General features: G+C 39.2%; 5 protein-coding genes across 9 annotated transcripts; 2 read left to right on the top strand and 3 right to left on the bottom strand.

The window, feature by feature from the left end:
* Window positions 1–106558: 106558 nt before the first annotated feature.
* TMEM126B (transmembrane protein 126B) lies at window positions 106559–114039 on the top strand (the record flags this gene model as incomplete). The annotated part of the gene is made up of 5 exons (XM_082844748.1): window positions 106559–106639; window positions 109108–109229; window positions 110302–110495; window positions 111563–111674; window positions 112270–114039. 5 exons carry the CDS (start codon window positions 106559–106561, stop codon window positions 112451–112453), a joined length of 693 nt encoding a protein of 230 aa, XP_082700874.1. The 3' UTR covers window positions 112454–114039.
* A 20274-nt stretch (window positions 114040–134313) lies between these two features.
* Window positions 134314–142366, top strand: TMEM126A (transmembrane protein 126A). 4 transcript variants are annotated; one of them, XM_082845749.1, is made up of 5 exons: window positions 134314–134440; window positions 136413–136508; window positions 139834–140027; window positions 141188–141302; window positions 141930–142366. In XM_082845749.1, the coding sequence occupies exons 2-5, from the start codon at window positions 136420–136422 to the stop codon at window positions 142120–142122; spliced, it is 591 nt and encodes a 196-aa protein (XP_082701875.1). In that variant the 5' UTR covers window positions 134314–134440; window positions 136413–136419; the 3' UTR covers window positions 142123–142366. The 4 variants fall into 4 exon arrangements, with proteins under 4 accessions (XP_082701875.1, XP_082701876.1, XP_082701874.1 ...); XM_082845750.1 differs by having other exon boundaries at window positions 134322–134405; XM_082845748.1 differs by having other exon boundaries at window positions 134322–134440; window positions 136413–139400.
* A 4003-nt stretch (window positions 142367–146369) lies between these two features.
* Window positions 146370–151585, bottom strand: CREBZF (CREB/ATF bZIP transcription factor). Of its 2 annotated transcripts, XM_082844895.1 has the most exons (4): window positions 150364–151585; window positions 150075–150152; window positions 148929–148997; window positions 146370–147174 (listed from the first exon to the last, which is right to left on the bottom strand). In XM_082844895.1, the coding sequence occupies exons 1-2, from the start codon at window positions 151419–151421 to the stop codon at window positions 150137–150139; spliced, it is 1074 nt and encodes a 357-aa protein (XP_082701021.1). In that variant the 5' UTR covers window positions 151422–151585; the 3' UTR covers window positions 146370–147174; window positions 148929–148997; window positions 150075–150136. The 2 variants fall into 2 exon arrangements, with proteins under 2 accessions (XP_082701021.1, XP_082701022.1); XM_082844896.1 differs by lacking the exon at window positions 146370–147174 and having other exon boundaries at window positions 147209–148997; window positions 150075–151585.
* Window positions 151586–166676: 15091 nt separating this feature from the next.
* On the bottom strand, window positions 166677–167792 carry CCDC89 (coiled-coil domain containing 89; the record flags this gene model as incomplete). Its single annotated transcript, XM_082845767.1, has 1 exon — window positions 166677–167792. One exon carries the CDS (start codon window positions 167790–167792, stop codon window positions 166677–166679), a length of 1116 nt encoding a protein of 371 aa, XP_082701893.1.
* A 6904-nt stretch (window positions 167793–174696) lies between these two features.
* On the bottom strand, window positions 174697–274929 carry SYTL2 (synaptotagmin like 2). Its single transcript, XM_082845623.1, is given in 25 exon segments — window positions 174697–175373; window positions 176210–176415; window positions 178111–178210; window positions 179948–180026; window positions 182023–182193; window positions 184200–184302; window positions 185412–185581; window positions 186897–187016; window positions 189897–189991; window positions 193395–193442; window positions 194691–194744; window positions 196708–196809; window positions 199585–199740; window positions 199743–199824; window positions 199828–199978; window positions 199980–200801; window positions 200803–200842; window positions 200845–203472; window positions 206688–207491; window positions 208601–208715; window positions 209951–210032; window positions 217153–217288; window positions 219812–219963; window positions 230306–230803; window positions 274895–274929. Coding segments are annotated over 24 exon segments (6663 nt in total). The 5' UTR covers window positions 230407–230803; window positions 274895–274929; the 3' UTR covers window positions 174697–175227.
* Window positions 274930–288358: the final 13429 nt, after the last annotated feature.

Raw genomic sequence — 288358 nt, 5'->3', positions numbered from 1 at the left:
CCCCTTATTTCTTATACTTCTAGGCTGCAATTTGCATGTGACACTGGAATAGTAGCTATCTCGCTTCATGAGATGACAGGCATGAAGACAAAAGCCACATGCTGTGAACAGTGGACTGGAAAGATGGTAGGAAGCTGGGAAATTGAGGTAATAATGGAATCATTGTATCAGTTCTGGCTTGTTTTCCTCTGGACTTCTTGTTTTGAATGGGAAATTTTTTTATTTCTTCAAGCACAATATTGAGGTCTCTACTTGCAGATGATGCAATTGCTAACTGACAGTAGGAGCTCAATAAACGTTTGCTGAACTGAACTGAAAGGATATGGACAGTATTGCCAAAGTTGATGGGGAAAATATCCCAGTTAGATCATTCACCACATGTAGAATTTGGGACTGGAGTGGGTCATACTTTGGAGCTAAGAATAAAAAACAATCTAGATGATCTATAGAACACCAAAGATTGGATACATTCTTTGTTTCAGGGGCCTCATACTATTGATAATTTAATCAGTCAATAAAAACTGCAAACTGGGGGACTTCACTGATGGTCCAGCAGTTAAGACTCCACGCTCCCAATGCAGGAGTCACAGGTTCGACCCCTGGTCAGGGAACTAGATCCCTCATGCTGCAACTAAAGACCCGGTGCAGATAAATTAATTAATTAATTATTTTTTTAAAAAAACTGCAAACTGGTAAAAAATGAAAATTCAGTCAGGAGAAAATTAGGCAATACTGTGTTTTTCTTGAACATCCCTCAGAATTCTGAAGTGTCATTAATAGATAATGTCTATAGAAATAGAAAACAGCAGAAGATTCACAGTAGATTAATATACCATGAAAGGTTAAGGAGAGAGAAAAGGAAGATACAGAAATGAGGTATGTGTGGAGCAGATAAAAAAGAAAACAAAAATCACCCCCAGATATTGGTACTGATGGTACTAGAGACAGAGAGTGACAATGGAGAGGGCTTGAGCATATAATAATAATGTCAGGTACTATTATCTTGGTATGTACTGTAAGGCAAGTACTATACTATGTATTTAATACACTATCTTATTCAATTCGCAGAGAAACCCTTGAGAAAGTAGATTTGTACCCATTTTTCAGATGAATAAATTGAGTCTTAGAAAGTGAATAAAATAACTTGCTAAAGAAATTTTAGGCCAGGATTCACACCTCTGTCCTCTGCTATATCACCTGCCTGGGTTGGTCATAGCTCTCTTGTGCCCAACACAAAGTACTTAGTTTCAGATACCGATGCTACCACCGCCACAGCTGGTTAAGAGGCAGAATTGTTTAGCTGAATAAACTCAATTTAAATCATGGCATCATAGCTTACTAGTTCTGTGACCTAGAGCAAGATACTTCTGATTTCAGATCTCTATTAACTAAAATAACTATTAATAATGCCCATCCTGCATGTCTCATACAATTGTGAATGTACTCTTAAATGCTAAGCAATTTTTTTAAGGGTAAAGGATTATTATTATCAGGAGAAGACAAAAACAGAGTGATAATTTGTAGTTTTCTGCAGTACTTGCACAATAAAGTTCCTCTGGACAGAAAATATTTGCTGTACTGAATATTGAAAAATTAATCTCATTGAGTTATAATGTGCTAAGACCATACGCACAAGTACAAGGACAAAACATAAGCTTCTCCCAAACCAAAAAAGGACTTATGTTGGTATCAAGACAATACAATCAGTATTCACTGTGACATTTCTGCAGCACCTAAAGAGCAAAGCATGTCAGTCACATCCATCCATCTCTTCATTCCTACATTCATCCATTTATTCAAAATACATATACATATATACACAGAGACAGAGATACAGACAGAAAGACAGATACAGACAGACTGCATTATATACAAGGTACTATATCCATTGCTAGATATGCAGTGGTGAACGAAATAGACCCTGCCTTCTTTTTAAGCTTTTAGTTTAGTTACCAACAACATATTGATGGTACAGGATCTTATGTTTATACACATTTTTCAATCTTCTATTCATTTCCCTTTATTACTTCATTCAATATACATTTATTGAGTGTGCATACTCTTCCCACCTCAATAAATGGAAACTTGCTTCCTCCAACTGGGCAAAACAAGAACCATGAAATTATTATAACTCTTCTTTTTCTCTCACTTTCATTCCATCAGCAAATCCTAACAGCTCTTCCTTCTAAATATAGCTCAAATGCAACTGCTTCTTACCACCCTCTACCCCACCATCTTGGTAAAAGAAGCCATTATCTCTCACCTGAGTAATTTCAATAGCTACCTTATTGCTCTCCCTGCTCCTACCCATACTCCACCCCTATCCCACCCTTTGAGTCTTTGTCATGAAAACAAGAGCAAACAATCAAACACCAGGCCTTCTGGAACAGCTTTTACTTCAGGAAATTTATAGCAAAAGAAACAAGCATGTGCGTTAGCATGAGTTCCTCTTTGCCCATTGAATTCTGAGATAACAAACACGGATCAAACAGGACTGGACATCAAACTCTAGCCATTGGGTTGTAGAACTTTTAAGGTACCTAATTAGGAAGGCACCAATCTCTACCCTGGTATGATCACAGAGGGATCCAAATATAGTAATCATGTCATGGCAGAAACTTGGCCTTCAACCCTCTTCCATCAACATTTGCATTCTTCAGTTAGGAGACAGCAGCCTCTCCTGTAGGAGTTAGGGTATAAGGCTTGTAGCTGCTATTATATGATGTGGCAGGCTAGTGACCTATTTTTGCCACTAAAGCATTCTACCAGGATTGATTGCCTTAAGTATTTGGTTTCCACGGAGCTCTAAAAGAAGTCAATTTCTCTCTTACAGGCTGAAGGGAATCAGTATTGAACATGATAATCCTACCAGTTATCCATCTATATAACCCATTTTAACACAACGGTGAAAGAGACCCATTTAAATCAAAAGTCAGATTATGCCCCTTCTCTGCTCCAAGCCATCCAGTGGCTTCCCATATCAGTTGGCATAAAATCCAAAGCCCTACAAGCTCCTGCTACCTTCCCACTACCTCTCTAACTTCCTTCTTGCCATTTTGCCCGTCACTCACCCACCCTCCAGCCACACGGTCCTTCTAACACTTGCAAGTTTTGCCTTTACTATTCCTTCTGCTTGGAACATTTTCTCCCCAGATATCCACAAGGTAGGTAAAGTGTCTCAGATGGGAAATTACAAAGGTATGGAAACCGAATTAAACTGCCTGTTTATTAACAGAAATCCCCAATCCAATAACTTTATATATATATATATATATATATATATATATATATCCTGGCCCAGTGATATCCCTGGGGTACTTGGAAAAAGCAAAAGCAAAACAATTTTGGATAAAAATTCTTATAAGCTAGGCCACGTGGGATTCCCATAGGAGTGAAAAAAAAAGAGTTCCACTGAAGATGTTATTGCCAGGAAATGAGTATTTTCATGTTTCTACATGGTTAGGCCTTTCTGAGCAAATTTTACTGGATGCTGAGTTAGATAACACTTCTTAGAAGTTAAATGATGACTAAGAAAACTTCTGAGAGATTTACCTTCCTGGGAGTACGTGTTTAGCTTTCATAGGGGGATGAGACATAGAGATATTCTAGGCATTGTAAGCCCAGAGACAGTAAGTAGTCTTATCTTCTCTCTGGAGACATGTATTCACATTCCAAAGGGTAAGAACCCAGAAACCTTCCCTTTCTCTTTCTTTTCTTCTTATTTACATTAGAGAGATTGGGTTTCTCACCCTCTCTCTGGAAGGGAGTGTGACAGCTATTTAAACCATCCTATATAAACTGGAAGAATTGTAACTAAAGAGTTTCTCTCCTGCAGTACAGACTTCAGTACATGTAGAGTGACTTTGGCTCTCATCACCTCACCCTAGAAGGAGGAAAGAAGTGGGGCAAGGAGAACTAATGCAGTTACTGATAAAAGAGATAATAGCACTGAAATAAAGAAATAAGAAAAAAAAGAAATAATAGCTTTGATCTCTGCTCCAGAAACCTCATGTTTACATTCAGGATAGTATAAATGAACATAGATTTAAAAACTTATCATTTAACATCTAAATTCACAAAACACACGGGAAAATAATCCACCATGAAAGATAGGGGACACAACAAACAGAAGGATGAGCACTCCAGGAACCTGAGAAAAGAGAACAATCTGAAATAGACTTTAAAATAACAGAATTTAAATTAATTAAAAAGATAACGGAAGTTATAAAACGATAAGGAAGAAACAGGACAGCATGAAGAAAAACATAGGACTTCTTTCAAATACTTATCATTAAAGGACATAGTTTCCTAGTAGAATCATTTTATTATTTCAGCATGAATTTTAGTAATGATTTTTTTAAAAGATGGTTTTAGGATTCCTAAGAGTTCAATGAAAATAGCTTTGTAATATTGTCCAATTCTACTTATAAACTTTGAATTCAAAATCAATATAGACTTTTGCTAGGTATGACTACTTGATAATATTTATCAGGAATATTTGCATGGTCAGGCACCATGTGTATCCTTGCTGTGAGAAATGATGTTAAGTATATTATCATACTGTGAAAAAAATATACATATATGGGAAAAAAAGAAAAACATAGGAAAATTTGGAAAAGAATCAAAGAGAAATTTAATTATGAAGAATATGCATTATCAAAATTAACTGAATGAACTCAATGGCTTTGGTCAGAAAACTGATTAGACAACATTCACAGAAGCACTAATGAAGGGGGGGGAACAGATATAAGATTCTTATCTAGAATGGAATATAGAGAGATAAAGAGATAAAACGGAACAAAGAAAAGAGATATGAAGATTAGAATGATCAAGGCCAACACATGTCTAAGAGAAGTACAAGAAAGCATATAGCAACAATGTGGGAGGGGCAGTACTCAATGAGCTGAAGATAAAAAATTTTCAATAGCTGATAGAAAAACATGATTTTTTTTCATGTTGATTAAGCAGACAAAAATAAAAATGAATAAATAGATAAACTGTAGTCACCAATAACAAAAAGTTTTTAAAAAGCAACCTTATATAGAGAGAGGGGGAAGATGGCAGAAGAGTAGGACACGGAGATCACCTTCCTTCCCACAGATACATCAGAAATACAACTACACGTGGAACAACTCCTACAGAACACCTACTGAACGCTGGCAGAAGACCTCAGACCTCCCAAAAGGCAAGTAACTCCCCACATACCTGGGTAGGGCAAAAGAAAAAAGAATAAACAGAGACAAAAGAATAGGGACGGGACCTGCACCAGTGGGAGGGAGCCGTAAAGGAGGAAAGGTTCCCCCACACTAGAAGCCCCTTCGCAGGCGGAGACTGCAGGTGGCGGAGGGGGGGCGCTTCGGGGCCGCGGAGGAGAGCGCAGCAACAGGGGTGCAGAAGGCAAAGCGGAGAGATTTCCCACAGAGGATCAGTGCCAACCAGCACTCACAAGCCCGCAAGGCTTGTCTGCTCACCCACCAGGGCGGGCGGGGCTGGGAGCTGAGGCTCGGGCTTAGGTCGGAGCGCAGGGAGAGGACTGGCATTGGCAGCCTGAACACAGCCTGCAGTGGGTTAGTGCACCACGGCTAGCCGGGAGGGAGTCCGGGAAGAAGTCTGGACCTGCCGAAGAGGCAAGAGACTTTTTCTTCCCTCTTTGTTTCCTGGTGCGCGAGGAGAGGGGATTAAGACCGCTGCTTAAAAGAGCTCCAGAGACCGGCGCGAGCCGCAGCTAAAAGAGCGGACCCCAGAGATGGGCATGAGACGCTAAGGCTGCTGCTGCCGCCACCAAGAAGCCTGTGTGCGAGCACAGGTCACTATCCACACCCCCCTTCCGGGGAGCCTGTGCAGCCCGCCACTGCCAGGGTCCCGGGATCCAGCGACAACTACCCCGGGAGAACGCACGGCACGCCGCAGGCTGCTGCAACGTCCTGCTGGCCTCTGCCACTGCAGGCTCGCCCCGCACTCCGTGCCCCTCCCTCCCCCGCGGCCTGAGTGAGCCAGAGCTCCCGAATCAGCAGCTCCTTCAACCCCGTCCTGTCTGAGCGAAGAACAGACGCGCCCTCCACCGACCTACACGCAGAGGCGGAGCCAAATCCAAAGCTGAGCCCCTGGGAGCTGTGAGAACAAAGAAGAGAAAGGGAAATCTCTCCCAGCAGCCTCAGAAGCAGCAGATTAAAGCTCCACAATCAACTTGATGTACCCTGCATCTATGGAATAAATGAATAGACAACGAATCATCCCAAATTAAGGAGGTGGACTTTGAGAACAAGATTTATTATTTTTTCCCCTTTTCCTCTTTTTTGTGAGTATGTATGTGTATGCTTCTGTGTGAGATTTTGTCTGTATAGCTTTGCTTCCACCATTTGTCCTAGGGTTCTATCCGTCCGTTTTTTTGTTTTTTTTCTCTTAATAATTATTTTTTATTTTAATAACTTTATTATATTTTATCTTACTATATTTTATTTCACTTTATCTTTTCTTTCTTTTTTTCTTCCCTCCTTCCTTCCTTCCTTCCTCCCTCCCTCCCTCCTTACTTTCTTTCTTTCTACTTCTACTAATTCTTTCTTTCTACTTTTTCTCCCTTTTATTCTGAGCCGTGTGGATGAAAGGCTCTTGGTGCTGCAGCCAGGAGTCAGTGCAGTGCTCTGAGGTGGGAGAGCCAACTTCAGGATATTGGTCCACAAGAGACCTCCCAGCTCCACATAATATCAAACAGCAAAAATCTCCCAAAGATCTCCATCTCAACACCAGCACATAGCTTCACTCAACGACCAGCAAGCTACAGTGCTGGACATCCTATGCCAAACAACTAGCAAGACAGGAACACAAACCCACCCGTTAGCAGAGAGGCTGCCTAAAATCATAATAAGGCCACAGACACCCCAAAACACACCACCAGACGTGGACCTGCCCACCAGAAAGACAAGATCCAGCCTCATCCACCAGAACACAGGCACTAGTCCCCTCCACCAGTAAGCCTACACAACCGACTGAACCAACCTTAGCCACTGGGTACAGACACCAAAAACAATGGGAACTATGAACCTGCAGCCTTCAAAAAGGAGACCCCAAACACAGTAAGATAAGCAAAATGAGAAGACTGAAAAACACACAGCAGATGAAGGAGCAAGATAAAAACCCAACAGACCTAACAAATTAAGAGGAAATAGGCAGTCTACCTGAAAAAGAATTCAGAATAATGATAGTAAAGATGATCCAGAATAGAATAGACAAAATGCAAGAAACATTTAACAAGGACCTAGAAGAACTAAAGTTGAAACAAACAATGATGAACAACACAATAAATGACATTAAAAATACTCTAGATGGGATCAATAGCAGAATAACTGAGGCAGAAGAACAGATAAGTGACCTAGAAGATAAAATAGTGGAAATAACTAGTGCAGAGCAGAATAAAGAAAAAAGAATGAAAAGAACTGAGGACAGTCTCAGCGAACTCTGGGACAACATTAAAGGCACCAACATTCGAATTATAGGGGTTCCAGAAGAAGAAGAGAAAAAGAAAGAGACTGAGAAAATATCTGAAGAGATTATAGTAAAAAACTTCCCTAACATGGGAAAGGAAATAGTTAATCAAGTCCAGGAAGCACACAGAGTCCCATACAGGATAAATTCAAGGAGAAACATGCCAAGACACATATTAATCAAACTGTCAAAAATTAAATACAAAGAAAACATATTAAAAGCAGCAAGGGAAAAACAACAAATAACACACAAGGGAATCCCTATAAGGTTAACAGCTGATCTTTCAGCAGAAACTCTGCAAGCCAGAAGGGACTGGCAGGACATATTTAAAGTGATGAAGGAGAAAAACCTGCAACCAAGATTACTCTACCCAGCAAGGATCTCATTCAGATTTGATGGAGAAATTAAAACCTTTACAGACAAGCAAAAGGTGAGAGTGTTCAGCACCACCAAACCAGCTTTACAACAAATGCTAAAGGAACTTCTCTAGGCAAGAAACACAAGAGAAGGAAAAGACCTACAATAACGAACCCAAAACAATTAACAAAATGGGAATAGGAACATACATATAGATAATTACCTTAAATGTAAATGGACTAAATGCTCCCACCAAAAGACACAGATTGGCTGAATGGATACAAAAACAAGACCCATATATTTGCTGTCTACAAGAGACCCACTTCAGACCTAGAGACACATACAGACTGAAAGTAAGGGGATGGAAAAAGATATTTCATGCAAATGGAAACCAAAAGAAAGCTGGAGTAGCAATTCTCATATCATACAAAATAGACTTTAAAATAAAGGCTACTAGAAAAGACAAAGAAGGACACTACATAATGATCAAAGGATTGATCCAAGAAGAAGATATAACAATTGTAAATATTTATGCACCCAACATAGGAGCACCTCAATACATAAGGCAAATACTAACAGCCATAAAAGGGGAAATCCAAAGGAACACATTCATAGTAGGGGACGTTAACACCCCACTTTCACCAATGGACAGATCATCCAAAATGAAAATAAATAAGGAAACACAAGCTTTAAATGATACATTAAACAAGATGGACTTAATTGATATTTATAGGACATTCCATTCAAAAACAACAGAATACACATTCTTCTAAAGTGCTCATGGAACATTCTCCAGGATAGATCATATCTTGGGTCACAAATCAAGCCTTGGTAAATTTAAGAAAATTGAAATTGTATCAAGTATCTTTTCCAACCACAACGCTATGAGACTAGATATCAATTAAAGGAAAAGATCTGTAAAAAATACAAACACATGGAGGCTAAACAATACACTATTTAATAACGGAGTGATCACTGAAGAAATCAAAGAAGAAATTAAAAAACACCTAGGAACAAATGACAATGGAGACACGATGACCCAAAATCTATGGGATGCAGCAAAAGCAGTTCTAAGAGGGAAGTTTATAGCAATACAATCCTACCTTAAGAAACAGGAAACTTCTCGAATAAACAACCTAACCGTGCACCTAAAGCAATTAGAGAAAGAACAAAAAAACCCCAAAGTTAGCAGAAGGAAAGAAATCATAAAAATCAGATCAGAAATAAATGAAAAAGAAATGAAGGAAACAATAGCAAAGATCATTAAAACGAAAAACTGGTTCTTTGAGAAGATACACAAAATTGATAAACCATTAGCCAGACTCATCAAGCAAAAAAGGGAGAAGACTCAAATCAATAGAATTAGAAATGAGAAAGGGGAAGTAACAACTGACACTGCAGAAATACAAAAGATCATGAGAAATTACTGCAAGCAACTCTATGCCAATAAAATGGACAACCTGGAAGAAATGGACAAATTCTTAGAAATGCACAAATTCTTAGAAATGCACAACCTGCCAAGACTGAATTCGGAAGAAATAGAAAATATGAACAGACCAATCACAAGACTGAAATTGAAACTGTGATTAAAAATCTTCCAACAAACAAAAGCCCAGGCCCAGATGGCTTCACAGGCGAATTCTATCAAACATTTAGAGAAGAGCTAACACCTATCCTTCTCAAACTCTTCCAGAATATAGCAGAGGGAGGAACACTCCCAAACTCATTCTACGAGGCAACCATCACCCTGATACCAAATCCAGACAAGGATGTCACAAAGAAAGAAAACTACAGGCCAATATCACTGATGAACATAGATGCAAAAATCCTCAACAAAATACTAGCAAACAGAATCCAACAGCACATTGAACGGATCATACATCATGATCAAGTGGGGTTTATTCCAGGAATGCAAGGATACTTCAATATATGCAAATCACTCAATATGATACACCATATTAACAAACTGAAGGATAAAAATCATATGATCATCTCAATAGATGCAGAGAAAGCTTTGGACAAAATACAACACCCATTTATGATAAAAACCCTGCAGAAAGTAGGCATAGAGGGAACTTTCCTCAACATAATAAAGGCCATATATGACAAACCCACAGCCAACATCGTCCTCAATGGTGAAAAACTGAAAGCATTTCCACTAAGATCAGGAACGAGACAAGGTTGCCCACTCTCACCACTCTTATTCAAAATAGTTTTGTAAGTTTTAGCCATAGCAATCAGAGAAGAAAAGGAAATAAAAGGAAGCCAAACTGGAAAAGAAGAAGTAAAGCTGTCACTGTTTGCAGATGACGTGATACTATACATAGAGAATCCTAAAGATGCTACCAGAAAACTTCTAGAGCTAATCAATGAACTTGGTAAAGTTGCAGGATACAAAATTAATGCACAGAAATCTCTGGCATTCCTATACACTAATGATGAAAAATCTGAAAGTGAAATCAAGAAAACACTCCCATTTACCATTGCAACAAAAAGAATAAAATATCTAGGAATAAAACTACGTAAGGAGACAAAAGACCTGTATGCAGAAAATTATGACACTGATGAAAGAAATTAAAGATGATACAAATAGATGGAGAGATATACCATGTTCTTGGATTGGAAGAATCAACATTGTGAAAATGACTCTACTACCCAAAGCAATCTACAGATTCAATGCAATCCCTATCAAACTACCACTGGCATTTTTTACAGAACTAGAACAAAAAATTTCCAAATTTGTATGGAAACACAAAAGACCCCGAATAGCCAAAGAAGTCTTGAGAACGAAAAATGGAGCTGGAGGAATCAGGCTCCCTGACTTCAGACTATACTACAAAGCTACAGTAATCAAGACAGTATGGTACTGGCACAAAAACAGAAAGATAGATCAATGGAACAGGATAGAAAGCCCAGAGATTAACCCAGACACATATGGTCACCTTATGTTTGATAAAGGAGGCAGGAATGTACAGTGCAGAAAGCACAGCCTGTTCAATAAGTGGTGCTGGGAAAACTGGACAGGTACATGTAAAAGTATGACATTAGATCACTACCTAACACCATACACAAAAATAAACTCAAAATGGATTAAAGACCTAAATGTAAGGCCAGAAACTATCAAACTCTTAGAGGAAAACATAGGCAGAACACACTATTACATAAATCACAGCAAGATCCTTTTTGACCCACCTCCTAGGGAAATGGAAATAAAAACAAAAATAAACAAATGAGACCTAATGAAACTTCAAAGCTTTTACACAGCAAAGGAAACCATAAACAAGACCAAAAGACAACTCTCAGAATGGGAGAAAATATTTTCAAATGAAGCAACTGACAAAGGATTAATCTCCAAAATTTATAAGCAGCTCATGCAACTCAATAACAAAAAAACAAACAACCCAATCCAAAAATGGGCAGAAGACCTAAATAGACATTTCTCCAAAGAAGATATACAGTCTGCCAACAAACACATGAAAGAATGGTCAACATCATTAATCATTAGAGAAATGCAAATCAAAACTACAATGAGATATCATCTCACACCAGTCAGAATGGCCATCATCAGAAAATCTAGAAACAATAAATGCTGGAGACGGTGTGGAGAAAAGGGAACACTCCTGCACTGCTGGTGGGAATGTGAATTGGTACAGCCACTGTGGAGAACAGTAGGGAGGTTCCTTAAAAAACTACAAATAGAACTACCATATGACCCAGCAATCCCACCACTGGGCATATACCCTGAGAAAACCATAATTCAAAAAGAGTCATGTACCAAAATGTTCATTGCAGCTCTATTTACAATAGCCAGGACATGGAAACAACCTAAGTGCCCATCATCGGATGAATAGATAAAGAAGATGTGGCACATATATACAATGGAATATTTCCAGCCATAAAAAGAAACGAAATTGAGCTATTTGTAATGAGGTGGATAGACCTAGAGTCTGTCATACAGAGTGAAGTAAGTCAGAAAGAGAAAGACAAATACCATATGCTAACACATATTTATGGTATTTAAGAAAAAAAAATGTCATGAAGAACCTAGGGGTAAGACAGGAATAAAGACACAGACTTACTAGAGAATGGACTTGAGGATATCAGGAGGGGGAAGGGTAAGCTGTGACAAAGCGAGAGAGAGGCATGGGACGTATATACACTACCAAACGTAAGGTAGATAGCTAGTGGGAAGCAGCCGCATAGCACAGGGAGATCAGCTCGGTGCTTTGTGACCACCTGGAGGGGTGGGATAGGGAGGATGGGAAGGAGTGAGACACAAGAGGGAAGAGATATGGGAACATATGTACATGTATAACTGATCCACTTTGTTATAAAGCAGAAACTAACACACCATTGTAAGGCAATTATACTCCAGTAAAGATGTAAAAAAAAAAAAGACCTGAGTGAATGATCATGAATGTTTAGCTGTTCCACAAGAGGTGCCTCACGATGAGCCTCAAAATAGGATGAAATCTAGGCAAACCTCCCAGATGTGCACTAATTGGAGCAAAACCTTTTCTGTAACAAATGGCAAAGCTAAGGTTTTTGTGCTGTATATTTTTTTAATGGTGCTATATTCCAACTAATAAAAAAAATGATGCAAAAAAAAAGAAAATATGGTAAATACATACAGACAATGGAATATTATTCAGCCATAAAAAAGAAGGAAATTGTGCCATTTGTGACAACATGGGTGAACCATGAGGGCAGTATCCTAAGTGAAATATGTCTAACAGAGAAGGCCAAATACTGTATGATCACTTATATGTGAAACCTAAAAAAGCTGAACTCATATTAAAAGAAAGTAGATTAGTAGTTCCCAGGCGCTGGGGGTGGGGGAAATGAGATGTTGGTCAAAGGGTACAAGAGGAATAATTCTGAGGATTTAATGTACAGCATGGCGACTATAGCTAACAATACCATATTATGTGCTTAAAAGCTGCTAAGACAGTAAATCTTAAATGTTCTCACCATAACAAGAACAAAAAAATGGTAATTATGTGAGTGAAGGATGTGGTAAGTAACCATTTTGAGGCAATCATTTCACAATATAAAACAGACACTATAATACAGTAATTCCACATCTATGCATTTAGTCCAGAGAAACAGTGGAAAATATGTCTCAAAATATGTACATGAATGTTTTAATCAAATTATTTATAATGAAGTAAAAGTGGAAACATCCTAATGTTCATCAATAAGAGAATGGACAGGTAAATTTTAGAATACTCTTATTAATGTAATACTATGAAGCAGAGGAAAAAAACAGTGAACAAGCTAGAAGTATCCATAAGGATAAATCTCATAGGTGTAATATTAAATGAAAAAAACAAGTTGAAAAGGAATAAATGCAATAGGATAACATTTAAATATAGCTTAAAATGTGCAAAATAAAACATATCTTATTTAGAGGTGTTCGTGTGGTATGAGAGCATAACACACACTTAAGTACTTTTACACCAATAAACAAAAAATTCCCAAATATTAACTGTTTTGCCACTAGAACATACAACAACACAAATTCTTAATAAGGCCCAGAGGAGTAAGTGGTCTTACCAAAAGCACACACAAGTTGATTAGAAAACAAGTGGACTGTAAATGGTAGTGATAACTAAATAGAAAGCTATTCTGAAGTCTTTAAAGTTTTCTTTTTTCTTTTTGTTTAGCTGTGCATAGTAATAAAAACTAAATGTCATACTTAAGTATGTTTAAACTACACTGCACATATGCTTAAAAAATGCCACATGCATATTTAAGTAAAACTTCTTTGAAACAGGCAAAACAGGATGGTATAGTAGAAAGAGACTTTAAATTTACTCAGATCTGCATTGAAATCCTGGCTCTGCCCCATTTAACCTAAACTGACCTCATTTTATTCATTTGTAAAATCCTATCAACATCCATTCCTTCATTTGTAAAATTCCCTCAATCAAATTCTGAAAAGGTTCGTGGTTATGTTTGATGTCTAGCACATAGTAGATGCTCAACAAATGGTGCCTGTATCAGTAGAGTGGAGTCTGATAAATAGAGCCAGAATTAAGCCAAAAAGTTCTATTAATTAAGCTAACTACATTTTTTATTTGTAACACTGAAAATGAACCATCCAAATGGATTAAGATGTCTGGACATACTGAGGTGTTGAAAACATACTCTAGTACAGTTCAAATCAGGTGGTCATTACTAAAGTATCCCATACTCATTTGTATTCCCATTTGCCTTTAATACTGACATCCTATTGATATTTGCATTTTTACAATTTGTGTTGCTTTTCATTGTTTCAAATTCCTTCTTTTTAAGTACAGAAAGTAAACATATAAAAATAAAATTAAGTTTCTCTTTGCTTTTTTCCATGTCATATGAAAGCAGTTAGGCATTTTCATCAAATTTGGAGGACATGTTTGGGATGGTGTGGCTTTAAATATAGCCTACATGGCATACTAAAATTCACTGAGTGGCCCTGAGATGGTACCTCACAAGGATAAACAGTCATCTTCTTTTGGCTGCTGGGTACAAAAAAATAAGTGGCTCAAACAACTGCTGTTAGAGAGAAATAGACCACATTGTTAAGGTATAGAAAGAAAAAAAAAAAAAGACGTGGTTACAAATATGTGCCCCAAAGTAAAAGTCTCAATGTCAGACATTCCAAACTGAAGATGCTGATTTCTGATGGAGAGGTTTCTCAAGGAGACAACTCTACGTATCATACCCCAGGGTCAAAAAAAACAGGGGTTAAATTTAATTGACCATGGTTAATGACTTTCCTTAATCATATTGACAGGACAATAATAAATCAATAAATAATAGAAACAACTAGTAAACAGGAGGTTTATGAACAGGCTACTGGTGAGTTGGTAAAAGTACTTGAGAAAGATTATATGATGGCAGTATATAAGGTGCATCATATTAGATTAAAACTAGCAGGTTTAGAATTGATTTTGAAAACATTTTCAAGTATAACTAGAAACTGAATAAATTTACAACTGCACTCCACTCCAGCCTCACTATTTTGCTCATTTCCACCTTACAGCAAGTTGCTACTCCCTCTACTGGGAATTCCCTTCTCCAAGATCTTCTCAGGTCTTAACTCCTCATTTTACTTAGTTTCTGCTTAAATGTCACCTCCTCAGAGAAGCCTTCTGTGACCTTATCTAAAACAACCCTATAATTCTTTATCTTGACCTATTTTATTTTCCTCTATGACATTTATTGATTTTTTTGGTAAATTATTGCTGCTCCAAATGAGGGGAAAATAAACACTTAGAAAAAAAATTTTTTTTGAAATAATAATTTTCTGAGCAAAATAGCTCTCTCTGTTGTATCATAAATTTACAGCCTAAAATCTAGGCTGGTGTGGGTACTGGGAAAAACTGAACCACAATTTTTAGTTCAGTCACTCCACTATTTTAAGTAAAAAAAGCATATGCAAACAAGAAGAAAAAATGAAAGTAAGCAGAGTTTGAATTTAGAAGTTTTTTTTTTTTAATCCTCAAAATGAGACAGTGTCCTGGATTAGGCTGCTGACATACTTTTTCTACATTACATAAGCTTATAAAATACTCCTGGAAAATGTCTTCAGCGTGTTTTATCTTTAGAGAGGCCAAAGATTAATGAACCTCATAAAAGTGATAAATTATTTCAGAAGAAGCACATTTGCAAAATAAACCATTGAAGAGTTTGGCCTTAAGAAAAAGATAAGCCTAAATGTGCAAGATAAAATTATGAAGCTCTTTAAAGAAATATAGGAGACTATACTTATGACCTCAGGTAGTGGAAGAAAATTTTAAACAAAACACAGTAAGTACCAACCATAAAGTAAAAGAGATATAAAAATAGTGAAAAACATGCCATGGAATAGGATACCTTTATTATGTATAACAAAAATGAGCTTAACTCATTGATTTAATAACCACCTTCCACAAATCAGTAACAAAAAGACAGCCCAGTAGAAAAATGATCAAGAGGCTTGAACAGGCATTTTACAAAAAAATAATATATAAATAGCCAATAAACATACAATGAATTCTTAACCTCATTAGTAATCAAAGCCATGAAAATTAAACCACAAGGAGCCAATACCCATCCACTAGATTGACAAAAATATTAATAATATAAGTTTGGGCAAAGATATAGAATAACATGAAATAACTGCTGTTGGAAGTCTAAATTGGTACAACCATTTTGAAAACAGTTTAGCCATACTACTTAAGTAGAAGGATCACTTATTCTTAAATCCGAAAATTCACGTCTTAGAAAAATTCCCTAGAAAAACCCTTGTGCACCAGGATACAAATACAAAAAAGTTCATAGCTGTCCACAGCTGAAGAATGGATACATTATGGCGTAGTCATACAATGGAATACTATACAACAATAAAAATGAACAGACTAACTAATAAATCTCACAGACATAATCCCGTATGAAAGAAGAAAAACCCAAAAGAACACATAAAGCATTATTCAATTTATATAATGTTCATAAACAAGCTAATTAGATATATATTTTAGGGAAACAATAAATGTTTAAAGAACAGCAAGAAAGTGATAAACATAAAACTCAGAATAATGGATGCTTCTAAGAGTAAGAAAAGAGTTAGGAACTGGGAAAAGACAAAAGTGAGGCTTTGGGGTATTGTTAACATTCTATTTATAAATCTGTATGATAATTACATAGATGTTTGCTTTATAAATATTAATTATACTATACAGTTATGTTTTATACTTTTTTCTGCTTTCAAACTTCTTTTTAATTAAATTTTAAAGACTGAGAATAAAAGTTAGTTATATTTGACACTTTTCTTTCTCTCACTCCCCCACTTACGATCCATCAGCAAATCCCAATGCCTCTACCATCACAATATATCCAGCATCTAGCCACTTCTCACTTTTTTGGTCTAAGTCACTATATTCTCTTTCCTGTACCATTACAGCAGCCTCCTGATTGGTATCCCTACTTCTACTTCCTTCCCTAGAGCTTACACTTCATAAAGTATCCAGTGTGGGTCTTTTAAAACAGGGATTCCCCAACCCCCCCGGTCCGCAGCCTGTTAGGAACAGGGCTGCACAGCAGGAGGTGAGCAGCGGGCAAGCAAGAGAAGCTTCATCTGCTGCTCCCATCGCTCCCCATTGCTTGCATTACCGCCCAAACCATAGCTTGCATTACTGCCTGAACCATCACCGCTCCCCCATCTGTGGAAAAACTGTCTTCCACAAAACCGGTCCCTGGTACCAAAAATGTTGGGGACCACTGTTTTAAAATATAAGTCAGATCTTGTCCCTTTTCTGCTCACTCTGCTGCAGCCATATTGACATGCTTGCTGTTTCTCCAATAGGCCATGCATACTCCTGCTTCAGAGCCTTTGCACTTCCTATTCTCTCTGCCTGACTCATTCTAGAACCATATATTTGCTGAGAGATTCCTTCAGTTCTCTGCTCAATGTCACTTTTTCAGAAATGTCTTCTCTTTTTACCTTATATAACATTCTTTAGTTCCCTACTCTGATTTATTTTTTATGATGCATCATCTGACATATTTAATATTTTATCTGCTTAATTTATATCTCCCTCACTAGGTTATAAATTCCATGAGAACAGGAATTTCATCTATTTTGTGAATTTATGGATCTCTAGCTTTTAGAATAATAAGTAGCAAATACTATGCACTCAATATTTATTGGCTTAACATAAAAATGAAAATAAATGCACCAGAGATTTAACAGTAGTTGTATCTGGGCAGAGAGCAAATATCTTTGTGTTCTCTTTATTTTCCAAATGGTCTACTTTGAATTTGTATAAACTTTATAACCGGAAAAATAAATTATTATTCTAAGACAGAAAAATAGTATCTTGCTTAATATGACAAGTAGCAGACAATCAATAAATCCTTCTTAATTTGTTAATTAATCTAAATAAGAAAGACTAACAATGCCTCACTCATATATGTGTACTTATTATCTTTATTTTATGTTGCAAGATATAAAAAGCAACATAGTTTATGTAAGGTCTTTAATTTTCACATTCCCACTATTTGCTTTGTTTCCTCCTAAATCACAAGAAAGAGTGAAAGTGGATTTTTATTGTGAAATATTGTCCAGGAAATATTTATTCTTTATTAATGATTCGGAAGCACATCGTTTAACTTACACAAAACACTTCATAGTGATTTTCAAGATTTGCAGAAATGGATTTCTCTTCTTCAAAAGACAACCTATATGGAAATTAACTTAATGCATGTAAAATGAACCAAAAGCTTAAAATATCACACTCTAGAGATTAATTCAGCTCAAAAAAGCTATTTCTTTTTCTAACATGAATTTCTAGAACCTAAAGGCATCTCACAATTTGGGAACATTATTTTCAGAACCAACTGCCTCACTGTACAAAGCACATTGACCAATATGAATGCATGCAGAGGAGAGCAAGCAGCCAGGATGGTGAAAGGCTCTGGTTTGTCACAGGAAAGACAACTTAAGGACAGGATACGTGCAACATTTTCTTCTGAAAGAAAAACATTCTACGTTCTCAAAATTTTTGAAGCATTATCATGCAGAAGAAATGAAATTTTCCTATGTAAGGCATAGGCAGACTTATGATGATTTCATTCATTTCATTCAACAAATATTTATTTCACACCTGCCATGTGGCAGGCTCAGTGCTAAGTGCTAACATACAGTGAACAAAAACACAGGGGTAATAGGTTAAAAAGATATTCATCTATTAATCACTAATTAATTAAAATCACAATTATGGTACAAGCTACAAAGAAGAGGTACAGAGCACCATGAGTGCATATAACAGGGGGAGGGGGTGTGATCTAATCAAGAAGGTCATGGAAGAATTAACTGAAGAAATAATTGTGCTGAAATTTAAAAAGTAAAGGTTAATTTAGTGGAAGGTCAAAGGAGATTGGCAAGAGAGCTTTCTAGGCTGAAGGAACATCATATGCAAAGACCTTAAGGAATAATAAAACGAAGAAAGAAAAACTAAAAGGCCAGTGTGGCTGGAACAGACTGGATAAGAAAAAATCATACAATATGAAGCTGAAGATGCAGGCAGGGGCCGGACCATGAAGAACTGGTAGGGCATGATAAGGAATCTGTCTTTATCATAAGAACAATAAGAAGCCAATAGGTTGGAGTTATTAACTTCAAGAATTCAATGACATCTACCTAAGAAAAATTACAAGAATTTAACCACTGAATTCATCCAACAGTAAGATGGGCTGCCTCGGAGACTAAGCATCCCATTACAGCTACTAATCAAGTAGAACCTGAATGATCACCTTTCCAAAAGGTCTATAAGAGATTGTGCACATCTTAGCAAGAAATCACTAAGGTTTTATCCCTTAGGTTCAATGAGTTAATTATTTAAACACCCAAAATGGCTTTTACAAAACACTTTAAAACTTGAAGTTTCAAAATGAAGTATCCATTGCTTATACCAATGTGCAGAATATTCAACTGCTGTTCCCTGGTGTTTCTCGGGGAGGATCATAACGTTACAAAATAGGAGACCCATTTTGAGTTTGGACTGTAATCAAGGAGTGTCCATCCTCAAGGTACAAGCAGAGTGTAAGCATAGGGGAAAGAGTGCTCAAGTGAGAGACAGCTGCTGGAACAAGACAGAAGGGATCAGAGAAATGAGATAACAAAGAATTCCATCCTGGAGCAGAATAAAGATTATTTTATTGGCCATACTGGTATTCTTGTCTCTCCCTCAGCAAAGTAAATAGAAGACATTAGAACACATTGGATAAGTATTTTAGTTGAGTGAATATGTATGCTAAAGTTAACTGTACAGTAAAATGCATAGAGTTCTTATTCTAGATAAAAACCATTATTTTATTATCTTCATCAAGAACCATCAAGTGGATACTGTATCTATAAATAATATAATATGACCTATTATCTATAGGTAACATAACCACACCTATAGATTACATACCTTAAGTTAAACAGTGCCCACTTTGCTATCACCATCAAAAGTGGACAAAATCATCCCTTAATAAAGCACTATCTTTGGCTTATTTCTGTTGAATGTGATACATGTTATACTAGCACAATTTCTTCATATCATACTCTTAGAGTAGACACATGGTAATTGGTGTACGAGGAAGTCTATGTGACATCCACTTGCCAGTGGGTTCTCCAATTGGCATATTGCCATCCACCAACCCCTCAGTCCTTGGCTTCTTCTCACTTCAATGTCAAATTCTTCTCTATCACATATCATGCAGTATCATAAATAGCCCATCAAAACTTAAACTTGTTCCATTTTGAATTCTCCTTTCCATTTGGCCAGAATCATTTTGCATTCTAACCCAGTGCTTACAATGACAACCTGATACCATCCACAAGTTTGTTGTTCATGGTCTCTAGTCCATCACCCAAGTCACTGAGGAAAATTACAAAGAATCAGGCCTAGGACCAGCTTCTTGCTGTCAGAATGGTATTTATAAAAGACTGAATCACTTAAGAAAATGTATCAAATGCAGTATCAGTGTCATTAATATAGTATATCTGGGTCAGAGACATTTGCTCTGCACATGCAGAGAAGTCACAGAAATGTGTCAGGAAATACATGCTCACCAGCTCAATTATAGGTCTTGCTTAGAAATAAGCTCATTTTTCTTATTGTCTATTCATCTGGATAATGTTGGAATTACTTTTATTCTAAGACACCCACACACTACAACCACAATGAAACTCTTGGTTTATAGATTTAACATGTCTATAGAAAGAAGATATTCAAATTCAAACCTCTTCTTCCTCTTAAGTGCATCTAACATTTTATATGATCATTACTAAACACAGTAACATTGAAATAGTTCAATGGTCCTTGAAGTTTACAGAAAATAACGTTAAAATTATAAAGTCTAAAAATTGCTGTGAGTAAAATGGAAATTACTGTTTTGTTTTATTACTAACTATAGTATAATATGACCTGAAAACTCACATTCAGTAAGAAACAATGACTCCCTTACATATCTCTTTCTTCTTTCCCCATCTCATCTTCATTTTTTCCTCCTTTGTTCATCCCAGATGGAAAAATCCCGTAAGGAGAAATAGTGGCCTAAGATGGAGAGCTGAACTTGACACAACTATACTAGGCTGAGCTGGAACTAATATTAGGTAAGAATCCATCCAGCCACCCAGCTCTACCCTTTTTCAAAGTTCTAAAATACACATTTTTCCATCTCCCTCAATTCTTCATATGTCTTCACATCAAACACATCCCATTGATAGAACGATTTTAGTAAGGAATTCTCAGTCTGTCCACTTCTCTGCAGAGTTACCCCCTTTAGGAAAACTCACCATTACTTGTGCTACTCAATAGCCTCTAACTGGTCTGGCCTTTTGTCACTTCCTAGAATATTCACTTGAAGCTTTCCAACTGAAGGACCTATGTATGGACTGTTGCCTAACCTGAAGCATAGTTACCCCACTTCATCTGGCTGCTGCCTGATTTTACTTTGTTTTGCTTCTAATGGACCAAAATTGGATTCAATATAATTTGTGATCCACGTCACATTCTCATTATTGGTCCATGCAAAATCTTCTTTACTCATTTGATTTTTGTTTATTTGTTTAAATATAATAAATACCCATTAAAGCACCATTCAACATGAAAACTAGGATGCTGACAATAATTTGCATCTACCTATATGGACTTGCCTAATTCCATTCCCTGCCTGCTCCCATGCAAAATAAACACTATTCTAAATCTCTTTTTATCATTCCTCAGTTTTGACTGTGTATATTTGAATATGGGTGTGAACTCTTACAAAGTATCTTTTAACTTTAAAAGCAATGTAAAAACCTGTATACATTTTTTTATTTTTTCAGTCAGTTATATTGCTGTTATAAGATTCATCCATATTAACACATATAAACATATGATACATATTGACAGATACAATTATGTAGCTACAGATAATCCATTTTGAGTAATGAATAATACTCCACTGTGTGACTTGAACAAATTATTTTTTCTTACCAATATGTAAGAATTATTTATACATTCTTGACATTTATTGTTGGTAATATGTATCATTAAGTATCTTCTCCAAATGTATAACTTACATTTTCACTTTATTTAAGATTTCATTTGATGGAAGATCATAATCTAAAACTTTAATAATGAACATTCTTTGTGATTTTCTTAAGATAGCCCTCCATATCATAAATTTCAAGTAATATCCCCAGCATTTTTTCACTAAACATCTTAAAGTTTGAATTTGACATTTAAGTCCTTGATGAATCTGTAGTTTACTTTTATATCTGGTATATTCAATTACTTTATTTCCATAAAGTAAATCAGTTTTTTTCTAGTTGCATTTATTGAATAGTCCTTTCTTTCCCAATTAATCTGCTATACCACTTTTGTTCTACAGATGTATGAGTCTTGTTTTGGGTTTGCTATTCTATCCCATTGGTTGATGTATTTATCTCTGCATCAGTAACATACTATCTTACTTATTTACATTAGCTTAATAATAACTTGGTTATATATAATAGAGCAAGTCATCTTTACTTACTGTTCTTCAGCAGTGTTTGGCTATTCTTGGCCCTATAATATTCCACATATATTTTAAAATCAAATCATCAAATTACAGTAAAAAACCCTTTTGGTCTTTTCATTGGAAACACATTGAATTCACAGACAAATTTGGGGAGAACTGATATTTTTATATTGGATTCTTATACAATAAAATGATACATATCTCCAACTGTTTAGGTTTTCTTTAATGACCTTTAATTTAGTTTTGTAATTTCCCTATAGAACTGTTCAACATTTTTTCTTATATTCACATCCAGATACTTAATATTTTTCTTATATTTAAATCCAGATAATTAACATTTTATTTACTTAACAGAACATAAGACCTATCCCAAAAGAAATTAGTGAAACAGATGATAAATATAATGGTACTACCAAAAATTCAAATCCAAGATATAAAGGGATTTAAAATGTGAAAGCAAAGTTATGAGTTATGGAAATAAAAGAAGAAAATCTAACAGGTCTCACTAGAGTTCAAAAAGAAATAATGGTAAAGACGCAATATTTGAAGAGACAAATGTAGTAATTTTCGAGAATTGATAAAAGACACAAATCCTGAACTAATACATTACATTAAAACTGCAGAAAACCAAAGACAAAAAGAAAATACTAATAACAAAGAGAAAAAAGAATCACCTAAAAAAGAAATAACTTCTCAACAGCAACAAGAAAAATCAGAAAACAAAATTAAATAATGTCTTTAAAGTGCTAAGAGGAAATAGCTGCCAAGCTAGACTTATACACTAAGCTCAATTACCAATCAGGAGAGAGGAAAACAAACTTTCAGAGAGCAAAATTTGAGACAGTTTATGACAGGTAGCCCCTCATGAAAAGAATAATTAGAATTCTTAATAATAATAAAAAAAAAAGGATTGCACACAAAAGGAAGACCTAAGATACAAGAAAGAATGAGGAGGAGGAAAGATTGCACTCTGTAGATAAATCTAAATAAACACTAGTATAAAAAACAAAAATAATAAAGATCACTCTGGTCAAGCATGGCTACAGAGGAGGCTACTGAACTCAACTGTCCCATGGACACACCAAATCTACAGCTACACAGAACAATTCCCTGTGAAAGAAATCCAGAAACTAGAGGGGAGTGACCAAGATGGTGAAGTAGGAAGACCGTGAGCTAAACTCCTCCCACAGGTACACCAAAATTACAACTATTTACAGAGCAACTATCTATGAGAATGACCTGAAGACTAGAAGAAAACAATTCTTACAACTTAAGATATAAAGTAGAAATCACAACAAGAAGGGCAGGAGGGGTGGAGATACAGTATAATCAAGACCCACACTTCCAAGATAGGCAACACACAAATGAGAGGACAATCACAATTGCAGAGGTTCTCCCGAAGGAGCAAGGGGTTTGAGCCCCACATCAGGCTCCCCAGACTGGGGTTCCTGCACTGAGAAAACAAGCCCCCAGAATGTCTGGCTTTGAAGACAGGGGTGGGCGCCTTATGTACAGGAGAACCGGAGGGCCGTAAGAAATAGACTCTGCTCTTAAAGAGCACACACAAAATCTCCACATGCTCTGGAATCAGCACAGAGTAGTAATTTGAAAGGACCCTGGGCCATACCCACTTGCTGATCTTGGAGAGCCTCCCAGAAAGGTAGGAGACAACTGGGATGCTTCCTGGAGACAAACACACTGAAAGCAGACATTTGGGGAATCTCATTCTACCACAAGGACACTTGTGCTGACAAGCATCATTTTGGAATCCTCCTTCTAGCCTAACAGTGCCAGGGGGCTTACCCACCCAACAGCCCATTGGCATCAGCCCTGGGATCCCTTATGCCAAGCAGCCAGGTGCATGGGGACCCATTCCTGCCCACCAGTGAGCCAGCACCAAGCCCTGGAACACCAAGGCCTCACAGCCAACCACCCCAAGAAGTGGTTCCACCAACCAGTGGGCTGGCACCAGCCCCAGGAACCCACAGGGTGTGCTGCCAATTGCAAAGGGACTCAGTCCCACCCACCAGCAGCAGGAGGTATCACGGTCCCTGATTTCAAGCTACACTATAAAGTTACACTTATCAAAACAGTATGGTACTGACACAAAACAGACAGATCAATGGACCAGAATACAGAGCCCAGAAATAGACCCACACTTATAAAGGGCAATTAATCTATGAAAAAGGGAGCAAGAATACACAATGAGGAAAGACAGCCTCTTCAATAAATGATGTTGGAAAAACTGGATAGCTACAGGCAAAAGAATCAAACAGACTACTCTCTTACACCATACACAAAAATAAATTCAAAATGGATTAAAATTTTTAATGTAAGACCTCAAACTATAACATTTGTAGAAGAAAACATAAGCAGTAGGCTCTTGACACAAGTCTTATCAATATTTTGTTGGATATATCTCCTCAGGCAAGAGAAACTAAAGCAAAAAATAAACAAATAGGACTACATCAAACTAAAAAGTATTTGCATAGCAAAGGAAACTATCAACAAAACAAAAAAGCAGCCTACTGAACGGGAGAAGATATTTGTAAAGGATATATCCAACAAGGGGTTAATATCCAAAATAAACAAAGAACTCATACCATTCAACATCAAAATAACAAACAATCAGATTGAAAAATGGGCATAGGACCTGAATAGAAACTTTTTCCAAAAAAAAAAAATGATATACAGGGCTTCCCTGGTGGCGCAGTGGTTGGGAGTCCACCTGCCGATGCAGGGGACGCGGATCCCACGTGCCGTGGAGCGGCTGGGCCCATAAGCCATGGTCGCTGGGCCTGCACATCTGGAGCCTGTGCTCCGCAGCGGGAGAGGCCACAGTGGTGAGAGGCCCACGTAACAACAAAAAAAAAGATATACAGATGGCCAGTAGGTACATGAAGAGATGCTCAAAATCACTAATCATTAGGGAAATGCAAATCAAAACCACAATGAGATACCACCTCACACATGTCAGAATGGCTATTATCAAAAAGAAAACAAGAGAAAGGGGAACCCTCCAGCACTTGTCAGTGAGAACGTAAATTGGTGCAGCCACTATGGAAAACAGTATGGAGGTCCTCAAGAAGTTTAAAAATAGAACTACTTTTGGACCCAGCAATTCCACTTCTGGGTATTTTTCTAAAGAAAGCAAAAATAATAATTCAAAAAGATATATGTACCCCTAAGTTTACTGCAGCATTATTTACAATAGCCAAGATATAGAAGCAGCCTAAGTGTCCATTGATAGATTAATCAATCAAGAAGATGTGGTATATATTTAATGGAATATTATTCAGCCACAAGAAAGCAACAACATGGGTGGACCTACAGGGTATTTTGCTAAGTGAAACAAGTCAGAGAAAGACAAATATCATATTATTTCACTTATACGTGTTATCTAAAAAGCAAAACAAATGAAAAAACGTAAAACAGAAACAGACTCATAGATATAGAGAACAAACATGGTTGCCAGAGGAGAGGGTGGGGAAGGGGTAAATGAAATAGGTGAGGGAGATGAAGAGGTACAAACTTCCAGTTACAAATTAAATAAGTCACAGAGATGAAATGTACAGCATGGGAAATACAGTCAGTAACATTGTAATATCTTTGTATGGTGACAGATGGTAACTAGACCTATGATGGTGATATTTTATAATGGATAGAAATATGGAATTAATATGCTGTACACCTACCATAGTTTTGTAGGTCAGTTATACTTCAATTACTTAATTAATTAAATAAAATATTTTAAAAAAATGAAATCCAGAAACTAGCTGAATGACTCCTGTACATCAGATAGACAAGAAAAAAAAATTGAAAAAGGGCTCAGTGCAGAGTCAGCAGACAGAAATGCCCATCTCCCAGGAGAATTAGCATACCTTAAAAACTGAAAGCTTGAGATTTAGGCTCCTAATTCACACACAACTAAGGGCCAATTGTGATCTTCCTCAGAAAGCAGGCAAAAATGCTGGAGTTATCTCCACAATTGCCTGCCCCACTCCAGGTCACTGCTATCTCCCTAAAAGGAGAACCTGTATGGAGCACCTGTGAACCTGTGAACCTGTATGGAGCACCAGCTTTTGCAACTGCTGCAGAGAAGACACACCCCAATCACCTGGCTTTGGTGACCAGCAGGTCTTGCATTCACAGGTTCAGTGGGACTGTAGCAAACAAAGGAATAGTTCTTAACTGGCTATTCCCCCAGTCTCAGCACAGAGGCAACAGTCAGAAATGCCTATCTCTGAGTCTTTTTGTAAAAGAGGCCAATTTGCATATCTTAAAAGCTACAGCCTGAAGGTCAGGCTTCTAATTCAACACACATGTAGGGGGCCAACTGCAACTCTCTCCAGACCAAGGAAGACTGTGATGCCTTCTCCATGGTCACTCACTGGCCAGCTAAAGCTTGCCAGTGTCTTCCTGGAACAAGTTATAGACACGTCCATCAGAAGCTCCTGGTTTTGCAGCTGCCACCCAGGAGATGCATTCCTTGATCACCTAGCCAACAGGACTTGCATTCACAGGTACAAAGAAACACTTCTTAACCAGATATCACTCCAGTTCTCAGCAAAGAGGGAGTAGACAGAAATGGACATTTTCTAGTCTTTCCCTGAAAGAGATATACTTGCATATTTTAACAGCTGTTGCCTCAGGGTATGGCCTCTAGTCAGCCTGACTCTAGATGCTGACGGCACAGTCCCCTTTGGAACATGACAGGTTGTGACCTACCTTCAACTACTAGAAGCCACTAAGAACAAAGAAGGCAGTTTGGACAATCACAAAGGTTTCAGATACAACTAAGAGCTAGGGCCAGGCTGAATGATAAGGTTCATCTCCTACGCAAAACCAGTCCATCAAGATTGAGAGAGATGGCTGTTTATCTAATGCACAGAAACTAAAACAGAAAGAGTCAAGAAAAATGAAGAAACAGAGGAATATGTTCCAAACAAAAGAACAAGATAAAACTCCAGAAACAGACCTTAATTAAACAGATAGGAGATTTCCCTGATAAAGAGTTCAAAATAATGTTCAAAAAAATGCTCACCAAGGTCAGGAGAACACTGCATGAACAAAACTGAGAATTTCAACAAAAGGAAAGATAATATAATAAAGCACCAAACAGAAATCACAGAACAGAATAACACAGTAATGGAAATGAAAAATTCAATAGAGGAGTTCAACATTAAGCTAGATGAAATGGAAGAAAGGATCAGTGAACTCAAAGACATGGCAGTGGAATCCATTCAGTCAGAGAATAAAAAAGAAAACAGAATGGAAAAGAGTGAAGATAGCTTAAGGGACTTAAGCAGACAAATATACACATTATAGAGGTACCAGAAAGGGAAGAGAAAGAGAAAGGGGCAAAAAGCTTATTCAAAGAAAGAATGGCTGAAACGTCCCTTGATTGGGGAAAGAAATAGACATCTAGATCCAGGAAGCCCAAAAAGAACTCCAAAAAGATGAATCCAAAGAGATCCACACCAAAACAAACTATAATTAAATTGTAAAAAGTTAAATAAAAGGAGAGATTCTTAAAACCAGCAAGAGAAAACAACTTGTTACGTGCAAGAGAACCCCCATATAACTATCAGAAGATATTCAGCACAAACTCTGCAGGCCATAAGGGGCTGACAATAATATATTCAGAGCGCTGAAAGAAAAAACCTGCCACTCAAGAATACGCTACAAGGCAAACTGTCCTTCAGAATTGAAGGAGAGATCAAAAGTTATCCAGAAAACCAAAAGCTGAAGAAATTCATAACCACTAGACAGCCTTACAAGAAATGTTGAAATTAATTAATTAATTTAAAAAGGAGTTGAAAGACCTGTAGCTGAAAACTATCAGACATCGATGAAAGAAACTGAAGAAGACACTAATAAACAAAAAGTCCATGCGCATGGATTGGAAGAATTAATACTGTTAAAATGTCCATACTACCCAAAGCAATCTACACATTCAATGCAATTCCTATCAAAACCAGTAGCATTTTTCACAGAAATAGAACAAACACTCCCCAAATCTGTATGGAACCACAAAAGACTCTGAATAGCAAAAGCAACCTTGAAGAAGAAGAACAAATCTGGAGATATCATGCTTCCTGATTTGAAACTATACTACAAAGCTATAGTAATCAAAACAGTATGGTGTTGACATTAAAAACATACACATGATCAGTGGAAAAAAATATAGAGCCAAGAAATAAATCTATATGGTCAGTAAATTTATGACAAAGGAGCTAAGAATACACAGTGGGAGAAAGGACAGTCTCTTCAATAAATGGTGCTGCAGAAACTGGATAGCCAAATGCAAAAGAATGAAACTGGACCACTATCTTACACCAAACACAAAAATCAACTCAAGATGGATTAAAGATTGGAACACAGACTTGCAACCATAAAACTCCTAGAACAAAGCATAAGCAGTAAGTTCCTTGACATCAGTCTTGAAAATGATTTTCTGGACATGATACCAAAAGCAAAGGCAACAAAAACAAAAATAAATAAAGGACTACATTAAACTAAAGCCTCTGCACAGCAAAGGACACCATCAACAAAATGAAAAGGCAGCCTACTGAAGGGGACAAAATATTTGCAGATCATATATCTGATAAGGGGTCAATATCCAACATGTGTAAAAAAAAAAAAACCCATAAAACTAAATATCAAGAAAACAAACAATCCAATTAAAAAATGAGCAGAGGAACTGAATAGACACTTTTTCAAAGAAGAAGTAGGGACGGCCAATAGACACATGAAAAGGTGCTCAATATCACTAATCATCAAAGAAATGCAAATCAAAACGATAATGAGGTATCACCTCACACACATTAGAATGGCTGTCATCAAAATGACAAATGAGGGCTTCCCTGGTGATGCAGTGGTTGAGAGTCCGCCTGCCAATGCAGGGGACACAGGGCCATGCGCCGGTTTGGGAAGATCCCGCATGCCGCGGAGCGGCTAGACCCGTGAGCCATGGCCACTGAGCCTGCGCGTCCGGAGCCTATGCTCCACAACGGGAGAGGCCACAACAGTGAGAGGCCCATGTACCACAAAAAAAAAAAAAAAAAAAAAATGACAAATGATAACAAGTGTTTGTGAGGATGTAGTGAAAAGGGAACCCTTGTGCACTGATGGTTGGCATGTAACTTTGTACAGCCACTATGGAAAACAATGTGGAGGTTCCTCAAAAAATTAAAAATAGAATTACCATATGATCCAGCAATCCCACTTCTGGGTATGTATCTGAATGAAATGAAAACAGGATATTGATGAGATATCCATACCCCCATGATCACTGCAGTATTATTCATAATAGCCAAGACAGGGAAATAACCTAAATCTCCATCAACAGCAGAATGGATAAACAAGATACACACACACACACACACACACACACACACACACACACACACACACTGGAATGTTATTCATTCAGGAGAAAGAAGGAAATCTTGCCATTTGCCACAATATGGAGGGACCTTGAGGGCATTATGCTAAGTGAACTAAGTAAGACAAAGAAAGACAAATACTACATGTTTTCACTTATATGTGCAATCTAATTTTTCAAAAAGTCCAACTCAAACTCATAGCAGCAGATAGTAGAAAAGTGATTGTCAGAGGCTGGGGGCTGGAGGAAACAGGGAGAGGTTGGTAAAAGGGTACAAACTTTCAGCTGTAAGATGAATAAGTTCTGAGGGTGTAATGTATTACATGGTGACTGGAGTTGATAACATTGCATTGTAGAATTGAAATTTACTAAGAGAGTAGAACTTAAATGTTCTCACTAAAAAATTATAAATTAAAATATATATGTATATATGTACATATATATATACATATCCATATATATACGTGTTAGCTAGATGGGAGGAATCCTTTCACAGTGTATACATATATCCAATCATTGCAACGTACACTTTAAATATCTTACAATTTTGTCAATTATACCTCAATAAAGCTGAAAAAAATTAAAAACATTTAAGAAGTTGCCTCATTCATGTGGGCCTGGGATAAAGAGATGTAGTACAAGATGAAACCAAAGTTCAGCAGTCCAGACTATATAGAGCCCAATACTGTCTAACTATATTGGTGTTTTTCCAAAGCATATTTGATATACATTGACCGTTGTTTATATTTAGCTATGATTTTTTTTAAGGACACATAAATGAAAATACACATACAATGGGAAAAGAGCAAGAATCAGATATGCATTGAAAAGATACCTCTGACTGCAATGTAGAAAATGGATTGGAAGAGTACATGCCAAAAACTATTTCTATAATTTGAGCAAAAGATGTGAAAATAGCCAGTACCTAGTTTTACATATGTTTTTTCCCTCAGTTACAAACATGATTATCAATTCATCTGAAACAAAAGTATTGGGATATTACATTGAAATATATTTCTGTTTCTTACATAAAATGAAATTTCACAGAAAGAATAATAGCCAATATCTGTCATCCATAGATAAGATAAAACAAAACAGACATTAAGCCATGGATGTCAATTCCATTTAGGTGTCTACATCCATCTAACTGTTTTGCCATTGCTCAGTGATAACATTTTTTTTTTGCGGTACGCGGGCCTCTCACTGTTGTGGCCTCTCCCGTTGCAGAGCACAGGCTCCGGACATGCAGGCTCAGCGGCCATGGCTCACGGGCCCAGCCGCTCCGCGGCATGTGGGATCTTCCCGGACCGGGGCACGAACCCGTGTCCCCTGCATTGGCAGGCGGACTCTCAACCACTGCGCCACCAGGGAAGCTCTCAGTGATAACATTTTAAAGAACCATCATGGTTAGATTTAACTAATGTCCTATTGAACAGGACTTTTAAGAACAACAGTAATGATAATTACTAAAAGTACTAATTTACTTCTTAAATCCTCTAATTAAGAGCACATTTTCCTTCATTCGTCTCCTCTCCACTCTCCACACATATACACACATTTGCCAAAAACTTCACTCAACCATCAGTAAACATGTATTCACCAGTCACTATACTAATATAAATATGAATAAGCTAACACTCTGGGTCTTTAGGTGCTTACACTCTAGTGCTAACTTTTGTCCAATTAAGCTCTATTTTAAATTCAAAATAATACAGAAAGATATACAGTATAAAATGGAAATATAACATTCAAGAGACATAAAAGGAGAATACAGTACATTTGGATAGGGACAGGAAATCGGTGAGTAAATTAACATTCTTCCCCACGCTAGATCAGAAAGTAAGAGTAACATATTTAAGCTTTCTTCCTTGATTAAGCCCTCCATTGACTTTTTTTCCTAATGTTCTCAATAGGCCAAATTATATTAAGATTTAGTAGTGAGAGTCAATGTGTTTGATTAGAATACCATAAATGGAAAATAGAATTCAATCAGTAAAATTAATGGGTTTCACCCTACGAATTACAGAAATTTTAAATCCTATTTTAAAACAAATTTAAAACATAACCTCACTCTGCAATCAAGCAGAGTTGATTCTGTTTCTTTCTTGTCATCTACTGTAAGACTTGGACTATATCTAGACTGATAATGATTTACTATAGTGCTTTAACTCATCACAAACCAGATCTCCCAAACCTAAATTCTTATTACCATTTGCAGACAGAAGATCCACAAAACCTCATAAACTTTTATTATATGAGTGATAGCCTAACAAAAAAGATAAGTGTGTCACCATCACAGAAAAAACAAAAGTAACACCATTATAAAGCAGGAGCAGCAAACTAAAATGTTCCATGTTCCTTTTTTTTCCTTCAGATACTCCTCTTACATTAATTCACTAACAAAATAGTTGACCAGTCCCATACACCAAGTCCCAGCGGGTTCTTTCTATCTCATTGAGGAGTTAACACATGAACAACTGACCCACAGTTCATTAATAATAATAATAATAATAACTCCTATCATTTTCAGTACTTCCTATGTGCAGGGAACTATAAATTAAGCATTAAGATAAATAATGTTATCATCCCCATTTTACAGATGAGAAAACCAAGGCTTAGAGGTTAAGAAGTTTACAAAATTGAGGTGATGGTTTAGGAATGTTAAAATTTACACAGCTGGTAAGTGGTAGAACAAGTGTTCAATCAGGCCTGAAGCAAAAGCCCAAGTACTTGACCACAGATTAATTACACCATAAAACGTCTAAGTCCTCTGCCCTACAGGATCTGCTTTAGTTAGAGAATTCATATTCTAATTTATTCCTTTTTTTAAACAAGTTAACTGTTTTAAAATTAGAATAATCTAGGCTTGTTCAGAACAGTCCTCTTACTGGATGGACCAGACCAAGATCAGTAAGTGAATTGCAAATGTGACTTCACATTTTGTCTTCTAAATTTCAACAATCAAATTATACTTTCTACCAACTGCAGTAATCTGAATACAGCCAGGCCCACCAAATTATTTTCAGTTTGTCTTAAGAGTCCACCTTGTCACAAATATAGATAACTCTAAGGATTGTTCCTAACTCAATGTTTGCCACAGCGTCAGAAACCTTCCAACCAAAGGACTCAAAAGGATGATGGATGTACAACAAAAGTACATTTTACATGTGTACCCTTGGTATAGAAACTATGGCCAACAGGTTTCTTCTCCTCAAAGGTTCTCCAACTCCTCTGGTAGTAGTAAGTCCAGGAAACTAGCCCCATATGGGACCTCTTGGGTCAGAAAGTGACTCTGACCCAAAACTCAGCTACACTGAAACGAAGGGGATATGAAAATAAAGCTGAACAACAGAAAGAGACACTACCAATACTTTAAACATGTATTTAGCAACTCTGTTTAAAATAACTAATGCATAGTTTAAAAAATTATAAGGAATAACTACCCATTGTGAAAGTACTATAGGAAGAATATTTAAACATCTATACCCACAGGTACAAGCACTTTCCACCAGGAAATTTAGAGAAGGCTTCCAAATATGAAATTTGAATTGTCCTGAAAAAACAATAAAAGTGCTCTAGGTATTCAGAGGGGGAAAAGAGCATCCAGATGGATAAAACAATATATGCCAAGGAAAAGTCAAAAGTAATAGAGCTCTCAAGGAACCACAAGGCAAGACAGTGAAGAGCACTGGTTAAATCAAGCTGGAGGGGCAGATGAGGACCAGATCACAGAGGCCCAAAATACCATACCAAGAATTTTGCACTTGATTTCAGGAAAAAAAAAAAAAGTATTGAAAGCTTTTTAGTGGGGGAGTTGGCACATATGTGCTTTAAAAAGAGCATTCTGGCAAGATCCTGTAAGCAACAGGATTCTTCAAAATAAACATTTCCTTTCAATGATGGAAGAGGATGATAAAGTTAATTTTTTAATGAATTAATATTTGGGCTGGAATGAGTGTGAGGTGGCTATAATTGTATTCAACACATGTGAAATGTTAAAAACTAAATGAGACTAATGTGTTTGCAAATCCAGTATGATGCTCATTTTCCATAGTAATTTAGCATTAGATACTAATTGAGACTCTACACTGAATATTTCAAAAATATGTTATTGAGATAATGCTTCACTGGACCAGGTTACATTAATTTTAAAAGAAATTTTTAAATTACTTTATATTCAATTTGACATTGAAATTACAAAATAGTTCTTCAAACATTTACTGAGCGTTATGAATGTTATTTACTCAATTGCCTGTCCTATTTGTATCATGGGTGAATTATGTATTTTGTAACATTTGTATCAATGCTTTAATATAAAAACTTTAATACAAAAACATCCCCCATATAATTTCCTTCGTGGAATATTACCAATGTACATATTCCAAGACCGTTTACTCGTTTCCTAGTGCTCATGGAAATATTTAATAAAATAATAATAGCTCACAGTTACTGCATACCAGTTATGTACCAGACACTGCGCTAAGCACTTTACATGTACTAAGTCATGTAGTCCTCACAGCAACACCACGAAATAAGTACTATAATTATCCTCCATTTTACAGCAAGACATAGGAGGTTAAATAACTTGCAGAGGGACACATACATGGCAAGTGGTAAGGCCAGAAACAGAATCCAAAAGACTTAATTCCAGAGCCCATGCTTTCAACCTGTTCCACAGAGTTAAATAATTTCAATGTACAAAATATACTCTAAGGTGTATCTCTATCAAATAGACAATATATAGATTCTAAGTGATCTTTAAAACACCCATTCACATCACTTGAAATCATCCATTCAACAATCATTTATTTAATAATTTTTTGTGTATCTATTATATGTCAGGCAGTGTTCTAGGTATGAGGTGCACAACAATGAACAAAACAGGCAAAATATAGTCACCATTCTAGTGGGAAATACAAATAATAAACAAAAAATACATAATATGAAACCAAAGAAGTCATAAATGGTTTGAGGGAAAAAACTAGTGTTTTGAAGAAAAATAAAGTATGCTAGAACTGCCATGCAAGTATTTTTCTCAACAGAATACACACACCACCAGAACAGCAGGGGTCAGCCAGACACGCTACCAGAGCTTCCACACTGCTGATGCCCATTCTGAGCTGCAGAGTCTGGCTACCTATGCCAGCCTTCTTCTCCCAGCCTAATGACACCCTATCCTCCCTCATAACAATGTTATTTCCATTTTCCTCACCCTTCCCCACCTTAACCTTTGAGGAGAGTCTTGAAAACTGTGACTCATTATTCTTCATGACTCAGATCAAATCTCATTCTTTCGTGAAGTCTCCCCGACTCACCCTCACTTCCTCCTCTGCACTTAAAATTGTATGCACTATACTATGTTGTATTTACTGGTTCATATCTCTTTCCTCTACTAGACTGTAAGCTTACTGATCTTGTTATATATAGTACCCTAAATAATCCCTGGCCCTATCTCTAAGTAGGTACTCAAAAAGTTGTAAGAATGGCAAGCTTAACATTGCAGTATATGGCACAATAAAGAAATTAGCATAATTAGCAGAAGAGGCTGACAAGGTAGATAGGAGTTCAATCATGAAAGTCCTCATATGCTAGGCCAAGGAGTAAATATTTGTATCCTATAAGTAACAAACTGCATAGACAGAAAAAAGATTTAGAACCATATATTCCTGGGATCTATTTCGTATCCACCAATCAGATGTACAAACTTGGAAGATTATTTAGCTACCATGAGCCTTAAATTTCTTCATCTGTTAACAGAGATAACAGTACCTACCTCACAGATTTTGTATGAGAATTAAAGACAATGTTTATAATGCATCTAGCACAGTGCCTCACTCACTCTCTCTCTCTCACACACACACACACACACATATACCCTCCATAAATGGTACCTATCATTATTATAAATGATATAAGCACAGGAAGGACATTAACAAAATCTGTGTTTTAAACAGATCACTCTGTGAGGGTATGAAAGATACACTGTTAGGAAGAAGAAACTAGTAGTTGGAAAAAAACCCATAGGCTATTTTTAAATTATTCCAAAGAAAACAGATGAATACTTCAACTAATGAGGGAACAATGAGGATGGGGACCAGAGGACAAACATGAAAGATATATAACTGATAGGGCTTGATAACTAATCAGATATGGGAGATTGTTATATAATGATGAAAAAGACTAGTTAGAAATATCAATATGAATAAATTGATCAATATGATCAATAAAGATCAGATATGTCAAATAGATGGCAGTTTTTTCAATTTAAAAAAAAAAAAGATACTTCTAAGTATACTTCATACTTACTTATGACAGTAAGACCAGTAGTGTGGGCAAGGTGAATGGTATGAGCCTGGAATGGGGTATGACAGTCCTAGTTAGGGATCAAGACACAGAAAGAGATCTTAGAAAGCAGGGGTTTGTACCTTGTGGGAGATTAGATAAGGAGGCAAAAAGACATACTAGTGAAATATGTGTTCATTGAAGACATTTCCATTAATAAAAAAACTTGGTAGAATTAGTCAGCTGTTAAATTCCAACTGATAAGTTCATGTCAAATACTATTGGTTTGATCAAGTCTTGATGTCTCAAAACTTGACTCCTCAAGCAAAAAATCTGGCCTGATTTTTTCAAATCCATAATGTTTGCTTCTTTTTCTTTTGGTTCATATTCAAGACTATTTTTTAAGCAAAGTCACTTGGGTTTCACATGGCTTGGAAAATATATAATAAATAACATAAAGAAAGGAAAAAACCTAAATCATGACTGCATTTCTCCTTGTTTAAATTTTATTATAATAGTTCAAGTGATTGCCCACATTAGAGGTTAAAAAACTTATGCTAAGGAATCAAAGTTTTTTGAAGAAAAAAAGATCAAATTAAATTTTAAAAGAAATATGTAAAGGAATACAAATGTATTTCATGATCACTGGTCAAAAATTGAGGATCTATTCAAGGACTTAAACTGAAAACTACCTATGCCCTTATAAAAGTGAAAAAACTTTTGGAATAAAGGATTGAAACTTATATAATTTATATCTAATAATAATTTAATGTCATTAAATTATTGCTTCAGGATTAACAGTTACTGATGTTTCACTTGAAAATTTCAAAGAACAAGAATGATGTTAATAAATCATTAAACAAACTTATAGTTTATTAATAAACAATAGAAAAATATTTAATATTGTATGACCTTGGACAACTTATTTGACATCTCTGTGCCTCAGTTTCCTCATATGAAATTAAGAAAATTATCACGGTTGACCTTTAAGATTCCTTACAACTGTAACATTCTATGAACCTGTAAAATAATAAATTATATCATACAGACTATTAAATGTTACAGGAGTTCAGAGGAGAAGCATTAATCTGGACTGAAAACCATGCTGTAACAGAAAAAGAGAGGTCACAGAGTAATAAAAACCATAGCCAAAGAGTTAATATATGTCAAGACTATGCTAAGTACTCTACAGTCATTATCTGACTTTTTAAATTAATAGACTTTATTTTTAAAACAGTTTTAGGTTTACAGAAAAATGAGAAGAAAGTACAGAGAATTTCCATACACTCACTCACTCCCTCACTTAATTTTCACATACAGACACATACTATGAAGTTCCTATGATTATATCTATTCAGTTGATAAAGATACCAGAGCAGATAGATAGTGGTTGAAGCTGAATTTGTTTTCAAGTACATTCTCTTGACCACTAGGCGGCCCAGCCTTCCACAAATACCTGGTTTTAAATTATTGCTCTGCAACTGACTGCAAAGCATGTGATATGACCTCTGTGACCATCATCATCATAAAATGTGAAGAAATTTTATGAAATGTGAAGAAATTTTAACATGTATAAAGTATACTCATTAGTTAGTTCCCTTCTTTCTCTGAGGTAAATTGAGTCTCATGAAGGAGGTAATATTTAAGCTGGGGCTTCAATTGGCAAAAAAAAGATAGACCATTTCAAAACAGAAAAGTTGCTCACAAAGACTCAAAAATATTCATTTTTATCTTACATACCAGGAATAGTGAAGGGTTTTGAAAGAATGATTGAGAAAAAAAGAAATAACAAAACTAAGTGGGGAAAGGTCCACATTTATTGATCTGAATTTAAGTGAACTAAAGAGAAGTAAAACCTCTTTGGAGAAGATAAGACACTGTTCAATACACCAGAGCTCTTTAAAGAGTACAGAAAAAGGGACCTCCCAGGTGGTGCAGTGGTTAAGAATCCACGTGCCAATGCAGGGGACATGGGTTTGAGGCCTGGTCCAGGAGGATCCCACATGCCGTGGAGCAGCTAAGCCCGTGTGCCACAACTACTGAGCCTGCGCTCTAGAGCCCGCGAGCCACAACTACTGAGCCTGCATGCCGCAACTACTGAAGCCCACAAGCCTAGAGCCCGTGCTCTGCAACAAGAGAAGCCACCACAATGAGAAGCCTGCGCATTGCAAGGAAAAGTAGCCCCCACTTGGCGCAACTAGAGAAAGCCCGCGCACAGCAACAAAGACCCAATGCAGCCAAAATAAATAAATAAATAAATTTTTTTAAAAAAGAGTACAGGAAAAGACATTGGTTCTGGGACTTCCTTACAAAAAACAAAACCAAAAAACCTCTATTCCCAGGCAAAAGCATATTAAAAGTTATATAACAATTCAGCAAACACGTATTAAGTAATTACAAAATACAAAGCTCTCTGCTAGTGGCTGAGGTAAACTGTATAATGGTCTCCCAAATATGTTCATGCCCAAATACCCAGAACCTATGAATGTTGCCTTATACGACAAAAAGAACTTTTCAAATGTGATTAAAGATCTTGAGACAGGAGATTATTCTGGATTATCCAGTGGGTCCAGCGTAATCACAATAGTCCTCAAAAGAGGACCACAGGAGGAGTCAGAGTCAGAGAAGGCACTATGATGATGGAAGCAGAGACTGGAGTGAGGCAGTTTACAGATGAAGGAAGGGGCCACCAAGGAACAGAGGTAGTCATTAGAAGCTGAAAGGGCAAGGAAATGGATACTCACTTCAGAGCCTCTACAAAGATCACCATCTGCTAACACCTTGACTGTAGCCCAGCGAACCTAATTTCAGACTTCTGACACCCAGAATTATAAGAAAATTAATTTTGTTGTGTTAAGCCCCTAAGTTTGTAGTAATTTATTACAGCAGGAATAGAAAACTATTATAGTTGCAAAGCAAGAAACCATTATACATTAAGACTCTATTATGTACTAGGCACTATAATAGGTACTTTCTCAAGGCCTGGTTCTTGCTTACTAAGAAATTACCATCTAACTGAAGCAATAGAAAGGTGCTCAGATTATTATGGGATAAAAACTGTAATTGAAGAAAAGTATTATGGAAACATAGAAGTTTAGCCCTAAAGGACAGGAACAAGGCTTTAATGAGTTTATGGATCTCCTCATCACTTGGGAAAATATTTCTACCTAAGACATAAAACATCTTCCACTCTTTCTGTTGACTTGAGAATTTTATAAACCTCAAGCAATTTCAAAATTCAGAGTGAAAATCGGGAATTCATTTGGTTGAGCCCTTTTGGTAGGTAATGCTTTTTAACTTTCAGATTGTTTCAAAAATCTTTCTAGGTCAAAATGCCTGGGGAAAAAAATGTCTGCATATAATTGGTCTTAGATCAAAACTCGTAAAATAAGTATAGTCAGAGGAATTATTTTAAATTTAGGATATAAACAATTTACTATAGGTGAATAGCGATGTTCCTGATACAATATAAAAGAAATTTATTTGCTGAGCACCATCTGGATAAATAGAAAACTTGCAGGCACTGTACGAAAAAGCAAATTGAAATTACAAGCTAACAATAATGAAGATGTGTGGAGATTCCCAGACAGTTTACTGTTTCTGAAACCTCTTCAGTGGGATAAACAACAGTGATGACTCTAAACTCTAAGTTCTAAATTGTCAAGCAGTCTAGAGAGAAGGATCTTTCAGGCACAAGAAATAAGTGGCCATAAATGCTCTATTTCCCCCAAACTAGCTGTGCCCTGAAGAGTTATACTGAAGTCCCTTCAAATGAGCCAAGCCTAAAACTGAGAACTTCTTGGCTGTAATTCAGTCTCATACATCTGATACTGTACTAAAACTTTCTGCTTTAATCGTGGTGCCCCTCTTAGATATCCTATCAGGGAGAAGATGTGCTTCCTAAGGATTAAGTCCATTCTGCAAATATATTTTTAACACAAAAAGAATAGTCAGATAAATATATTAGCTTAATAGCAGATTTTCACACAACGCACTTGTAATCATTTCTTCAATGTTTACCACCCAGAACATACGTTCCATGAGGGCAGGGACCTTGTCCATCTTATTCACCACTGAAGTTTCATAACCACACACAATGTCTGGCACACTGTATACTTCTAGTGGGAGTGTAAAATAGCACAACCACCTTGTAAAACTGTTTGGAAACCTCTTATAAAGTTAAAGATACACCTATCCTATAACTAGAAAGCCTTAAGGGCTTCCAGGGATGTGGGCCTTTCCATGCTAAAATGAGGATTATGGTCTCAAGCATACCAGGATGTCTGGACACCTTGCCTATAACTGGGCAATTTTCTTCTTTGAGGTATACTCAAGATAATTAAAGCATATGTCCACAAAATAATAATAATTAACAATAAAGTTCATAGTGGATTTGTAACAGCAAAGAAACTGGAAATGATCCAAATTTCCATCAACAGGAGAATGGATAAGCAATTTGTGGTGTATTCACACAATGAAATCCTATTTTAAAACAAAAAGAAATAAAAACTGATACATGCACCAACATATATTAATCTTAAAAAAACTTTACTGAGTTAAAGAAGCTATGTACAAATGAGTATAACTCATTCAAGTCTGATCATCTGACTTCTCTTCAAAATCTTCCAGAAGTTTCCAGCTTTTGTCCAGGTAAAAAACAGTGCTCTGGGCTTCCCTGGTGGCGCAGTGGTTGAGAGTCCGCCTGCTGATGCAGGGGACACAGGCTCGTGCCCCGGTCTAGGAAGATCCCACATGTCGCGGAGCGGCTGGGCCCGTGAGCCATGGCCGCTGAGCCTGCGCATCCAGAGCCTGTGCTCCGCAACGGGAGAGGCCACAGCAGTGAGAGGCCCGCATACCGCAAAAAAAAAAACACAAAAAAAACCAGTGCTCTTTCAATGGTCTATAAGACCCTATACTATCTGACTCAACTACCATTCTGATCTTATTTCCTCTCACACTCTCCTCCATTCTCCAACCACAGTGGCCTTCTTGATGCGCCAATCAAGATAATCACACTCCTGCCATGAGGACTTTATATTTGTTTTTTCCTATACTTGGGAACAAGAAAGAGGCCCAAAATAAAAACTAAAAGTAGAGGGGAGGACCTTCAAGATGACTGAGGAGTAAGACGAGGAGATCACCTTCCTCCCCACAAACACATCAAATACATCTACATGTGGAACAACTCCTACAAACGCTGGCAGAAGACCTCAGACTTCCCAAAAGGCAAGAAACTCCCCATGTACCTGGGTAGGCAAAAGAAAAAAGGAAAAACAGAGACAAAAGAATAGGGATGGGACCTGCACCTCTGGGAAGGAGCTATGAAGGAGGGAAAGTTTCCACACACACTAGGAAGCCCCTTCACTGGTGGAAACAGGGGGTGGGTGGGGGGGAAGCTTCAGAGCCACAGAGGAGAGCACAGCAACAGGGATGCAGAGGGCAAAGTGGAGAGATTCCCACACAGTGGGTCAGTGCTAACCAGCACTCACCAGCTGAGAGGCTTGTCTGCTCACCCACCTGGGCGGGTGGGTGCTGGGAGCTGAGGCTCAGGCTTCGGTGTTCAGATCCAGGGACAGGACTGAGGTTGGCTGTGTACAGCGTGAAGGGGGCTAATGCGCCACAACTGGGAGGGAGTCCGGGAAAAAGTCTTGAACTGCCTGAGTCAAGAGACCATTGTTTCAGGGTGCGCGAGAACAGGAGATTCAGAACACCACCTAAACAAGCTTCAGAGATGGGCGCAAGCCGCAGCTATCAGCGTGGACACCAGAGATGGGCATGAAATGCTAAGGCTGCTATTGCACCCACCAAGAAGCCTGTGTGTATCACAGGTCACTATCCACACCTCCATTCCTGGGGGCCTCTGCAACCCGCCACTGCCAGGGTTCCGTGATCCAGGGACAACTTCCTGGGAGAACACACGGCACACCGCAGGCTGTTGCAATGTCATGCTGGCCACTGGTGCCGCAGGCTTGCCCCGCATTCTGTACCCCTCCCTCTCCAAGGCCTGAGTGAGCCAGAGCCCCTTAATCAGCCGCTGCTTAAACCCCGTCCTGTCTGGGCGAAGAACAGACGCCAGACGGTGAACTACATGCAGAGGCAGGGCCAAATCCAAAGCTGAACCCCAGGAGCTGTGCAAACAAAGAAGAGAAAGAGAAATTTCTCCATGCAGCCTCAGGAGCAGCGAATTAAATCCCCACAATCAACTTGATGTACCCTGCATCTGTGGAATACCTGAATAGACAATGAATCATCCCAAAATTGAGGCGGTGGACTTTGGGAGCAACTGTAGACTTGGGGTTTGCTGTATGCGACTGACTAGTTTCTGATTTTTATGTTTACCTTAGTATAGTTCTTAGTGCTTCTTATCATTGGTGCCTGTGATCATTGGTTTGGTTGCTCTTTTTTAATTAATTGTTTCTTTATTTTAATATTTTTTTATTTTAATAACTTTACTTTTTTTCTTTCATTCTTTTTTTTATCCCTTTTCTTCTGAGATCTGTGGCTGACAGGCTCTTGGCACTCCAGCCAGGTGTCAGGCCTGAGCATCTGAGGTGGGAGAGCCGAGTTCGGGACATTGGACCACCAGAGACCTCCCGGCCCCAAGTAATATCAATCAGCGAGAGCTCTCCCAGAGATCTCCATCTCAATGCTAAGACCCAGCTCCACCCAACGGCAAGTAAGCTCCAGTGACTGACGCCCCATCCCAAACAACTAGCAAGACAGGAACACAACTCCACCCATTAGCAGAGAGGCTGCCTAAAATCACAATAACTTCAGAGACACCCCAAAAGACACCACAGGACACGGTCATGCCCACCAGAAAGACAAGATCCAGCCTCATCCACCAGAACACAGGCACCAATCCCCTCCACCAGGAAGCTACACAACCCACTGAACCAACCTTACTCACTGAGGGCAGACACCAAAAACAATGGGAACTATGAACTTGCAGCCTGAGAAATGGAGACCCCAAACACAGTACATGAAGCAAAATGAGAAGACAGAGAAATATGCAGCAAATGAAGGAGTAAAGTAAAAATCCACCAACGAAACAAATGAAGAGGAAATAGGCAGTCTACCTGACAAAGAATTCAGAGTAATGATAGTAAAGATGATCCAAAATCTTGGAAATAGAAAGGAGAACATAAAAGAAATATTTAACAAAGACCCAGAAGAACTAAAGAGCAAATAAACAATGACTAACAACACAATAAATGAAATTAAAAATTCTCTACAAGGAATCAACAGCAGAATAACTGAAGCAGAAGAATGGATAAGTGACCTGGAAGATATAATAGTGGAAATAACTACTGCAAAGCACAATAAAGAAAAAAGAATGAAAAGAATGCAGAACAGTCTCAGAGACCTCTGGGACAACATTAAATGCACCAACATTCGAATTATAGGGGTCCCAGAAGAAGAAGAGAAAAAAAAGGATCTGAGAAAATATTTGAGGAGATTATAGTTGAAAACGTCCCTAATATGGGAAAGCAAATAGTCAATCAAGTCCACGCAGGGCAGAGACTCCCATACAGGATAAATCCAAGGAAAAACATGCCAAGACACATATTAATCAAACTATCAAAAATTAAATACAAAGAAAAAATATTAAAAGCAGCAAGGGAAAAGCAACAAATAACACAGAAGGGAATCCCCATAAGCTTACCAGCTGATCTTTCAGCAGAAACTCTGCAAGCCAGAAGGGACTGGCAGGACATATTTAAAGTGATGAAATGGAAAAACATACAACCAAGATTACTCTACCAAGCAAGGATCTCATTCAGATTTGATGGAGAAATTAAACCCTTTACGAAGAAGCAAAAGCTAAAAGAATTCAGCACCATCAAACCAGCCTTACAACAAACGCTAAGGAAACTTCTCTAGGCAGGAAACACAAGAGAAGGAAAAGAACTACAAAAACAAACCCAAAATAATTAAGAAAATGGTAAGAGGAACATACATATTGATAATTACCTTAAATGTAAATGGATTAAATGCTCCAACAGAAAACACAGACTGTCTGAAAGGATACAAAAACAAGAAACGTATATATGCTGTCTACAAGAGACCCACTTCAGACCTGGGGAAACATACAGACGGAAAGTGAGGGGATGGAAAAAGATATTCCATGCAAATGGAAATCAAAAGAAAGCTGGAGTAGCCATTCTCATAGCAGGTAAAAGAGATTTTAAAATAAAGACTATTACAAGAGACAAAGAAGGCCACTACATAATGATCAAGGGATTAATCCAAGAAGAAGATATGACAATTGTAAATATTTATGCACACAACATAGGAGCACCTCAATACATAAGGCAAATCCTAACAGCCATAAAAGGGGAAATCAACAGTAACACAATAATACTAGGGAACTTTAACACCCCACTTTCCCCAATGAACAGATCATCAACCAAAATGAAAATAAATAAGGAAACACAAGTTTTAATTGACACATTAAACAAGATGGACTTGATTGATATTTATAGGACATTCCATCCAAAGACAACAGCATACACTTTCTTCTCAAGTGTTCATAAAATATTCTCCAGGATAGATCATATCCTGGGTCACAAATCAAACCCTGGTAAATTTAAGAAAACTGAAATCCTATCAAGTATCTTTTCCGACCACAACGCTATAAGACTAGACATCAATTACAGGAAAAAAAAAATTGTAAAAAATACAAACACATGGAGGCTGAACAACACACTACTAAATAACCAAGATATCACTGAAGAAATCAAACAGGAAATCAAAAAATACCTAGAAACAAATGACAATGAAAACAGGATGACCCAAAACCGATGGGACGCAGCAAAAGCACTTCTAAGAGGAAAGTTTACAGCAATACAGTACTACCTCAAGAAATGAGAAACATCCCAAATAAACAACCTAAACTTACACCTAAAGATATTAGAGAAAGAAGAACAACAAAAAAAACAAAGTTAGCAGAAGGAAAGAGATCATAAACATCATACCAGAAATAAATAAAAAAGAAATGAAGAAAACAACAGCAAAGATCAATAAAATTAAAAGCTGGCCCTGTGAGAAGATAAACGAAATTGATAAACCATTAGCCAGACTCATCAAGAAAAAAAAGGGCAAAAACTCAAATCAAAAGAATTAGAAATGAAAAAGGAGAAGTAACAACTGACACTGCAGAAATACAAAGGATCATGAGAAATTACTACAAGCAACTATATGCCAATAAAATGGACAACCTGGAAGAAATGGACAAATAATTAGAAAAGCACAACCTTCTGAGACTGAACCAGGAAGAAATAGAAAATATAAATAGATGAATTACAAGCACTGAAATTGAAACTGTTTAAAAATATTCCAACAAACAAAAGCCCACGACTAGATGGCTTCACAGGCGAATTCTATCAAACATTTAGAGAAGAGCTAACACCTATCCTCTCAAACTCTTCCAAAATATAGCAGAGGGAGGAACACACCCAAACTCATTCTACGAGGCCACCATCACCCTGATACCAAAACCAGACAAAGATGTCACAAAGAAAGAAAACTATAGACCAATATCACTGATAAACATAGATGCAAAAATCCTCAACAAAATGCTAGCAAAGAGAATCCAACAGCACATTAAAAGGATCATAAACCATGATCAAGTGGGGTTTATCCCAGGAATGCAAAGACTTCAGTATACGCAAATCAATGTGATACATCATATTAACAAACTGAAGGATGGAAACCATATGAAAATCTCTATAGATACCAAAACAGCTTTTGACAAAATTCAACACCCATTTAATGAAAAAACCCTCCAGAAAGTAGGCACAGAAGGAACTTACCTCAACATAATAATGGCAATATAGGACAAACCCACGGCCAACATCGTTCTCAGTGGTGAAATACTGAAACCATTTCCTCTAAGATCAGGAACAAGACAAGGTTGCCCACTCTCACTACTATTATTCACCATAGCTTTGGAAGTTTTAGCCACAGCAATCAGAGAAGGAAAAGAAATAAAAGGAAACCAAATCGGAAGAGAAGAAGTAAAGCTGTCACTGTTTGCAGATGACATGATACTATACATAGAGAATCCTAAAGATGCTACCAGAAAACTACTAGAGCTAATCAATGAATTTGGTAAAGTAGCAGGATACAAAATTAATGCACAGAAATCTCTGGCATTCCTATACACTAAGGATGAAAAATCTGAAAGTGAAATCAAGAAAACACTCCCATTTACCATTGCAACAAAAAGAATAAAATACCTAGGAATAAACCTACTTAAGGAGACAAAAGACCTGTATGCAGAAAATTATAAGACACTGATGAAAGAAATTAAAGATGATACAAATAGATGGAGAGATATACCATGTTCTTGGATTGGAAGAATCAACATTGTAAAAATGACTCTACTACCCAAAGCAATCTACAGATTCAATGCAATCCCTATCAAACTACCACTGGCATTTTTCACAGAACTAGAACAAAAAATTTCACAATTTGTATGGAAACACAAAAGACCCTGAATAGCCAAAGCAATCTTGAGAATGAAAAATGGAGCTGGAGGAATCAGGCTTCCTGACTTCAGACTATACTACAAAGCTACAGTAATCAAGACAGTATGATACTGGCACAGAAACAGAAATATAGATCAATGGAACAGGATAGAAAGCCCAGAGATAAACCCACGCACATATGGTCACCTTATCTTTGACAAAGGAGGCAGAAATGTACAGTGGAGAAAGGACAGCCTATTCAATAAGTGGTGCTGGGAAAACTGGACAGCTACATGTAAAAGTATGAGATTAGATCACTCCCTAACACCATACACAAAAATAAGCTCAAAATGGATTAAAGACCTAAATGTAAGGCCAGAAACTATCAAACTCTTAGAGGAAAACATAGGCAGAACATTCTATGACATAAATCACAGCAAGGTCCTTTTTGACCCACCTCCTAGAGAAATGGAAATAAAAACAAAAGTAAACAAATGGGACCTAATGAAACTTAAAAGCTTTTGCGCAGCAAAGGAAACCATAAAGAAGACCAAAAGACAACCCTCAGAATGGGAGAAAATATTTGCAAATGAAGCAACTGACAAAGGATTAATCTCCAAAATTTATAAGCAGCTCATGCAGCTTAATAACAAAAAAACAAACAACCCAATCCAAAAATGGGCAGAAGACCTAAATAGACATTTCTCCAAAGAAGATATACAGAGTGCCAACAAACACATGAAAGAATGCTCAACATCACTAATCATTAGAGAAATGCAAATCAAAACTACAATGAGATATCATCTCACACCAGTCAGAACGGCTATCATCAAAAAATGTAGAAACAATAAATGCTGGAGAGGGTGTGGAGAAAAGGGAACCCTCTTACACTGTTGGTGGGAATGTAAATTGATACAGCCACTGTGGAGAACAGTAGGGAGGTTCCTTAAAAAGCTACAAATAGAACTACCATATGACCCAGCAATCCCACTACTGGGCATATACCCTGAGAAAACCATAATTCAAAAAGAGTCATGTACCAAAATGTTCATTGCAGCTCTATTTACAATAGCCCAGAGATGGAAACAACCTAAGTGTCCATCATCGGATGAATGGATAAAGAAGATGTGGCACATATATACAATGGAATATTACTCAGCCATAAAAAGAGACGAAATTGAGCTATTTGTAATGAGGTGGATAGACCTAGAGTCTGTCATACAGAGTGAAGTAAGTCAGAAAGAGAGAGACAAATACCGTATGCTAACACATATATATGGAATTTAAGAAAAAAAAATGTCATGAAAAACCTAAGGGTGAAACAGGAATAAAGACACAGACTTACTAGAGAATGGACTTGAGGCTATGGGGAGGGGGAAGGGTAAACGGTGACAAAGCGATAAAGAGGCATGGACATATATACACTACCAAACGTAAGGTAGATAGCTAGTGGGAAGCAGCCGCATAGCACAGGGAGATCAGCTCGGTGCTTTGTGACCGCCTGGAGGGGTGGGATAGGGAGGGTGGGAGGGAGGGAGATGCAAGCGGGAAGAGATATGGGAATATATGTATATATATAACTGATTCATTCAGTGAAGCTGAAACTAACATACCATTGTAAAGCAATTATACTCCAATAAAGATGTTAAAAATAAATAAAAATAAAAATGCTGGATAAACATAAAAAAAAGACAATAAAGAAATAATGCTAGACTCAAAGGCAAAAAAAAAAGTAGACCATGATTATTGTTACAGGAGAGGGGTTTTTAGAGAGCAATGAAAACACTTGAGAAGCCTAGAGGCATAAGATCTAGTGGGAGGAGAAAACATGGTATGAGACTGTATGCAACAAGAAGAAAAGAGGAAGTGTGAACCTGTGAAAGTATGGAAGCACAATAAAGTGACCCTGTGACTGAATCAGGTTTCATGGGGTCAGAGGAGTAGGGTGAGACACATAGTAAGATAAAATTAGAAAGAAAGACTTATTCCTCACCCTGGAGTTGATAACAATAACATATTAAACAATCTTTGAATGAATTATGCTAAATCTCCCAATAACCCTATTAGGAAGATGCTAATATGGTACCCATTTTATAGATAAATAAACTAAGGAACAGAAATATTTATCAACTTTCCCAAGGTCACAAAGGTAGAATTTTGAAAGACCTGGGATAATCAACCCAGAGAATCTGGTATTTATACCCACTACTATTCAAGTAGAGACACAATACAAAGGGAAAAAAAGTTATTTTAATTTATTGAGGTATAATTTATATACAACAAGGGAAGATTTCTGAATGTCATAATCCCCAGCTTTTCTAAGTTCTCACTTACATGGTCCTCCACATTATATAGAATATGAAAGAAAAAGTGCTCCTAAGTATGAAATAAAAGCACAAGTTCAAAAGCAAACTAATGTTTAGTGTATCTTTTCAGTATGATAATTCATTCAGAGACTGAAACACCCAGAAATAAAGAAGCAGAAAATTAGAGGGAGCTAGCTCTACCAGTTTCTCAGAAGATTTTCCAAGACAGTTTCCCTGATCTTTGTTCCTCATGTGAAGCAGGCAGGCTTCAGGCTTAGTGATTCTGTCACAGATCACCTACTGGTATTCTCTATGCCTCCTTGTAGAAATTCTCATTCAGAAATATTATGTTTTCATTTACTTTTGTATCTCTTTCCTCCACCTATGAACAGAAGCAGTTATAGGCTTAAGGTACATGAGTGCCATATATAAACTAGCCACTGATACCCATAAGGAATGGCCTACAGATAGAACAGATCATTATTTCCAGTACAATAATATTCAGTGCTGTCATACCTCATTCCCTTTCTTTTTAACCTGGTCTGTTAATACCACTTTCAGAAGAGAAGACTCTCCCAATTTAGAGAGCAAAAAGGTAAGCATTCTTTTATATACGAATGACCCTATTAAAGTGGATCATTTAGATAACTGGCCCCAGTTATTAATTTCTGTCAGAAAGGATTACAAATAAATTATCCTAAAACCAAAGTCATCATTTTAATGTCCCACACCTTTCCCCAACTTTATCTTATGGTAAAAGTTCCACGAAACAAAAACCAATTCATTTTGTTATTTAGAATATACGTTTTATAACCAGGTTATCTTGGGATATATGAAAAGAAATTATGTGGCTCAAAGTTAGAGATGCCGAAGTTGCTTTACTGTAATTTTATTTTTAATTGGCTAAGGTGTGCCTTTGGTTCCACTTGCTTTTGAGTAGAGGATAGAAAGAGCTTGTGACTCATGGAAAGAAATGGTTGAGAAAGGGGAGGTCATTGAGAGCTTTGCAGGCTATGTTAAGGAATTTGGACTTTTTTGTCTGCTTTGCAGTGTGGTTCCATGGAGTAGTTTAGCTAACTTTTGTGAGGGTAGAGGATCGTTCTATATGCCAATGAAAAATTAATCAGTCCATCTAAGAAAGTAAGGGAAAACTTTATTCTAGCCAAATTTGAGGATTATAACCTGGGAAGAACAACTCAGAAAGCTCCAAGAACCTATTAGAAGTCAAGGCACAGTTATATAAGGTTTTTGAGACAGAAGGCTGTACACTAAATGTCATATTATTGATAGTTTACACAATCCAGATCTAAGTGTCATCTTTAGATGCCCCTTAAAAGATCAAGAAGGAATGTTATCTTTTAAGGAGTTGTCTTATTGGTGCTAGGAGAATGTTGCTCTTCATGGCTGAGCAGATATTTCTGCCAACGGGGGAGGTTTGGTTGATGCATAATATAGGTAAACAATGCACAGTAGGTGGGAGAGAGGAGGCCAAAGGAAAGAGAAAATTTTTTTTATGTTTAAATTTTTCTTGTCTTGCCATAAAATATGAACTTCATTTCACACAGTCATTGTAGATACCATAAACATTATAGTACCGCTGGCATTATTTCATGTGTACCTCTGTGCATAGTGGTTTGCTCTTAATAATTTGTGTTGTGTAAACACATGAATAAAAAGATTTTTTTAAATCCATATTTTAAAAGTCTGAATGAGGAGAAACTGGAACTCTCATTCATTGCTGGTGGGATTATAAAATGGTGAAAACATTTTGGAAAATAGTTTGACAGTTTCTCAAAAAGTTAAACATAGACTTATCTTAGGAACCAGCGATTCTCCTCCTAGGTATACACCCAAGAAAATAAAAACATATGTTCCCACAAAAATCTGTACAAGAATGTTCACAGCAGCATTATTCATAATAGCCTAAATGTGGGAACAACCCAAATGTCTATCAGCTGATAAGTGGATAAATAGTATGTGATAAATTATTATTATTATTAAATACGATTTGGCCATAAAAAGGAATGAAAAACTGATACATGTTACAACATGGGTGAACCTTGAAAACATCATCTTAAGTGAAAGAAGCCAGTCATAAAAGGCCACATATTATATGACTCCATCTATATGAATTGTTCGGTTTACGTAAATCTATAGAGACAGAAAGTATATTAATAGTTTCCAGGGACTAGGCAGAAGGAGAAAAGGGAATGACTGCTAATGGGTACAGAGTTTCTCTGAGGGATTATGAAAATCTTCTGAAATTAGTGATGATGGCTCTACTCCTCTGTGAATATACTAAAAATCACCAAATTATACACTCTAAAAGGGTGGATCTTATGGTATGTGAATTATGTCTTGATAAGCTATCACTCAAAAAATAATCATTAAAAAAGAGTTTGAGGGACTTCCCTGGTGGCGCAGTGGTTTAGAATCCGCCTGCCAATGAAAGGAACGCAGGTTCGATCCCTGTCCCAGGAAGATCACACATGCCGCGGAGCAACTAAGCCCTGCAATAAACCTTTCTCTGCTCCAAACTCTGAGGTCTGTTTGGCCTAACTGTGCGTCAGGCACATGAACTTGTGTTCAACAACATTTCCTCATTTAACAGGTAAGGAAACTGGGCCTAAAAAAGTCACTTATTTGTCCGATGTCATATAGCTAATGGGTATAATTGTTTATAAACTACATTGTTCATAAACTACAATTACTGAGCCTGCACTCTAGAGCCCACGAGCCACAACTATTGAGCCTGCACACCACAACTACTGAAGCGCACATGCCCTAGAGCACACACACCGCAATTACTGAGCCCACGCGCCTCAACTACTGAAGCCTGCATGCCCTACGGCCTGTGTGTTGCAACTACTGAGCCCACATGCTGCAACTACTGAAGCCTGTATGCCTAGAGCTCGTGTCTCCCCAACAAGAGAAGCCACCGCAATGAGAAGCCCGTGCACCACAACGAAGAGTAGACCCTGCTCGCCGCAACTAGAGAAAGCCCACGTGCAGCAACGAAGACCCAATGCAGCCAAAATATAAATAAAATTAATTAAATAAAATTTTAAAAAAGAGTTTGATATACAGGTAGTACAGGGGTTTTAAGAGAGAAAGCAAGAAAGACAGGTTGGGGCTATATTATAATTATAATTGCTCAAATGTGCCATCTTGAGGAGTTCGACTTTATCTTATGAAAGGTAGAAAGCAAAGAAATAATCATATCAGATTCAGAAAGATAAATTATTATTGATACCACTACTAATCTGAATAGAAGTGATATAATTAGTATCTATAAACTTGAAACTTTAAATTACAATGGATTACTTTCATTCACATATTGAATTATTTCTCTCATTTTTAATGACCTCATAAAACTTAGAATTTAAAAGAATATTAGAAATAATTTAGGCTAATTTCTGAAACTGAGTAGGACCCTGTGGGGCCCTCCTGGGTACAAAAGCCTTTCCATGTCCCCCTGTTTCTTGTTTGTAGGAAAAAGGCTTCTGCCTCCTAAACCTCCCTGTGTTCCAAAAAGCAGATTCAAACAGTTTCTATCCAGAGAAGTAAGGAAATGCAGAAACAAAGGAGAAGCAATCAAGAAACAATATAAAGCAGGGTCCTGGTTCCTCCTCAAGGGATATACGTAACAATATCTTTCAGTTCTTCAGCAGGAACGAAGGCCCCTACCCAGGTGGAGGATGGTAACTTCAGGCTGAGCACAAGATTCCTGGAGCACTGCCCTGTTACCTCACCACCAACCAATCAGAAGAAAGTCACACACCCTGCTGCCCTCACCCCAAATTTTGCCTATAAAAATGCTTTCCTGAAAACCATCTGGAAGTTCAGGTTTTTTGAGCATGAGCCACCTGTTCTTGCTTGGCCCTGCAATAAACCTTTCTCTGCTCCAAACTGGGGTTGTTTGGCCTCACTGTGTGTCAGGCACATGAACATGCATTCGACAACATTTCCTCGTTTAACAGGTAAGGACACTGGCCCTAAAAAAGTCACTTATTTGTCTGATGTCGTACAGCTAATGGGTATCATTGTTTATAATTTTTTTTTTTTTTTGCAGTACGTGGGCCTCTCACTGTTGTGGCCTCTTCCGCTGCGGAGCACAGGCTCCGGACGCGCAGGCTCAGCAGCCACAGGCTCTGGACGCGCAGGCTCAGCGGCCATGGCTCACGGGCCCAGCCGCTCCGCGGCATGTGGGATCTTCCCGGACCAGGGCACGAACCTGTGTCCCCTGCATCGGCAGGCGAACTCTCAACCACTGCGCCACCAGGGAAGCCCATAAATATGTTTTATCTTCAATAAATATCTATTATTATAATATATACTAATGGGCTTTATGAAAATTGGGTCGGTAAATGACTTTAAAAATGTCCCTCAAATCCATTGAGACGTCTTACAAAACTACTACTGATTTGACATTTGCAATGGAACAATTAGTAGAGTAAGTGTAAAAAATACACAGATTGGAATCCAAAGAAAATTACTTTGAAGGATTAAAATTTTATCCACCACCCTCTAATCACAAAAATGTGATAACTTCAGCGAAATTCTGCATTATGAATTCAGTGCCCTTTTACTTCTATCCTTCCCATTCTTTTGTAATTACTGTATATCTCCTAATACTAGACTTCTTACTGAATTGCTAATAAAATCCAAGAAATGCCCAAAGAATTTAATTCAGATGTAAATGGAATTATTTGGGTTGTTTCTGCCTCCACTTTCAAAAAATCATAATATGAAACTGTATGCTGTTACTAAAAGCCCCACAGACTTCTCAGCTTGATACCTGAAGTAATTTAGAAAACTAAGAAAAAACAATCTGTGACTGCTTTACAGCTAATTTATTTACAACAACTTCAGAATGTGAAAACCCACCAACACATGTAAACCTACAGCAAAAGAGAAATAAATTCTTTTTAAAACAGCAGCTACTTTTTGGTCCTGCTGGTGCTTGCTTCTCATTTCTTTTTCCTTACTTTCCTCCTCATTTTAGGCAACTTCAACAAGATGTTAGTTACAATTCTAAATTTACTTCTGAGTTCAACCTAAGAATTACACCAAAAGAAAGGGGGTCTTGCCTCCACTGTTAAGCCATCTTCTGGAGATATATTATGTTGAAGAACTCCCCCACAGACCTGCACAAAATAGTGTGTACAAATTAAGTTGCAAAAAAATGGGATAATACCTACGTATATGACTTGTCAATAAACTATGCAAGGTCCTTTGAAGTTATAATGGAACAAAATGAGAAATTTTAGTTTACGTGGAAAGGAAATTTATGAGTGAGGCTTCATCTTTTATACTCCTATCTTCAATAACAGCTTTTTTTGTCCTTTGTAAGTTTGCATAATATATGACAACATGGACAGGGGAAAAACGGCTGACCTGTCTGTCAGCTCTGGGTTTTAAAGTAGGACTTAAAGTTCTCAAAGGTCTCTTAGACATTAAATTTTATAATTCTATGATTCTTTATTCTTCCTTTTTGTGGCATAGCACAATCATTTGATATGACATTTCATAGCCAAAAATGTCAAAGTAAATAATTTCATCACTGAATTAATGTTTTAAAGAGTAAAAGTCAGTCCCAGCCCAAAGGCATCTAAAAAGAAATGAAACTAGTCAAATGTATCAGTCAGATACATATAAGATACATATGTACATATGTATTTGTGTATATGTGGATTTAAATGTTTGAAAGAATATCCATCAATATGTTAATATGTCTAAGTGATATTATTGTTAGGCATAGCTACAGATGATCAACTGTTCTTTATGCTTTCCTGTGTCTGGATATTTCACAATAAAAATGTAAATTTTATAAATATGAAAAAAGAGCATTTCCATTCTAAACCACCAAAAAAAAGAAAACAAAAACAAAAGATGGTACAGAGGAAAAACTGCCATCTTTGGTGAGCATGTCCACCCCACCACCAACATGTATCTTGTCCATGAGATAAAGATTATCAATGATGAAGTTAACCTTGACAGTGTCTCTTGGGTACTGGTTAGGTTGGAGGTAGAGGGCAGAAGCAACTGACTATGCCTTCTGACCTTCTAAGGGTCTGTCAAGTTGCCTGGCATGCTACCAAATGCAGTAACACCGGAAGTCCCTGAGAGTCATGGATAGGGATGTAAGTGGATCAGCTAGATGGCCCATAGAGGTGGAACTGGATCAAAGCTGAAACACTGGTACAGATTCTTCCCTACTAAGAATGGCAACTGGCTGGTTGGGTTAGGTAAATCCCATCCCTGCTATTCTGCATCATAAGAGGCCCACTCTGGGTAACTCCCACGTTCAAAGTTGGCTCCTCTTTACTGTAAACACTAAAAATGCTTTCCCTAGATCCTACTCCCTGTCATATTCAAGGCCATATCCTCTGACATGATGGGCATTAGATTATTGAATGCCAAATGTCTAAACAAGAGGAGAGACAAGTTAAATCACTTGTATCCTGAGAAAAATTTTTCAGAAACTATTGTGTCTTACAGTCAAGAAAGAAAATGTAAAAATAGAATTGGTTCAATAATATTGCTTAAAATCTTCAGTAGCTCCTTGTTAGTTTCAAGATAAAATCCTGAGAGCATTTTCAGTATGTCTGGAGGGGGTGAAGTATAACTGACATTGTGTTTTGAAAGCTTTCCCAAATAATTCTGAAAAATCAGTGCTCATTTCTGTGGGACATTACTGAGTTAGTAAAATAAATGTAAATACTAGATATACTAGATATACTAAATAGTGTATACCTTAAAGACAAATTTGCTTTAGGTATATAAATATGAGAAGAGTAACGACTAAGCCACTGTTACCCAAAAAGGTGAGCCAATATGAATATATAATTAGCAGTAAGAGTTAAGACAAAAACCCAAGTTTAATGTAGTACCATCACTCTAAATGTAATTTTTTTCCAGTCATAATTAGTTCAGTGTTTCTCAAACTTGAGGTCTTTTTTATGAAAAATAATTATGATGGACTTCCAATGTTGATTTAAATATTCAAATTATAATGTAATCTAAGTACAAAGTTAGACAAAATATTATGCATATAATTCCTTTATAATTAAAAATACTCAAATCTACAAGTTAAAAATATAGAAAGCTACTTATCATTCAAATTAATAACATTAATTTTATGAGACAGATGATATTGTTTTGCTGAAACTAATGTGTTGATGTTGCATGTAATGGTAGGGAAATATAGCATCAAATTCAGATTTATATTTAATTTTTGAATTTTTGTTTCAGTACTAGAGTATTCCTATTCAAGACTTCCAGTGTAACAATGTGCCACATTGAGCAACTGAAGATCTTATCCCACTACAAACATATACAGAATGCTGCATAAAATATAGCTCCCAAATAGTAAGTATATATCAAAGCTAAAAAAAAAAAAGAAGAAGAAGAAGAGGAAATCCCCAACATAAGAGAAACAGAGGGAACTCAAGTCATAATAATAATCATAGATGGTGTGACTTCAGTGGTCAAAGCAAATATCATACCCAGATATATATAATCCTAAAGCTTGGGGTCACAATTTTAATACTTAGGCAGGGACCGAGGCAAGATCTGGAAATGAAATTCCCTTTACTAGAAACTGAAAGTTTCCTATTTATAAATAGGTTTTTTTTAAAGCCTGAACCTTCCAGGCCAAGGCAATGTCAAGAATGTTTACCACTGCTGAATGCTGTGAGTGGAAAAGGGGAGACTTCCATGAGAAATCAAAACTCCAATCCTGCACCATCCATCAGTGGCAAAAATCCCAAACCAAGAAACTTTTAAAAACCAGCCTCAGACAGTAGACTCCTGGAGCACCCAACAAAAATAAACATAAAACTTATCTCTAGGGATATTTCTACAACACATTTAACTCTCACGGAAAAACAAACTCCTGATAAAGATTACAAGTCATATGTGGATTTGATTCACCATAATGGAGAATCACTAGACATAACAAATGAGTAAAACAGAGTTTTTACCTAAAAAAAAAAAAAACCTTTAGAAACTAAAACAATCTGAGATTTTAAAATAAATATTCTTGGATTTATTTTAAAAGGTTAAAAAAGAAATAAAAACATACTTTAAAAGGAAACATACTGAAAGAACCTCATGATAAATAAGCAATTTTTTAAAAAAAAAACAGAACTTCTATAAATAAAAAATATAATCACCAACATATTAAAATCTCAACGTATGGATTATCAGCAGATTAGATACAGCTGAAGAGAAAATTATTATATGGGAAGATGGACTTGAGAAAATTACCCAGAATGCAACACAATAAAGAAATAGAAAATACAAACGAGAGGATGAGAGTCAGGGAGGATTGAATGAAAAAGGCAATCATATGTCTGTTTAAATAGGAGCTTCAAGAGAGAATAAGAAAGAGTAAATACTGAATAGGTAACAGCTAAGAATTTGCTGTAATTAATGAAAAACATGATCAGATTGAGGAAGCAAATGAATCCTATGCAAAAAATTTTAAATAAATCTTTTTTTTCTGATACATCACTGAGAAACTGCAGATAACTAAAGACAAAAAGAAAATACTAAAAGCAAACTCACAGTAAAGACACACTGAATGCAACAGAAACACAGTTAGATGGAGAGTAACCTAATTATTATTTCATTAATTCACTAATATTTGTTGAATTCCAGACACTGTTCTAGGCCCTAGAACAAAACAAACAGCAATGAACAGAACAAACAAAAAATTCCTGCCTTCATGGCGCCTATATCCTGGTGATAGGAACAGAATAATATCTACAAGTAAAAATTTAAAATAAATATAAACCCAGAACCTAAGCTTACTTTTTCTTTCATTCAATAAATATTTATTAAGTACTCTTTACCCATATACTTTTTATGTGCCAGACACTCTTCTAGATGTTGGAATACATCAAGTAACAGTTTAAAATCCCTGGCTTCATGGAGCTTATATCCTAAGAGGATAAATAATAAACTTAAAAATATACAAAATACATAATATGTTAAACTATAATAAATGTTATTTTTTAATTAAGACAAGATAGGTGGGAAGTGGGAGACAGAGCCAAGGTTAGAGTAGGCTGCAAGTTCAAATAAGTTAAAGTTAAGACTTACTAAGGTGACTTTTGAGTAAGGACTTGGATTTCCAGCTAAAACTGCATTCAATAATAAAATAAAGATATTTTCAGATTAAAAAATTGACACTAATAGACTGAAAGACCCTAAATGATACGTGAAAGAAACTACATACAAAAAAGAAGTGGAATATAAAAGGCAATGTTAAGGAAAAATATTCCTTTCATGTACACATTAAACATTCACAAAAATTATCCACATAACAGGTTACAATCATCCCTCTCAACAAATACTAAATATCAAGAGTTAGTGTGCAGAACATAAAGCAATAAAATTGGAGACCAAAGAGAAAAAGAAAAACATAGAAATTACCTTAATATTTTACATAAAATTATATTACATAAAAATTACACAGTTAAATAGTTCATTGTTTAAATTTCTGTTTTGTAATAGATATATCAAATATCTAGCAATTAACATCACATATGAATATATGGGTTGCAGATAAAGTGGTACTTAACAGGAAAAGTTATAGTTGAAATACACATATTAGAGAAGAAAAAACAGAAAACTATTAGCCAAGATTTTAACTCAAGTTTTTTTTAAAAGAACAATAGATTAAACAAAAGAAAGCAGAAAAAAAGATGTAATAAATATGGGAATCAAATTTGATAAAATATAAAGCAAAGAATAATATAGAGCAGCTTAATGGGTCTTTGAAAAGAATAGTAAAGTTGTCAAACTTCTGACCATATTGATCATAAAAAGCAATGAGAGAAAAAAATAAACACTATTAGAAATAAGAAATAGACTTAATTACAAGTAGAGATTTAAGATCATAAGAGAACAGTATGAACTACTTTAAGCCAATAAATTTGAAAACACAGACAAAAGGGATAATTTCCTGGAAAAATATAATTTACTTAAACTAACTAAAGAGAAATACACAACTTGAATAGACCTATAACCATTTTAATATACTGAAGCAGAAGTCACAAAATCAACCTATAAAGACACCATGGACAGATGATTTCACAAACAAGTTTTATCACACCTTCAGGGAACTAACGACCCCTTTTTTTGCACAAAATGTTCTAGAGAACAGAAAATGAGATAGAGCTTCCCTAACTCTTTATGAAGCCAATGGAAACTTGGTACAAAAACTGGACAAGAACAGTATGAGAAAAGAAAATTATAGTCTAACCTCACATATAAACATTAGCAAAATTATTTAGCAAAATTTTAATTATGACATTAGCAAGCCAATTCGAGGATTGCATTTTTAAATTACATCAGAGAATTCTTATACTCTTAAGTATACAGATCTATAATATTAGTAACTTCAAATTGTTCTAAATTTGTTATTTACATAACCTAACAAAAACATCCAGCAAGCAATTCTTGAAACTAATGATAATGAATTGTCACATAATAATTTTGTAACACTTTGTTGTTCACTTAAAGGTAAGGTTTACACTGAGATATTGCTGAAATGGGTATTATATGGATATCTAATATAATGTTTTGGGAATCAAATACAAAAAGTCTCTTCACTGTGTATTTACTATTAAATTTACATGAAATTCCATCATGTAAAACCCAAGATGATCTATTCCAGTTGAAATTTAGATGCAGAACCTAGCATCTCACTGCTTTAGCATTTTTCCTACCTCTGTCCACACTCACCCACTGACTCCAGGACTCTAAAAAATTCATTTTGAAAACCACTGTAATTGACCAAACTTACTTTTAAACAAGATTATATTATAGTTTCTTCATAATTTATAACTTCCCAGACCTACCATAAGAGCATATTACATCAGTCTGAAATTATTGTTCTTTACAAAGTCAAGTTAGTTTTTGTTTTGCATGAAATCTTCTTAGCATTTGCAAATTAATTTAATTTTATAAATACATCATTAGGCCTTTTGATCTTAAAGCATTTCTTCAGACTAACAGTTTTATGTTACCTTTTGTATAACTAATGTTATTACTAAGAATTGTTTCTCTAAAATTCAAAAGCCTAAGTTTTTTATCAGCCTCAACACCTAATATCAAAAGTAAAATTAATCTAGAGCACAGATGTGGTAGCAGATGTGATGACCTGGACGGCTGATCAGATTTAACAACTCAAGAAATATTATAAGCCCACCCATGTGCACCAGGTAATCAGAATGACAGCAAAATAACAGAAAGAGCCTCACAATATCAGAGTAGAGACTTCAGAATTTCCTTTAAATGAGTAGCTTCAGTCAAAGCTTCACTATAAAGTTCATTCTCTCTTGTAGTTATGTTAATATAGAGATTTTAAAAATACATTTTATTAGATGATTAAATTCACTGAAAAGCAAAAACTCTGAAAAGCAAATTTTACATAATGGAAACTAAAAACTTGGGAAAACTATTTTAAATAAGTAAATATCATATAAAATGTTTTTAAGCATTGAAATTGCTATTTGTATAGAAAACCAACTCCAGCAAAAAAGCAAGGTATCTCAAATCTCAAAATCTCAAATCTTTAAAAAAAAAGTCTCTGGTGTGGTTGTGGGAAGAAGTTTTTTATCAGCCTCAACACCTAATATCAAAAGTAAAATGAAACAGAACACATTTAAGAAAAAAAGGATAAAATTACAGATAGGATACTATGAGTTAGTAGTAACACAAGCTATGAGAGAACCAGAATACAAGAAATAAATGGGTCTGTTCTCACAAATGTAGCACATGATATCACAAGTTTACATGTTAGAAACTAAATCTAAAAAGTACACATAGGAGTTATTACCTACCTGAAAGACAAACAACCATGTCAAGTGAATGTATACATATTCGTATAATTGTATTGCTCCAAACTTCAAATAAATATTCCTTTGATTAAATATGAATAGGTTTGCTTTGCTCTTAGTAGAATATTATCTTAACACTGGAATTTTAGAGTCTAAATTCTTGTTACTAGATCAAAAATAACAACTAGTTTTTCCAACTAGTTGACATAGTTAATTGTTATTTAAATAATCATGTTGCTGTGATTTTCTGTATACTTCTTAGAGACACCACAATTTGGAAATGAAAAAGCCTTTGAAATCTAAATTGCAAAATTAGTTGTAAGGTCTAGAAAAGACCTTGTGTACTTCCTAGAGACATCATAATTTGGAAATGAAAAAGCCTTTGAAATCTAAATTGCAAATTAGTTGCAAGGTCTAGAAAAGACCACAAAATATTGTCTCATTCTTCCAGGAACTAAAATTGTTGTCTATTCCACAAGTTGCCAAGGCAACTCAATGGGGAAAGGATAGTCTTTTCAACAAATGGAGTTGAGACTATTGGAAATCCATAAGGAAAAAGAAAAAAATAGTCTTAGAGCCTTACTTCACACAACACGCAAAACTTAACTCAAAATGGATCACAGACCTGGGAATTCCCTGGCGGCCCAGTGGTTAAGACTCAGCGCTGTCACTGCTGGGGCCCCAGGTTCAATCCCTGCTCAGGGAACTAAGATGCCACAAGCCACACAGCACAGCCAAAACCAAAACGAAACAAAATGGATCACAGACCTAAATGTAAAAGCTAAAAACAGTAAGTACAAAATGTCTAGAAGAAAGGAAGGAAGGGAGGGAGGGAGGAAGGAAGGGAAAAAGAAAATATTTACCATTTGGGGTTAGGAAAGAATGTTTAGATATGATACCAAATGTATGAGTCTTTAAAGAAAAATTCAATAAATTACACAATAAAAACTATAAACCATTTTAAACTACCATGTTAAAAGTGAAAGACAAGCTAAAGATTGGAGAAAATATTTGCTATTAGTATATTTCATAAAACAAACAAAAAAAAGTGTATCCAAAATATAAAATAACGCTTAAAACTTAATAATAAGATGACAGAAATCCTAATTTTAAAATGGGTAAAAGGGTTTTAATCAAGGATGATAACATAGGAGGCTCCTGAGTTCACCTCCTCCCATGGATACATTGAATCTACAGCTATAAACAAAACAATTCCCTCTGAAACAAATCCAGAAACTAGCTGAGCAACTACCACACATGGGGAGAATGAGAAAAAAGTCTCACTGATATTCTTGAAAGGAATGTGCACATATGTATGGCACCTGGCTTTTGCAGCTGCTGCCAGAGGACTCACCCTTCAGTCACCTGACTCTGTGGTCAGTGAGGCTTGAATTCCAGGCTCCAAAGGACTGTGGCAAAGAAACACTTCTTAACCAGCTATTCCCCAACAGTTCAGTGCCGAAAAAGCAAACAGAAATGCCCACTTACCAGTCTTTTCTTTTCTTTTTTTTTTTTAATGTTTATTCATTTATTTATTTTTTGGCTGAGTCGGGTCTTAGTTGTGGCATGCGGGATCTTTCATGGCACACAGGCTCTTCCTTGCAGTAAGTGAGCTTCTCCCTAGTTGTGGCATGTGGGCTCTGGAGCGCGTGGGCTCTATAGTCATGGCAAGTGGGCTCTCTAGTTCCGGTACGCAGGCTTAGTTGCCCCACGGCATGTGGAATCTTAGTTCTCCGACCAGGGATCAAACCAGCATCCCCTGGATTGCAAGACGGATTCTTAACCACTGGACCACCAGGGAAGTCCCTACCAGTCTTTTCTGAAAGAGGACTTTTAGCATACTTAAAAAACTGTTACCTAAGGGTCAGACTTATAATTTAGTATGCATCTGGGGACAGACTATACTCCTTGCCAGAGGCCTGGAAAGCGAGCAGACACCATGTAGTCAGCTTCAAATCCCATTATCTCCCTACAAGGAGCTTGTATACATGTCTGGCACCCTGGCTTTTACACTGCTTCAAGAGATACACCCTTTGATCTCCTGGCTCTGGTGGAAAGCAGGGATTCTGTTTGTGGGTCCCACAGGACTGCAGAAGACAAAGAAACAATTCTTAATCTACTATCCCCCCAGGGCTCTGGACAAAGGGAGCAAACAGAAAAGCCCATTTCCCAGTCTTTCCCTGAAAGAGATCTACTTGCACACTTTGAAAGTTCCTGCCAGAGGGTAGAGATTCTAATCAGCCTGCATCTAGATGCTGAGATCCTCACTTTGGGGACACTGACAGTTCTTGGCATACTCTCAACAACTGGGAATCACTAAGAATAAAGAAGGCAGCTTGGACAATCACAAAGGTTTGAAACTCAGTCTTGAGCTAGGGGCCAGGATGAATGATAAGGTTCATCTCCTACATGAGACCACTCCATTAAGACTGAGAGAGGTGGCTGTTTATCTAATGCACAGAAACGAATACAGAAAGTCAAGAAAAACAAAGAAACAGAGAGATATGTTCCAAACAAAAGAACAAGATAAAACTCCAGAAACAGACCTTAAAAAAACAAAGATAAGTGATATACCTGATAAAGAATCAAAATAATGACATAGAGATGCTTACCAAAGTCAGGAGAACAATTCATGAACAAAGTAAGAATTCCAACAAAGAGATGGAAAATATAAAGAAAGTACCAAACAGAAATCACAGAGCTGAGGAATATAATAACTGTGCTGAAAAATTCCATACAGGGGATCAATAGCACACTTGAAGATAGGGCAATGGAATTCATTCCATCAGAGGAGCAAAAAGAAAAAGAACAAAAAGAATAAATATAGTTTAAGAGATTTATGGGACACTATCACATAGACAAATGCATGCATTACAGAGGTCCCAAAAGGAAAAAAGTGAAAGGGGCAGAAAGTTTATTCAAAGAAAGAATGGCTGAAAACTTCCCTTAATTGGGGAAAGAAATAGACATCCAGAACCAGGAAGCCCAGAGAGAATTTCAAACAATATGAATCCAAAGAGACCCACACCATGACACATTATAATTAAATTGTGAAAAGTTAAATAAAAGGAGAGATTCTTAAAACCCGCAAGAGAAAACAACTTGTTATGTGCAAGAGAACCCCCATATAACTATAAGAAGATATTCAGCACAAACTTTGCAGGCCATAAGGGACTGGCATGATCTATTCAAAATTCTGAAAGAAAAAAACTGCCCCCCAAGAATATATTACCCAGCAAAGTTGTCCTTCAGAATTAAAGGATAGAGAAAGAGTTTTCCAGACAAGCAAAAGTTAAAGGAGTTCATCACCACTAAACTGGCCTTACAAAAAGTGTTAAAGGGACTTTTTCAAGTTGAAATAAAAGGATGTTAATTAATAACATGAAAATACATGAAATCCTGACACCATACACAAAAATAAACTCAAAATGGATTAAAGACCTAAATATAAGGTCGGATACTATAAAACTCTTAGAGGGAAACATAGGCAGAACACTCTTTGACATAAATTGCAGCAAGATCTTTTTCGATCCACCCCCAGAGTAATGAAAGTAAAGACAAAAATAAACAAGTGGGACCAAATTAAACTTAAAAGTTTTTGCACAGCAAAGGAAACCATAAACAAAACAAAAGACAACCCACAGAACTGGAGAAAATATTTGCAAATGAAGCAACCAACATGGGATTAATCTCCAAAATATATAAACAGCTCATGCAGCTCAATACTAAAAAAACAAACAACCCAACCCAAAAATGGGCAGAAGACCTAAACAGACATTTCTCCAAAGAAGATATACAGATTGTCAACAAACACACGAAAGGCTCAACATCACTAATCATTAGAGAAATGCAAACCAAAACTACAATGAGATATCACCTCACACCAGTCAGAATGGCATCAAAAAATCTACAAACAATAAATGCTGGAGAGGGTGTGGAGAAAAGGGAACCCTTTTACACTGTTGGTGGGAATGTAAACTGGCACACCCACTATGGAGAACAATATGGAGGTTCCTTAAAAAACTAAAAATAGAGCTACCATATGATCCAGCAATCCAACTCCCAGGCATATATCCGGAGAAAACCATAATACAAAAAGATACATGCACCCCAATGTTCATTGCAGCACTATTTACAATAGCCAGGGCATAGAAGCAACCTAAATGTTCAACAACAGAGGAATGGATAAAGAGGATGTGGTACATATATACAATGGAATATTACTCAGCCATAAAAAGGAACGAAATAATGCCATTTGCAGCAACATGGATGGACCTAGAGATTGTCATACTGAGTGAAGTAAGTCAGACAGAGAAAGACAAATATCATTTGATAATTCTTATATGTGGAATCTTTAAAAAGGGTACAAATGAACTTATCTATAAAACAGGAATATAGTTACAGATGTAGAAAACAAACTTATGGTTACCAGGAAGTACGGAGGGGAAGGATAACTTGGGAGATTGGGATTGACATATACACACTACTGAATATAAAATAGATAACTAAAAGGACCTACTGTATAGCACAGGGAACTCTACTGAGTACTCTGTAATGGACTATATGGGAAAAGAATCTAAAAAAGAGTGGATATATGTATAGGTATAACTGATTCACTTTGCTATACACCTGAAACTAATACAACATTGTAAATCAACTATACTCCAATAAAAATCTTAACAAACACACTAAAACAAAAAAATTGGAACACATGTAAAAACAGTACTAAATATAGTTTTCCTGTTTTTTAAAAAAAATACAGGAAAGTATTTATCTCACTAGCAAACATAAATATATAGTCAAATTCAGAATACTCTCTTGTAATGGTAGCACGTAAATCACTTATAACCCTAGTATGCAGGTTAAGAAACAAAAGTGGTAAAAATAACTATAACTACAATAATTTTTTAATAGATACACAGCGTAAAAACATGTAAACTGCGATATCAAAAACAAAATGTGGGGTGTAGAGTAAAAAATAGAGCTTTAGCATGTGTTTTAACTTGTTATCAGCTTAAAATAGACTATTATAAATATGCTTTATATAAGCCTTATGGTAACCACAAACCAAAAACCTGTAATAGAGAAACAAAAGACAAAGAGAAATAAATCTAAGTATAGCACTACAGAAAATCATCAAATCACAAAGGCAGAGATGAAGAAAAAAACAAAAGAATTTCAAAACAGCTGGAAAACTAACAAAATGGCAATAGTAAAAAACAAAGGAGCCAAAAATATACAATGGGGAAAGGATAGCCTCTTCAGTAAATGGTAAAACTGGACAGCCACATGCAAAAGAATAAAATTAGACCCCTATCTTACACCATACACAAAAATTAATTCAAAATGGATTAAACACTAAAGTTTAAAACCTGAAACTATAAAATTCCCAGGGGAAAACAGGGGGTAAGCTCCTTGACATTGATCTTGGCAATGATTTTTGGATTTGACACAAAAAGCAAAGGCAACAAAAGCAAAAATAAACAGGTGGTACTACATCAAACTAAAAAGCCACAGCAAAGGAAATCATCAACAACATGAAAATCTAACCTACTGAATGAAAGAAAATATTTGTAAATCATATATCATACACAGGGTAAATATCCAAAATATATAAGACACTCAAACAACTCAACAGAAAAAAGCAATCTGGTTAAAAAATAGACAAAGAACTAAATACACATTTTTCCAAAGAAAACATACAGATGACCAACAGGTACACGAAAAGGTACTCAGCATCACTAATCAGGGAAATGCAAATTGAAACCTCAATGAGATATCACCTCATGCCTGTTAGAATGGCTATTATCAAAAAGACAAGAAATAAGTTTTAGCAAGGATGTGAAGAAAAGGGAACCCTTGTGCACTGCTGGTGGGCATGTGAATTGGTGCAGCCACTATGGAAAACAATATGGAGGTTCCTCAAAAAATTAAAAGTAGAACTACCATATGATCTAGCAATCCCATTTCTGGGTATATATTCAAAGGATATGAAAACAGTATATCTACGAGATACCTGCACTCCTGTGTCTTGTAGAATTATTCACGGTACTCCAGATATGGAAACAACTAAGTGTCCATTAATGGATTAATGGAGAAAGAAGATGTACTGTGTGTGTAATTATTCAGCCATGAGAAAGAAGGAAATCCTGCTATTTGTGACAACATGGATGAAAATTGAGGGTATTATGCTAAGTGAAATAGCTAGACAAAGAAAAATACTGCATGGTATCACTTATATATGGAATCCATTTTTTTTAAGTCAAATTCATAGAAATGGGGAATAGAAAAGTGGTTGCCAGGTTTCTGAGGGGAAGAGAGGAAATGCAGAGAGATTGGTGAAAGTGTACAAATTTTCAACTATGATTAAGGTCTGAGGATCTAACGTATAACATAGTGACTATAGTTGATAACACTGTATTGTATAATTGAAATTTGCTAAGAGAGCAGAACTTAAATGTCCCACCCAAAAATCATTAAAAAGAGGGAGAAATAAATATGTGAGGTGATAGATGTGTTAATTATCTAGATGGTAGGAATCTTTCACAAAGTACACATCTATGAAATCACCAAGATGTACACTTAATATCTTACAATTTTAGTTAATTTTACCTCAACAAAGCTGGAAAAAAACGCTGAACTCATTAACAGAGAGTTGATTGGTGGTTGACATAGGCTAGGGCATGGGGGAAATGGGGATATATTGGTCAAAGGTTATAAACTTCCAGTTTTGAAAGAAATAAATTCTGGGGATCTAACGTACATGGTAACTATAGTTAACAATACTGTATTGTATACTTGAAAGTTGCTGAGAGTAAATCTTAAATGTTTTCACCATAGTGGCAGCAACAACAGAAAAAAAGTGGTAATTATCTGAGGTGAAAGATGTGTTAACTAACTTTATTGTGGTAATCATTTTGCAACATATGTGCATATCAAATCATCACCTTGTACAACTTAAGCTTACACAATATTATATGTCAATTATATCTCAGTAGAGCTTGGGGGGAAATGGGCAAAATATTTAAAGACATATTTCACCAAAGAAAATAAATGAATGGCTAGTAAGAATAAAAGAAGATGCTCAGCATCTTTGGTCACTGAAGAAATACAAAACAAAATCACAAAGTTACTACTACATACCCACTAAATTATCTAGAATCAAAAAGATACAAAATACTAAATGTTGGCAAAGATGTGGAGAAACTGAAACTATCATACATTGGTGGTGCGAACATGAAATGTCACTGCCAGTTTGAGAGATAATTTATCAGGTTTTTTTAAAGTTCAACATAAATTCACCATATAACCTAGCAAATTCACATCTAGGAATCTACTCAAGAGAAATGAATACATATGTCAACACCAAAACATTTATACAAATGCTCACAGCAAGATGATTTATAATATCCAATACTGGAAACTATCCAAATGTCCATCTAATGGTGAATGAAATATTTTTAACAAGATATACCCATACTATGGAATACTACTCGGCAATAAAAAGGAATAAACTAGTGATACAGGCTACAACATGGGTAAACTTCTAAAACAGTATGACAAGTGAGACCCTACATGTGAAAGATTACATATTGTAAGATCAATTTATACAAAATGTCCAGAAAAGGCGAATTTACAGAGACAGAAAGCAGATCAGTTGTGGACTGGGGCTAGCACTGAGGAACTTTTTATGATAATGCGAATGTTCTAAAACTGGATCGTGTGATGGTTCCACAACTCTATAAATTTACTACAAATTGTTGAACTGTTGTATTATAATGGGTAAATTTTATGGTATATAAAAAGCTGCTTTTTTGGAAAACTGCGAACTTCCATCTTTTCTTCGCTTTTACTGACATGAGTGACAAAAGTACTTTCAAAAACCCTGAAATTCCTGTCAATATTACAATACAGAAACTATATACATGATTCTCAATTTAAGATTTGAGCAACTGTTCACCAGTTTTCAAAATTTCCCTTGCATTTGGCAGTTAGAAATCTAAAGTAACAGCATAATGAAGGCAAGAGGCATATTTGGCAGTTATGATTTGAACAGATAGACATAAAAGAAAACTCTTGTCAAATCAACTCCAGAAGAAATGTTAGCATATATGGTTCTACACTGACAGACGGCATTGTATACTAACTTCACTATATTATAAATCTTGCAAATTTTCCAATAAAATTTTTGCTATAAGCATCATTATTAAATGTTCCAATCGGACCCTGGTACAGTTCTCATTGAGATTTCTCTCCTGAATAATTTAATAATGATGTTTATAGCAATAAGTTTATTAAGCATTTACAATATTTCAGTTACCATGTTAAGTATTGCACATTTAAAATCTCATTTAATCCTTGCAACGATCTTATATATTTTTACCTCCCTTTTACAGATATGGAAATTGAAGCTGAGAGAGATTGAGCCTCAAGATTACATAGCTAATAAGTGACTTATCTCCAAGTTGATTTAGCAGTCCATTTTCTTAACCACAGAACTATGCTTTCTACTCTTAATAAAAGCAAAACCACACCTTGGCTTCAAAGAAAAACTGTATTACCAGAGAATGTCGTTGTAGGCTCCTGCTTACAAGCAAGAATACCCACTACTGCTGGCATAATTCTACTGTGAATGTTGGAGTCAATATAGAAGAAAGTCACCAGCAGTGCGTGAAAATGAAGTTGATCCAGGCAATTTTTAAATGACTTTGAACTATTTCCAGCCTAGAGTCCTTGTAAATATGAAAACACCAGGTTTAAGACTGATGTCCAATTTAGAGCTAAGCATTCCTGAATACCAGTGAGAAGAGAAAGTAAGAGAAGGGAAATATTTACCATTTGTATTGACCATCAGGTTTTAGCCAAAGAATATGCTACACCCTTCATGTATCTTATTTCATATAACTTCAAAACGAACTCCATAAGTATTATTATTATCTTCAATTTGCAGATAAAAACTATAGGACTCTAAGACGTCAATTAACAAATTGACCCAAATCACACAGTTAATAAGTGGCAAAGCCAGGATCTAATCTAAAAGTCCATGTTCTTTTCAGTATACCATGCTCAAACCCCGGTCTTCTATTGCTTATTTTAGAATTGCTTTCCTCCAATCCAAAAATGGCCTCCTCTTATGCCTTTCATCAATTAGTATTCTCTAAAGCTCTATCAGGTAATTCTGACTCATTCATTCATTCATTCCATTTGTTGAGCCCATTTATGTACCGGTCAGAGCTACAGATAAAAGATGAGTTAGATGATAGTCTAGTGGTAAAGAGATTTGTGTAAAATAATTATAATAAAATGTGATAAATAAGCCCAAGGTACAATGCAAACATGGAGAAGGGAGCACCTAAGTAATTTCTCCTCTTTTTTCCTACCTATAAGAACTTCAGGATGAAATATATATTTCTTGCCTCACCTTCAAGGCCTTTAATCCCTCTGCTCACGTTTATTTTCAATGTAGTATTGATTATCTGTTGTGTGTATAAAAAGGCTGCATAACATAATGAAAAGAGGATGAACTTGGAGTCAAATAGATGAAAGTGTCAATCTATTCTCTGTCACTTACTAGCTATGTAAACTTGAGTAAGTAGCTTTACTTCCTTCAACCTCAGTGGGCTTTTTAAATCAATTTTATTAGGGTATAATTTACATAAAATAAGATTCATTTTTAAGTATGCAGTTTCATGAGTTTTGGTAAATGTCTATACTCATATAACGAACACACAATCAAAATATAGAACATTTCTATCACCACAAAATTGTTATATGAAAATGTTTACAGCAGCTTTTTCATAGTAGCCCCAAACTGGAATCCAAATATCCATCAGTGGGTAAATGGATTTTTTAAAAGTCACCTTGCACCACTTCCTAGTCAATCTGTCCTCCCACCTCAGACTCCAAACCTCAGACAACCACTATCTACTTTCTGTTAAAATAAATCAGGTTTGTAATAGAATTTCATATAAATTAGAATCATATAGTATGTACTCTTTTGTATCTGGTTTATTTTTGTTTCAGCATAATGTTTTTGAGATTCATTTATGATCTTGCATGTAGTTTGTTCCTTTTTATTACTGGGTTGTATTCCATTATATAAATATATCACAATTTGTTTATCTATTCATCTACCGATGAACATTTGGGACCCAGTTTAGGGCTACTATGAATAAAGCTGCTACAAACATTCTTATATAACAGTTTGTGTGAACAAAGATTCTCATTTCTCTTGGGCAAATATATTCAAGTAGAATGGCAGGTTCAGATAAATATGAGCTTAACTTTTTTTTTTTTTTGCGGTACGCGGGCCTCTCACTGTTGCGGCCTCTCCCGCTGCGGAGCACAGGCTCCGGACGCTCAGGCTCAGCGGCCATGGCTCATGGGCCCAGCCGCTCCGCGGCATGTGGGATCTTCCTGGACTGGGGCACGAACCCGTGTCCCCTGCATCGGCAGGCGGACTCCCAACCACTGCGCCACCAGGGAAGCCCGAGCTTAACTTTTTGAGAAACTACCAAACTATCTTCCAAAGTGGTTATACGATTTTACATTCCCACTAGAATTGTATGAGTTCCTGCCAACATTACATTACATTACAAGGTTGTTATAAGCTGTATACTAAGAAAGGGGGGAACAGACCAAATATTTATGTCTTATCATGTCACAGCTATATTCACATATTTCTTAACCAAGTGAGGGCTTTTAATCTTCATATAGTGACTTAGCAGTACTGAGATGGTCAAAAAAAGTTCATGATGGCTATGGTAGAATGAAGAGTATAAGGCACAGTGACGAATGTTAAAGAGCCAGAGTCCAGCAGTATAGTGGCTAATAGTCACAATAGTGAAGGCAAAGAGCCACTATCCTTAGAACACTTCTTTCTGTAGGGAGATCCTGACTGTGCTTCATATTTCTTGGTTCCTACCTATTTTCTTAGTCTGATCTCCAGCCTTACTACAGTTCTTGTAAGGTATCTTATAGTCTTCCAATAAATCCCTTTTCTACGTAAGTTACATAGTAGTAGTCTGTTATTTTCAGTCAAGAATTCTAATTTCAGGAGTGATCTATTTCTAGTCTTAAACTCTGTCACATTAGAAATTATCTTGATAAATCAATTCCAGAAGGCTTAAAAGTTAAATTCATGTGTGCTAATAAATCAGGTAGATTCTTTTTTTTTTTAGAATCTACATCCTATATATTTTATTTATTTGTTTATTTATTTATGGCTGCATTGGGTCTTCATTGCTGTGCACGGGCTTTCTTTAGTTGCGATGAATGGGGGTTACTCTTCGTTTCAGTGCACGGGTTTCTCATTGCAGTGGCTTCTCTTGTTGCGGAGCATGGGCTCTAGGCTCATGGGCTTCAGTAGTTGTGGTGCTGGCTTCAGTAGTTGTGGCTTGAGGACTCTAGAGCACAGTTTCATTAATTGTGGCACATGGGCTTAGTAGCTCTGTGGCATGTGGGATCTTCCCAGACCAGGGCTCGAACCTGTGTCCCCTGCATTGGCAGGCAGATTCTTAACCACTGCACCACCAAGGAAGCCCCCTTATATTTAACATACCTACATAGGTGTCTACTAAGCATCTCAAATTTCACACCTCCAAAACCTGACTTCTGGTCTTCCACCCCACCTACCAAATATGCTGCTTTCCTAGACTTACTCATCTCTGAAAATGGGAATGCAATATCACCAGATGCTCAGGCCAAAAAAAAAAGTCCTCCTTAACATTCCTATTTTTCTCATACCTGACACCCAATCTGTTTGCAAATCTCATTGGGTCTACCTTCAAAATCTAGAATTTGACCACTTCTTACCACTCTCTGTGCTGCCACACCCTAATCTAAACCACAGTCATATCCACCTGGAATATTACAATGAACTCCTAACTCATCTTCTCCATTTAATTCCTTGCATCCTTTTGTCCATTCTCAACATGCAGAGTTGATCATTTTAAATATGTCAGATCGGGCTTCCCTGGTGGCGCAGTGGTTGAGAGTCCACCTGCCGATGCAGGGGACACGGGTTCGTGCCCCGGTCCGGGAAGATCCCACATGCCGCGGAGCGGCTGGGCCCGTGAGCCATGGCTGCTGAGCCTGCGCGTCCGCAGCCTGTGCTCCGCAGCGGGAGAGGCCACAACAGAGAGAGACCCGCATACCGCAAAAGAAACACAAAAAACCAAAAAATAAATATGTCAGATCATATCATCTCAAAAGTCTCCAACAGATTCCTAGCTCATTTACAATAAAAGTCAAAGTCTTTATAATGGCCAGCAAATCCCTTCATAATCTCTCCTCCTACCATAACCAAGCTCATTTCCTACCACTGTCTCTCAGTCAAGAATGATTAAGTCCATCACAGTGGACTCCTATTCTTCCTGGAATAATCTATGCCTGTTCCTACCTCAAAGTCCTTTGCATTTGCTCTTTCCTCTGCAGATAGCCATATGACTCAATCCCTCAACCCCTTCAAGTCTTTACTCAAATGTCTTCCTAAACAGGACTTTATTAACTACTCTATTTAAAATAGTAACCCTTCTCCTCTTCCATGGTACTCTTCTATTCCCCTTCCTGCCCTATTTTTCTCTACGCTATGTTTGTATATTGCTGATATTCTGCCACTTAACTGTAAGTTCTGTGAGACCAGGAATACCTGTCTGTCTTGTTCACTGATACATACCTAGCATCTATGTCAGTGTTTGACACATCATAGGTGCTCCATAAATATTTGTTCAATTAACAAATAAATTAATGAAAGGCTTAGGAAAATATATCATAAAGAATAATTGTATCAGTAAGAATACATTTTAAGTGGTACTTTTTTTTTTTTTTTTTTTTTTTTTTTGCGGTATGCGGGCCTCTCACTGCCGCAGCCTCTCCCCCTGCGGAGCACAGGCTCCGGAAGCGCAGCCCAGCGGCCATGGCTCACGGGCCCAGCCGCTCCGCGGCACGTGGGATCCTCCCGGACCGGGGTACGAACCCGCGTCCCCCGAATCGGCAGGCGTACTCCCAACCACCGCGCCACCAGGGAAGCCCTAAGTGGTACTTTTAAATTTCTCAAAGCTGCTGAGATACAATCGAGATTCTAAGAGAAAGATTCAAGTACGTAAAAGGAAAAAGACACCTGAGAAGTCTTCTACATTAAATACTAGAAACTAAGTCATATTATTAACAGAGATCCATATTTTTATTCCGTTAAATTTTCATAGTATTGAAGACATCGTAAGTTTCTTTCATATTACCAGCAGTAACCTCAAAAAAGAGCAGGACATGTAAACAAGTAAAATTTGCATGCTTTAATAGGTCCAGCAATTTTAAATGATGCTGTTTTGATCACTGCATACCAGCAAACTCCAAGAGATTGTCGGCAATGCAGTAGCATAATTAACCTAATGTGCTTTTCTGACCTCATAAATCACATTCTTCGATGCCCTGAGCTCTTGGCACAAAGACCCTGAAAACAAATGCAAATTCCCACTGTATTAACTATAAAATATTGCAAACACAAGCACCTCTTTTAAATGAATATCTTAAGTGAAAAGTACTATGTTGAAAAAAGAATCTAATGATTTTGACTTTAAACAAAAAGCAAAAACAAAGAAAATGTTAATGCAGTTATCTTGCCGAAATTTAAAAGTTGACCATCAATATTAAATTAGCTTTTCCTTCATTCACCAAATTATATTAGCCAATGGACAATTTTTTAAATAGCGAGATAAATTACCTTTTGTTTCAAAAGGTCACTCTGGATGCTGTGTAGAGAATAGATTGGGGCAAGAGTGAAAACAAAGGGATATCAGTCAGGAAACTACTGCAGTAGACCAAAGAGACTAAGGTGGTTTAGACCACGATGGCATAAGGGAGATGGTAAGAATCGGTAGGATTCCAGACTTAAACTGAAAATTTGGCAACAGGACTTGCAACGGGGTTGTATGAGAATGTGAAAGAAAGAGAAAAATCCATGATGACTCCTGGGTTTCTGGGTAAATGATGATGACATTTACTGAGATGGTGAAGACTAGAAGAGGAGCAAGTTGGTTGTGGGGAGGGGTAGAATCAAAGTCCAGTTTGGGACATGTTAAGTTTTGAAATGCTTGATAGATACCCAAGTGAAAGATATTAAATAGGCAATAGGATATATAGAAGTCAGACATAAGTTTGGGAGTCATCAGCCTACAGGTAACATTTAAAACCATGGGACTGGGCTTCCCTGGTGACACAGTGGTTAAGAATCTGCCTGCCAATGCAGGGGACACGGGTTCGAACTCTGGTCCGGGAAGATCCCACATGCCATGGAACAACAAAGCCCATGTGCGACAACTACTAAGCCTGCACTCTAGAGCCTGCGAGCCACAACTACTGAAGCCCACGTGCCTAGAGCCCGTGCTCTGCAACGAGAGAAGCCACTGCAAAGAGAAGCCTGAGGACCGCAACGAAGAGCTGCAACTAGAGAAAGCCCATACGCAGCAACGAAGACCCAATAAGGCCAAAAATAAATAAATAAAATATATATATTTTAAATAAAATAAAATAAAACCATGGGATTGAATGAGACTATATAAGTACTGTAGTGAGTATAGATAGGAAAAAAAAATGAAGAAGAAGAAGAAGCCTGAAGTACCTTAGCCAAGTTACTTCAACACTTAAGTCAAGAGAGAAAGTAAAGAAAGTGGTATAAGAAGGTGGACATGACTGGGTATGTCAAATGCTGCTGAAAAAAATGATAAATCCTGAAAATTAATCAATGAATTAGCAACACAGAGGTCTCTATAACCTTGACAAGTACAATCCCATTAGGGTAGAGAGGACAAGCCTAATTTGGAGTAGCTTCAAGAGAAAATTAGTGACGAAGAAGCACAGACTGAGTATAAACAGCTCATGATAAATTTTGCTCTAAAGGGGATTAGAAAAATGGGAGAGAGGCTACATGACAGGACCTGTAGACTTAACAAGCAGAATGCAGTCACTGCTAAATCATGGCCCAGAAGGAAGTGGACCACAAGAATAAACATCCCCATCTCTCTTTCCCTCCTCCACCACTTCTGATCTCCTCTTAGTACCTCCCATTGGCCAAACTCAGATAGAAGTTGGAAGACAAGGTGAGGGAGATGACAGATGAAGCGAATGGATTTTAAAGACGACAACATTAGCAAACACTATGTGCTAGGCACTGTTCAAAATGCAATACATATATTAACTTATTTATCCTCACAACAACCCTATGAGTTGGGTACTTTTCCTATGGTCCTCATTTTACAGACAGGGAAAGTGAGGCACAGAGTGGTTATGAAATCTGCCCAGAGTCACACAAGTAGTAAGTGGCAAAGGACTCAGGATATGAACTCAGGCCGTCTGGCTCAAGGGTCCATACTCTTAACCCTAAAATGTTCCTCTTAAGAGGAGACATTTGTGTGCTAATAACTGAAGAGGAAGGTAAAAATTAATTGCAAAGAGAGAAGAAATAAATACAGTAGCATATTCTTTGAGTAAATAAGGAAAAATGCAGACATAACCTGTCATGAATCTTCTTTGTTTGCCCTTCCAGGTCATCTTTCTTCCCCTATCCACCCTGCTCTGTGCCCTGGGAAGCTGACCTTAACAGACTGTGTTAACCAGCTCACTTGTCCTCTGGCTTCCTATTGGGGTCCACTAATAGGAATAACCAGCAGAAGATCAGGGAAGGGAGGAAAGAGGGATTGGGATGTTTATTCACCCAGCCCTGTTCTTGCTGGGCCATGGTTTGGCGGTGGCTGTCTTCTTCCTAAAGCCATCACTCCTCTCAGGCAGCCTTCTAATAATTGCAGTTCTATTTGTGTTACAGTAACAGCTCACATGCTTTCCCTGTTCCTTCAAGATTCCCACTGTTCCTAGTCCCCGAGTGCTTCCATTCCTGGTTGATTCACTTAACTCTGCCCCATCTCTTTGTAAACAAATTCTTCATTAAACTCTCTTCAAGAAGGCTTTCTGTTACCTTCCAGGACTCTGATACTCTATCCAAGAGGAGGATTTCATCTTAGATAAAAGGAGGGACAGTTTATCCACATTAATAAAAGAAAAAGCAAAACACATAGATACAGATATAGGTAGGTTGGTAGATCAAGTACTGAAAAGATGAGGAAGTTCTTTTTTGATTGTTTTTATTGTCTCAATAAAATAAGAAGAAAGGTCAGCAGCTAAAGTTGAAGAAGGTGCAGTGTATTGCATTTGAGGAGAAAAAGAAGGTATGAAATGCTCCCCCTGGGAACAGGAAAGTGAACTGTCCAAGGAAACATAATAGGCTTTTTGGTCATAATTTAAAGTGAAACCAGTTAACAAGGTTGTATGTATTTCTCCAGCTACATTTAGCTGCAATGGTGCAGACATGGAATAGACAGAGATGGGTTTAACCAGAGGTTGGTTTTGCCAGCAGATGGAGAGACAACAAAGAAACTGAAGATGCATATAAAATGATTAAATATAGCAATGAATCATGTCTTTTAAGCTGGACCTGAAGATTTATGGTAGCTAACAGATCACAAAAATAAAATTTGTGGTGCCAATGACTTAGCAGTGCTTATGGGATCAATGATTGATATGGGAAATACAGAAATGAACTGGATCAATAGAAGGTAACGAGTGATGGTCACAGAGTAATATGTTTAAAACTGAGATTTTTAGAGGGGTGTGGTTATTAATATTGTTAAGATATAGAGTAAAATCTAAGAGTGGGTGGCTGAGATACAGTGAAGGAAGAGATTATTACCAGAACAGAGATCAAGAAACTGATAAAAGGAACCAGACTGTCCAAAAACAAAGGCAAAATAATGACAATAGTTCAAATTTGAAAGTATGAAGTTATGTAGAATACTGCTATCCATTTTCCTATATCTTTCATTCAAGATGCAGTCATATTCCTCTCCATAATCATCCATGTTTATAAAGAAATTTATTGCACTAGCCCAACTCTTCCATGTTACAATTATAAATACTCAAATTCAGGAAAAGGAAGTGTCTTGCATCAAAATCTCTTTAGTACTTACAGGGAACCCTACTAAATATGTTAAATTTTCCATATCTCCAGGGGCTCCATTTCTAGAAAAACATATAGTTTAAAAAATTAGATTTGTATGAGGAAAATAGCGAGGAGAAAGTGAACATATGTCCTGAAAAATTATTAAATGGAGCCCTGCACCTAAAATAAATAGGTTTGGTTGGATGGTATTAATAATCTCAATTAATGAAATCTAAAAGTCACCTTTATAATCACTGTCCTATTTTGATCAGTTGAAAAGCTCTTAAACCCTTCTTCAAAAAACTCTTGCAGCTGGGTTCCCTGGTGGCGCAGTGGCTGAGAGTCCGCCTGCAGATGCAGGGGACTCGAGTTCGTGCCCCGGTCCAGGAAGATCCCACTATGCCGCGGAGCGGCTGGGCCTGTGAGCCATGGCCGCTCAGCCTGCGCGTCCGGAGCCTGTGCTCAGCAATGGCAGAAGCCGCAACAGTGAGAGGTCCGAGTATCGCAAAAAAAAAAACAAAACAAAAAAAACTCTTGCAGCAACTATTTATAAAGACCAAGGCTTCTTTCTGAATGGTTTATTCTCAAATGGCTTATTTTTAAAACTGAAGGTTTTTCTGAATGCATTATTTAATATTCAGTATAATTTGTTTCTGTGAGTTTAACAATGCTTTAAACTTTTAGGGATTCATGATTAACTCATTTTGTAAGACCTGGCATGCCCACTGGAGTTTGGTAGCTCTAGGTACATTTGATGACCCAATTTGCATATATATTGTCCTGTAAAGAAAATTCTAATCTTATGGTTTTATGAAAGTTTATGATTTTGACAGCAAACTGGAAACTGAATATAAGGTAGAACCCAGAGACTCAAACTAGAAACCAGGAAAATTTATGCTGTATGGTATCTGTAGGTTATTATTGGAAGGTTTGGAATTCCTAACATAGTCTTAGAAGTTCTGGGCTTCTGAGCAACAAATGAGGTAAAGGAGAAATAGTTTCTTAAGCAACTCTTAGGAATGACTCATGTAAACAAACTAAGGTAGACCAATGTTCCGCATTCTCCACCACTTCTATCTTTTGCCAGGAACCAGAGCTAATAGGAGAAAGGGGAAGCCTTTCCTGTGAGACACTTGTGGGCTATTTCTTCTCCCATTGCTCCTTCTTGTGGTTAATGCTTTTTGACATTCAATACCAAATTGAATGTTGAAAATGAAGAGGTAAGAAACAACATTGAGATCTATGCTTCAGTATAGCAGGGTCACACATACAGCTTATACCACACCATGGTATAAGTGGCATGGTGGCAAACAAAATGTATAGGTCTTTACTGTGTATGTGTCTTATCCAGCAGCTTCAGAAGCCCTCAATCCCTGGTTAATTGGGAAAAGTGACCACTCAATCCAGTTTAAAGTGTAGTCTGGCTCAATAATTTAAAGTCTCTCTTAGATAAAACTTTTCATTCATATAGCCTACGCCTCCTCCTTCTCTCTAAAATAATGCCCCGTTATATGGGAGTAGACAATTCTGGGGTCAGACTTGTGGTTTATCTGCCATCATAGTCTTGGGGATAGAAATAGGCTGTGTTCATTGGATCTACATGCTGTCCTTGGGCTTCTCTGGTCCTTGAGCAATGACCCTGTTCATCTGCTCACTAGGCATACTGCTAGCCTCTGATGCAGAAGTCTGTTTGGTGGGACCTGGGATCCACTCTTTTGGCTCAGGCAAAGCTCCAGGTGCTCCGCCTGGTGACAACACTTTTGCCTTGGGCTGTACTGGCACTACACTCCTACAATCCTTCCTGAGGTCACGTTATAATTCCCAGTCAGTACAGACGCTGGCTGGAACCTTCCTGAGATGCTGACTTAATGCCAACAACTGCCTACCTAAGGACAACATAGTGAAAATAAAACCCTACTTACTTACGCTTTCCTCTCCTTTCAAATTAGTCCATTTCTAACTTAAACAAGAATCTAACACAGTCCCAGGCATGCGGCAACACTCACTTATTCATTCATTCATTTAACAAATATTTACTTAGTGGCTATTATGTTCTAAGCACTAAGCTAAAATAAAAGATACAGCAATGAATAAGACAGGCAAGAATGCTCTTATGGAATTTACATTCTAGTGGAGAAAGCCATACAAAATGCATAAACAAACAAAATTTCTCATAGTGATACCTACAGTGACAAAAATAAAGCAGGTAATGTGATAGATGTGACTTGGGGGTGGGATGGAGGTGAGGAGTGAGGTTAAGACAAAGATTTAGATAGAAAGGTACTCCAAACAAAAAAGAAGCATGTAAAGTTTCCTGGGGCAGCATTTAGGAACAGAGAGAAGGCCAGTGTGGCTGAAGTACAGTGAGTAGGGAAGAGTGGTAAGAGATGAGATGTGAAGTAGGCAGAGGTGATAGGGAGCCTTACAGGTGAGAAGTTTGAATTTCATTCCAAGGATAATAGAAGACTAGAATGTTTCATTTAATAAGTAGTATCTAAACATTTTTAAACAAACACAATACAGTAGTACGAATTATACCAGTATACAAGTAATTCCTTATGATTTTACTGTTTGATCCAAATAACTATTTCAAAGTACTTATCACAGTTGTACTTATTTAATGTCTGTCTCCCTTATTAGACCATGAGCTCCATGAAAATAGGGTCCACATTTCTCTTGTGACTAAATCCACAGAGCCTAACAGAGTGTCTCTTAGATAGCAGGTGTTCAAAATAGATTCTGTCAAATGAAAGAAATTTAATGATTGACTATCCATGGCAGACACTGAATTAGAACCAGGCCCTGCATTCAAGGAGCTCACAGTCTATTGAGGGAGACCAACATGTAAGCAATTAACAATAATACAACATACTAAGTGCTACACCAGAAATATGAACAAATACTAAAGGAATGTAAAAGAGAAAGTAACTAATTCTGCTTACTGGCAGGGAAAGTATTAAGGAAGTTTTTAACTAAGAATAAATATTCATTTCCTTGGGATAAATGTTTATACTAAGAAAGAAGTCTATACCATGTTTTATTAATTTTATTAGTTCTACAGTTCAATAGAACATACACTCTATTGACAAAATTGTTTAACATGTTATTACCATGATATTTTAAGACATCTTGAAAAGGCTTTTTGCTAAAATAATCTTTTAGAAATTTCTCTATATTTTTGTTATTATGTATATCAATTCCCTACATATTAAAGTTAAATTCAAGACTAAAATATTCATAATGTTATTCTTCTAGCTATGGGAAAAAATAGATGGAGAAGCCTATTGTGCTCTGCTTTTTTGCCAGCTACCATATATCAACGATACTGATCATCACCAGATTTTCATTTATTATGTACCTTAGCAGAAATTACCAGATGCTTTCATGCTCCCAACAAACTTTTGGGGCTTCATTACCTTACTGTGTATCGAAGTCTAATATGCTATCAAAATAAATTAATTTTTTGCTAATTCAGTTATAGCACAAATAAAAACTTCCTTCATTTTTAAAACAACCACTCTTATAAGCATCCATAGTACATAAACTTAGTTAAATGGTGCCATCTGGTGACATAAATCCTGCAGCAAATATACAAAGTCCAGAGCCAAGAATGACATACAATCCTCTTGATGGTACCCAACCTAAAGTGTCAAATTTAACTTAAGAAATATTTGATCCTACTTGACATGAAACACACAACTAATCACACTCAGTATATGGCAGTTTAACAATGGGAATTATAAGGACTGTCTGGGCCACATTTTATGCTTACTACTCTTGTTTCTCAAGTGCACCCTCAAACTTAAACAAGCCTTTAGAAGAGATTTAAGTCTAATGTGATGCTTTAGCCAACCCCTAGAGAACATTTTTAAAGCATAAATATCGAGAACATCTTGAACCCATTTAAGTCACATCTACTTCCTCACTCTCCTTCTGATCTCTATGAATCTGTTTAATTGTCATCACCTAAAATGTCACTTCCCTGAGAAAGCTTTCCCCAATTCCACTGCTAAGGTTAAGCTTCTCACGCATAGCATCCTCTACTTCTCCACTGTAGCATTTTCACAACTGTAAATATAAACTATTCGTGCAATTTTGTTTACTGCTTGCCTCCCCAGTTTTATATCTGGCACAGTGTTCAATAAATAATTTTGAATGAATAAAGGGATGGATGGATGATTAGATGGATGGGTGGGGAAAAATGTCCTTCTCTATCCTCTTTTCTTACTCAAATCCTATCATTGACAAGACCCAGCTCAAGTTTACATTTTGTATAAAATCTTCCCCAGCAACACCAACCTACAATAAACCCACACTTCTCTGAACTCCTACAGTTTGGTCTAGGCTCCAGAGTTTAGTCCTTGATTACATCCTGTCTTATATTTGTTTGTATATATGTGAATATTACCTTCCCAATTGACTTTAACACCCTTAAGGGTAGGAATTTGGTTTTTAATAATATCCACCTGCATATGCCCATGTAAATAGTAAACACTTCATAAATACCTTGTTAATTATTATAATTAAATTGCAATAACTGAAATACCTGCATTCATTTTAGTGAAATGAGTATTCTAAACAAATAAGTAGGAACAGAGTAGACCTTGGTATTTAAGAATCTAACATTCACCACTTTGACCAGTCAATACTTATTTAAATGTCCATAACATACAGTAATTAAATGTGTTTCACAGGAGCACATGCTTTGAGGCTGTGAGTGGCAGCAAGCACTTCCCTAGTGAGTGAGCCTCCCACTTGCCAACAGCAGCATCTCAATGCCGCTTATCTGCTGTTCTCTATCCATAGCCCCATAGGTAGAAACCACCATTAAGCATCCAAAGGGAAAAAATCAATCACTTAAAATGTTTCAGATATACTACTGTCCTTTAAAAAGAAAATTAGATGCCATAATGATATTCCTAAATTTATGGATCCTCAAAGTAGTCAAGATATATCCCAGAATGATAATGGCTCACTGGATTTCTTAAAGATCAAATCAAGTCTTTATAAAACCCAAGAATGAAGAAATGCCACTGTCATATTTTCCCAAATTTATTAATACTATTCACATACTATATTACTTTCCTTGAGTGGCCAAATATCTAACCATTTAGAACATATGTTCTCAAACTTTAGCATGCCTCAGAATCACCTAGAAGGCTTATTACAACACTATTTGCTGCACCCTGCTTCCAGGGTTTCTAATTCAGTAGGTCTGGGGTGAGGCCCAAGAATCTGCAATGCTGACCAAATTCCCAATGAGGCTGATGCTGCTGATCCACGAAGCACACTTGGAGAACCTCAGCTTTGGAGGACTGAAGCCAAGTTGTTCCAAATTTATATAACCATTTCACTATAATCTATAAAAAATTCTTAGACTTTCTTACAATCAGGTGGCAAAAATTATACATTACAAAGACAAATCAAGACCAAAATAGCCATGATGTTTTCAAATAGATGTTATTTTGAAATAAAATATTATATTAGAATTACTATACTGAGAAAATATGTAGTTTTTTTTTTACTCAAACTAAAATCTGATAAAACTCCAATACAGATCAATTTTGTAATACTTATTACTATTATATTTAAATGATTAACTGATTGCATACCTAACATCTCTTTTCTCTCTACTTGATTTCTCTCACTTACCCAGAAGGGCAAGGACAATCCTCTCCTCTAGAGTTTACTGTTGTATCCCTATTGCCTAGCACAATGTGTAATACATAACAAGTATTTTTTAAATAATTGTTGAATAAATGAATAAAAAATTTATTGCTGACCTATTATTATTAAAGGTTCACATACTGGGGGTACAACTGTTAGTTAGATATAACCTCAACTCTCAAGCTACTCACATTCTACTGAGGGAGCAGCAATATATTCAGTTCATCATAAGTCAGTGTAATAAGTGCCTTATAGTAATATGAACTAAATGTTAAGAGACATAATGAAAGGGCTGGTTAAAGCTGCTAACAGGTAGGGACATGGTAGAAGGCTTCAATAAGGAGGTGATAAATCCTAATATGTAGTATATCTACTGTATCACCCCTATTGCTAATAATTTCAAGTATCCATAGGGTTCTACACTAAGCTTTATGAAGATAAAAAATATTCTACTCTAATACAAAGTCTAACATGCAAGCCTCCATAAAGCAGGATAAGTTCTTTCCTAAGATGTTGCTACTGGTAGACTTTTAAGGAAACTATCACTCTACTACCTATTCTCTTCTAAATCTTTCCCCAAAATTCCCCCTCAAACACTGCAGTGAAGTAAGAGGAAATAAAATTAGATAAACAAGGTTAACAAGATTTTAGAAGGGGTTGAAACCTTTTAAATATACATACATAGTTCTGTCCATACTTGTACATAAAAGTAATGAATAAAGAATAAGACAATATTTTACCATTGCAACAAAGAGAAGAAAATACCTAGGAATAAACCTACCTAGGGAGAAAAAAGACCTGTATGCAGAAAACTATAAGACACTGATGAAAGAAATTAAAGATGATACCAACAGATGGAGAGATACACCATGTTCTTGGATTGGAAGAATCAATATAGTGAAAATGACTATACTACCCAAAGCAATCTACAGATTCAATGCAATCCCTATCAAATTACCAATAGCATTTTTTACAGAACTAGAACAAAATATCTTAAAATTTGTATGGAGACACAAAAGACCCTGAATAGCCAAAGCAGTCTTGAGGTAAAAAAATGGAGCTGGAGGAATCAGACTCCCTGACTTCATACTATACCACAAAGCTACAGTAATCAAGACAATATGGTACTGGCACAAAAACAGAAACACAGATCAATGGAACAAGATAGAAAGCCCAGAGATAAACCCACGCACCTATGGTCAACTAATCTATGACAAAGGAGGCAAGGATATACAATGGAGAAAAGACAGTCTCTTCAATAGTGGTGCTGGGAAAACTGGACACCTACATGAGAAAGAATGAAATTAGAACACTCCGTAACACCATACACAAAAATAAACTCAAAATGGATTAGAGATGTAAATGTAAGACTGGACACTATAAAACTCTTAGAGGAAAACATAGGAAGAACACTCTTTGACATAAATCACAGCAAGATATTTTTTGATCCACCTCCTAGAGTAATGAAAATAAAAACAAAAATAAACAAGCGGGACCTAATGAAACTTCAAAGCTTTTGCACAGCAAAGGAAACCATAAACAAGACAAAAAGACAACCCTCAGACTGGGAGAAAATATTTGCAAATGAATCAATGGACAAAGGATTAATCTGCAAAATATATAAACAGCTCATGCAGCTCAATACTAAAAAAACAAACAACCCAATCCAAAAATGGGCAGAAGACCTAAATAGACATCTCTCCGAAGAAGACATACAGATGACCAAGAAGCTCATGAAAAGCTGCTCAACATCACTAATTATTAGAGAAATGCAAATCAAAACTACAATGAGGTATCACCTCACACCAGTTAGAATGGCCATCATCAGAAAATCTACAAACAACAAATGCTGGAGAGGGTGTGGAGAAAAGGGAACCCTCTTGCACTGTTGGTGGGAATGTAAATTGATACAGCCACTATGGAGAACAGTATGGAGGTTCCTTAAAAAACTAAAAAGAGAATTACCATATGATACAGCAATCCCACTACTGGGCATATACCCTGAGAAAACCATAATTCAAAAAGACACATGCACCCCAATGTTCATTGCAGCACTATTTACAATAGCCAGGTCATGGAAGCAACCTAAATGCCCATCGACAGATGAATGGATAAAGAAGATGTGGTACATATATACAATGGAATATTACTCAGCCATAAAAAGGAATGAAATTGGGTCATTTGTTGAGACGTGATGGACCTAGAGACTGTCATACGGAGTGAAGTAAGTCAGAAAGAGAAAAACAAATATCGTATATTAACGCATATATGTGGAATCTAGAAAAATGGTACAGATGAACTGGTTTGCAGGGCAGAAATTGAGACACAGATGTAGAGAACATCTGTAGGGGGTGGGGGTGTGATGAATTGGGTGATTGGGATTGACACGTATACACTGATGTGTATAAAATTGATAACTAATAAGAACCTGCTATATAAAAAATAAATAAAATAAAATTCAAAATTTTTTTAAAAAATAAGACAATTTTCAATAACGTATAAAAGCAAAGAACTTTTGTAGTACATATCTAAAAATGAACTAACTCATTATATTATTTAAATGGTTTTTACGAATAATTATGGTGGCAATACATATCTTTAAATTTCAAAGTAGATCTGGAAGGGAAGTATAAAAAGAAAAACATTCCATCTTGCTCCTTCATCACCTAAATGAAGGGTAAATAACCTAACAGAGTGCCTTGAAAGTCTGAATGTTTTAGCTATGGTAAATGAACGAGATCTAACTTAATTTATAAAATATCATGGAATTCCAACTCACTTATATTCAAATTCTGAAGTGTTAATAATGCAATCATCATAAAACTATAATTATCTATTGGACAAAATACTTTCCTCAGTATTACCACAAGATGTCACCCTAAGCCTAACATCAAAATGTGCAGCTTTGCTGTTTCAGGCATTTTTCTTCTTTTGTATATTAATGAACACTAATTACTAACTTTTTAAAAGTTAAGTTGTTTTCTTTGTTTTAATTTATTTATTTTATTTATTTATTTTTGGCTGCATTGGGTCTTTGTTGCTGTGTGCAGGCTTTCTCTAGTTGCAGAGAGCGGGGGCTACTCTTCATTGCGGTGCATAGGCTTGTCACTGCGGTGGCTTCTCTCGTTGCAGAGCATGGGCTCTAGAGCACAGGCTCAGTAGTTGTGGCACATGGGCTCAGTAGTTGTGGCACATGGACTCAGTAGTTGTGGCACACGGGCTTAGTTGCTCCGCGGCATGTGGGATCTTCCCGGACCAGGGCTCAAACCCGTGTCCCCTGCACTGGCAGGCGGATTCTTAACCACTGTGCCACCAGCGAAGCTCTAAAAGTTAAGGTGTTTTTTTACACTTTCTGTTATTGGTAAATGGAAACCAAAACAAAGAATACAGGGACTAGAGAAGCAAGAAAGAAGAAAGTTAAACAGTTTATCACCCTATTTACTATAAGAGAAGTGCATTTTACCCTTGGATTTTATTTTCTTCTTTGACTTTATTTTTAAAAATTTCCATAATGAGCATATATGTTTATAATCAAATAAAGTCATTTTAAAAATGAAAAAACAATACCTCTGCTATCACCCTCCACCCTATTATCACAGACCCCATTTATAAAATGCTTTTTTGCGCTATAATAATGGTCAAAGTTATGGAGACAGAATTCTGTCCTCAAGGATTATACCATCTTACTATCTAAGACGTGTTTGCATATTCTTTTTTAGGCATGTGATGAAGTATCACAAAAGGAAGATAGTATTCATTTTCAAAGTGATGCTTTTCATCTACAGAGAGAAGGCCTGGTTTCCTGGTCACTTGTAAATATTACAGCACATTCTGAAATAATAGTATTTTACTCTACTATCCATTTATGATGGGTTTTCTACACTATGATTCCCTTCTATTTCTTCAGGTGAGATTCATGCAAGGCATTATTTCAACATACTGGCTACCTGAATACCAGAACAATGGGTGAAAGTCACTATCTTCCATCACTTGTAACAACAACAAAAAAAATGGGGTAGGGAAGTTAGTCAAAACAGAAAGCAAAATACAGAGCATAACTAATGCCCTAGTGCTTTGTGACCACCTAGAGGGGTGGGATAGGGAGGGTGGGAGGGAGATGCAAGAGGGAGGAGATATGGGGATATATGTATATCTATAGCTGATTCACTTTGTTATAAAGCAGAAACTAACACACCATTGTAAAGCAATTATACTCCAATAAAGATGTTAAAAAATAATAATAATGCCCTATTTATTAATGGTTCCCTACTTATCCATTTATAAAGATATAATCCCCTTCAGGATACACAGGGCTACATAGTTTTTCTTCTTTTGTGTACTTAAAATTGCACAGTGAGACCAACTCAAACATTCAATAATAATAAATTAGTAAGCAGTATTTAGCAACCTAACAGGATTCAATAGAAAATTATGTTTTGTGGTATAGCATTGCTCCATTCTTTGCACTCTGGTTTATCCCAAAATGACTTAAAAGACTAGCCAAAGTAAATCTATCCATTCAAAGTTGGACATCAGGATTACTTACGTAACAGCTTTTTACAGATTACTGTTGCCTCTCATTTTATTACAGAAATTCCAATTACACTACAGGCTTTTTGCCAAGATATTTATCACTCACTCAAAACAATGGCAAAATACAACTCTTTGTCATTCCTCTTTTTATTCCCCGTGTAATGATGTTGCATTACCAAATGGTTACACTACCTTAGTAGAATTTTCTAAAGCATCCAACAATATTCTTCCTAAATAAAGTTCTCAAAAACTCAAACTCTCAAAAGTCATAGCCAATCTTATCTAAGCACATAATACAAATCTATTTAGAGGCATTGCCATTCTGTTAATGGCCTTTACTATTTATCAACTAGATAAAACTATTAATTTTTAATCGAGAAATTCATTGCTTAACAGTGTTCTCTAAAATACTATTCTCTAATGACAGGGTTTATTTAAATTCTGTAAGACTCCATTTAGAGCTGTTTTTATTTAATACCAACTAAGATGATTATAGTTATTTGTGTCATTAATTCTTACCAGCCATATAAGAATATTTTAAAGAAATTAATCCACAGGCAATAATCCTATAAAGCTTTTTACTTCTATTTTTATTCAATAGACTGATTCTCAATTTTTCAAAATTTAATGGTTTTTTAAATTATATTCAAACCATAAAGTTATAGTTTTGTCAATAAGTGTAGACATTCATTATAATAAAAACACAAATAAAATATTTTCAAGATTTACCCCGATAAATTCACATTTTTTGTTTCTATATCAATAACCATCAGACCTGAAAAATAATAACGTCTGGTAGATTCAATTATTTCTTTAAAATATGCTGTTTAAGTCCAGTAAAATCTATAGTGTAATTGAGTGAGTCTTTTTTTAAATTCTTTAGTTAGTTGGTTGCTTTTGTTGAGGGGAGGTATTTGTTTCTATTTTTTATTTAACTCTAAAAAAAGAATTAAAAATTATCTGCATAAATGCAAAAATGTATGTATAAAGACATACATAAATAAACCATAAATTCAAGAATAAGCAAAAGGTTAAACATTATATAGTTAGATTCATGAAGCATTGACAAAGCACTGAGATTTTCATCAATAAACTTCTCAATTTGAATCATGAAATTTCTTAAGAGTAGCAAAAAAGATGAAAAAAGTTGTTTTTGTCTTAAGAAGAGAGTAAAACTAGAACTATGTTTCTGAGTAGAATGTGGCCCATCGCTTTCTGTGTTAGGGAAGTCTTCGTCTAGAAGGAGGAAACTTCCTTCTTTAGCATATTTGTCCTCAATTTTTTGCAATAAGCCACTCCAGTTTTTTCCTGTGTAAACTTGTCTTCCTATATAAAACATTCTTTCAATATTTTTATTTTTATTAACATACACTTTATTTCTATTTTATATAAGTTCTTTTTTTTTTGTTTTTGTTTTGTTTTGTTTTGTTTTGTTTTGCGGTACGCGGGCCTCTCACTGTTGTGGCCTCTCCCATTGCGGAGCACAGGCTCCGGACGCGCAGGCTCAGGGGCCACGGCTCACAGGCCCAGCCGCTCCACAGCATGTGGGATCTTCCCGGACCGGGGCATGAACCCGTGTCCCCTGCATCAGCAGGCGGACTCTCAACCACTGTGCCACCAGGGAAGCCCAGAAGTTCTTTTTTAAGATAACCTTAAACAAGAAAATGGGGGAAAAAAATCTTTTCTTCTACTTGATATCAAGAAAAATATTTCAGTTTTAAATTTGGTTATCGGGTTTTCTGACCACATTACTCAAACTCTTAAGCCCAATTCTGATCATTAAGATGATAAATAATTTTTTAATACATACCTAGCAAAGCTTGGAATAAGTTGCTCTTAAAGATACCCATCACCTTTTTAACAGCGTTTTTCAACTGCTGCTCCTCTGGTTTCCTTAATTTTTTGCAGTATTCTTCCAGTAATGATAAAGCTCGGTCAGTATCTGAAAAACATGATTTTAAAATTCTATCTTATGGTCTTAGAAAAATAATAAGCTAACATTAAACTATTCTATAGTTATATTCCTAATTTCATGACAAAATAATTTAATAAACTAATCATGAATTCCATAAACTATCTTTAAAATTGATAATTACAATGAACTCAATTTTAAGAACCCACTTTTATTTCTGTTGTCTTCCAAAAGAACCTGCAACTATGAAACAAAAGAAAGGTCCGAATGAAATGCTGACCAATTGATATTCACATAGTAGATGAGACTCTCTCCTGTCAGAAAAAATTATCTTAAAATTGGTGACTTCCTACCAGAGAGCGTCCAGATTCCTTAACACAACCTTTGAGGCCTCCGTCCCATGATCTGTTTACAAGTTATATATTCAGCCTATTTCCCACTATATTATTCTACCCCCTCCACACATACACACACAGTGCCCAAGTCACATTGGATTACTCACTTCTCCTCTCCACTTCCCAAAACACACACACACACACACACACACACACACTTTCTCTTTTTCTCACCTCTGCACTTTTCTTTGCTCTTCCTGCCCCCTGTATTGGAATATCCTCCCCCATACCCCGATTCCCTACCTTGAATCAGTATGCTATACTGGAAAGCGTTTATTGTCAGCTAGATCTGGGTCTGAAACCTACTTACTAGCTATGTGTGACCCTCAAATTACTTAACTTCTCTGAGCTTCAGTTTCCTCACAGGTAGCAGGATTAAATTACACAATACTTAATACAATGTCTAATGCATAGAAAGTAATCAACTGAAAACCGATCTTCCCTTAATTTAGACCTAACTCAAATGCTCTCTATTCATAAAGCCATCGCTGACAGTTAAAATTAATCACTGTCCCCCTTCTTCCAAACCATTTTGCCTACACAAACACTGCAGGCATTCTTAATACATACTGTTATATTATGGCTCTTGATTACATGTCTTCACTGCCCGCAAGACAAAATATCCTTGAAAAAGTCACCAAAGTGACAGTGTCTTTGTGTGTAGTAGGTGAAAATTGGCTTTTTTTTTTTTTTTTGGAAGTCAGAAGATTCAATTTTGTTGTTCCAATATGAAGATCTATTTGGAGAATGTCAAGTCACATATTTTTAACTAATAATAATTATGTACACCAAGAATACAAAAGACAGTAACTGATTTACTCAGACCTGAAATGCATTATGAGAAAAGGCAAGACTCATCTTAACCAGTAAACAACTGCTTTCATCATCAACTTGTGTTTTATAAAATTATGTTTGGAAAGCTTCTGAAGAAAATGGCAACAAAGTTCAGACCAGAGTCTTAAATATTACATTGATAATTTTCCTTTTTATGATTATATATATATCTTATTTGTTCTCTCTGTTTGAGGATTTCTTATCCGAGGAACTAACAATATACAAACTTTTCATTTATAAGGCACATTATGAACAGGGTTTCTTATGGGTATCATTTGGGATGAAAGACGACTGGAATTATCATTGGTTTTCCACAATTTCATCCTTTGCCCAGATTCTGTCATGAGTAAGAGTTTTACTTAGAGTCAATGTCACTTCCTTCAAAAGTCTCTTTTGATATTCCTGGCACTTCTCCAGCTGACCAGAGCTCTTCTGTTACCTTATATTTTCAAATCATATGATGGATATTCATCAAAATTTCCATGCTTTGAGATTCATTCTTTTTTCTTCCAGCTTTACTGAGGTATGACTAACAAATAAAAATTGTATATGTTTAAGGTGTACAACAGGAAGTTTTGATAATACGTATATATTGTGAAGTGATTATCCACAATCATTACTACAAAGAATTGTCTTTGAATTTTAAAAGCCTTTCCCCCTTCAAATCTACCACTTTCACAAATTAAATACCAATTATGATAACAATAATTCATATTTATTGAGTACTTTATTTCATATCTTTCTCCCAAACCTCCCAACTCTTCTCCCCCACAGCCATTCTCAGCTGATTATCATGCTATTTTACGGAAAATCATAAGAGAACTTCCACAAGCTCCTAACATAACATATACTGAGTTATTTGTAACTGCACCCCTATACTCTGCCTTCCCTCCTGTTACTATGGATAAAATATTTGTGTTTCTCTCTAAGGCCAACTCCTCTACTTGAGCACCTGAGCCTAGCCTCTTTTGCCTACTCGAGGACATTGCTTCATCATCAACTGTTTTCCTCTCCATTCAATCACTCCCTTCAGCATACAAATCAACTGTATTATCAGTGATTTTTAAAAACTTTCCTTTATGCCTCATTCCTCTCCAACTAACTATAGTCCCCATTTCTCTGTTCCCCTCTAGAGCAAAACTCCTTTAAATTTCCCTTCATTCTTTCTTGAGACTACCCTAATCAAACTTTTCTTTCCAGTAATTCCACTAAAACTGCTCTTGTCAAGGTTACCTATTATCTCCATCCTACTAAATCCAGTGGTCAATTCTCAGTCATCTCACTTGACCCATCAGCAACATTTGATACTGTTGCACTCCTGAAACATTTTCTTCACTAGGCTTCCAAGCAGTGAATGCTGGTAAACGTTTAACAAACCAGTTCTCCAGGTAAAAAAGAAAATGTCAAACTTTAACTTGTCAAAACTGAACTCCAGATCTTATCCACCACCCCAATCTGCTTCCCCTGCAATGTTCTCCATCTCTCATCCTTCCAGCTATTCAGGCCAGAAATCGCTGGAGTCGTCATTCATTCTTCTTCTCTAGCTCTCTCTCTACATCGAATCCGTCAATAAATCCTGTTGGCTCTAACATCAAATTACATACAGAATCCCATCACTTCTCACCACCTCCAGTGCTACTACCCTGGTCCAGACCATCATCTATCCCCTGCATTAATGAAATAACCTCTTACAAGTCTACATGATGTCACTTTTTCCCTCCTACAGTCTTTTCTAAACACAGCAGCCAGGAAGATGTTTTTAAGTCAGAAGTCAGATAGGATCACTCCTCAACTCAAACACTCCAGTGACTCCCCATCTCATTCGACAAAAGCCTAGCTCTTTAATTTCAGCTTTTACACCTCTCCTTTTGCTCAGTCTACTCCAACCACAGTGGTCTCTGCTCTTTCTCAAATACATCAAGAACCCTCCTACCACAGGGACTCTATACTTGCCTTTCTGCCTAGACATTCTTCCTTCAAATATCCATGAAGCTTACTACTTCACTTCTTTCACATCTCTGCTCATATGTCACCTTATCAACGAGGCCTTCTCTCATGCTCCTATATAATATAGCTTACTCCCTTAAAAGAAGGGAGAATTTCAATAAGCAGTAATGAATGGAGAAGGACATTGTGTAATTAGTTCTTTTTTTACCTAAGAAGGATAGAAATATAAAAATCAATATGGATGCACAGGAACTGTCTCCAATTTTAAAATAAGACATATATTAACAAAAGATGGTGTTATAAACATATGCTAGTACATGTGTATAAACCTTTAATTTTTAAAAATGCTTTCAAACTTTACCTGATATATTTTTAACAACTCTTTGAATCAGGGACAAATATTTGAATCCCCATTTTGTCAACAATTAAACAATCAGCTGTTTCCCTGAAAAGAGAGTGGCTTACTATACCTGAGCCTCTAATGCATTCCTAACCACTAATGTAAATAATCAACAATGTCATAATTATAGTACACCTCTCTCAGTTCTCATATGTATCTTTGGGCGCTAGTTATCTGATTATCTATAGTGCTTCAAGCTTTAGCCTTTCTCATTCTTTCATTTGTTAAACAGATAATTTTTAAAAGTCTAAGTACCAGGCATCTTTTCTTTTTTCTTTACAATTATAATTCTTTTTCCTCTGTGAAAAAGATATAATTTTATAGGTACTCCACTTATTCTGAGATTTTTTTCCTGTGAATGGCAATTCCCAAAAATGTATCAATAGCATTCCCATAATCACATCAACAAATATAATTTGCTATGTAAGGGGACTTTCACTAATTCATTCAACATATATTTATTGAGTGACTACCCAGGGAAGACACTGTATTGATTCAAAGCAGCTAGATGTTCTCTAAACCAGCAGAGCTTATTATGCCTCTCATTTCTGTATGAGAAAAATCTGACACATAAAACAAGATGGTAGAATATAAGAAAAAACAAATGGTTAAATACGGTCAAGTCTATCTTAGACAATTTAGGCTTTTGCATGCCAGCATCTAATGCTGGAATTCTGGCTGCCCTTTTACACTTCTTTTGATTATTAATAATGATCACTACATAGTGTCAACTCCATTTCTGATTAAATTCTTATTTCTGATTAATGAAAGCTTGAATTCAAAGGTAATCTAAAACTAGATACCTATACAAAGATGATAAATTAAGCAAAAAAAAAAAATGACAAGTATCTTGTTATACAAGTCAAAGATCCCTAGCCAGATGTTGACTACTTGAATAAAGTGGAAAGTTGAGATAATCATCCAAGTAAGTCAGGATGAATACTTTAATTGATGTTCAAATTAAACCAGGTATAAGTGGAGATTTTTTTCACCTGAATTGCCAGTACAATGGCCTCAATTTTCCTATTTTCTTTGTTAAAGGAAATCTGTATTCATATGACTCCTGAGTCTATTGAAGGGATGAAACTAAATTTGTAATACCTGAAGGCACGTACAGGAGGAAATAGGAGGGAAATTTTTTTTTTTTTAATTTCCCCTTAGTTTTTAATTTTTAATTAATTTGTTTTTTTGGCTGTGCCATGCGGCACATGGGATCTTAGTTTCCTGACCAGGAATCAAATCCCCACCCCCTGCATTGTAAGTGTGGAGTCTTAACCACTGGACTGCCAGGGAAGTCCGGAAATCATTTTTTTAAATAAAAAATTTTTGCATGAAATATGCAATCCAAAGGATATAGTGAATGTTACATAACTGGAATTATAAGTAATCATGTATCTGTTAATTAAGCTTCAACTCTTTTGTATTTGGTTTAAGAATAGCATTACCAAAAAATTACAAATAATTTGGGACAGGTGATTTAAATTTGAAACAGTAAACGGCAATACTGCTAACAAATGAAATTTTAGAAAGAGGGAAAGGATAACATAAAATTATTTGCCACAACTAAAAATAAAAGGAAGAATTATAGAACATGTGATGGTATTGTTCAGAAAACCAAGATCAAAGTGTAATAGAGGAAAGGGTAAACTAAATACACGAATCATTTAGAATACTAAAATTCCTTTAAATAAATTTATGTAACATTTTTAGTTTAGAAGGAACTTTCACGTGCATTATCTGATCTGATTCCCACCACTGAGAAGTCATATTGTCTATTTCACATGAAACTGAAATTCATAGTGACTTGTCCAATCACAGAACTACTGAATAACAGATTTGGAGCTTAATCCTAAAGCTTTTGATTTCAAGTATAGTGTTTTCTCCACAGTACCACCCTTAATGCTCCAGAAACAGAGTTGAGCATATTTCTATGGAAAAAAAATAAAACTTGACCAATCAGACATAATTTTAGAATCTAGGGTTATATGTTGAAACTCTTATTTTTACATGTGTTTATTACTATAAAAATTATATTTATAACATATAAATTAAAATGGTCCTACCTTTAAAACCTGATAGAGATAAAAAGTTCTTTGATTCATTAATCAAATATTTATCTTACTATGCTCTAGACACTGGGAACTCAACACTGAACAAGATAAATATTCTACCATCTTAGGGATTTCTTTTGTCTAAAAGTAAAGATAATTAAATAGAAAATTTAAACAAAGTAAAAGATTAAAATAGAGTGGTGTCATGCTATGATGAGGTACCAGGGGTCGTGAGAACAGAGAAGTAAACTGATGCCATACAGACCATGCTATGTTTGGCCTTATACTGAAGGAGGACTAACAAGCCATGGAAGATTTTTTAATAAAGATGAGCATGACCATTTTTTAAAGTTTTAGAAAGATCATCCTAACTACGGTGTGATATATATCAATTGAAAGAAACAAAAATGATTAGAGTTTTTCCCTCTCTCATGCCATTTCAAATGAATATATGCAACATTGAACAGTTTTTGATTATTTACAATATAAGACATTATGACTAGCAAATAAAAATATTTTATTAGGAAGTACTTATATGTGCTTAATTCTTATCATTGACATTATTGTTCTTGTTATTTTGTAAATTAAGATATTCATATGAAAATAATAAAATGATGAATGCCAACAGAAAAGTTATCCTCGTACCAGGTCTTTAAAAAGAAGCTTTTTTAATATTAAAATATACAGTTCAAGGTGATACAACAAAGGTGTCATTTTATTACTAATAAAATTAGCTGGCCTCTTTTGAGCAATGCTAAGCATTCTGCAGAGATCACCTTATATAATTTTCACAAGAACCCCAAGAAATACTACTATACACATTTTGCAAATGAGGAAACAAACTGAGAGAAATGAAATAACTTGCCCAAGGCTACACAACCAGTGTTGGAACCAGGGTATAAACCATGGTCTATCTGGCACCAAAGCCCATACTTTTAAGTATTATGCCATATTGAAATGTAACTTATTGGGAAAGGATCAGTGTTTCTTTTTTCTTTAATTGTCCTTAGCAATTATACTATACTTCCAGCCCGCCGCCTCCCCCCAAAATTTTTTAAATATACTTCAACAAACACCTGTTGATAAGCCTATTTCCCCTACTGGCACAAAAAGATATTAATATGAAATGGTGAATTTATATTACTACCTTTCAGATAAGTCATGCTTTCAGAATTTCTACAGAATTCTTGAAGAGAACAATGGGAAAAGTAGAAGGTTAAATAGTAATAAATAGAAAGAAAGAAGATAGTAAATTGCATCTTCAGCTGAATACTGAAATATGCCTATTCCAGTTGTAACAAACTAGAAAAAGAAAATGAAAAAATAGGTAAAACTTGGGATTTAAATTGTGGGGAAAATGTATGGCCAGACTTAAAGCAGATCTAAAGACTGCAATCATTTTGTAAATATTGGATGGTTTACAGATTAGCAACACTGAAAGAGAAGAAATACTCATAAGAAACATTATTCTATTCTAAAAAAAAAAAGCAGTGTGGCATTTCCTTTCTGTAACCAGATGTGTACTTGCCACATCTGGGTAGGCTAACTCCAGAAGCTGACCAGGAAGCTGGACCCAGACAACTGATGGAAGGAGACAACTTTCCTCTGAACACAACTTTCCTCTTCCTCGGACCAAAAAACAAGAAAGAAAGAAAGAAAGTATTCTGATAAGCATTTGTATAGCACTTTCCTATTCCCAAAATAATTTCCACATGGGCTAGATATTTTTCTTTGTCTCAATAATCCTAAGAGTTGAGTATTATTAGTGCAGTCATGTCTTAAGATGAGGAATTTGAAGCTCAGTCTGTTGATCTTCTTTAGATAACTTATTCAGCTAATGGTAAAGACAGGATTCCGTCCCGGGACTCTCCTCCACTGCACCATGATGCCATTCATTTGTTCAAAGAATACCTTACTCATACAGTAGAAAGAACATTGGATGAGCTTCCTATCCTAATTCTATCACTAACTTTATAAAAGTGAAGTTAATATATATTATCTTATTTGATGGGGAAAAGAAATAACATATATGGGGGGAAGTATTAAACCCCTTTTAGAAAAGGAAACTGAAGTTCAGAAAGATGATATGATTTTCACAAGGTCACCTGGTGGCATTATCATAAGAAGGCATGTGAAGTACCTGTGCGAGGCTGGCACTTTGAGATGTTAATTTCTTCTCTCCCTAAATGTTCCCATTTCCTTTCTTCTCATTCAAGCTGGTAACTGGTTTTGTACTTTATTGCCTCAGGGGAGGTATGTACCAGGACAGAAAACCTACTGGATTTTAAAGTTATCCCAGTGTTGCTTTCCAAAAGCCTAAACCCTCCAAATAAAAGAAATGTTTGTTTCAGAGATGAAAGAGAGATTCTCAGGTACATGCAGAGAGGGGGACATCTCCTAGCCCCTCCCCAGTCTAGAAAGAGATTTTCTCAGTTGAAAAATAAGAGAAGTTTTTGGGTCCCAAGGCAGCAGGTATCTAGGCTCTGTTTCCTGGCAGCATTGCCTGAAAGGCCGAAAGACCCCAGAGAGGAACAGCATCATTATGCAGCTACGCAAACAGAAATGCAGAAATTCTGGGGAAAAAACATTTAAATACATGTCTTAGAAGCAGCAGTTGTTGCCAGACCAGAAAGAACCATCTAGATACAACAACTCATGCCTCAGGGGTAAACTGTTGTATATAGATGATCAATGACCAGAGTATACGCCCATTCCAGATGGAACCCTACCATAACCCCACGGAAGTAGGAAAAAACTCAAAAAGGATTGGAGTGATTCTTCCCACAACTTAGTAATTAAGAGTCAAAAATAAAGTTGAACTATAGAAAATAAATGGTTATTTCTTACACTCCTAAATTTATAGACTGAGCGCGTCCAGCTCAGTGATTATCAGATCTTGTCCCTTCTCCTAGAAGCCAGGTCTTCTGACTACTGGTCTAGGTTTTTCCCACAATATCACTGCTATTGAGGATTATAGGGACATGATGCAAAGAAATGAACATGACACGATGTTAATCCCAACATACACAGTGAAATTGCCTGTGTCCGTATCTGTCTCCCTAATAAATTTTAAGCATCATAAAAGCAGACACCGAATATCATTTGCCACTGTAAAACATGCACCTAGCACAGTGTCTGGTACATAGCAGGCACTCAATAAATCTTTGTTGAATGGATAAATGATGGAATAAATAAATAGAAGGAAAGCTATTTCCTTAAATACATACCCAAATTTACCTTTTAAAATAATTTATAGTTTATTACCTATAAGGTATTTTAAATAGTACAGAACCTAACAGGCTTATTTCAAGTCTCACCACACTTTCAATGATAAAGATGTCACAACTCTCCAAAATGATAGGCCCCCTACAGAAGCCTCAGAGTCTTACTCTAACAGAATTAGGGCCCCAATGGCTGGCAAGATGCGTCATCAGCAGCAATGGGATACATAATCTTACTCATAATCTTTGAAAGATTTAACTTAATTCATTTTCACAGGATTTTCTACTTTATATCATTTCCTCTTGATTTTAAATCCTAAAACAAATGAGGTCAGGAGAATTGTTTCATAATAGAGGCCATTTGGCCATAATTCTTGAAATAGCTTTGAAAAACTCACTAAAAACTGAATCTATGCAGAAAGCTTACTACTTGGAATTTGGAATGACTGACTGGACAGAAGAGACTGGGTAAAACTCATGATCCTTTGCTGACAAAGCAACCTACATTGAGGATACAGAGCCCTCGTGCCTTGACTGCTACAAACTCCTGAGCAGGAATTATCGCTGGGGTACAAGTGCTCCTGCTCCAGTTAAAAATAAAAAATAAAAAGATTTTATACATCTCAGCATTATACTCAAAAGTATTCTATCATCACTGACATGGTTACACAATAAATATTAAGAAATAAAAGCATATAATGAGAGTATATAATTAAGAAAGAGCATTCTTATAGTTTACTGAATGTATTGTTATAAGAGTGACGGATTAATTGATTGATTGGCAAAGGCATAAATGAATTGAATGTCTTAATTTGATGTTTTAAAAATCCAATATTTTGTGTACATCTTCTCACTGACTAGACTCTTCCACCCAAAGATGTAACCAATCATAGGCCTAAAGGAAAGATCAAATATTCTATCATGAATGGAGCACTTGGGCAGTTTCCCAAAAACCTAACAGTTCAAATATTTTATGGTGTCAATTCATTAGCATATCATTTGCAACATTCCCAATACATAAAAACTGTAAAATAAATTCAATTTACAGATAATTTTAACACTATGCCTATTGTTTGCTTCATAACATACTCCTAATCAGTAGTTGAATACAGAGTATTCTTCTATTTCTCTCTTCAGAATGTTCTCTCTTTATGCCTCCTGATTGATGAGTATTTTCCAACAGCAAGGATCTGTGGCTTGATGTAGCGAACAAACATATGGACACCAAGGGGGGAAAGTGGCGGGGGGGGGGGCGGTGGTGGTGTGATGAATTGGGAGATTGGGATTGACGTGTATACACTAATATGTATAAAATAGATAATAAATAAGAAACTGCTGTATCTAAAAATAAATTAAATTAAATTAAAAACAAAAGAATCTGTGGTGTCATGATTTTTAACAATTCTCTCAACCAAGGTCAAGATGTCCCTTTTGAGGGATTTTAAATCTAAAAAAATCTTTAGTAAGTTATCTTACTTTGACTTACAGAAATTACAAAAGTTTGAAACCTGCCTTTTCCCATCTGTCTCTGGGGCTTAACTCTTTTGAGTTCTACTGGCTCGGAAAAAGAAAAAGCATATAAAGTTTTTTGAAATTGAAAAAGCATCTGAATGTAATCCTGGTACGGCAAACACAAAAGTTCAAACAAAAACTTGGTGAAGTACATACAGAAGGGATAAAATAGCTACTCAGGTGTAATCAATAAATTTAGGTACCTATTTTTCCCCTTTAGAGAACCTGAAAAAAAATTTAGTAATTGAAGAAACGCTAGAGATAGAGAGTATGCTCTGATGCTTAGATAATGAAAGGCAAATATAAACTAGTGAGATCCTACAAAAAAGAAGTTAAGCCACAAAGTGCAGGAAATAGATAATGAAAGAAATTTTTAAATGAGGAAAAATTAAACATAAGAGTTATAAGTTCCCTTCCAGAGAGTGGGGAAAAAAGAAAACAGAAATGACACTTTTATGAAGTATACAGTCAACCAAAAGGAAAGAGTGTAAACCCAGGAAACAACAATCTCAATTTCACAAATGTCCATAAGATACATGGCAACATCATGTCTTGGGATTCTAATCACACAACATTCTTCAACTTCCTTTAAAAAGAACAATGTCAAAACATGTGAATTATGAAAATAATACTGTTTAAGTTTCAGTACATGGTATACATACTCTATTATATGGCTAAAAACAGTTGCAACAGAAGAATTCAAAGGAAATAAAGTGTCATGTAAATTAATAACATCAGATAGACTTCTATACCAATTTAAAAGAAGAGCAGAACAGGACAATTTTTTAAAAACACAAATGAAATAAGCATCAACCTCAAAGTATTAAAAGCATTGATTTTTTCACATATTTAATGACAATAAAGAGAAAAAACTGCTCAATAAAGAAACTGCAATGTACTAAAAAATTCTGTTGAAGTATATTTTATCACTAAAACAGCAACTTTCTGCAAAAACCACAGGGGAGAACACAACTATCATTAACTTTAATTTCTTGCATTAATCCAAGATGAAATCAGATCAATTCACAAGTCTGTTGAAATAGCCCCTTACTATACATCATGACCTTGCATCATAACAGAGAATGCTGATACAACTTATCTTGGACTGGCCCTGAATTTTCAGAATTTAAAACAGGTCAAAGATATCATAAATGCTCAGTTAGGAGCAAATCAAGTTACAACTGAAGAAAAGAGAATCCTGAATGAAAAGCGACTGTTGGGAGAAAAATATCTCTGAAGAAGAAATGATGAGTGTTCTGTTGATAAAACTGAGATCTATAAAAATGTGAAGAGAGTGAGGTAGAAGAGGTAGGAAGTAATGTCATAAAGCAAAATAGCACTGAATATAGCAGTTTTGGCTTACCTAAGAACAATCAAGAATAGCACCTAAAAATGTACTTAGGGACTTTCCCGGTGGTCAAGTGGTTACAACTCTGTGCTTCCACTGCAGCGGGCCCGGGTTCCATCTCTATTCAGGAAACTAAGATTCTGCACGCCGTGAAGTGCAGCCAAAAAAAAAAAAAAAATGTACTTAGATGTCACACCCATTCCCACTTCCTACCATGCTTGCGTGTTACCAATCAGAGAAACTACTCTCTACTTTTACAATAACATACAAAATATATAACAAGTGAGAAATATGTCTTATGAAAATTTCTTATTATAATAAGAATATATTCAACAATGAATAAACACTTGGCTCTATGAGGATAGTTATTGTTTAAAATTACATAAAGCCTAGCTTCCATCCTATCTACCACATGCAACAATGAAGAAAGAAAAAAGAGGGACTTCCCTGTTAGCACAGTGGTTAAGAATCCGCCTGCCAATGTAGGGGACACAGGTTCAAGCCCTGGTCCGGGAAGATACCACATGCCATGGAGCAACTAAGCCCGTACACCACAACTACTGAGCCTGCGCTCTAGAGCCCGTGAGCAACAACTACTGAGCTCGAGCCACAACTACGGAAGCCTGCGAGCCTAGAGGCCACGCTCCGCCACAAGAGAAGCCACCACAATGAGAAGCCCATGCACCGCAACGAAGAGTAGCCCCCGCTCGCCGCAACTAGAGAAAGCCCACGCGCAGTAACGAAGACCCAACGCAGCCAAAAATAACTAAATAAAATTTTTAAAAATACAAAAGAGGGCTTCCCTGGTAGCACAGTGGTTTAGAGTCCGCCTGCCAATGAAGGGGACGCGGGTTCATGCCCCGGTCCGGGAAGACCCCATATGCCGCGGAGCGGCTGGGCCCATGAGCCATGGCCGCTGAGCCTGCGCGTCCGGAGCCTGTGCTCCGCAACGGGAGAGGCCACAACAGTGAGAGGCCCACGTACCGGAAAAAAAAAAAAAAAAAAAAAAAAAAAAAAAGAAGCAGCACAAATATTAAAAAGAAAGAAAGAGAAAAGATTCAGGATGATAGAGGACTGTGCTCTCTGCAGAATAAATCTAGGTTATACTTCAAAGTATTTGTTTTACTTATAGAAACAGTACAGACAGTAAGCTTAGCTAATTAAAAATATAATGTACATGTCATAACTTGTTTGCTTAGTTGTCTATAATATTTTAAAATATATATCTTAATACTAACAGTTTTAAGAGATTTTTTAAAAGATAAGCTGTTTCTCTAGATTAGTTCATGAAGTAAATTACATAATGCATATACTTTAGTAATATCCAAATATGTACTTGTTAATTAGAACTTTGTACTTTGCTAATTAGAACTTGTTGATTCCTTAAAAAATTTGACCCACTACAATCAATCCACTGGTAAAGAATAAGAGAAGAGGAAGGAGGGAGGGAGGAAAGAAGAGGAAGGAAGGAAGCAGGGAAGAAAATAAATTATTTCTCATAAAGTATGGTTTTCAATAATGTATCGGCAATTTTTGTAACTTTCTTTAAAGGTAATAACTTTTGTAAAAATCTCAGTCTGTTGGGTTTAGAAATCTTAAGTTCACCCTGCTTAGTTAAGTTATATCTGGAACATCAATGCCTTTCCTCCTCCTCCTTCCCAGATACCTTTTTAACCCTCTCTTTCTCTCTCCCTTTCCTCTCTCCCTTCCCTCTCTTCCTCTTCTCTCTCTGTCTCCGTCTCATACATACACACACACACACAATGTGTTTAATTCAATTACTAGTTTAAAATAAGTCCAAAAGGGACACTAACTAGAGCACAATAAATGGTAGAAAGAATAAAAATACACCTCAAGCTAAATAAGTCAAAGAGACGTATCCTTTATTGGCTACATTCCCCCAAATCATTCTTGTTCCAAATAAACCAATTGTGTCAGGTCTGGACAGGTGTAGCTCCAAAATCTCAAGGAGAGTTTACTTCTCTCAGTGATATTATGGAGGAGAGCAGGAGAAGGAAACAAGCCCAGTCTTAAATTCCAGCATACAAAGGGACATTTCTAGGTGTTTCAGAGGTTTTGTATATCATTGTCCTTCTCTACAGACAGCAGCTGGATAAAGAATCTCACTGATTATAAGTTTCCTCAATACACCTTCCAAATCCACAGGTAGGATTAAACATCATGCAGAGCTAGGTTGCACCTTAACCTTCACACTAAGCTTTAGTTTCAGACTGTAGCAACTCACATAAATGGTCAACATTTGGATCTATACTAGTCCACTACAGTAGAGTTCAAGGGTATTGGTACACATTTTAGTTTAAAACTCTTTTAAAAACTCCTTTATAGTTGATCTGGTCTTCTATAAAATGTCAAAAAACAAAAAACACCAGCTTCTCTAGGATCCTTAGGTGAACAGGGCTCACCTGGGGTAGATCTAGGCTAAAGTGAATCCCAAGGTGTGACCTATAATAAACTATACTTCAGGAACCTTCCAGAGCTTGATCAGTGGGGGTGGGGAGTGGGGTATTTACCTCACTTGCAGAATTTGCCAATCATGTTACTGGATAATGTATACATCTGGAAAAGCACAACAGTTACCAAAGCGGTGCTTTATCACAAAAGTGAAGTTTCCACTAGAGTAAACCCAAACATGAAAGCTATTTTTAATAAAAGATAAATAATAAATCTATAATTGCATTCACTACAAACAACTTTATCTTTTACAACTATGTAATTTGCTTGATAAATATTAAATCCATGAGGAAGAGCTGCACTGTACAGGTTTCTTTTTTAAAGACTGTGTAAAAGTAACCTTTAACAAGCTAAGAAAGCAAGCTAAAGAAAATCCCAAATCTGTGGTATCAAATTTACGCTGATTACAAATGGTGATTTATACCACCTGATTTAGGAAACCATAAATGTCTATAATTAAATACAACAGTCCTACTTGGTTTTCATTTAGTAAAATAATATTACTGAATGATGTACCACAGAAAAGACATCATTACAACAACTACATCCCAAGCAAAATTCTACTCTCAAATGGACTACAATTTAAACTGCAAATAGCAGAACCAAGAAAAAGGAGAAACATATATAGAAAGCCTCATAGCCCACCTTTCTTCTTGACTGGCATTCTTGGGTCTTTCCACTGACACAGGATTCAAGATCTCTTTTCAGGTCTCAACTTGATCCACCTGGATGGAGGCCAAGGGCCAGGTAACTGTTGCAAACCACTTCACTGTTTGAAATCCAGGCTGTCTTCTCTTTCAAATAAAGAAAAAATGATGTATTTTTTCCACCAACTTTGACAGTGCCCACGGAGTTTAAAGAAAAATAGCTTTTGAGTTTTTCAATGTTTATAAAACATTTATTCTGTTTAAAAAGAAAATTATTGTAAGCATAGAAAACATTATTAAAACTCCTCTTCAGGCAGCAGCATTTTTGGAGTTCGATGACTAACTCAATTAAGGCACAAACCAAATTTACACAGCTGTCTCATTACTCAATACATGATCAAATTCAAAGATGAACTGGTTGATGATAAAAACTCTCAATTCTTTAGAGAAAAATTTAAAACCCTCACCCCCCAAAAATACTTTTAAAAACCTCTTTGACTCTAGTCTCTAAAAAGGTGGGTGAGTTTGGACAGTTTTCTGGGGCAGAACAGACTGAAAGGCCCCTTTCTATTCACTGGACCAGAAGTTCCGGATCTCACCCCCTCAGTAAGACAGGATCCAGCTTGCTGTCACTTTCATTTTTTTTCTTCTGTGCTCTCCAAGCCCCTCAGGCTTGATCCTTAATGCCCCCTCTGATTCTGATCCTCCCACGTATTAACCGAGAGGATTGAAAAGAAGGAAAGCAATCCCCTGGCATGGAGACATTAAAGTGACAGTGCTACTCAATGGGCACTTGATGCAGGATGAGTTGGCGAAGATTTCTTCACACTGGAGTCATTCACATCATGCCGTCTCTTCGCATCCAAGCAGCTCCCTATCCGTCGAGGAAAAACACTGAGACTCTTCGAGACAAGTCAAACCTTCCCCCAAAGGTGTTTTCTGAGAAGCTGTAGTAGTATTAGGCATGTGAGCATAAGCTGTGCAAACAGTTCGCGGTTTCCTAAATGAGAGAGTTCGGCCGCTTGGCTTCCACATCCACCCTTTTTCCCTCAGTCTCTCTCCAAACTACCCACCTTCCTTTTGCAGAAAAAACAAATCTCTCTGCTACCGCCGGCCACCCCTGCCCACACCCCGTTCTTATATAGAAGAGCACAGAAATGTCCTGCACCCTCCACGCGATGAAGTGTTTCCTCAGGCAGGAGAAACAGCAGCACTAGAAATTATATAACTCTCGATTTTGGCTTCTCTAAGACATGGAGACTGGAGGGTCGGGGGGTGCTGGTCTGGGAGATACTGCTGGGCACTGAACGCGCACAAAAGGGCGCCAGGCGTCCTCGCTGGGCCCCCCAACCCGAAACACCGGCTGGTAAGGGGGTCTTCTCGGGGAGGTGGGGGGCAAAATTCTCTCCAGTCTCTTTCCAAGCGAGGATAAAGGATAGAATATGAGGGGACTAAAGACTGAGAAGGGGAGTCTGACGGCTGTGAGGGGAGGAGGCTAGTCGGGGCTGCTCTGGCAGCCGGTTGGGGGCTCTAGGGAGGAGGTGCCCGAGAAGCCGGAGCCTTAACACACGGGCCATGCCAGAGGGGCAAGCACCCTGAAGGAATGAAAGGGGCTGGGCAGCTCGGCCCCAGCTAACGGAGGTGCCCTGAGGAGAGGAAAACGCGCAGCTACATCCCTGCGCTCGGACCGCCCCACGTTCCCCTCAGGAGGCGAGAAGAGGGAGCTACGATAACAAATTAAAGAGAAGGGAATACGGGCCTGGCAGGGGGGCGGGCCCATGGGAGTCTGGACCTCCTGGAAGCCAATGAGCGGCTCCCGTTTCTGGACGCCGGGCCCAATCACAGCCAGGATGGAGGGCGCGGCTTTTGACTGGGTCGGGGCGGGCCAGGGATGAGGGCTAGAGGCCTGAGCCCGCACCACTTCCCGCCCCGGGAGTTCTGGGTCCCCGCCCACCACTAGTCACGTGAGTCGCCAAAATGGCGGCGCTCGGGCGTGAGGCTGGAGCCGACAGGAGGGCTGCAGGTGTGGTGCCGGTGGGAGTTGGGGAAGCGTCCAAGGTAGGCGGAAACCCAGGGTGGTAGGGGCGGTGATTTCTGCAGCCTCAGGTGCTGCCGCACTCTTCTGAAATGATGCGCGTAAAAGGGATTTGAAGTCTAAAGAGAACAGCTCCCAAGTCCATGCAGGGCGCAATTAAATCCCTGGTTGCTATGAAAAGAGGTGGGGAGAAAGTAGGAGACCTAAAGGTTAGTCCTGATTGATGTAGCCTGTTTTCTCTTCACTCGGGACGTTTGCATTTTAAATTTCCTGCCATTTTGTCCTGACCTCTGCCTGGGTTATGGGTTCTGAGGAGATGACTACATCTTGCTTATCCGGGGGGGCTTTCAAATACCAGGTGAATGTCTGAGCAAATGATGAGTGAATGTTAAATAAAATTCTGAAGGTCAAGTGAAATAATACACATAAAAGCACTACAAAACCATAAAATATTATTGGTATAATCGTGGTGCCCAGTTGAGTGGCCTTGAACTAGTTACTCTTTAGATAAAATGTTAGTTATAGAGAAATTTTTACATTTCAGTACTTGTAAAAATTCTGTCAGGAAGTTATCAGTATATTTCTCTGCTTTAATAACTGCCTTACAAAAACTATGCACTCAATAAATATTTGCTGTCCTGTTTCAGTATTTTAGGATCATAATCCTGGATATCTGTGTTTCCTATATATTGAGGTGTAGACGAGGTAGGAGGTTGATACAAGGGATTGCCTGAAAGTTTTCTTTGTGAGGAATAAGGCACTTCAGTGAATTGGATGACAGCAAAACGAAAAGTTTTCCCAAGTTTCTGGTTAATTGTCATGTTACTGACATCTGCCTTGATGTACACTAGAGGGATTAGATATAGAATCTCCCTTATATATTGCTACCTTGTCTTTTCCATTTGCCATTTAGATGTCAGAGAGAGGCAAAAGATTCAATCTAGTCTTTGAAAAATTGTAATTTATAAAATATTTTACTTTTTTTTTCTGTCCTCAGATATTTTAAAGAAAAAGATAGAACTGGCTTGAGTACAGTTCTTCAATGATGCAGGGAAAGAAACTCGTCCATTATTACTCATTGTTTGATACCATATGAAGATTCAAAAGAGTCTGTACCTTCAGGATGTTGATACCATGGATGAATTGGCCTTTCATTAGTTAGGGTTAGGGTTGGAACATATCACTTATTCAGGAAATGAATATTACAGTGATGTTCAACATGTGTCCATTGACTACCAGCATCAGAATCACTTGGTGTTATTAAAATGCAGATTTCTAGACTTTACTCCTGTTGAATCCAGATATCTCAATAGGGAGCTCAAGAGACTGCATTTCAGATAAACTCGTGATTCCTGTGCACATGAAAAGTTGAGAATCTTACTAAGTCTCTTTTATGTCTTTTATGCTTAACCCTTTCCGATTCTCTTGCCCAGGACTCCTAAAATTTGAGACTTATTAGTCTATGCCCTTGACCATAAATGTTGTTAAAATGGAGAATCATATAAATTGTGAAAGGCATAGATTTAATCTATTCATTGGCTAATCTGGAATCCCATAATGCCAGTATGGCAAAAGATGTAACAAATATTAAGACGTTTCACAGAAATCTGAGAGTCTTACCCAGAGCAAAATATTCAGAAGGGATCCTTTCTGAGGGTCCAGTTTTGTTTTGTTTTTTTCAACTACTGGTTTCTGTTAAGATGCTACTGGCCAAACCTCATGGTCCCTTGACATTAGCAACTGTCTATTCATACATCACACTTGGGACACAGGAACTTTCCAACCCTGGAGCCCAGTGCCATAGGTCCAGGCTCCCTGATATACTGCATAGCAATTTCCAGCAAAGGCCCTACTTCTGCCTCAGTAGGGATCTGGATATATATACCTTATATAATCCAAGGTAACCATGATCCACTGCCTCTTCCTAGGCTGGAATGTGTCCCTCTTTCTGATGTTCTCTCTCGATATTCTCCAAGGCAATCCCTGTTCTCTCCTACCTCTCCAGGAAAGTCAACATAATCTCCAAAAGCTCAGGCTTTCATGAGACAGAGGATAAAGATAGTGGTCAACAAGTAGCTACTGTTTACTTTCAGCTCTGAAAAAGCTAGAGCATGGAGAACTACAAAGGGCCTGGCTACCTTCAGGGAAAACTGTAAAGAAAACAAAAAATATCTCAGTAAATTATCCTTCTACAACAAGTCCTCAGGCAAGTCAGCCTCTCTGAACCTTGTTGTCTCATCCATAAAGGTAGAGATGACCATTATCCAACCAATTTCTCAAAGTTGTTATGTGAATCAAAAAGCCATCATCTAACAGATAATAAGAGCTCACTAAATAGTGACTGAATCATTAACAAAGTGTGTGAAAGCAGATGACAGTACTTGACACTTTTACTAGAGTCTAAATGTTTTTTAATCTGAATCTGTAGAATTTATAAGATTTAATATTAACATCATTAGCTATTATGGTTCTGGATTTTTGTGTTTTTCAGGACATCACGATGCCAACATACATATATGGTCAGTCCAGTCCTTCTCTAGGAGATGCAAAACTCAGAAAACCAATGGTCATCGAAATCATAGAAAAAAAATTTGAATATCTTAGAAAAGAAAAGTAAGAAACTCACCTAGACTGAAAGTCAATAACTTTATTTGCAGATCTTCTGTATTGCCATTGTTTCTAGGTATCTAAGATCCTGTTAACTTTATTGAGTTGGTTATAAAGAAAGCTTATTTTAAAAAAAGAACTGGAGGGAAACATGAGCAGATGAAAATAGTGGTTTGTTGGAATACTGAGACTGGATAATTTCTTTTCTCTCTTGAAATTGTTTTGTTTCTAAAATTGTTGAAATGTTATTTGTGCAATAAACATATTTTAATTAAAAGTAATTAGGAGAACACCATTTTGAGGGTTACTTATATTAATTATCAATTGTAATTAATTTCAGTTTAGAATTTATTACCTCAATAACAGTGCTGAGCTCAGCAAAAGGGAATACAGATTCCATGATGTACATATAGTCTCACATTACCGTTCTGACTTTTAGGTTAATAGAGCTCAAGAATAAAATCAAAGGACGTTGATCTTAGACTTTAAACATTTCTGGATTTAGGTATGAGTCAGAAAAACTAGATCTTTCAAATTTCTTTGGATGAAGTTTTGGAAATCCTAGACAAATTATTTTAAATATCTGGACTACTTAAGAAATAGTTATTTTCCAGAAGGCCTAACCAAATGTAAAAAACTTTTTTCAAATGACCTTAAGCAAATTAATTCTTTTAGTAGAAAGAACAATATTCTTGGATTTAGATAGTTCATAAAATTTGGCTACATTGGAACATATTCATATTTATTTGTGGCCAAAATGTATTCTCTCTTTAAAAGAGCTCCATCTTAGAACCACTCTATTCTCAGGAATATAATTATATTGTTCTCTCATTAGAATGCAAGTTCTATGAGGGGTGGAATTTCTTTTCTTTTTTTTCTTTTTTTTTTTTTCCCACTTTATTCACTGCCCCACCCTCAGCACAAAGAAAATACCTTTCTTTGTATAGTATTGAGCATAGTAAATGCTCAAGAAAAATTTGATGTTGAGTAAATAATGTAATAACAAACCCAGGCAAGGATATATCTATTAGAAGAATATTATGTTGAACTTAATTCTTCACTTTGTTGTTCCAATTAGGACTTTAAATATATATGGAACAGTGACCTTTGGAACAACAGCTGGTTTCTCTGGAATATTGGCAAACTTAATTTTCAGACATTGCTTCAAGGTTAAACATGATGCTTTGAAGACATATGCATCATTGACTACACTTCCATTTTTGTCTACCATAGTTTCTTGTGAGCTTCTTGTAAGACATGCCTTGTATTCAGGTAAATTTAAATTCATTAACATATAATGTGTTTATATCTAAGTAAAATTACTCATTAACATATACTGTTGCTACTGCTGATAATAGTCCCTTACATTTGTGTATTTCTTTAGCACTAACAAAGTACCTTCACATATATTGTACTGTTTCATCCCCACAACAATCCTCCTAATCAGCCAGGGCAAGCAGTATTGTGTCTTTTCTTTACAGGTAAGAAACTAAGCTGAGACATGTTCAAGTACACTAAGAAGCAGCATGATATACTGGGAAAAAAGGAGGCTTTGGTATACTACATATTTCACTTAAGTTTTGTGACACTGGGCAAGTCATTTAATCTCTGAGACTCAGTTGTCTTATCTATGAATTAGGACTAATAGTACTTACCTCACAGGATTGTTTTAAGAATTAAGATACTGTGTGTTGAATGTCTAACATAGTATCTGGCATATTACGGGCTTCTAATGTTATTTCCTACCTCCTCCCCTTACCTTAAGTTTCACAACTAGTAATTGATGGAACCTCTGACCCCTGTTCATCAGGTCCCTGCTTAAATACCTTTTCCCCAGGGAAACCTCTGATTCCCTCAGGTTAAGTTTCTAGATACATTCTCTATTCATTTTACCTTCAAAGCATATGCACACTTAAGATTATTTGTTTAAATATTTGTCTAATGTATTTCCTTCTTAGTAAACGGACCTGAAGGTCAGAGATTGGATCTCTTCTGTGTAATATTGTATCCCTAGCACATGCCTGACACATAGACAATATAAATGTACTACCCTAGAATCCAGATATCTGGTCTGCTAGTTTAATATACTTCACTATGAAATTACTTCTTCAACAGCCATATAAGTAAGAGGTAACTTATCTTTATGTGAAGTATAATAAAAGCATTTTTTAAATGTGATACATTTAGTCTATTGTACCATAGACTAAATTTCTAATATTCTTTCTACTATTTTGCTATGCTTGAGGACAATGCAAATAACTACTGTATGAGGACCCAAGACTCTTAATAGTTCTTATCCTGAGTTTTAAAAGGAGATCAAATTTATTTTTGTTTTCCAGGTAATATAAGCCGGGAAAATTGTGTTCTGAGAAGTTCACTGATTGGCATAGTGTGTGGTGTTTTATATCCCATTGCTTTAGCTTTTTCTAAAAATGGACGTCTGGCAGTCAAGTAAGTCCATCTTTTTGTTCCGTTTCTTCCTTTCTTCCCTTTTTTTTTTTTTAAATTTATTTATTTTTGGCTGCTTGGAGGTTTTCTCTAGTTGAGGCAAGCAGGGGCTACTCTTGGTTGCGGTGTGCGTATGGGCTTCTCATTGCGGTGGCTTCTCTTGTTGCAGAGCACTGGCTCTAGGCACACAGGCTTCAGTAGTTGTGGCATGCAGGCTCAGCAGTTGTGGCTCGTGGGCTCCAGAGCGCAGGCTCAGTAGTTGTGGTGCACGAGCTTGGTTGCTCCACAACATGTGGGACCTTCCAGGACCAGGGCTTGAACCTGTGTCCCCTGCATTGGCAGGTGGATTCTTAACCACTGCGCCACTAGGGAATCCCCCCTTTTTTTTTTTAATGTTAATAAATTCTCCTTATTCTTTAGCTGCCAATGACACATTTTCATCAAAATATTATAGTTTCATATTTCAAATAGCTAATTTTAACCTTTTTTGCTATCTACATGAAAGATCTAGAATAGAAATGATCAGTTTAGGAGACATCAACAAATTTTTTATAGAATTTACTTCCAGAGGAAGTAATTAATCCTTTTTCGTTTTTAGGTATCATACTGTTCCACTGCCACCAAAAGGAAGGGTTTTACGTCATTGGCTGCTGCTTTGTCAAACAGAGGTAAAAGCAATGTTGATTCCTCTTATACTTCAGACAGCCCTTGGAATATATCATGGTCAACAGCATTATGCAGTATTTGAAAGTACACTTGAGAAAACTGTACATGAAGATTAACCAAAGAATGAATGGATACTAAATCAGTATAATGGACTTTTTTATGATGAGGACTTAGGCACTGCTGAAAGAGTTAAAAGTAATTCTGGATAGACAATTTGTTTCTTTTCCTTTTGCCTTGTGTATAGCAGGTGCTCAATAAATATTCAGTAATTAAATAAATATAGGTTTTGTCTCTGTTTTGTCATTGTATGTGGAAATGGATTTGAGGCCTCAAGGTCTGATCATTTATGTATTATGTCTGATTCATTTATGTATGTATTCATTCACAAACATTTATTGAGCACCTGCTAGGTCTCAGACATTGTGTTACATATAGTAAGAAATCATCCTTATCCAGAAAGAACTCACAATTAGAAATGTGAACACATAGCATGAGAGGGTTTGAGAGATATACACATAATTCTTTGGGCACACTGAGGGTGTGGCTGTTAACTACTTGTGCAGAAGGGAAAGCTATGGGGAGAAAGTGACATTTGTCCTAGATTTTGAAAGGGAAGTTGAAAGTTCACAAGAAAGCAATATAGAAATAACATAACAGCCCATTCCTCTACTCTAAACTCGAATTCAGTACACTTCAGTACACTTACTAGCTCTTATCATTGACAAATTACCTTCACTGTGCTATTTAAAGAACATTTATTGAGTGCATTAATATAGGCACCAGGGGTACGAAAATTCAGTCACTGCCCTCAAGAAGCATAAAATCTAAAGAAAGAGATCACAGCATGCTTCTTTAAGACAGCTGGAGCATTCTTGAGCTACATGTTTAGTTAGGGAAATAGGAGAGGAAATGAATGCTGTCTGATGAAAAGAATAAGACACAGAATGGAACCCCATAACTCATTCTCCTTGTCTTAATCACATTCATCTTGAGATTTAAAGATTTGGTCATCTGAGGCCCCAAGCAACACAAAACAGAAATGGAAGTCTTAACGAGGTGCTTTACAGCATCATATATAACAAAATGAAATACACACACTCTTTTACTAATAAAAAAAAAAATGGTTAGTAAGCCGTCCAGCTTTGTATTCTCAGAATAATTCATGATACTTGAAACTCTGAGGAAAGGGCAGGCAATTGGGGGAAGAGAGGAAACCAAGTCAAATAGATAACAAGATCAATGGTATTAATATTAACTCTTAGACAATTATTATTATACAATTATACAAGTACATGAATACCTTCTTATTGTGAGATATACAAATGATCCAGAAGTATATAGAGCGTGACTTGAAAGTCCCCCTTCACTCCCACTCCATCCTGTTTCTACTCCATTCTCCAGAGGCAACCATCATCAAGTTAGCACATCTTTTTCCTTGTAGTATTCTTTTGTAACTTACATATTTTTTTAATAAATGGTATTATCCATACATATACTGGAAATTAATTTTCCCTTCAATATATGTCTTGGAGATCTTTCCGACTCATTACGTGTAGGTCTAACATGTTCTTTTTGGTGACTGAAAAACATTCTTGGTGATTCTAGTATTCACATAGGTGATCCTTCCAATACCCTGGTCTCTCTATCCTACCACTTATTCCCATGGTCATACTTTAGACCTGTGCTGTTCAATATAGTAGTCATTAGCCATGTGTGGCTCCTGAGCATTTGAAATGTGAGTAGTCTAAATTGAGATATGTAGTAAGTATAAAATACACATTAAGTTTTAAAGATTTACTATGTAAAAAAGAATATAAAACATCTCAATAACCTTTTGATTACATGTTGAAATGTTACTCTTGGATATATTGGATTAAATAAAATACATTAAAATTAATTTTACCTGCTTTTTTTAAATCTGGCTACTATGAAATTTTAAGTTATATACACAGCACATATTTTTATTGGACTGTGTTGCCCTAGACCTTGTCATTATCAATAAATTGAAATTCTTCACATTCTCAATTGTAAAATCCCATATTCTGATCACTACCTCCTGTCCTTCCTGTTTATTCCTTCTCATACTGCAATCCGGCATTACTTCAGCTCTATCAGAATCTATAATCCATCAATCCCACTACCTTTTCACTGTCTCTCACCCCCCTCACATCCTTACCATCTCCAGCTTCAGTCACATCAATCTTTTTAAAGTTTGCCAATATCAAGAAAAATAAAATATAAAAATGAATCTAGCTAAGGTTGATTTTGAAATAAAGATATTTGCCTCATTTTGTGAATTTTCTGTTCATGTCTTTGGCGCATTTGATTTGTAGATCAAATAAATTCTCTATAAATTCTGGGTATTTTGTTTCTTCATATGCTGAGATAGTAATCTGAGAAATACAGCAAGGTTGATTTAGGTTCACCTCCCTTGCCACCTGAAAGCAGAAGAGATTTGTATCTTACTCCATGACTTCAATTTGCCTTTTTTACAATAGAAAAAGCAGGGAAGTCTACCAGTGTTTTCCACTGGCTTTGGAAGCAGTACTTGCCAAAGTGGCTGTAAGAGGCCTGAAAGGAGAAATTAGGGAAAACTTGATCTGGGCCTGAGCCCAGAGGTGAAGCTACGTGAACCAGAGTGAAGAAAGGCAGCAAGTCATTAGAGGCAAGATAGTTCAGAGGTGTGAAGTACAGCCTGGAGCTCCACTATCAAAGTTCAAATCCTGGCCTTACTACTTACCAACGGGATAACTTTGAACAAGCTATTTCACCACTCTGCACCTCACTTTCCTCATCTGTAAACTGAGAAATAAAGATTGTACTTACCTCAAAGTGTTGTCAGCACTAAATGAGTTAATACATGTAAATCAAAACAGTGGCCAACTCACAGGGAGTCTGTATATGTTACTGCCATTACAAACAACCCAATCAAAAAATGGGCAGAAGACCTGAATAGACACTTCTCCAAAGAAGATACACAGATTGCCAACAAACACATGAAAGGATGCTCAACATCACTAATCATTAGAGAAATACAAATCAAAACTACAATGAGGTATCACCTCACACCGGTCAGAATGGCCAGAAAGTCTACAAACAATAAATGCTGGAGAGGGTGTGGAGAAAAGGGAATCCTCCTTCACTGTTGGTGGGAATGTAAATTGATAGAGCCACTGTGGAGAAGAGTATGGAGGTTCCTTAAAAAACTAAAAATAGAGCTACCATATGACCCAGCAATCCCACTACTGGTCAAATACTCTGAGAAAACCATAATTCAAAAACAGTCATGTACCAAAATGTTCATTGCAGCACTATTTACAAAAGCCAGGACATGGTAGCAACCTAAGTGTCCATTGACAGATGAATGGATAAAGAAGATGTGGCACATATATACAATGGAATATTACTCAGCCATAAAAAGAAACAAAATTGAGTTATTTACAGTGAGGTGGATGGACCTAGAGTCTGTCATACAGAGTGAAGTAAGTTGGAAGGAGAAAAACAAATACTGTACACTAACACATATATATGGAATCTAAAAAAAATAAAATAAAGTAAAATGGTTCTGAAGAACCTAGGAGCAGGACAGGAATAAAGGTGCAGATGTGGAGAGTGGACTTGAGGACACGGGGAGGGGGAGGGGTGGGCTGGGACCAGGTGAAAGAGTGGCATGGACATATATACACTACCAAATGTAGAATGGATGGCTGGTGGAAAGCAGCTGCATAGCACAGGGAGATCAGCTCAGTGCCTTGTGACCACCTAGAGGGGTGGGAAAGGGAGGGTGAGAGGGAGACACAAGAGAGAGGGGATATGGGGATATGTGTATACGTATGACTGATTCACTTTGTTATACAGCAGAAGCTAATGCACCATGGTAGAGCAATAATACTCCAATAAAGATATTAGAAAAAAGAAAGAAAATCCCAGTTTCTCCCTGACGAGCGAAGGGAAGCATTTGGACCCAACAACTAATGCCGTAACATTTGACTTCCATCTGAGGAGTCGCCCCTCAAAACACCTCGCTCTGAAAGCCAGTAGGCTTGCAGCAACTCCATGCGACCCATTCGTAGGAGCACTGGCTGTAGCTATCCTCAGGGATCAGTGCAGAGGGAGCAGGCAAAAAATGCCAGTCAGTCTTCCAGTCTTCCCTGAATGGGATCTCTTTTTGCACACTTTAAGAAATGCTGCCTGAAGGTCAGAATTCTAATTTAACTTCATTTAGGGGCTAACTGCAATCCTCCCCAGAGACCAGGGAAGCCAGAACACACCTTTCCACCTCTCTTCAGGCTGCTCCAAGTCACCAGTATCTGCCTGGAAGGAGCTAATATACTCATCTGTACCTCAGCTTTTGCAGCTGCTTCCCAAGGGGTGGGTCCCCAGATCTCCTGGCTCTGATAACCAATAGGCTCCCATTCACTAGTCCCACAGACAGTAGCAAACAAAAAAGCAATTCTTAAACTGGCTATACCCCCAGGGCTCAGCACAGAGTAAGCATGCACAAATCCCCATCTCTCAGTATTTCCCTAAAAGGGGTCTCTTTACATACTTTAAAAGATGCTGCCTGAGGTCAGGCTTCTAATTTAGCATGCATCTAGAAGCTAACTGCAATCATCTCCAAACACTAGGGAAGACTGTGGACACCTCCCATACCCTCTCCTTTTGGTCTGCTCTGAGTCACAGTTATCTCTCTGGAAGGACCCTGTACACAGTATCTGACACACCAGCTTTAGCAGCTGCCACCTGAGAGAGAGCCAGGCAATCTGCACCCAGATTGCCTGGCTCTGAAAGCCAATGGGGCTTGCATTCAGGAGTGTCACAGGATTGTACTAAACTAATAACAAGTTCTTAATGAGCTCAAAAACACTCCACCCACGTTGGCTCTACACCCCAACCCAGTGCGGAGAGAACAGACAAAAACTCTGATCTGCCACTGGGACCGGGAGTGAAGAAATAGAGAGAGGTTTGTAAAAGGGTACAAAATTTCAGCTATAAGATGAATGGGTGTGAGGATCTAATGAAAACCATAGTGACTCTAGTTGATAACACTGTACTGTATAATTGAAACTTGCTAGGAGACTAAAACTTAAATGTTCTCAAACACAAAAAGATAAATGTGAAGTGACGGATGTGTTAATGAAATAGATGTATATGTACGTATATTAAATCACTGTGATGTACACTTTAAATATCTTACAATTGTATACATTAATTATACCTCAAAATACGTGAAATTTTTTAAAACCCCAGATTCAAGAAGCTCAATGAACTCCAAGCAAAATAAATATGAGAAAAACTACTCCCACACCACATCACAATCAAATTGCCTAAAACCAGTAATAAAGAGAAAATCTTAATAGGAGCCAGAGAAATACCTAGAGAAATAATAAAAATGATAGCAGACTTCTCACTGGTAATAATGCTAGCCAGGAAACAGCACAGCAAAATCTTTAAAATACTAACATTTGGAAAAAGTCTACCTAGAATTCTGTACCTAGCAGAAATATTTTTCAAAAACTAGGGCTGAAAAAGGAGGATGACATCAGCAAGATGGCAGAATAGGAAGCCATAGACCCTCCTTCTCCCATAGACACAGGAATTTAACAATACTACACAAACCATGTGCCTTTGTGAGAAATCCAGAAACCAGTTAAAAGAATCCTGCAAGGCATAACCCTCCCAGACTTCAGACAATACTACAAAGCTACAGTAATCAAAACATCATGGGGGCTTCCCTGGTGGCGCAGTGGTTGAGAGTCCGCCTGCCGATGCGGGGGACAGGGGTTTGTTCCCCAGTCCGGGAAGATCCCACATGCCGCAGAGCAACTAGGCCCCTGAGCCATGGCCCCTGAGCCTGCGCGTCCGGAGCCTGTGCTCTGCAATGGGAGAGGCCACAGCAGTGAGAGGCCCGCATACCGAAGAAGAAAAAAAAAAAAAACAGCATGGGTATTGGCACAAAAACAGACATATGGATCAATGGAACAGAACAGACAGCCTAAAAATAAACCCACCCACTTATGGTCAATTAATCTTCAACAAAGGAGACAAGACTATAAAATGGAGAAAAGACACTCTTCAGCAAGTGGTGTTGGAAAGGTTGGACAGCTGCATTTTTTTTTTTTTTTTTTGGGGCCGTGCCACGCGGCTTGCAGGATCTCAGTTCCCTAAGCAGGGATTGAATCCAGGTCCTATCAGTGAAAGTGCTGAATCCTAACCACTAGGGAGCTCCCTGGACAGCCACATTTAAATCAATGAAGTTAGAACACACCCTCACACCACATACAAAAATAAGCTCAAAATGGCTTAAAGACAAATATAAGACATGACACCATAAAACTCCTAGAAGAGAACATAGGCAAAACATTGTCTGACATAAATCGTACCAATGTCTTCCTAGGTCAGTCTCCCAAGGCAATAGAAATAAAAGCAAAACTAAACAAATGGGACCTAATTAAACTTACAAGCTTTTGTACAGCAAAGGAAACCATAACCAAAAAAAAATGAAAAGACAATCTACAGAATGGGAGAAAATATTTGCAAATGATGTGACCAACAGGACTTCATTTCCAAAATATACAAACAGCTCATACAATTCAATAACAAAACAACCCAACTGAAAAATGGGCAGAAGACCTAAAAAGACATTTCTCCAAAGAAGACATACAGATGGGCAACAGGCATATGAAAAGATGCTCAACATGGCTGATTATTAGAGAAATGCAAATCAAAACTACAATGAGGTACCACCTCACACTGGTCAGAATGGCTATCATTAAAAAGTCTACAAACAAGAAATGCTGGAGAGGGTGTGGAGAAAAGGGAACCCTCCTACATTGTTTGTGGGAATGTGAATTGGTGTGGCCACTGTGGAAAACAGTATGAAGGTTCCTCAAAAAACTAAAAATAGAGTTTCCATATGATCCAGCAATCTGACTCCTGGACATATATCCAGCAAAACTATAATTCAAAAAGATATATGCACCCCTATGTTCATAGCAGCACTATTCACAATAGCCAAGACATGGAAACAACCTAAATGTCCATTGATAGATGAATGGGTAAAGAAGATGTGGTACATATATACAGTGGACTACTACTTAGCCATAAAAACAGAATGAAATAATGCCATTTGCAGCAGCATGGCTGGACCTAGAGATTATCATACTAAGTGAAGTTAGTCAGAGAAAGACAAATATCAAAGATATCACTTATATGTGGAATCTAAAATATGACACAAATGAACTTATCTACAAAACAGACACACAGACATAGAGAACAGACTGGTGGTTGCCAATGTGTGTGTGGGGTGGGGATGGATGGAATGAGAGTTTGGGATTAGCATATACAAACTATTATATATAGAATGGATAAACAACAATGTCCCACTGTATAGCACAGGGAACTATATTCAATATTCTGTGATAAACCATAATGGAAAAGAAAAAGAATGTGTGTGTGTATATACATATATGTGTGTGTGTATGTGTGTGTATATATATATATATATACACACACATACACACACACATACATATGTATAAGTGAATCATTTTGCTATACAGCAGAAATGAACACAACATTGTAAATCAACTATACTTGAATAAAATAAGTTAAAAAAAAAAAAACGGATCCTGCACCCCAGGTGAGCACTAAGCCAACTGCCTCAAAGTCGGCAGGAAACTTCACAGCACTTTCTCTTGCCAGAACCCCTACTGCCCACACAGTGTGGCACCATTAGGAGGAAAACCTCAGTTCACATATTCTCCCTGGTGAGAGAAACAAGTAGAATGTATGTCCATTATTCTGACTTTTAGGGGGGGCTGCCTGAGGGACCATTTTCTGTCTTACTTGAATCCGAGTACTGACAGGAATACAGAAGCCAGATTAGGGGTATCTGAGAACAAAACCATCAACATTCACCAGAGTTTTCATTACCAGAGACACTAGGTAGAGTTCCAATACTGCAGCTTATTACAGTACCAAAGAGGCCACAGTATCAAAGAGACACTCCAGTGGGAGCTCTCAGGAAGAACTGGTAGACTTCTCTGGTGGTGCAATGGTTAAGAATCCACCTGTCAATGCAGTGGACACGGATTCCAGCCCTGGTCCAGGAAGATCCCACATGCCGCAGAGCAACTAAGCCCGTGTGCCACAACTACTAAGCCTGTGCTCTAGAGCCCACGAGCCACAACTACTGAGCCTGTGTGCCACAACTACTGAAGCCCACGTACCTAGAGCCTGTGCTCCGCAACAAAAGAAGTCACCACAATGAGAAGCCCGTGCACCACAACAAAGAGTAGCACCCACTCACCACAACTAGAGAAAGCCCGTGTGCAGCAACGAAGACCCAATGCAGCCAAAAATAAATAAATAAATAAATTTATTCTTAAAAAAAAGAAGAAGAACTGGCAAACCTCCTAAAGCCCAGAGAGGATGCATCCCTAGAAAAGATTTGAGTGGTCTCCAGAATCCCTAGCCAGACTCAGTGGAGAAAGTTCTCCCTACACAATTGCAGATTAAAAAGTCTGGGGGTGATGGCTGATTCTTCAAATGCTAAAATCCCAAGAAAAAAATAATAAGCCATACAAAGAAACAAGAAAAATGACACATTTAAAGGAAAAAATTAAATCTCCAGAAACTAACCCTAATGAAACAGAAATATATTAATTACCCCCAAAAAATCAAAATTATCGTTATAAGGGTGCTCAATGAATTAAAAGAGAACATAGATAGACAACTAAAATGAAATCAGGAAAATTATGCATGAACCAAATGAGAATATCAACAAAGAGAGGGAAACTATGAAGAAGAACCAAAGAGAAATTGTGGAACTTAAGAACACAATATCTGGATTGAAAAATTCACTAAAGGGACTCCACAGCAGACCTGAGCAGTCAGAAGAATGAATCCATGAACTTGACAGCAAGACTTTCAAAAGTACTGTTTGCAGAGGAGCAAAAAGAAAAAAAGAATGAAAGATGAAGGGGAGCCTAAGGCACTTTTGGGTCATCATCAAATGGAACCATATATGCACCATGTGAATCCCAGCAGGAGAAGAAAGAAAGAAAGGAACAGAGATTCTATTTGAAGAAATAATGGCTGAAATCTTCCCAAATCTGAGGAGAGAAATGGACATACAAATTCAAGAAATTCAAGAAACTCCAGTTAGGAAAAATCTAAAGGGATCTACAACAAGACATATTGTTTGAAGAGGTAATCTATTAGAAGACATGACCACTGGTTGACCTAAAAGCTGGACCAGGGCAAACAGAGGCTTCTCACCCCCTTCCCTGTCCTTAGAATGTATGTTCTGCCCATCATTCCCACAGTGGGAACCGTTTTCAAGGACACAGCCTTGAGAGAACAGTGTTGTTGAGAGCATCAAGACAGTATACATGACTGAACCTAGTTAAGGCCTCTCTATAAACTTTTAAGATTCTGGCAGGTAGGTGATGTGGAGATTACTCATCTTGCGGCCACCCAACACAAGCCTTGTATGTAAATTCCCTTGTTTATTAAAATTGCCACCTACCAAAATGAAGTGGTCTGCTTCATTCTTCAGTCTCTCCTTACCCTCCTTGTAGAGGGGCCAGTTTGTAAGCCAACAGACGTTATAATCAAATTGTCAAAAGTCACAGGCAAAGAATCTTGAAAGCAGCCAGGAGAATGCAAATTTTATGTACAAAGGAGCTACTAGTAGATTGTCAGCAGATTTCTCAGTAGAAACCTTCCCTGGAAGGGAGTAGGATAATATATTTAAAGTACTGAAACAAAAAAAATGCCAGCCAAGAATACTATATCTTGGAAAACTTTTCTTCAAAAACAAAGGAGAAATTAAAGAGTTTCCTACAAAAACAAAAGTTAAGGGAGTTCCTTAACACTAGACCTGCCCTACAAAATGCTGAAGGGACTCCTTCAAGTTGAAGCAAAAGGATTATAAACAACACAGAACCATACAAAAATATAAAACTCCCTGGTATAAGTAAATATTTAGACAAATATAGAATTCTGTAGTGTGATAATGTATGTGTGTAAATCACTTTACAATCTAATATAGAATTTAAGAAACAAAAACATAAAAAATTGTTACAAATTTATGTTAATGGATACACAATATAAAAGAGGTAATTGTATCATCAATAACATATATAGGCATACCTCATTTTACTGAGCTTTGCTTTATTGTGCTTTGCAGATACTGCATTTTTCACAAATTGAAGGTTTGTAGCAACCCAGCATCAGGCACCATTTTCCCAACAGTATTTGCTCTCTTCACGTCTCTGTGTCACATTTTGCTAATTCTTGCAATATTTCAAACCCTGCACCTGATAAAGATTACAACTCACTGAAGACTCAGATGATGGTTAGCACTTTTTAGCAATAATGTATTTTAAAATTAAGGCATGTACATTGTTTTTAAAGACATAATACTATTGCACACTTAATAGACTACAGTATAGTGTAAATGTAACTTTTATATGCACTGGGAAACCAAAAACTTCATGTGATTTGCTTTATTGTGATATTTGCTTTATTACAGTGGTCTGGACTGAAGCCACAGTCTCCAAGGTATGCCTGTAATAAGAAAGGCAGAGATTTAAAGGAGTAGAGATTTTATAGGCAATTGAAGTTATTATCAGTTTAAAATAGACTGCTATACCTTTAAGATGTTTCATGTTATTGCAATGGTAATCACAAAGAAAATACCTATATAATTTACACAAAGGGAAATGAAAAGAGAATCAAGGTATGGAACATGTTCAAGATAGGTAACATGTTAGACCACAAAACAAGTCTTTTCACATTTAAGAAGACTGCAGTCATACAAAGTATCTTCTCTGGCTACAATGAAATGAAACTAGAAATAAACAGTAGAAGAAAAATAGAAAAATCCACAAATATGTGGAAATTAAACAATGCACTCTTTTTCATGTTTATTATTCAAATATATATATATATTACTCAAATGTATTCTGCTCTATATATTATATTAACTTTAATTTAAATGTTTCTTCAATAGGTACAACTAAAATCCCTCAAATTTCAGTCCAAATATATTTACTTTGTTTGTATAAACCAAATCCATCTTATTGTGTTTGAACCAATTCACATAAGTGTCGGGAGAGGCAGCCCACCATGGGCCCTCCTGCATGTCCTTGCTGAGTGTATCAAACTGCAAGCCTTACCTCTCTTCTGACGCTGCACCCTTTCTATGGCTAGTCACATAGGCAATTAATAAAGTTCACCACAGATGCCTATAACAATAATAAAACATTCTTCACTTTTTTCTTCTTTGCACACAAAAAAATCCTATTTATTTAAATTTTTAATGTTAAAACACAAGGTTTTAATCATTTTGAAAGTATTTATATTTTGGTTTCTTTCTTTCATTAAGATATAATTGAGGATTTCCCTGGTGGCACAGTGGTTAAGAATCCACCTGCCAATGCAGGGGACACGGGCTCGAACCCTGGTCCGGGAAGATCCCACATGCCACGGAGCAACTAAGCCCGTATGCCACAACTACTGAAGCCTGCGCACCTAGAGCCCATGCTCCACAACAAGAGAAGCCACCACAATGAGAAGCCTGCACACCATGACAAAGAGTAGCCCCCACTCAACGCAACCACAGAAAGCCCACGTGCAGCAAGGAAGACTCAATGCAACCAAAAATAAATAAATAAAATAAAATTTCAAAAAAAAGATATCTAGAAATCTCTAAAAAAAAGATATAATTGATATTATCATTATCATCAGATTATCATACTAAGTAAAGTAAGTCAGAAAGAGAAAGACAAATATCATATGATATCACTTAGATGTGGAATCTGAAAAAATGATACAAATGAACTTATTTGCAAAACAGAAATAGACTCACAGACATAGAAAACAAACTTATGGTTACCAAAGGCGAAAGGAGGGGAAGGATAAATTAGGAATTTGGGATTAACAGACACACACTACTATATATATAATAGATAAACAACAAAGAGCTATTGTAGAGCACAGGGAACCATGTTCAATATCTTGTAATAACTTATAATGGAAAAGAATCTGAAAAGGAACGTATATATATTTATTATATACATATAACTGAATCACTTTACTGCACACCTGAAACATTGTAAATCAACTATACTTCAATAAAAAAAAAACTTTTAGGGACTTCCCTGGCAGTCCAGTGGTTAAGACTTCACCTTCCATTGCAGAGGGTGTGGGTTCGATCCCTAGTTGGGTAGCTAGGACCCCACATGCCTCGCGGCCAAAGAACCAAAACATAAAACAGAAGCAATGTTGTAACAAATTCAGTAAAGACTTTAAAAAATGGTCCAAATCAAAAAAATCTTTAAAAAAAAAAACTTTAAAAAAAAGACATAATTGGGGCTTCCCTGGTGGCACAGTGGTTGAGAACCTGCCTGTCAATGCAGGGGACACGGGTTTGAGCCCTGGTCTGGGAAGATCCCACATGCCGCGGAGCAACTGGGCCCATGAGGCACAACTACTGAGCCTGCGCATCTGGAGCCTGTGCTCCGCAACAAGAGAGGCCGCAATAGTGAGAGGCCCGCGCACCATGATGAAGAGTGGCCCCCGCTTGCCACAACTAGAGAAAGCCCTCTCACAGAAACAAAGACCCAACACAGTCAAAAATAAATTAATTAATCAATTAATTTTTTAAAAAAAGACATAATTGACATATAACATAGTAATTTCAGGCACACAACATAATGATTTAATTATGTATACATTTCAAGATGATTACCACAATAAGTCTAGTTAACAACCATCACCACGTATATGTATAATTTTTTTTCTTGGGATGAGAACTTTCAAGATTTACTCTCTTAGCAACTTTCAAACATACAATACAGTATTATTAACTATATTCACCATGATACAAATTACATCCCAAGCAATTATTTATTTTATAACTCCCTTCACCATTTTGGCCACCCCAAACCCTCATCTCTGGCAATACCAATCTTGTTCTCTGTATCTATGAGTTTGGTTTGTTGGTAGTGGTGTTGGTGGTTTTTTGTTTTTTTAATTTATTTTTTTGGATGTGGACCATTTTTAAAATCTTTATTGAATTTGTTACAATATTGCTTCTGTTTCATGCTTGGTTTTTTGGCCATGAGGCATGTGGGATCTCAGCCCCCCAGCCAGGGATCAAACCTGCACCTGCTGCATTGGAAGGCAAAGTGTTAACCACTGGACCACCAGGGAAGTCCCAAGTGGTGGTGGTTTTAGATTCCACATATAAATGAGGTATGTGGTATTTGTCTTTCTCTCTCTGGCTTATTTCACTTAGCATAATCCCCTCAAGGTCTGTCCCTGTTGTCACAGATGGCAAGATCTCCTTCTTTTTATGGCTGAATAGTATCCCATTCATCCCTTAATGGACACTTAAGTTGAGCCCATCTCTTGGCTATTATAAAATGCTGCAGTGAACACGGGGTGCATATTTCTTTTGAAGTTAGTGTTTTCACTTCAGATAAACACCCAGAAGTGGAATTGCTGGATCATACAGTAGCTTTATTTTTTAATTTTTTGAGGACTTCCATCCTGTTTTGCATAGTAGTTGCACCAATTTACATTCTGACCAACAGTGCACAAGGGATTCCTTTTTTCCACATCCTTGCCAACATTTGTTATTTCTTGTCTTTTTGATAATAGCCATTCTAACAGGTGTGAGGTGATAACTCATTGTGGTTTTGATTTACATTTCCCTGATGATTAATGATTCTCAGCACCTTTTCATATACCTGTTGGCCATTTATATACCCTCCTTGAAAAAGTGTCTATTCAGATCCTCTTCCCATTTTTTAATGAGATTTTGGGGGTTTTCTTGCTATTGAGTTGTATGAGTTTTTTATCTTTATATATTTTGGATGTTGACCACTTATCAAACACATGATCTGCAAATATTTTCTCCCATTTGGTAGGTTGACTTTTCATTTTGTTGATGGTTTCCTTTGCTGTACAGAAGCTTTTTGGTTTGATGTACTCCCACTTGTTTATTCTTGATTTTCTTGCACTTGCTTTTGGTGTCAAATATAAAAAATCATCACTAAGACCAATGTCAAGGAAAGAATGTACTATTAAACAACAAATGGGTCAAAAAGAGAGCATTATAATTTAGAAAATTCTTATTTTATAAAAGAAATAAGGAATTTATTTATTTATTTACAAATACCTAGATCTTTTCTGGATCTGAAAACCCACAACATATCAAAACTTATGGGTGCAGTGAAAGTAGAACCAAGAGGAAAGTTAATAGCAGTAAACACATTAAAAGAGAAGGGTCTCAAATCAATAACCTAAACTTACACCTCAAAGAACTAGAAAAAGAAGAACAAACTAAACCCAAAGTTAGTAGAAGGAAGGAAATAATAAAGATTAGAGAGTAAATAAATGAAAAAGAGAATAGAAAGACAATAGGAAAAAAAATCAATGAAATCAGTAGGTTTTTTTTAAGATTTACAAAATTGACAAACTCTTAGCTAGACTAAAAAAAAATAAGAAGACTCAAATAGCTAAAATTAGAAATGAAAATAGGGACTTTACAACTGATGTAACAGAAATAAAAAGGATTATAAGAGAGATTACTGTGAATTATTATACGCCAACAAATTGGATACCTTAGAAGGAATGGATAAATCCCTAAAACATACAATCTTCCAAAACTGAAACATGAAGAAATAAAAAGTATGAATATACCTATAACTAGCAAGAAGATAGAAGCACTAATGAAAAAGCTCCCAACAAAGAAAAGCCCAGGACCAGATGCCTTCACCAGAGATTTGTACCAAACATTGAAAGAAGGATTAGCACCAATCCTCTTCAAACTCTTCTTAAGAACTGAAAATAGGGAACACTCCCAAACTCATTCTATGAGGCCAGCATTACCCTGATACCCAAACCAAACAAAAACACAAGAAAATAAAGCTAAAGACCAATATTCTGATTAATAATGATGCAAAAATCCTAAACAAAATACTAGCAAACTGAATTCAACAGTACATTAAAAGAATCATACACTATGACCAAGTGGGATTTATACTTGGAATGCAAGGATGGTTCACAAAAATCAATCAATGTAATACACCACATTAACAAAATCAAGGACAAAACCACACGATCATCTCAATCAATGCAGAAAAATTCAACATCATTTTATGACAAAAGTTACTCAACAAACTAGAAACAGAAAGAAACTACCTCGACATAACAAAAGCCACATATTAAAAGCCCATAGCTAATAACATATTCAATGGTAGAGGACTGAAAGCTTGTCCTCTAAGATGAAGAAGAAGGCAAGAATACACAATCCTGCCAATACTATTCAACAGAGTGTGGAAGTTCTAGCCAAAGTAATTTAGACATAAAAAAAGAAACTGGAAAAGAAGAAGTAAAATTATCTCTGTTCACAGATGACATGATCTGATATGCAGAAAAAACTAAGAATCCCAGAAAAAATAATGTTACGACTAAAAACAATTTCAGCAAAGTTTCTGCATACAAAATCAACACACAAAAATTAGACGTGTTTCTCTTCACTAACAATGACCAATCCAAAAAGGAAATTAAGAAAATAATCCCATTTACTACAGCACCAAAAAAAAAAAAAGATAAAATACTTAGGAATAAACTTAACAAAGGAGGTAAAAGACTCATACATTCAAAACTACAAAACACTACTAAAAATATCAAAGAAGATACAAATAGATGGAAAGACAGCCCATGCCTGTGGACTGAAAGACTCAATATTGTTAAAATGTTCATATGACCCAAAGCAATCTACAGATTCAATGCAATCCCTATCAAAATCCCAACGGCAATTTTTGCAGAAATAGAAAAAAATCCTAAATTCATGTGGGACCTGACTTGCCAAAACATTCCTGAAAAAGAACAAAGCTGGAGGCCTCGTACTTTTTGATTTCAAAATATACTACAAAGGAACAGTAATTAATACAATGTGATACTGGCATAAAGATAGATATATTAACCAGTGGAACACAATAGATAGTCAAGAAATTTTTGACAAGGGTGCCAAAACTACACAATGGGAGAAGGACAGTCTCTTCAACATATGGTGTTTGGAAAAACAGATATATTTCCACATTCAAAAGTATAAAGTTGGGCCTTTTCCATACTCCATATCCAAAAACTCTTAAAAGAAGACATGGCAGAGAAACTTGAGGACACTGGAAAATGATTTCTTGACTATGACACCAAAAGCCCAGGCAACAAAATAAAAAACAGACATATGGGAGTACATGAAACTTAAAGACTTCTGTACATCAAAGGAAACAATCAACAAAATGAAAAGATAGCCTATGAAATGGGAGAAAGTAATTGCAAGTCATATATCTGACATGGGGTTACTTCTACAGGGCTTCCCTGGTGGCACAGTGGTTGAGAGTCCACCTGCTGATGCAGGGGACACAGGTTCATGCCCCGGTCCGGGAAGATCCCACATGCTGCGGAGCGGCTAGGCCCATGAGCCATGGCCGCTGAGCCTGCACGTCCAGAGCCTGTGCTCCTCAACAGGAGAGGCCACAACAGTAAGAGGGCTGCGTACTGCAAAACAAAAAAAGAAAAAAAAAAAAAGAAAAAGAAACTTCTACAACTCAGCAACAACAAAATCCATTTAAAATATGGGAAAATGAATTGAACAGACATTTCTCTAAATATTATATGCAAATGGCCAATAAGCACATAAAAGGATGCTCAACGTCACTAATCATTAGGGACATGCAAATCAAAACCACTTTGAAACATTCCCTCATACCCATCAGGTGGTCACTATCAAAAGAACAGAAAATAACAAGTGCTGGCAAGGATGTGGAGAACTTGTAACTCTTGTACACTGTTGGTAGGAATGTTAAACGATGTATCCATTGTGGAAAACAGTATGGAGGTTCCTCAAAAAAATAAAAATAGAAATACCATGATCCAGCAACCTCACTTCTAGGTGTATAGTATATAGCTCAATAGACTTCAAAGTAAGGTCTTGAAGATATATTTACACATGAATATCCATTACAGCATTATTCACAATAACCAAGTGGCAGAAGCAACCCAAACATCCATCAAAAGATGAATGGATAGGGCTTCCCTGGTGGCACAGTGGTTGAGAGTCCGCCTGCCGATGCAGGGGACATGGGTTCGTGCCCCAGTCCGGGAAGATCCCACATGCCGCAGAGCGGCTAGGCCCATGAGCCATGGCCACTGAGCCTGCGCATCTGGAGTCTGTGCTCCGCAAAGGGAGAGGCCACAACAGTGAGAGGCCCGCGTACCGCAAAAAAAAAGAAGGGAATCCTGTCACATCCTGTAAAATGGATAAACCTAAATAAAATAAGCCAGTCACAAAAGAACAAATAATGTATGATTCCACTCACATAAAGTATATAAAGTAATCGAACTCATAGAAAGTAGAAAGGTGGTTACCAAGGGCTGAGGGGAGTGAAGAGGAGTAATTAGTGTTCAGTGGGTATAGAGTTTCAGTGTTGCAAGATGAAAAGTTTTTAGAGATCTATTGCTTAACAATGTGACTATACTTAACACTACTAAACTATACACTTAAAGATGGTTAACATGGCAAATTTAATCTGTGTTTTTTACCACAATTTTTAAAACTAGGACAAAATACCTTTTAGATTTCCAAAATGTGAAAGATTTCATCACCAGAAGATGTGCTTTCTAAGAGAATACTTTAGGTAGAATTATACCAGATGTAAATGAGTCTATAAAAAGAACAAAAAACACCAGAGATGGAAAATATGTGGATAAATATAAATTTTCTTATTTTTAAAAGTTACTTCACAGACAAATGACTACTGATATCAAAAAATGATAACTATGTGATATGTGGTTTATAAAATATGTAGAAGTAAATGTATGACAACAATAGCATAAAGATTGAGAAGAAATGAAAGTACACTGTTGTAACATTCTCATACTATATGTAAAGTGGTATATTACTTGAAGATAGATTGTGACAAGTTAAAGACGTTGTCATGAGTTGAATTGTGCCCCTCCAAAATATATTTTCAAGTTCTAATCCCCAGTACCTGTGAATGTAGCCTTATTGGAAATAGTGTCTTTGCAGATGTAAGTTAAAATGAGGTATATTGGGTTAGGGTGAGCCCTTAACCAATGGTGTCCTTATAAGATAAGAGAAATTTGGGTACACAAACACACACAGCGGGGAAATGGCCATGTGAAGTCACAATGACACGGAAAGAAACGTCATACGAAAATATAAGCAGAGATTGGAGTGATGCTTCTACAGGTGAAGAGACACTAAGGATTGCCAGCAACCACCAGAAGCTAGGAGAGAAGCATGGAACAGATTGTCCTTCAGCACTTCCAGTAGGAACCAACTCTGCCAATACATTGATTTCAGACTTCTAGCCGCCAAAATAGTGAGTGAATATATTTGTTATTTTAAGCCACACAGTTTGTGGTACTTTATTAGAGTAGCCTGAGGAAACTAATAGAGAGGTATACTGTATATGCTAAAGCAATCATTATAATTTTTAAAAAGAATTATAGCTAATTGGCCAACAAAGGAATAAAACAGAATAAGAAATATTCAGTTCGTTCAAAAAATAAAGGCAGAAGAAAGGGAAAGGGGAATGTAGAACAGGTGGAACACATAGAAATCAAATAGCAAGATGATAGATTTAAAACCCTAGAATATAAAAATCATATTAAATATAAATGGCTTAGACACCTCCTTCATTAAAAGTCAGAAACTGTCCATTTAGATTTTTAAAAATCCAATTATATACTGTATTTAAATATAAAGACACAAATAGGTTAAAAGTGAAAGAATGGGAAAAGCATTGTCCTGTTAACACTAATCAAAAGAAAGTTATTGGAGGGACTTCCCTGGCAGTCCAGTGGTTAAGATTGCACTTCCACTGCAGGGGGCACAGGTCCAGTCCCTGGTCAAGGAACTAAGATCCCACATGCTGCGTGGTGCAGCCAAAAAAAAAAGAAGAAAGAAAAAATGTTATTGGAGTGGCTATATTAATATTATATAAAGCAACTTTACTCCAATAAAAGTTAATTTAAAAAATATTAAACAAAGTAAATTGCAAAGCAAAACATATCACCAATTATTAAGAAGCTTATTTCATAATGATACTGGGATCAATTCACCTTAAATGTTTATTCATATAATAACGAAGCTTCAAAATACAAGAAGCAAAAGCTGATAGAACTGAAAGGAGAAATAGAACAATTCCCATAAAAGAGAGTTCAATAAGCTTTTCTCAATAATTGATAGAACAAGTTGGTAGAAATTCAGAAAGAATAAAGAAGTCTTAAAAAATGCTATCAACCAACTTATGCTAATTGGTTTTCGAACACTTGGCATAACAGCAGCATATACATTATTTTCAATCACACGTGAAACATTTACCCAGATGGACAAGAGTCTGGGCTATAAATATCAATAAATTTAAAAGGATTCAAATCATACAAAGTATATTCTCTGACCACAATGGAATATAATTAGAAATCAATAACAGAAAGATATTTGAAAAATTTAAACTATTAGCAATGTAACGCACTTCTTTTTTTTTAATAGATTTATTTACTTACTTTTTATTTATTTATTTATGGCTGTGTTGGGTCTTCATTGATGTGCATGGGCTTTCTGTAGTTGCGGCGAGCGGGGGCTGCTCTTCGTTGTGGTGCATGTGCTTCTCATTGCAATGGCTTCTCTTGTTGCAGAGCATGGGCTCTAGGCATGTGGGCTTCAGTAGTTCTGGCACGTGGGCTCAGTAGTTGTGGCTCGTGGGCTCTAGAGCGCAGGCTCTGTAGTTGTGTCGCACAGGCTTAGCTGCTCCTCGGCATGTGGGATCTTCCCAGACCAGGGCTCGAACCCATGTTCCCTGCATTGGCAGGCGGATTCTTAACCACTGTGCCACCAGGGAAGCCTAGGAAAGTGACACACTTTTAAATAATCCACAGGTCAAAGAAAAAAGCAGAGAGAATTTTAAAGTATTTTGAACTGAACTAAAATAATGAACAATGTTTCAAAATCTGTGGGAAATAGTTAAAGCAGTACTTGGCAGGAAATTCATAGCGCTAAACTCATATATGGAGGAGAAAAAGATCTTACACCAATGACCTCAGCTTCCTCCTTAAGAAATTACAAAGAGGAACAACTTAAATCTCAGGTAGGAATAAGAAAGGAAAAAATACAGATCAGAGCAGAATACAATCAAACTGAACACAGAAAAAAGCAAAACAAAAAAAATCAATTAAATATGAAACTAGTTGAGAAGATCAAAAAAATTATAAACCATTAGCCAGATTGATCAGACATAAAAAAGAGAAGACACAGATGACCAATAACAAGAAAGAGAGATGTGGCCTCAATACAGATTCTGCAGACTTTAAAGAATAATAAAGGAAAGTTATGAGCAATTTAAGCCCATAAATTTGAGATGAAATTTGACATTTCATCTTGACATTTCAAAAGAACTGATTTTTTATAAAATCTCAACGTACAAAATTGTCTTTATTACTCCAGAATGGCATGCTACAGACACTGTACAGTATGCACATTTATTAACTTCAAAATTAGCTTCAAACCATTTAAAATTAAATTGGAATAAGAGTATAAAATGGAGTGTTAGGGGGGAAAAGATATTCTCACACATACACACACACACGCGTTAGAATCTAAAAAGCTGGTTTTCCCAAACTTTCTCCTCATTTACCTCGGAAACTTTCCGATTGGGATGTACGCTGACTTTCCACCTCAGAATATGAGGACCTGTTTTTATTTTCTGGTTCCTTGACAAGCCACGATTTTAACATCTGATAAATCTCTCTCAGCGAAGGAGTGGGGGTAGCGGAGTCTTCTCCTGATCACCTCTTCTATGAAGTTTTCCCCGTTTATCTTTTTTTTTTTTTTTTTTTTTTTTTTTGCGGTACACGGGCCTCTCACTGTTGTGGCCTCTCCCGTTGCGGAGCACAGGCTCCGGATGCGCACAGGCTCACGGGCCTAGCCGCTCTGCTGGATGTGGGATCCTCCCGGACCGGGGCACAAACACGTGTCCCCTGCATCGGCAGGCGGACTCCCAACCACTACGCCACCAGGGAAGCCCCCCCCCCGCCCTTTATCTTGAATACCACTTTCTCCCTAGATAGAGCTCAATGATTTTCCAAGCAACCTTGGTAAGAGCTTTTATAGGATCCTCACAACTTTACAAAACAATTAGTGAGATTGTTTCCCCTCCTGCTTTATAAGTGAGGAAAGAGGCTGCGAAGGGGAGACCTGAAACAGAGGTCTCCAGAGGTTTGGTCCAAGACTTTGATTCTCAATTGTCCTGACTGATGGAGTCACAAGACTCCTTTGCTCTCTAAACAGTTTTTCTTTCGTCTCATTCACCTAATCATCCTTTTATAAGCAATACTCTACAGGGGCCCACAGATCCTCAGAAAAAAACAAGCTCCTGCTTGCTCTTGAGGTGCTCAGATTATGGTGGCACAATCAACCAAATCGTAACATGGCACAAGGAGCTCAAGGTCCAAGGGAGAATATACTATCGATGGAGCAAAGAAATCTCAGGTACTTTTAGACTTCTTTTTAACTGAGTACCTATCTCGTATGCCAAGGGTTGTGCAGTTTTTATATATCCCAAGTCAATACACGAAGTATAATGTACTGGCCAGGAAGTTTTAAGTAACATACCTAAGGTAGATTTTCAACGAATGGGGCAGGTTTAAGATCACTCAATTTTCATCCGGAAATTTCACAATTTTCTGCACTCTCTATCCTGAGGCGTGGATAGGCTGTAACCAGTACCCTCCGCGGTCTCCAAACCTCATTGCTGCGCGGCACAGCACCTCCCACTGCTAGAAGGCCCTTGAGCGCAACCTCGGTCCTGGAAGCCCAATCAGCGGCCCGGCAGCGACCCAGTGCCCGCCTTGGGCCGTGTCACGTGGGAACCAAAATGGCTGCGCCCGGGCGACTTGAGCGAAGGTTGGAGTGAGCACTCGCGTGGCTGATGGAGGCAGTGACTGCTGGGAGGAGAGCGTAAGGTACCGGCATTCCGGGTAAAAGGGTGCAGTAAAAGGCGAGTATCAAGAGAAGCACAGCGTGGTGACATGCTGTTCAACCGCAGCGTGGGAATGAGATCCCGGGACTGAGTCGCAAGTGGAGGAGGGGAATCGGTTCTACCGCACCGAATCGGTCCTTACACTTTCCACCCTAGAAAAACAGATCTTATATTTAAATTAAGCCTACAGGGGGCAAAAGTGAAAAGCCTGTGCTTGAATTTAATGCCGGGTTTACTGCCAATTTACAGGGTGACCTTGGCCTAATTTAATTTTCAGAGGCCCCACTTTCCTCATTTGTCTATCTCGGGCGCTATCTTGAAGATAGCTAGTGCAAAAGCCTTTTGAAATGTTTGTAATATTTAAACGTGGCATTGTCTTTGATAGGGATTTATTATTAACCGGGATACAATGGCCTACTGCGGGCTGCCAGATCAGAACTTTTACCGAATTAAGGGTGATTTTTAATAGCGACACCTTAGAAATGGCTAGTTCACAGGACCAGGAACCTCACCAATATGCAGAGCACAGAACAGAAAACTAGTGATAGCATTAGGCTGGACTTTCTGATGTAACAGTATTTCAGACATATACACTATACACTTTATATATACTGAATTTGATTACTTGTTTTTCTCTCTCTCTCCACCACACGCCCAACCCCCCAACATAAAATTATTCAAAGTTCCTGTAAGGCAGAGATCTTAACGTTATTGTAACCAAGGCCCTCAAAAAGTTTGAGTCCGGGAAACCCAGACGTAAATTTCTAAGCCTGCATTGTACAACTTATGTTAACTTTAAGTTTAGGGATATGAAATTCAGTGTACTGAATATTTTCCAAGCCATCTAATGGCTACCCAGTAAATATTTGTTAAATTAGTGTTATAAATTAATCTTGTAGCAAATGAATAGTGAACCAAGAAAATTAAATTTCAGAGTCATGTTGTCTGTTCTTTCTGAACTTTTTGATTTTCGTAACTCTGCTACCCTGAAATCTTATTTAATGAGCTAAATCTTCAGGCTAAGATTAATCATTCACCCATTCCCTTAATCTTTTATTCACCTCAACTAGCGCAGAGATCAACAAACTACCTGCCTGTGGGCCAGACGAAGCCTATGGCTCGTTTCTTTACGGCCAGCCAAAATGTTTTTTATATTTTTTAAGTTTGTTTTTTTTTTTAAGTATTCGACAAAAGACCATTATGTGACCCGCAAAGCCTGAGATGTTTACCATCTGGCCCTTTTAGAGAAGTTTGCTGACCTCTGCTCTAGGGTGTACCTAGATGTGAAATTGCTGAGTGTGTGTCTTCTACTTATTAAGTACCAAATCCTTTTCCAAAGTGGTTGTACCTATGCTTCCACCAGCAGCACATGAGTTTCAGTTACCCCACATTCTTGCCAGTAATTGAAATTTAATTTCTATTTTCCTGATTATAGTGGTTAAGCATATTTTCATATTTATTGTCTGACTTTTCTCTTTGTGAAGTGCCTGTTCAAACCTTTTGTCAGTTTTTCTATTGGGTTGGTTGCCTTTTTCTTATTGATTTGTACTATTCAATACTTTACATATTCTGGGTACCAACTACTCCTTTGTCAGTTACATTGCAAACATTTTCTCCCCAACTGGCTTATCTTTATGGTATCTGTAAATGAACACAAGGTCATTTTAATCGGTTACTATTAGTTTAATATTAGCTTTATGTGTTTTATGGTTAGTGCTGTTTGCAAATTTACAATATTTTTAAGGGTTACAAAGATATTCTGTATTTCCTATAAGCTTTATGTGTTGTCTTCCATGTTCTGGTTTCTATTTCATAGAATTGTGGGGGTTTTTTGGGGGGTGTCTAATGCATTAATTTTTCAGATTATGAAATAAAGCTATGGCTGCTTCTTTTAAAATTAAATATTTATGGTCTTCCAAAGGCTTTTTATAAGCTCTTTTGCTGTTTTTCTATAGATACACATTATTGAAAAATGACATTTTAATTTAAGGCTCAAGATGGAAAATCATAAACCAGATGGTACTGTCAAGAAGAACTTAATTGAAATCATAACCAGAAAAATTAACCAACTTCCAGAAGCAGAAAGGTAAGATCCCTTCTTAATTAAAAAATTCTTTTATCAGGTGGACTTTCATCATTGATTCATCTCAAATTTATTTGGTTTGAATATAAACAAACATAGAATGTCAGAAGGAAATTGAGATTTTTTTTTTATTACGTTGATGAGAAAACCAAGGCTCAGAGAGATTAGCCATTTTCCTTTAAGTCAAGGCTAAAATTCATTTCTCCCAGTTTTTCCATCTGGCTTAGAGTATAGGCAGATGTATATATTTATGGACTAATTTAAATAACAAACCTTTAAACTGTCTTCTTTCTCAATTCATTTCTATCACTACACTTACCAGTCTAAGAGAGTGCCATGTAACACACATAACTAGACAAGGAATGTCAGAGAAATGGGATCATGGCTAAAAGATCTTTAAGATATTATTAAATTTATATAGGAAACATACTGATCTTTGAAGACAACGCTGAGTGAACTCCAGTACTCTCCCACAAAATGTTCTTCAGGCAGCCTAACATTCCATTTAAACTGAAAATCTGAGACCAAAAAGGATGAAGAAGAGTCAGCCTGGGGAAGAGGAAGGAATGGCATATGCCTAGGCCACAGAGAGCAACGAGTTTGTCATATTTGAGGAACCAGTGTTACTAAAGTACAAGGGAAGTGGGCATAAGGTTGAAGGAACAGGAGGAGTTTTAAGCAGGGAATGATCCAGCTAACATTTCCAAAGAACATTACAGTTGCTTTTTGGAAAGTAGATTTAAGGTAGGCGAGAAAAGGAAGAAGACCAGTAGGAAAACTGGCATAGTAATCCTGGTGAGTGGTGGTGGCAGCTGAAGTGAAAAAAGGATGGATTTGAAATACATTTTGGAAGTATAATCTTACTATCTTGCACAAATTCCAATCTTGCTGACACCAGCTCAACAAGGGAGAGCCCATAAACCAAGAGCAGTAATAAGATGTATATCCAACCTCCCTTTCCCCCCACCACAAACAGTGTACATCGTTTTTGTTATTGTTTTCCAGAGGTAAACAGAAATTTTTTAAGCAAATAAAAGACATGTGCCCATGTTTCCAGGCCAGTAAGGTAGGGAAAGCCAGGAAGAATAGAGATGTGACAGCCTTGAAGAGAAGCAAGCAGGCTGTGTTACTGGGACTTTCACCAAATTAGAAATAAAAATCAATGGGGAAGTAATCTGGAACTGCAAAGTAAGCTTTAATTTGGAATAAACTGCTTTTGAACAGTGGCACCTAAACAGGGCAGATGACAGCATCTCATCTTTGTTCGCTATTTTTCCTCTGCTTCTATTTTATCTATCCTAGTTCTCCTAAGTTTGAATCCTCATTTCTTGCGTTACCAATTTAGATATGTTTAATAGTTATTTGAAAAGTTCTTAAGTGTACGAAACTTTAGTATCAAACACTTCACTTTCTAATCTACAAAATAATTTCATGTGCCATCTATTTCATTGCCACTTGTTATTTCTGGTCTTATATTTCATGTGTTAGTTCATGTATCTAGTTACTTTATGGGTATTATCTTGCCAAAAAATCTTGAGTTCACGTTTCTAATTGTATAGGCACTTTTTGGGAACACTGACTGGCAATGGGGCTGCTAGACAGTAACAATTTTGTATTGAATTATTAACTGAACAATGTGACTTTAAGCCACAGGAAATTAAAATCTGGTTGGGAGACAGCAAACGTTGCTATTCAGATTCCAGTTACACTCCTTGTTATATTTAGGTACTTATTTATGTAATTTTTAATAATATTTAACATTAATATATCAACATATTACACTGTATATAATTATATATATAATAATATTACAATGTATATAATATGTAATATATATGGGCATTTGTTCCTATGACTAAAAATGAAGATAATACGTATTTCACAGTATTGTTATGAAGATAAAATAAAAATATTTTAGAGGAAGTGCTCGAGTTTCCCATTCCCTCAGCTCCCACAAGAATACACAGGTCTTTTCACATTCATGTGTTTTGTTGTTTGGTAGCTCTCTAGGCCCTCATCACAATTTAAATGTTGTCTTATGTACCCTAAGTTTCTAAACTGCCTCCCTTGTACTAACATTACCATTTTAATACTTTTGTTATACTGGGTTGATCAAAATGTTTGTTCGCATTTTTCATGGAAAAATCCGAACGAACTTTTTGCCCAATCCAATATATCAAGTATCTTTCATTCTCCAATAATAAACTATGAAAACATCGAAGATAATTTTTTGTGCCTTCATCACCAAGTCTGCGGCATGCAATAAGTGCTCAATGATTGAATGACAAGTACCATTGTGATTGCAAAGTGACAGGTAAGAAAAGTAGTACCTTACACAATGTAGAAAGCTCAATTAGGAATTCCTAGAAAACCTGTCTTGAGTGTTAACCATAGAAGTTAGAGGGGATATTGTGTGTGGCTAGCTTGGCTAATTAAGAGTAATGAGAAAATTAAGAGGTTGACGCCTGTGTTACAGGAAGCAAAGCAGATGGTAAAGAAGTTAAGTGATAGGCTGAAGGCTTTGAATTGGATACGTTCAACATTCAGCAGTTTTAGTTTTTTTCCCCAAAACTAAAGAATGCATAGAACACGCATTTTAAATCTCATACATGCCTTCCTTAAAAACCAGTTCTACCACTTACTATCCCAAAACATCAATTTATTCTTATTTCAATGAGCTCTTATAAAAAGTACCTAGCATAGAGGATCCCTTAAATGTTAGTACTGCTCCACCCCCTAATCCTGACTCTAATGCTTCAAGGAAGAGTAAAAGGAAACATCAATTTCACCTTATTGAATGCCTTCTGTGTGCCAGGTGCTGTTGAAACCAAGATATTTATATCTTTGTATCCACTGTCTTCAAGTTGTTTACAGGCTAGTTGGGAAGCCTGACAGGTAAATCTGTGATAAGCTAGTACCACCTTATAATGTGTTTTGCTACAGAAGTAAGTATTGGGTATTGTGGGAGCCTAGAGAGGCATCCAAGTCAGACTCTTCAGAAGCTCTTCCCTGCTATATACTTGGTGGGGGGATGGTGGAATTTCCATACCAATATTCTTTGCAAATTCCCACAATACATTTAGCAAAACTAAATGTATCACTGTATCCTTAAAGTGTTGACCAGATTCAAAGCCTTTTAGAATAAAAATCTATATGTAAAACAATGATTTTAAAAGGTTTTTGTTTTATGGAGCTATAAGATATAAATGTTGGATCCTGTTAATCCTAAAGTCCTGATAAGTTCTGTAACATATGCCAGAATTGTTGGAGAGCTAACACACGCAATACAGCCAAAAAGAGTTACTACTGTTTTTTCTCACCGACGCAGGAATCTGCTTGAAAATGGATCAACATATATTGGACTTAATGCTGCCCTCTGTGGCCTAATAGCAAATAGTCTCTTTCGACGCATCCTACATGTGACACAGGCTCCTGTAGCTGCTGGCTTACCAATGGCAGTGATCCCATTTTTGATGGCACACGTATCTTTCAAAGGTTTTGTAAGTTTACCTTTGAATACAGGTAAATTCTATTTCACTGTCACCAGCAAGTTTGCTTTGGCATATGTACATTATTTGCACCTTACATTAATCCTTAAATAATTGTAGCAATTGGCTATATGCTGTAATACAGTCACTGCTTGGATAAGACAGAACCTTGCTAGCCTCTCTATGTAAAGCAGCAATTAATTCAGATTAGCATGGTCCAAACAAGTAAAATATATACACAGTAATTCTAAATACTTTCCTTTGTCTAACTTCTCTCTCCTACAGTGTTTAGTAAGAAATATTTGGAAACTATTTTTTTTTAAATGCTGACTGCCTTAATTTTTTAAAAATTATAGAATTTTCTTAAGGGGAAAAAAATTTTTATGGGAACAAGACTCTTTATCTTGTTCCCATAAAAATCACTAAATCTCTAAAAGCACTAAATGTGTATATGTGCAATAGTTATCAAATACATGGAGACTTGATTTCCTTTGGACAGTTCACCATATTTGCTCAGTACTCCAAGTATAGCTAAATCATGAAAGAATTTCTGATTAATAATTTAAAAAAAATTATTACCATAGGTGGTAGTAGGGAGGCAGTCCATTTAAATTCTCTTAAGTGCTACTTCAGATTTGTTTAAATTAGATGAGTATTTGCTTGAATCCCCAAGATCAGTGTGGAAAGAATTTTTATGTGCAGGGAAACCTATTGCACAATAAACTGAACAGAATGAGTGAAAACATAGGTTAGTGTAGCTTTCTATTTTTAATACCCTGTACTAATCTGGAAATGAATAAACAATTTTATAAAAATGAAATCACACTGCATAATGTAAAAATGTAAGATAAATCAAATTGTTAAATTTCCCATGGGTTTAAAGTTTCTTAAAGACAAAAATATTAGCTCAGTCAGGTTTGTTAATACATGCGCAAAAAGCTAGAAGCAGTGCAAACTGAGTATTATATTCAAGTTCAAAACAAATTAGGGAATTTTTCCTAAGATGGTTTTATCAGTTATTCCTGGCTGTTTTAGATTATCCATATGTGTAATTATACCTTTTAACATGCCTTGTAGAAATGCATTTGCTGTATTACTGCCTGAAAATTGAGTATCTGTGATACATAAAAGGGGACCTTGCATTCTTTAAATGTTTGCTTGACTATCCATTTGCAGAACTAATTTATTTCCTAGGTGATTTACATTGTGAAACCTGTACCATAACACGAGGTGGACTGGTTGGTCTTGTTTTTGGTGGCCTGTACCCTGTTTTCTTGGCTATCCCTGTGAATGGTGGCCTAGCAGCCAGGTAGGATTGCTTTCCATAATTATCGAAAAACTTTAGTAATATATATAAATGATTGCCTAGAAAATGCAAACTTTAAAACAGCAAGTACATTTTCTATTTTTAAGGCAATGTTACCTGTTTGACTTGAAAGAGTTAACAAGACTTGTTTTTTCTGGGTAATCAAAGAATACTTCTCAAGAATTTGAAAACACTTCTAGAAATTTATCACACTACCTCTTGGGTGTGTAGTTCAGGTTCTTAGCTTTATATATTGAATACTAGCTACAAAGCTGCAAAAAGTACTGTGACTAGCATGAAAAATATACTACATTATATGCATAATGTTCTTAGGGTTTGGGTACTTCCTCTAAAAGAAAATTCCATCAGAAAATGTCTCGCTATAAGCCAAAATAATTCAGTTATTCTCTGATGAACTCTTGTACCAAGCAATCTATACTATATGAGCTTCCAGAGATGAAACGGAGAAAAGGACAGTTTTTATGACTAATAGACATTGAAGAGAATAGCATTACCTCAGTCTTTACCTAAGCTAGTTTTAAGACTTCTGGAATTAATATGTATTGTACACAGATTTGCCACTTGATACAACTGTCTTTTCTAGTGAACTGTCTCAATGTTTTCTTACAGGTATAACTCAGCCCTGCTACCCGAGAAAGGAAACATCTTAAATTACTGGATTAGGATTTCTAAGCCTGTCTTTAGAAAGATGTTATTTCCCATTTTGCTCCAGACTGGGTTTGCAGCATACCTTGGGTCTAGACAATATAAACTACTTATAAAGGCTCTTCAGCTACCTGAACCTGACCTAGAAATTCAGTGATGGTTAAGCAAATCTGTACACAATAAAACTGTAAAAATAACCTACATCTAAGTATGAATAAATAAGACTTGTAATTTATTACATGAGGTACAATTCTGGGATCTACAACAAAAGGCTGAATAAATTATTCAACACTACCCACTTAGCCAAGAGCCTACTTCTCTAGTGTTCCCAATACCGTCTCTCCCACATTGCTTGCTCTACTCCTTTACATTAGGCAGTTTGGTCTGTAACAGGGAAAAAACCACACAGCAGTTTTCACTGAAAACCTCAAAGAATCCAAACAGGAATGAAAATGGCAGTGGCCAGGGTGGGGAGTATCAATACACTACAGAAACGTTACACTTCATTTTCTCAATTCACTGTTTCCATAGGTATTATTCTTTCATAGAATCTTAGAACATATTTAAAAACATTCCTTACAGAGGGATCAATTCCCAGTATTCTTCACAGATGATTATTCAGGCTCAGCTTGAGCTGTCCTAATGATAGTTACCTACTTCAGAAGTCATCTTATTTATATCATTGGAAAGCTATACTCATAAGATTAAGGTAAATTCTATCTTTGAAGCTTTCATCTAGTGTGGTATAGTTCTTTAGAAGCACATAGACATGAGCCATTTTTTTTGGCTGTATGATGCTAAGCAAGTTAACTGATCTCTCTGGCCCTGTTTCCTCATCAGTAACCTCACTCAAGATTGGTATCATATATGTAAGTTGACTTAACGTAGCACCTGTCATCAGGCACTCAAATTTGAGGCAGCCATATTCTTCCTATTGTTTCTGGTTTTGTTTTTTGAACTATCCTAGGTCTATTCCTCAATTCCTAAGATAGATCATTTAAATTTTTGAAATGATCTATTGTGTTTCCCTTCCTAAAAGTTTTCATCTCAGTTCTTGAAACCATTTTCTCATGTAACAGCATCTAAATCAGCATTGGCCAACAAAACTTTCTGTGATGAGGAGGAAATATTTTATATATGACTGATATGTTAGCACTAGCCGTATATGGCTACTGAGGACCCAAAATTTGACTAGTGCACCTGAATAACTGAATCTTTTATTTTAATTAATTTAAATTGTTTAGCCACATGTGGATAATAGCCTCAGTATTACACAATGCAGAGCTAGACCAACACTTTCTTATGAAACAGGCCAGTCATACCAAACAATATTTGTGTCATCCAAGACCACATTCACAAGCATCTTAACTATTCTTTTCAAATATAGTGATATATCTGTTAAGTAATCTTATGCTACTTAAAATTATATGAAAGGATTTAGCCTGTCACCTAAAAAAGGCAGCTCTGAGAGTGGGACAGGCTTTCAGTGGCCCTTAAAGAAAGCAGTGCAGCCAAAGATGTAAAATTTAATTAATAAAATACAAGGGAATTCCCTGGCAGTCCAGTGGTTAGGACCCCACACTTTCACTGCTGAGGGTGAAGGTTCAATCCCTGGTCGGGGAAGTAGAATCACGCAAGCCACGTGGCGAGGTCAAAAAAAAAAAACAGATTGAAACAGATTATAAAACAAAATTCCCTATCAAACTATGTTTGATAAAAAAAATGATCCCAATTATCAGACAAAAGAATCTGTATTTTACTGTGGATATTCTCTGGGTTATAAAATTAAGGCTGATTTTTCTTTTCATTCTGATTCCTTTCTGGATAATCCCAGCTTTCTGAAATGAATATGCTTTACCTTTACAACTAGGAAAAACATATAAAAGGCAAAAAAAAAAAAACCCAAAAAACTTTATTTTACAAGCTAAAATACCACGATAAAGCTGTCTGACCCAAAATTATACATTTTATGTGTGCTGTCATTTTTATTTAAAGCAGAGTTCTACTTATCACAGTAAAAAAAAAAAGAATTAAAATTCCTAACTTCAAAAATAAGAAACCCAAATCACTGAATTAGACTCCTTTAAAAAGAGAGAATGGTGTAATGAACTTAGATAATTCAAAACCCACTGATATTACTAAATGGATAATTTAGCGCAAATTGTTTCCTTACTTATCCTTAAACACTCCCACCGTACTTACTCCCTAGCATACCACCATCTATAAACATACAAAAATTTACAGTGGTTTCTGCAACCAAAAACGATTTCTAACATCTGTCTTCTACCATATTTTTCTTAAATCATCTTCCCAGTTAGTAGAAATGGGCAACATAAGCCAAAGAACATGTTACTTTAAACCTGTTGCTACAAATGTACTTTACCAAAACTTTTGGTCAGGGGGCAAATTTGTGCGAGCCTGCTGTGATCTGCATTACAATTTAAGGAAACAGTCATTTTTAGCTAAGACCTGAAGAACACTGCCTCAGTCAGGAAAATAGTTTATTTCAATTCTGTCACAGTAAACAAACTATTTAAACCTGTCTTTCAGAATTTATTCTGTGCAGTTATTTGGCTTTAAAAAAGAAGGTTCATGTTATACTATACTTAAATTAAGATATTAATTTGTAAACCCCAGACTATGGTACATTAGAAGCCAGAGGGGTTTGACCTCAGTGGGTAAAAAGGAAACAATTTTTTTTTTTTTTTTGCGCTCACTGTTGTGGCCTCTCCCGTTGCGGAGCACAGCCTCCTCCGGACGCGCAGGCTCAGCGGCCATGGCTCACAGGCCCAGCCGCTCCGCGGCATGTGGGATCCTCCCGGACTGGGGCACAAACCCATGTCCCCTGCGTCGGCAGGCGGACTCTCAACCACTGTGCCACCAGGGAAGCCCAGGAAACAGAATTTGATGGCACATTTTAAAGGAAGTTGGGCCACCAATAAAATTCAAATCTGTACATATTAACAGCTACACGAATGTTCAAAACACCAAGTGACTAGATTTTTAAATTAGATTAACTGAAAATTGAGCAAAAGATGAATTCCAGCAAATTTTGGGTCAAGAAAACTACAAAAAATTGGGAATTCCCTGGTGGTCCAGTGGTTAGGACTCCACACTTTCACTGCAAAGGGCCCGGGTTCATTCCCTGGTTCAGGAAGTAAGATCCCACAAGCCACGTGGCATGGCCAAACAAAAACTACAAAAAATTATGAAAGCCCACTGTGACCCGGTTTCTTTTTAAAAAGTGGGAAAAACGGCTAACTAAGAAATCCTGAATGTACAAATTGGGGAAAGGTAAAAAACTAGGAATAAAAACACTATGAGTAACCAAAGCAATGAACAGGGCAACTTTCTTTTAACCTTTATCTTTAAAAAATATTTTTCCTCTAATATTACAGGATTTATTGAAAACGATAAAGAAATTTACTTTCTGAATAAAATTTAAATTATCTCCAGTTTAATTTTCCTGCACTTTAAAACTGCATGTAAATGACCACTTGCAGTCTAGGTCAGAGCTCTGAGCTCAGTCTGGTATTATAAGACAATAGGGAGTGACTGGCAGAGAGTATTGAGGTATTCAAGTTCAAACATGTAAAAAGTACTGTGCTGGCCAAACAAACACTTTACAAGTTTCTAATGGAGGACCTCCCCTTTGTGATCCCTGGCTTAAATGGTAACTACCTGGTTTCTCAACAAAAACCAGTACAGTAAAATATAAAAATATAACCATTTGGGAAGGTCTCAAAACTTTGTATTGATAGCCTGGGGGAAAAAACTAAACACTTGAAAATATTTTACTACCTATTCAACCTTAGTCATAAGATTGTTTAGCTTAAAGGCATACCTCCAAAATACTGAACTAGGTAATCACATACTTTAAAAGGTAATGACTCATTATCAGTGAATTATCCACTCTATTCTATCAAAGCAGTAGTTATAGTCACCAAATAGTGTTGATGCCTACCTGATTTTGGTTACAATACAACCAGCTGTACTGTTCATACTGTAGAAGCATCCATCAATCACATAAGCATAAGCCACTGGGAATGCGCTTTGCTGCCTGGCATCAGAGACACCGAATACACTTACAAGAAACTGAATGGATTTAATAAATTTTTTTTATCACCATACAATAACCAAACTGTATAGTTATTATGAAGAATCATTCTGGAAAGAAGATTAAGAGCCTATCTCCTACCCCCTCCCACTTCTATCATCTGCACACTTCCCAAATGAGTCAGTAAGATAAAATGACTCAGTCTAGACCAGGTGAAAGAATGTATTAACATAATCCAACAAAAATGAAATAAAACAACCAGAGTTTTGAGTGTTTTTTCACACTTGTAATGAACTGGAAAAATGTTTCAATTAAGTAAAACAACCATATTCCATGAAAAAAGCCACTCCCATCATCCAGAATACTAAAGCCCTTACATACTAGAGAAATTTTAATATAAAACAGTAGAAACTAGTATACCATTCATTAGAAACCTCAAAATATTTTTAATAAGTCCTCGGAGAAAGCTCAAGAAGCCAAAAACCTCAGAATCCACACATCTTGGCATTACCCTGAATCGCAATTAACTACCCACACATTTAATCATAATCAATTTTTCAAAGATATACAGACAAATCAATGCATCTATTTAAAAAGACTACTCTTTAAAGACTTTACATTAACTTTTATATTCTACTCAGCAACGTCTGTCTGTACTTCAGATTAGTTCTCATGTTCCAGGAAATAAATACAAACTCATTATATGCCTGTGATCACTGATGGCCTGTTTATGTAATTCTACTCCACTAAATCTAATTCCACAGAATGTGCGCTTGATTATGTAAAGAATCTAATATTCCTTGATGAAATACTATCATTCTCTTCTCCAATGGTTGCAATTTTTAAAAGGTATGCAAAGAACTGAGTATCACTCCCATGAAAGACAAAAATAAGTATAATTTTGTTCCAAAATTAACTTTGTCTCATGTATTTCTATTAAGTCTTTCAAGGATTCCAGAGAATCTTTTCATATCTCCATTTCTGGAAAGTGAAATCAGTATAGAAGTAATTTGGGAACTTGAAAATGGCATTCATTTTTTTCAGCAGATGCCAAATTTTTGACCGACATGGCTCCCACAATTACTTTGTTACCATCAGTCCAGTCAGTTAACAGGTTGTAGGAAAAGATTCGTTTTTGCAGACACTGCTAAGCTGTTTAAAGAGAAGACAGAGAGATTAATTTAGTGATTATCAAATGCACAAATATTTAAAATATTTCGAACACTTTTTGTCGGATTATATCAGAGGTGTGACTACATTTTAACAAACGTGGACTTTTTAGTTAGGTTTGGTCAAGGAAGTGCAGAAACATTAACTCAATATGATGTGTTAGTTCAATTAATGTATAAATTCCTGTCACCATCGGAAGACAAACATTAAAAGCTACATCTTTAGTACTTGCTGTATCATTTTGCCACAGAGGCACAATTAGGAAAAAAAAAATTAAAAAAAAAAAAAGATTCCCCAAACACTAAATTGCTTTCATCCATTACAGTAAATAGAGCCAAACCTGAAAATTTCTAAATCCATATTATATTCCAGAAATCTCCTTTATCCAACTACTAATCATTCAGAACACAATTTTCTAAAAATAGTAAGACAACAGTTTCATATTAATCATAACTTTTTTAATTAACAAGTAGTGAATAGGACACTTTAAGATATTGTTTACTACATACTGAAATAAACATATCTGTTGTAAATTCAGAAACCCAAACATTTACAGTAAAATATGTTTACACATAAATATGACCAAATTTATTTAAAGCCCCTGTTAGATAGGTCCTAAATACATGCAATACCATGTAAAAACAAGACCATGACGTTGATGCAAAAAATGACAAAATCACTAATTTACCAAAATTAGAAAAAAAAGAGAATGAGATGGAAACTAAGAAAAGACAGTTAAAACAGAAGCAACCTAACAAAGCAGCTTTTAAAATAGTCGATACTAATCTCCATTTTCAAAAGTTCTTAATCAAGTATTTCCAAAAACTGCCATTTATAAAATGACATTCTAAAAATCTATACTTGGAATGTCAAATCATCCCAATTCAGAAAGCTTTGACTACTGTTTCTCCCCAGCCCCAAACTTCAAATAATGCAGGAAAATCACTGACGTTAGGAAGAAAATATTCCAAGGGAATGGTATAATTTTTAGAAAAACGCACTTACTGCTTCCAGAACCTTTTAAAACCCACAGCATTAACAACAATCATTTTTCCTATTTTCATCCGTTATTTTCTAATGTCATGTTAGAGATGAATAAATTATTTGAGCCCATGACTGAAAGATCAACAAACCTGGTTTTATTATGACACCATATTTTTGTCATTGGTACTGCACAAAATTATATACAAAGAAATATATACAAAATGTTCAAGTATTAATTAACTTTCAATTCAAGGCTTCTGTTTCAAAAAGCTACATTAACATATTCCATAAAGATAGCACAAATTAGTCATTTCAGATAACTTTTCCAACTACTTTTGGTTTTTATATATATTTATATATATAATTCAGTAGGCACTAAAAATCCATGCAGCTGCATTGTGAGGGGCTTGCTCCTGCACTTAGGTATAAGCAGGTTCATCACTCCAGGTTGTGAGTTTGGCTACTATCCATTCATGCTCAAGTGCAGTAGATGATTTTACAAAATATGCTGTAATGCACTGGAAACCAGAGACCAAGTTAGGTCTCAAAAGTGTATTATCTAGCAACAAAACATTTACAGTTCTGCAAGAACAAGATTCCATTTTCATAACCAAATAACAACAAAATAAAACATTTTATATGTAAGATAACTTACATCTTTGGACTGCTGGAAAATACTTTTTAATTATGAACATTTTAAAATAAAAGCAGAAGCCCTGATATTACCTCTTTTTCCTCATTTCTTATACTACCTTTTAAAATAAAGCAGGAAATGTGGCCAGCAGCTGGTCCCGTCTCTTCTGCCCCAACAGCTGTATCCACTTTAGCACAAAGAAAAACAAGGATGCTAAATACGTATATACTTTATCAAACAGTGATGTTTCACAAAGAATTTCTTAATGTCTCTTACACTGAAAGACACTGTGACTCAATCTATACAACTGGACAATAGATAATAGAGTACTTCAAAGGAAGACTATGTCCCAACTTTGGAAAAAGTGTCAATCGTGTCATTAAGTCACTCAATTTTAAAACTTACTTTTAAATAGGACAAATACCCTTGAAATATGGAGAATAAGATTCTTTGTGAAGCCTCACTTTACACGTTTTCATTCACATTTCATAACCTTCAATATCTAATCATACATAAATTTAACCTAAAATTTTAATACAACAAAAATAAAGGTGTTCAACAATTTATTCATACTCAGTGATAGGGTAAATCACTGTGCTGGTCCTCAAAGAAACATTTCATTAACCATTCTTATTCTTCCTTTAAGTAACTAACACAGGAGTCTGATATGCATGTTAATTTCCAACTTCTCTAATGGTGAGATATAAAAATCTATTAATCTGAATAGATTGTATATCTAGATCTATGAAAACTAAAAGGCATTCTTGAATATTTAAGAGATTTCTGTCATCTCCACAAAATAACTATCACATTTGTGTATGCCCCAAGTACTTATTGTCAACCTCTGAAAAGTTGCTCTAAAATTGGAATTCCAATTTGCACCTTGTACAACTCGGAACTTCCATTCAACTTCACCTGTGTCACTTTCTCCAAACTGTATCTCTATTAGCAGCTTTCAGTGTACAGTTGGAACCGATGTCATCCAAGGCCATGTCCACACTGGGGACAGAAGAGCTAGGTACACGCAAGTCTGAACAAGGGGACACATTAACAGCTATTTCAACCAGAAGAAGCAACTTGAATACAATATTGACCAGCACAAGTCTGTTTCCAGGGTGGACAGGGCCCAAATTAGATTCCCCTCCCACCTTCCAAAAAACAAAAGAAAAAAAAAATCACACACACACACACAAATTGAGATGTTGCCCATTAAAGTAGACTAAGCAGCAGAGCATGAGCGTTACGTGAAGAGATGGATCCTTACCAGGTTGTGAGGCGGGAACGACTGTTCTGTAACCCCTACAACGGAGCCTGGCAGGAAGGAAATCACCTAAAAAAGAAACTGTCAGAGAGATTTAATAGTGACATGTTATCATTAGGAGTTGGTTACAGTGTCACATTCATGCTTTTAGCTAAACACTTAAAGATTCAATATTACTTTTTTTTCCTCCTCTGAAATGTGTCCAGTGAAGATGTCCCACTAAGGTGTTTTACATGGTGTAAGGGAGTTGAAAGGGGTAAACGCGGATAAAGAGCAGATTACTTGACCCTACATTTTAAGAGAAGACGACGCCTTCCGGGCGCACGCCGAGCAGAACTCCACCGACACCTTATCCTTGTCCACATGAAGACACACTCCTCCGGCTGAGTCGTCCTCTTCCAGCAGGTCCTGCTGCTGCTTTCCCACGGGCAGAGCGTAGTCATGGTCACCGGCGGGCGAGTCTCTGAAGAGCGAGGTGGTCAGCCGCAGTCCCACGCCGCTCAGCCGGCTCAGCAAGCGAGCCAGTCCGGTCTCGTTGGCTAAGACGGCCCGTAGGTAGCGACTCTCCTCCTGCAGTGCTTGTACGCGCTTTCCCAGCTCCCGATTCTCGGCCCGCAGCTCCTGGTTCTCGGCTGCCAGACCCCGTACTCGACTCTCCAGCCCCATCACGTACTCCTTCTTCTTCAGCCGATTGAGACGGGCAGCAGCCGCCGCCGCCTTCCGGGGACTCTTTGTCGCCGCCTGGTTGTTGTCGTTGCCGCTGCTGCCGCCGCCTCCTCCCGGGGACTTTCTCCGCCTCTTTTCGCCGCCGCCACTGTCACTGCCGCTGCTGCAGCCTCCGATGCCGTTTAACAGCCTCTGCAGCAGGTCAGAAAAGCGCTGCATCTCGGCAGCCGCGGCCTCGTCGTCGTCGTCCCCTCTCCACAGGCCGCCGCTATCCGAGCCTCCGCCGGACGAGGAGAGAGGCCCGGGCGAGTTGAGCCCGGGCTCCAGATGCCAGTCTGGTTGCCGGGGGTCCAGCAGATCCGCCAGTTCCAGGCCGGACAGAAAGTCCATGTCCTCCGTCTCCTCCCCGGGGACGCTGGCGATAGCCTCCTCCTCCATCTCCTCGGGCGAGGGCGCGCGCGCGGCCACGATGCCACGGCCCCCCCTCCCGGCGTCCGACTCGCCCTCGTCGCCGCGCGGCTGTTTGCGGCCGGGAGACCCGGCCGCCGCCGTCCCCTCGTCCTCCGCTGCCGCCCGGGTCAAGTCCGGGGGCAGCGAGCAGGTCGCGACCGGCGCCGGGCTCTCGCTGCGGGTTGGGGAGTCGCTGCCCGAGGCCGCCAGCAGTTTGGTCAGGCTATGCCTCATGGGGCCCGACGGCGGGCCCACGTAGGCCCCGGCCCCTCAGACCGGGCCTCGCTGGTCCCAAGGACCCAGAGCGGGTAGCCGGGCAGCAGGCCAGAACGAAATGAAGAGGAAGGTCCGAGTCGCCTCCCGCCCCACTTGGCTGGTCGACCCCCCGCGCCAGGGCGGGGGGGGGGGGGTAAGCGGTGGAGGGAAGCGAGATGGAAGCGGCGAGGCCCAACGATGACTCGACCGCGCCACCCAGACAACGGCCTGGCCGGAAGTCAGTCGATCTCGTTCCAGCCCCTCCCACCGCATTTCGCGCTCCACCGGGCTCTAGTATCGCGAGAGTGCGAATGAGGTCTGGAGCTGGAGTAGCTCCAGATCTCCAGTGATGTCATAGTAACAGCGGCAAAAATAACAACAAACCTGGGAATTATTGAAAAAGTGGTCGGCCCTCACTTCTCAATACTCTGTATTCTAGCTTCCACCCCCAGTGAAGCCAGTATCGCTCAGAATTGATCTTTTAGATACCTAATTTTTGAATAATCTTCGTTATCCTGGAACTTAAGACTGCTGATCAGATTCTTCTTGGAATTGCTCCTTTCCCCTTTCGCTATATCACAAGATCTTTTCACTCAAACACTTATAGAGTACTAGAAGAAAAAAGAGGTGAATAAGTCATTCATATGTAATTTAATTTTTCCAAGTTTTTATTATAAAAATTTCCAAATATACAGAATATGTGAAAGAATATTACAGTATCCACTCTAATTCAACAATAGTACCCAATACCCAGACTCAACAATTCAACAATTAACATTTTGCCATATATGCTTTATCTGTATATAAGTGTTTGTAAAACATTTTTTTTTTTTTGCAAAATCATCCCAAAGTTGCAGACAAGACACACCACCCAAACATGCTGCAGTATGCACCTCTAAAGATAAGAACATTCTATTTCATAGTCATAATACTATTATCAGGTCTTGAGAAAATTAACAATCTTGCTAATATCTATTACCCATACCATATTCAAATTTGCTCAGCTTTCCTCAAAAATCATCTGTTATAGCAGATATGTTCTTTTGAACCAGGATCCAATCATGGCTCACTTATTGCATTCGATTGTTTTTTCCCCCATTTGTCAAACTAGAATAGTCCCTTCCACGTTTTAGTTTTTCTTAATATTGGCTTTCTGAAGAGACAAGGTCAGTTGTCTTGAAAAATGCACCACATTCTGGATTTGTCTGTTTCCTCATGGTGTTATTTTGTTCCTCTAGTCCCACAAGGTATTTCAAATTTGAAGCAGTTCACCAATACATTAGAATACAGTGAAACAACTCAAATTTTTACAGAGCAAGGCCAGTGAAAATACAGATGAAATAGGAAGATAAGGAGTTCTGAAAGGAGGAAAAGTTTGTATTATAATCGGATGGACATAAAATCTTACACAATTCCTCAAGTTGAGCTAACAATAGACTAAGCTTCCTGGTAACCCAAACAAATAAATAAACTTTCCTTTATTTGCTTCTGAGTAAAGTATACATGAATTCCTCAACTACTTTTCCAGTTCTCATGTCTTAAAGAAACTTCTCTATGGGATACTGAATAAAGTAACAGATAGCCTCACCAATAGCTACCTTTATATGTCTGTTTCTTAGAACGATAGAAAGCAAGTTCCAGGAAAGCTAGACACTGATAGGTTCCAATTTTCCAGAACAGCACCTGGCACAGGAGAGGCTTCGATAAATATTTGTTGAATGAATGAATGAAGAAGGTCTCCAACTTTTAGCTGAAGGCATTACACAAAGCTCAACCAAATGAAAACAATTCTTCAAGGGGCACAAATAAGCATAACATATGGTATCTAGAAGAAGAAATAAGTGGCCTCCATGTCCTTCTTAACCTTCCCATTAGGAAAGGTTTTGCTAAAGTAGAACAGCAAACAGTTTGAGATAATAAATATTCTGGCATATTTTGATCTACAGGTGTTTTGTGTGGCTGGTAATCCCATCAAACTGCATTTTCTCCTTGGGCAAAATCAAGATCATGGATTGATTTATCATTTTTTTCCCTAAATTACAAGATTTTGGATTAAATATACATTGTTTAAGAGCCTCTCCAATTGGATTAAGAGGAAAGTAGGAAACTGAAAGAGAAGAAAGTTTTTACAACGTAGCCTCAGAAGACAAAAAAAGCAACTGAAGCAAGGGTAAAACTCCCAGAAAATGCCTTTCCCTCCCTTTCACCGTTCCTCCCTTTTCTTCTCCTCATTCTTCTCATTCTCTCCTTCTTCAGAGTTGGTTTTTCTTTTTTCTGGTTATAATGATCATTGCACAAGATTCAGATAGTGCAGAACTGTACAAATAAGTAGAAGGATATTACCCATAATCTACCTCAAAATAACTGTTATTAAAATTTTGGTGTATAATAGAGTTTTTCTATGTACAGACATAGAACAACACATTGTTTATTTTAGTTCTTTGAACTCTACTCTTTTGTGAGAGTAGACATCTTTTGTGGACATCTTTCATACAACTAAATATAGGTCCACATGCTTATTTTTATTTTTATTTTTCTTGCGATACGCGGGCCTCTCACTGTTGTGGCCTTTCCCGTTGCGGAGCACAGGCTCCAGGCACGCAGGCTCAGCGGCCATGGCTCACGGGCCCAGCCGCTCCGCGGCATGTGGGATCTTCCCGGACCGGGGCACGAACCCGTGTCCCCTGCATCAGCAGGCGGACCCTCAACCACTGCACCACCAGGGAAGCCCCTGGCTAAGTTTTTATACATAGGCCCTTATTACATATGGGAAGGTATCTCTCCCCAGTGGTGGTCACGGTATGTAGTTCCTATGCACTCATGAGAGTGGATTTGTTCTTTTTAGAATGTGCCTATCCGAAAATTAAAAGTGATATCCTTTTTTGTGAATGTGCATTTCTTTGATTATTAGAAGGTTGAATGTTTTTCACATGACCAATTGATTTCTAATGTGAATAGCCTTTTTACCTCCTTAGCCCATTTTTCTCTGAGGTAGGAGAAAATGTTTTTCAGGGAAAATATCTGTCTTTTTCCTTCTTGATTTATATGAACTCTTTGCATTATAAGGAAAACATACCTTTGTCTCTTATATATTTTACAATTTTTCCCCCAGTTGATCATTTACTGGGGGAGGAAAGGGGTAAAAACTTCTTGTTTTGCTATAATTTTTAAATGGTCAATCTATCAAAATTTTCTTCCTGGTTTCTGGGTTTGATGTTAAGCCTAAAAAGGCTTTATTAGCCTTAATAATACTGATATTTACCTATATGTTTTAGAACTTCTTTAATTACTTCTATACTAAGAGTTTTTAACAAGTGATTCTTTCATTTAGCTCCAAATGGAATTTATTCTAGTATAAAATGTGACATAGGAATATAATTTTTTCAAAAAGTTATTTGCCACAATATAATTTATTGAACAATTCATACTTGCCACACTGATTTCCCAACATGTATACCAGATATTAAATTCTTACATAAAGTTGAATCTATTTCTGGTCTTTTTCTTCTATTTCATTGATCAGTCTAACCATTCTGGAAGCAAAATCACTACATTTTTATGCAATTTTATAATATATTTTAATATGTCATAGGACAAGTCCTTTTTGGTTAGTCTTACTTTCTCAGAATTTTTAATCTCTATTTGAATATTTATTCTTCCAGATAACTTTATAAAATTTTCCAAGTTCAAAAAAAAGCTGGAATTTTCATGAAAATTGCATTAAATATATGAATTTATTTTTCCCAGTGACTTCATGCATTTTTTTCCTACTGGACTAAATTATGTCTTCTTTTATATTTTCTAAATGGTTATTGTTGCTACATAGGAAAGCTATTGTTTTTTTGTTAAATTTTTAACTGACTTGCCCACTCAACTTTCTTAATAGTTTTTATTTTTAGCTTATTCATTCAAATTTCCCTGGTAGACAATTATATCACCTTATTATATATAATGACAATTTTGGCTCCTTCTTTGCAATACTTATTTCGTTATCTTGACTTATAATGAAACAGCATTTCCAGATCGATATCAAATAATGCTGTTAATAACCAACTTACTTGTCTTATTCCTGACTTTAGCAGGAATGCCTCTAGTGTTTAGCTGTTGCTTTGAGATGGGTATTTTTATTTGGTTAAGCTCAGTTGCAGGTAACAGAAACCAATTCAGCTATTTTAAGCAGAAAAAGATGTAATACAGAGAAGGTGTTTACAAAGTAATTGGAAGGACTGGAAGAGTGGGCATTAGGCTGGGTGATCAAGAATGCCTCTCAGTACAATGTGGCCAAACAGGCCTGATAGGTCACTGCTATCTCTGCCCCAGTTGGGAAAGTTGTAAATAGAAAGCTGGAATGTTATCTTCAAGAGCACTGCTGCTGCCAAAGCTCTCAACCTGTTGTATTAATTATCTATTGCTGCCTAAAACGTTACCCCAAACCTAAAAACATCAATAAAACAACAATAAACATGTGCTTATTGTTGCAGCTTAAAATAACAATAAACATTTGTTATCTCTGGCAGTTTCTATCAGTCAGAAATTTGTAAGTGCCTTGGCTATACAGCTTAGCCTTGGAATTCTCATGGAATTCAGCCAGATTTTGGCCTGGGCTGGAGTCATCTGAAGGCTTGGCTAAAACTAGAGGATCCACTTCCAAGGTGGCTGACAGGTTGCTCCTGGGGGAAGCATCAAAAGAAAGAAAGGGGGCTTCCCTGGTGGCGCAGTGGTTGGGAGTCCGCCTGCCGATGCAGGGGACGCGGTTCATGCCCCGGTCCGGGAGGATCCCACGTGCCGCGGAGCTGCTGGGCCTGTGAGCCGTGGCCGCTGGGCCTGCGCGTCCGGAGCCTGTGCTCCGCAACGGGAGAGGCCACAACAGTGAGAGCCCCACGTACCGCAAAAAAAAAAAAAAAAAAAGAAAGAAAGGAAGAAAGGAAGGACTAATTCGAAAAGATACATGCACCCCATTGTTCATAGCAGCATTATTTATGACAGGCAAGATATGGTAGCAACCTAAGTGTCCATCAACAGATGAATGGCTATATACATATATATACGAATGGATATATAATATATACATATTTATGGCTGGTATATTACTCAGCCATAAAAAGAATGAAATTCTGCCATTTGCAACAATGTGGATGGACCTAGAGAGTATTATGCTTAGTGAAATAAGTCAGAGAAAGAAAAATACTGTATGTTATCAATTATATGTGGAATCTAAAAAAGTAAACCAAACTAATGTATATAACATAACAGAAACAGACTTACAGATACAGAAAACAAACTAGTTGTTACCAGTAGGGAGAGGGAAGGGGCAAGGGGCAAGATAGAGGTATGGGATTAAGAGATACAAACTACTATGTATTAAATAGATAAGCAGCAAGGATATATTGTACAGCACAGGGAATTACAGCCATTATTTTGTAATAACTTTAAATGGAGTAAAATCTGTAAAAATATTGAATCACTATGCTGTACATCTGAAACTAATATAATATTGTAAATCACCTATAATTGATAGATGATTGATAGATAGATAGATAGATAGATAGAACTAGTGAATGAATACTAGGATGAAAACCCAATGTCTTCAAGAATGTGCTTGGCAGCAAAAACAGCCAAAGCAGAGGGAAAGGATCCCTGCCTCATTTGCATCTTCCAAATATAACTGCAGAGGTGTCTGGCAAATATAATTTGTTTTTGTGTTTCTTTTGTTTTAGTTTTTCCATTTGTGCCATACAGGAAAGCACATTAAAAATGATGAATTGGGAGGCTTCCCTGGTGGCGCAGTGTTTGAGAATCTGCCTGCTAATGCAGGGGACACGGGTTCGAGCCCTGGTCTGGGAAGATCCCACATGCCGCGGAGCGACTGGGCCCGTGAGCCACAACTACTGAGCCTGCGCGTCTGGAGCCTGTGCTCCGCAACAAGAGAGGCTGCGACAGTGAGAGGCCCGTGCACTGCGATGAAGAGTGGCCCCCGCTCTCCGTAACTAGAGAAAGCCCTCGCACAGAAACGAAGACCCAACACAGCCAAAAATAAATAAATAAATTTATTAAATAAATAAAAATGATGAATTGGGAGATTGGGATTGACATATATACACTAATATGTATAAAACAATGGATAACTAATAAGAATCTGCTGTATAAAAAAATAAATAAGATTCAAAAATTCAAAAAAAACCCCACCCACATTAAAAGAGGGACTGAAATACATTATGAGTACCAATCTATCAAGTCCTCCACAAAGACCATGACTTTATGGTACTTCATCACCAATACATACATTTATTGGCTTTCCTATAACAGAGGGTTGGCGTAGAGATGGTAGGGAATGCAGCTGAATCAGGGTTGGGATTTTGCTGAATAGATACAGCAGAAGGATAAAAGTGCTACAGAGGCCGGAGTGCTCATTTTAATATAGTTTGCCTATGCACTCATGAAGTATAATCTGTAAAAGGTAGGAACTAAGACCATGAGAGGATTTTTATGATTGGATGAACATTAAAGACTCAAAAGATTGACATTGTCTAGGGTACTATAGGATTATGTTTACGAGTGCTACATATTTGCACGGATTATGTTCAATTCTCAGTGTGCTAGCTGTATTTCCATTCCTTTCCTCTCAAAAAACCATTTCTGAATGTAAATGAATGAGAATTATAGTATTGTGGACTAATCTGGAATCTGATTTATTTTATTTTAAAATGACCAACATTTGTAACCAACTAAAATAGTAACAAATTACTGGTATGCCTCCCAACTAATCAACCCCACAGTTGCAGCCCCTGAAGTTGAGATTTGCTGCTCTGTTGGGGAAAGGGAGAGCAGGTGTAGAGGAAGTTTGGGCATTAGAGATTTGGAAGGGTAGGACCAGAGCTTTTTGTGTTCTGTTGGGAAGGACTCCACTTCTCAGGTGGGAAATGGTCTTATCTCTCACCCCAGGCACCCCAGAGCCAGACCTTGGCTGAGCTGCTCTTGCTTCCCATTGCCAGTTTCAAATCATTTCTCTTCCTCTCTCCTTCACAAACCTGAGCTCTTTATTAACTTTGATTTTTTAAATATTGAAAATCTGCAATCATACAGAGCTAGAGAAAAAAGTATGCTGAATCCCTTGTATGCTCCTCCAAATTTAAGAATTATTAAAATTTTGCCACACTTGCTTCATCCCCCTGCCTTTTTTTCCCCCTGAAATATTGGAAAATAAAAATCCTTGACATATGTCATTTTATCCCTACACACATCACTATACATTTTTAACAATAAGGTCATTATTTCTGTAACCACAATGTCATGATTGCAACTAGTCAAATTATTATGAATTTCTTGGTATCATCTAACCCCAGTCAATATTCAATTGTGTCAAAAATTTCCAGCTACAGATGGCTTGATTGAATAAGGACCCAAAGAATTCTAATACATTCCTTATAGCTCTCAAACCTCTTTTAATCTAAGACAGCATTCCTCCACCCCTTTTCACCAATGCCATTTGATTTTCTGAAGAAGCCAGGTCAGTTGTCCTGTTCAATGTCCCATTATTCTATATTTGTCTGTTTGCTTTCTGGTACTGTTTTACTTTCCCCTCATCCCCATATTTCCTGTAAGCGGGAAGTTAGTTCTCAGGGCTTAGTTAGCTTAAGGTTCAACATTTTTGGCCGGAATACTTCCAAGGAGGCGCTGCTCTTCATGGCGAGTCACCTCAGGAGGCATATAACATCTAGCTTTCCTGTTTTTAGTGATGCTAAGATTGATCAATGTTTTCAAATGGTGACAGTAAAATTCTCCATTAACCTTTCTCCTAATGGTTTCATCTAATGATGATCAGTGCCTGAATAAATTATTTCACTACTTTTATTACCTGGGATTCTTTTATTATCTGGGATTTTTCAATGAAAAGCAACTTTATCTCACCACGTATGGGCCATTTCCCCTGTGAAATACAGGGGATAGGAAAAGTAGGATAAATGCTCACTCACTGAAAGCTTTAGCTCTCTGATTTCCTCTTCACCCAGTAAGATCTTATTTAAGGATACCCAGTAAGTGACATGATTTGAAACAAGGCAGTCTGATGCCAATGCTCCCCTTCACTCACTGCACTAATACCTTGACTAGTTTGTTGATCACAGATTTGCGTTTCTAAAGGGCGTAGTGAAAGAATTTGAGTGGGCATAGGGCATGGGGAGGATTGAGCTAAGATTTCTGACAGGGATGGAGATAAATATGGATGTGAGCATAATTGGATTAATCTAGCCAGAGTCTCTTGTTAGAGTCTACTGTGAGTACTTATTCTGCAGCCCTAGATGGTGTGGCTATTGTGAAAGCAGTTTTCTTACCAAGAACAGGAAGGGCTATGAAGGCTTCTGAGCTTCTTTTTAATGTTTTCCTCCTCTCTGCTCTTGGACAATTCTTATACATTATATAGGCTTTAACTTAAATGCCACTTCTAGGAAAAGCTTTCCCTAACCTCTTCTACCTTACGTTAAGAAACCCTGCTATGCACTCCCATGTCATCCTATCCTTTAGCATTTTCTTCTTACCCACTAGGATGCAGATTCAGCGAGGATAAGGTCTCTGCGTTGCTCACGTTGTGCCCAGCATTTAACATAGTGCCTAGACAATAATAGGCTCTCAATAAATATTTGTTACATTAATGAGATATAGTAAATAAATTAGTTATTAATTAAAATTGAATATCAGAATGGCTTGGCCTGCCCTACCTCTACATCTTTTTTTGTCTGTTAGGGCAAAACCAAAAACCAACACCCAAAGCCTAAAAACTTGAATAGATGAGAAAATAGGCTTTCCAAAATCTAAAATTTAGATCTCACACAGACATGTGAAAATCCATGAGAAAAGTTAATACATTTAAATCTTTATACTTAGGAGAGAAATAGGAATCATAGGAGGCACTCCTTAGGGTAGAAAAAGATACTGTCATTAGCCGTATGTGGCTGAACATTCATGAAATCAGCAGCTTCCAGCTGAATGGCCTGACCCAGATCTGTCAGGCCATATTTGGCTCTATAGAAAATATGTCTTGTCTACTCAGTTCTTGGGGAAAGAAAAATCTGTAGGCTTTTTGAGTCATCTGCACAGAAATACAGCTTATTGCGAAGCAATTATGCAGAAGATATTTTTTGTTTTTAATTTTAATATACATGTGCATATATATATTTTTTTTGGGGGGGGGGCGGCTGTGCCGTGCACCTTGTGGGATCTTAGTTCCCTGACCAGGGATTGAACCCAGGCCCTCGGCAGTGAAAGCACAGGGTTGTAACAACTGGACTGCCAGGGAATTCCCAATTTTACTATATTTTTAAAGAGGTGATATATTCACATGGTTCAAGAGTCAAATGATACAAAATGGGATAAGTTGAGAAGTTTCCTTCACACTCCCATCCTTTACCAGCCCTGTCCCCACACTCATCCACACCACTAATAAACACTTTCTTTTTAGCATTTCTTTTTTCCAATATTTATTTATACAGATGGGAGTACATATGTTTACATTCTTATCCCCCCCATTCTCTCCCCCTTACACAAAGTAATATATGATAGATATTCTGCACCCTGTTTGTTTTTTTTAATAAATTTATTTATTTATTTATTTTTGACTGCGTTGGGTCTTTGGGCTGTGCGCAGGCTTTCTCTAGTTGTGGCAAGCAGGGGCTACTCATTGCGGTGGCTTCTCTTGTTGTGGAGCATGGGCTCTAGGCTCTTGGGCTGTAGAGCGCAGGCTCAGTAGTTGTGGCACACGAGCTTAGTTGCTCTGCGGCATGTGGGATCTTCCCGGACCAGGGCTCGAACCTGTGTCCCCTACATTGGCAGGCGGATTCTTAACCACTGCACCACCAGGGAAGTCCCTGCACCCTGTTTTTTTCCCCTACATATATCCTGGAGATATTTCTATTATCAGTGTACAGAGAGCTTCCTTTTTCTTTCTTCCTTTTTCTTGCTTTTCTTTTTTTTTTTTTTTTTTTTTTTTTTTGCATTTGCAATGTATTCCAAGGTATGGAGGGCCCACAGTTTATTTAATTGTTTCCATATTGATGGTATTTAGGGTATTTCCAATCTTTTGCTATTACAAACAATTCCGTAATGAATCATCTTAAACATGAAAGGGAAGATTATTTTACACCAGTGCAAATAAGAGTGGATTAGAAGCATTAAATAGGGAGAGTCTGACAAATAGCTAGGATAAGTCCCTTTGTTGAACTGAGGAGTGAGGGGGTTGGAGACGGGGTATTGTAGTTAGTTGAATGTGTAATGAATGACCAGGGAGTTCTGTCCAAGGGGAAATTTTTTTCTTGGATTAGTTTTTGCCAAATGGGATAAACAGAAGGTTTGAAAAGAACAACATCAAGTAGCCCTAGGCCCTTACATTTAATAAGATGTTCTTAATGTTTGGAAAATAATATCCAGTTTGTCCTTAAGGAGATGGACAAATGATTAGAAAAGGCCATTCTTGGCCACCTCCCAAAATTCCAACAACTTTTTTAAGAGGCTGAGATTGAAAGAAAAAAAGACTCCCTGCCTGATAAAGCCCTGTCAATCTAAGTAGATGTGGTACAGCAGACACTGTTGGTGGCCCACCCAACATCCATCTCCCTTCAACCTCGCTGGCAAAGCCCTGCTTTTGTCAGGTAGCCCCATGTACCATATACCACAGAGATTGGCTTCATTCCTATCCTATCCAGGATCCAGGCAGATCCTGATTGGTCCAAGTCAGTCATGGTGGCAACATTGCCCATGAAGATGTTTGGTTGGGGTATTTGCATATGGCCCAATTTTGGCCAATAATAATGAAGACAAGTCATCTGGTCAGCTTTGGGGAGAGTAGTTAGGGTTGTGGCCCTTTTTCCTTTATTCATGTGCCAAGAGGTAGTATCTCAAATGTCTGCCCAGTTCTCTTCATCTTGTCATAGTGGGGAACAGAGAATCATTCCTGCCCCGACCCAGCCACCGCTACTCCACAGGTATCTGAGTCAATGAGGGCTGGATAGAACAGCAAGCACCCGCGCAGGTATTCCTTCAAACAATGTTCTTTAAAGGTTTAACTTCAATGTAGTGGAGCTGGGGAGAAATAGATTTTCTATCAATACTTTGTTCATTAGAAACAAATTAACTTCAGTTAATTTTCACTAAGTGAGACGGAGACAGTGTTGTGAAGACATCAGCCAGTCAGTTCATTTTTCCTGTAGTTCTCCTTCCTTTTCTAGCTCTCTTTGATTTTTTTTTTGAACCAGACAAGTTCCTTAGAGGCACACTGAAGGGCTTACAGTGTAGGTAACACAAAAGATCACACTTAGCTACACAGCACTAGTCACACGTTATTTGGTTTTAGAATCTCTGTTCTATGGATTTTCATTTTAGGGTTACTGCTTGTGGATGCCACAGACAAATTCACTGGGGATCTAGGTCTGCTTTAGAAAGTTTTGTTGTTTTGTTTTTAAATTTCTCCTCAAGGGCAGTAATTTGGAGGTGGCTGATTTACATTTTGACAGTTTGTTCCAATGATAAGCAGGGCTTTACAGATGAGCATACCACAATAACTAATCTAGTTGCCCATGCCCTAATCTGGTCTGGGTCACAGATTAAATACAAGATAAGCACTGAGAGTGGAATTACAAAGTGCTGTGGAGCACAGAGGTGGGGAAAAAAACCCAACCAAACAAACAAACAAACAAAAAACGTTGCCCTTTTGTGGCTGGTTAGAAGGTGGTTTGTATACTGGGAAAAAGCATGGGTTTTAGAGCCAGAAAGCAGGTCCAGCTACATAATTTGCTGTGCCCAGCATAAAATGAAAATGTGGAGCCCCTTGCCACACAATTATTAAGAACCTCAAGGCAGCAGCAGTAGAACCAAGTGCAGGGTCCCCGTGCAGGTGGCACGCCCATGAAGCCGGTCCTCCCAGAGGGGCTTGGGTTCAAATCTCACCCCTGCCACCCCAAAACTTGCTGGCTTTGGGCGAGTCACCCTCTCTTTCTGTGTCTCATTTTTATCTATGAAATAGTGATAACTGAACCTCCCTTGAAGAGTTGGTATGAGGGTGACCTGAAAAGCACTTGACACATGATAGGTTCACATTACTCTTACTTTCTTCCTTTGTGTTGTGGGCTCCTTTCCTCAGCTGTTCTCTAGGCATCCATCTTTAACCTTCTATTCTCATTACCCACTTTCTTTTCAATATCTTTCAAAAGGGTATTAGAGTGAGCATTATGAAATGGCCCACATCTAATCATTTGTAACCTACAAAGTGGCAATTTTATATGGTTCAACCTAACACAAACTCCTTAGCATGACTGAACAGTATTGTCCTTAGACCCGGGCAACTGAGACCCTTTCTTTGCGCCCACGTTTTAGGGAGCATGCACCTTACCCATCCCCCATGCTCTTCCAGACGCACCCTTCCCTCCTAATGAAGAGCCCAGGTGGCAAGTCCTCTACTAGCCCACACTCCTGTACGAGGATCCTAGAATTCCCTGCTCGAATGGCCCTCAGGACCCGCTTGGCCTTTGCCCAGGAGCCTCTTCCTCCTCCTCGCAGGCTGGGCACAAAAGTTGAATGGGAGAGATCACCACCCCACCCGACAGCTGTTTGGGCGGAGCTTGCACGGGCCAGCGTGGGTGGAGGAGGGGGCGGGAAGAGATGCTGGCACGCATGCGCACCAGTCTCTTCGCTAATCCGCCCGAACCTGCATGGGAGGAGGAAGAGGGCTCGTCTGTGGCTCCTGTTTGTGCCCTTGCCAGTCTCCTCCCGCCTCTCTTCTCTTATTTCTATCTGTAGAGATGCTTCTCCGCACCTCCTCCCAACTACTTATGATTTCCAAGTATTCTGGACATTTTTTAAAACCTCTGTGACTTTCTACACGATGCTGTCTGAAATCTTTATCCCTTTTCAATACCTGATAAAATTCTACTAGTTATTTAAGAACCAGCTTATATATCAACTCTGTGTTAGTCATCCCGGGCAATCCTCTCTACCATCCCACCCCTTACCCTCAGGCTTTTAACTGGTGTGTGTGTGTGTGTGTGTGTGTGTGTGTGTGTGTGTGTGTGTGTTTACCCGCTGTGATCTCATAACACCCCTTGTGAAAACACATTACACTGTATGTGACTGCTCTTTTGCCCCTGGGCTAGACTGTGTGGGAGCTCTTCCAGGGCAGAAAACATGCTTCTTCATGCTTATTCTCAGTGCCCACTCCCAGAGCTTGGTACTCAGCAGACAGTCAATAAATCTTCCAGTGTGATGTTGTCATCAAAATCCCGGCTCCCCAGGGACCAACTGGCCTTGAGCAAATTACTGAATCTCAATTTCCTCTTCTTTGAAACAGAAATGAACACTATTACCTTCTTCAGTGTTGCTAAGGATTAAATAAAACAATATATTGAAAGTGCTTCAGTTCAATGATAAATAGTATGGACTCAGTAAAGGGTAACCTTAATCAGCTCCTATATATTCTGATTCTTGGTAATGTGTAAGAGGAAGTAAATAGTCCTTTCATGCCAGCAAGGTGGATCCTTGGAATTTGTATTTAATACCACAATCTTAATAGAACTGTGAGAAAATAGGTTTTAAAAATTGCTTTAGGTAAGGCAAGTGATGCTTAAAATTGTTTATTAAAAAGGTACCAAGTAATATTTTTTAATAAATTCAAATCATTAGGTAACTCTTGGCACTCTTGGCACTAAGTGGGTGAGAAAAATACTACACTGCAATCTATTTTGGGAAGTATTCATAATAATGCTTCTATGTCAACTAAATACAGGGAAATAAGGAAGCATAAAGTGTAGTTTTACATCTACCTCTTTAAGAACTTTGCATAAATCTAATAACTATTATCTGTTTTTATCATTACACATTTAAGTATTCCTACAAAAATGATGTAAGTATACATATATACATTCCATTTAGATGGGTGTTTTTATAAAATGAAAGAGTTGCAAGAAAGTATGTTAATAGAAACACAACAATCACTATGTGTTGCTATAGGCATCATATCCAGTGTGCTATGATCTATTACCCCAAACTGGGGACTTTTGTCTATTAGCATATTGTGCAATATTAAATGAAACTACTGATATTTGCTTTTTTGTACCTCTAAATCCTGTTTTTATTAAGGAGAAAAACCAAGAAAATGGAATGTGATCTAAGCTTGCAGGAAAAATTAAAATGGGTTGATTTTACTTACTTGAATCTTATTGCTCATATAGACTGACTATAATAAAGTTTGCCTACTTTAGAAAAGAATTTAACTGACTATAATAAAGTTTGCCTACTTTGGAAAAGAATTTAATGAGCTCAATTTTTGTTCTCTGAGCTAGTGCGACTAAAATAAAATTGAAAGGATACTGCCATAAAGCAGGTGAAGCAAGCAACTGTTTGGTCTGTTGCAAAATCAGACACTTTTCTGCAGGTTATCCATGCTATTAATATGCTATTAACTGTTATAGCTTACAGTCTCAACTACGGGAGATTACAAGCCTACCTATCTACAAGGGCTAATTATGCTAGTTTTTTTCTTTTCACAGTAACACATCCCATTGCACTTTTAAGATTCACTCAAGGGGACTTCTCTGGCGGCGCAGTGATTAAGAATCCGCCTGCCAATGCAGGAGACATGGGTTCGATCCCTGGTCCGGGAAGATCCCACATGCCGCGGAGCAACTAAGCCCGTGTGCCACAACTACTAGACTGCACTCTAGAGCCCTCGAGCCACAACTACCGAGCCTGCATGCCTAGAGCCCGTGCTCTGCAACAAGAGAAGCCATCGCAATGAGAAGCCCGCACAGCGCAACAAAGAGTAGCCCCCGCTCACCACAGCTAGAGAAAGCCCGTGTGCAGCAATGAAGACCCAACACAGCCAAAAATAAATAAATTAAAAAAAAAAAGATTCACTCAAGTCCATAATGGCTGCTAATTTTAAAACTTAGGACACATGAAGATACCTGGGGTTGAGAATGAATGAGTTATGGGGGAGGTGGAGATACTGATAGCAAACTTAGGGAGATTTCAAAGGCACAGAAAGAAATTTGGTTAATCTCGTGTATTCTAGGTGGTAGGACTGAAAATTAGTGTTATCCTGACAATGGCAACAACAATGTCATAGTAAAGTAGTTTTTCTTTGAGTGGTCTCTTGTACTTGAAGGTAGAATAAATGGAATCCCATCTTTACTCTTGCCACAAGGCACAAATACTTGATTTCTAAATTGGAGGCCAGAGGAACCAGAAGCTTCCTTATGGAAAGAGATGGCGGAGTTTGGCGTTGAGTTCTCTCTCCTTGCTTAAAAGATCCAGGCTGTGCTTTTTGAAGGCTTCTGACTGCAGCCTGAGTTCATCGTAGGCCTTCTGGATCCCATCTAGCCGGCGCTGGAGTTCCCGGACTCTCAAGTTACTGTCCACGGCCACTGCCTCTTGTTCAAACCGCTCTAGTGCACGCCTCCTGGCCACATCGGCCGTCTCCAACTTCTCCTCAAGCTGGCGGATCTCTGCTTGCTTGTTCTGAAGCACCTTGCCCCTCTCCATGGACAGCTGCAACAGCTCGTCTTTCTCACAAGTGACGGTCTGCAGCCTGGCCTGCAGCTCCCGGTTCAGCTGGCTGTGTGCCTCCTCGGCCTTGGCCATCTGCTCCATGGCCTGTTGGTGCTGCTGCTTGAGGCTCTGCAGCTGGTTGCGCAGCTGCTCCGTGTCCTTGGTGTGGGCGCAGGCCTGCTGGCTCTGGAACAGCTCCAGCAGTTCCTTCTCTCGGGCCTGGGCCTGGCAGGCCTCCTGAGCGCTCCTCTGTTTCAGAGACTCCAGCTCCTTGGTGAGGGCCTCACTCCGGGCAGTGAGCTGCAATACTTTGGCCTCCTGGTCCTTCAGAGCCTGGCTGAAGAGGTGGTCATTCTCCATCCTCAGCTTCTCATTCTCCTCTCTCAGCTTGATGTTCTGACTTTTGTGTTCGTCCTTGAAGCGGATCATCAACTCATGGTTGGCTGCCAGGGTCATAAAGCGTTCCTCCAGCCTCTGGGCCTGCTCGCTCTTGGCCTTCAGTTTCTCAGCATCCTGCATCCTCTTCTCCTCCAGCTCTGTGTTGAGCAGCTCCAGGATCCGGCAGCGCTCCAGGGCCTCGTCTGACCTCCGCTTCAGGATGCAGATGAGCTGGGACTGCTCCTGGATGCGGGAGTACAGCTTCGCCTTCTCACTCTTCTCCTCTTCGGACAGTCCCCGGAGGTTTGCCAAGGCTTCCCTCAGACCATCCAGTTCCTTAAACTCCATCTCCTCTTCCTGGTTTTCTAGATTTTTGTTTTGCTTATCTAAGGGTTCTTCAGAGGGTGGGGTGTCCATCCTGAGAGCCGTCTCTTCCTGAGGCATCAGCACTCTCCTCTACTGTCGGCTGACTGCACGGCCTCCCCCTCCAGATTTCAAAAGCCACGGTGTTGCTAGGGACTCCTGGCAATGTCTAGCAGTCGTTTTTTCACCCAGTAAGGAGCCCTGTGATTGGTGGACAGGTCTTCAGAATGCTGTGAAGTAACCACAGGGGGACTCCGGTGAGTCCAGAACCAATCTGGTCAGGTTATACTTGCCTATCTAACCAGTCACAGCTCTCAGCCCAGTGTCTGGCCTGTACTGTACAGAGATGCCAAGTCCACCTGATTTCCAGCCAGCATCAGGGGAAGAAGTCTGACTCCACATAATTTCTTGTGGGAGTAAACAAATCAAGCAGTGGTGACATAGTCCTCTTCCCTCTCCCGGCTTCAGTGGTCATGAGAATAAAGTCCTCTCTGTGGAAAGTGTTGGCTCCTTAAAAAATTTGCAATCTATAAATACAAAGTAGCAGTAGTACTCTGAGAGCGGTGATCCTAAATGGCTGTGAGTTTGTACCTGTAGTGTTTAACACACCTCAGAGAAAGAGCAAACCCCAGAGAAATTTCTTTCGTTTCCCGAAGCATTGTCCCCAACTGGGAATACATTTTATTAGCTATTCAGCACTCCCTGTTTTACCCACTGGCACAATAGGGTTACAGAGAAAAGCTTAATGGACAATATAGACGTGATAAACATTAAAACAGAAAAAAGAATCAAATGAGGCTTACCTTATACACACCAAAGTCAATTCCAGATGGATTAAACAGTTAAATGTAAAGACTAAAATGAAAACGAAGTATTAAAAATGGAAACTAGAGGAAAACAAAGGTAAGTATTAAAGTTCTGGGTCAGGAAGGACTTTCTTAGCTTAAATATTATGTAAGAGATGAATAAGGTAACACTCAATTTGACTTAAACATCTAAAGTTATATATAATTTAAAAAATTATGTGACTCTGAGGTCTGGAGCCCCTTCTTTCTCAAGACCTGCCTGACGTTTTAGTTTTATTCCCTAGCCTAACACCAGCTATTGACGTTTCCCTAGCAGGCCCTGTCTGTAGGTGTTCCCTCTGCCTGGAATGCTTTTTCCCACTTTGTCCCTTGTCGCTCTAGTAATTTACCCAGCATTTTATACTTAGATAAGAATCACCTCTCTGTGAAGCCTCTCCTAGCCGGTAAGTGTAGACGTGACCACTCACCTCTTTTAGTGCGGCCACTCTAGTCTATTTGTACTTCCAACAGAGCATATGAAAGCCTTACTGCACTCATCATTTACTCCCCTGCCTTCCCCTGTTAAACTCTGAGATCCTTAGGGGCAGGAACTGTGTCTGTTTCATCCTTGATGACTAGACCAATGCCTTGGGGAGACTCAGATAAATATGTGTTGAATGGATGTTGAAGGCAAAAATCGAATAGAGAAAACTATCCACCATAAATATGACAGACAACAGATTTATATTTTTACAAAGAGCCTGTACAAATCAATAAAGCATTAACATCTTAAAAGAGAAATAAACAATTGAATTCACAGATGAGGGGACAGAAATGGCCAAGAATTGAACCCTATCAGGGATCCAATAAATATAAGTTAACATTAGATATCATTTCATCTATCAAATTAGTCAAAAATTTTCCCCTTCTTTTAAGATGACCCAGATACCTGGTATTTAAGATACCTGGTATTATTATTTAAGATACCTGGTAAGGGTATAGTGAAATAGGTGCTCTCTTATACCATGGTAAAAGTCAATTGATGTATTGAGAACTTAAAACACCTTTATGCCTTTTGAATTAATGATTGTCCGTCTGGGGGAGATCTTTGCTGAAAGAAAGGCCTTTTTCTGAAAGAAAAAGTTTTGCTCCAAGTGTGGTTTATAACGGCTAAAAGTTGGAAACCAAAATGTCCAAAAAAGAGAAAATTTAAAGAAAATTATGATATTTTCATATAATAGAATATTATGTAGACATTAAACATTATCATGTTTATAGGTAATTTAATGGCATGGAAATACTTGTGTTTGAAAGATAATTGAAAAAAGCGAGATAAAAAAGTTAAAATTTAGAATGATATTAATGATGTGAAAACTTAAGCACAGAGCAAAGAGTTAGCTATTCCTGCAATCACTGTTAAGTCTGTGGTCAGACTTAATTTCTCAAGTCATGATGATAAGGAAAAAGCATGGGGTGTTATTATACATGGATGGATTTTTAAATGCTTCAGGTTTCACTTAGAGCAAAATAGATCTGAAAGAAGAGTTCGAGATTTTTGCTTTGGTCTCAAAGATCAGGATCTCCTGTCCCACATCCTGAATCTGTCTATCAGGGAAAGCTTTCACCGGCAAAAGGCTCAGAAAATCTCCTGAACTAAAATTTTAATAACTCAAATTGTAGGTTATTTAGGGTTTATGAAAGTGAATTAAAAAATGTGAGCGAAACTTATTTTTAATTTCCCCCTCACATCTCTTCTTCACTTTTCCTTAAATTTCAAGCTTCGTATACTGAAATGGAACTTGAAAAGTTGAGGCAAGTGACTAGAAAATTAGAATAGTCCTCTTCATTTAAATAAAAGGGTCAGACATACATTGAAAATTTTATTTGCTGATTATCATGTATGGTTGTCTGATGTAGTAAAGTGAATTCACAGAATATGTTTCCTAAGAAAAGAAAAGAAAAGAGGAAAAATACTCAAGATGTTAATAGCAGTGTTCTTGAGGATGAGCTTACGGACGCTTTCCCCTCTCTTTGTACCTAAGTCCCTTGCACATAATGGATGCTCAATGAAATCTGTTGATTAAATACATTTTCTACATTAGGAATATTTTATATATCTCTTCTACATTAAAATTATTTTAAATATTAAATTCATAGATCACTTGTCAAGGTTAAGAATCTCAAAAGATCCTAATCAGTATTCATTCACTGATTTATTCAACAAACATTTGTAATGTATGGTGCGGTGCTAGATGCTAAGTATACATTAATAAATTAGGTATATCACTCTTCTCAGAGAACTTTCAGTTTAGTAATAATGACTTTTGGCTCCTTTCTGCCATGGTTTTCTTTGTTATGCCATTTTCCCACCTACCTTTGACCCTGAAGGTATCCAGTATATATTCCAGAGGTCCAAGTCATGAGCCTTGGCCAATGTTCTCCCTAGTGGTGACCAACGAGTTCCCTCCACTTGTCTTTGTTAAGTCTTTTAACATCTCCTTTTTAAAGCTGCTATTTACAGAGTTCTTCTATATGCCCTACATAGTACTAGGCATTTGTACATCTTCTCTCATTTAATTCTGACAATATTCTTGAAACATAGGCATTATTATCCACATTTTATAGTTGGCAGGGAACAAAGAAACTAATGCACAGAGAGGTTAAGTTGTCCCAGGTCACTCAGAGAGTAAGTGATAGAGACAGAATTCAAACCCAGATTTTTTGATACTGAACCCCATGGTCTTTAGTTCATCATTCATTCATTTGCTTAATCATTCATTCGTTCAATTCACATACTGAGAAACTGTTATGTCCAAGGTTTGCAGTCCCAGTTCTTAAGATAATTACCATCTAATGATGGAGACAAATAATAGAAAAACAGCTATTCAGTATGATAACTGCTAACATAATCATGGATCAATTGGACACATCACTCTTCTCAAAGAATAAAAATAGGGGCACAATGATCTGAAATCTGATCCCACATCCTGACTGAGGTGTTGAATGTGAAGAGTGAGAGTCTTCTTTTTGTAAGGCTGAAGAAGAACCAGTTCTTTAGGAACAAGTCAGCCAAAGAAGTGGAAGGAATGTTCTGTGATTGGATCAAATGTGTGGGAGCATTTGTTTTGTAAAACAAACTAGTGAAATTAGTGAATGAGCCTGTGGGGGAGTGGAGACAGGAGAGGAAATAGGAGAGCAATCCCAAAGGAGAATGGGGATTCTTCTTGGGACAAGAATTCTTCTTGGGACAACTTAACCTCTCTGTGCTTTAGTTTCTTTGTTCCCTGCCAACTATAAAATGTGGATAATAACACCTATGTTTCAAAATATTGTCAGAATTAAATGAGAGAAGATGTACAAATGCCTAAGAGTACAAGAGAAGGCAGATGTTCGGGGACTTTTTACTTAAATGGTGAGTATGGATGAGAGATGTACAAAGAAGTCCAAGCAAGTTCCCTGGACGTAAGCCTAGGCTAACAGTAATCATGCTTTGGTGGGCTCCTAGGCCATGTGAACAGGTTATGCAGTTCCCAGGATCCTCACCATCTACTTAAAAGCTGCAGCAGTCATGATGGTTGGGGAAATTTCGGCCTCCCTGGAAACAGTCAGCAGTGACTCTTTGGAATATTATTTCATTTTTTGAATAATGGAATTTTGAAGCATTTTCACCAAAGGGGGAAACAAATTACATGGCTACCTAGCTCTTGATTTCTCCAGTGCCCATGTGTATGATACCCTATTCTTCTGAAAATGGATCACCTCTCCCTGGCCACAGGGTGGACACATAATCCACGCAGGGCCAAGCATAAGATCTTACCCTATCCATTCCTGGCTACCGTGAGTGGTCCAATAGGTGGGGACGTGACCCAAGCCTGGCCAGTTTCTCCCAGAGCTCTCTCAAGCTGAATCCAGGAAAGAGAAGTGCTTTAGCTGAGAGCTTGTGATGCTGGAGCTGCCTGTCCCTGAGGAAGAGGAGAGACAGTATCTGAGTTCCTGGTTCCAGCCCACGAGTCCCCAGAGTAATCTAGTTCCTGTAGTACTTCCTTAATTCTCTGGGCTAACAGTTTATTTCCAATAAATCCCCCTTTGGGGCTTATTTCTGGTTGGGTTTCTGGAAAAAGAAAAAGAGCCCTAAAACATGCAGTTCAAGGAAATGCCTCCAGTTTAAGAAAATAAAAAATTTCAGCAGGGACTTTGCCTAAAAATCCCACTGGATGAAAAGTCTGTCAACTTGAGTTCACCAAAGAATTCAGGTTGCCTACACTTTATAATGCATGAAAATCCCATTTAGCCTTCCTCTTGTAGCCAGGTGAGATTAAAGCTTTTATAGATTTTTTCGGAAAAACAATGTGACACGACATCCCCTTGGATGACCCGAGGCAGTTGGAAGTTCTGTGGGCAGATGCAAGGATGGTTCTATTGTCCCCTCTGGTGTCTTGGGGATCTGGGGATGGGGGAGGTGGGCATTCCTAGTCCTAGATGGGGAGATACTAGGACTCATCTCATTCATGCTTCATAGCTGGCTGGATGCTGGCAGATGGCTGAGCAGGTAACTGAAAAAAGGGCTGAGAAAGTAGCTTGTACTATGAAGTGGCAGGAGCTGGAACAGGATTTGCACTTCTGCTATGGCTCCAGCCGATCTTGGAGATGTGCCTCCTTTCACCTCATCTTGTCCCTCCCTGCAGCCAGAACAGGAAGAGGAAATACAGCTAGATTAACCACCCTCCTAAAAGACCTTGAGAGACAATGAGGGAAGGGCGTTGTTTTAGGTTAGTTGCTCTTACTGGCCAGTGGGTCGAAGGTTCTAGCATCTGTTTCGGGGAAAGGAGGCAAGCACTCCAGATGTTTTCAATGACATTCGTTAGATACCTGTTGTAAGATCTCACCCTCCCCTCACCACCCAGGCTTCCCCCAACCTATATTAAATCAGGACTTGTTTTGAGATGGTGAGCTAGTGGGGTTCTAAGGGGGAGTAATGCTTTATGTATCAAATGACTCAAAAATGTCTTTGTGGAAAACTTTAAGAATAAATGTTAATGTATCTTCAAAGCTTTTCAACTACTTTTTTTTTTTTTTTTTAATTTTTGGCTTCATTGGGTCTTCATTGCTGCGCGCAGGCTTTTCTCTAGTTGCGGCGAGCAGGGGCTACTCTTCATTGCAGTGCGTGAGCTTCTCATTGCGGTGGCTTCTCTTGTTGTGGAGCACAGGCTCTAGGCACGCGGGCTTCAGTAGTTGTGGCACATGGGCTCAGTAGTTGTGGCTCGTGGGCTCAGTAGTTGTGGCTCGCGGGCTGTAGAGCACAGGCTCAGCAGTTGTGGTGCATGGGCTTAGTTGCTCCAAGGCATGTGAGATCTTCCCGGACCAGGGCTCGAACCCGAGTCTCCTGCATTGGCAGGTGGATTCTTAACCACTGTGCCACCAGGGAAGTCCCTCAACTACTTTTTAAAAATAAAAGTTCTACTCTTAATAACACAGCTGAAGCTTCCCATTTAGAGGAAATGATGCCCAGAGTTGCAGTAAAGACTCTGGAGAAATATTAGCCCAAAAGTTCTTTAGCCTTGCTAGGAAATTTAGATTTTAGGGTTCTTAACATAAAGTATTTCATTTAAAACAAGAAGTAAGATTAATTTGACAATTAAATCATATAATAATTTATTCTAAGGGTTTTTACAAAATACTTTATGAAAATTATACAGACACAGGAAGTACAGTATAATTTAACAATTTTCATTCTAATTAAAACTTTGTTGCAAGGCATGTCTGAGACCACTCTCATGCTCTTTTCATATAGTAGAGTTATAAGAAAAACAGAATCTCATATATGCAAGGTTTTTGTTTTATATACGGCACTCTATTACAAAATACAGGCTTGAGACTTACCTTAGGAGAAAATTAAGCTCAAAACTAAATTCCACCTATGGCCAGTGGGTGGCACCAAAGCACATTTGGGACTTTAACACTGGGAAAAGGGAAAGTTTCTCAAGGCAAAAAATATACGCAGTAAATATAGTCTCATTGCCCTAACATGGAATTCCATTTTCAATAGAGATTACAGAGTAAATAGTTTTCTTATGAACAAATTCTTCATCATCACTGATATTCTGCCTTTTTTTCCCCTCGTAGGAGTATCTTTCAGTCACTCTTCTACAAACCAACATTTCTTCAGTTCATGCAAGGGTTTTCAATGATCAAGTGGCAGGCCCTTCTAACTGTAGCACAAAACTGTGGTTTGAAACACATGGTGGTGGGACTTCCCTGGTGGTCCAGTGGGTAAGACTCCACGCTTTCAGTACAGGGGGCGTGGGTTCGATCCCTGGTCGGGGAATTAAGATCCGACAAGCCTTGTGGCATGGCCAAAAAATGAAAGAAAAAAAAAAAAAAGAAAGAAACACATGATGGCAAATTGGAAAACTCTTTTCATTAACAACACCCCACATTTAATTATTTTTGGCAGCTTTTTCTTTGAAGGAGCAGCAATGGTTTGATTTTCTTAACTTTCTCAAACATCTTCTTTAATGTTGGAGTCACAAACACATTACATGTTTTGTTATCATTTAAGTCTCTTGGGCCTTGTAACCAAAGAAGTACATGCAGGTTGACTTTAACATGCTGTGTAGCATTTGTTATGGCAATAGATAGAAGGTGAGGATCTCTGTCTACACAGTAACATTTTTAAGATCAGATTCCACGTGTTTAGTAGTTTTCAGTGGAGGAGCCAGTGGACTTTGGGTTCACTTGGAAATCTTGGCAATCAACAGCATTCTAAGAGGCAGGGTTGCTTCAATCCAAGTGTTGGGGGAATTTACCATCTTTTCCCAGAGAGCAACTTCCTCTGAAGTAGAGTCCATCCAATCCACTTCAGTACCATAGCTTTTCCCTGGAAAAAAAGGGAAGCTTTGCATTTAGAAAGGAATAGCTCATTGGGAAAAAACTGAGTCATTCCCTAATTATAATCACCAATGGAAACAGTTAGGAAGAGTTTTAACATCACCAGGAGGGCAGAGAAAGAACTGTTTAACCATCTGAGATATCCAATAATGGGACCCACCACAATTGGGATTATTCTCATTACTCTCAGAGTAATGATTTCTCTTCACATCCATATAAAAGTTAGATGAGAATCTGTCAGGTGCATAAGGGGATAGTAGGGAGGATTCCAGCATTGGGTTGGAAGTGACAGTAGGTGATCTCTAGGAAAGTGTGGTTACAGCTTTAGTGTCTAACAGACTCGATTTTGAATCCTGGCTCTGCCACTTATTAGCTCTGTTTCTTAATTTCTTGGAACATCAGTTTCTCTGGGGCTAACATTAGAAACAACTCATAGAACTGCTGTGAGGATTAAATGAAATAATGCAAATAAAGCACTTAGTACAGTGATCAGTGCTCCATAAACATTAGTTACTATTATTATGCAAAGCACACTTTTAGCCATGAAGGGCCATAAATGTTTTTTCAGGAAAGAGTAGTGATGAAGGCTTTTCTGGTTTCCCCCACAATAACTTAAGCTCTGTGTGGACAGACATTGCATCCCGTTAATCTTTGTATCCAGAGTCCTTGGCACACAGCCTGACATTCCTTCACTCATTCATTTCATTATACTTAACAGAAACAATATCTGTTTTCATTAGGAAGAAGCAAAACAACAAACCAACCAATCTCTAGTGTCTCCAGAGCATTTGACTCATGGAGAATTAAAAATGTAACAAATGTTACCTGTTCCAAAGCCAATCCGAAGACCTCCCAAAAACTGGTTGGTTAATTTGTAATGGTCCCAGACAGTAAGCTCGACACAGGCTTCCGTCAGGTCCTCGGGCCTGAACCCATCATACACCATGGTGTGGTTGAAGACAGGGTTGGTGGTTTTCCCCACAGCTCTTGTCTTCTGGCGACTTTTCCTACTTGTATCTGGAAGGATGGTACTACGAAAGGAAACATTATTGTGAGAGCATTTTACTAAGACAGTAAACTCATGCTTTCAGTGTGCTTCAGCTACTGGGGATTGGAGAGAGGAAATGGAAGAAAAAAAGAGTGTAGAGAGATGGTGATGGTGATGGCGATGGTGGGGCATCCTGCCGGAAAGACTCTCTGCACCAGAGTGGACCACACTTGCTTGGAATCCTGACTCTGCCACTTAGTGGCTGTGTAGTATAGGAAACTGACTTAACCTCTTAGACACTTGCTTCCTCATCTATAAAATGGGAATGGTGATGCCTACCTCAAAAGGTTAATATTAGAATTACATATTAAGCAAACAACTTAGTTCAGTACCTGCACTTAGTGTTTACTACGTAGCAATTGTTTGTGGATTCCTCTAAAATCTATTCCTGATTATCTGTGATAGCCTAAGAAATCAGTCTTGTACAGAACTGCAAAAGAAGAGAAACCTCTCCAATTTGCTAGATTTGACTTTGGGAATGAATTATATTACATATTTGCAACTATTTATATTTACTTTATGGTAAAAAGTGAAATTAATTTAACCTACCATGTCTCTTGTGCAGACAAGAAGGGCCGGGACTAGTCTTGGAATGGGAGACTGACCTGAGCTGAAAAACTTATCAGTTGACATCTATGAAGAATATGTATAGGGAAAATCATAAATAAGGTCATATGAACTTAAATAGCTACAATTGGTCTTCTGGTAGAATCTATATAGATAAAATTAGTCAGAGAGAGTTAGGACAGAACAATAATATCTGTTTAGTTAAGATGCCAAGCATTTATATTACAACAGAGAAAAAGGTTGCAACTTAAAAACCCAAATTGTCTTAAACTCTTATGAGCTAATTATTAGTATGGGTCTATTTAGCAAATAACTTCCCAGATATTTACAGACTGATGCAAAAGGCCTTTTGCAAATGGGCCACAAAACAGATGCTCCACAGAGGATCCAAGAGTTGTGGCATCACCATTAGCCATTTCATAAACTCTTTAGTATTGAATATTGTCCTCATCAGCAGATGTACCTCCTAGAAGACATTACGTATCTGAGTATGTGATCTCTGGTTTCGATTGTATATATTCCCTCTTATCTTTATGATTTTAAAACTAAATGAAGTACTTCCCTGGTGGTGCAGTGGTTAAGAATCGCCTGCCAATGCAGGGGACACAGGACACAGGTTCAATCCCTGGTCCGGAAAGATCCCACATGCTGCGGAACAACTAAGCCTGTGCACCACAACTATTGAGCCTGTGCTCTAGAGCCCGCGAGCCACAACTACTGAGCCTGTGTGCCGCAACTACCGAGGCCCACGCACCTAGAGTCCGTGCTCCGCAACAAGAGAAGCCACGGCAATGAGAAGCCCACGCACCACAAAGAAGAGTAGCCCCCACTCACAGCAACTAGAGAAAGCCCGCACGTAGCAGCGAAGACCCAATGCAGCCAAAAATAAATAAATAAATTTATTTTTTAAACCCCAAAAGCAAAAAACTAAATGAAGCCTTGGAGAGGGTTCATGTCAAAGATCCCTCTAGCTCAAGTCGCCACTGTCTCAAGTTAGTTTATTTATACTACTACTGATGACTTTCAGCATCACAGATACAGAAAAGTAAAACCAAGCAGCAAAGGCCAGGCTATTGTAGAACTGAGGGTGGAGAGTTATCAATGCTGTTACCATTTAACAAAAGAATTTAGATGGCTGCCCCTTAGCAGTGGTAGATCAAGGCATTCCTTCACCCAGATGTGCACTTCTCCAGTTGTAGGAAGCTTTTTACCTGTAACAGAAAAAAGAGAGAGAAAATGAAATTCCACTGCCATTCCTCTCTTGGCAGTACTGCATCCAAAGATGCCAACCTAAAGATGGTCTGACATAGCGACGCTAGCTAGTGTTTGATCATATGATCCTAATTGATTATATCTGTTCTTAACTATATCTTTCATAGTCTGGCTGTACTGAGCTCAGATAGCTCTATGAAAATAATTTAATTGATTCCAAGTACAGAGTGTTACATCATTCTTTTTGGGTTTTGCTTGGCTCAATGAGATCAATTATAGATATTAGGTATGTGAATCATCCATTTACAGTTATATTCAAAACTACTCAGTGAAATGCATATACCTTTCAAATATTAATACCAATATCAATCGGTGCTGACAGGAGGCATTTTAAACATATTTGAGTATAAAGTAAACGAAACAGGTACTGGTTAAGGTATAGTCACTCTTCTTGTTAAAAGTAGTTACAAATTTTATAGGACTATTGTATAGACACACATAACAGCCAGTATTATGGACAGGGAATTACTGAGAAGTTGGCTTAGTCTGAAGTTGTTGTCTAGGTTGGGTGCACATGGGTGGAGGAATACTACCATACATTTCTGGATGGGTGGGCCCAATCAGTCAACCAACCAGTATTTAATGAGCATCTATTATGTGCTCAGCTCTATGCTAGGAATGTCATTGGACATACAAGGAATACAGGAAATCTAGGTCGTTGGGAGATGTTTACAGTTAAGCTAGAGAGAGAAAATCAATAAAAACTATAAAAATGTAATATAAGAATGAAATGCAAAGTTATTACTGTAATGTTCTAGAAGACGATGTGATCAGTGAGGGTAAAAACATTCAGGAAAAGCTTTAGGGAGGAGATGGGACTTCATCTAAGACTTGGATAGGCTACTGAAAGCACCTGAGTTTGCAACCCCTGATTTCAGTCCTAACATTCATATAGATTCTTAAGGAGGACAACTTGGGGAACTGTGTGGGAAATGAGAGGGGGGTTAGCACAGATTTCCTGACAGTCTCTTGCTCCTTAACTGTGCTGGAGAACTGAGGCCTTAACATCAAGGATGCAATTAAAAATTTTGAAGAAAAAGCTTTCTCCCCTAATGAGACCTTGAGAGTAGAGGACAAATGAGCTCTAATTTCTTAGGGGCTACATATGAATTTTCCCAATTCCCACCTATGGGGGAAAAAAACACACCAGTTCCATTTGTATCACAGCACTATACAGGAAAGGCCATTCACGCTGTGGAGATACAAACTTTTGGGAGAGTGAGGTAAAAGTTAAAACAAGGGCTGTAAGCTGGACTGAAAAAAAAAATGAGAATTTTTCTCATAGAAACAGAAAATAGAATGGTGGTTACCAGGAAGGGGAACCTGGAGGGAAGGGGAAGAAGGGAATTGTGGTTTAATGGGTATAGAGTTTCAGATATACAAGATGAAAAAGTCCAGAGATCTGCTTCTCAACATTGTAAATATACTTAACACTACTAATGGTACACTTAAAAACGGTTAAGAAAAATTTTATGTTATGTCTTTTTACCACAATAAAAAAAAAGAAAATTTTGTAGTTTACAACTGTGGATTGACTCATTCGGTCTATACGATTACTAAATTAGTAAGTTTATTTAGGGCTTCACCTTTGAAAAAATCATAGAACTCAAAGAAATCCTTGAAGAGGGGAGACATAAGGTTAAGGACATAAATCTGGACAGAAAATCACTACATACCAGGCATTGGCTCTGGGACATACTGGAGAGCTAACTTCATTTCACCTCTGTTTTCTGCTTCAAAGGCAACTGGTGCTGTCTGGAAAATGAAGGAATGTCAGCAGGTATGAGACACAAACCATTTACCCTGTTTGTTGGTGCTCTGTTACGGGACCATATCTGCCTCATTTCTCAGATTAGGTATCACTCATGAGTGGCCCGGATTAAAATTTCCCTCCTCATCAGAGCTAGACTGTTGCTTTTATATTGTGTATCTTTGTGGGGTACCCAGAAAACATTTCAAGGCCTTTAGTTCAGAGAAATCAGAATGGCTTTCTTGGAGACAGGAGAGGTGTTCTGGGATGCTTTGGTTTTTATAAAAACACATACATTTTTTCAGTCATTCAGCCAGCACATAAAACAACTTATTTGTATTCTCTTTCTTTGAAGGCGTAAGAAGAGTCGGGCGGGGGGGGGGGCAGGGCGGGGGGGAACAAATATTACATTTTCAAAGCTGCATTAACCTAATTATTTTAGACCAAACGAGGAGATGCCTGTAAGAATAACAAAGACTGAACAATAATTTTAAAACATATCTATTATAAGAGAGAGAGAGTTCTACTTTCAAATTCTGGTCTTAAGAGCCTTATTTCCAAAACATGGCTACATGTCAGAAACATAAGGGGAGTTAGTTAAAAATGAGATGCTTTTGACAACTTCTGAGGAATTCTCATCCAGCAAGTCATGGGTAGACCTAGAAATAAGTGCTTCAGGTGATTCTGATGTGATATTTTGGAACCGTTTCTTAAGTGGAACTGTTTTATTGTGTAGATACTCAATAACAGTTTGTATTAATTTTATGTATCACTTGCAGCTATGATGGACTAGCTGGGATCACACCAACCCTCCTGATGAGGATTAAAAAAAAAACTGGATTAAAAGAATCTATTTGAAGGTGATGAAGAATTATTACGATAGACAGGACTCAAATGGACAAGATGTTGGAGCCTGACATTCTCTGCTTTCCACTTTGAGGCATTAGCTGATTTTCGAGTAGTGCCGACTGAGAGCACAAGAAGCCTAGCAGAAAGAGACTAAGAAGCTGAGCAGGGCTTCTCACAGTGCTGGGGAGGCAAAAACTGGCCGGCTAAGGAGAGATGGTCTCAGAAAATACTCTAGACCAGTAGTTCTCAAAGTATGGTCTCCAGACCGGCAGCATCAGCAATGCCTGGGAATTTGTTAGAAATGCATATTCTTGGGTCAGATCTTACCAAAACAGAAATCCTCGGAACAGGGCCATAAATCTATGTTTTAATAAGTCCTTCAGGTGAATTGGATACATGCTAAAATTTGAGTACTACCTAGGTTTTCAGTTGCAACCCATGAAAGACCACAGTCTAGGAATATGGGCAAAGAAAAACTAGATCAGACCATGTGGAAGCTGAACCCCAGCTTCTAGTCAGTTCATTACCAGACTAGATTAAGGCGGTGTGTCCCTACTCTGTGTGTCAGATGCAAAAGTAAACCCTCTCAAATTATCCCTAGAATTTTTCATATGCAATGTCCAGCACGCAATAAAAAATGAACAGGCATATCAGAACAAAGGACCAAATGACCAAACTAAGATAAAAAATTAGATAAGAGGGACTCACAAACGTTTAAGATATTGGAGTTTTCAGATACACACTTTAAATAACTTTGATTAATAAATTCATAAAGATAATGTGAAGATGGAGAATTTTAGCAGAGAAATGGAATCTATAAAAAAGAATGAAGTGAAAATGTAAATCTGAAAAGTAAAATTGAGGACCTGTAGCTGGGTGTAACAGCAGATTAGACACAGCAGATAAGAAAATTACTGAACTAAAAGATAGGTTAGCAAAAAATAGCCAGCCCAAAGAATAGAGAGGAGAAAAAAAAGAATAGAAAATATAGAAAAGAGCATAAGAAACATATGGGACAGAGCGAAAAGACATAATGATCCCAAACTATGGGTAAGCATTCTGAATGAAAACGCAATTATACAGCAGCTCTCTCCTGTATCCTAGGCCCCAAACCAACCAACCAACAAACCAAACAAAAAGCTCTGCACTTACCTTCCGCTTTAGAGGGTACCACTTCAATTGTTTATTCTGTTTGTTATCCCAGTCCCAAGTTTCCAAATCAAGTTCCACTTCCCCTAGAAAACTATTGCGCTTAAATGTATCTCGATGCCAAACAGACAGGTTCAGTTTCTGTGTCTTTAAGATTTGCCTGTCGATTTTATACTGCAGTTCAAAGAAGGAAATTAAAGTGGTAAATAATATTATTTTATGCCGAAGTTATGACATAGAGATGAAGAAAAAAGTCATCTGTGTAGATCAGATTTTCTCATCTGTTAGGTTTCAAGTCTCAAGAATATTGCAAAGTCATCTTATTCTAAGTGTCTTGTTTCAAAGAGCTCAAATTCATCTTTCACAAAAGCTCATTTTTCTTTCCCCCTCTGGAAAAGCAAATGATGGCTCAAATATCATAGCTGGTAATAGCTCTCTAAAAACAAAAGCCAATTATTCAATTTTTAGTGGATGTTTTTAGTTCTAACTAGATATAACATAAATCAAATTCAGTCTAAAAATACAAATGAAGTTTAATCCAATGGTCTGTTTTCTACCTAAGGACAAAGTATTCTTTTGAATAGACTTTATTTTTTAGAGCAGTTCTAGATTCACACAAAATTGAAAGTACAGAAGATTTCCCATATATCACCTGTCCCATATACATACAACCTCTCCCACCATTATCCTGCAAGGACAAGATATTTTTCAACCTGTTTTTTTTGGCATGCTAATAGTTTTAATCTAAAATGTAGTCAATCCTTGATTATATATAATCATGGAAGGGATAATAGTCTTTCTAATCTAAAAATAATCTCTATTTGGCTTTATGATATACAACTTGACTGTCCATTTTGGTTGTAGCAGACTTGCCTTTCTCTGAGTTTACCATTTAAACTAGCTGGCTTTTCCTGAGTATAGGGTTGAAGTAGCTGACCTAGAAATAGCTAGGGTTCTGAAGTATATCATAGTCAAGTCATAATTAAAAACTTGCTACAGAAAATTCATCCATGGATGACTGAGGGTTAATTTAATGTTGCTCCTTTTCTCAGAGGATAACCAAATACTTGGACAGAATTTTCAGAAAGAGGGAATGAATAATCCTTCTCATATTTGCAGTTTTAAATAATCTGTTACTCATGACTAAGGCAGCATAATAAAGTTTGAAGGAAAAAGGAATATGGGCATTTGAGCCAGGTATATTCTTCATTAATCTATCCATCCATCTATCCTTCCATCTATAAACATTTTTTAAGTACCTATACCAGACACTGTGCTAAGAGCCAGCATTTACTAAGTGTTTAACGCATACTAATTACTTCATACATATTGGTAGGTAGGTACTATTCTTATCTCCCTTTTGCAGATCTGAAGTGTAGATGGGTTAAATCATTTGCGTAAGGGTATGCAGTTTACAAGCAACACAGAGTTGGTCCCTGCCCTCATGGAACTTACAATTAAACCAGTAGTTAAAGTGCTGAATGTTAACACAGCCTATTGTAAAACAAGGAGACTGAGGCAGCAGACAGCAGGGAAACTTAGGGGTTAAGGACAGCTTCTCATAGGAAGAGGCATTTCAGGCTGTGGGAAGTAGTTATGGACAGAATGTGGGGAAGAATATCCCAGTCTGAAGGAACAGAAAGTCCCAGCAGTGTGAGAAAATGTAGTTCCTCCAAAGAACAGAAAGGAATCAGGGTGACCTGAAGAAAGACTATGAAAGTGGAATGATGAAGCTGGAGCTCAGGTTATCAAGGGAGTGCTATGCGTGTTAAGATGGGTGTACTTGACCCTAAGGATAATGGGAATCCTCAAATATTTTAAGCAAAGAAATAACATGATCAGAATTAGGCTTTTATAAGATTGTTTTGGCAGCAATGCTCAACTTTATCAGCTGTGTATCCTTGAGCAAGTTCCTTTACTTCTCTAAGCTTCATTTGCCTCATCTGTGAGATGCAGATAATACTATCCCCCTGGCAGGGTATGGAGGACATGCATGAGATAACGCATACAACAGTCATGGTGTATCATCTCATACAAAGCAGATTCTCAGAAAATGGTTATTCATTTCCTTCTCTCTTGGTGACTGACTTCCTCTGTAGAGACACTACCCAAGATGACATGGCCTTTTAAATGCATAGGTCACCATTTAGGATTTTCCTAGATAGAGAGGTCATAGATACCCGCAGTATCTCATTATACACAGGATTCAACGTTTTCTTCACCACAAGCGTTTTCTTCTTGCCCATTTTGCCCTTGTCTGGTAACAGATAAGTCTTTACATATCTAAAAAGAGAATTGAACAGACAAGAAGGTCAGAGAAAATAAAAGTGATGTGTCTAACCTCCATTTAAAAAAATGCACTGGAAATTGATAGAAATAATTATTTCATGACACTAGGAAAAGCAGTATGTAATAAATGCTCTCACCAACACCTTTACGCTTAAGCTTTTAAAGTGATTTCAGTGGAATTGATAATTTTATATTGTTTTGAAGATTTTTAAGGGATATTTCCTGAATTCCTTTCTTCCTTTGACCTTAACTAATGTGGGGCAGGGGGAAGACGACAGACCTCTAACGTGATGCTTAATTCTATTGGCTAGCTTCCTATTAAGAAAAGGCATTGATGCTTGCAGAATTACAAAAGATTTTGTGACTGTCTTTTGAAAAAAAATAATCTGGTACATACCTAATCAAGCCATATGAATGTTAAAAAAAAGAAGAAGAAAAAGAAAAAACAACGAAAAGGCTATTAAGCCCAGTTCCTTTTAGGACTGGGCTTATGCTAGCAAAATAATTAAGAATCAGACTTCTGCATAGGGATAAGTAGGGAATACCATTCAACTTTGTAACTAAACTGAAATGCAATTAAACCTGTGATTTCAAAGATGAGTTGGTAATTCCCCCTAAAGTTCTATAGAATATAATTTAAATATGGAAACTACCTTATTCTAGAATCTTAGCTATTTCTGCACCGCAGAGCATTATAAAGTATGTCCCACGTGTCCCTAATCTTAGAGAAAGTTTGAAAGTGTGTGTAGAGAGACTGGGGCTCAATCCATCATTCCTCATTTTGCTGCTGAATTTATGTAAACAGTCGCTTATCTTCTCTGTCCCTTGTTTCCTTATCTGTAAAAAGAAGGAATCAGGACAAAATGACCTCAAAGGTCCCTTCCAACTTGAAACGTTTTGTGCCTCTCTGATATTTTTATAATTTAGTAGGTTTGGCATATGAATCTATAAAGTAAACAGCATTTCCCCCCCAACTTTTTTTCCCAAACGTTCCTTTTAATACAGTCACACACATACCCTCCCTTCAATTACTTTCTTTCCTTCCCAATTTCTATAAGACTAAGAGTAACTAAGAGAAAATAGTGACTCCAAAATGTACTTACGGGTCCGAACGCTGTTTTTTAATATCTGCTGCTGCTAAGTCTTTACACTGGGCCACAAACACATGCAACTCCTTCAGTGAGTCCACATAGTCGATTGCAAACTGAATATTTCCCTTCACTTCCAGATTGCCAAAGTCTCCACTATAAACACTCATCACACTGCCGCTCACCTGAAAGCGTCGGAAACACGCAGTGTTTGTCTCTATCTCACTCTTGAACCCAACACAAGGATCATGGATGTAATCTTTGCTTGCCATTATTTCTCTCGTTTGCACATAAAAGCAGTTAATTTAATATGGCATCAAAAAAGCATACCAACACAGACAACCTGACATGATATACATGACATGATGACTAGTGTTTAACAAAAATCGCCTCTAAGAGACATAGATGAAAAGTGAAATGCAAAGTTTTTTAGATGCTGACTCATTTCAAAGCAGGGTGATTTTTTGGTAGGGGGCATTCAGAGTTCCATTTTTAGGCATGCTTAGAGTTTAAAGTGTTAAAGAAAGAGGATGTGAGAAACCTCAGGCACACAAATCACAGTGACACATTGCTCTATCAAATTTCCAAGGCACCAAAAAGGAATTTTACTATGTTACCCATCCGCTGAATCTAAGAAAATGCTTCCTGAGCCATACACTTTTAGAGGTCAGGAAGGGCAGAAAATGGATGATTGATGAAGGAAGTTTAAAGCCTTCCCAAGGCCATATATTTGATTGTCATCAGCAGAAATTCAATTTAAATAGATTTTTTTACAAAGAGTTTGAAAAATGCAAGGCTAGTAAGAATTTAAGCACAGATTTATCATTTGTTTAGCAGACCTGGTGAGATATGTGCATGTGTATATATATCAGAGATATTTGGATAAGTGTCTGAGGACATATTTACATATATATTTCTACACACATCTTACATGCACACACAAAACTACCTCACTTTATGAAAGTTCTGTGTAAAGTCAAATTCTCTAAATCAAATCTGAGCAACTACACTTAGGGAGCTTTCCTTTGAAAACTCCATTCTGAATCCCTCTATGGGGCAAAGAATCGCCTCTCCTATTCTTCTATGTGAATCAGTACTTTCATTCATCAGAATAAAAGTCTTGCTAAAAGACAGGTGCAATTCTATACCTGCACACAGTATATAAAAGCATATCAGATATAAGCATACTTTGTGATAGTTACCCCATTTGTTGCACAGAAAAATTTAGTGGTTCATTTTGTTGGTAATTTAGGTTTATTTTTTAAGTACTTACATCCAAAAAACCATATTTATTTATTTTGGATATGAATTCTCTTGTGATTAAAACAGAGAAAAAGGAAGATTTGGCTAGCCAGAAGCCAAATGTGGGTTAGAGAAAAAGCTCTCATGCCCCTGGAATCTGAGAAATACAACAAAAGGCCCTTTTACAGTAGCAGGAGCATGGTGGAGCAAGGTTCGCAGAAGCAGAGGGATATTAACATGAAGCCTTTGTTTACATACAGAAGACAAGGACGTCATGCCAGAGGAGCTGCTAAGATTGGTTAAAGAGCTCGGGCTCTTCTTGTGTCTGCTGAGCTGGTAACTGCCTTCTGATGTTGTATCTGTTTCTCTGTCATCACTCTACAAAACATCATACAATATATACAAAATTTAAATTCAGAATGAGTCAAGATCAAAATCTGTTTAGATAAAGATAATATCTTGGTATCCCACTGATCTATGACATTTTCCAAGGTCAAAGTGCTAACTGCCAAGGAATGGTATTCAAGATGGGGTGGGTGGTCTGCCTTGGACCTCATCGTAGGAGGAGAGCAGTGGTTAGGTACTGAAATAACAAAGCGATTTGTTTCACCTACAAGGTGGCCCCAAGGTGCATTCTCTTAATATTATACATTTATATTGCTTGGAAAACTTTGTTGATACATATGAGAAATTAACTTTACCTAGACAATAAATGGTCTAACATTTACTATCAAATCTAAAATGTCATGCCTCATTCCTCTCGTTAACATAGGCTTAACTTCCCTAAAAATCAATAGTGTCTTGTTTTACTTGAGACACTATTAAACTAGGGGAAACAAATGCTAATCTGATCTGTGTTTCAAGTTTTTTATACATATGTATATATGTGTGTATATATAATTTTAAACCACCTCTTAGGTATTTCTATAGTGCTATTGTGCTCATCTTTTGTGTTGCTATAGGGAAGTATACTGATTTATACATTCTGCCCACATTAGATTTTAACAAATTTAAAAAAAAATAGCAACAAGATACTTATTTTAAATATGTCCAAGGAAATATTTACCTGGGTCAAGAAAGAAAAGTGACAATAATAAATTTTATTATATTTAGATCTATAGTTTATTAGATGGTAGCTTTAAGAATTTATGCTTCAGAATGAGTTCCTTTTGGGGTTAGAGAGTTTATGGAGCAGTTCAGTGGCTCCTGGGGTTAGGGAAACACCTTTATGGAGGAGTGATTAGTTCATGCCAACATATTCCAGGGCCCATGCAATTACATGTCAATATAACAGATGCCAATCCTAACGCAGATTAAGAAAAGGGTTATAAAATTATGATTTATATGGATGAGAAAAGAATCCTTCCTCAAGGGTGAAAAAAAATCCATACATTTTTCATGTCTCTATTATCATACTCCCTTCCCACATGCTTACAGACCATTTCCCCCTACCATAGCCGTAATACATTCTACCTGGTACATCAGATCATTAGTGATTATTGGAAGGATAGGACCTTGTCTTGATGACCTGGAACACTGATTTTCATAAAGTTGGTACTCAACAAATGTGACTGACACTAAGCCTCAAAGGGACAGTGGACAAAGAAGCAATGTCTGATTTCATCCCACTTCCTTTAACATTCAGTCCAACCCCAGGTACTTTGAAAGGTAAAATGATGCAGCTTAATTTGGTATCTCTGATGTACAAACTCAAACAATTTGGACTGTCTTTTGTGCGGAGCAAGTGAGGCAGCAGGTTAAAACTGAAGAGAGGAGAAAAATAAAAAATCAGGCCAATCAGGTATCATTGGCCTCTCAAATTATTAGATGGTTCATTCACATGACCAACCAAGACCAAAGCATATCTACAAAGGTATAAAACCATAGGAACTCCATGAGGTGCCTATGCTGGCTTCCAGCTAATGAGTTAGTTTCAAAGAATGAGTGATTCTTTCCAAAGGAACTGTAATGTGGGCTTTTAAGCAAATGCAGGGGCTGAATACTTGCAGATATAGTTCATCTAAGGCTCAAGAGTAGATAGAACGGTGCCCAGGCGGTGGGGGAGGAGGGATGTAATTTATATATTGTCCAGAGCTTTCCTTACATTCCATCTACTAAGAGAACACTTAAGGATGAAGCTTTTATTTCGCCATTAAAAATCAGACCAAAACTGCAAGCGGGAACAGCTAACATTAAGGTACTCTGTGACAGCACTGTGCTATGTGTTTTCCCTGCACTATCTCACTGACCCCTCACAATCTAATGAGGTAGGTACTAGGAAAGCACTCAGGGAAGCTAAGGAAATTGTCCATAATCACGTAACAAATTAGTAGCATGGCCGGAACTGGGAGTGCCTAACCTCAAAGCTCAGGCTCCTAACTAGCTGGTGGCAGGAACATGGAATCTTAGTTAAGTCACAGGACCTGAGTTCAAATCCTAGATCTACTTTTTAGTAGCTGTTGGATTTGGGGAAAGTTATTTAACCACTGTGGGGCTCTTTCTTCTTTTATAAAATGGAGAAATTTGTACCTACCACACTCTGTTTGTGAGAGTTAGACGTCAGAGCAAATATCAAGTGCCTGGTACTTACTAGGTACCAAATGAATAACAGGTAATAGTCATGTTCTTACTTGAGACAGTAGGTATAGTAGTTAATAGCATGGGGGTCGGATCTGTACTCCAGTGCTGGTTTAACCCCTTTCTAGCTGAGTGAGGTTACCTTACCTCTCTTACTCTCAGTTTTCTCATCTGTAATATCTGGGGATAATGATGGTGCCCACTTCCCAGGGTTAATGGAGGATTAAATGAGATAATGTACGTAAAGTGCTTACCCCCAGTTGATATCCTTAAAGTTTGCTATGTCATTGTTACTTTACTATTTTAACATATGCTTTCAAGCTAGTCATGCTACCTAGACTTAGCTTTCACAAATCAACTGTACTCTAAAACTACAGAGGAGCTCATGCCAACATTTTTCTGCTGGATTTCTTATTTTGTACCCACTTTGAAACAAAAGTCACATTCCCAAATCTATGCACTTTGACTTCACCACCAATAAGAGTTACTGTATGAGTCAAATGAGATGTGCCTTGCCTTTTTCCAGGACTAACAACACTACCTCTATTGACATGCGAGGCGAAGGTCAGTCCTGCTGACCTCTTCGGTCTCTGCTATGGCTGAATACAGACACACCAACCTTGGCATAGCAAATCCACCTACTTGGATCCATTTTTCGGAAGGTACAAAAGACAAACTTGCCTCATCTTGGAGAAATGCTGGAACAGACTTGCTCATCCTTTTGAGTTTGTCAGGGTGGGAAAACTGATTATCAGGTTGTGAAGGCACTGTGGAAACTAAACAGTAGCATTTCCATTCAAAATTATCCTCACAGTTGTCAGACAAACATAAGGCATAAGTTGAAAACACACTTTTCTTTCGTCTATGAACAGAGATGTTTTTGTAAATTGGTTAAAGGAATAGTAGTTCACATGCACAGGACCATAAGGTAAGCAACATGCAGTTATAGAGAGAGAACTAAGCAAGGAGTTGAACCAAATAGAAAACAAAAATTTAAAAACCACTAGGTTTACTGGACTGCAGGACTGGATTTGAATTATACTGAAACCTACTACCAATGTGAATTGGTTTTAACTGATATTTTTTTCACATTAGAGCTTTGAACCGCAAGATCTGTACTTTATTGGTTCATCTCCTTGAGATATATTACATTTTTAACATGCTGCAGGCTGAAAAACTATTTCATCAGATAGCAAGGATCTTTGCACACAACTCAATCATAAAAGTTTCTGGCTATTGAGTGTCTAAAAGGAGGTTGGCTTCTTTAGTGATTGCTGGGATTACCTGTAAGAGTGTTTCGCCCTCAGAAAGTTGTGAAAGACTACAATTTCAAAATGAATTATTTTTTGAAAATGGAAATTATTTAGATACCTTTCAATTCAGAGAGTTTTCAATAGAGATATCCCAAGGCAAGTTTGAATGGTTCAATTTAAGATACTCTAAGAATTTACTATGAAAATGTAGCATATGGTTTCTTTCTGATACAGTAAGTATGTGTGTGGAAGTCACAATAAGATGATGAATTCGCTTCCTCGTTTGTGTAACTCTAGTTAGAAAACTTTCTTCTTCTTTGCCTAAGAATGACAATGTCTAAGCTTTTCTTATGGTGAATCAGAGCTTCTATATTGAATGGCTTAATATTTTTCAAGGCCCTTAGAACAGTGTCTGGCACATATTAGGCCTTATGTAAATATTTGCTAAACAAATAAACATTATCCGATAGGAAATCTTTAAATTATCTTTTCAATGTGATATAAATATACTGACTTGACTTTCTCATTGAAAGAGATACTAGGAAAACAGATAAATAAATATCAAATTGTATTTCTACATATAACTCAAAAGGCTCAAATTTGGTTCTGAGCATTAGCTAAGTTCATCTTTAGTTAAAAGAAATCTAATGAAGGAATACAGAAACTTGAACTACACATATTAAATATTTGCTCATTCACATAATAGTTCTCACCTAGCTTTAGGCTCACAAATGCATCAAAATACATTCATGGTGTCTCACAAGATGAGACCTACTTTAATTACTTCCCATTAAACAATAACACATGTGTGGGTGTATTCAGGTGACTTATACTGAAGCAGTATAAAAGTAGATCCCACAAGGGCACAATGTAGCCCAATGAGTATGAAAAACTTTTTTATCATAACACTACTCCCTATTATTTTCAAAAGTATATATCTGTTACTCAAATGTAGTCAGTTTTACACTTATTGGGCTTTAGTTATTTGTGTTTTGATCATGCATTTCATTTTGTCTCGTGGTAAGAATACACTCTTTACTAGAGAAAAGGAATAACCCCAGCCCAGACGTTAAGGGTCATCTTGGAAAATATCACAAAAAAGAGAAATTAATTTACCCAGAATTTAGCACATGATTAGCCTATTTCCCTTGACCAATAACTAAGCTGATTAGGAGGTCACATATGAAGACACAGACATATAGGCATACATTGTCTATGCCTATGTTTTGTTTTCACTCCTCAAGTTAAATGTTGAACAAAACACAGAAAGATAAACTAGGATGCCCAAACTTAAGTATTCAGTTGCCAGTTCAAAAGCAACTGGAAAAGCCTCTTTACCCAACACCCCTGAGGGACAGAATCTTGTTTCCTCTGCAGCAGCTGGACAGAGAACACACACCAAGGGCTGAAGCCTGGATTGACTTCTTTCCTAGGTGTTTCTTAAGAATTTGTCAGGTCATGTGCCAAAGCTCAGCTCCTTCATCTCTGGCAGGAGAACCTCATGAGCAAAGTTTCAGATTTCGGATGAGATGTCACAGCTTTCAAGCACCAGCACTTCTCTACCTAATGGCTCCTTCCTTTGGCTGCTCTTCTCTTTAAGAACCATCAGCACATCCAAAGACTGTTGGGAAACTGTTATTAAAAATTATGTGGACTCCTGAGGGCAGGTGTGTGTATCATTATCTTCAACCCTCCAGTGCCTAGGATTATGAAACCACCTCAAACAGGGACGTCAAGAAGACACACATGCACATCTGCATGCTTTGCTAGCCTCCACAAACACCTTTTTAATGCACTATTTGTACTCAAGACAATAGTCACAGTTAAGAACAGCAGTCTTAAGATTGAACAGAAAATGGTAAATAATCATTATCTTTTCTTCATGGTGGATATTAATTAGTTGATGCATATTAGCTACCACATACAATATTATGTTGTATATTAATTAATAACTTGACATTTGCATATAAAATAATCACCATAAGTCTAGCAATCATCTGTCCCCATACAAAGTTATTACAATATTATTGGCCATATTCCTTACGCTGTATATTACATCCCCACAGCTTTTTTATTTTATAACTTAACCTTTTAAGGTTAAGTTATAAAATAAACTTAACCTTTTCCCACCCACCATGCCCCCCAGCAACCATCCGTTTGTTCTCTATATCTTTGAGTTTGCGTTTTGTTTTGTTTTTTTTTTTAGATTCCACATATAAGTGAGATCATATGGTATTTGTCTTTCTCTGACTTATTTCACTTAGCATAATACCCCCTAGATCCAACTATGTTGTCACATACATTTACGACTTGAGATTCAGATGTTCACTTGCTTTATATTGAACTATACTAGAGTTTAGTTTTGAACCTCAGAGCTTAAACCCTGCACATTATAAAATTTGCTCCTATAGATAATGTAGAGAGGCATATATGACCATACTACATACTAATCGTCAAAGTACAGTTCTTTCTTAGGTCCAGATACATTATAAATTGCTTCATGTCTATAGCCTTGCGTAAAGGCCATAAGAGATCCAGTACTCCAGACCATACTGCAACATAAAAGCCAAGTGATATTAGAAGGTGCCAACTTCATTTTAACTAAAGATTCAAAAAGCAGAGAGACTGGCAAAAGTATAACAGTACTGAGCAATAACGTGTGTATATATAATACATATACATATGTATACATAAAAATTCTAAATATATATAACTATCCCTCAGTGGAATCATGAATTAATCTTTCAACACAGATAGTAGTAAAATATTTTTAATAAAACCCTTGTCAGAATGAAATAGTTTTGTAAGCTGCAAGAGTTTAGTATAATAATAAATGCTACGTTAATGGGGTTAGTTATTTCAGCACATTTAACACCATGTAGAGCGGCAACATTCAGTCATTTGTGAGAAAGATCCTGCTACTCACTTCCTGGAATGCATTCATTTGTATCTGGTTCCTGATCTGCTTTTTGATCTACTCAGAAGAGCAACATTGAGAATAAATACCATTTTAACAGAAAGATGAAAGAGACACGAAAATAAAGCTCAAATGTCAGTTTCACTACTAAGACTGCAGAATACATCTGACAGTTTTTCAGCTTGCTTTCCTCCATTTCCCAGTGCAATTCTTCATTAGCCTCTTTGAGGTCTCCTGTTCAAGTAAATATCCAACATCCAGCACAGGAGATGTGCAGTGTCTTTCCTCTCACTCAATAAGCCACAGCATGGAAAATGGAACAAGCACTGTACTAGGAGTGGTGAAGCTGAGATGCCTGTCCCCACCCTCCCACTGACTGACTAGCTACAAGAGCTTAGACAGATCACCTAATTTCTCTGAGCTTTTCTCATCTGTAAAATGAAGATAAAAATCACTGCCCCACCTACTTCAGTGAGGTGGTTGTAAACATAAAATGAGAAAGACAAACCGATTACATAAAAGTAAGGAATGACCTTTGAAGAGCTCTGTTGCTGCATTTTACATGAGAAAGCTCAGTTAATATACATTTTTATCATTATAGTGCAGGCAACTTAGAAAACAAAATTCTAGCATACAAGTATAAATTATATTTATGTTTGCATAAATGCTGAACCATAAAAATCAGACTCATTTCCATCCCTCCCACCACTATTACCCTATTCATTTTATAACTGAACCAAGTAACACCTGATCCATTGACAAGCTGCAAGACCTCCTGGCTCCTAAAAATTCAGAATCAGTTAATTTCACCCTTGGTCTATACTTAGTTATTTACTTGAGAAGAGGCAGGATCCCCACTCTTGTTCTGGGACCCTTTCCTTTGACCTTAAATCTTTACCAGTTACACCTAGAGAGATCTAAATGCTGAGACTTGAGAATCAAATATAGGAATAACTTAACCCAGGAACCCACTCCACTCTCCCTGCCTTCACAAGGAGTTTTGCAAGTCAGAGTAGCAAAAATCTGTTCATACCCATAGAAATACAATTTCCTATTTTTAGAAACCCTCGCTTCCCAAGGGTCTCTGATGAGATCCTCACAACAGTATCACCAGCAAAAACCTTAAGAATACAAGCAGTATTAAATGCACCAAGTCAGAACCATTTTATAATAACTTAGGCACAATTCATCACATAGCAGCAAATGACGTTCTTCTATTTCTCTAACAGCTGCATCCCGGTGACTGCCCAAACCATCCCAGAACCTAATACACAGACAGACATGCAAATACATAAAGATATTTACCATCTTCAGCACTACGCACTAATTCTTCTGGCAGATTATCTACTTTTGCTTGATCTGTACAGGAGAAATTAACAAATGGTTAAAACGACTGACCCTTGCCGAGAAAGAACAGTGAGATTGTCCCTGGAAGCCCCCGGAGTTGGAAGCAATTAGTCAAGATGCGGTGAGGGGTGCAACCAAGATGTCTTCCCCAAAATACTTTCTCTTTAGATTAGCTAGTTGAGCCAGTGCCATAGCGGGAGCTCCCATTTCAGCCCCGATGCAGCTTACATCAGCACACTGCTGCACACGGACTCCCAAGGGTTAGAGGGTTAGCTCAGAGCAAGCAATCGGCTGGCAGCAGGAGAAAGCACAGGGCTGCAACAGCCTCTTTATTCTTCTGGAAAGGGTAAGATGCTAGCCATGACTAACACCTTCTCAAACCCATGGTCATTAACAAATATTTTTGTGCGTGCATCATCATTTGTGTATGCCTCTGGGAGCCTTGCTTGGGAAGTCAACTGAAGAGATGTAACTGGGGACCAGCTGCTAAGTGGAATCTTGGCAGGCTCGTGTGAGAGTGGGTATCGGTATTTGGAAAGGAGCATGCAGGAATACCCGTCAGCTGATGGTGTTTTTTATTTTAACTCTGCGCATTCCTGAGTACTTTAGAGCTGCACCATGGAAATAGCCACATGCTTCTCAGGCAAGAGGTCTGCCAAATTGGACAATTGTTGCTGAGTTTTGGGGTTTTTTTTCCCCTCAGGGCCCATCACTAACATCAGGAAGAACAATCAGGGCTGTCCAACAAAGGACTGGACTCGCCTTCTCTGGAAGCATTCAGGCGGATGTGGGGGGTTGGCCACCTGTTAAGGGGGCTTTAGAGGGAATTCCTGCACTGGGGGGAGTTTGGAATGGGTGACCTTCAAGGTCCCTTCCAACCCTGAGATTCCAAGATCTTTGGTAAGGGTGAGGACTGCATTCCAAACTGGGACTCTATTGCCCCCAGAGCCCTGAAAATCTCTGAATTTTAAGAATTGTTTAGTGGCGTAGTTTTTTCTTTTTTAAAATCTGAGTTTTCAGTCTCAATTGCAGAGGCGTAAAAATATTCTAAACATGACAATGGTCAATTTTAATCATATGAGTTTGGCAGTGGTTAACTTGCACTCAGTAAGTTTTCGCATGACCATCTATAATCCCAGGGGTGCATTTTAGCTTAAAAATATTAAGAACAAAACCCCAAGAAGTCACAATCTCTAAGTCCCTATATACATTATGCTGTATGTTAGTACTCTAGAAATCCTTCACCAGTTAAAGCAGCAGCCAGTGGGGAATAGTGTGCCTGAAGTGTTGCATGTCAGATAGCCTTTGGGCTTATAATTCCACTATCCAAAATAAATGCATGAAAAGGGATAAAAGAGAAAGCAAAGTCCTTGAAGCCAGGGACTAATTCATCTCTATATCATGCAAAAATTCATCAGACATCCAACACTGTCATATGTAACACGGTCTCTTCATAAATGCTCTTGTTAATAGCCTGTTGATTTTGAGTCCCAGCTCTGCTGTATGATAGGAAGCAAACTACTTTACCTCTGTGAACTTCACTTTCCTCATCTGTAAAATGGGAGTAACAATTTGCCCCTCACAGGGTTGCCTATGCCAGTTAAATGGGAAAATGCATGTAAAACACTAAGCCAAGTCCTGGCACACAGTGTTCAATCAATGTTAGCTATTACCCCTAGAACCACTAGCTACTACAGTCTTTTAAAACTCACTGTACTTGAATAAACACTCAAACTGGGATTCTTCAAGGAAACCTAGTATTCTAGTAACCAAACCTCACGCGTTATTTTAAAAGCAATGTTCCAGCCACTTTAGGCTGAGCCTCTTCAGCTCACTTGGGAAAAGTTATTCTCATCTGTTAACCCCCCTTTAGGGTTTTCAGTGCACAACAGCATGCAGTGAGGCCACAGAAGAGCACATATGCATTTTTAAGCTGAGATGGGGGCATGAACAGTGGGGCAAACTTTATTCTCACTTGATGAATCTGATGCAATATCTTCTAGACTTTTGGAAGGCATTTTCCTAGCAGCACTCCTTTCCAAAGTTTTCAAAACAGGACTGGGTTCTTCTTCTGAACCTGTTGCAAGACAAAACCGATGAATACTGCACAAAAGAAAAAAGAAAACAACCAAACTCTTAATAATCAATGGACACTGAAATGGTAGGTTGAAAGGAGGCATTATGCCATAAGCCTCTATACTTTTATTCACTCTATGAAGCACTGCAACAGAAGAAAATAAAATTTCTCCACTAAAGAATATTAGTATATTCTTTAAATAACTTTCCTGGTCAAGAAATATTTGTAAGCATAAATGATACAGAAACAAGATTAACAAGATTCCCACATTAATAGAAATGTGCTCTCTTAGTCTTTTACACCTCTATTTTAGGCACATGATTTGTTCTGTGCCAGACTTTGAATCTTTCCCCTTCACTTCTAGCTTTTGAAGACAGCCACAAAATGGTTTTAGGAGCATTAAAATAATTAGCTGAAAACCATAGAAGGCAGGATTCAGATGTTTTAACATCTGTGTATAATTGGGTACACAGATGGGTGAATTCTCCAGATCAACAAATGTAGGCTTTTTGGGTTTCATGAACTGGTGAAATTTCCAACAAAATGTTGGGTAATGACATGAGGTAGTCAACTTTTTATTTTACTAAGGCATTTGTGTGTGTGTGTGTGGGAGGTCTCTATTATCTACTAATGCCTTTATTTTATAAAAGGAAAGGCATTTTAGGACCACAAGGGGAAAAAAAAAGGAAGAAAAAGCGCATAACCGGAAAATAAGAACAGTTCTTTAAATACATCTAATTTTATAAAAGTTTTTCTCTAGATAGTCCTTAATTGTTCCATTTTGACAGTGGAAACTCCATCATGGATAAGCCCTGGTCTGAGTACTCTCATTCATCACTGTTGTAGTCTCAGTGACTAGAACAGTGGCTGGCAACAGGCACTTCGGAAATGTTTGCTAAATCAACGAATGATTCCATTAATGAGTCGATGAATTTGGGAACTACTTCTCTAGACAATACTTTCCTGAAATGCATCCCAGTTCTGCCCAATGTTAATAGGCATTCTCCAGTAAATGGATCCTAAGATGAATTAGATTTGGGACGCTCTGTGTTCAAACTTAAATGGTTTCCTACTGCAGACCTTCTTAGCGACTTTAATATGCTTTAGTGTACTAATCATGGGCACGATCTCCCAGCATTCCCTCCCCCTTTTTAAAGGAACATACTGAGGTATTGGTTGGTTAAGAGCTCAGCCACAAGTCAAACATGTTAGGCTGCTCATCAAAGTTATGGTGCCTTGTTGTCAGGTTCTTCCCACCCATTTATTTAAAAAATAATAATTTAGGTTAGAAGATACAAAACTATGTACTATTTTATATCTCCTACTTGGCTTATAATTTTAAAATATCTTCTCTGGGCTCTGTCTGTCTGGGTGGTTATTTATATTGATTATTTCTTTTTTAGATAGGCTTTTTTGCTGTTCAATCAGTTACGCTGGTATACTTTAACACAGCCATATACATTAAGCAATAGTCTGGAAAGTAAGTGCAAATTTACAAGCCCTTCACCTCCTATAGGTCGATTTGGCTAGTAACTCATGGGGTAGCTTAGTAAAAGTCTACTTCAACAAGTTTAAGATGTTGCCTTAACACTCTTGCATATGTCTGGTTTGAGAGACTGGTATTTCATTTTCCTTTTCTCACCAGTTATAGATGTTAAAGGGGCTTCAGCTTGATTACTTAGGATTAAAGGTGGATTCTTTGGTCACTTTTCAATAATAGGCCCTACAGCTACTTGCAAAGGAGCCCAAACCTCACCAATCAGCCACTCAGTAAAGCTCATTTGTTCTCATTGAGACTGAAGGGAGCCAGAAAATGACAAATTCTATTAATTTTCTACTAAGGAAGGTGATCAACATTAGTCGTTGTGCAATTTTGGTTAAAATGTTCCAGCCAGAGAGCATCCTTTATCATTTCATCATTCTAATCAGCTAACTTCTAATCCCTATTTGTTCCTGGGTTTCTCTCCCAAAATAGCCAGGTTGCTCAGAATAGCAAACTGAGACAAGCCCTATCTTTTCTGGCCTGGCTGAAACCAGAAGCCCAAGTCCACTTAGGTGAATATGGTAATTGATTAAGATCTCCATCCACTTAGCTAAGGCTGGAGCCAAAGAAATGCAGCAGGCCAGGTAATGCCCCCTTATAGGTGGAATCAGGTGAGGTCGTCAGACTGAGGCATACCCTAGAAGGGGAGGATCCTGCAGATAATTGCAAACAAGAGGGAGAGAGTGGCAACAGAAACACCACAGCCCAAGGTATCTCAGGGAAACTTCCAGCCTTGCACTTTGTTCCTGGTACTTAGCCACTAACGTGGTAAACTACTGTTCTTAAAAGGGAAATGTGTGACCAATATGGGAGTTTCTTGCCACAAATCTTACTAGAGACTCCTGTATGGACTGCCAATTAGGAAATTCTAATTAGCTCCAAGAGAAAAGCACACCTGGATGTTTTAGAGGTACTCTCTAAACCCCAAAAGTTCTTTAAAAAATATTTTTGAAACCTAAAAATTCTATCACTGATCAGTGAGAATAAAGTCAGATTCTGAAACACTGCCTGATGGGTAAAGCTATCTCTATGTAACTCACTTGATTAAAGAAGATAAAAGGAAATGTAGTTTTTTATTAAGAAAATCTAGGGAGAACTGAAGTACAAAGAAGAATTTAGTACTATTTGGGATTGTCAAATTAATCCCAATTCTAAAAACGACACCATCCTTTACGTCAGCATTACATAAATCAACTCATTAACCAATCAGTTAAAAACTTCAAAATGCTCACTGGAGGTATTTCTGCAGCTTTCTGCCTTAGAACTGATGTTTCCATCTGAAATATCAGAGTCAGAGAAACCTTCTTTTTCTTCCTTTTTCTCTTGTCTCTTATATGGTGATGCCAGAATCAATTCAACTTTACTTATTTTTGTAGAGTTTTCTTTGTCAGGAGAGGAATGGGTTGCCTATTTCTGGGCACGTTCATTGCTTCAGGAGCCTCTTTGAAACCAAGCTCCTGAAAAGCCCCTTCTCAAACTACTGCAACCTCACTTTCATAATTCCTGTCCTCTGGGGGTTTTATAGTTTCAGTGGTCCCTATTTCATGGTCCACATAAAGTTGTGAGGTTCCAGGGATCTCAACCCCACTTTCAAAACCACAGAGATCTATTGGTAAATCAGCCAGCTTTGTCTCTTCCCAACACTTTATCACGTTGCCTGACTTGAGATTTGAAAACATTACTCTTAAGTGTCATTTCCGAGGCCTTTGAGGCTGTCCAGTAAAAAGAGGGCACTTTCCCCAAGAGCCTGGCCTGCTTTGACTGTGAAGGCTCCTTCTCAGGAGTTTCTTCCTTCACTGACACTTGGAGCTGATAAGAAGGACCGTTAGATGTTTCTTTAAGGAGTTTCTCAAAGCCAATCTCAAAAGCACTCCCAGTAATTGATGGAACCTCAGGCTTTTCTACTGTTTCTTTTATTTCCTTAGGATGGAATTCAGAAGCAGCCTGCCTGGGCACCTCAGTACTACCTATTAACTTTGATGAATAAAGAGTCCCTGTATCACTGTCATATTTTGAGCAGGGGGTTTCAATTGTTTCCTTCAGTAGTTTTTCTAAGACAGCACTGAATTCAAGGAGCTCTGATTTAGGTTGAATAATTGTTTCCCTCACAGTTTCTGTCACTTCCTGAGATAACTCTTTGCCATCCTGAGCAACAGTAGAAGCAGAGGAGCTAAGGGTTTGTTCTGATGGAGGCATTTGGGCAGCTAAATAAGATCCAACTTTATGAGTTTTATCAGGAACTACACTGAAGGAATACAAATCCTTTCTGTCTGGAACTATGCTGTCCATTGCAGTCTGTGATGGGATAACTCCCAGAGAATTTGAGGGGCTACCTTCTACCTGCACGCCTTCAGGAAATTCTGCTTTTACTCCTCCAGAAACTACTTCCCTCCCAACTGGATAAGTCAACAAAGCTTCTCTAAGTAGCTTTTGTAATACAGACTTTACAAGGTTTGGGTAGAAGAAGAACTTTTTCTACAGTCTCAGAAATTCCCTTTGAGAAGGTAGTGCCTTATTCTGAGGAACAAGATGAGCATGCTTAGAAGAAGGCACACCTTGGGGAGTGTTGGCCACATCCCCAAAAGAACCCTTTCTGTGGTGATAGGAAGGTTGATCCAATGGGTAAGAACCTTCTGCAGCCATCTGAAACAAGTTCTCCGTGTTTAGCTGGCACTCACCGCTTTGAGCTTTCTGGGAGAGAGCTGAATTTCCCAAAGTTCCTGCCTCTGGAAAAGAAGCTAGTATCTCTCTCTGATAGGCTGATGTGTTCTGACTCCATTCTATCCCTTTTTCATAAACTCTACTCTCTTCAGACTCAGAGTCGAGCCTAGTGGTTGCCGGTTCACATTTGGTTTGCGAGGCGGAGGGTGGAGGTCCAGTGGCTTCCTTCAGGAGTCTGTCTAGACTAGCAGTCAAAGTGTTCGAATTGACCTTTGGAGGAGCTACTGTTTTGTCTATATGCTCATTAATGATCTCCTTAGGTCTTTTGGCTTCTTCCTCGGTATCAGCAAAGTCTGTCTTTCGAGGCCATGTCCTATTTTCAGAAATACCTGGTTCAAGCGCTTGTTTTTTATGAACTTTTCCACCACAGGGCTGGATGACTGGTGATGAGGCTTCTGAAAGCAGCTTCTGTAAGCTGTCATTAAACGCGTCTCTGTAGTCTTTAGAGAAAACACTTGTCTTCACGAGGGATTCTTGAATCTCTTGAATCTCTCGGTCAGAGTAATCCTTTTCTTCCTTGAACACTGGAGTAACAAACCCTTCTGTATTTTTTCCCATGTTTTCCTTTGATGACTCATATCCTGGCAACTGATGAGTGGACTTTCTGGGTGGTCTCAATGGAAATGTGGTTTCATTTGGTAACACCTGGAGTGTGCCCTTTGAATTTAATTTCTCTATTTCCTCTCTTTCCGGAACTTTTTTCTGGCTTAGAAGCGTCTCTCTTTCATGGGTATTTTTTCCTGATGATTTAATGTCACTGAATTCTTCGCGTTTCTGGCTATTAAAAGGCACAGAATTTTTTTGGCTTGTGGTAGTATTCTTCTCAATATTATCTTGACTGTTTGGATTGGCTCCTAAGTCCCAAAACTTTCTCAAATTCTCAAATTGAGAGTGATTATAGACCTGTTCTGTATTGGGTTCATCCATTCTTTCTTTTAGGGATATAACTTTAAAGTTGGGATTCCATTCACCAATCAGAGATCTGTCTTTCTCCAAAGAGGTATGTATTTCACTCCCAACATTTGAAGGAAGTTGCAGTGGGGGAAAAGTAATGTCCTTTTCACAATGCAAACTGTCTGTCACTGGTAATCTTCTTATAGGCTCAGTTGTCTTACTCTGAAACAGAGACACTTTACCTGGTTGGCCAGCTGAAGGATCATTTTTGGATGGACCTGATATTTGGGGCCTGGTCTCTTTAGTTTTATTTGAGGAATAAAAATGGCAGAGATGGGCTGCTTGACCATCCTTATCTAGGACCACTTGTTTGGCAGTGACTTGATGATTATATTTACTACAGCCTGTAGATAAACTCTCCATGGACTTCACAGGCTGATATGCTTTAGCAGAAAGTCGTTCCTGACAAAATGAAGATGTCGGTTCTTTATGAGTTAAGTTAGCAGTAGCTTTCTCACCTTCCCAGAAGGATATTCTGTCACTCACTCTTTTGTATTTCTCTCTTTGCACTTGGTTTTGGGGAACCCCACCTGCTTCTTGTGGTTGGACCTTAGGCTCCTTCCAAGGAGACTTATTGTTGGTAGCCTCAGGGGGTGACTCAACAGTCTCTGATTCTGAAGAAGCTTTTAGGATGTAACTATCTCTTCCTTTGCTCTCTCTCTCTGCCTTCACGTTGTCTTTCAAACTCCATTGTTCGATAACTGTTGAAGAGTCAAAATTCACTTCTGACTTTCTTCTCTTTTTTTCATAAACACAAAGCTTGGGCTCTTCTTCACCTAAACTGTCAACATCCTTAGTGTTGCATGGAACTTGATCTTCTGCATGAGATCCTTTGGAAACACTGTAGGAGTAGCTATTGGTTGGAGGAAGTACCCCAATTCCTTCTCCTACGTTTTTTGAACCTTGGCTATAGTCCACAGTTTTACTCTCTTGATTTGGACTGGAGATTGCAAATGGTTGCAGTATGCCTGGACTTTCCTTGCCTTGTGGGGACAAATTAATAGATTTGGGTTTGATATTCACATTTTCGCCATTTCCAAAAGGCATATTTTCCTCTACCTGGAATGTTGAATCAGATCCCACAGGTGTCAATTCAACTTTGGTGGATAACAGAGCCTTTGAGTCATTTTCTTTTTGACTGGTATCACCTGTCACCAAGGCAACAGCAATCCGTGACTTTGAGTCTGTTTTTTCTTTGGGCTCTATTTCTTGGGAATATTCGAGAGATGATTTCTTGTCATCTGAATGAGAACTTCGGTTAAACCAGTCTAGGACTTTAGATATGGAATCATCGGTTGTCTTCCTTATCTCAGTGGCATGTGGACCAGAGCATGAGGACGTCTCAGCTTTTAGGGACTTGAGAAGAGGGGGCTTACCTTGCTGATGGTCTCTAGAACTGAGATCTGGCAGCTGAGATGACTCAGGCTCAACGTGAGACAGTTCATCTGCAACATAGAAATGCTTTTCTAAATAAGAAAAGAGAATGCTTAAAGAATTATTATTCAATCACTCACATTATCTTTTAAAAAGGTACTTTGTGTTTACATTTTCTACACCATTAGCTGTTTATATCAGCATTTATCTGGAGTTATAATGTAAACCATCCTAAATAAGATATTCTACCAAAGATGCCCTGTAACAGTAAAGGAAGGTAAACATAGGCCCCTGGAAGTATGGGATGTAAGCCGAATTGGGGAATTTCTTTCAAGTGTCTGTTTTATTCTAAAAACTCAAGTAGATTTTGTATTCTGACCCATGTTACATTTTAAACATTAATTTTTCTCAAAGCTTTGCATAAAATAGACACTCCAGGAAGATACATCATGTTGATTTTATGACGCCACCTATCTACTGGCCCACTCATAAACCCTAGAGAGGGCTTATACTCAAGTTCGAGAAACACAGACTTAGGAGATTTCAGAAGTTAGAAAAACAACGTTCAAGGAAGATTAAACAAGGAGCTCCCTCCAAAACATCAGAATGGCACAAGAAGGATATTAGCATCCAAGGGCCTTACTCCTGGTTTACTGAACCAGAATCTCTGAAGATGGGGCCTAGGAATCTTTCCTACCAGCTATCCCAGTAGTTGTTTTGCATACTTCAGTTTGAGGACCATGGTCTCAAGAGGCTCCCCCATGATCCCCTATTTCCCTTCTACAATCTGTAAGCTGGAGATAGTCTCTGTGAGACAAAGTAAAATGAGGACTGATGGAGAATGGGATTTCTACCTGTTCCCTGATGTTTGCCAACCAACGGCTAGGAGGCTAGGGAAGGACACTTAAATTCTTTCTAGTCTACCAAGAAAGTAGGGAGAAATTATACTCCAATAAAGATGTTAAAAAAAAAAAAAGAAAAAAGAAAAAGTAGGGAGAGACCCTTCTGAGCCTTATTCACAGGGCACATGGCACATGTGGATGAGGGAACTCAGGCATTCTTTCCCTTTAGTTAAGACTAAAGGTGTTTCAGCATTTCTTGCTCTTCCTTATAAATGCTAAGCTACACAATACATGTTCTTGAAAATTACGTGAGCTGAATTTTTATGACATTAGCTACATCTGAAATGCACCAGAGGAGATGTCAGTTAATAAAATTATCTCTTTGATTTTAATCATCAACTCTGGCTAAATGCTAAAACAACAAAGGCTTATACAATAATTGGCACATAGTGGATATTGGTTTCCTTTCATAACTACACATTATACTATTAAATATATGTCAGTAATGATAAAGTTCCTTTGAGAAATCTTTAAGAATTCTTTGTTAGTCTGTTTAACAGAAGACTAATAATGAAAAGAATGCTTGTACTACACTGCTGGTGAAAAAAAAAGCAGTCTGGACAGTATAAACATAATTTAAATTATATCCATGCCTGAAAATTATTGGAAGGTCCTACAATTAAACATTAGTGATAGTTAGTGCTGGGTGATATCACAGATGATAATTGTTTTATTCTGTATGCATTTCTTCTTTTCAAATGTTTTTACACTTTTCAAATGAAAGTATATTACTTAAAAATAAGAAGAGTTTAAAAATTTGATGCCAGATAATGTTTTGTTTCCTTTGAGGAATTCTTTTGTTTTCTTCCAGTATAATATAATGAGTGTGATAATGACTGTCCTAAAGCTCAGAGCTCAAGTCAAACCCTTATAATTCACACAATTAGAGTTTACCATTCTTTTTTGGTCCTGATTTTCTTCTTATGCTCCATTATTTACTTGTATATATTTCTGTGGTAAGCAGGGGGGAAAGCAGGGCATTAATGAGTAAGCAGAACTTTGCATATAAGCTCTGAGACCAGAAGGCCTGTCAACCAAAATGGGTTTAGCTGATGACGGCTTCTCCCCAGACTTCACGGTGAGCTGAGATTGAGATTTAAAAATCAGAAAGCAAAAATAAATAGTTAATACAAAATTATAAAGGTAGTCTGTGGGAAAGCAGGTGCACTTTGAAAATCAGGAAAGGTTTACCATTTTTCTTCTATGGATTATAACAAAGGAAAATATTACCAAAGAAATTTTTTTCATCTTTTGGATAAACATTTAAGTAAGCATCACCCAATTATTTGCTAGTGTTTATTCAAACTTTAGTAGTTTCCTTAAAATGAGTTCCTTTATATCTTGAAGAAGCTAATTTTTAATTTTTTTAAAAAAAATATTCTCTTCTGTTCAAATGATTTAAAATACCCAGGGAGAGGGGTGATGGAAATGCTTTGTCCTTTAAGAAGTGGATTGATTTGAATAAGTATGAAAGTGAACGGCTGAGCAAAAGTGACTCAGGGTCAACTTAATATCGACTAATAAGGGAGGAGGAGAATAAATGAGTTAGAAACTTGACTGTTGCTACTGTAAATTTTCCTGACTGTAAAAATTATCATAGAGTTAGATTACGACTTAGTGAAGATGGGAGAGAGTACACAAAATGATTTTTCCAATTGCTTCTGTTTTAAAACATAAGAATTGTGAAGTAATCATATAGGCATAGGAAAGCAGTTTGAGGCATCCCCTGAGAGTTCTAAGATCTTCAAGAGAGGACTAGTCAGCTAGTTAGCAGGAAAAAGCAGTACTCTCATTGCCTCTCAGCTCACACCAGCTGACGGAGAAAGTTCCTTCAGAGCATTTAAAGTCTAAGAACAAATGGATGGAGGCCCTGGGCAGGCCAAAGTATGAGGCTTTTTCATAGTAAGAATTTAAAGTCTAGTTTCCCATCCTTTGAGGCTAAGAAGGTGACGGTTCTCCTGAAATTAAAAGAGAAACCCAAGTTTGGTTAAATGGTAATTGATAAATTTGCATTAGGTGAGTAATAATATATTTACTCTGTACAAAGGTATTAGCATATGTTTATTTCTCACTCTGTATATACACCTTGATTTAACTCAAAGTGCTATAATTTGTTTAGTTAAATTATTGATATGATTTCTTTTTTTTCTTGGATTAAGCATAATGTGCCGGAAAGTGTGCTATCCTGGTTCTTTTAGTTATTGGTGATTGAGGAAAACATGCAAACCCATTAAGAGGCATAAACATTCCCCAGTGGCATCCGCTTGAATTTTAGCGGGAATACCTAGAAAGCAAAATGGGTTTCTACCAGGCTGGCTGGCTGGCCTGGCCATTCCAAGCCCACTGGCTCAGTTTTTAGAGCCTGGTAGTGACGAATCTCTTACCAGCAGGGCTTCTGGACAATTTTGATTCAAGCCTTGACAATTCTGATGAGTTAGCTTTGTGTTCATGGATGGTGTGTGAATTCTCAGTGGACTGTGCTCTTGTAGTTAAAACTTCTTTGGGAGAATGGTGCTCATTAACTGGAAAGGAACCAGAAGTCGTTGGCTGATGCGTTTCATTTTTTGATGTACTTGGGCTTGAGGCTGATGGCTGAAAAAGCGAAGGCTTTCTGTATTGGGAAGGCTTAGGATCATTGCAAAACTCATCTATGTCCCCTGCATCTTCTGTTCCATTCTTCAACCTGTCGGATTCTAAAACACTAAATTCTCCTACCTCCCGGCCATGGACTAGCCCCAGACTCTGTGGGAGTTCATCCTTCACTGCAGAGAATCTCACGTGCTTTAATGGCTCCAGTGAGTTTGAGGAGGAGTCATCTTCTAAAGAATGCTCCTTCTCAGAAATTCTCTCATGGATGGTTAGGCCAGGTGACACAATTTTGCTTTTGGGTTCAACGTTCTGAGGAAAACGAACAGTTTCTGAGTCTGTGCTACTGGAACTGGAATTGCGTTTCAGGATCCCTCTTGGAGCCCCTCTTGTGTTCAGGGAGTCTGTCCTTTGTCTAGGAAAAGACTGGTTATCATCTTGCTTTAAGTCATGCGATTTATAGATCATTTTCCTGGCTGTGGGGATTGGAGCCTTGATTTGGGACCCATTCTCAGGGCCTGGAAAAGTCTGCTTTGTTTTCTCTAACTTTTGGCTTGAAATATCCAGGATAGATGACTCTTCTTTGGACTCTGACAATTCACCTGAAAAGTAAAACATATTAGATGATATACCAAATGCAGAATAACTCTGTAATTTAAAACACCTATCATAAACTTAATCTACATTTAGCAAAAACACTAAGTATTAAAGACAATGAAGCATAAATACAGACCTAATTAAAAAGGCTTAAAAAATTCATGCATGAATGTCATTAAATTTAAGATTGCTGTGCTTTACATACATACATAGTTTGTGGTATTTTATACTCAATAAAAATTTTTTTTAAAAAAGAAACTTTAAAAATTCCTCAAGGAGGGTAAAGAAAAAACACAGAAGTCACTTTAAAAAATTCACGTATGGAAACCAGAAAAGGGAGCTCAATTTTTTAAAATCTCAATACCTAAAACAAAAATTAATTTTGTTAAAAAGTTAAAAAAAACAGGTAATATTCCAGTGACTTCTTTTCTGTAAAGTATTTTATGCTATCTAAAGTGTATCCAATGGAGAGGAAAAATACACTAATATTAGAACAGGCTAATTGAAACTCCTAACTCTACTGTTTGTTAATTTTCTACCCCTTGTCCAATCTTTGATGCTTGTGGAATCTTCTTACAGTTGCTTTTGAAGAGATTAAATTGTCTAATGTTTCTTCTTAATGGTGAGAATGGTAAAATTCCATAAGAGGCAGGCTTCAATCAGTTAAGCAACAAATCTGATCAAATGCTCCTGGAAGACTGGGCTGATAATTACAGATTAGAGGATTGTAACATTGTCAAGTGGTCTTTTTATCTTGAGGCAAACTCTCCATTTTAAACAGAGAACTGTGTCTGTACCTGGTAGACATCCAATAAAGACTGTTAAATGAATGACTGAATGCCTCTGGTCAAAAAATTTCCCAGGTCACTGTGGGGGGACCCAAGACATGGAGGTCACACAAGTGTCAGCTCCGAGACTGGAATGCATGAACTTCCGGTTTCTAAAATTTCTGCTTCCTTCCCTCAGGCAGGAAACCAGTGGGCAAAGTAGAAGAAAACCATCAGGACTTTTCACTTTCTCTTGAAAGCTATTTTGGTTAAAGGAACTCTGAGAATTTCCCTTAGTCCATAGATAACAAAGATAAAAATATCTACCCCATAAAAATAATATTTACCCTCTTTTGAAGTCTGAAAGAAACCAGCCCTTCCATTTTTTGACTGCTCATTTTTGATTTGTTGAGATAAGTGATCTTCTGGCAGCATGGAGCTATTAAATGGATTCTTCCTTTGCTGGGGAAAAATATTGTTTATTAAACTCATTTTAAATGTCACAGCAGCAACTCAGTGTCAGCAAATGCTTATTATCTCCAATAGTTGGTAGTTTTATCCAGTAAATTCTATCTGGCATGTTTGAAAAATGATGGTCTTAATTAATCTGGTTAGCAAAGAATTACCATATATATGCCATACCAAAAACAAACAAACAAACAAAAAAAAAACACAGGACAAAATTGTATAAAGTATACTCAATTCCAGAGTCCTCCAAAGTTAAACCGGAACCAGGCATTCAAATCTAAATCTCACAGAAGTGAAATTTTTACAGATGTGAGAAAACATGGGCCTGAACATATCAAAGAGGTGGTCAACGTCGGGGTAAACCTGAGACTCTAATTAGGGCAGATTCCCATCCGTGCTCTTCCTACTGTATGAGACTCACTGTGATATATTAAAGCTGTACTAAATATAATTGTAACCGACCTTTCCTATAAGGATTTAAAAGACAAGGTATCTTGAAGTGGTTCATAGTCACTATCATGATCATCAATTCTAATGACAGAAAAGCGTATCAGTAAATAGAATTTTTTTCAATTGAAGTATAGTTGATTTACAATGTTGTGTTAGTTTCAGGTGTAGAGCAGCGTGATTCAGTTATACATACCTACATATACATATATATTTTATTCAGATTCTTTTCTCCTTTAGGTTATTGCAAAATATTGAGTATAGTTCCTTGTGCTATACAGTAGGTCCTTGTTGGCTATCTATTTTATATATACTAGTGTGAATATGTTAATCCCTAACTCCTAATTTATCCCTCCCCCCCAGTATTTTTTTTATTAATGTAAGACTGAATATCAATATTTGCTATCTGTTGTTTCATAAATCGACAATTCCCTCCCCCAAGCAGACCTCTAACAGAGATTCAGGAAGCCAGGAATAGGAATAAGTTGGTTCCATGATATGGAACCAACAAGCCACATTCTTATGCTTCAAAGAAGCAGCCCCCAACAGCATTAGACTTTTCATTCTTTAGGACAAAAAATCTAGGTCTTCAGCAATGCAGTAACATGATATTCATAAAATTTTCCACCACAAGAGTGATTTCTTATATTAAACAGTAAAAATTATCCATGTTTGGTAGGAAAAAAGTACTACGAAATTCTCTTCATTTCACGGTGCTTTGAAAAAATGAGAAAAATGGAACTCCTTCCCCGAATGAGATTTTCAGTCTGAGCTCAATCTACCTTGGCTGGAGATACAGCTGACTTCCTTGTGCTTTCCTGGGATGTATCAATCATGGTGGAAGCTGGATTTACCACGCTGGAGCTGCAAAAGAAACAATTCAGCCAATAAAAACTTACCCTTTGAGGAAGCGTAAATCACGCCTCTGAAGTCAGAAGCTATTAAGGCAGGATAGGAGAGGAAGTTTGTAAAATCAAACTGCCAGGAAGGTAGAGGGAGTTGGAGCCTAGAGATGATTAAGCAACGAAGCAAAGGCAATGGGAGGACAGAAATGAAAACAGGCATGAGACAAGACGAAAAGCATCCATCAGAAGAAGTCTTGAAGTTTTTATCACGGTACCAGGCACACAGGAGGTTCACAGTTTAAATCTGTACAAATAAACTCACCTCAAAGTCAGGACCTAACATCAGATGCAGACTAGAACAGTGAGCGGTTGTTCTCAAGAAGGGAACATCCCTGCTGAAATAAGGCCCCAGAGCATTTTAGAGATTCCGTAGGCCAGGACCAGAAGGGCACTGCTTACTCTAACTCGGGTAGAAAATAGCTAAAGAAAAGACGCAGGTGAGACAAGTGATTGGGCAGTAGAACAGAAGAAACAGCAGATCTAAGAGATGCTGTGCCGGGAGGATGGTGGATTGGGGCAACTTACTGGGAACTTTCAACCCAACTCTACAGGCTGGCCAGGTGAGTTCTCGTTCGAATACAAGAGGAGTATAGACAAGCAGAGCATCCAGAAGATGGTGGGAGGTCAGAAGCCTGGAGCTGGCTTAGAAGGGAGAGGAGAATTCTCTAGACCATGATTCCCTACCGGAGGGACAGGGCAGCCCTAGGGTGAGAGCGCAGGGAGGATGAATGGAGAAAAGTGAGTTGAGCCAGCTCCCTCCTGAACAACTACTCCCTTGGCTGTTGAGTAAGAAGGACAAAGAGGGTCATAGTGGCCCCCGAGAGGGAGGAAAACGACCCACTCAGACTTCCTGCTCCAGTGGCCCTGCCTCAGGCATAAGAGGGGAAGTCACTATTGGCTGAAAGCACTGTGCCTGGTTAAACTCCACCAGTTCTCCTAGTGGCATCACAGAGTCAAGGACTTGGAAGAAGTACCTCGGAAGGTGCTGGCTTTTTACCACGAAGCTAAAGAACTGGAGGGGGGGACGGGAGCATTTTGTCCCAAGGCCACAGAGCCTTGCCCAAGATAGTTGTCACTAAAATTATGGACTAGATGTTCTTGCAAATTCATTTCCTTTCCTTCTCTCTGCACGCTGATTGCTACTTTTGTAGTCCCAGGAACAGGCTGAACACTTGAGGAAGCCATGCTCCCTTTTGTTGCCTTCCTCACTGTTCCAGAAAGGAATTACAGCAGATGAGGCAGCTGTATATGGAATACAGCCTGACCGCAGGGTTGTGAGAAAGGGGGAGGAAAGGGATGGGGAGGGGAAGGGCAGGGAACAAGAGGAGGAACTTATAATGGAGCCAGAATTAAGGCTAATAGAAAAACACATGGCAGGAGGCCTCTGTTCTTGAAACAGGTGAGCACAAACTTGAATCAAGTTATCTAGCGGCCAAGGTGAGAAAAGAATCCTGGTCACTGATAGAACTCACAGTAAAAACAGCCAATAGCTCAGGACTAGAAAGTAATGTCTCTTGAGTGTCACTTTAAGAAGCCAGTGAGTGATACGAGGAAGCTTATAGCGGATGCCATGTTCAGTTTTCTCAGTGTTTTGTATCATCTCCTTTAGTAAATAAATCAGTCACACAGTGAGAGGACCTGGGCCAAATGCTGATGGTTGGGGTCTCCATGGAACAGCCATCTTCTCCTGTCATCTTCCTCCTTTCTCCTTCCCACTCACCAAGAACAAAGGACAAGCAGAGTCTCTACATCCTCCTCCCTCTGCTCCCTGGAAATCCAGTTCCTGCGCCTCTAGCCACCAGGCCCACAACTGTCCACACTGCATATCATGTTGTTCCCTCCTGCCCAGAGATGAAACCAGTCTCTCTCTACTAAACTCAATCCATGCAGCTGTGGATTTCATGTCTGCTCTGCAACCTCATTCTGTGCATACATATCTTATCTCTCATAGTAAACTGGCAGATCCTTAAAGAGTATCTTGACCATTTTTCTATTCCCCATGATGCCTTGTACAGTGCCTGGTACACAACTGGTGAACGACTGAATAACTGAAGGCCAACCGAGCCAGTGCCAGGGAAGGCAGCAGCACACAGGTGCCATGGTTTTTAAAAATATCTATGTTGTTTGCCAAATTACAATGAGGCACATTATTTAGGTTTTAAACAAAATGTCTTTGTTCCTGCTATTCAGAAATCAAAAGAGAAGAAGAAATGAGGTATTCAGAGCACGCGATCAAACACCAGAAACATACAGTATTCACTGGGTTACCTTGTGGTTGGGATTGGCGGGAAATGGGATGAGGGTGAGATACTTGGCTAAGTACAGTTCACAAGTCTGCTTACTAGAAAAAAATAAAACAAGAGTCTTATGCCTCACACTGTCTCTGAAAATATAGTTACTTCCTCAATTAAGCTCCGGCTTTGCTTCTCTTGAGGAATGCATCAATGTTTTGTTTGCCTGTCTTTTATTGAGCAACCATCAATACAGCAACCATCTTATTCTCAGTTGATCTTTGCAACATCCCTGTGAGGTATGTATCCTTCTCCCCATTTTACTGGCGAGAAAACTGAGGCTTGGAGAGCTTAAGTTACTGAAAGAGCTGGGGATTTGCACCAGATGTGTCTGACCCTGACTCCAAAGACAATCATTGTAATGGCTGGGCTCTACTGCCTCTGATTTCTCACACGAGTAAAGCAGTGGTTTATGGCAAGAGGACTGGAGTGAAGTCTGGGCGATTTCTTCCTTCCCAGTTACTCTCACAGCTGTCACTTCCTTTCCACCCCTACTGATTCCTCCTTTATTTCTGTCATCTGTACTAGCCTCATATCCGACCTCCTGACACCAAAGTTCCACTTCTCTAATCCATTCAGCATTCCACCTCGAAGCTGGGATGGTCTAAAACAGAACTTTGATCATGTCCCTCTTCTGCTCGTTACCTTTCCTGGATCCTCAAGGCCTGTGGAATGAAGCTGAAGTCTGAACTCCTCAGGAAGGAATTGGAGACGCTCCACCATCTGCCCCACTGTACCCTCCCACTCCGCCTTCCTGTTGACCCTCATGCCAAACATGACTCACTGTCCCTCTTTGCTGTCTCCCCCAACCTATCCCCAGCCCTTCCCTCAAGCGTTTGCTCTACTCTCTTGACCCAAATCCTCACTATCACCTCCAAGCCCAGTCCAAATCTCACCTCCCTTGTGATGCTGGTCACCTATCAGCTCAGCTGGAAGTCTTGTCTCAAGTCTTACTGCACATTTTATTGGTACCTTGGGATTGGGATTTGCTCTCTGCCTGGTACTATTTGTTATCATGTGATCAGATATTCATATATGGAAGCATTATTTTTCCTAAGAGAATATAGTCTCTTTATAGCCAGATACTGTGTCTTTTGTTTCTTAGAATCTCTCTCAGAGGGATCAGATTTCTATTCGCAGGGTGTGTCCTGCATATATAAGATATTCAATACATTCCATGTGATGAGTTCTTAAAACTGTACAGCAAGCCAAGGTTCACACCTTGAGCTCTGTAATTTCTTCCCTCAGGTACCCTTCAAAAACTACCTGCAATACTAGATGTAGCACTTAGCCAAAATGGGTTTACTTCCGTAAGAAGATTATTAAAATATTAGACTACGAAACTACTGTTAGGGTTCCCCTCCTCAAAGTGTTTGCATTTTAATACAAGTCTTTGAAGACTTAACTAAAAAGAAGAATAACGTTAGGTACCATGGTAGGGACATCTGGGGAAGAGGGAGAGCTTTATACTGGTCTTAGAACTACACCACGTGGGCAGTGAGACAGTCCATCTGCTTCTATGCCTAGCCATAAAATGTTTCCAAGCACATGCAGCAACCTTTAAAGCTTCTGAACCTTAACTAGCCTTTCCCTCTAAAGCAGTTAAAAATGAATTCCCTGGAGGTCCAGTGGTTAGGACTCTGAGCTTCCACTGCAGGGGTCACGGGTGTGACCCCTGGTCGGGGAACTAAGATCCCACAAGCCTTGTGGAACGACCAAAAAATTAAAAAATAAATAAAGCAGTTACAAATAACACCAGACATACCCTCTTCTGAGGTATTTTTCAGCTTAAATATGAACTGTGTCTGGAATCAGAAACAAATTTTGCAAGTGCTTTTCTTCCCCCCCGTGTTTTTTGTGGCTGGTTTCTCCCTTTGGATTGTTGATTTCTCCCTTTCTCCTTGGCAGCCAATGCTGTGCCCATGCCCAGTACCCAGCGCTGTGCTAACACGTATTACGCTCAATGAGGCTTCAACATATCAACAAACACATGAAGAAATGGCTCAGGGACTGAGTGAAGCAAATTCAAAAATATGCTATGCCTTTTTTTAAAACCCCAAACACTGGTCCTTTACCACTGTGTGTGCCAATACTACCATGCTGAAAATCAGTAACCAGAACTAGAGCTGGGATCACTTGTACTTTTCTTTGCCACTCGAAAGGGAACCTCATTCTCTGCTGCTCTGTTCATCAAACCTCTTTCTGCTTCCCCGTGCTACAGATGCAAACAAAGATGAGTTCCAAAATAACGCAGGTAGCTTCCCATGCTTGAATACACACTGAATACCCACAGTGTTTTAACTAGTCACAGGCAGAAGCCCACAGAATTGTACCCACAACGGAAGAAGGACTCTTGCCCCAGAGTTTATTAGAAAAAACTCCTTCAGAAGCTCCAATATCCAGTCACTGCTGGCTTACACTCCCCAACTCCTAACTCCTGGCTAACAAAATATTGACAGGTATTGAGTCATTCTATTGAAGTTCACTTAGTCTAAAAGTACAGGCCCCAAAATATACTTAACACACCCAGTTCCCAAATGTTAAAGTATAGGTGAAAAACATGCTGGAACCTGATACTGAGTAAAGCAGTAGTTTCTGACACGGAAAGGAGGAATTAAACAACAGCTCCTTCTACAGTTCTGGGTGATTACCACCCGTGCCACGTAATGAGCAAGGCGTGCTGGATACATCTAACATTTTTATTCCTGCCTTCTCAACCTACCTCATCTATGTTATAATAACATAATTATAAGGCCACCTGCAAATTGCCAATTTTCTTTCTTCCTGAGAAATGCCAAGTGGTTCCCATACCTCATTTCATTCAGTCTCATAACATCCTGGTGAGGCAGCTTAGTTCTGATGTACATACAGATGAAACCCGAAAGACTCTTCTGAGGTCACGTGAGAAATGTAGCAAACAATGGAGATGCAAATGTGGACACTATATGCTCTAAGGGCAGTGACACCTCGGTCCCTTAGGTCCTTTGAGATGAAATGAGTTCCTGGGAGAAGGACAGGAAGTCTGACCCCGATAAAAGAGTACAATGAGCTAAGTTTGTGTCTGACACCCTCAAATCTTCTCTTGTCCACCTCTTCCCTCAGTCAGTCAGCGCTCTGGTGTCCCCATCAAACCCAGCTCTTAGGAGCTGCTCTCAGTTCCTTGAAGGGGAATCTAAATGCCTGTGTTCTCACTCCCAGAGTTTCTAATATTTAAGGTGTCCTCTTGCTGTATGGAAGGAAGGCAGGCCTTCATCCCATTAGGGAAGTTGCAGGCAGCTGGAACATGGGGAGGCACAAGGAGAAAGAGGTAACGTGTTCTCACATCCTTTCCTGAGCTCCCTGAAATACCTGTATGTATGTGAGAGCCCACACTTCCATTCATTGAGCAACTACTATGCGCTATGAACTATGTGTTAGGAATTCTACATGTACTAGCTAATTAGAGTCTCAACAATCCTGCTAGCAAACTATTTCATTCCCATTTTACAGCCAAGGAAACAACGGCCCAGGAAGTTAAGTCACTTCTAGTGCAAGGTCACAGAGTCAATTCACAGCTACTGTTAAGGTGTTTCAACCTCTAGCCGACATGGCCTCTACAGATATAACAGAACATTACAAATCATCCTAGAGGGGAAATAGTGCCACCTACCACCCAGGAAAACAAAGCAAATCCTCTCCAAAAGGGAAATGGATAAATAATGGGAAACAATAGAATCAGTATTCCATCATCCATGTGACATAACTTTACTTATATTTGACTCTGAAATGCCTGTTGGTACCTACAGTATAGACCCTCTCCCTCACCTGTAAATTATGTTGGAAACATCCCTATTCCCCAGGTGCCTCAGCCTTGGATCCTGGATCACTGGCTGTCCCACCAGCAAATTCATTGACTTCATTCCAGTTGGAGATTCTGAATTGAGTTGTCTTCACTGAGGAAGTAGAGATAAAATGCAACTGCTCTCCCATCAAAGGGTAACAACTATACCGCCAAGGGACAGACACCAATGGGAAGATCCTTAAATACCTAAAAGCAAATCATCATGGTTCCAAAAGGTCTGTGACAACGAAACCCCATAATCAGCTATATCAAAGGAATCCTGTACTGTACAAATGCACGTTTTGATTGGCCAGATGATAAAAATGTATGGAAAACACAAAAAATCAAGACTGAAATATTGAGGGCAATCTGCATCCTTAAGAGACATCTAATGAGTGCCTATCATGTGCCAGGTATTCTACATACGTTACCACTAATTCTCACCATAACCTTGCCTATATAGTATGATTCCTATCTATAGTTAGGAAAAGAGATTCAGAGAGATTAAATGACTTGCCCATGGTCAAATGGCTAATAAGTGGCATAGTCAGGATGTGAATTCATGTCTGCCTGGTTCCTGTGCTTGAGCTTCTTCTACTGCACCAAGCTGTTACAATTTGATCATCATTCATCTCTTTTCTGAAATGACTTATTCCCCTCCATTCATTTTGGAGTATCTCTTCACTGACTCTATGGAGATATCCTTAGCACAAATAAAAAAACAGCTCTTGTTGGTGCTGGAAGAAATCACCACTTAACATTTTAGTTTTATTTACTATGCAGATCTGTTAGAAATTCTGGAAGCTGAGAAAGAGTACTGCACAGGCTTTGTCCACATCAGGGCCCAGAATTCTCTCGTACATGCCCCCTTCCCATGCCCGTGAGACCTGTCTGGCATTTGCACTCACACAGCAGGACCAAGCCACGAATCCCACGTGCAGCAGCGCTCCCCAAGAGCTCAGTCTTACCTTGGGTTTGCAGGTGCTACATCTTCTTCTGGCTCTTCTACAACACCGGTTAGCTCCGGGGGGAGGAGAGCATCTTTGTTGACATTATTCACCCAGCTTTCCTTTGCCCTGTTTGCTCTGTCCTTACTCTGCTCAGCTGAAACAGGAAACGATAAAGACAAGAAGGTTATCTATCTCTTACCTCCACGACCTACAACTCTCATATCAGCTCTTATCACTGAAGGCTGGAACCTGAACGTCAGGCCTCCTCTGAGTGCCCAGGCAGTCACTAATGAATCTGAGCACTTGGGATCAGAATTGCATCGCAAGAGGAGTCAAAACACAAAGACCTGGGCTTCCCTGGTGGCGCAGTGGTTGAGAGTCCGCCTGCCGATGCAGGGGACACGGGTTCGTGCCCCGGTCTGGGAAGATTCCACATGCCGCGGTGCGGCTGGGCCCCCGTGAGCCATGGCCGCTGAGCCTGTGCGTCTGGAGCCTGTGCTCCACAACGGGAGAGGCCACAACAGTGAGAGGCCCGCGTACCGCAAAGAAACAAACAAACAAACAAAAAAACACAAAGACCTGTATACAAGACCTAGTTATATTACTAAGCGGCTCTGAGGCAGAGGGAATGTTTTTTGAGCTCTATGAGCCTAATATTCCTCTTCTTAAAAAGAAGACACTTGTGAAAATTAAAAGAAATCACGCAGGACTTCCCTGGTGACGCAGTGGTTAAGAATTCACCTGCCAATGCAGGGGACACGGGTTCGAGCCCTGGTCCAGGAAGATCCCACGTGCCGCGGAGCAACTAAGCCTGTGCACCACAACTACTGAGCCCGCGTGCCACACTACTGAGCCCATGTGCCACAACTACTGAAGCCCACGCGCCTAGAGCCCATGCTCCACAATGAAGAGGAGCCCCCGCTCGCCGCAACTAGAGAAAGCCTGCGCTCAGCAACGAAGACGCAACGCAGCCAAAAATAAATAAACAAATAAATAAATAAAATAAAAGAAATCACGTAATTTAAAAAAAATTACATCTGCGAGAGAAGTCAGGAGATTCCTATGTTGTTACCTCCCTACAAGTACCGTCTCCAGAGAGCATGGGTGCACCTTTAAATGTGCAGAGATGACTAAAGCAAAATTCCGACTGCCCTAGGTGATTCTGACCTGAACTGGGGTCAGGACCAAATGTGTACGGCCAGGGGACGCTCAGGGCAGGGAGTCCTCACTGGGACAGACACACCATCATTACCAAGTATTTACTGAACAGCTACAATGGGCCCAACTTGAGGCTGGGTTCTGGGACACAAAGGGGAACAAATGCTTCTATTCTGGAATGTCCCTCTCCATGGCCTCCTCCTCCCCCAATCTCTACACGTCCAAATTCTATATCTTTCTTAATAGCCAGCTCAGATGCCAGGGCCCCCTTAAAACCTCTGTGATCCCTCTTCAGGAAATAACCTCTTTTGCCTCTGAACACCCAGAACCCTTTACCTGAACCTCTTAGATAATTAGCATCAACTGAGTGATGACTGAGTGCCAGGCATAGTGCTGAGTCCTTTGCATGCATTATCCTATGAGGAGGTAACTATTTTCCAAGTTTACAGATTTGGAAATAGAGGATCAAAGGGTTCAAGAAACTTGCCTAAGGCCACATAGCCAGTAAGTGCCAGGAATACTTTCATCGGTGTTAAGAAGATGAAGCAACATAAGGGCTCCCAATTTCCAAATACTCACATCCACAGGTCTCTTTACACATAAGTCTATTTTCTTCAGCTGCAAAACGGAGTCCACAGTACTAACTTGCACCCTTCAAGATTTCTGAAGGTCTGGGTGGTTTTGGAAATCAAGAGGGCTGTGAGCAATACATACCACATCACAAGAGGTCAGCCCTCATCTGTAAGGAGCGTGGCTCTGAGTCCGAAAGACTGAAATCCCGGAGCTGTCATTTGCCAGCTATATGACCTTGGGCAAGTTACTTCCCTTCTCTGAACTTCACATACCCCACATATAGAATGCGGATAATAAGACCAACCTTACAAGATTGCTGCTACAATTAGAAATAATAGGGACTAAACGCCTATCATATATTAGATACTGAAGAGGTGACAGTTATTTTCCTTACTGAGTACAGGCTAGAACTAGACAACGGCTGTTCTTAGGGATAAAGGTTTATACTGGCTAGTGCAGAGTTAATTAGAGAGAAGACACTCGGTTAATATTTGAGGAACTCAACAGAATTCTAAAGAAGCCCTCAAAATGCTGTCTTCACAGTCCCTTAAATGATGTACTTGGTTTTTAAAGAAGTACCAGGTGTCAAGGTCATGGAACAGGGAGGCTAATCTCTTCCTGTCACCCTACTCAGGAGAAAAGGTTCCGAATTTTCAGAATTAAAGGCCAAAGAAAGAGGAGGTGGTATATCCCTTATAACCCCCAATTGTCTAGGCTACTCCAATTCAACATGGCATCTAAGGGCCTTCCCTCCTCCTTCTTCACCACAATAAGTCACTTAGCCCTGCCCTCATCCATCCAAACCCAGGGCAAGGAGATTACAACCTAGAGGACTATGCATGGTGCAAAGCACACCCCTAAATGACTGACACCCTTCCTCTCTCCCAAGGACACCTTCTCCCAAGGACAAATGCTGGCTCTAAAAGCACTAGCCCGAGCAACTCACCTGCTCCCTGGTGCCTCTTCTTTCTCATGGACGCTCTGATGATATCTGCTCCGTGGATTTTCTCTCTGTGCCTTTTTGCCTTGGCTTCATAAAACCATTGGCCACTCATATTCTTCAGCTGCTGGTCATCCTTAATTTTTTCAGGCAAATGTCTACAAAAGAAAAAAAAAGCTTTACTTTACTAAGAACCCACAGTAAATAAATGAGTTTATTATGACACTGCATAAAGAAATCTGTAAACATACAGCCAGAATGAAGTTCTCAATATCTTACAAGATCCCACAAACCTCCCAGATGACTAACAAATGTATGCTTTGACTGAAAGGTCAGAGAAGCCGAGGCCAACACTTTTTAAAAATTCAAAGATTTAAGCCATGATCCCCAGATGATGCCTGAAATTTCTCAAAAGCAAATTCACTCTTTGGCTGCAGGCTTGCTGTTCACTGTTCAAATGTAAATACCGCAGAGAAAGATGACATATTAAGCTTCCCTAAGCTTTGGTTTCTTCATCTTTAAAAAGGGGTTAATAATAGTAACCCACCTGACGGGGTCACTATGAGGATTAAATTAGCTAATGCGTGCAGACCACCTCTGCACATGCCTGGCACCTAATAAACACTCACTGAATAACTGGCTCATCAGTTCTTGCCATTTCACTGAAATGAGCTTATCAGAGACTTTCCTGGAAGCTTGTAGGGGACAGTGCATGAGGTCCCTGGTTCTTAATGTTATGAATGAATTGAATTCAACAAGAAATGAATTCAACAAGACTGGCTGGGATCAGGAAAGATAATATTTATATGGGGTGGGGAGTGGAGGCAGACATAAATTCCATTTGTGCAGATACTGCATCTAAGTGTTCCATGTCATTCATGCTCATTGAAAAGTTAAAACCTAAAGAACAAGCCAAGTGCCACCCTCCTAAAATCTCCCTCATTTACAGTGAGGGGAAAACACTGTTCTACATGACAAGTCTTATAATCTCTGCATCTCTCTATCCACGTCAATAAAATGAGAATCAAAAAACCTATCTTTTCTTTTTGATAGAGCTGTACTTACAATAAAGTGGAATAAAAGCCTTAAGGGGACTTTGAACTCTTGGAGGGTAATGTGTCACAAAAATCCAAGAGGGTTTTATGATTGTCACTCGAGCCAATATGCACGCTTCCTAAAGTAGCGAGTCTAAGTGTTTTAGCCAGAGAACGTGTATGGCAGCCACACCCAAGGTGGTGGCAGGGCTGTGTGTGAGGGTTGCACGCAGGCCTACCTGGGAATGGGGAAGGCAGGAGGGGCAGTTACCTGGGTTCTGGCAAGTACGTTTTCTCTCTCCCAAGTGTGCCTGGAGAGATCTTTCCAGCCAGAGTCCCACTCTCTGCTGGAAACTCCTCTCCTCCCCCAGTTACCTAGAAAGAAGTGACCCTACGCCAAACATGTCCAATCACAACCCTTGGACACACCTTGCTGTGACAGCCCATCATCAAATCCAGACAGGGACAGTGTCTTCATTTCATGGTTCTGAATCACCAGAGAGGTCATGGGTCTTATAAAATGTTTCTAATGGTTTCCCACTGCCTAAATTTTTTTTTATTTTTACTGGAGTATAGTTGATTTAAAATGTTGTGTTAGTTTCTACTGTACAGCAAAGTGATTCAGTTATAGATACACATATATCCCACATAGGTTATACAGAGTATTGAGTAGAGTTCCCTGTGCCATACAGTAGGTCCACATTAGTTATATCTTTTATATACAGTAGTGTGTATATTTACAATAGCCAGGACATGGAAGCAACCTAAATATCCATCAGCAGAGGAATGGCTAAAGAAGATGTGGTACATACATGCAATGGAATATTACTCAGCCATAAAAAGAACGAAATAGTGTCATTTGCAGCAACATGGATGGACCTAGAGATTGTCATACTGAGTGAAGTAAGTCAGACAGAGATAAACAAATATCACATGATATCGCTTATATGTGGAACCACTGCCTAGCTTTTCAGCACAGCAAAAAATCCACCCTGAGCTGCTGGTGGAGCTTTTTGCCTTCTCTTCCCAAAAGGACCACATTCAAGTTCAATTCCAGAAAAGAGAAGTCCTTCCAGCTCTCCTTGACTAGACAGTGAGCCCCTAGGAGCAGGACCTGTACTCAATAGCTTTTCTTGGTGTCTGGAAAACAGTGGGTGTTTATTCAGCGCTTTTGGAATGAAGGGATATCATATGAGGTGCCTGACCACCTGGCTTCAGGATACCTGTTCAGATTCATTTCCCAGCACTTGCTCCCATGCTCCCCCACGTGCCAGCACACTAGACCTCTTACTGATCTCCACACTGCTCTTACATGACCTCTGTAGACATTAAGGGCAGGAAGGTGTGGCAGAAAGACTATGGGCTTTGATGTCTCCCCAAATTAGGTCCAAGTCCCCGTTGTGACCCTTCCTAAATGTGATCTTTGGCAGGTTACTGAACCCCTCTAAGCTTCAGTCTCCTTGTTTATAAAGATAGGGGAAAATAAGACCTACTCTGCAGGACTTCTGGGATGATTAAATGCGGTGTTTACCTGAAAGTACCTAACAGTGCCCAGATCCTGGTGAGAGACCAATAAATGTGAATTCTCTCCAGATGTCTTTCCCTCACTTCTCTGTCCAGCACGTGGCCCCTCATCCCTCAGATCTAGGTAGCACCTCCCCAGGGAAGCCTTCCCTGATCCTTGAGGGCACTGTGTGGCTTGCCCTTCTCCGTGCTCCCACAGCTCCTCCATGACAGCACTCACCACACTGTGTTCCAATGATCTATTTGCACATCTGTCTTACACACTAATCTGTGAACTCTGCAAACTCCCTGAAGGCAAGGACTACCTCATAAACACCTTTGTAACACCAGCATCCAGCACGGAGCCTGGCACAGAGCTGATACCCAGAAACTGTTGAGTGAATAAATCAGTTAACAAATGCTCAGCAGCCAACCTAGCCTGAGTAAAGACAAGAGATAAGAGAGAACCTGTCGCTGCTGGGGTTAAGTGAACCACGCTCCATCACAATGGCAGTGCCTCCTCCTAATGAGGCAGGCCACCTCATCTCTTGGTGGATCAGGGAAAAGCATGATGAAATACGGCATCAGCCACCATCGTGTTGAAGAAGACCACAAACCCTCATAGCATAACAACTCCCAATTTCTCTTCATGAGATTATTTATTCGCTTATCTTTGTTGTTCAACGGAAAGGCACTTTGTAAGGGTCCTTATGCAACTCTTGATCTGCCTCTGCCTAACTGACTGTCTGCAAGCCTCTGATCCCATCAAGCTTTCAGTGCACAGTAAGCCCGCACCACGTGAGTCGGGCTCATTGAAGCACATGGCCCTTCACAGTAAAGCCGTTACAGTAAAGGATTGAGGTTGGGTTTCTGGCTCATTTCTTTTCAAGTGGCAAAAGAATAGGAAATTCTTTCAAATTCAGTAAGTGCTGTTTATATATCTCCTATCATGATAATCACTACTAGGGTAAATCAATCTCTTTTTCTAGCTTAGTCATTTGGAATATTTTACAGATGAACCCATATGTATGACATCAAAGCCCAAGTTTTATAAAGGTGTAGATTAAAAAAAGAAATCCGGCCATCTAGGTGGTGCTGTCAAAATCTTCTCTGGGGCTTCCCTGGTGGCACAGTGGTTGAGGGTCTGCCTGCCGATGCAGGGGATGCGGGTTCGTGCCCCGGTCTGGAAAGATCCCACGTGCCGCGGAGTGGCTGGGCCCATGAGCCATGGCCGCTGAGCCTGCGCGTCTGGAGCCTGTGCTCCCCAACGGGAGAGGCCACAACGGTGAGAGGCCCATATACCGCAAAAAAAAAAAAAAAATCTTCTCTGTACCTAGAGACTATTATGCTTAGTGAAATAAGTCAGACAGAGAAAGATAAATTCTGTATGATATCACTTACATGTGGAATCTAAAAAAATAATACAAATGAATGTACATGCAAAACACAAATAGACTCACAGGCATAGAAAACCAACCGGTGGTTACTAAAGGAGACAGGGAATGGGGGAGGGGCAAATTAGGGGTACGGGACTAAGAAATATAAAGTACTATGTATAAAATAGATAAGCAACAAGGATATATTGTACAGCAAGGGAATTATAGCCATTATCTTGTAATAACTTTTAATGGAGTATAATCTATAAAAATACTGAATCACAATGCAGTACTAATATAATATGAAACATAATATTGTAAATCAACTATACTTTGATAAAAAAATTAAAATAAAATAAAATCTTCTCTACCAGCCCATATTGATCTCTCAATTTTCTTGAACTCTAATTGTACCAACCAAATTAGCACTTGATTCTCTCGTTGTTGTACCATTTAGTTGAAGTGGGAAAAAGGTAAGTTTCTTGACACTCACATTTTTTATACCTTACCATCCTCTCCACACGTGCATGTTGTACTTAGTAGAGAGCTAAGGATAGAGAAGATGCTCAATAAACACCCATGGGCTGCCACTGGGCAGAAGTGAAGGCAGAAGAACACTCAACCCAGAGAAGACACTGTCCAGTTGGTCCTCCAGGCAGAACATGCTGGTCACACCCCATTCTTTCAGCTAATACATACAAAGCATGTGTTTGGTACTGGGCCTCACGTGTGGCACTTAACACGCATCATCTCATTTAATCCTTACAATTTCACCATGATGTACAAAGAATTCAGTCAACTGCAAAAGATGGCCATCTTGCTTTCTCTGTATGGTAAAGGCCATATCTGTTCATTTTTTCGTTCAACAGTTCATTAATTCCCTATCATATACCAGGCATATGCTTGGAATTGTACATAAAAAAGTTAGTCCACAGCCCTAACTGCTAACATCAACTCCTTGCGGTGCAGAGAGAGTGTGAACACTTTCAGAGGAAAGCCAGAAGAGCAGTGGCGCCCTTCATCCTGCGTTCAACATTCTTCCTGCTTGTACTCACGTAGCACACCCCAGCTTCTAGCTATTCATCATGATGAGGCAAAGGCCTAACATCATAGACAGGACCTGGTCGATATTATCTGCTCAGCTATGCATAATAAGAATCAGCAGGCTGGCCAGAGAGGTTGATTGATCCATTCCCAGATTTTTTTTTAACCTTTCAGTATATTCTGGGCAAGATGGTTAGACTACGAGATTTGAAAGTACTCTTAGATGTCTGTTTTGAATGAGAGAATGTTTGTTTTGAATGGACCTTAGATAGTTACAAATGGCCTCACTTTATAGATGAAATGAGGCCCAGAGAGTTTAAGAGGTTTGCCCAAGGTCACACAGAGCGGGGACTGGAAGCCAGCCTGACTCCTAGCCAACGTTCTTTCCACTGCCCCATCATCCTGCCTGAGAGAGCCAAACATGATTTTGATTTCTAAGATGGCTATCACACTTCACTCTTTCTACAAAGGCATTCAACCTTTGATAGAGAATCTGAAAACAAACGCGTGAAAATGAAATAAATTGCAAAAGTTCTTTACAGCAGAAAACAAGAAGAAACATGCATCACTTGTGCTGTGGACACACCACAGATCCCCACAATCTGCTGCGAGGCAGCACAGTGTGTGGGAAGCACAGGCTTTGCAGTTGCATAAGCAAGGTTTCAATCTTACAGGGCACTTAACCTCCTCCACTCTATTTCCTCCCCCTTGTTGAGTGGGTTCAGCTACCCTGCTGTGCGGATGAAAGGGGAAAACGTGAAGCTCTGTGTACAGTGTCAATCCTGGACAAATGTTGGTTCCTTTCCCCTTTGCTTTCACAGAAAATGCCATCAGAGGTCCTAGAAAGCAGTTCTTCAATGACAACTGCCTTTGTTTAAAAGAAAGTAGGTCTTAAGGCAGCAGCTGAGGATCATAAGATGTGGTCATGGGCTTCCCTGGTGGTGCAGTGGTTGGGAGTCCGCCTGCCGATGCAGGGGACGCGCGTTCGTGGCCCAGTCCGGGAAGATCTCACATGCCACGGAGCGGCTGGGCCCGTGAGCCATGGCTGCTGAGCCTGCGCGTCCGGAGCCTGTGCTCCGCAACGGGAGAGGCCACAACAGTGAGAGGCCCGCGTATCGCAAAAAAAAAAAAAAAAAAAGATGTGGTCGTGGTTAAGATGGTGTCTACTGCAAGAACGCCCATCACCCTAGATGTGGTTGTGTGTTTATGGGATGGGGGACGTGGTGCTGGCGGTGTACAGACACACAGCGGCAATGATTTCCTGCTGGCAGTGTGATGCAAAGCACAGGAAATACCACCTCCAGAGTGTGTCACTTTCAAACCCTAAGAGACTAAAGTTACATCTATGTATGTATGGTGGTGTTTCTTTAAAAAAGGAGGACAGAGAGGGAGGAGGCAGCGGGGAGCGAGAAAAAGAATCCATCCTGATGTCTGCTTCACTGCTGGTTTGTGAAATGTCTCCAGCTCGTAGTTAGGAAAGCAAGCTGGGTAGTGAGGCATGGTAATAACTGGGCCTAGCACTGTGGTACAGGTAGGGAGGCAGCATGAAAGACAGTGACCTGGAATTGCTTTCCTCTAACAGAACCCCTGAGATACCACAGTAGATATTCCCTTGGGTTCAAATCCACATTCTACTATTAACAGGTTGAGTGATTTGGGAACTGGACGCTTCCCCTGTTTGACACTCATTTTCTCATCCACGAAATCAGGATGGGAGGTAGCATAAAGGATAAATCATCTCCAAAGTGCCCTGAAAGAGCTTGGATGTGAACAAGTCAAAGCACTGGATAAATCAGGAATGGCAAACAGATTTCAATTTAAATCCAGCTCTCATCAACAGCCATATTGTAAAGGACTCTGAGGCAGTGTCTGGTCTTAGTGGGCAGCGGTGCTATGATCCATGAGTAATGTCCTCACGGCTACAGGAGGGTTCTACTCCAAAGCCCATAATGAATTAGCATTTGAAATAGCAGTCTGAATTTTAGTGGCAGATTGCCTTGCTAATGATGTTTTCCTTAGGCTAATATTAGAATTATCTAATTTATGTTTCTAAAGCCATATACTAACTTGGAGGAGGACTGGGGCATTGTAAAATCACGTTAGGGAAACAAGGTTGAGATTTTAAATTTGCGATTGATAATCCATTAAATGGTTAAATGGTAAATTGCTTGAGCACGGGGACCATGTTTCAATTACCCTAAAATTCCTTCCATTTGTTCAGAGAAGTTCCCTAGACTTAATGAGTACTCAATTAAATTTCACTGTATTAAATAGTTGAGAGTTTTAGGAGTAATTTCCTTCTAAGGAATCAGACCACTGACCAGAGAATTCTGTCCCTTTTTAGAGGCCTAGGTGGAGTGGTGAATGAGGGAATTAAAATGTATCAATCACCTACTATGTGCTAAGAAGATTAAGAATTATCTTACTTAATCCTGACTGAAATTCTTTGAGTTTGGTACTAGGGTCATTCCCAGTCTCTGAGTTGAGGCTCAGAGAGGTCAAGTAACTTGCTGAATGAACCATAGTTGATCAGTGGTGAGGACAGGATTCAAACTCACTAAGTTTTGACTCAAGGTCCACGCTAGGGCCCTTACTGTTCTTCTGAAAAAGCAATACCAGTGTGCAACATGGGGCAGAAGGAAAAGCAGTAGACCAAGAGCTTTTCTTATCATGGCTTTGGCACTGACTAGCTGTGTGACCCTGGGAAAGTCACTTCCCCTCCCTGGGCTTTTCCTTCATTATCTGTAAAGTGACTGATATGGACCCCAAAAATCTTTCCAGAGCTGTCAGGCTATCACTCTGATGGAAGAGCTAGAGACAAACAGCTGCGGGATGGTGACGGGGCCGAAAAGCAAAAGCCCATAGAATAGCATTTTCAGAGACCAGAAACCTAGTCATGGTTCTACCAGCCCAGGAGCAGACAGCCTCAGAACCAACCCAGGTTCCGTCAGTCCTAAAACCAAGGGTGCCAGAGTTCCATTCCTTTTGTGTGGAGCAGGTTACGGGTTGGGCCTCTGTCAGTGTCCACAGGCTATGGGCCTCATGCCCATCTGTGCCCTCCACACACAGTCACTCAGTCCTGGACCTGCCTGTGGCCAAGTCCACATAAGCTGCTTGGTGACTAATTAGGAAGGCCCCCAGAATGGTAGCAGTAAACAGGACTTGACTCACACCAGATTTTCACCACCCCAAGCCTTCTTTCTATCAGTTTACAAAAGCAAGAAACAAGGGCAGCACCAGCAGCAGCTTCCGAAGCATCCTCAGAAACAGTGCATGGAAGGAGAATCTGCAAAGTCCCTGCTACAAACGGACTCACAGCATTCCTGCTGTGGCTGCAGACTGGATGGTGTTAGTGGCTACACACACACCCCTTACAAGGCCCAGTTCCAGGCAGAACTTTGAATTTTTTTTTTTTTTTGCTGTACACGGGCCTCTCACCGTTGTGGCCTCTCCCGTTGCGGAGCACAGGCTCCGGACGCGCAGGCTCAGGGGCCATGGCTCACGGGCCCAGCCTCTCCGCAGCATGTGGGATCCTCCCCAACCGGGGCATGAACCCGCGTCCCCTACATCGGCAGGCAGACTCTCAGCCACTGCGCCACCAGGGAAGCCCAGAACTTTGAATTTTTAAGTATATTTTCAGCAATTACTATAGATGCCTGAGAAACACCTCCACTCATCTCATACAGAATCAGAGAACTACAGGGAAGACCCAGCAGCCTGGAATCTCTGGGGTCAAGTAAATACAGAAGGGAGGGAGAATGAATCTCTCTTCGTAACCTGGCTAGATAGAGGAAACAGAATTACAGACCACACGTAAGGTCTTGTAAGTGGGAGGAATCAAAGATCGCAGCTCGCCAGGATTCAGAGTCCCCACATCCTGAGGCAGGAAGAGGGACAGGACCCGGTGCAATCCCAGCTCCACTGCTTTCTTTCCCATCCTCTGCATCTTATCTTCTGAGAGACTAAAGGAATTCCCATTTCCCACTGTGCTTGAAAAATCAACTAATATTCTCTCTGTGCTGCCCCCTCCCCTTCTTTCTAAAATAGGTCTAACGGTCTTCCCAGGATGTCCTGTCTGCTATAGTTTTCTTAGGGAGGGGAGGTGGAGTTAGTGAATGAGTACCTGAGGGCCAGGATTTAGTTCTCACTTCTGACACCTACGGACTACATGAGCTTGGGTGAGTCACCTGACCTGTCTCAAGGTCAATTTCCTCACACATCAAGTGGGTGTAATTACATCCCACCCTGCACCCCCAACTGCACGAGTGCTGTGAGCTCAGAAGAAATAAAAGTCATGTAAGCTCCTTGCAATCTGTTAAGCACTATCGATATATGAATTATTGCTAGTAGCCATAGTTAGACACTCTGGAGTGCTTGAAGTGAATTTCAGCATGTTCTTTTATAAAGCACCCATGTTCAAATTAGGGTCAAAATATGGATAACGAAATATGGGCACAAATAACTCCATTATTCATGATCCTGCTATCCTAAGAAGTAAGAACAGGGCTTATGTTCCTTTTGGATAACTCCTAGGTTGGGGATCATGCAGTTACTATGACTAACTCACATTCAGGAAACCTTTCGCTGCCTTCAAGGCCCCAGATCACAAAGGCAACAGATGGCAGGGCTTGGACTCAAGCCCACTTCTTCAGCATTCTGACCTCACGCTCCTCCAGCCCCGCAAGTGAGTGAAAGTGGTGGGAATGCTGATGTGGAACATTTGGGTTCCTCCCAAAATGAATAGCGTGTCAAAGTTGCCACTCCTTCTTATGGAACACAAATGAAAAATTGGCTCAGTCAGAACTAATTTCAGTTGCTGTTGAAACCAATTCAAACATTTCTGAAGATGGGCAAAAATGTGAGCTACTTCTCAATTTATTTTCTTCTGAAAACTTTAGAAATTAAAAATTTTTTCTAATTTCACACATGATCCATTTTTTAAGTAGATTCAGTTAAAAAAGTCGATATATATGTGTGTGTTTATATATATATATATATATATATATATATATATATAGAGAGAGAGAGAGAGAGAGAGAGAGGTAGATGTATATATGTGTTTGTATACATTATTTCATTTTTAATCCAGTGTTTAATAATTTAAAGGAGTTTAGTTAGGTTTTTAATCAAAACTATTTCTGGCAGGAGTCCTATGGGATAAATTAAGAGATACGGGGCTTCCCTGGTGGCGCAGTGGTTGAGAGTCCGCCTGCCGATGCAGGGGACGCGTGTTCGTGCCCCGGTCCGGGAAGATCCCGCGTGCTGCGGAGCGGCTGGGCCCGTGAGCCATGGCCGCTGAGCCTGTGCGTCCGGAGCCTGTGCTCCACAACGGGAGAGCCCCCAACAGTGAGAGGCCCATGTACTGGAAAAAAAAAAAAGAGATATGGAGGAGAAAGTTCTGTCCAGGAAATAAACTTACAATTGGAATCCGTTAAGTCAGGCTCCAAGTCAGAACTACCACTTAAGGTTGAGGAAAGAAAAGTGTCCCATCTTCTTACAGACTGCCCATCCTCCCATGCCCGAGGACCCGTCCGGCCTCTTACCTGACTCTCTCCTCTTCAGCCCTCTTCAGGGCAGCATCCCGCTGCAGAACCTTCATGATGGCCTCTTGCTCTTCCTCTGTCAGGAAGCTTAAGTCGATCATTTTGAAACGTGTACACAAAAATGACAGAAACAAATATGACTTAAAATTCTCAAAGCTAAACAAAAGTTACTGTAGCCCAGATGATCAGAAGATGCAAAAATGAAATGAAACGATATCTTGTTCAGTTCTTCAGCAAAAGTCTTCTATTGGCTGGGTAAAAGTTTTAGGTGGCTGATAGCAAAATCCTCAGCGCCCTTTCCCTCGAGAAAGCAGTGGTCTGTGGGATGATGTCAAGAAGAGGCTCTCGGGATGCTGCATTCCTTGCCAGACAGGTCACTTGTACCTACAGCGGCATTCCTGCTCACGCCCCCTCTCCTGGACCAGTCTGAGCACAGTTTATTCTCCTTCCGTCCAACGTCAACTTGATGAGAGGCAACAGCATCTGAGCATCACCTACCTGCAGAACCGTGAGACAGTAAACACCACACAGTGAGAGGCAGTTCCTATAAGCATTGCTCATTATTTTAAGATTTAAAGCATGTCTGGGGGTAGAAAACTGACCATGTGAGATGGTGTCTGAGATCAGGGAAACCAGTTCTGCCAGCTTCTTGAGCAAATAGAAAATGGGTCATGAAATATGCTTCAACTCAATTACGGACCGCCAAGATGGAGAGTGCACAAAAACGCCTGTCAATGTTTAACCATCCACAGAGGGAAGAGATGGTTGCAAAAATGCTCACTTCTTCTTGCATAGGGACATTCCACTAGAGTATATCTGTGCTCGGTAATGACAAGAGAATTAGTATTGGGTAGAGGTAATCTGCACAACAATGGGAATCGTTATTCTCCACTTAGTCCCACCTCTAACTTTTGCTCAACCTGGAGCAACTCACCTAGCTTGTCTCCCTTCATTTCCAAGGAGAAAGAACGCTTACTGGTGTTGTGTATATAATCTGGGGGAATGGAAGAGGCAGAATTTCAAAACTCCTCAACATTCAAAGTGAGCATTTTTGCGTAGAACCATGGGCAAGAATCCTATTTTCTTTGAGGCATTTTAAATCCATGAGCAGTGAGAAGATGAGACCTACAGAATGCCACAGCCAGGTGGAACTTCAGAGATACTCCAGGATCGGGGCCCTTTAACAAGCACAGTACTGCATATACAGTAGACACTAAAAAACATGGGTTTAGTAAATTTTAAAGCAGCCCTACTTAAGAAAATACAGTGTGTACACTAGTAATTTTTATGAATAAATTCTTTGCTCTTTGGCAAAACAGAATTACTAAGAAGTACTCGCACCACCACTTGCTAACTACAAACCATTAGGCAAGTTACCTAACCACTCTGAGGCTCAGTTTCTCATTAGGACATCCTTCACAGGTTGTCAGGATTAAATGAAATAATGAATATAAAAGAGCGCATAGCTTGCATCCTGTACCAAAAATAGCTAAAAATATATTCTAGCTTCCTTTCTGAGTTCACACTTTTGTCCCATCCAGCTGAATAAGAGTGTACTGGTTACATAATTTCCTTTTCTCTTTTGTATCTTTCTGATCTCCCCCATGAAGCTTGGACTTTGTAGGCAGGTACTAAGGTGACCTTTGTTTTATCTTCCTGAGATCTTTGCATATTGCCCACAGTGATAACTCAAATAAATATTAAGACAACACTTCACACTTATTTTTTTTAATTTGCACGCACTTGAATATGTTACTGCCTGCTTGTTTGTCTTGAAAAATAACTCATCCTTCAAGATGAAAGTCACCACCTCCAGGAAGCCTTCCCTCACTCCCATAGCCAGAGTTAAATGCTGTAGTAGATTCAATTATTACTAACTCTTCACTTCCTCCCTGAAACAGAACTATACAATCATGTTGCCACTACAGTAAGCAGCGTATTCATCCCTATCTTTCTGGAGGTGGGATTGGCCTGTGACTTACTTTGGTCAATGGAATGTTATAAATGTGATGCAAGCATAGTCTGTGGATACGCTTGTGTGGTTTGGCTTGGCTTCTTGTACTCTGGCCATAGACCACGAGAAGAGCTTGCCCCAGGTAGCCACTGCCTCTTCAGTCAGGGTCTCAGAAAAAGAGATACAAGAACAGACCAGAACCTCATCCACCTGAAGCAGGGCCACCTTAGCTGGTCTGTAGGTATTGAAGCAAGAAGTAAATATTTTTTGTTGGAAGCCACTGAGGTTTGGGGTTGTTATACAACGAACACTTTTGTAGCAGGAACTTGACTAACACAAAAATTTTCTCCTCCACCTACGTATCTTCACTGTTATAATTATCTGTCTGCTCTCCATCTCTCCCATCTGACTGTGAGTCTCTCAATGTGAAGAAGTAAGTGAATGAGTTGGGACTTCCCTGGTGGCGCAGTGGTTAAGAATCCGCCTGCCAATGCAGGGTACATGGGTTCGAGCCCTTGTCTGGAAAGATCCCACATGCCATGGAGCAACTAAGCCTGTGCACCACACTACTGAGCCTGCACTCTAGAGCTCACAAGCCACAACTACTGAGCCCGGATGCCGTGACTACTGAAGGCTGCGTGCCTAGAGCCCATGCTCCGCAACAAGAGAAGCCACTATAATGAGAAACCTGTGCACTGCAACAGAGTAGTCCCTGCTCACTGCAACTAGAGAGAGCCCATGCTCAGCAATGAAGACCCAATGCAGCCAAAAATAAATATATAAATTAATTAATTTAAAAAAAGAAAAGAAATAAGTGAATGAGTAAATGAATTAGTGAACCTAATCCAAATAGACAACTTCACTACGGGATGGCTATCTCAATTCTTTCATGCACAGTAGCTTCCTTTCATGTGCAGTAACTTCCTTAGATCTCAAAGGCTGGCAAGGAAATAGATTCAGGCCACATTCTTGGAACCATGTCCTTCGTGAGGCATCGCACTGCCTCCCAGGTTCAATGGGAGATTGTTTTTAAGTTCAGTGAGTCGAGGACAGGAAGAGAACAAAGGAGAAAAACAACTTAAATTTTCCAGCAGTGGTAATTGGCAGGGGGGCTAAAGGGAGAAATGCTGGTTTCCACACCTTCAAATAGAACTATAAGCTAACCAGTGCTTCTGTGTAAAAGCTTCTAGGGTTAAGTTTTTCCTAAAACTAGGCTATTTGGTGAGGCAAAGGGCAATGTCCTTATTTTACAAAGAAGTGAAGGGCTCGAACCCTTGACTCCTAATTGGGTAGTGGGGAGTTACTACCCAGCCAGATCGTGGGAAAGCCCTCAGATGGCAATCAAGCCTCTTCAGTACCAGGTGACCCCCAACTCCCAATATTCTGGATGATATCTATCATGAGAGCTAGTCAATTTCATTCATTCATTCAACAAACATTTATAGAGAGCCTATTATGTGCCTGACACTGTTCTAAGCCCTGGAGATACATTAATGAATAAGACATTAAAAACTTCCTGTCCTTGTAGAGTGTATATGTCAGTTGGAGGGGATAATGATCAAACTAAATAATAAAAACATAAATAAAAAATAAAAACAATTATGTAACTTTTGGGAAGGTGATAAGAGCTCTGGAGGAAAACAAAGCTGGGAAGGGAATAATAAGGTGAGGGGCATTAGAGTTTTACAGAGAGTGGCTAGGGTAGGTCTCATTGAGAAGATGATATTTGAGCAAAAACTTGCCAGAGATGAGGGAACGAGCCACGCAGGTATCAGAGGGTCCTGAGGTGGGAGTGTATTTGACATGTTCAACAAACTTCAAGGGAGCCAGGGCTGGAAGGCCAGTGTGCCAGGAGGAGAAAAGGATGGAGCGGGCCAGAAAGGAAATAGGTCAGACTGTATCGGGCTTTGCAAGGACTGTAAGATTTCTGCAGCAGCAATAGGGAGGGCAGAAAAAAAAGAAGGTAATAGGGCTTCCCTGGTGGCGCAGTGGTTGAGAGTCCACCTGCCGATGCAGGGGACACGGGTTCGTGCCCTGGTCCGGGAAGATCCCACAAGCCGCGGAGCGGCTGGGCCCGTGAGCCATGGCCACTGAGCCTGCGCGTCCGGAGCCTGTGCTCCTCAACGGGAGAGGCCACAACAGTGAGAGGCCCGCGTACCGCAAAAAAAAAAAAAAGAAGGTAATAAATATTTACTGGGCACCTCCTAACGCCTGGCACTGTACATATATCATCTCATTGGATCCTCACAAAGATCTGAGGGAGGTATTTTGTTACCTTTGTTTTTTAAATGAGGACCATGAGGCCCGGGGAGGTGTTTGCCACCAAGCTTGTGTGTGGCGGGGCTGGCATTTGCCAGTGGCTTTGTTAGAATAGGTCACTCCGATATTGACATCTCATTTAATTCTCCCCTGCACACAGATGCTCAAACTGGGGAAGCAGAAAAACGCTCTTCTGTCTGGCTGTGGACCTTCTCTGCTTAAGCATAAAAGAATCACTGGCCCAGAGCTGGCTGTCAGCATGGAGGCAACCTCAGTGCAAAAATTCGGGAGCGATGAATCTTGGCAACAGGGATGCCTGACGTGTTTACAGAAGGAGTAGCTCCCGGGATGAGCAAACAGTTCTCCTTAGGTTCAGCCCTCCCTCCCATCCTCCTCATGCTACTGAATATGAATGCGACAAAGCCATATTCCCAGGCTTAAAACCCTTCACCAACTTCCCACTGTCCACTGGCTAAGGCTCAAAGTCCTTGCTGTGGCCTGTAGGGCTCTCCGTGAACTCACACCTGCTTTCTTCTCCAAGCTCTTTTCCTGCCCCACTGAACTTTTTCAGCTCCTTTTGCCTTCAGGCCTTTTCATATGCTTGTCCTGGCTCCTAGAATACCCTTTCCTGAGAAAATACCTCTCGGGTCTCAGGTGAGATGTCACTTACTGCACAGAAGCCTTCCCCATCCTCCCAAGGCCAGGTTAGGTGCCCCTCTGGGGTGCTCCATGGGCACCTAACTTCCTCACTCAGGATACTCACCACACCATCTCGAATCCCATCTACTCACATCTGTCCTCCACTAGTTTATGCGCAAGGCCAGGGCCTCTAAGTGCTTTGTATGCCCACCCATCACCTGCCACCGTGGCACCCATCTACGTACGAGGCACTCAGGTATTTCATACGTGAACACGGGTGGCAGGGGACTGAGCTTCCACTTCCGCCTTAACGTGAACCTGGCTCTAGGGTCCATCATTGAAAAAGCAGGTCCATGTTATTCACTGGGTTCCAGCTCCAGGTCCTTCACCATGACTGTCTGGTTTAAATAAATTACCTGACTTCTCCAAGCCTCAGTTTCCTCACCTGTATGATGGGTCTCTTCACTCCTACCTTCCCTTCCTTATGGAAATACTGTGAGGCTCTGGCGAGAAGGAAGAAAGTGTCGAGGACAAGTAGGAATGGGCAGCAATAGGAACAGCGGCTAAAAGGGAAATGTAAGGGCTCCAAATGTAAAGTGTGCTTAATTCAAATTTTCCTTGCCTCCTTTTGAAATGCATAGAAATACCAAATGACTATGTTGTATAACAGGAACTACCATAGTACTGTAGGCCAATTATACTTCAAAAACAAACAAACTCACAGAAAAGGAGATTTATGGTTACCAGAGGTGGGGATTGGGAGAGGGGCAATTGGAGGAAGGCAGACAAAAGGTACAAACTTCCAGTTACAAGATAAATAAATACTAAGGAGGTAATGTGCAACCTGACAATTATAATTAACACTGCTGGGTGTTAAATATGCAAGTTGCTAAGAGAGTGAATCCTAAGAGTTCTCATCACAAGGAAAAACACTTTTTCTATTTCTTTAATTTTGTCTCTTCATGAGGTGATGGATGTTCACTAAACTTACTGTGATAATCACTTCATGGTGTATTTAAGTCAAATCGTTACGCTGTACACCTTCAACTTATACAGTACTGTATGTCAATTGTATTTCACTGAAACTGGAAGAAAACAAACAAAATATTTTGCATGTGTCAGCCCTGCTATGCCACATCTGTAAAAGCCTATACTCTTCTCTTTGTCAGCTGTCCAAAAGGCCTCAAACAGTTGGTGTTTGCTTTTGACGGCAGCAAAGAGAAGAGCTAGGCTTGCAGGCCTAATCTCCAACATTCTGCCAACCAAACCCAGGTTAAAATCTGATTAACAGCAGCATTCGTTCCCCCAACTCTCTCTGCACCTTCTCCTTTCCCAGATGGCTGCTGCTGTACCAAAGCCTGCGGGCCTCAAGGAAGGGAAGGAAAACTTAAGTAGTGACTCTCACATGATGAGGTTTTCAGAAGAGAAGCAAATAGTTCTGACAGCCCCATGACATCACAACAGTCTGAAAGCAAGACAGCGTTCATGTTCTCCCTGAGTCTGCTTTGTTGAGAGAAAGATGAACTTCCTCCTTCCCTCAGGGGTTCCTCACATGATGTTTTCTAAGCCTCTCACTATCTTGGTCATTTTTCTCTGGGCTGAAAAGTGAGTAGGTGGTGTTAAGACCCTTCATACACAGGAGGTCAGTTAATCACTCTGCCCACCCAGTACGGCAGGTCTTCTCCACATCGTGCAGATAACACGGGGCTTGAGGAGTTAAGTAACTTGTCCACAGTCGTTCAATCAGAATGTGATTTGGACCCAGGGCTGTAGGATTCTAAAGCTGCCGCTTTTAATCTTTCATTACACCCTTCCCCCCCTTATTCTCTGAGAAGTCACACAGCTAGTTAGGCACGAAGATGAAACTAGACCCCCAGGTGTCCTGATGCCCAGCCCAGTCCTGTTTTCACCCAGCTGTCCCTCCTTCTGGACGCCCTACTTTCTTCTTTGTCATTTCCTATGAGTGAATTGCACTGGCCCTCAAAGCACGGCACGCTCTGCAGAACTTGTCAGCAACAGGAAAATGATTGGGCCCTTTGGGTTTGTTTTACGGATAGACATGGAAAAGAAGACAAGCATGGATAGAGGAAAAAAGGCACCTGTGTCAATATGCGGGTGTTTATATGTGCTCATTAGACTCTGAGAATGGTAGCAATCCCAGGAACCAGAAACTATCACTAACAGAAGTTTCTTCAGGGCTTCCCTGGTGGTGCAGTGGTTGAGTCTGCCTGCCGATGCAGGGGACGCGGGTTCGTGCCCCAGTCCGGGAAGATCCCACATGCCGCGGAGTGGCTGGGCCTGTGAGCCGTGGCCACTGAGCCTGCGTGTCCGGAGCCTGTGCTCCGCAACGGGAGAGGCCACAACAGTGAGAGGTCCGCGTACCGCAAAAAAAAAAAAAAAAAAGTTTCTTCAGATGTGTTTAAACTCAATCAGAATGTTGTTGTTGTTGTTTTTAATAGAAATGTGCTTATGTGAACAGCAAACTTTGTCCACAGCACTGTCAGGAAACAAGGCTATGTGAATATTTTGTTTCTGCATGGTCTCTGCTTTCATCAGTCTACTAAAAAACATGTAAATTATTTACTCTAAATTGCCTAAATTGGGCTTCTTGAGAGGAAAGAACAATTGTCTTGTGACTTGTTCAAAGTAGCTTCTCAAAAACAACCTGAGTTGAATGAATAAATGAAATGAATCTAGGAAGAAGTGAACAAATGAAAAAATATAGATGGAATAAGAAAGAATAATTTATCCAATAAGTTTCTGTTTTATTTTTTCACAGGGGAACAACTGAAAGTCAAAATTGACAGGCACCGCAAGATACAAAACTTTCACTTTTGTGAGGATTTTTCCAAAAGTGGAAGAAATTTTTCTACTTCAGTCACCGCCTTCAGCCCCGGGGCTGATGCAACTGACAGGTAACATTTCCCATAGACTGACTTGGTGATCTCAAACTAAGGATGAAGAAAGTGCAGAGAAGGAAAGACTACTCATATGTGACAATGCTCCCTACACCTTAATCTCCTCTTCAAACCTAATGTTAATGTCTCTGGATTTCTAGAAAAGCTCACCTTCTGCCATTCCTAGGCAAGTTTAGACTTATGGTACCCATAGGAATCAAAGAGTTTAATCAAGTCCCAGTCAAGGGTAAGATAATGGGCCACATGAAGAAGACAGTATCACACACAACCTACCTTCGTACAAGTACTATGTCAAGTACTAATAAAGGAGGCACAAACCAAGTGTCAGGGGCCACAGGGATTTAGGAAGGAGATCAAGTGATGAGAGCCTTGGAGGCTGAGAAGAAGGGAGTGGGCATTCTGGGCAAGTGCACTGGCCGTGAAACCATGAAGGTAGGGTGTTCAGAAAGAAGGCTGGTAACTGGAGTGTAGGGTACAAGTGGGGAAACAGTGTCTGGGGTCAGACCCTGAGGGGCCTGAAATGCCAAGAGAGGGAACTGGAACTGGAATTTTTTACATTTTTCAGTCTCGATAAATGTGCCTGAATCACCCTTTTAATCTGTATTGTCTTGGAATATCAGGATTTCAAAAGATAAAAACAGTAAAGAGAAAGGAGCTGGGGAAATGGGTGGCTGAAAATTCGTATTAATCTTCACACTTGGGCTGACATCTGAAACCTAAAAAAAGGGATGACAACCTACGAAAGGGATGACTTACAACACATCCAGAAGCTTTAAGACAGTATGACAAGGTTCATCGGACATCGCACGGAGCTGCTGTAACACAGTGTAAACACAGTTATGGGCTCTTATTGGTTACACACCTTGGGAAGCACCTGGAGCCCTGCCTCAGTTCAAAATGCCAGACGGAAACTTCCTCTCCCTTTGCCATGGCAGCATACACCACAGATCTCAACTCTGGAAGAGATTAGGTTGTATGTCCCAAACGTTGGAATAGTGTACACTGTCTCTGCCCTTAGAGAACTTATATTCCAGAAAGGAAGACAGATATTGAACAAGCCTGAGAAGTCCTACAAAACAGAAGAGCAGGGTGCCTTAAAACTTTTAACCAGGAGGCTTATAATGTAGTTTCGGGGGGCCAGGGAAGGCTTCCTTGAAGAACTATGATCTCTGTCAACGGTCAACTCTATAGTGATATCTAAATTGGGAGTTCTACCACTTTAATCAAACTTATCATTGCTTGTATCAAAATACGGCCGATGAGCAGCAGATTCCCAGACATTGCTTAAGACCCACTGAATCAAGATCTTCAGGGACAAGGCCCAGGAATCTGCATTTTCTAAAATGTTCCCACAGGATGCAGATGTTTGGCCAGGTTTGGCAATCACAGCTATAAAGGATTCCCAGTAGGTCAGAAATGGCTGACGACTGGTTAAAGAGTACAGCAAAATTAAGCATGTTCATTTGTACATCAATTGTTTTCCAGCTGTAACAAGAGCAAACGCAAAAATGAAGTAATGGCTGAATCATGGAGTCATAACCAGTTCTTTGTGCAGATGAGGAAGCTGAGACACAGAGGGGTTAGACCAACTGCTTAACGTCACACAGCTACCTAATGTGAGAGCTGGGACACTCAGAGGAGACCTCCTTTATCTTCCGGGACAGATACAGATTCAACCCACATAAGGATTTGCAAACGGGCTAATAAAATGGGTTGAGATACATTTCCCAGCACCCCTGAAACCAGCACATTGATGATAACAACAGGCATTGCAGATGAATTCTAGATTTAATTATTCTCTAGGTTTCAAATTCAGAGGAAGGGAGTGGAAGAACCAGCTGATTTATTAACCAGGCTGGAATTAAACCCAGGATCATAAAGTTAACTGAACTGTAGCAATCCTCAGCTCTGACTAAAAGGACTACATAAACCCTCACTTTTGGTACAATCATGTACATTCCTACTCAGCCTGGCAGGGAGGGACTCTCTCCAAATGTACAAACTCAGGGGTTCCCAAACCTGGCTGTATATTAGCATCACCTGAAAAACCTTAAAAAAATATATCCGTGCCTAGGCCTCTTTGCCTTCCTTCCACCCCGTGCCAGTGATTCTGATTTAACTGGTCTGTGGTCAGACCTTACCCGAGATATTTTTTTTTAAGCTACTCAGGGGGTTTGAATGTGCAGCCAGCACTGAGGTCACCGAACTTACTGGTCCTCTCCCCTTTCTGGCCCCTGCTCAAATTTAAGACCTAGGGTGAGGCAAGCCAAGATGCCCGGGGCCCAAAATTCAAGGAGGCAAGGTTGTGTGAGCACAGCACACTGCACTGCAGCACCCTGAGAGTGAGACCTCCTTACCAGTCAGGCACCCAGGCACATGATGTAAGCAGACGCTCACTTGCAGGGTATGGCAGGTGCAGTGCCAGTGCTTGTGTGACCTTTTCTCCATAGATTTGTGCCCTGGGTGCCTTACGTGCCTCACCCTTGGCCCAGACCTGCTCGAATCTCTCTGGTCAGGCCATTAATTATCCCATCAAAGATACATCAAGTTCTTTTTTTTTTTTCATTGAATGTATTACTAATACTATTATTATTATCATTAAGTAACATATATTTTCTTTGTTAAAAAAATGTTTGAAAATCACAAAATCATACAAGATATAAAATAAGTGACCTCTTTTTCTCTCACACTTACCAACTTCATTTCAGAGAAGTAATCATTGTTTTACACTGTATTATATGTCAATTCAGGCATTTTCTATTCAGATACTCATATCACATATCTCAACAAAAAAAGTGGATATTGTTTCTGTGACTTGGGTTTTAAAAATTTAATCATACTCTTTCAATGTTTTTGTTTCTATGTTAGAATAGATAGATGTGTGCCATTTTTCTTTAATTTTTCCTTTTTTATTTTGAAATTTAAAAATTAATTTTAAGCTCATAAAAAACTGCAAGAATGGCACAAAGAATGTCTATATACTCTGCATACATTATATTAGTTTGAAAGTGCTGCTATAACAAAATGCAAAAAAAAAGGGCGACTTCAACAGTAGAAATGTATTTTCTCATAGTTCTGGAGGCTACAAGTCCAAGATCAAGGTGTCAGAGGGTTTCATTTCTTCTGAGTCTTTTTCCTTGTCTTGAAGATGGCCACCTTCCCACGATGTTCTCACATAGTCTTTCCTCTATGAAATACCAACCTAGTGTAAGACATATCATGTTCCTAACTGCGTGCAAGGTCTTTCTTGCTCCTCTCCAAGAGACACTTGTTTTTTGTTTTTTTCTTTTTTTGCGGTACGCGGGCCTCTCACTGTTGTGGCCTCTCCCGTTGCGGAGCACAGGCTCCGGACGCGCAGGCTCAGTGGCCACGGCTCACAGGCCCAGCTGCTCCGCGGCATGTGGGATCTTCCCGGACCGGGGCACGAACTCGTGTCCCCTGCATCGGCAGGTGGACTCTCAACCACTGCGCCACCAGGGAAGCCCGAGACACTTGTTTTGAAATGGATTCAGGTGAATAATGCCGACCACATGCATTAACTATATACCCCTTGACGTAAGAGGCTGCTGTGATGGCGCAGGACACTCTGGTTTTAGGGTCAAAAGATGCTTGGAAGGGGACTGATCTTTCATTAGTTCTTTGGCAGTTCCCCTACGGGCTCTGGGTTTGTTTCTTGGCCTGTGCTGCATAGCCAGTAAGGCCTACCTTACAGGGTTACCGTGAGGATGACACTGGGCTGTAGGTTAAATGGTCTGGGACGTAGTAGAGGCTTCATAAACACCAGCTGACAATAAATCTTCAACATGTCACCAACTCAATCACCTTTCTAGGCTACCTTGAGGTTGGAATGTTACTGCTGCTGCTTTTTCTATTTTCTTCATTAGACTTGTCTCCCTCTTCTAACCTCCCACCCTATTGTAAGGAGTCAAATTCCTGGTTTCTGCAAACACCCCCATCCCCAGAGGCCTTTGAGTAGATAAAAAAAATCTAAATTGGGGGTTGGGATTTGGCAGTAGAGAGGGTGGGTAGGAGGATCCCATTTTGAAATTTTACCAAAATTCTTCTAAACCTTCTCACCTTAGGCCTGGACCTCCGCTTTAGAAAATCAAGAGCCAAGAGCCTGACAGTTTGGTCTCTGGTTCTACATTAACAGCCCTTCTCTGATTCTTCTTCCTCTAGAGGTGGGCAGCGAGGTGCCTCGGCATCCCCGTGTCCTCAGCACCTAGTACGGTGCCTGACTTACAACAGGTGCCTCACTGATTGAATAAAGAGAAGAACAAAGAGATTGCAGGGACAAAAAGCTTTGTCAAGTTACCTTCCATAGATGTGTTTGTTAACTCTCTGGCAGGCAGAATGAGGGTCCTCCGAAGATGACCACATCCTAACTCCTGGAACTTGTGAGTATGGTAAACGGTAAAAGGGACGTTACATATGTGATTAAGGATATCGTGATGGGGAAATTATCCCGGATTATTTCAGCAGACCCAATGGAATCACAAGGTCCTCATAAGGATGCAAGATGGTCTAAAAGAGAGAGAGCAGATGTGAGGACGAAGACAGGTTGGAGTGATGAGCTTTGAAGATGGAGTAAGGGACCATAAGCCAAGGAATGCAGACAGCCTCTAACAGCTGGAAGGGGAAAGGAAACATGCTCCCACCAGAGCCTCCAGCAGGAACGCAGCTGTGCCAACTCCTTGATTTTATCCTGTAAGACTCACTTCGGATTTCTGGCCTCCAGAACTGTAAGATAATAAATTTGTGTTGTTTCAAGCCACTACGTTTGTGGTAATTTGCACTGCAGTAATAGGAAACTAATACAGCCTGAGGATAGTTAATGTGCCTTATTCATCTCTGAACCCCCAGTTTGCTGCCTGGAACTCTGTTGACTAAATACATCTTTAAAAGCAACACTGAGAGTGGATGCTTTCCTCTCCTTGCCATATCGCCAATCAGTTTCCAGGTTCGGTTGACTGAACCTCTGCACTCTCCCTCCAATTCAACCCCTTCTCTCCTTTTCTACCACTCATTTAGAAGGGAACATGAACTGAACGTGGCTTCTTCACTTCCTGGTTCACCCTCACTTCTGGTTACCGTATACAGTCCAGCTGGACTCATACTCCAAAGCCCCACTTCGAGCATGCCATACTCAATTTAAAAGCCTTCCCTAGCTCTTCCCTGATGGCAGAGTAAATCCAAATTCCTAGTACTGACATACTTCTCATCCCAAGCTCCCTATCTAATCTTATTTTCCATGGACCCTTTCTCACCCCGTGAATTCCAGCCAAATCACTCCTCAATATCAGCTCTACACTATCATCACCAGACCTCTGTTCTTGCTGTTCTCATCACCTAGAATGTCTTTCCCTTATTTCTGCACACATCCAAACCTTACCAATCACTTCTGCACACATCCAAACCTTACCAATCCCTTATTTCTGCACACATCCAAACCTTAAATGACACCTCCTCCATGAAGCTGCTCCTGCAGCCCCCTGCCCCTCAAAAATATGCCTTCCACAAGCTAGCGATAATTACTTCTTTCACTGAGCCCTCATAGGCTCTTATCTGTACATCTGTCATCTGAAGTAGGAAAGAGCACAGGCTCCAGAGTCAGACCTGGGTACAATTTGACCCTCTTGTGCAAGTTACTTAGCTTCTCTGAGCCTCAGGCTTCTCATCTGTAAAATGGGCATCATACCTGTCTTACCGGGTTGTTGAGAAGATTTAAGCTCATATATAAGTGCCCAACACAATAAGCATTCAACAATTACATAAACATTACAGAAACTTATAAACATATCAAATTCCCACTTCTAGACTCTTTAAGGGAAAGATTTATGTCCACTTCATTTTTGTAGCCACACAGTACCTTGCCCATAGTAATAGTAAAAAAAAAAGACAACTCTTAAATATTAAGTAACTCACTGAAGTGTTGGGAGTATCTCCTCAGGCTTCCTGTTCTGTGAATAGTAAGGATAGTCTCATTTTTCTCCATTTAAGAGAGAAGGGGGGAAGTATTCTGGTTCTCTTTCGGATCATCTGTGTTAGACAGAATTCTTAAGATAGAAATTTTGTAAGACCTACTCTCTTTGGTTAATGCCTCTCAACTACTCTTCAACCCTACCAATGATTTTAAATGAGTACTGTTTTCATTAGCATAAGTTATACACTGTTATTTTAATGTCACTGAGTTCTAGATCAGAAAATAGCTGTTATTCCGGAGCCAGCGGGACAAAGTTCACTTTTACTCCATCATGTCTAGAAATCCCATGCTGGACATGATCCTTCATTCCTCAGTTGGGTATGCAACAGTTACCTTCCTTTAAAGGCATTCTTTAAACCACTTTTATGCTAGAGGAGAAACTTGGCCCTTTATTTCTCAATCTAGTTGGCAGCATCATGAAGAGGAAAGAACATGAGATTTAAAGTCATACGATCTGGTTTGAAAACGAGTCACCCACTGACTAGCTTGGTGACCACGAACATAGCACTTACTTGAGTCTCCATTTCCTCCTTTCTAAGACTGATTCTAACCACTGCCCACCTCCCTTGCTGAATTACTACAGGGGGCCAATGAGACCACACATGGAAAGACAGTTTGTGAACTGCAAAAATGCTTTACAGCTATATTTATCCATTTACCTTCTAACACAGCGTGAGCTCCAAAAAGACACCCATAAGGTTAGATAGGAGTAAGGGTTCACAAAACACTCCAGAAGAAATGAAGAATACTTTCACCTCACCTGCCTTCATATAGTCCCTGACCCACAATAGAGAGGTAGTATTGTAACTGTAGATGTCAAATAACCACAGGCAAGTTCCCCTCACAGGATTCTTAAGGAATATCTGACTTGATATCTGTAGAGTGTTCCAAGATGACAGTCCTAAATGAAAGGTGCTACTCAGTGTACTAGGATGCAATTAGTCAGAACTCTACCCAGGCATCGTGTCAGACTCTACATACATGGCATCCCTGAATCTTCAAAACCCCACAATCCTTTGAGGTATTTGCTGTAATCCAGAAGGACCTTCACTGTCATTGAGAAGGTATGAGAAATAACCAACCACATCTAAGACAGCACTTAACATTAATTAGCACTTAATATTAGTTAGTGCTTAACATTTTAAAAAAAAGGGCAGCAGCCATCCCAACTCCAGTCTAGTTTTCCCCATACTCTCGTCCCTTATTTCCCAGGACAGGCTGACTCAGACTCAGTACAATGCCTCACTGAAGGGTAAAAGCCCTAATGAGCAAACCTCATGAAAAATTCAGCTGGTCTTTTGGAGAAAAACAGCTGGAGCTGACCTTAAGAATTCCACTAATTCCCCCTACCACACAGCCTAAAAATAGTCAAAGAGCATTTCTAGCTCGTGATGGCCTTTCCTTTAAAGGACATGATATGCAAAAAAGGCATGCTGGGGTCATTAGCCCAAATCATGCAGTCCCCATGATAAATCTTTGGCTAAATGTTCCTATGAGAATCTGCCTTCACAAGGTCAACACTGGAATTTCATCGTGAAGGCTCCCCTCTACCCTACTCCCCAGGCACCACTGGGTCTATACAAAGATGTACGTTATCAGCCACTGACTAGCTGTGCGGCCACGAGTACGTCAATTTCCATTCTTCAGCCTCAGTTTCCAAATCTGTCAAATGAAATGCTAGACTCTGACCTCTAAGGTCTCCTTCTGGTGTAAGACTCCCTGGGAGGTCCATTCAACGGCTCCTCATTGCTTTCAGGATAAAAGTCAAACCCCTCAGTGTTACATGGGCCCCTCCAGATCTGGCCCCTGCCTTCCCCTCCATTTTCCCCAACATCATACCCTGATGGTCCTTAAATTTACCTCTGACACTTCTGTGCCTTTAGAACACAGAACTCCCTCTGCCTGTAATGCCTTTTCCCAGCTTCTTAGACTCCTCTTCATCTTTCAAGTCACAGTCCAGTTGTCACCTCCTCTGAGAAGGTGAGTCTAGCCCTTTCCTCACAAGTTGGCTACAGTCTTCTCCTCTGTGGTCTCACAGGACTGTATGATATAGCAACTGCCTGCTGACTTGTCAGTCTCCCTTACAAGGACCCTGGGTGCTCCCTGAAGGTAGAGACATCGTGTCTATCTCCTCTGTATTCCCACTACCTGACCCTGTGCCTGCCATATAGTGTTTGCTGACACTGGACCAAATTCCACTGAAGTACCACATGCATTTTAAAGCGTTGTTACAAAGGACCAGAAATTGATTTTTTTAAAGGAATGTTTTCTCTATTCAAAAAGCAAGAAAGTAAACTATCTGCAAGCCTTTGCCTTATTAGGAAAAAATATATATAGCGGTTTGGAATTGGGACATAATCTTCGTGGAGATGAAAAATATACACTACATGTGTTTCTGAGAAACCTCTCTTTAAACTAACTGAACCACAGTTTTTTTAAAAGGAGATTCAAATTTAGAAATGATGTCCAACTTGGTGGGTTTTGGTTTGGGGTGGGGTTTAAAAAAATTTTTTTTTTTTAGCAAGAGGAAGGAAAATCTCCAAAAGAGATAAATTATACACTAAGCCTTCTGAAAATTCTCAGCCTGGAAATCCTCAGACCCTGGAAAAATCAGATGAAAGGATGTGATTTTGTATAGAAAAGCAAAATGCCTTATTAATAATACTGAAAGGTATGTATGTGTGTTATAAAAGATAAAAACTAAGTTAATGAAATTAATAGGTAGAACTTGGATTTGACGGAAAAGTTGGAGAAGAAACAGACATTTTATCTTCCTTCAATACCTTCTTCCATCTTTACACACATTACCTCTACGCCATAAGGCGAACCAGCAAAGTAGGCAGTATTGTCTGTGTTTCACAGATGAGGAAATTGAAGTTCATGGCGGTTAAGGGACTTGCCTAAACATATCTTGCCTCTAAGCTACAGAGTCGGAATATGAACCCAGGTCTGCCTGGCTCCAAAGTGCTGTCCGACACACCAGGAAGAGAGTGGTACAAGTGGAAGGAAGGGCCAGGCACACAGGTTCCTATGAAGGAACTCAAAGATGCAAAGAGGAGCTGCGTTTCCCTCAATGCCCACACACCCAAGACATTGAGCTTTGCAGTACAGAATGTTGTTAAGCCTGACGTGTAATGCAACTATTTACAAAGGGATTTTTATGCTTTATGTGATCCAGTTTATCAGCATATATAAATAAACTCCTAAAGTGTGGACAGCAGGCAGGGAGTATGATGATCCAGCATTCGCAAATCTTTTTTTTTCCTAAGCGCTCCTGAACAACAAAAATTCTTACACTGGGCTTCCCTGGTGGCGCAGTGGTTGACAGTCCGCCTGCCGATGCAGGGGACACGGGTTCGTGCCCCGGTCCAGGAAGATCCCACATGCCGCGGAGCGGCTGGGCCCGTGAGCCATGGCCGCTGAGCCTGCGCGTCTGGAGCCTGTGCTCCGCAACGGGAGAGGCCACAACAGTGAGAGGCCCGCGTACCGCAAAAAAAAAAAAAAAAAAAAAAAAATCCTTGCACTGATCCGAGAAAGAGCTTTATAGTGTCAGCCAACACTTAAGATACCCTCCAAAGGCAGGCAAAAATGATCACTGATACTTCACTATTCAGAGTCAGCCTGGAGGAATAGCTGAAAACCAGTTCTTTCTCTGCTGCTAATGACTCAAACTTTTGGTGGTTTCACTTACCTCCCTGGGTGATCTCACCTATAAAATGAGGCATTTGATCTCTGATCTCTCAGATAGCTTCCAATTGTATAAGTTTTTTTCTCATGAGCGTAAAATCAAATGATCAGAGTAAATTCCAACACCACTACCCAGCTAGCTGAGGGAGCAAGAGATGTAGAGGAAGAATATTGGAAGAAAAAAAAAAAGTCATCCTTCTGCCCAGTGCAAAATGTCTTTTTAGGAAAAAAAAAATCTTTCATAAGATATAGCTATATTGAAGGAGAGAATGATAACTAGTAAAATAGGGTATAAAAACTGACAAAAGTCGTCCTTCCCTTCTTTGTGCCCCTCCGTCCTCCTTTCCTCTCTCATTCAGAGTGTTCCCTGTTTGGGACTGGGTGAGGCACTGCAGATACAACTATTAAGTAGTAAGACCTGGTTCCTGTTGTCAAGAAGATTTGGCTCCCAACAATAATAACAGCTCCCTTTTGTACAAGGTTGGGGGTTTACACTATACTCTGGCATATGCGCTCTTCACAACAACCTTGGGAGGGCAGGAGGGCAGGTAGGAACAAGTATCATCATAATCCTTCTTTCATTGATGTGAAAGCTGAGGTTTAGCAAGGTCAAGTGGCTTGTCCAAGGTCACACAGCTGCTAAGTGACAGAGCTGGGCAGACAACACATCTGCAGAGGAGGAAAAGGACTACAGACAAAGGGGTATATTTGTGACAACTGTGTGACGAGTGGGGAAGTGAAGAGATGAGGGCAAGAACTGGGAAGTGGTGAAACTTGAGTGGAGCCTTGACTATGGGATAAGATTTAGACAATTCACAACCTATACTCACTGAATTCAAGGCAGAAGACAGCATAATACTACTTTAGAGAGGGTGGAGTGCAGAAAAAACAAAAGGATGTCTATACTTATACACACACAGAAGCACACTGTCTTTCATTTAAGAAGTGGACATTCTTTAGCCACCATCAGTCAGCGTGTGTGTGCTCTGAGTATTTTTCTCAGGAGCAGAAATGGGTGGCTCTGAGCCTTTTCCCTTGGCACTCGCAGTGGGCATCGGGGAAAGGGCCATGTGGCGTTAGGGGCATGGGATCTGTACCCAATGAGCCAGGGTGAAAATCCTTGAACTTGGCACTCTTGAACATTACAATAACTACCTGAGCGAACTGGCCTTCTCAGTCAGGTATTCTTCTCTGTGAGGGAGACTAGTCACATGCTTGCTTGTACAGCCAGCCTACCTTCCCAAACTGCATTCATTGCTACCTAGGCTCAAGAATGTAATTAATGAGCAAACTGGACCCGGTCCTGAAGTGGGAAGCAAGAGGAGGAGAATGTCTGAGAAAGATTTCAAGGTGATGATAGAGCCTCAAAATTACCTAAGTGTGTAATAACACAGGCCCAGGCTCTGTATATCAGAGAGAGTGGGATTTAAGTCAAAAAACAGGAATTGGGGAGATTGTGGATTCAGGATAAAGGTCCTTGAGAGGGGAGACTTTGGACACAAAGAAGAGTGAGATTAAAGTTAAACCACAGACCTATTTGGGGTAGGGATTTAGGGGACAGGAATTCTACAGTTTACTCTTTGTAGAATTATAGATCTTATTTCTTACTAGTAAGACTTTAGTCAATCCTCCAGAATTCTGATTCCAATTTTATTTCATCAGGTAACATTTCAAACAATACCTATTTCATCAAGGGCTCTGAGATGGAATTCACAGGTGTAATTCACACAATAGAGGATATTAAACAAACCCCCTCTCATCTCCAACCCTAAGCAACTGGAAAGCAGTGGGGATGGGATGGAGGCTGGGACTATATGATGATGGTACCCAGGAAACGGTTTTGGAGTTTTGACTTGAAGCTGAAAGTGACTCTTTTCCAATCAGAGGGAATTTAAACCTTCTCTTCCATCACATGAACCCAGTACTATTTGCAGAGTGGATACAATGACCAAAGATAAACAGAGCTCCAAACTGGACAGCAGAACCAGTGCCAGCATCTTTTCAGCCTTTCTGGCATCTTGAGGAGCTCATCAGAAGGCGGCAGAGCCTTCCACAGACATCTACCAGCGGAGTCTTGAAGACTTGTCCTTGAGCAAGTGCCGAGTAATGACTAAGCTTAGTGAGGAGGAACAAGAATAGACACACATACACTCTATCTACCTACCTATCCAGCTATCTAAAATATAGTGTGTATATATACAGATATTTTCAAATATATATACACGTTTGAATATAACAGCATTTGTATACATGAATATATGCTATATATATATACACATATATATATTTACTTCTCAATCATTTGCAACCAATTTATGAAATCCTGAGAACTCCTCATCCTATTGTTATATAAAGAAAACTGTTGCTAAGTGACTATAAAGCCAGGATTCTGATGCCCAGGCAGGGGGTAAAATCAGGCACCTCTCCCCAGTAAAACAACGTCCTAACAAGGCTTATTTTGGTTCAGATGTAGTTGGGGTTTTTTTGTTTGTTTTCGGGGAGATTAGCAGGATTATATGTGAAGTTACTTACTGCTGTTGTAAGTAACTATGTAAGTAACTATGAAGACCCACCATGTTAGAAGACGTACATACACTGTAAGGAAAGTATCGTTATCGTTCCTATTTTACAGAAGAGGAACTGGGCTCAGAGGAGTGGAGAAACATCACCCCCGTCTGTCTTCTTAAATACTAATTCACACACGGATATGGGTATATGTGTGTATTTTATAGATAACAGTTACCTTCTACAAACTGATAATAGAATTTCAAGTTTTCATTTCAAAAACTACAAACAGGGCTTCCCTGGTGGCACAGTGGTTGAGAGTCCGCCTGCCGATGCAGGGGACACGGGTTCGTGCCCCGGTCTGGGAAGATCCCACATGCCGCGGAGCGGCTGGGCCCGTGAGCCATGGCCGCTGAGCCTGCGCGTCCGGAGCCTGTGCTCCGCAACGGGAGAGGCCACGGCAGTGAGAGGCCCGCGTACCCAAAATAAAAACAAAACAAAACAAACAAACAAACAAACAAACAAAACCTACAAACATATGGGTCAGGTAATACTTATAAATTCTTATTATACTGGTTTTTTTTCCTAGCGGAGGTAGATCTTAAATAAATGGTCAAGCTATAATGGAACGCTGAAAATATTTAGGTAAATCAATCTTACCCATAACTTTGATTACAGAAGAAGATGAGCACTCATTTTATAAATTCTTAATCAATGAAGACTGATCAATAAATACCTCCTAAGGACATCTGTGTGAGAGAGACTTATCAGGTACGTTACACTTCAGAGGAGGGCTGTGATTGTGGAAAACCCGAATGTACTGGAAAAAGAACACTGTCATGGGAATTAAGGTCAATCTCTCTCCCAGCTCAGACACTCCTGACCTATGTGATGCTGGGCAAGTCACTTAACCTTCTGGGTCTTTGTTCACCTCATTTGCAAAATAATGGCACTGAAAAAGATGATCTTTCTTTTCCAAAGAGGGATCTCATAGAGCCAGCAATAAAATGTTCTGATTCATACTGGTGAGAAGAGCAAAATTCAGACCACAGCAGAATTTGGCTACAATAGGCCACGGCCCCAAAACTCACGAGAACACTTTTCATCTCAAAGCCCAGAATGACGCCATCCCAACCTGGCAGGAGCAAGTTAACACAGTCATTCAGTTGTGTTCAGGCTCCTCTAAAGAGTAAGATACTTTACAACCGAATTAAATAGCCCTTATTCTTGACAGTAAATAGCAAACCAGGCAAAATTCGTTATTATTGACTAATAATAACTATAAGAACATCAAAGGCTTAGGCAGCACTTACCATATGACAGGCATTGTTCTAAACACTTTCTATCATTAATTCATTAATTTCTCACAACTATATGCCAACGTAAGCATTTTACAGATAAGGAAACAGAGAGACTAAGTAACTTAGTAAGTGGCAGTGCAGGACTCTACTCAGCTGTTCAGCACCAGTGTCCACACGCTTGACCTCCATGCCACCCTGCCCCTCTTGGACAACAGTGTCACCCTCTAGATGCCTGGATTGTAGCCTTATAAGTCTTTGGCTCTTCCTGCCCCTTTCTCTCTGACCCTCGCGGACTCTCCGGCTTGTTTCCTTTTCTAGTCTCCGGCAGATTCTGCCCACAGGTTTCCTCGGACTGAACTTTCTGAAGCAGCCCAAGGACAGGAGGAGCCAGAAGGCCTCCAGCAGCCTAGTGGACGCTATTCAGCCACAACAGCCATGGGTCATGTGTCCCAGAGCAAATTTCTTGGTGACCTGACACAATGTCCTAAAATCAGCCTTCACAAGGCAACTGAAAATTCATCTTTCTGAAACCCAGGGAGAACGCCCACCTTCACCAAGAGATAAGTCAGAGGAGAAAAGAAACATTTCCCCAGGAAAAGCATTTAATGAACTCAGATAAATTAAGACTAAACTTTGTAAAAGTTTAATGGTAGAGATGGTGCAACACAATGGTCTGAAAATAGAGCTTGGGCTTTAAGGGCAGGCTTAACCACCACATGCCTCAAATTCCTTCTGCCTTATTTGTCCATTTGGAAGACCAAAGCCACCAAGAAGAAAAAAGGAGTGTGGTGAACCTCATGAATGCGTTGCAAAAAGGAATTAAGTAAATTAATAGAGATGTGAAGAAAAGAAATCTTATCTAAAGATATGATATTCTCTGCCTGATTTTTTTTTTTTCATCTTAGATACAAGAGAAGAAAAAAGAATGGAAGAAAAGACTGAGGAGATCAAAGAGAACTAGTCAGCCTGCAATGCTCTTTCACTTCAAATTCTGGGTCCATAATTATATTATTCCCCAAAATAATAGCTTTCAAATGCCACCACTATAGGCTGAGATACAAGGGAAATAAATGATATCATCATGGGGTTTCACTTTATTACATGTTCATTGTATTACATTCATGTACCTCAGAAGCATAGAAAACTACCATCCTTCAACATTCATTTAAAAAAGAATTATACAAAAAAAACCCCACCACCTTAAATTTTAGTGTTTCATTTCTTCCCACAATCCCACAGAGCTCGTAGGGGGAAAATGTTTCCATCATCTACATTTACAAACTTGTTTCTATCAGCCCTTGGAATCTCTAGTTACTCACATCACAGCCTTCTGCCTGCTACAACACACCCGTATTTGCATGTATTTAATGCAGTATCTTCTTATTTGGGTGTTACTTCTTACTTGGATCAATCAGAAGAGGTTTCAAGGTAGGGAGGAAAGAAGTAGGAGGTGAGAAAAGGGCAATTTGAGTCAAGAGAAATCCCACACCCACTCCACATTGAAATCACAGCTATATACGATGTATGGTCCCCGCTAAAGGGAAAAGCACCTGGGGGCCCCTAAAAGCTAGAAGGCAAAACACCAATGAGGTCTATTCTGTGGGACTCAGTCTCACCTGAGGACAGAGGCTTCTGTAATTCTGAACAAAACTCAAATGAAATGACATATGCTAAATAACAGAGGGGATAGAACAGACTTTCAGTATGGGCTCAAACTAACAACACAGCTCATTTGAGGGCAGATGGAAATAACCCCCCTTCACGGATGTAAAACAGAAGGAAAAGTGGGATTTCAACTTTCCCCTTAACTAGCTTTTATCTGGCAAATGTCTAATATCTTCCTAGGAGTCAAAGTCCTTGTCTACCAGTCTTATAAAAAGAAAAGAAGATTTTTTAATTAACTTTTTAAATTGAAGTACAGTTGATTTACAATGTTGTACCAATCTCTCTTGTACAGCAAAGTGACTCAGTTATACATATATATATGTGTGTGTGTGTGTGTATACACACACACACACATTCTTTTTCTCTTAATATTCTTTTCCATTATGGTTTATCCCATGAGACTGGATATAGTTCCCTGTGCTATACAGTAGGACCTTATTATTTATCCATTCTAAGGGTAATAGTTTGCATCTACCAACCCCAAACTCCCAGTCCATCCCTCTCCCTTCCCTCCTCCCCCTTGGCAACCACAGGTCTGATCTCTATGTCTGTGAATCTGTTTCTGCTTTGTAGATAGGTTTATTTGTGCCATATTTTAGATTCCACATATAAATGATATCATATGGTATTTGTCTTTCTCTTTCTGACTTACTTAGTATGATAATCTCTAGTTGCATCCATGTTGCTGCAAATGGCATTATTTCATTCTTTTTTAAGGCTGAGTAGTATTCCACTATATATATGTACCACATCTTCTTTATCCATTCATCTGTCGATGGACATTTAGGTTGTTTCCATGTTTTGGCTACTGTGAATAGTGCTGCTATGAACATAGGAGTGCATGTTTCTTTTTGAATTAAGTTTTGTCTGGGTATATGCCCAGGAGTGGGATTGCTGGATCATATGGTAAATCTATTTTTAGTTTTCTGAGGAACATCATACTGTTTTCCATAGTGGCTGCACCAACTTACATTCCCACCAACCGTGCAGGAGGGTTCCATTTTCTCCACACCCTCCTCAGCATTTGTTATTTGTAGACTTTTTAATTATGGCCATTCTGACTGGTGTGAGGTGATACCTCATTGCAGTTTTGATTTGCATTTCTCTACTGATTAGTGGTGTTGAGCATCTTTTCATCTGCCTACTGGCCATCTGTATGTCTTCTTTGGAGAAATGTCTATTACAGTCTTCTGCCCATTTTTTATTGGGTTGTTTTTTTTTGTTGAATTGTATGAGCTGTTTGTATATTTTGGAGATTAAGCTCTTGTTGGTCGCATCATTTGCAAATATTTTCTCCCATTGTGTAAGTTGTCTTTTCATTTTTTTTTTTATGGTTTCCTTTGCTGTGCAAAAGCTTATAAGTTTGATTAGGTCCCATTTTTTAATTTTTGTCTTTAAGGAAGAGCAGATTTGCAAACAATTTTTGCAGAAAATTCTTCTATTCTTCTGTTTCCAAAATAATTCCAAAGGCTGACTGGTGAGATTTTCAATTAAATTTTTAATCATTAAATGCTACAGAAAGTCTGACTTGGTCCAGGAGAATTCAGAGTAAAACCCTGAAAATTGAGTTCTTGCGGCCTGTCAGAGTCCACAGGAGCTTAATGAGGTCCACACCCTGGACTTCCAGCTTGATTTTCCAAAGAAGCCATATACTGAGAGCCGTAGGCCACTGAAGTCCAAGAGTCAACAAAGGTAATTTTCCTTCACCTACTTCTTAGTAGAATGTAAGTCGTATAATGCTTAGCTCAAAAAAGTACTCACTGAATGACTGCTAAATGAAAGAACAAAATATCCCCAGGGAAGGCACGACAGTGACTCCCACTTCATGCTCTACCTGAGGTTAGACCCAACTATGCTACATAAATAGTGTAAAAAAAAAAATCTTGTTCACAGCAGCTTTATTGTAATAGTCAGAAATTAGGAATAATCCTGATGCCCTTCAAGAGGTGAAGAGTTAAACTGCAGTATATATCCATACCATGGGATACTACTAAGCAATAAAAAGAACTATAGATACACACAGCAACCTGGATGAATCTTAAGGGAATTATGCTAACTGTAAAAAAAAAGTCAATCCCAAAGGTTATATACTCTATCATTCCATCTATGTGGCATTCTTGAAATGGCAAGATTATAGAAATGGAGAACAGAAGAGTGGTTGCCAGGGGTTGGGAATGGGGATAGAGTAGGCAAGAGGAAGATGGAGATGGTTGTAAAAGGAAAAAGGGAGAGATCCCTGTGGGGATGGAACTGATCGGCATCTTGATAGTGGTGGATACACGTGATAAGATTGTACAGCACTTAACACACCCAGGAGCACTCTTGTGCTCACACACGTGAGTACCTGTAATACTGAGGATATCTGAATTGTACTGATGTCATTATCCTAGTTGTGATTATTATACTATAGTTGTGCAAGATGTTACCATTGAGGGAAACCGGGTAAAGCGTACACAGGTCTCTCTGTATTATTTCTTACAACTATATAAGAATCTACAATTATCTTAAAAGTTTTTTTAAAATCTTAAGAAATCTCTCCTCTGCCACCATAAGCACCACCATTTGAGATTGAATGTTTAACACACGAAATCTTTCCTCACCACCTACATAGATCTCTCCCGCCTCTAAATGCACCGACTGTTTTTATCACATAATCAAACTCCTCTTCTTACATTAAGGACAGGTGTTTCAGGACTCTTATCTCCTTATAGGATAAAAGCTCCTGCGACAGGAGCCATGTCCTCTACCCCTTTGATACCCTCTCAGTGCCTAGCACAATGTTGAACCAAGAGCAGAGACTGAATAAAAGTGGCTTTAATAAATATGTGAATGAAGGAACGTACACATTTTCTACTCCTTATAGTAGAGCTGGGTAAACCAGTAATTCATAATCCTTTTGCTCCAATTTTCTCAACTCTGAAAGGCCTGTGAAAGCTGTGCTCCCCACCCCAGCCTTACAGGCCTACAGTGAGGTTAAAGATCACCTCCCACTGAGGCTGCAGTAGTAGCTGCATTGATTATTTGCTGTGTGATCTTGTGCCAGCTAATTTCTCTGAACCTCAGTTTTCCCATTTGTAAAATGGGGGATACTGCTTATTTTTGCAAAATGGTGGCCAATTCTTAGTAAGTTTCTGCCTTTTCAATAAATAGTGTTTTATTCACGTAGCACGTTTCTCTAAAGATCGAACTTTACTTCCATTTACAATGGCAAAAGAAATGTGTGCAAAGTAAATGGAGATAGAGGATGGAGAAACGGGAGGAGACCAGTTCAAGTGGAAGCTGACAAGGGAATTTACCGGTAGCTGTTAGGACAGTGCACCACAAGTACCCCTCCCCGCAAATCACTGTGGAAGAAGGCTTACCTCGGGCATGGCCTCCTCCCCTTGGTTTCATGCCTTGGTCCTGTCCAAAGGCAGCACAGACACTAGGGCAAGACACCCCAAAAGGCTACGATCCCTAAGAATAGTGGGCTGGTGGTACTGAAGAGAAGGAGAAAGGGCTTCTGTTTAGTTTCTCTGCCAGGGAAGTATTTGTTTTCAGGGTAAGTCTACTGCTTCCTTCTCAGGGCTGGGAGTGCCTTAGTACATTCTTACCCAGAGGGTGATTAACTTTTCCCCTAAGTATGCAGCTGTCTGAAAACATATTTGCTCTGGATGTGTCACTGGGTTATGAAGAGTTCTATGAGAAACACTTTACACATGGCTGTTTCCAAGCCCAGGCAGTAGAGATACTTGCTGACCCATAAGACAGAGATGGACAAACATTGGATATAGTTCCAGGGTCCAGGTTTTAGAAGAATACACTTAGTTGGTTGGTCAGTCAGTCTGAGTCCTGACTATACACCTGGCCTCAGCTAGAAACTGAGGAGGAATCATGCATGACTGTTACAGAAGAGACCCCGTCCCTTAATGGAGATCCTGGTCTAATTTTGCATATTCACACATGTTTGCTTTACTTCTACCATGATGATCTTGCATGAAACAACAGCACGTTTTGTCAAAGCCAAGGTCTTCCAAGCATATTCCCTATAACCAGCAGAAGTGTATGAAATAGAATATAAAGATATGTCCAAGTTAGACAACAAACGTATGGCATAACCCACAGGTTTCAGAGAAAAAGAAATGAATGTGCTGTCTAGAAGGATTAAAAACTGTAAAACTTTATGAGTTCTATTCTCTTCCTTATTAATGCAATGAATAATAGCATACACTCATTAAGTAATTACTACGTGCCAGGCACTATATACTAAGCCTTTCAAAGAATCAGTTCCTTTAACCTTTAAAACAATCTCAAGAGTGATGTGCATAATATTTTTTCTATTTTATAGATGAGGAAACTTCAGCTTAGAAAGACCAAGGATATAAAACCAGGATCATCTGATTCAGAACCAATATTCTTGATCCTCACACTAAGCTACACTGCTCTGGGCTTGTTTCACAGAGAAGGCCAAGGTTGTTATTGCTATTTCTGAGAAGAAAGTACACTTAGTATTGGTCCTTCAAACATATTAGGTGGAACCACACAAAATTGCAATATGCAAATGCTCTGATCCACAGAAATGACAATTTCACTTGGTTCAACATAATACAATATCAAGACAGAGAATGACATGTGCCTGGCCCCGGCACAGTCCCTAACTAGCTGTGAGACTTCGGGCAAATCACTAGTCTTCACTTGTCTCATCCCATAAAATGAAAAGGTTGAGCTGAATTTGTCTTTAAGTTCCCTTCCCGCTCTAATAATTACACGGGAAGGAAGAGAAGCACCATAATTCATTTGTTCAATAATTATTTCTTAAGTGACAACTACATGCCAAACACTGTGCTTTCTCTTTCATCCTAAGTTCATCTGCATTTCAAGGACAGCCTCCCAGCAGCTTCCTCTGATCCCTGGGCTCTCACTTGTTAGATGTAAAAACCCAGCTTGAGGATTCTTGCTTGCCTTCTATTTAGGGAAACTGGCAGGTGCCACAGGATGCTAGCAGCTCCTGTCCCATCACCATTCCACAGCATAAGGGAAAACCAAATGCCCTAGAAACTACTTCGGGGTAAAGAGATAAAGTATGGCGTGGCAGCGAAATGGTACGTGTGTACAAATGTGCATCTTCCAAAACAAAGAACTCTCAGTAAGTATACTGGCTCACAGTGACCTCCAGAAAATATTCTTTTTTTCTGGTCTTTACTTGCACACCCCCTCCACCAGGAAGACAGTCATCTAGTCTTTTAAATTTAAAAAAATCCAGAAGGAAGAGACCTCAGTTTTGCTGGGTAGAGCACTTGAGCATCTAGTCACAGCGTTTGCAATGATTAAAGATTGGGAGTAGAGGATTATGGGAAAACAGCAAGCCTGTTTTGGGATTATGGGAAAACGGCAAGCCTCAAGACATTAATTCAACACTGACTGTGCTACTCAGTAGCTTTGTGAGCCTGGATTCATCATTCAACCTGCCTTTGCCTCAGTTTCCTCATCTGTAGAATAAAGACTGGGATAGACAACTTCTAAGTTCCTTTCCTATCCTAAAGGTGGACCAGCCCTTTATCATCTAAGTTTTTACCAACTAATCTGCCATCTGTTCCCTTTTACACGTCCATTGTGGACACAGCAAACAGCTGTCTTCCAACACGCCTAAAACAGCTCTTCAAATACATACTTGAAGTCTCTCATGTGTGCCCACTTCAATCCCTCTCTTCTGGCTTAAGTCGTGTGGTTAGCAAGATGTTGGGAGTAACTCATGAGGAGTCATATAGCTAAACTTTGAGCTCATAAATAAGGGAATACATGCAGCAAATAGCTGTTTGCTTTCTCAATTTCTTGAAATTGAGAAAGACCCATAACTCTCAACCTCATTCCCTGGGAATCCTACCAGCTGTTACAGGAATACAAAAGCTGCAGGAGAAGGGGATGAATAACCTTGACATGCTGACAGTCTAGCTGAGATCGAACCTACACACAGTATGTAACCGGTGAATTCTATAGGAAAGATTATTATTATGTGCTAAATTTGGGTATGTACCCAGTATGAGTCAAAAGAAGCCAGATGAGCAAGGTCCGATGTGGGGTATAGTCTGCTTCAGCGAAAGCCCGTTGTTCTATAGATTGGACTCTGAATCATTGAAAAAGACACAACTCACCAGGGAAAATGACACCAACCCAGCCTCTAACCTCTTCAAATTAGGGGTGACCCTGGGCTCTACCAATAGAGTTCCCTCAGACCCTTCTGGGATAGATCAGAAAGGGTTATCTGACAGGGCAGTGGAGGCCATTGTCAGCCACATGTCCCTTGCCCTTCTGTGTTCTATTCTCAGTCAGGGCTGCTCATTTCTCTCTTAACCTGTAGCTTAACTTAATAGTCCATTTAATGCAAGCCATCGCCAAATGGGGCTCCTATGAAATGTGTCACTTTAAGTACCTTGAAGTCTCCAGAAGGATTTTTCCTCCTCCTCAAACAACTACCTTTTAGAAACCAAATAAATAAACCAAAGAATCAAAATGATTTCACAAGAGAAGTAATCACAAAAGCTATTTGTTTGTTAATAAACTGCTACTCCACCTGCCCAGTTTCATTACAAAATACAAATACCTATAAGGAAGAAAGTAATTTGAGAACTGTTATTAATCAAATTCTGTGTTTTAGAGATAAGCAGTTTTCTATTTTCTCTTCAAGGATTTTGAATTATAAACTTTCTCCAAGAGACAGACATGGAGAAAAGTTTCAGCCACATCAAATTTTGAAAACATCCATGAAATGTAAGCTGATATATCTCATAACTGATGTTTTTATAAACCTGTCCTTAAAAATCAAGGGCATGCTCTCAACACTTTCTGTCATGGAAATTGTTCCAACAGGCAAATAAATAGGCATTTCCATGGTTAAGGCCTCACAGCTGTCATATTATTTAGTTCTGCACAAATGAAAAATCCTATTACCAAAAAAAGGTTGGAGGATCTGTGGCTGGAATCTGGCAAGCAATTGCATTTCCATTTTGTTTTGGTCAGTACGCTCCCTCAATGCAAATATGAACACCACAAAATATTTAATTAAAACTAACTATGTGGTCTGAAAAACAAGTCCAGCACAACTGGAAACATGTCCAAATGAGAAGTTAACGCTTTGCCATCTTTAATTAATGATGCTGTGAAACTCATTAGAGAAAAGAGCTCACAGTTCCTCAACCCCCATGCTCCAATGACTCAAAAATGCACATTCAACTCTAAAAGACAACAGAACAAACAATAAAATCTCCCATTTCCTCAAGGTCACAGAATAGACTTTCATATCACAAAACTCAAAAGAATCCAAATTCCCAACCGGTCATCATATTTCTCCATGAACTGGTCTCCCAGTGGGGGAACTTGAGTTTATAAAGTCTTTACTGCTTGTTTGAACTCGATTTCTACTATTTGCCTGGTATTTGAGGGAAGAAAAAAACAACATTATGTTAGGGGGAAAAGTATGAAAAGACTCAAACATGAACTTTCATTTCTTTCTGATTAAAAATTTTAAATATTGTTTAAGGTTTACATAGACCTAAAAGAAAAGCAGAATTTCCAGAAACTGCTCCAGGAATTCATGGAAAGAGAAGCCTTTCACCCGTACTATTCTTTTAATAAATAAAGCAAAGAAATAGCAAGGACTAGATGGCCTTTCAAAATGCCTAGGTTCCCTCAAATGATTTTTGACAAGGGTGCCAAGACCACTCAAAGGAAAAAGGACAGTCTTTTCGATAAATAATGCTGATAAAACTGGATATCCACATGTAAAATAATGAAGTTGGCCCTTTACCTAACACCATATACAAAAATTAACTTAAAGTGGATCAAAGACCTAAAACATACAAATCTTAGAAGAAAACATAAGGCAAAAGCTTCATGACATTAGATTTGGCAGTGACTTCTCGACTATGGCACCAAAGGCACAGGCAGCAAAAGAAAAAAATAAATTGGAATTCATGAAAATTTTGAAGTTTTGTGCATCAAAACACTATCAACAGAGTAAAAAGGCACCCCACAGAATGAAAAAAATTTGAAAATCACATACATCTGATAAAGAATTAATATCCAAAAGTTATAGAGAACTCCTAAAACTCAACAAAAAATCCACCCAATTAAAAATGGGCAAAAGACTTGATGTCTCTCCAAAGAAGATATACAAATGTCCAATAAGCACATGAAAAGATACCTGACATCACTAATCACTAGGGAAATGCAAATCAAAACTGCAATGAGATACCATCTCACGTCCATTAGGATGGCTACTATGAAAGAAAAAAAAACAGAAAATAGCCAGTGTTGGCAAGGATGTGGAGAAATTAGAACCCTTGTGCAGAGCTGATGGGAGTGCAAAGTGGTACAGCCTCTGTGGAAAACAGTACGGCAGTTCCTCAAAAAATTAAAAGTAGAATTATCATATGATCCAGCAATTCCACTTCTGGGTACATACCCAAAAGAACTGAAAGCAAGGACTTGAAGAGATATTTATACACCCATGTTCACAGCAGCATTTTTCACAACAGCTAAAAAGTGGAAGCAACACAAGTATCCATTGATAGATGAATGGATAAACAAAATGTGGTATATACATATAATGGAATATTACTGGCCTTTAAAAAGGAAGGAAATTTTGACATATGCTACAATATGGGAGATCTTTGAGGACATTATGCTAAGTGAAATAAGCCAGTCCCCAAAAGAGAAATACTGTATGATGCCACTCACATGAGGTACTTAGAGTAATCAAATCACAGAAGCAGAAAGTAGAATGGTAGTTGCCAGGGGGTAGGAGTAGGTTGAAATGGGGAATTATTGTTCAATGGGTGTAGAATTTCCGTTTTATAAGATGAAAAGAGTTACGAGATGGATGATGGTGATGGCCGCACAACACTGTGAATGTGTTTGATGCCACTGAACACTTAGGAAAGGTTAGGATGATAACTTTTATGTGTATTTTACCACAATAAAAAAAAAATGGGGGAAAATGCCTAGGTTCCTATTCCTTTATAATATCACTGAAGAGCAGTTAAGTGGCTGCTCTTTGGTATCCACATGCACATTTCAGAATTACCACTTATATGTGACCTTGGGCAAGTTACTTAGTCTCTCTGCATTTCAGCTTCCTCATTGGCAAAATATCTACTTAAAGGTATGATGTGAGGATGAGATGGGTTTGTATGTGTAAAGCATTTAGTCTCGCATAATAAACACTACCTAAGTACTAGCTCTTATTATTACGACCTCCACCACTAAATCTATTCTCAGCATCACAAATAAAATCTCATCCCACCAAGGAGAAACCATTGGCATTTCATTCTCTGAAATGATGATGGCCTGGCCCCAGGTTCAACATCTGATCTAAAAAAAGTGAATCTTCCCTTCCTCAGCAGGAGCACACTAATGGGAACTGGGGCCCAAGTTACTCTGTCCTTTGGGCAGCAAAAGAGGTAAGACACTCACCCCCAGTTGCATTTATTCAACAAATGTTCATTGTGTACCTAGTCTGTGCTGGGCCCTGTACCGGATGCTAAATTTATTTGCTCACACCCGGCACTTCCCACTGTACTCTGTGGAGCCCAAGGCCTTGTTTCCTTACTGAAATATGCTTATCATCTAAAAGCAATGTGGTATAAAAGCATTTCCTAGGATGAAACTAATAAGAATAGAAGAGGGTACCCCAAATCACCTATTTCTATTTTCCTCCTTATAGTTCTGTTCCTAAAAAAAAACACAACTCTCCATTTACTTTCAAATTTCATAAAGCAGATTGTTCCCAGACAAGCTTTTATCCAAGATTATCAGAAAGAAAGATTTCAGGCACACTTGCTCTGAAACTGACAAAATGACAGAGCAGGCCATTCCTGCCTCCACCCACTCATGGACTGCAGCACACTCCTGGGCCCTGTGAATAGAGCCAGGACCCTGGAAAGGCAATACACAAGCCTAGGGCATGCACAGGAGCCACCATTGCCAGGGAAACTTCCTCCTTCTCTAAACCTTCCAGCTAGGCACCAGAAGATAAAACTTCTCAAAACTTAACATTTACTGAGGCCCAGGTAAGGCTTAGCCACTTGTAAAAGAGCTGATATAGTGACTGATTATTAATTATTTTATGAAGTCACACCATTGTGTTCAGGCAGCACAATGGGGAAAAAAAAAAAAAAAGCACTGACTTGGGAGTTTGGACCTAGGCTTGAATTCCAGGGTTAGCACTCACTAGCTGTGCGACTCTTGACAAGTATTTCACTTCTTCTAAGTTTCATTTTCCTTAACTATATTTGTACAGCTTAAAATTCCTACCTTTGAGGACCTTTGTGAGGACTAAAGGAAATGATTCATGTTAAATACCTAGCTGATGTCCGACACAATAGAATCTCAACATTATGGATGCCCTCCTGCCCACCCTTTATTTTCAGGCAGGAAAAATGTCCCAAGGAACTCAACTCCTGATTTAGAGGAATAATAAGAATGCGTGGATCCCAGGCTAATACTGCCCCTAGTTTTTCTAAGAGCCTAGTTCTGATAACTAATGTTTTTAGGACTCTGACAGTACTTGAGATGTTACGAAAAATCCAACCAAGCCTCCTCCAATAGCTCTTTCTCACCCAAATTTTACAGAGAGCAGTCAAGAAGCCTTCAGCTTTATCTCACAGAGCATTATGTTCATTCACATGCCCATATGCATACAGTCTTAAGAACTGGGTTCTTCTCTTATGTGAGGACCAATAACCTCTCCAAAACTTTAATAACTCTGAAGTCTTAGCTAAAAGAAAAAAGAAAACAAAAGGATTGGGTCTGCATTTGTGGCATTTCATGGTGTGTTGAGTGGATCCCCAAGAGCAGCCCCAGATTTCTGATGGTTCAGTGGGAAGACTCATAGGACAGCATACAATCATACAGCCGTGATTTATTACAGTGATGAATACAAAGCAAAATCAGCAAGGAAAAGAGGCAGATGGGGTGAAGTCTGGGGAAAACCAGCCATGGGCTTCAAAGAGGTCTATCTCAGCTGAGTCATACACACAAGTTGTGACAACATGTGTGAAATGTTAACAACCATGGAAGCTCATTAGAGAGTCAGCGTCCAGGGGTTTTTACTGGGGACTGGTCATGTAGATACCCCCTGCCTGGCATGTACCCAAATTCCAGACTCCCAGAAGGAAGGCAGGTGCTGAACATAAACTGCACTGTTTGCACAGTTTAGATACAGTGAGCTACTGGTATCATGTAGACTGGTGGGAACCCTTCTGCAATCCTAGTTCAGGTACCAGTCAAGGAGCAACCTTGCAAGCAGGCATTTCTAAGGACAGTCTCAGGCTCACTATGTTCATCCCTTCCCGCACACACAAAACGAAAACCCAAATATCTAATTAATAACTGCCCTATGACCGCTAAATTCTTATAGCTAATTGACATGTTGAAATTCGTATATAAAAAAAAAAGATAGTGAATATAACTCAGTGCTTCAAAATATATTCATTCAGCACATTTGTATTGTGTCAGCCTGCTGGGCTCCAGACAATAAGGAAATAACAATAAGTGCCTGCCCTCTAAGACATTTCAGACCAATAGAGATGATAAGATGAGTACACAAAGAGCATTAACACAAGGTGGTATGCGATGACGACCATAAAAGAGGTATAAGCCAAACACTAAACCAGTTAGAGAAGGGAGAGGAAACTTCCTGCTGTGATGAACCAGGAAGGTTTTGGTAAGAATTACCACAGAGCTGCAGTTTTAAGAACAGGTAAGATTTTGAGAGTAAGTGGCAGGGCAGGGAAGAGCTCAAGAAGGGGAATAAAAGGATCGTTCCAGGGCTTCCCTGGTGGCGCAGTGGTTGAGAATCTGCCTGCTAATGCAGGGGACACGGGTTCGAGCCCTGGTCTGGGAGGATCCCACATGCCGCGGAGCAACTAGCCTGTGAGCCACAACTACTGAGCCTGCGCGTCTGGAGCCCGTGCTCCGCAACAAGAGAGGCCGCGACAGTGAGAGGCCCGCGCACCGCGATGAAGAGCGGGCCCCCGCTTGCCACAACTAGAGAAAGCCCTCGCACAGAAACGAAGACCCAACACAGCAAAAATAAATAAATAAATAAGTAAACTCCTACCCCCAACATCTTAAAAAAAAAAAAAAGGATCGTTCCAGGCACAGACAGGAAGCTATGTGAACAATGCACAGAGGCTGCTATAGGGAAAGGGGAACACGGTTTGAATGGAAGACTGAGTTCATAGAAGGGGACAGTGGAAGATATGAACCTAAAACACAGGTCTCAAATGTCAAACTAAGGAGTCTCAAATGTCAAACTAAGGTGTTTTATGCAGTGGGTAATGGGGGAATCTGTGAGTTTTGTTACTTTTCTAAACATGTTACTTTAGCATGAATGAGAGGAGTCACTATAATCAAAAGGACCAGGGCTTTTGCCACAGATGTCACAAAAGCCGCAGAGAGCTAGAAGGTGCAAAGAGGTGAAATATAAATGTCATCTGGGAACAACATTGAGAAGGAAGCAGTAACAATGCTCCTCAGGAGATGCAGGAATCAAACAAGACTCAAAGTTCTTAAGTCAATTGCAGGATTAGTGCATTCAACCACAAGTGCCTGGAAGGGCAGCCAGGTTAAAGGTAAAAACTAACAGCAGGGCAGAAAATTCAGTGGCTGTGTCTAGAACTCCAGTGGAGATGAGGAACCAGTGCTCAGGAAAGAGGTGGCGACTTGAATGGCAAATGTGGAGGAAGCCAGCTTAGAGGCTCAGCTGTAGCAGAGGAGAAGCCAAACACTACACACGGCAAGTCAAGAGCTATGCACTTCTTCTGCCTCAAGCAAACATAACTAGGCTCTTAAGCTTGACAGAGAGCACTATAAACATAAGCATGCACACACACGCGCGCGCACACACACACACACACACACACACACACGTGCACACTACTGAGAAGTGCTCTGTGGCCAGAGTGCCTCGGTTCAGATCCTGACTCCACCATGTATTAGCTTTCTGATCTGAGACAAGTTACTTAACTTCTATGCCTCTGATTTCCCATCTGTAAAATGGGCTCAATAATAGTACCTTATCTCATAAAGTTGTGGTGAGGATTCAACGAGTTAATTCATGTAAAGAGCTTAATGCAAAGTCTGTCTGGCACATAGTGAGTGTTCAGAATTGTTGGCCACTATTATTATCTTGAGTCTCACTATAATGTCATGAGATAAAGCCAGGCAATCATTATCATCTCCATATTACTAATGAGGAAACTGAGGCTCAGAGAGGAAATACTTGCCCAATTTTCACACAGTGCAGAATACAAGTTAGGGGTTTATAAAGTCCAGTCTCCTTAATGAGATTTACAAAGCTCTCCACGTTCAGCCCACCCGCTACCTCCCTGGCCTCAGTTCCTGCCAACCTTGCCTTGAATGTGAAACTGTGCCCGCCACACTATTTCTTGCCCCTCTTAACTTTCTGATCCCTATTCATCCCTCAAGTCTCCTCTCAAGTGTCACCTCTTCCAGGAAGCCCTTGGCACTTGCTCCCTCTCCCCTCTCACCACCCCGCCTCCTTCTATACTCACATCTGACTATTAACATCACACCATGTGTAATTATAGACATCTGCTTTCCCCACTGGACTCCGAGCCTAAAACAATTTCTGGCACACAGTAAACACTGAGTATTTACTGAATGAACTAACTCTTGTCTCTAAGTCTGATAGTCTTTCCCCCAGAGCATGCTGCCCCTTTATCAACAAACGTTCGCTGTTTAATAATAGTTTAAAAAGAGTAGCGACAAAATTTCACCAAAGATCAACCAGTCATACTATACTTAAATATCAAACTAAACTTAAACACGTGGTCATTGTACCTATAGGGAGTGAAGCACACAAACACACCCTTCAAAGAGCTGACCATTCCCACCCACAGCTCATCTGTCTTGGTGCCTGTGGTCTCAAAGGAGAGAGACCAAACCCGAATCTATCAAAGGATTCCTCTTCCGCTTGATTAACCCACTGAGAAGGACCTGGGGCTTGGCACGTGAGGAAGATAGGTTCAAAGGTCTCACATCCAAAAGCCCAAAGTAAGGTACCTCCACGAAGTTAAAGGGTACATCTTACAACCTGTGTTCCACCTGTCAGCCTGAGACTAGCTTTCAGTTCCCGACGACTCAGAGTGATCGTGGGGAAAGGTTACCAGAGAAGGGAGAAAGGGAGCACGTCCACTGCATCCGCAGTTCCTCACACACCAAGCAAACACCTGTGCTCCATTCCACGAACATCTGTTCCCGGAAGCTTCTGACAGGTGGAGCCACATCTCCTCCACACCCTTGGCTCGGGCCACCACCCAGTTCATGTGGGAAGCGGGTGATCCTCTCCACGTTTAGTCAACTCTAGCAACGGAGGCTGATCTCCCCAGGGGCTCTTCCCTGAGGAACTCCGGGTATATGTCAGGTTTTCCCGTTGGTCTGGATAAAGCCGACAACACTCAGGGAAACAGAAACACAGGCCCAGAAACAAACAAACACACACTTGTGTGTACTTGTGCCTGACGCTGACGGCTTGGGGAAAAGGGCCACTCAGTTTCTTGCGATTTGCCCACAGATGAGAGTTTTGTGGCCCACGCCTCCCTGCTCCTCCCCCACCAGGAAACTCAGAGACTGTTAACCGCAGCAGTGCCTGCTGAGCATGAGAAATTCTGCAAAGCACGAACCAAATTCAGCATGTACTGGGTTTCAACAATTCCCAGAACTTCAATTCTGGAGAACTTCAATTCTGGAAATACGGCCCTTACACATTCTTACTGGGTCCAAGCTTCAATCGTTTGTGCCAGAAGGACACCTGGGTCCTTATTAAAAGTGATAAATATGCTTAACTCCAAGGCAGGCACAGTTATCGTCTTGGAATTCAGCCCCAATGTGGTCCAGTCCATAAATTAGTATATGGAGCCACTGTTTTCCAACACATGTGTACCTTCCTCCAGAAGTCTTGAATTAAACAGCAGCACCATCTCTGCTCCTACAGGTGCCTTTTACCAAAAGCTTTAAAATATCTTATCTGTTCCCACAAGTCCAAACAAGCGTGCCTTCGATCAACCTCAAATCCACCTTCCATACTGTGGACAGTGTTACTGTCCTAAAGTCTAGTTATTTCACACACGATATTGAGACACTTCCATTAGTTCCTTGCTGCCTTCAAGATAAGGGACAAGTTTTTAGCCTGGTTTCACCTTTGGGCATCAGTCCCCCACGTTAAATATATGACCATAAAATATACACCCTCATTTAATCCTCTGAACAAACTGTGAGGCAGGTCTGATCTTTCCCATTTTACAGACACATTGAGGAAGTGATATGCTATGGTGATAGTTGCAGACTTGGGGGACAACCAAGGTCTCAGGATGTGCCCTTCAACATGTCCCAAGATGGCAGACCTAAAACAATCCTAGAATCCATTCTATAAAGAATTAAAGAATTAAACTGAAAACCCAGACCCTTTCTTTCTTTTTTTTCAAATGCTTTTTCAAATTCTTTTCCCATTTAGGTTTTACAGAATATTGAGCAGAGTTCCCTGTGCTCTACAGTAGGTCCTTGTTGGTTAGCCATTTTAAATACAGCAGTGTGTGCATGTTGGGCTTCCCTGGTGGTGCAGTGGTTGAGAGTCCGCCTGCCGATGCAGGGGACAAGGGTTTGTGCCCCGGTCCGGGAAGATCCCACGTGCCACGGAGCAGCTGGGCCCATAAGCCATGGCTGCTGAGCCTGCCCGTCCGGAGCCTGCCCGTCCGGAGCCTGTGCTCCGCAACGGGAGAGGCCGCAACAGTGAGAGGCCCGTGTAACACAAAAAATAAATAAATAAAATTTAAAAATATATATGTGTATATATATATATGTGTGTGTGTATATATATATATATATACACACAGTAGTGTGTACATGTCAATCCCAAACTCCCAGTCTATCTGTCCCCCTCACCGTTCGCCCCTGGTAACCATAAGTTCATTTTCTAAGTCTGTGAGCCAGACCCTTTATTTCTAAAACTCAAATGATTAGTCTAAAACCATCAGTGGTGAAGATTCTGACCTAAAGAATCTAACATGCCAGAGTTCAGTCTTCCTCCTAGCGCAGATGGCTGGCAGAGGGGGCAGAGTGGTTGAGGCACGGATATGACAGGGCGCCTTGGCTTGGCCTGGGATCCAGCCCATGCCCTCAGCCTCAGAGCCCTGTGTTTTAATCAACTGACTCAGCCAGTGGCAGGAGAGACCAGGCGCCTGTGGCCGTGAGTAATGGCAGCACAAAACACATCTGTCTAATCAGAAGCTGATGGTGTCAGTTACACCAGGAGTTACAGTAAAACAATGCTCTACAAGGGAAAAAAGAATGTCTATTCACTCAGAAGTTAAGCAATGCCTTTCTTTCTCCCTCTAACTCACAATGCAAATTTGTGGAATGGTTTACTAGGTCTTATACCCCCCTCTCAAATATTTCTTGATGCATTTATAGAAAGAAGACTTATCTATAAATAGCAAACCAAATCTGTTCTACTAGTTGCTGCAAAATATCTAGAAAGTATGACGTTAGGAAATGCTTCTATTTTGGCTTTCTTTAATCTCTGTCAACATTTTGAGGGATAATGCAGAGCAACGTGTTTTTGTAAGTGGTACGTACTTCACATATGTAAAGTCACTGCAACCACCTGAGGATCATTACACCACATTTCAGCATAGACTTCATTTCAGAAGAGTGATTCATTCATTCTTCCATTTGTTCATTTATTAATTCAATGAAAATACTAAGTTCCCATTGAGTGCCAGGCAATTGGATGCAGAATTAAACCAGAGATTCCAAGCCCTTAGAGCCTCAATCTTTTCCCGAATTGGCCTTTTCATCTCCAAGGTGTTCCAGCCACACCTGGCGCTCTCTCCTCTCTCCGGTCTCCTCTCTCCGGTCTCCTCTCTCCCTCCCTCGTCCTAGCCTATGGTTCTAAACCACTCTAGAGTGTGCTCTCTCACGTTCTACAAGGGTCCCAGCACAGGACCAATACCCAGTGGGCACTAAAGAAAAGTACTGTAGTTAGTGATTTCAGAAGTGAGTACTTGGTGACACACACAGCCTTATTAACATAAATAACCTGCTTTCATTAGGCTTCCGTCAACCTACCTTCCCAAAAGTTGCCTCAAAGCAGTTCTCCCTCCTACAATCTGAGGATGTTCTAGATTAACAGTAACAAATAGATGAGCAGAAAAAACTCTCCTCTCAATGATCTATGGATCATGTGTTCTGCATGAGGGCAGTCAGCTGGGGAGACCCTTAGAAAATAATGAGGGCGCACTGAAAGCAACAGGAAGTGGGAACATTTTCTGACACCTGATTCATTTAGATGCTCTACCAAACTTTTATGTGGGCAAATGTGAATGAAAAATAACCCAGAATCATAGATTTTTAAGACTGGAAAGAACTTCATCTGGTCCAACTCCCTCTATAGATTAAAAAAAAAACAAAACAAGGCTCTGGGAGAGGACATGACTAAACCCAGAGCTCACAGCCTATCTGTGAGATAGGAGTAGAAGCCAAGCCACCTGCCTCCCAATACAGGGCCCATTCCTCTCCGCAGAGCTGCTCCGAGCTGGGTGAGTGCCGCCAGGGGTACATCATCACCTTTCCGGCTGCTCTCACTGCTTCCTCCCAGCATGCTTCGGCCTTGATTTAGGCATCTAGAGACAGCCCTCAGGAGCTCTGGGACTCCCTGTGCAAAGGAACAGCTCCCTTGAATGGCAAGCCTGTTTTTATTCTGTGAAATGGGACTATTTTCTGTCCTTTTCTTCGCTTCAGGACTGTGATGAAGATCAGTGAGACGCCAGCCACGTAGGAATCCTATATTCTTTGAAGAGAACAGAGTAGGGATCCAACAGAGCATCTGCATCATAATTAAGTCCTACTAACGTTAGGCCCAGGAGTTAGATTTCAGCATTTTTATAAAGACCGACAATGTTTTTGTTTTATTCTACCTTTAAATTTTTTTAAAATTGCATACACACTGACATGCGATTCAAGTAACAAACAATAACACCTGCCACTTGGTCCTCCTAGTGACTTCGGTGGAGAAAAATCAAGTAGGTGTCATTATTTCCAATTTACGGGAGGGAAAACTGGTTCACAGAAGCTACCCAAAGTCACACAGGTACTAAAATGCAATGTTGGAGCAAGGGCCTTATCTAAGGCTCTCTCCTCCTCACTGTGCTATTTAGCTTTAGAACTTTCTGCTCACGTGTTGCACATCAACAACACTGAAGAGCTACCTTTTTGTTACATCTGAGACATTTAAGGTACTTGAGTCACTTTAACAAGGAGCACAACTTGACCCCGTAACTTCAGTAGCAGCCCCACTGCCGGCACTTCTTTCTGCTAGAAACTAAATGACACAGGGGAACTATAGGGGGTGAACTTTGGGGTTCACAAACAGGATTAACCTTTATGATGTCTTTAATTATTCATGATTTACTCTCAACATTCTTTCAAAAGCAACCTGAGATGGCTCTTAGCCCTGACAATAATACAATCAAAAGTAAGGGTTATATTCATTTGTTCTTTTTCTTTTTAACGTACAAAGATTTGGAAGGCTGTATCCCAAGTTTTGCATTAGTTGTTTCTGAGTACAGATGTATTATTATGAATGCTAATCTGTCTTTTATCTTTTTCTACAACAAATAGGTATAGTTTTGGTAATAAGAAAACAAACAATAATGATATCACTTACACGTGGAATCTTACAAAAGCTAAACTCATAGAAACAGAGAGTAAAACGATGATTGCCAAAGGCTGGGGAGTGGGAGAAATAGGGAGATCTTGGTCAAAGCATACAGATTTCCAGTTATAAGATGAATAAATTCTTAGGATCTAATATACAGCATGGTGACTATAGTATGTATTACATACTTGAAAGTTGCTAAGAGACTAAATCTTAAACGTCCTAGAAAAATAGTAGTGATATATACATGTATGAAATCATCATGTGTACACCCTAGACTTATGCAATGCCATTTATATCTTAATAAGTCTGGGGGGAGGGAAAACAATGATTTTTATTTTTTAAATATGTTCTTCACTCTGAAAAATGGGAAGAGAGGTTATCACCACAGGAGGCTGGGAAGCTCTATCACTATGAACCAAGTGACCAGAAAATGCAAACAATACTTAAAGCTCCCAGACCAGAACCTTTGCCCTGTTTCTCCATTTGGGTACTCTCAGCCCCGCAAGAATATAAAGCAATATGCCAGGACACCAATTTTACACAAATATTTTGGAGAAGAAAACTATACATAAATATTTATCAGAAAAACTAAATTTGACAGACATATGGAATCAAGTGAAAAAACCTGCATAAATCCTTAAAACAATTTCCATGCTCGCTGGGGCCAATCTGAACTATAACCCAACCCCCAGGAGCACTTGTCAGGCTTCTTTTGCTATTAGAGACTCTTCTAATGGAGAAGTTTGGGAAGCCCTAAGGCAAATAGTACCATCTTATTTCCCCCCCCCCTTTTTGAGAGAGCAGAAACCTGATTAAAACTAAGTCACTTTTCCTTTTAATTTTTTTCAAAAGTCAAATTTGTCTTCATCTACTATCTTTAAAAACTCATTTATAGAACAGGTGGCAGCCAACACATTATCAGGGAAATCTGTTAAGCCCACAGGGGCACAGTTCACCCTTCCCTCCTTGCCCGAGGGGGAGAACGATCTGGCCTGGCATCCTGGGTTCTGAGGATGGTGAGGGCCCGGGCTGCCCCAGGGGCCGCCTCACATTTCTTCAGGACAGCAGACCACTCTGCACAAGGTGCTAATTCATTCATTCCACAAATGTTTATTGAGCGAAGCCTGAGAAAGGCCTCTTAGGGGACAGTGGGATCATTCACAAGCCAACGGTCAGGTCTAACGGATCAGCTGTGGACAGTCAATCTTTCATGAGACCTCAAACCACCTCTAGGATAAAGCAAACAGCGCCCTCACCCAACCCATTCACCAGCAGCTGGGTGGGATCAGGCAGGCGTTCTGGAACGGGACTGCTGCTTGAGAGAGGCTAAGGCATCACTGATGCCCACCAGAATGACTGAAACGCCTGCACCATAAATGACATAACACCTCTAGAGTGCTTTGAATGGAGTCTGTCACCTCGTGAGAACTCAATAACAATCATTTTTGCTGTCACTATTCCAACTTGCCCTTACTCAAGGAGCACCAAAAAAGGGAAAAGAACACAGGTTTTAGAGTCACAAAGACTGGATTTGAATCCCAGCTCTGCCACTTACTAGCTATGTGACTAAGGGAAGCCATCTTTCTGAGCCTCAGTTTCTCATTTGTAAAATGGGGTAAATATCAGGATACCAGCCCTCACGTGGCTTTGTGAGAACTAAGGACGTGTTACATGCAAAGAAGAGTGTCTGGCCCATAAGTGCCCCCAAAAAAGTCAACATTGCCACTGCCCTGCCCCCCTCCTCCGCTGCTCTTGATGGACCCTGGAATCTACTTTCACCTGGATCCCACACTAAGGGCTGAGGGAAAGAGAAGGGAGAGAATTGCTGGAGACCTTCCATAGAACCCACCAAAGTCCTCTGCTCCTTTCAAGCACCCTCCTCCGACAGTTGGCTGCCTAGCTGAGGATGGCTGCCAAGAAGGGGACGGGAAGCTGAACAGCAGTTGGAATCCATCCCACCTTCCAGTGTTGTCTTTCTGTCTGTCTGTCTGTCTGAAACCCTGTGGGGCTTCCTCTGCACATCCTTGCATGGTAGAGGCTGACAGTATGATTCATAGTCTGTTCTTATCTAGGCTTCCATCTCAACCCAGAACCCAAAGCCCTGGAGGCTGCTGGTCACAAACCAGCACTCCACGAGAACGAGGACTTTTCATTCAGGCAGGAAGTGGAGCCCCTCAAAGTCAAAGGGGATTTATAAAGGGAGGAGGGAGGAAAAGGAAGAGGGAGGAGGATGGCTGCAGAGAGAGAGGCCCACTTCCTACATGCTGGGAGAGCCCTATGTCCTAGCTGCTGAAGCAGTTGGTTTTCTACTTTGAAAGATAATAAATCTCATTCCTGTAATTTATAACTCACCACGGGACAAGGTCTGGGTGTAGGAGGAGAACTCCAAAACAAATCTGCTTATTTTCCAGGTAGAAATCATCGGCACCCAACTCCCCCTTCCCAACCCCCCCGCCTGCAGATAGGTCCTAACGCCCTACCTTACTCCACCTGAGCAATCTAGGGACAGTTACTCTGTAGTCAGGGCCACCCAGCAGCCAGTCCCAAGCCCAGGCTCAGTCCTCGAAAGCCCCAGGAAACGCGACAGCCCACGGAACCGCCGCCTACCCAAGCACCTCGGCTTCCTGGAGACCGCCTCCTGGGCAGCGGAGCCGGCTCTTTCGTGAGTGCGAAATTGAGAAAGGGCGCTTGCCGGGTGTCAAAACGAAGTTCACGTTTTAGAACTCAGAAGACCAGAAAAGCATCACCATTCAACACCAACTCCCTCATTTAACGGAGGAGGAAACACAGACCCAGAGAGGGAAAGAAAGTTGCCCGAGGTAACACAGCGAGTGGGCAAATTAGTCGAGGCTAGAGCCGGGCGCGCTGACAGCCTTTCGCCGCCTCCCTCGTCCTCTTGGCCGCAGACCCCGGCCGGTTGGAGCAAACCCCGCAACCCCGAGCGCGGTGCGGCGCGTTACCTTCCTCCGGACTGGGCGCTGCGAGCCTCCTCTCCCCCGGCGGGGTGCTGGCGGCTCTGCCCGGCTCGCCCGCCCTGCGGTCCAGGTGCCGCCCGGCCGCTGTCAGCGATGGGAGGCGCGTGCGGTCTCCCCGTGGAGCGGCGTGCGGGCGCTCAGGGGCCACTCCCCGACGCACGGGCCAATAGCTCTGCGCCCGCGCCCGGCCCGCCCCCGCGCCCCGCCCCGCCCCGACCTCAGCTCCCTAGGACTCCAGCCCTCTCTCGGGTCCTTCTCCCACTCCTCCCCGCCCCGCTCCTGTTTCTTCTCTACCCCTTAGCTCCCCATCTTGGCTTCCTTCTCAACAACTTTTACCCCGAAACAACTTTTTCACTGTGCAGATAAAGAATGCAATACATTTTTTGACCACTCTGCTTTAGGGGTCCTTGGAGCCCGAGAGCGTGGAGCGCCGGGACCTCTTCCACTCAGAAAGCGGGGTCAGCCCCGGCGCAGTGGAAAGGGGCGCGCAGTGGTACGGAACAAGGTGCTTTCAGCACTCCGAACGTTAGTTTCCTCACGAGAAAAATAAACAAAAATATCTCACAGGTTGTTGAGAGGATTAAGCGAGCTGATGATTTTAAAATATCTAATACAATAATACCTGGATAAACGGTGAGGGTGATGTGTACGGCCTGAGCCACCCAATGGGTGCGGAGTGAGGACTGGTAAACTGCTGGAAGGTGCTGGCTGGTGGAAAGGCAGGCACGCATATAAATACAATATTGTATCAGGGCCAGCTGAAAAAAAAGTTACCGATGGTGGAGCCAGACCCGGAAGATTTCCAAAATTGGTGAACTTTAAGGCCTTCTGCTTCCTCATCATCTCCCCAGTTACTGTTGAACATCCAGTGGAGTGTAGCCCAGGTCTGCCTTGGGTCCTTCCAAAGATCTTTCTTCTCCCGAACTTACAAGTACTGATCCCCAAGTGCCTTCGTTTAGCGCTGGGTGCAGGACTACTAATCGACCTAGGAATCCTTGCATCGGGTTAATGTGCGTATTTTGGCTTTCACCCTAGCTTTGAGAGCCTAGTGTGTCCCCCGTGCTGAGTGAGCACTCCGGATGCAAAAGAGGATTAAGCCTTTGAAGAGACAAATTTGTAAACGATTTCAATTTAGGGTAATAACTGCTACAATAGGTGTACAAAGTGTTATAGAGTCGCATACACTGGGGAGAGGAGAGCAGTAAAAGCTTGAATACAAGTGCGACCAAGATAAGTCTTGAAGGAGCGCTATAACTTAGGTCAGGTGGACGCAAAGAGGACATGAAGATGCCTGTCATATGCCTGGCTATTGCACAGAGTGAGTGACAGGGGGGCAGAGATGAAGCTAAGAAGGAAGACAGACAGATGCAGGAGGAGTAGCTGTGCCTGTCTTGCTGAGGGAAGCAGGCTGTCATCATCCTCTTGGTGATGACTGCTGGTGAATGATTTTAAGCAAAGGAGTGGCATGACTTCATTTGCTTTTGGTACCTCAATTTCAGTATCGATTGCACCTGCCTTGTTTATCTCCTTCCTGCTCCTCTCCAGCCTAGAGGGCAGGCACTGGGTCTTGCCCTGCCCGCTCCCCCGCCATCGTTGCCTTGCATCACCTGGTACAGGGCTTTGAGGGAAACTGATGCTCGCTACTCCCAGTGTCACTCCTCTCCAGCAAACAAACAGCAACTCCCAACTGCAAAGGAGGATCTAAGGCTTCTCACTTCAAGTTCTGGGGCAGGCAAGTGGGGGAGAAATTTTGAAGTAGGGTCTTGTCAGGGACCCTCAACTCATCCGAAGTGGCCATATCGCTCAGAGCTTAAAAGCTAGAGCTCTGACATCAAACGGCCAAGGTTCAAATACTGTCCCCACCACTTTCTAAGAGGACCTGAGCTCAGTTGCTTAACCTCTCTGTGCCTCAGTTTGTTCATCTGTTAAAGAGATGATAATTATGCCCCTCTCTAAGGCTACTGTGAAGGTTAAAATGAGAAAGTGCCTGTGTTTAGCAGAGTGTCTTGCACATAGAGAGTGCTGAATAAATCTTAGTTAACATGATGCTAGCAAGTCAGGGGCGGCTTCTTCCTCTTAACCTACAGATTGCCACCCTTCAAAATGGTTTGCATACAAGTGACACAAGTTTCACAGAATTCTCTGTTGATATTGAAGAGAAAGACAAGTGGGAAGGGATAATACAGTGCAGTGGTTATATGTGCGTGTCCTGACTCCACTGGACTCCAACACTAAACTAGCCAGGTGACTTGGGAAAAGTTACATAGCCTCTTTAAGCCTCTGTTCCTCTGCAATTAAATAGAAATAGTAATATTACCTGTCCTGTGTAAGGGAGATGTTGTAATACGCATAGCACACTGCCTGGCCCAAGGTAAGATCTCAATAAATGTTAGCTAATAGTATGATAATGGTTAGAAGAGAGTTCTTATACTTTGGGGAAAGGGAAAAGTAATCTAACAGTAATGAATTGGAAGGGGAAGTGTAATCCCTCCCCCCAAACTAAACTCAAACATAAAGGTTGGTGCTGGATCTGTGAAAACTGACTGGGACACAAGCAGAAGTTAGCTTAGAAACAAGCAGGTGGAACTTAGGCCTGGAGAGTTTTCCAGCTGTGCGTGGGTTATTTAAATTTGGAACCTCCATTTGAACAAAGATTAAATTCTTGCAACTCTATGGAACTGAAATAAAATGAAGTGTTGTTTGCAGAGGTGTGTATGACTGCCCTCTGAACTGGCCTCCTGGGATGGTGGAATTCCAAAGGCTCTTGCTTTCAAATGAGAATCTGGGATTTAACCCCTAACACCACTCAGCTGTTACTTTGTAGAGTCACAGGCACATTGCCAAGTTGTTTAGTTTTATCAGCCAGTTAGTGGGTAAATATTTGTGGGATAGGCTAGGTATGGTTCCTGCAGGCTCAGGACATCCTCACCTCTATTTCTGACCCAAGGAATCCTTCTCAGGCATCAGGACCAGGGACAAATCTCACAAGATTCTGCCCTCCTAGTTGAATGAATCAATCCTTTGAACATCTCAATCAATCCTTTGAACCCACATGATGTATTACTTAAGCCTTTTCTTTTTCTTTATTTTAAAAGAATTTATTTTTTATTTATTTATTGGCTGCGTTGGGTCTTTGTTGCTGCGCGTGGGCTTTCTCTAGTTGTAGCGAGCAGGGGCCACCCTTCATTGCGGTGCGCAGGCTTCTCATTGCGGTGGCTTCTCTTGCTGTGGAGCTCAGGCTTTATGCACGCAGGCTTCAGTAGTTGTGGCTCACGGGCTCAGTAGTTGTGGCTCGCTGGCTATAGAGTGCAGGCTCAGTAGTTGTGGCTCACGGGCTTAGTTGCTCCGCAGATGTGGGATCTTCCCAGACCAGGGCTCGAACCCATGTCCCCTGCATTGGCAGGCAGATTCTTAACCACTGCGCCACCAGGGAAGCCCCTTAAACCTTTTCTTGGCATTGATTTCATTGTGTCTTTATAGTTAGTTGTCACAGGATATGCCACTCCCCACCAGTTTTAAATCTCCCCCAATTCAAGGACCCCTTTTTGCTTTGTGTTTCTTCTCATGACCTCCACCCTTCCCTCAACCCCATCTCTACCCCAAATGACTGTACACCATAGGCACTTAATTAATACTTGCTAAATTGCATCTCATAGTAGACATGTTACAGAGAGTAGCACTGTTGCCACCATGGAAAAGTAAAAGAAATTAAAAACCAAATCTTCTAGTGAAGACATGAGTTTGTCTTTAAGCTATGTTGATTTATAACCTCTTACCCACCAAAAATGGAAGATATTGCAAAATGCTGTACAATTACATCCAGTGTGGTAATGTGGTTATGTGACTTATAGCAAGCAGTAGGTATCAAATGTACAGCATTTAGCATATAATTCAGTCATAGTACTGGGTCGCCACAGCAGGAATTTGGTTTTCTAAATAATTTGCAAATGCTGAATATCTTTTTAACTTTTGGAAGTACAAAACTTTGGCCTTGAATCAAATTGTGTTAGCAATCTCTCCACAGTCTTTAATAATGCCTTGCATTTCTACAGGGCTTTGTATTTTCAAAGCTCTTTCACTCTGATTATCTTGTTTGATCTTCACATCAACCCTATGATGTAGGAAGGGCAGCTATTAGTATCTGCATTTTACAGATGAAGATAGGAGGGACTTGAGAGGATCAGGTCCTAAGCTTAGGCCAAATGGCACACTAGTGACACAGCCAAGGTTGGAACCCAAGGATCTGTAAACCAGAGAGATTTCTGATATTCATGAACATTTTGATTATTTATGACATTTATGAGCAATGGTCTTATGCAGACGTCCTAATTTATATTCATGTGCATACATTTTCAGAGTTCCTTTTAAAAAGTAAAGAAAAACCTTCATGGTGATCATCTCCCTCAGATATGTATGTGTAATAGTCATAATTTGTTACTTCAGTGCCTTTCATCTGCACATATCAACATGCATTCCAACATTAATTATTCTTTAAAAACATTTCTTGGTTTACTCTATCTGTAAGAACATATTTTCTTACTTTAATGTTTAAAGAAATAACATGTTACTTCAAAAAATAAAGACCTCCAGGGACTTCACTGGTGGCACAGTGGTTAAGAATCCACCTACCAAGGCAGGGGACAGAAGTTTGATCCCTGGTCCAGGAAGATCCCACACGCTGTGGAGCAACTAAGCCCACACACCACAACTACTAAGCCTGCACTCTAGAGCTCGCGAGCCACAACTACTGAGCCCGTGTGCCACAACTACTGAAGCCTGTGCGCCTAGAGTCTGTGCTCCACGATAAGAGAAGCCACCCAATGAGAAGCCCACGCACCACAACGAAGAGTAGCCCCCAGTCGCCGCAACTAGAGAAAGCCCGTGTGCAGCAACGAAGACCTAACACAGCCAAAAATAAATAAATAAATTTATTTTAAAAATAAAATAATAAAGATCTCCATTTATATGAAATACCTAGAATAGTCAAACACAAAAAGACAGAAAGTAGGCTAGTGTTTACCAGGGCCTGGGGAAGGGGGTAATAGGAAGTTATTGGATACAGAGTTTCATTGCGGGATGTTGAAAAAGTTCTGGAAATGAATGATGGTGATGGTTATAGAACAGTGTGAATGCACTTAATGCCATAGAACTGTACAGTTACAAATGGTTAAAATGGTAGATTTGTTACCGAACACAAGTTTGTGTGCCCAACACACAGTGAGGCCAAACAAACCGAAAAGTTGCAGTTTGGAGCAGAGAAGGGATTATTGCAGGGCTCGTGCCCAAACCCCCCCCCCCCCAACTCCCTGAAGCATTTCAGCAAAGCATTTTTAAAGGCCAGGTGAGAGAGAGTCATCCCAAAGGGTATGTGACCCACTCCTGCACAGTTCTCTGGTTGATGGTGATCAATCCTTAGTCACCAGCAGGTCTGGGGGCTGCGGGCTCATGATCCTCAAGTAGTTAATTCCTTCCACATGGTGGTGGTTTTTAGCAAATGAAAAACTCAGGAAATATGCATGAGATACTATTATCTAGGTAGTCAGAGAGGAACTACAGCAGAGGATATGGGGGAGGGGTCTGTCCTGGGAAGGCCCCATAGGGTCCTGCTCCGTTACAGATTTTATGGTATGTACATTTTACCACAACATTAAAAAAGTAGAACACCGTCTTATTTTATTAATATGATTCCCTCTAATAGAAGAAATCTAGTTATAATGCAACTCATGACCATTTTTGTTTCTTTACATTTTTTTTTTTTCCAATTCACCTTACCTAAGAGCCCCTTTCCACTTGCTGCGGAAGAGACGATAGCAATCCATAGGGAGCCCTACTAACCTTTTAATAAAACTCTAAAATGAGGTTAAGGTTTGTGTGATAAGGTGGGATCCTAGTAGATTTTTATAGCTGCTACTAATCAAGTACTTCCTACCTGCCAGGTATTGACTAAATGCTTTTACCTATATAATCATCTGAGCAGCTCCAAGTGACAACAGATGAGAAACTGAGTTATTTGAAGGTTAAGGTACTTGCCCAGGGCTGAAGAGCCAAACACGAGGTAGTAGAATCTCCCTTCAAACAGCAGTGGTTTGGGTTATGTGATTGGACTAAAGCAGGGTAACTTCCTCAAGTGCTCCTTAGGAGACTACTTCCTCTGTGTTGTGATTACTGTCTCCTTCCTTTTACAGAATCACCATGTCCTGTGTGGCTAGGCCTGTGCTGTCCAAAATGGTAGCCACTAGCCACATATGGCTACTAAGCACTAGAAATGTGGCTAGTCTGGAGTGAGATGTACCCCAAGTACATCTCAGAAAAACAAAAAAAAAGTAAAATATCCCATCAATACTTGTTGTGTTGATTCGATGTTGAAAAGATAATATTTTGGACATATTGAATTAAATAAAACATGTTATCAAAATTAATTTCATCTGTTTTCTTTTATTTTACTGTAGCTACTAGAAAATTTTAAATTAAATACGTTGGACTTCCCTGGTGGCACAGTAGTTAAGAATCCGTCTGCCAATGTAGGGAACATGGGTTCAGTCCCTGGTCCGGGAAGATCCCACATGCCGCAAAGCAACTAACGCCGTGTGCCACAACTACTGAGCCCGCGCACTTAGAGCCCGTGCTCCACAGCAAAGAGAAGCCACTACAATGAGAAGCCCGCGCACAGCAACGAAGAGTAGCCCCCGCTTGCCGCAACTAGAGAAAGCCCGCGCGCAGCAACGAAGACCCAACGCAGCCAATAAATAAATAAATAATTTATTTATTTATTAAATAAATAATATGTTGCTCTCATTCTCCTTCTACTGGACAAGGCTGCTCAAGGTTGCCTGGGTCACTTCTGCTACCTTACTTCTTCACTGGGAGAAGGGGAGTAACCTTCATTTCCCGATGGCTCAGTAGAAAGTTCTCCCTTCACCTCCTTCCCACCATTGTGCCATGTCCAGAGAGGGGCTTTTGAGTTATTATGTACAAAATAGGAGAGACATATTGAAAGAGCTTACCTTTGTGTCTAATACTCTGCTTTTGAATTCAAAGCACAATAATTACAAAATGTTGTCATTACTACTGACTGGGGGTTTTATCCCCTATTCCTTTTCAAGTACAGAGGGATCTTGAGTAATCATACATTTCAAGAATGGAATGTCTGGTTAAAATGAAACATAATCCTGGTCTATCCTTTGTTTATTCAGTGGTTCATTCATTCATTCATATATTCATTTCATATTACAACTATTTACTGAGTGAACAGTATGTACATGGTATATTGCTATGAGGAATTCAAAGATGAACCAGATTAGTGTCTGCTGCTGATTCTCTTTCAAAAATATATTCGTTTATTTCTTTGCTTATTACACTGGACATCATAGGCAGCCTGATATAATAAAAAGCCCTGGACCAGGGGTCATAAGGCCCAGAATCTAGTCCTGGTTTTATGAGTTATGTGAAATGAGCAGGTCTCTTCAAATCCAAATCTCAGGTTTTTTCATTTATAAAATAGGGAAGTGTAAATATACCAACTCTGCCTACTGTGAAAATAAGATCATGAAAGTGGTAATCTACAAATGACCATTTCTTACTTATTAAAAGACACTGCATTAGAAGCCAGGAGACTTGGCTTCCTTTCTGGATCCTACGAACCACACCCTGTGTGGTTTTAACCTCTCAAGCCTCAGTGTCCTTAAATTAAGAGGTTAGACTGCATAGATTCCAAGATGTCTTCCTGCTCAAAATCCCAGGTTTTAAGAGTTTATGATTTAAAGTAATCATTCTCTGAAGATCAGCATTTAAGTTTACCAGAGTCATAATTTTCATATCAATTCTCTAGCCATAGATCTTATAGGATTTAAAAGTATGAAGCACTAGACACTTCCCTGGAAATTGTGCCTATTTGTTTGTAGAAAAATCTCTGCATCAGCTTTTTTTTTTTTGTAACAGTGTTTTGTCCTCTGCATTTTTATTTTATTTTATTTTATTTTGCGGTACACGGACCTCTCACTGTTGTGGCCTCTCCCGTTGCAGAGCACAGGCTCCAGACGTGCAGGCTCAGTGGCCATGGCTCACGGGCCCAGCCGCTCCATGGCACATGGGATCTTCCCGGACCGGGGCACAAACCCGCGTCCCCTGCATTGGCAGGCGGACTCTCAACCACTGCGCCACCAGGGAAGCACGTCCTCTGCATTTTTTAAAAGCCAAATGGAAAAGGACAGAAAGTAAAGAAATTAAAAACAACTGTTTGGGACTTCCCTAGTGGTGCAGTGGTTAAGAATCCTCCTGCCAATGCAGGGGACATGGGTTCGAGCCCTGATCCGGGAAGATCCCACATGCCGCGGAGCAATTAAGCCCAGGCACCACAACTACTGAGCCTGCACTCTAGAGCCCGCGACCCGAGCCGCAGCTACTGAAGCCTGTGTGCCTAGAGCCCATGCTCCGCAACAAGAGAAGCCATGCAATGAGAAGCCGGCGCACCGCAAGGAAGAGTAGCCCCTGCTAGCCGCAACTAGAGAAAGCCTGCGCGCAGCAACGAAGACCCAATGCAGCCAAAAGTAAATAAATAAATTAATTAATTAAAAAAATAAAATAAAAACAACTGTTTCAATCACCAATTGGTGCACCAAACCACTCCAAAACATAGTGGTTAAAACAATGATTTACTACTTCTCATTACTCTGTAGGCTGGGCGGAACTGCTGCTGTTCCCTCACTACTACCTGGGATGTCTGAAGTGACTGCATTCAGCTGAGAGCTCAACTGAGGCTGGAACATCCAAGATGGCCTCTCATCCTCTGGGGCCACTCTCCACATGGCCTTTCCTCATCCAGTCTTCTAAGTCCAAGCTTCTGAAATGGCAGCTGAAGCCCAAATATTACAAGAGACAAGCCCCCATGTGCAACTATTTGTGTCATGCTTAGTAATATCCTCTGGCCAAAGCAAGTTTTGTGGCCAAGTGCAGAGTCAATACAGGGGATCTGAATATGTGGAGGCATGTTTCATCAAGGACCACCGAGGTAATAGTCTACCACTACAACTTCCATTTGACCGAGTTCTAGATCTTATCCCCATCTCTCACACTTCTGCATAAATCATTCCATTCTTTACTTCTGTGCCTTGTTCATACTTCTATTTCTGCATATGTCACACTCCACTTTAATCATCAGTTTATATTTTTATATTTCCCACCAAAATGGGAGGTACTTGTACAGAGAAGAGACAGTGTCTTATTCCTCTCTGAATGTCGATCATCTATCAAAGTGTCTCCACATAGGAGATACTTAATTAATAATATTGAACCACCAAACTGAATTGTTTGGAACTTCACCAAATGTCAAGAGTAGAGTGCCCCTTGGGCTTCCCTGGTGGCGCAGTGGTTGAGAGTCCGCCTGCCGATGCAGGGGACATGGGTTCGCGCCCCGGTCCGGGAAGATCCCACATGCCGCGGAGCGGCTGGGCCCGTGAGCCATGGCCGCTGAGCCTGCGCGTCCGGAGCCTGTGCTCCGCAGTGGGAGAGGCCACAGCAGTGAGAGGCCCGCATATCACTTAAAAAAAAAAAAAAGAGTAGAGCGCCCCATTTCAGATTGCACAAGGGTGAGTATTCCTAACCTAGGTTCTTTATTTTCACTAAATTCTATCTGAAATTTACCATTTCTTTCAACTGGAAATGTATGCAACAAACCACAGTAGTACTATCGGTAGGTGTGGGAGTTTTTCACCAACAGAAACCTCAAATTTTTTAATATCACATCACAGCTGACTTGTCACAAATATTGTACATATTACAACTTTTTAAATAATTTGAACAATGCTTAATATAACTGGTTTTCTTTGTAGTCCCAAGTACTTTACTTTATTCCATTTAGAAATATTATTCTAGGGAGTACATGGGCTTCACCACATTGCCAGGGCTTTCAGAAAAGGTGAAGAACCCCTGATTAGAATGAGCATATGACTAGGGAGAATTTAATACCTTTGGAAAGACACCCCCCCTCCTCCATCCCTCTAGAGCCACGTCAGCACTACCTTGTTAGAAAAGCAAATTCTCAGGCTTACCACAGACCTTCTAAATCAGAAACCTGGGGTTGGGGCCCAGCAATCTGTGTTTCTACAAGCCTTCCAGGTGATTCTCCAAATTCTTGCAAGTTTGAGAACCACTGAACTAGGGAAAACAGTAGTGAGTTGAAACTGAGCAATACAAGGGTAGCTGAAGACCATTTAATCAATCAATAAGTATAGACAGATACCTCCTATTTCCTCAGCACTGGGAAAAGTACTGTAGGAAAATGTTCTATATCTTAATTTGAGTGATTATAATGCAGATGTATACATACATAAAAAGACTTCAGGCTCTACCCTTAAGACTAGTGCACTTTACGGGTGTTACATGTCAATTTTAAAAATAAGTATACATAAGAGTGTAATACATAATTCTTGTCTTCGAGGAACTTTCTGTTCACTTTAGAAATCTACTGATGCAAACATCTGTTGAGTACCAGAGGTGAGCTGGATAGTAAGTGAATGGTCAGGCATGAAATCTGTCCTCATGAAGTCCTCATTCTAGTAGGGGAGGCAGAAAATAAACAGCAATTATGAAACAGTGATAATGTCCATTATAATTATAATAAGTACCACTAAATAATTACCATATTTCATTGATTCTAACATGTCCTTTTTTTATAGCTTAACATTTCTGAAATCAAAAGATGTCTTACATTCTCTAGTTGCCAGTTTAATTAGAAGGGTTTTCCTAATGGCACATAAAATAATGGTGCATCTTTAGTTGATGGCATCTTAGATTTTGTGTAATTTGATAAATTCTAAGCTATTAAGTATCACAGGTGTTCAAGGATATGTAGATCTATAAGCATTCCAGGATTCAAAAAGGGTTTCAAGAAAGAAATCAGATTTGTCGTTCCCAGAGGTAGGAGGTGGAGTGAGGGGAATTGGATGAAGGAGGTCAAAAGGTACAAACTTCCGGTTATAAGATAAACAAGTACTGGGGATGTAATGTACAACATGATTAGTATAATTAACACTGCTGAATGTTACATGTAAATGTTGTTAAGAGAGTAAATCCTAAGAGTTTTCACAAGGAAATAACATTTTCTTTCTCTTCTTTTGTATGTATATGAGATGTTGGATGTTCACTAAACTAATTGTGGTAATTGTTTCACAATGTATGTAAAGCAAATCATTATGCTGTACACCTTAAACTTATAATACAGTGTGGTATGTCAATTATATCTCAGTAAAGCTGGAAGAAAACAACAAGAACTAGAAAAAGGGCTTCAAGGGCAAGGAAACTTGAGCCTGGTTGAAGGAAGAGTAGGATTTTAGAGAGAGGAGGAACAGCAGGGGCAGCTGGAGGTGAAGCACCCAAGGGGGAAGGAGAAGCTGTGATGAGAGACAGCTCTGGGTGAGACAGAAAGGGGGAGTGTTAGGAAGCAGAGGGAGCTCAGTGGCTAAGAAACTGAAGTCAGATTCTAAACGGCCTAGAAAATTGAACAGATGCAGTTAAAAATAAGGAGCAACCGGGCTTCCCTGGTAGCGCAGTGGTTGAGAGTCCGCCTGCTGAGGCAGGGGACACGGGTTCGTGCCCTGGTCTGGGAAGATCCCACATGCCGCGGAGCGGCTGGGCCCATGAGCCATGGCCGCTGAGCCTGCGCGTCTGGAGCCTGTGCTCCACAACACGAGAGGCCACAGCAGTGAGAGGCCCGCGTACCACAAAAAAAATTAAAAATAAGGAGCAACCGAAGATTTCTGAGCAGAACAAAAGGTTAAGTCCAACACTGGTATACGGAACAGACTCAGCAATAGAAGCCATATGTATATGCCCGTTTTCAATGTTGGGTCAACGTTGTTTGAGTTTAAAAGAAGGAGACACGCTGGCTCAGGGCTCAGGGAGGTTATGAGCTGATGGCAGAGCCATGGCAAATACAAGAGTACTGTACACATGAGCATGTGGTAGAGACAAATGGGCCAACACTCAACCACTCCCCCAGACCCAGTGGGAGGGCACCCCACTGGGTGTTAGTCTCTCCAGCAGCCAGACCTGAAGGACCACGCTAGACGACTGTTGAAACCAGAGCTGGCCGTGCCAGCGTCGTGCTGCTGACTGTTGTCCCTTCCCCACTTGCCCCAGATGCTCAGAGACTTGTTTATTGGCCTTCCTTTTTGAGGAGGCCTCATAGTTTTCCCCAATTCATTCATTTAATCCTCACCACATCCATGTAAGGCAGGTGTTACCATCTCCATTTTACGGGTAAGGCGACTGAGGATCAGAGAGGTAAAGCAATTTGCTCAAGGTCACAGAGCTAGTAAATAGCAGAGTTGGGATTCACATCCTCTTCTGTCTCCTCTCAACGTCTGTGCTTTGAACAAGTACTCTCTGTGAGTCTCAGCCCTAACCAGCCTGTCAGATCAATAGTTTCAGACCCCCAGGTATGGAAGCTGAAATTAGTACTAATCCAGCCTGGGTTTGGTGTGCCCCCTGTGCTCACCAAATTGCAGCCTTGTCCCTAGCCCCTGTTAGCCTTGCCTGTCTATAAGACTGGATCTTACCGTAACTTTCTGCTTTGCACTTTAGTTACCCTGCCGGTGGGGAGCCTAGCCTGAATCCCTGACCCCTTGACCCTCTCCTGCCAGTCTTGTCCTCCCAGTCATGATCCTGCTCCAAATTAGATAACCCCCTGCAACCCCAATCTTGTTTCTTGCCTGGATCTGAGCACCACCACTGTCTGGAAACTGCTGCTGGGCCCCAATCCCTGACATCTGATTTCCCCCAGTTAGGTCAGGTCATGTCTAAGGCTCCAACCTAGAAACTAGAGCTGGGCTCAGACTGAGATAGAGCTGGCCAATAGCTGTGGAACACAGAGGTAAGAAGGGATCCAAGGAGAGTATCTAAGGATGGAGGTAAAGAGGGGAAGCAAGAGCCAGGCCAAAGAAGTGTCAATTGCAAGGAGGCTGGCAGAGGGGGAACCAGCCAAGAGGGGGGAAGACTGTAACCAGAACCAACATTACAGAGGAAACGGGTGTATAAGGAAGGACAGAGGTGAAGGCAGCAACAACTTCCCAAGCATTTAAATATGGAGACAGGGCTTCTGATAGGGGCTACCAGTGTATAAGGTCGCAAACTGGTTCAGACACCCAGAACTGACCTCCTTCTGGCTCTGTTTAAGCCCTCAAGCACTATCAAGGATTGCTGGTTGCTGTGACCGCAATCCAGCCCAATCCCAGCCTCTTCCGTCTCTCCACTTTCATTCATTCATTCACTCATTCAGTTAAACATCTGACCCTCCACTAGAATATAAGCTCCATGCAGGCAGAAACACTGTCTATCTTTTTTCATCATTTTAAGGCCTAAAACCCAGAACAATGTCTGTCTGGCACGTAGTAAGCACTAGCTATCAATTAGTTGAACGAATGAATAATAAATGAATGTTAGGAAAATGTATTG

Source organism: Leucopleurus acutus, assembly GCF_964270905.1.
Source record: "Leucopleurus acutus genome assembly, chromosome: 8".
Classification (NCBI taxonomy): domain Eukaryota; kingdom Metazoa; phylum Chordata; class Mammalia; order Artiodactyla; family Delphinidae; genus Leucopleurus; species Leucopleurus acutus.
The sequence above is the reverse complement of the archived record's forward strand: the minus strand, read 5'-3'. Positions and strand labels throughout refer to the sequence as shown.

Excerpts from the sequence above, each read along its gene's own strand:
- CREBZF (XM_082844895.1), bottom strand. The coding sequence starts at position 151,421 with ATGAGGCATAGCCTGACCAAACTGCTGGCGGCCTCGGGCAGCGACTCC.
- TMEM126A (XM_082845748.1), top strand. The coding sequence starts at position 139,303 with ATGCCTTCTGTGTGCCAGGTGCTGTTGAAACCAAGATATTTATATCTT. Across the intron at positions 140,028-141,187 it reads AAGTTTACCTTTGAATACAG|GTGATTTACATTGTGAAACC; the intron begins GTAAATTCTATT and ends TTTATTTCCTAG. Across the intron at positions 141,303-141,929 it reads AATGGTGGCCTAGCAGCCAG|GTATAACTCAGCCCTGCTAC; the intron begins GTAGGATTGCTT and ends GTTTTCTTACAG.